This window comes from Rhinolophus sinicus, chromosome 12, assembly GCF_057876585.1.
Source record: "Rhinolophus sinicus isolate RSI-liver-muscle chromosome 12, RSI-T2T, whole genome shotgun sequence".
Classification (NCBI taxonomy): Eukaryota; Metazoa; Chordata; class Mammalia; order Chiroptera; family Rhinolophidae; genus Rhinolophus; species Rhinolophus sinicus.
Window position 1 is genome coordinate 47552775 of NC_142512.1, and position 237524 is coordinate 47790298.

General features: G+C 44.1%; 5 protein-coding genes and 1 long non-coding RNA gene across 12 annotated transcripts; 4 read left to right on the forward strand and 2 right to left on the reverse strand.

Annotated features, from left to right (window-relative positions):
* Positions 1-6629: 6629 nt before the first annotated feature.
* Positions 6630-45495, forward strand: GNA13 (G protein subunit alpha 13). Its single transcript, XM_019733014.3, has 4 exons — positions 6630-7164; positions 9613-9839; positions 33774-33824; positions 39385-45495. The coding sequence occupies exons 1-4, from the start codon at positions 6882-6884 to the stop codon at positions 39955-39957; spliced, it is 1134 nt and encodes a 377-aa protein (XP_019588573.1). The 5' UTR covers positions 6630-6881; the 3' UTR covers positions 39958-45495.
* Positions 45496-68476: 22981 nt separating this feature from the next.
* Positions 68477-76694, forward strand: AMZ2 (archaelysin family metallopeptidase 2). Of its 5 annotated transcripts, none has more exons than XM_019733038.3 (9): positions 68477-68660; positions 69655-69732; positions 70020-70113; positions 70660-70942; positions 71284-71457; positions 71542-71670; positions 73896-74059; positions 75378-75554; positions 76495-76694. In XM_019733038.3, exons 4-9 carry the CDS (start codon positions 70660-70662, stop codon positions 76648-76650), a joined length of 1083 nt encoding a protein of 360 aa, XP_019588597.2. In that variant the 5' UTR covers positions 68477-68660; positions 69655-69732; positions 70020-70113; the 3' UTR covers positions 76651-76694. The 5 variants fall into 5 exon arrangements, with proteins under 5 accessions (XP_019588597.2, XP_074175869.1, XP_019588596.2 ...); XM_019733037.3 differs by lacking the exon at positions 68477-68660 and adding an exon at positions 69052-69186; XM_019733036.3 differs by lacking the exon at positions 68477-68660 and adding an exon at positions 69149-69287.
* A 7253-nt stretch (positions 76695-83947) lies between these two features.
* On the reverse strand, positions 83948-99674 carry SLC16A6 (solute carrier family 16 member 6). Of its 2 annotated transcripts, none has more exons than XM_019732861.3 (6): positions 99540-99674; positions 92470-92708; positions 91032-91175; positions 90041-90169; positions 87197-88015; positions 83948-86095 (listed from the first exon to the last, which is right to left on the reverse strand). In XM_019732861.3, the coding sequence occupies exons 2-6, from the start codon at positions 92699-92701 to the stop codon at positions 85845-85847; spliced, it is 1575 nt and encodes a 524-aa protein (XP_019588420.2). In that variant the 5' UTR covers positions 92702-92708; positions 99540-99674; the 3' UTR covers positions 83948-85844. The 2 variants fall into 2 exon arrangements, with proteins under 2 accessions (XP_019588420.2, XP_074175868.1); XM_074319767.2 differs by lacking the exon at positions 99540-99674 and adding an exon at positions 93287-96352.
* ARSG (arylsulfatase G) lies at positions 99184-176148 on the forward strand. The gene is made up of 12 exons (XM_074319762.2): positions 99184-99231; positions 99711-100024; positions 129511-129698; positions 131485-131532; positions 132638-132749; positions 135229-135366; positions 140502-140698; positions 141670-141750; positions 151373-151481; positions 157908-158028; positions 162417-162507; positions 174551-176148. The coding sequence occupies exons 1-12, from the start codon at positions 99184-99186 to the stop codon at positions 174859-174861; spliced, it is 1758 nt and encodes a 585-aa protein (XP_074175863.2). The 3' UTR covers positions 174862-176148.
* Positions 176068-208888, reverse strand: WIPI1 (WD repeat domain, phosphoinositide interacting 1). The gene is made up of 13 exons (XM_019732862.3): positions 208700-208888; positions 204744-204826; positions 203259-203428; positions 198493-198589; positions 188007-188104; positions 187242-187334; positions 186480-186550; positions 185754-185861; positions 181506-181670; positions 180673-180780; positions 179891-180006; positions 179381-179481; positions 176068-176587 (listed from the first exon to the last, which is right to left on the reverse strand). The coding sequence occupies exons 1-13, from the start codon at positions 208777-208779 to the stop codon at positions 176540-176542; spliced, it is 1338 nt and encodes a 445-aa protein (XP_019588421.1). The 5' UTR covers positions 208780-208888; the 3' UTR covers positions 176068-176539.
* Positions 208889-209164: 276 nt separating this feature from the next.
* LOC109447994 (uncharacterized) lies at positions 209165-221738 on the forward strand. 2 transcript variants are annotated; one of them, XR_012492198.2, is made up of 5 exons: positions 209165-209432; positions 215829-215920; positions 217091-217163; positions 217572-220152; positions 220253-221738. It is a non-coding gene; the product is annotated as an uncharacterized LOC109447994 (long non-coding RNA). The 2 variants fall into 2 exon arrangements; XR_016022979.1 differs by having other exon boundaries at positions 220016-221738.
* The last annotated feature ends 15786 nt before the right edge of the window (positions 221739-237524 follow it).

Here is a 237524-nt window from a genome sequence, read left to right on the forward strand (position 1 = left end):
GGATGTTTTTGAGGTCTAGTTAAGGCCCTATGTCTGTAAAAAGGGCTCAATTTAGATGTTACCTCATTACATCCTCCCAGCCGGTATGCACTTAGCTCCAGGTAAGATAAGTCCTCTCCTTGGCCCGTTCTTGAGAGGGTCCTGCTTTGGCCTTCTCCTGGTGCTGTCCCTACTCGTGGGGCACAGCCAAGGAACCTGCAGAGACCTAACGCCAGGTACTTGGGATCTCAAAGTTCCTTACTTAAGCAGCCCAAGCCTGTTTCCCTGAGTCTGTCCTAAGTGGGGACGGTACCACTAGTGTGCCCAACCCTGGGCCCAAGGGCTGTCCAGTGGTGGCTGTTGGTGGGGTTGTGCACAGAGCCTGGGGGTGTGGGATGAGGCAACCCCTCATGACCCATGACCTTGATGACGTACGTATTAGTTCATCAACTGGGCAAGTAAACACTTTGACAGAAGGAAACATGGTGCCATTGACTGAAAGCCTGCACTGTCATAAAACTCCCCCCAAATACTCTGAGATTGTCATACCCACTTTACAGATTGGAAGACAAAGCCCATGCTCTTAATTCACTGGGCCAACTTCTCCACTTGGACCTCTGTTCTCTGGTTGAGGTGATACCTTAAAACCCCAGTGCTGGTGGGAAATAATAAATTCTATCTCTCTTTAGAGTTCAGATTTGGGGGACCACCCCTAAAATGCATATATATTTCTCACTGTTGTGTCAGATGCTTTCAACCAGAAACTGATCCTGTTGGGGGACACATCAGCTGCTGCGAGTATAGGAAAGAGATGAGATACATTTAAATAGCAGAAGAAGGACTCAGGTAAGATATAAGAGAACAAGCTGGCTATGACATTATTGAAGTCTGGTTGCTCCTTCCTCAAATAGTCTAAAAACGAACCTCTCATTTTGGACAGACGCTGAGTGCATTTGTTCCATAATTTAATCCTCACAACAAATCTTTATATAACTACTCCCATTTTACAGATATGAAAGTCAAGGCTTACCTATGTTAACTGAGTTCTTATCAAGTTCCCGCCACCACACTATTACTCTGTTCCCTCTCTGGAAACAAAATGACTAGCAAACAATCTGATACCGTTCATATAGTTTAGACAGAAAGCGAATCACCTTACTACTTAAGGGAACTTGTGCTATTATAATTCTGTTTATTAGCAAAGAAAGGGAATAGAATCACGCGTGTGAAATTCACTTGACACATATGGAGCAGCTTCCTCTTGCTTTTATTTTCTCCTCTCATCTTTTCATGGGTTGGCCTGACCTACCCCTCCCACAGACAGGAGAAAGCTAATAACTAAAGCAAGAGAGGGAACCTCAGCGACAGTGCCGCATCTCCTAGACATCAAATTCTGTGATTCTGACTCAGCAGTTGCTGCCTTTCCCTGAGTGCTACCACGACCTGGTCCTTCTTTTCTTAGCAGCTGACACAGGAGTTTAAAGCTATACATTGATGACATTATTTGCTTCGGGAGCCAGCCTGCCATACAGTCTGACAAAGACCACATGGGCCACGTCTCAGGGCCCCTGGGTGAGTCTTTCCTGCTTAACGGTCAACTCGACCATCTGACATACCCTGGCATTTATAGTGAGGCAAACGATAGGACTACAGGCTGTGACATGTGACGCTACCTGGTTCCTGGAAATGGCAGGTCCAAGCTTGCCAACCCAGTGTTCCGAGGGAAAGAAAACTTCTGTTGCCGGGTTGGGAGCAGAGGTATTTTAAGACACAGGAATAAATTGAGACTCTTGCAGACTTAAACTTCCCTGGAGAGACAGAATTTATGTTAAAGAACTGTGACAGTTTCTGGCGAGGGGCAGCCGATTTACGGGAAGTAAAACATAAAAGTATCCCTCATCTTTAATAGCTGTAAGGGAACATAAGGAAAGGGACTGAGCAGGATGTTTTGAATTTCTCAGAAAGAATGTCAGATTTACAGGCAAAGCCTTGTGCTTAATGTTATGTAAATAGATTGCCCTTAAAAGGGGCCGATGCAGTAAGCAAGGTGTAAGCTCCTATGCGTGCTGGTGTGTGTCTTTAGGACAGCACAGGCTTCTGACTTCGAATAAACCTAAGTGAGGTCACAGCTGGTCATCAGCAGCTCATGGACCGTTCTCGGAGGCTGAGAGAAGTATGTAACCAGTAATTAAAGTCATGTTTTCCATTAATAACAACAACAAAAAACCCACCAACAATGCAATTCCACATGCCTAGTTTCACACAAAACTTTCCACATGACAGGCTTATTCTGGGAAGGTACCATCAATTCTCATTACAAAAAAGTTGCCTTTTCATATTTAACTCACCTTCAGGGGACGTCTGGGGCTTATGCACCGTGTAAATATTGCCATAAGCCTGACTCCTCTTTTATTATTTCTACATGCCATCTGGAACATTTTACAAACCAGAGGCTGAGCTCAAAGTATGGAACATCTTGCCAGAAATCAGCCTAAGAGCTGGTAAGCTTCGAGATGGCAGTCACCCCGAAAGGGGCTGGAAAAACAGACCGACCAACCAACCAACCAACCAACCAACCAACCAACCAAACAAATCATCCTGGCTCTATGGTACCTCATGGTTAAGTACAGTTAGCTATTTGTTTCTTAAGTTTGAACTTCATACACCTGGGCATTTGGGACACTATGACAATTTTGGCTTATCAGAAGAAAGAGCACTGGATTCAGAGTCAAAAGAGGGAGCATTTAGTCCTGGCTCTGCAACCAGCCAGGCTGAGTGAGGCTTTGAACTAGTCACTTAAACTTTTGTGCCCATCAGCTTTCTTGTGTGCGGAGATGGGAGTGAGGTTAATGCTGGGTGATTTTAAGCAGGCTATGGTGAGCACAGAATGAGATAAAGTAGGTCTAAGTGCTGGCTTTGGGGCGTTTAAAACATTACACATATGTAAGCGATTTGTATTATGAAAGGGCTAGGGAATTCCTTTCCTCTTCTGCTAGGGAAAGAAAGCTAAGAAACATCCATGCTTGTTTTAGCTGTAAGGAAGGATTAGAACCCACCTGTCCCATATTGATGATGAGACTACAGAGTTGTGTAACAAGAATCTGGAGGTGTCATCATCCTTAGAAAATTAACACAAGGTTTAACCATCAGGCAATGTGACTGATTCTTAAATAAACATATCTAGATGGGTGTTGTCCTATCCTGAGTAGTGAGTAGTCACTTTGGCAGGCAAAAAATGTTTTAATTCCTCTTTTGGAATTATTCCTAGAGACTCTGGTATATCCTTTGAATATATCTGAGGGTGACAAAAATTTCCTCCTTTGTGGATAATACTGAATTTGTAAACAGGCCAAAGTTATTTGGCATAAAGGTTGATAAATGAGCTAAATAATACCATTAAAAAAAAAAACCTGAAAAAAAGCTGTGACTATGAGATAGGAAGCCTATCTTTCTTTCAGTTCCAACAGAAGAGTTACGAAGAGAAAATTTTGAGAATTAGCAGTATTGTTTGAAAGGGCTTGTTCCATCTTAAGGTGACCACATTAAAGGAGAAAAGCCATTTGGAAATGTTTTTCTACATTTATAGTCACACCTTCATTATTTATCCTGCAGGCCTGTTTGGCACTAGACTTTGGGCTTCCAGAAAGAAAAGAGCATTGCAACTAATCAACTGTTCAATCATTTTATCACAGCTCCCAGGGCCATCTGAATCCTTCATTTGCATACGGATTAATTGGTGAGCAATACAGACGTTTCCAACCAATTAATATCTGGATCTATTGGAAATATAGCACCCAGCAGATTCAATTCTAACAAATATACTCTATATTCCCTTAAAAAGTTTGGATTTTTCTCAGTTATGAAAAATTTATCTGAAAATTAAAATATCACTAATATCATTACAATATAACCTGAAGCATTTAGGTTACGTTGTAATATTAATGATATTTTAATTAATAATTCTGACCCTATCAATGATAGATACTGCTAGAGTAGATTAGCTTCTGGTGCAAATAATTTAAGTTGTTAGTGTTATTCTAAAACAAACACAATCACACTTTCATTTATTTAATACTGAACATTTAATAATGCAGTTACTTCAGTGTTAAATGATACTGATGTCTTTTCTTTTATGGAAAATATTATTTTCCCTACCTCATTTTTTTATTGCGATAAAATTCACATAACTCATCATTTGATAAAATTCACACAATTCATCATACGATCATTTTAAAGTGGACAATTCAGGAGAATTTAGTACATTCACAATGTTCTGCAACCATTACCACTACCATATGTATGTGTGTGTGTGTATATATATATATATATATATATATATATATATTTTTTTTTTTTTTTTTTTTTTTCATTACCCCAAAAGGAAACCCTGTACACATTAAGAAGTTACTTCTCATTCTTCCCTTCCCCTAGCTCCTGACAACTAATATGCTGTTTCTATGGATTTGTCTATTTTGGACACTTCATATAAATGGAACCTTAAAATATGTGGACTTTTGTGTCTGGTTTTTTTCACTTGGCATGTTTTCAGGGTTCATGCATGCTTTAGCATATATCAGTATTTCATTTCTTTTTTTGGTGAATAATTCCGTTGTATAGGTATACTACAGTGTGTTTATCCATTCATCCATTGATGGATATATGGGTTATTCTCACCTTTTGGCTATTCTGACTAGTTCTGCCATGAACATAGGTGTACAATATTTTCTTTGAACACCTGTTTTCAGTTCTTTTGGGTATATACCTAGGAGTGGAATTTCTGGGTGCTATTGCAATTCTATGTTTAACCTTCTGAGGAACCACCACACCTCTAACTCATTTTTATGCTTACAATTTTAAGGTGGCTTAATTACGAGACAGAAGCAGTGGAACTGCTGCAGCCAAACTCCAGTCTAGGTCCAAAGAGGTCTCTTTTTCAGAAAAACTGATTAGAGCAGCTAGACTCGATCTGAGCCAAGCTTGTTCCAGCACAAGGTTACAGGCTTTGAACAGCTTTCTCTGCTGCTCTACATGTCACAACATGAACTGGCTGGGCAGGAATACCTTCCTGCCTCCGAGGCATCCTTGGTTCTTTCTCTGTTGCACATGCTTTTGGAAAAAGAAAAAGGTAACAACCTAACTTACAGGCTTCCTGCCTCCCATTTTTGCAGAAACATTCAGTTGAGAATCTGGAGTCCCTGTAGAAATGATGCTTGGGGGCTAATGTTTGGCCCCTGTCCTGGGCAGTGGTTAGTCTTTTCATAGTTGAAGAACAGGGTCTCCTGAACATCAACTGAGACAATAGAGAGATCTTCCATCCAGGGTAGCATTTTGCCTGAAGGCATCACCCAGTAATTCTGACATTATTAATCCACAGATACTGAGTTGAACCTACCCCACTGTGTATATTGTAGATTGTCTACCCCATAGGCATTTGCCAGGACCAATGGAGATATTCCTACTACAGGCATTGTTTACTGCAGCCAATTTACTGAGTCATGAGGCTCTTCAGCCATTAACCCAACCCTGACAGTACACTTGATTAGCACTGATTTTTATTTTTGTAATTTAAACCTGTTTCATGAGCTTCTCAGAGTGCTGACCTCTTACCTCAACTGCCGGAGAGGTTCTAGTTTCTGAGCTACAGGAGCCCAAATCAAAAGTATTATGGTTGCACTGCCAAAAAGAGAGACAGACCAACATGGTTTTTACCACTTGAAACTAAATACTAAGAATGAAAAAGGTGGCTTCCGGGCTCCTTGCTATGGCAGTTTCTCTCCTAGCTGTCACTTGTTACCTGTCTCCTGGCAGCCCTTTCAGGTGTCCTGGCCTAAATCTGCTGTTAGAACAGAAAAAAGTCCCTTGGCTTGTCATATCCTCCGTAATCTGGCAGGAAACCTAAAATTTGCCTGCTCTTGTCCTCGGTCTGTTTGCTTATCTGCTTCCTTGTAGGGAAGAGTCTGCATCACAGTGTCCGGTTTAGGGGGATTTTCACCATGACCTCACCCTGCTGCAGCTACCATCCACTGATTTCATCGCGGCAGCCCGGGTGGGAATCCACAGTGAGACATGAACAACCCCCGCTAGCACATCTCAGATTAACTTCAACTCCAGTTCTTTTTCCACAGTCTGTGTGTGGTCTTTGCGGGGGTCTAAGAATGCCCAAAATAGTTGGGTGGGTGTATTGATGACGTTTGGTGATCGTTCGGCGCTTGGGAGACCAGGCTGTGAACGAAACCACCTTATTTTTGAAAATATACCCCAAACCTTCCAGGCTCGCGCCCGCTGTCTAAATAACTTTCCAGCCAAAAGCTTGGAAACAAGGTGCGCGAACGGTGACAGCAAGCGGAGGGCACGAAACCTGGGAGAAAGAGGGGCGGGAACAATTAGGGAGCCCAACGGACAGTGTCTGAGCGCTTGTCTCGGGCCTCCAGGACGCAGGAAAGTAGCCCTTCTGTCCGGAATGGGCGCAGCTAATTAAAGGAAAACAGAAAGTCAGCCGCCGCACGCTAACGCCCGGCCCTACCGGAGGTCACGTGACCACAGCGGCCGCGCGTACGCGAGCTAGAGCGTAACTCGCCCGTAAAAGGCGGGAGGCGGGGAAGCGGCTGCTGCTGCTGCTGCTGCGTGCGCGCGCGCCCCCGGGAGGCAGCGGGCGCGCGCACGCGCCGGGGCCACCGCCCCTCTCGGGCCCGCCCTCCTTCCCTCCCTACTGGCTCGCCCGGCCCGCCCTGCCCGGCCCGCCCTGCGAGTCAGTTCGCTCGTTCCCTCCCTCCCCCGGCGCTCTCGGGCCGCCACAACGCTCCCCGCCCTCGAGCCCGTGGTGCCGGAGTCGCCCGCCGCCCGAGGAGGAGGTGGAGGGAGCCGGAGGGGCCCGCCGAAGCGGCGGCGGCGGCGGCGGCAAGATGGCGGACTTCCTGCCGTCGCGGTCCGTGCTGTCCGTGTGCTTCCCCGGCTGCGTGCTGACGAGCGGCGAGGCCGAGCAGCAGCGCAAGTCCAAGGAGATCGACAAATGCCTGTCCCGGGAAAAGACCTACGTGAAGCGGCTCGTGAAGATCCTGCTGCTGGGCGCGGGCGAGAGCGGCAAGTCCACCTTCCTGAAGCAGATGCGGATCATCCACGGGCAGGATTTCGACCAGCGCGCGCGCGAGGAGTTCCGCCCCACCATCTACAGCAACGTGATCAAAGGTGCCGGGCGAGGGTCGGAGCCGGGGGGCCGAGGGTCGGGGCTGCGGCCGGGGCCGGCGGTGACCCGCGCGGGGCCGGGCACCGCCCTCCTTCGCTCAGTCCCCGGCGAAGGACCGGGCCCAGCGGGCGGGCAGGATGGGGGCGCGCCCCGGGCGCTGGCCCTTCCTGCCCCTGGGGCCTTCGTCCCCCAGGGGAGGGGATACCCGGGGGCGCCCCGCTTTCCACTTTGACTCCCGGGTCGGGGGCACGTCTGGTCCCCCAGCCCCCACCCCGCCACTTGCCTCGCCCCCTCCGAGAGGGAAGTGAGGCGAACCTAGTGCACCAGAGTGTGCAGGGTGTCCTCGCCCGTCTTCAGACGAGGCAGGAAGACCTGAGAGCCAGCTTCAGACCCTACACCCCCGCTCACCGCCCCCCGCGCTGCCCGCCCAACCTCGCCGCCCGGGGTGGGTGACCCGAGTCGCATGGAGTCGGTCTGTTCCCAGATTCCTGCTTCCTTGGCCGCCTCCTGAGCAAGGGAGTTCTTGAACGATCACAATAAGGAAACTTTTGCCGGAGATTCTTGTCAAGGGCGACTGGTGACAGCCCTTAGGCCCTTTTGAGCAAGGATATGAAACTTGAGGGTGTCATGTTGACTGTGCTGGAAATGAGGGAAGAGTAGACCCATACAGTTTAGTCTGAAAAACTTAGCATCAGTGGTTTTTCGCCCCTCGGTCACGGTCGGGCAGGATGTTTGCCTGTAATCACTATGCAACACGTTCCACTCTCATTTTTGCTTAATAACTGGGGGTGGGCGGGGGTGTAACCACTTGCTTCTGTTATTTAAATGAAATTGTGCATTGATATAAAGAATCTTTGGCCTAATGGGCATGTGGAGCCTGTATAGGTAGTCAATGAATCAGTGTCAGCTTGGATCTAAACTCTGCTTTTATTTGACAATATTTTTAAAATTAAACTTTGTTCTTAAGTGAAAAATACATAAGAATTTTATTTCTGGGCTTTCAAAGAATTGGAGAAGATGGTTTTTATTTTGTCTTTTGGTGGTGATTAGCACTCATTTGTCACAGTATCAGATATCTTCTACTTTATAAAAGGTATTTTGGCAAGATTGAGATACACAGCTTGGTACTTCAGGTGTATCCAGATTCTTTCATCTTTGTAGCAGTTGTCTAGGAGTTTGCAACAGATTTCAGGTCTTTTCAGGCAGTGCTTTTTTCGGTCATTTTTGTTTGTTCAGGAAGTACTCAAGCAACTCATTGGGGTCACTTTTTTCCTCCCAGGACTGAGTAGAGGAGAACTGTTTGGGGGGGAAGGATTGTGGGGTAATGACGGGAGAAGAGCACTAGGCTGGAAGCTCCAGACCACAGTGAGCTCCGAGCCCTAGTACCACTGCAGTTAAGCTGTACAGAACAGTTGTATTTATCCTATCTTAATGTTTGGCACAAAACTAATTAAGGTCTCTTTCAAGGCCGCAGACTCCACCTTGCCAGTCCTTAATTGAAGGTACCTTTGTATCCTGATGTAGCTGAACTTAAGGAATTATGTCAGTGAATTGAGTCAACATGTTAACTGATTATAAGCCAGGTAAACACCTGGTTCTTAAATGTGCCCTGGGTCCTAAGTGTGACCTACTTTGAGCATTGATTATGAGATGAAGTAAATCACTAGATACATACTTTTTTTGAGTTGGCATGATCAGAAAATTAACAGCAAAACAGTTTTTCAGTTATCCAAACAAATGACTTCTTGATAATCATGTGACTGTTAAGATGGACCAAAGGTAACAGTTTAGTGATAGAAATACTGGGTTTGAACCAATCTCTGTGAGTTGAGATTTCTGTTTTTATGTACATATTTTTTGCATTTGGTCTTCTTCCCTTTTAGGGAAATCTAAGGCCGTCTTGTGACTTAACACTGATTTGAAGCTTAGTATGGAACAAGTTTTTTGAGTTTTGAATGTGTTTCTAGAAGACTCAGTGTTGCATTAAGCAGGGTGCTCAGGGACCAAACAACACAGAGTGATAATGTTTGGTTCTTGGCATATTATAAATAAATGTCTTTTTGAGGGGCTTAAAAAATCTTGGTTGCAGCCGTTTGCTTCACAGCCTGAACATTAGGCTATGCAGCCTAATTTCTTTTTTCTTCACTAAGTCTGGTTTTCTCATGACTACCTTCTACCCCAGAAGTTATTTTATAAATTTGAACATGTTAAAATTCTTCAGAAACAGCACTTGTTTGATAGTATATGCTTTCCAAGGCTCTAATTTTTATAACTGTGAATAAGTTTTTTTAAGCTCAGAGAAGTTATGCGTGTCTTTTGATGTTCTCCATTTTTGGAGGAGGTGGGCCTGGAGTTCTTACGACATTTAAGAAAATAATACTGGAATAGAATCTATGAGAATATCTAATGACTCCTATCACACTTTTTTTTTTTCTTTTCTCTTAACAAAGGTATGAGGGTGTTGGTAGATGCTCGAGAGAAGCTTCATATTCCTTGGGGAGATAACTCAAACCAAGTCCATGGAGACAAGATGATGTCATTTGACACCCGGTCCTCCCTGGCGGCCCAGGGAATGGTGGAAACGCAAGTTTTTTTACAATATCTTCCTGCTATAAGAGCATTATGGGCAGACAGCGGCATACAGAATGCCTATGACCGACGTCGAGAATTTCAACTGGTAAGAGATTTGTTTTTTTACAATGTTGCGATTTTATTTTAATGACATTTATTAATGTCTGAGTCTAACACCCATTTCACTGACTTCCACAATGTATCTGTGCAGAATTTTAGCCTCAGAAATTGGGACTGCTCTGTAGATGACGTTTTTACTAAGCAAGGTGAAAATATGGTAAACCTCATAGATTCGGTAAAGCTGTTATATTTAATTGGGCATTTTTCTTTTTGAAAGTAAGATCAGAATGATTTTCATGGGCACTTCTAATTTTGTTCTCCTTTTGAAAATAATTTCCCCCCAATTATAGCAATAATATTCATCCCTTTAAAAAAAACCGACCTTTTACTTTTGGACTAAGAGTTCAATAACTGAACTAGATTCACATGTGCTGTTTAGTCTTTAGAGGTACTCATTTTATGGTACAGATTAATATAGAAGAGATTAAAGTCCTTAATAATGTTTAACAATCATTGTGCTTTTTCTGTATTTGCTTTCTGCTTTTGTATGAGTCTTTTTTTAAGGCTCATAGGCACATTTAACAAAATGCTCCTTCTTAAACAGAAAAATCCTAGTTATTTCTTGGACCTTTGTTTCACATGGGAAGCACCTAGAATTTATTTTATATTTATCTTTTCTACTTTGTTTTAAACAAGACTACCCATAAATGTTGTAGCTGTTACAGAGCATTGAAGAGAGGGTGGAAGAGAAAGGATCCGATCCAAGTGAAAGATACAAAAATAATAACTGAAATAGGTTTTTTTAAATCAAATGTTTTGTAATTTAATTGTGAATGCTTTGATTGTATTCTGGGTTTTATTTGCCAAAGACCGGAAAGATCCCAGGAATGATAGCAATCTAGACTGTATGCAGTTTGGAGGTAGTTCAGATCTGAAGTGTTTTACTGTCATATGATCAAAATAAAGTGACAGTTATAAGTAAAACTGCTTAGAACGTTGTTTGATGATGTCACCAGCATTAAAGCAATCCACATTTAGGGGTGTGGCTGCAAAATGATGTGCACCCAGCCGTCTGTCCTGTTACCATTTGTACTCAGAAGCAGTCTTGGCTATTAAAAATTCAAGAAAAGTGTTCATGATAGCTTTTTATAAAACTGATAGTTGAATCTTAAAGTTCTCTGAATTATGGCTCTCCTATATATCATACAAACTAGCACTTGATTATGTGCTGTCTTATATAGTTCCCTTCTTTGGTGTACGTATCTCGTCAAGTAAAATTGTCCTTAATGAAAGGTAGACACTGTCTCACATTGTTGTTAAAATTGAGTAGCTGGCAGCATTATATGTTGAAAATTATTACATTAACTTGACAAGTGACCTCTATCCACTTCTCAGACTTGTGGTTAATTTTTGTCCTGTGGTCAGTATTTGTTAAATTGTTTTTGGCAATCTTGCATGAGTTCTCCACGTACCCCTTCTTGTCTCCCTTCACCCTCTCTCCTGTTTTTAAGTGCTGCGTTTTCTCCTTTCTTCTTAACAAACCATTCATTTTCTCAACAAATCACACTTTCCACTTTCTCAGGATGTTATTCATCCTCCCAGGTCAGGGAAGAAACATCCATTGTAATAGCATACAGTTCATACTGTTTGAATGAATAAACGACTGTACTCTCAAGTTCTCTAGCAAAGTTCCATACGTCCATTTGGGTGAAGGTGGGCTTCACTCCCACTTCTTGAACTTGGACATTCACCTCTTACAGTCTCATATCAAGAGTGTCTGGTCATTGTTGCGAAAGCAGTCCTAAGTATTTATTTGCCGTGAAGGTAATAAATAGGTAAAACCACTCAGGATGAGGACCCGCATGTTCTCAGCTTGAGGCAGCTGTTGCTTCAGGAGCAAAGTATCGGGCAAGGAGAGACAAGTTCAGGCGTACTTCTTTCCTGGTAAAATGTCGGGACACAAGAGAAGAGGAACGGGGCAAGATCTAATTTTAAACTCTTGGGGAACAGGGGTTTTTTCCCCTGTGTGTCCTTGGCACTGGTATGGTACCTGGCCTGTATAGTAGGTGCTGAATTATTACGTTGAATTAATGACTCTCATACTTTTGGATGCTCTGTGGTGCCTGGCATAGTGTTGGATACTGAGAAGGCACTTGGTTCATTTAAATTTTTCCTCAAAGTCATCTTCAGTTCCTTCTGCTGTCCACATACAGCAACTCCCTGAGTCTTGCCTTTTCTACCCAAAGTCTGCAAAGTCTCTTGCACCCATTCCTTCTTTTCCTCCTTTCCATTATTGTCCCAGTACCTCTTGCTTGGAATCCCAGGTAATCTTGGTCAAACACAGTGTGGGTTTTTACTCAGAAAGCTTTGCTCATTCTCCATTGCCTCCAGAACAGAGTTCAACCTCTTTATATGAGTCAAGACTTGAGCTAGCTTACCTATGATTCCAACAGTGTAGTTCATTAGACCACGGTACATACCCTGTAACCCCTCGGTTCCCTCATACCTGATGTTCTGCTTCTGTGGCTCTGTTCACAAAGGCCCTCCGGCAAGGTTTTCCATTAACTGTATCTGTTCATTATGGCCCTACCCATCACTTAGAATAGTGGTAATCAAATTTTAATGCGACTAAATGCAGTCCTCCATGAACCCCTTGCATCAGAGTCTCTGGAATGCTTGTCTAATATAAAATAAAACAAAAAACAGATTCTGAGGCTTCATCACAAGAGGATCGGATTTAGGAATCTGGGATGGGACCCAGTGATCTGTATTTTTAGCAGATAGCCATAGGCGATTTGGATGAATATGTTCCTTGGCCACACCGAGGAACGGTGCTTTAGGGTCAGCTTTTCCCAGTCCTCCTGGCTCGAATGCCTCTGCCCTGCGCTCTCTGTGGTGTGCTTGTTTTCCAACCCCCATCTACTTGCCTGGTTCGAGCTATTTGCATTCATGTTTGGTTCTCTCACTAATGGAGAAGTTCGTTTGGTGTGCCTTATTTGTCTTTTTCTCTCTCACTTGCATAGGGCCTGGCCCTTATTTTATTTCCTTATTTTTTAGACATTCTGAATGATAAGGTTCTTCTAGACAAAAAGAAACATCCCACATTAAGTTCCTTTTGGGAAATATGAATTATTTCTGTATGCTAGTTTGTTCATTTTCCAAGAGATGGGAAATCCTTGTATTATAGAATCATAATATTTTCTTTTTTGTTATGTTTAACAATGTATGTTCTTGAATCTTCACTAGAAAGGGTAAACATCAGGCGAAATGGGAGGAATTAACAGATAAAATAAAATTAGCTATTTTTCTTTTAACTTACAGTTGATTATTAAACTTATTAATGAAAATTGAAAGGCAAAAAAAAAAAAAAAATAGGGACAGTTTTTAAGCCTGTCTGTGGCTTTTTGTTTTAAGATAAATGACTGCCCTGTAATCAGTCTTTGGGACAAGGGATAGGGTAGTGATGTCACAGCTTAGGTTTTTAGCAAGCCATTCGTTTGTTAGTAATAACTTCGGTGCAAACATGAATGTTTTTTTATCCCAAGTTCTGAAAGGCAAACATTTCCTTTTCTGGTTAGTTTCATTATGGGTAAGCTAAATAGCTTACTGTGAAAAAGAAAAATCTAGTACATTATAGCTTAAGGTAACCATGCTAGTTTTTATAAACCAGCACACTGAGGATAATATACCCTAAGAAGTGCCTCTTTTAGTACTGGATTAAATGTTTGTAATACTTGCTTTGGCTGCACATTCACTATAGCCTGCCAGTGCACTAATGATATGCCCTCGCTTTAGAAAAACCTCTTATGTGACAATAGTTAGGGAATTTGGTAAGTTAGATTACTAAAGAAATGGGAGTCCAGCGTTGGCTGGGAAATGATATAACTGGAGATATGTAACAAAACTAACCAAATGACTAGGAATCACTGCCAATTAAATTTTTTGGAATTTTAATATACAGTTACTTATTCAGAAATATAAGCAAAATTTATAGAACTGGTTATATAGGGCAGGAAAGTATGTGACACGGGGAGGAACACTAGAGCTTCCTAGTTTCTATAAGCACTTTAACGTTGTCAGCATTAATACAACTTCCTGTAATGACCAGTGTTTCTTTGCAGTCCCTGAAACCAAAACTATTTGTTATCTTGGTACCATCAGTTCGACTTAATTTTTCTTACTCAAGTAGTACAGTTTGTGTTTGATGATAGTTATATTTCTCCAAGTTGATGGGGTAAGGTAGTTTATTCATTAAGAAAGAACTTCCCTTCAGTCTGTGTAACAAAGTAAACTGTTTCATCTCCTTCATTGGCTGCTAAAAAAGAGCTGTTGATAAGTAAAATAAGAACTTTAGGTTAGCGTAAAATATTTATTTCTTTATTTGTACTGCAGTATTTCATGGGTTTGAAATACTGGAGAGTTAGAAGCATTGGTTTATTCTTTAACACTAATTTGAATTTAAACAGTGAATCAGTTACTACTTTCAGTTGTAAACTATTAATCATGTTTCTGCTGGAGAAGGATTTGGTTCATTTTCTCTATGAGTAAAATCAAAACAAGACTTTGACTTCCAGTTGCTAAATACCTATTGTCTATTGATTCTAGGGTTAGGGTGAAATATTTCAACCTATATAAAATAAGGATTACATATAACGTTAGAGAATGTAGAGATTTTAAAGCTTACGTTTCTATAGATAGGATCCTCCTGGTGAATTTGATCAGATGTCACAGTGGTTACATTTTATCTGAACCTTGGAAGCCCAGAGCTGTAGTACTGTTTACATCAGAAACAAAGAGGATGTTTGGCTGTGTGCTTACACAGTACAGCTTTGTTAGAGAGATTACGTGTGTATACACACATGCATGCACAAGTCTGTGCCTTGACATGTTGTGTTATGTTCATGTGTTCATGTTTGTATCTTATTTTTGAGGGTGGGGGGTAGAAATTGGACTAGCCGTGGGAAGTGTGTGCTGAAGGGGGATTGTAAAATACTGTGCTGGTTTCTGTATTACTTTGCTAAATAAAGCTAGTGATGCGGTAATTTATGCTTCTCTGAAAATGTTTATTAAACAATTAAGGGATAAAGCAAGGAAATCATTTTGTTATGAAAACTAGACATTATTAGTTTCAGAATTCTTTACTACAGAGTGGACCTAACCCAAGAGAAAGGTTTGTGAGCTCACGTAATAAAAGCATAATGGCCAGTGGACTCCCTGGATTGAACATTATCTGTTGACCTTTTACAAATAGGCAGCAACCCAACCAAATTGAGGTCTCTAGTCGTTAGCCTAAAACACATGCCAGTTTCTTTCTCCAGAAAATTAATTCAAGTGCTGATAATTATCACTTTTTAATACCTTATGTTTTATCAAAATGCCTTTGTACTTTTCATATCTCTATTACATACATTATCATAGAATTCTTTTTAAAAAACTGAGAAATAGAATATGTGTTGTCCCCATTTCACAGATTAAAATATTCAGATGTAGAGAGGTTCCTTGATGCTTTGGAAAGCAGAGCTAGTAAATGATGAAAGAATAGACACTGGAACCTGGGCTGACCTCTGGGCCACAGCACCTGCCAGTCACTAAAGCATTTTATGAGCACTCAAATACTATACCCGTGGAGCATGTTTTTCTTTCATTCCCAGGGTTGTCTGACTAACACCCATTCACTCAAATATTACTACTCCCCTGGTAAGTTCTACGTAGCACATTATTATTTTAAATATGTGTAAGATTTTATTAAGAATATATAGCACTGCACTGACATTCACACACTTCTTTTTATATTGTGAACTTTGATAATATCCTTGTGCTGTTCCTTTTTTACTTCATTAACTTAGATTATAGTTAACGATATAAGTAATCTTAAATGACATTTAATGGTAAATTTACTAACTTAGACTGGTGCAGTTCATCCAAACCACCATTCAGCTAAATGTACTACTAGTAATCCTCAACTGATGTTCCGTCAGTCAGCGTGTTTTTTATTTATTCATATTTTATTTTATTTTTTATGAACATGGTTTTTCATGTACCCTGAAAAATAAAAATTTAATGGCAACAAGTTGTCTGAAAGGCAGCCATATATTTTTGTAGGAAAGTGTCATTTGGAAATTGGCACATATCTGGTGTATAGTTGCTCTTGGTTTGGAGAAGGGGATATCAGAGCACTAATATTCTGTTATTATGAGCTCCTTTGCAGTGTTTCTCATGTAGCGATCACAGTGTTCCTACTACTTACGAGCATTCCAGAGAGCAGTTTGTTGCAAAGTTTTGTTCTAGTTAGAAACTGCAGACTTTTTTAAGGCAAATTTTTTGGAAATTAACTGTGATTTTTAGGTCCTTGTTTGAAAGTACTTCATTTTTTTCTAAGTACATAATACAATTCACCTTTGTCTATGTCGTGAACATATACATATATGAACATATACGTGTGTGTGTGTGTATATACACACACACACACACACACATATTTATTTATTTATTTATTTATTTATTTATTTATTTATTTATTTTTCCAAGATGCCTTTTTTCCAAGAGAATTTGTTACATCTGCATTAGTAGAGTGTCATTAGAATGGGATGATACAGATCAAGGAAATAGTTTTGTTTTGAGAACTGACTTTTAGTAACCTTGGCTAAAGTTACCAGTCTGCTACACTGATATCAGTTGTTTATCTTAATCTGTCAAGTTTAATTTCTCTTCTTTTGGCAAAATAAATAAAAAATTTTTAAATCAGCACAGTGGGTGTACTTTTTCATCCCCAACTACTCTACAATAGATGCAAATACTTGAGTAGAATTATTCTTAGTTTATTTTGGTTTTTGGTCTTAGTCATAAGACCTGTGTACTTTGTTTTTGTTACATGAAACTTTACTTTGTATCTTCCAAACAAATTAGAGAGTAACCATGTTCAAATTAATTACACACTTTACATACTATAAAACATTTACAAATGATTTTAATGTGATGGCCTTAAATTTTGATATGGTTTTCTACTATCCTGTGGGATAAAGTGGAATTAATGGCTAGCCAAACTCCTGTCCTTGCTCTGTCACCCCCTTTGTGAGCTTGGGCAAGAATTTCTGTTTCTGCAACTGTAAAGTGGGGGTGATTGGAGTACCTACTGTTAATTGTTGTGGGGATGATCCATGTAAAGTCTTTGGCACAGTGCCTGACACTCTGTGTATTATTGACATTAGCCATATGCACACAAACCATAAGTAGCTTTTTTAAAAATAAGACACAGCTGTGATTTGATTACTCTCTGAATTTAATTACCAATATATTATAGAAATTTCTGAATTCTAAGTCATGTGGAATATGGCTTACACTCTCATTAGACCATATGTTGTCTCTATTAAAGGTAGCACATCCAAAAGATATGTGAGGTTTTTATTGCTACATTATTGCCTTCTCATGTCACTTTGCTGGATTTTCAATCTGATGTGTAGGTGGAAGTAGCCAAATCCTTATCTTCCTGCTGGAGGCGTGGTGGTACCTTTGGCATAGATGCAGGTTTTCTGCCACTGCCACTGAATGTGTTGCTTTTTCTTTCCCTCTCTCTCCTCCTCTGTCTCTGTGGAGACCCTCCACCTGCATGTATACTCTCTTCCTTTCCGCCATTTCCTGTACCTATAGTGGGCAGAGACTTTGTGAGTACTCAGGTTAGAGGGTATTGGGTTTCTTTTTCCAAGGTAAAAAAATTCCTTATATTTATAAAATACAAAATGATTTTTTAAGATTTTCATGTTACTGTTTATGAGATTTGGGAACGTCCGACCATTTTGTGTACAACCAACTAAAAACCTTCGTCTTAACAGAGAATTCCTAACTTCTCCCATGGAGCAAAATAAACAAATTTTAAATTTACTCCCCTAAGGGGAAAAAACATTTTATTGATTTTGGTGTTTAAAAACAATGTTAGCCAATAAACAAAACTTTTCTACCTCCTCCACCCCCGCCCCAAATAGTATAACAGTGTCTTTGGGTTCTTTGACCTGGAGCAGTTATGTTATATTTAGCCTATTAATAGGGCATTTCTCTTTTAACCATTTTAGAAAGGTTATAAAGAGCTGGAATGATGAATAATTGGGGTGAGAGGCTTTCACTTTCCTTTTCAATATCCTGGTTAGTGTTTTCCTATTCCCTGGATAATCTTTATAAAAATTATTTTTCTGTTAAACAGAACAAACTGCCTCAATACAAGAAGTTGTATAGAGAATCTGTCATCTTACACCATCATGTAGTTTTCATTTAGGTTTCATGATGTGAAGGGTGGTTGTATCCATTTATTGATGTTAAGTAAAAGAAAAACTCGTGGATGCTACTAGTGTTGAGCAGCTGCACTAGGTTTTACAAGGTGCTGGAGAGTCACTCATATATTATTGCCTGTCCACTGTGCTACACGAGGCCCAATAAGTATAAAAATATACATGATTATACTTTAGGCAAATTGCTATTCAAATGTCAGATAGTCTCTAAATTCATTTAAAAAAATTTTGAATGCTGTATATTCACAAAGTTGCAAATACTATTTATTCTAGTTGAAATAGTTATAGTAATGTGATTAAGCCTATTTATTCTAATTGAATAGTTAACGAGTAATGCGATTTAGCCTATTCAGTTAAATATAGCAATACAAATGATTTGCTATTTTGAACTGTTACTAACTTGCCACATTTGCAGTAAAACTGTCTTTGTCTATTAACTACAGCTTCAAAAATGATAGAGGTTTTAAATTACCATATAGATGGTACACATTTCAATTCTGGACTAGGGCCAGGAGAATTATCCTTAATTTTTTTTCTTGACTTTTAAATTATGTTAGGGTCAAATGTTGCACCCAATTTTGAGGTCGATGTTAAAATTTATTAAGGAACCAAGGTTCCCACCTGTTGTATAGAATTTTGCACATTTGGCCTTAATGTAAAATATCTTTCTTTTGGAAAATAAGGCTCTTAATTAAAAACAAACAAACAAACAAAAAAAAACACCCGTCATAGTGCAGAGATGTATTTTTTGATAGGAATATATATATGTCCATCTGATAGTTTTACATGTGTTTATATTTTATGCTACATACAAGTATTAAGGTTTAGCACAATACTTTGAGTATCCATTTTCATTATGGTAATCTGAATTCTTTTCTCCTCAAATGGGAAAAGTGCGGAGCAAATGCAAAAGGCAATGAGGGCAACAAGGCCTTGGGTGGCGCATCTCAAGGGGCCTGTTATTCTTCAACAGGTAACTGGCATCTTTCAGCAGCCGTTCAGTAACATGTTACTGAACACCTATTAATGAGCCAGACACTAATTTTTGCAGGCTGGGTGTTTGCTAGTGAACCAAATGAAAGTATTGATCTTAGATGCTGGTTGGAGGAACTTACATTAAATAGGCAAACAAATAAATAATCCCACATAGGGTAAGTGCTCTGAAGGAAAGAAAAGGAAGCAGTGACAGAACAAGAGGATGGTTTGAAGAGGTGGACATTTCAGATCCCATGGGTGGATGAGAAAGGGTGAGCCAGGCCAGGAGAGGGAAGAGTTTGGCAGGGAGATAGTACCATGTGTGCAGGACCTGAGGTGGGGAAAAGCTTGCTGGAGTGTGGAAGGTGGCTGGAAGTGAGGAAAGCAGTCAATCAGTAAATATCTGCAGTCAGTCAGTAAATATGTATCGAGAACCTTTGTACTACTGTCCTGGATGGGATGCTGAGCAGTTCCAGAGTTAGGTGGAGCCATAGAGATGTAGAGAAGACAGTGGATTCAACGTATCAAGCAAGGTACGCTTTGTAGGGAAAATCGGTGGGATTCTGATAGATTGGATAGGAGATGAGGGAGAGAGGCATATGTTAAGAGTGACTCGGGTTTCTGGTTTTAACAACCAGGTGGATGGTGCTGCTTTTTGCTGAAATGAAAAGACTGCAAGAAAAGAATTTGAGGGGGAAGATTAGGACTTTCATTTGGGCACATTAGGTTGAGATCTCTGTGAGACATACAACTGGAATGAAGTAGGCAGTTTGATACACTTGTCTGGAATCCATAATAGAGCTTTGGGCTAGAGGTAGAAATTTCGGAGTTGTTTTCAGGTGCTCTTTAAAGTCTATAGGTTGCATACAATTATTCAGGGAAAAGATGTGAAAAGAGATTAGGGCTCAGGATAGAGTCTTGAGAAACCTTCCACATTTTGAGAATGTTCAGAGGAGATACCTGCAAACAGAAATGGCCAGAAAGGTAGGAGAAATTCAGGAACATGTAATGCCATGGAAGCTAGGAAAGTGTTCCAGTGAAGAAAAACATGGTCAATGATGCTGCGTGCCACTTAAAGGTCTCGTAAGGTAAAGACTGACATGTCCATTGATTTTGGCAACAGGGAGGTTATTGCTGTGACAGGTGACATGGTGAGGGAGAAGCCAGGCTGGAGGGGTTGAGGAGGGAAGAGAAGTGAGGAAGTAGAGAAGATCCACTTGAAATCAAAATGACTGTTCTCATTTCCCTTTTGCAGTACATTTCAACCACCTGGCTTGGTAAGTTGGGTGTTTTTTTCAAGCCTTTTTAAAAGTTCAAGAGGACATTGTGTTTATGTTAACCAGTTTCTTTGAATCTCACTCTCAGAAGAAGAGTTAATATCAGTTAATAAGTTATTAATCTCTTAGGCCAGGTGAAGACAGAAGATCTTTTCCCTGATTGTTTTTTTTATAACCGTTTCTTATTTAGTGAGGGCAGTAACTTGATCAGTTATATACATGGCACTCGTTCACTTCTTTGTTCCTTTAGCAAACATGTATGGAATACCTGCCCGTGCTGCCATGTCTTCTGGGTTGAGTAGGTCCTGGGAACTCAAGAACTGCCTGGCTGTCTTCATGGAGACTCTCAATCTAACGGGGAGCACATAAATAATAATGATAAATGCTTTGGTATACTGCAGTTGTTGCTTTGCTGCCAAGACAATACAGAATCACTAAGTGTTTACTAACCTAGAAAAGACCTGAAAGAACGTGTAGCCCAGTTCACTTCATTTCGTACATAAAACACAGGTCCATAGAGGTTAAGGCCACAGCTAGTTTTGGTGATAGAGCCATGGTCAAACTCAGGGCTGTAGGACTACGTAGTCCATGTCTGATATTCGCTACCCTGCTTTCCTGTATCCCTTAATGACACAATTAATCGAATAGTGACTTGAAAACAGGAACTGATATAACAGTATAATAAAATTTGAACTATTTCCCACCTTCCTCAGTGTTTAAAACATTCACAGGTTGTGTTGCTTTGCTGTCTGATGGGATTGCTTGACAGATGAGGAGTTAGTGCTTGTGTAGGCTTGTGGAGCTTCTGTGCTAGTGCGAGCTTACGGTGAGGGATTGAACACTAACCTGGGAATAGTGATGTGGATTGTCCTCTCATCTGCTATGTGATCTTAGGTGTAGAATTACTTTATTAATTAATGTTGATTATTGTGTAATGTTTGAATTGTGGGGATTTCAAGATTTGTTGTAGCACATCGTAGAGCAGAACTTTCTATCTGGTGTATGACAAGGACTTCTGGGCATTACGAAGTGCTCTTCTAGGCCCCTCTATTGAGATAACAGGGGAATTGAAACTAGATTTGGGAAGTATGACTTGTGTTGGAAAACTGTATTTTTTTTTTCTTTTTTGACAATTGAGGTTTTTTGTTTGTTTTTTGTAGAATCAAAAATATTACTATTGAAAAGTTCTAGTTCTGGCAAAGCTGAATGTTTCTTTATAGATTGTTGTCATTATATATGATTGACCCTTTCAGGAAAGTATTTAAACCTTTAGGAATTTCTCAGAACTCTACTGTGTTTCCCCGAAAATAAGACCTAGCCTAACAATCAGCTCTAATGCATCTTTTGGAGCAAAAATTAACATAAGATCTGGTATTATGTATTTTATATTATATTATACCCAGTTTTATATTATAGTAAAATAAGACCGGGTCTTATATTAATTTTTGCTCCAAAAGACGCATTAGAGCTGATTGTCTGCCTAGGTCTTATTTTCGGGGAAACGGGGTAAGATTGTTACTGTTATGTGAAAACAGAGAAGTAGGAAAGTTGTTTGTTTTTTGAGATAATTACTTATTGGCTCCAGAATCCAAATTAGCTTTTTTAAAAATTTAAATTTTAAAACATGTATGTCCATTGTAGAAAACCATCTAGTTAGCCACTATTATCACCACCCCAAGACGTCTTTGTTGACATTTTGGTGTATTTCCTTCCGGTATTTGAATACAATATTGGATGTTGAGATAAACTTTTCTGTACAGTTTTATATCCTGTTCATTTAATGTTGCAACATTAGCATTTCCTGCAGGAGGTGATTTTCTTAGAGGACTGGTGAGGCATTCTTCTAGAAATGGATGTGAATTTTTGACTGAAATGGAAAATTCTTTCCTGTATTTTTTTTAAATGAACAGAAAGTGGTAATGCTAAATGGTAACACGGAATAAATATGGCATAAATCTTACCATATTGCTACCCTGTTGAGCAGTATTATATATCACGTCAGAGCTAGTGCATCTCTGCAATATTAAACTCCTTCACATTTAAAATTTGTATTTCATTTCTTAGAGAAGGCGACTTTTAAAAGAAATACTGGCTTCCACTCTGAAACCTGTATTTTAAAAGGGGGGTTGTTATCTTTTGAGAATAATTGATACTTAAGATAACAAAATTAAATAGCTTATAATTATTAGATACATAATGCATGAGATACACATGTATCCAAAAATACTTATTAGACATACAGCTAACCTTTTTTCTAGTCTCTCTAGGATGCAACATTAATGAAATAAGGTTCTTCTTTTTTGTGACTTCTATAGTAGGAGAATTATTAAACTGTGTACATTTTGTGTTATGTGTAAATTGGAATTTGGTGGGACTACAGGAACACTCAGAAAACTAAGATTGTTAGCCTTAAATTATATTGCCTATAAGTCTAATCGAAAATCTTCATATAGAAAGGAATTTATTAATTTATGAGCAGTGGCAAGGAAAGGCAGTTTACCAAGTAAAATGATAACTTAATTCTCTCCAAAAATATCTTATTTCTAATTTTGTCCACTAGTTTGTTTTTATGGCTTATATGCAAGAAAGAATTGAAATTAATTTTCTAAATTAGACAGGTATTCTTCTGGAAATTCTATTTAGGGTATTATAAACTATATTAGATTAATCTGAAAAGGTGTTTAATTTGAAAAATGTTTTCAAATATTGGGGTGGTTTGTGTTGTAACTGATTAGTTTTGGCTCTTTTGGAAGTTTTAAGTGATGCGCATAGGAAATGCTAACAAGAAATTTGAAACTCTGCATTTAATTGGAATCTACGTAATTTTGACCTATATACAGAGCAAAAGAAAATAGCTTCTACTTCTTAAAGTATAAGTAAATACTGTCTTGCTTCTCATGAACCAAACAAAAAGGCATGAGTAGTAGGTAGTACTTTAAGCTTCAATGATAAAGATGACAATATTACCCTTATTAAAAACATGTGCTGTGTCACATCAATACTTTATAATACTTTCTGCAGAGAAAAATGAGTACAGAACGTCATTAAACAAAAAGTAGGTCATCTCAAAGATAAGGAATAATAAAATAGGTCCTTTGTGAAGACCAGGCACAGTGAGAATGTTGGAAGGGTGGTAAATGAAAGAAGAAAGTGTGCCATGGCATGTTCTGAGCACCAGGAGAGCCGATGCCTGCCCAGTGTGTAAAACTAGCCTCTCTCTTTTATTTTATTTTGAAGTTAAAATTAAAGGGGAAAAGACGTGGAACCCATTACAGAGGTGGTATATTTCAAATTTTTGAAATAGTAAGATTCCATGATCTTTTTACTTTAGAGTCATTTTAAAGCTATGAACAAACTCTTTAAATATAATTAGGCCTCGTTTTATGTTTATTGTCTTGAAGGAATTAAGTAGAATGTTGTAATCTTAGATTTCAGATAAATAATGTGAGCAGAGCAATATCTTGTTATATTTTATTATTTTCATGTGAATATGTGAAGAGAAAAATAGAGAAAGGACAAGTAGGATAGGAAATTGAGTCTTTAAATAATATTGCCTTCTATATTTGTTGCTAGCCATTGCCTTAGATCATTTCCTTAGATTGAAATGAAGAGTCTTAATTCATTAACCAACATTAGCCCCAGATTTTCATTTTGTACCTTATTTATATTTGGCATTTGATTCTTACTATTAAACTTAATATAAGTAAATGCTAGATGGAAAAACTTGTATTGCACAAAGTCTGTACATAGGCTATTATCCTAAAGGCTCCTTATTTAGATGTGGCTTCACTAAAATATTTGCAGGGCTGAAATTACTAGTGTATACAAATGTGACATTGGTTTTAAAAAAACCTATCAGTGGGGCAGACGGGTAGTTCAGTTGGTTAGAGCGCGAGCTCTGGGCAACAGGGCTGCTGGTTCGATTCCCACATGGGCCAGGGAACTGCACCCTCCACAACTAGAATGAAGTCAATGAGCTGCCGCTGAGCTCCCGGGAGGTCACATGGCTCAGTTGGTTGGAGCACATGCTCTCAACCACAAGGTTGCCGGTTTGACTCCTGCAAGGGATGGTGGGCTGCACCCCCTTCAACTAACAACAACGACTGGACCTGGAGCTGAGCTGCACCCTCCACAACTAAGATTGAAAGGACAACAACTTGAATCTAGCTGATGAGTCCTGGGAAAAACACACTACTGTTCCCCAATTAAGGAAAAAAAGTCCTGTAAATACACACTGTTCCCCAATAAAGTCCTGTTTTAAAAAAGATAAAAGAAAAACCTATCAGCCACTTTTAAAGGCAAGTTAATAAGTTTCCTATTGAATAGATTTCTCCAAACATATGCTTAATAAAGCCTGCTTAATAAATATTCAGAAAACATTTTGAGCTGGCTTAGTTTGGGGATTAAAAGACTCATGTAAATTAAAGGCATATTACAGGTATACAAAAGCCTTATGGCAATAGATGCAATACAATATAGCAATACAATTCCCAATTGTAATTAAGGAATAAACAGAACTTTCTAGTTTTCTCTTATCTCTTGATGTTTTTTCCCTTTTTGAAATATTCCAAACTTGCAAATAGAAGGACTTAATATGTATGGAAGGAAAATATGTAAGCCACTTGAAACCATTAGATTTAGCAGTTTTAGAACACAAACATCTATTTTGTAGTTTGCTAGTACTAGGAAATGTTTTGCTGTTTATAGTTCTTTACTAGTGGTTGGTTCTTTATATAAAAGAGAAACTGGATATTAACTTTGAGTCACACTGTCATTTTCAGAATCACATGTATACTTAGATTTCAAAAGAGAAATTTCTCATTGCTTAGTTATCTTGGTAGTATAGATTTTCTCTGAATTTCATTTTTTTTACCTAGAATACCATAAACACCTAGATTTGCTCTGAATTTTTAATGTGTTGCACTGTCATGCTTTTAAGCAAAAAATTAAGGTGATGCTAGTCTCATAACTAAAAGGGCCTCAACACATAAAAATAGGATACTTTTTAATTCACTTTTTTTTTTCTAACTGACTTATTTTTTTCACAGTGAACTTTCTGCCATTTACAGACTACTTAATTGGCTTGCAATTAAATTCTGAATATTTTACAAGATTAGACAATGGTAATTTATTTTAGTACCAAACTAAAATCTGATACATTACTTATAGAGTGCAGTTGTTTGAATTTTATTTGACCCTTTTATTCCACAGCATTAAGTTTTACCTGTTTACCAGGTAAAAAGATAAGCGTGCTTCTTATTAAGCACTTTCAATTGCTCTATTTACCAGTCAGGGAAAGTGTTGGTGTCTGTTGTAGAAGCAAATTGATTTTGTAAATTTAGTTGAGGTTTTTAAGTTCCTTAGGATCCTATGTTAAACTATAAGTAGCAATTCTAATAGTTTTTCTCATTTGTGGTTTTATAGCGGCTTAACAGTGTTACAACTAGAGTACCAGGTTCATTCATTTTTAACCACAAAAATCTCTGAGTTAGCTTTGAAAACCATGGACTCTGGTGGACGTTTGAAAATAAGCTCTGGGGAGGTGGAGAGGAAGGCAGCTAGAACTGTAGTAAAGTATGTCTGAATTACCACATCAATTTTTAAAAAGAGAAAAGGAAAGCTCTATTTGTAAATTTAATTCTACTGTTTATATGTCATAACTTAGGTCAAATGAAGGCCTGATGTTTTATTTGTAAGTCCTAATTGAATGTAAATGTTGCTTGAAATCTACTTTTGCAATAAGGTAAAGCTAACTAAGTTTCTAATCTAGTTTTTTAATATTCTTGGCATTTTTACAAGGCTTAAACAGCTACTTGGGTGTAATCAGCACCAAAAGATGAAATTAGTGTAAAATCCAATTTTGAGTAAGATGAAAGTCCAGCTCTGAACTGATGCTAGAGACGGCTACATCAGACTCACTTCTCTTAGAGCTTAAGTTATTGATTTGGTAGATGTGTGGTAGGCCTGAGAATATGGGTTTTTAACAAGCACATTAGGCAGTTCTGATGCAGTGTCAGGATTAAGAACCATTGGTCGAAAACAAGTCAGGAAACTGCTTCTGTGAATGGCCAGATAGTATGATACTTTAGACTTCGCATGCCAAGAGATAAAATCCAAGGGCTTTTATGTAGGTATTTGTGTAAGAAGAGAACACAGATTTCCACAATTTTTTTTCATTGATGAAACTCAAAATATATAATAATAAAATTGTATCCAGTGTTTTGTAATACAGACTTACTAATAAGAAGAATGGGATTCTTTGGGAGAGGGATAATATCTTAATTTCATTGGGTTCAAAGTTTTAGTGTTCCCTATCAAAATCGGTTGCAAAATGTTCATCCATGAGTGCTGATCTGTGATGAAATTTTACACATTTCATCCTTGAAAATGTCTTTTCACACAGATAGGTCCTGCCAAGTGAGCATGATTTTAATTGAGCATAGTCACTGCTTGGAAGACCGTTTACTCATGTAGAATCCTGTCACATTCTTCTCCGTGTTTGCCTCTTGACATGCCATTTACATTGAAAATTAACCATTTCCAATGGAAGGTTAGGTGGAAGCTCCTCCTTGCATTGTTAAAGGGATTTTGAAATACGGATATTTCCTTTGCACTTGCACTGGTGTCTGAAAGATGCTGCGGAACTATAATCTGATTTTGGAAATATATATCGGCTACAAATTTGTGTGAGAATGGAGGCCTCGCTTTGTGTTAATTTTTGACAGCAAATAAAGTGTATAAAGCAGTTTTGACATTGTGTATGATTCAAATAATACTAGTCGTTGAAATGACTTTACCACTGTATGTTTTGCAAAAACTGTTTTGTGTTTTAATTTTGGGTTGAATTCACAAAGAAATATGTCCAGGTCTTCCCTAAAGCTAATTTCCAAAGCCATTCAGTGGTCTACATTAGTGTTTCAAGGTGGTTCTTGTTTGGAAAAAATTTGATTTCATCCATTAGTTCAAAAAAATCTCGGTAAAAATTTACCTTTCCTAAAGCCATGAAACTGTGTAACAGGGCAAGTCAGCATATTCAGCCTCTAGTTCTGACAAATTTGTGGAACTGATGGTCAGGTCCATGAGAGCAAATTGAATTTATTATTGACACTACTGGTTCGATAATACATGATAGATTTATATTTTTCCCACAGAGTACCTGCTGGTGAATAATACAACGCATAACCATTTTCACAGTCTTTGTAAGTTTGCCCCCTTTCTGCTCCACACACAGTTTTACCACCATCTGTTGTAACACCCTAGCATATTACGTACAGGTTGTGCTGATTTAGTGTTTTCTCAGCTTCGTTGAAAACATTCTCATCTGTTCTTCTACACTAACCATTTATACACGCTAATTGTTTCGTCACTTCAAACTTGGCATTGATTCCTTGAGTAAACAACTGAGCAGCAAATGGTAGTCTTTGCTTTGCTAACAAATATGAACTGCTTGAAAGCTTACTTTGATTGCAGTCTCATTTTTTTCATGTTTTGCTTTTGTGGAGAAATTCTGCTGTGAATAAACTATTCCATTAAAAATTTTGTAAGTTTTCTGACCATTGCTTTCCTGTGAGTTGGGATTATTTTGAAGAGTGCTAAGTCTGGTAATGTTAACATCTGTTATCTTGTTTTAGCATAGTTACAGTGTCACTGCATAATAAATACAGTGCCATCTAATTTGATATCAAAATTATCCACATTCCATTGTACCTCAAAAGCATGGCATTTAAAATAGTCTTCTTTTTTGCTGTTTGATGGATGTGTACTAACTAGCAATAAAAAGAAAAAAGTCATGAGATGGCAATACCAGCGACACCCAAAAACATTTTCAAGTTATAACTGGGTCAGTGCAATTTGTAGTGCAAAGTGAAGAGAGCCTCTGTCGGGAGAGCCCTCGTGGCTGCCGTGGCGTGGAAGCAGCCACAGACAGCACGCAGACAAATGAGCATGGCTGTGTTCCAATACTGTTTTATTTGTGGACACTGACATTTGAATTTCATATCATTTTCAAAGGTCACAGCATTTCTTTTGATTTTTTTTCCCCCCCAATCATTTAGAAATGAGCCACACAAAACAGGCAGTGGTGGGCCAGATTTGGCCTGTGGGTCATAATCGGAGGATCCTTGGTTTAGAATACAGAAACGGGAGGAATACTCCAGTGGCTCTCAGCCGTCCTTTCCTTCTGCCGCTGCGGTAACTCATGACCGCTTGTACTGGCACGTACTATTCCTGTTGCACTGTGAGGAGAACCATTTTAAAGCTCCTGTTACATATTGCCAAATTGCTTTTTAGAATACATATGCCTTGCTTTTTACAAACTTGTGTTTGATCGTTATGCCTGTAGACTTTAGAAGTTTAGATCAGACTTTAAAGTTAAAAATCTCTGCTTTGTGCCTATGTTGTCTGAGTAGAGTTGCCAGGGGGTAGAGTTGCCTGTTAACGTAAAGCTGCCAGTATTTGAGTATATTCTTCTAAAAAAGCAGATAATTTCTTCTTGTGTATTCTTTGGCTGCCCAGCTTAAATTTTACGTCTTTTTAAAGTAGTATACTCTAAATCCTGTCCTGAATATATTTTAGCTGTGCAGAAGACAGCGTTGAATAAATCTGTCTCCAGTTCAGTAACTGGGCAGATAAATTGCCAAGTCTCACTATAACTGCACATTTGTCTACCAGATATTATTTTCTAATTTGCTTTCTCAGCCTTTCTGGTACCTTTAAACTCAGGGCTTCTGACCCATTTTGTCTTTGCAAGCAAAGACAGTATTTTTATAACACATGATTCTGGTGAATGTGGGGCAACCTTGAGGCCATTTCTAGTTTAGCTGCAACTTTGTATAGTTCATACAACATAAATAGTTCATAGAACTGATAGAATGTTTTATATTCAAAGGGACTGAAGCTAATTAATTTCGTCTAGCATTTTATTCTTCAGTTAACTTAAGCTCACCATTGTTCATTGGCTTTGTCAATCGCATAGCGTATCTTGTGACTAGAACCCAAGTCCACTGGCTGCTATGCCGTTGTTTAGGTGGAACATAAATATCCACAGGGTAAAGAAATCCCACAAGACTTTCAGAGTGCCATGCTACTTTCTACTGTTCAGGCCTAACTACAGTAACCTAGAAAGTTATCTCAGTATTCCGAACAGAGAAAGAACCAAGGGATGACGTAAAACATCTTAAAAAGTCATGAGTATGAAATGGCTTTTCTTTGGAATTTTATTAGAAATTACCTTTAGTAACATAAAACAGGCTGGGGAAAGTTGAAATAGTCTCAAGTCATAACCAACAAAAAGTGAGTCTTAAACGCATACTGTTTCTTGCCCAGTACGTGAAATTATCTTCTGTATTAGCCAAGAGACTGAGCAACACAACTCGAATGATGAGTCACAACAGAAGTGAATTTAAGATTAAATAGACACATAGATCTAAAGAAAGGAGAACTTAAATTTAAATCAATTGTACAAACTGAAATTGTTGCCTAGGGCAGAACTTTAGTGATTATCTATTGAATCACAGAACTTCCTCATTTTACTGTTGGTTAAATTGAGGCCCAGAGAAGTTTAGACTGGAATTCACATCTTTCCCATAACACTAATATGAAACAGCTAGCTAGAAGACTTTTGATCACTTCTGAAACTTAGGAAAAAATATTTTGGAGAAATTTTCCTCTAGTACGTCATACTCTATTCACTAAATACTTTTGGGGAGGAAGGAGAGGCGGCTAGGCTACCAGGTGCTGGGCACTGAACTAGGTATAAAATTTGCGTAAGGGCACTAATGCACAAACAGGAGGCGACTACCAGAAGCTCTCAGGCTTACTGAGAACAGAGATGTCATTATTCATTTTCCACGTCCTTCATGGTTAAATTGCAAAAAACATATGTTTTATGTTTTTTAATTTGGAATTTTTTTTGAGATTGTAAAAAGACAGGTTTTCTCTTTTTTCAGTAAAACTCTTTAAAGCTGTTGTAAGAAATTTTCTCTAAATTAATTCAGAAAAGTGTCCTTTTATAGCATGTGCATGTTCACACATGCACGTGTGCATTTGCATGCACTCGCGTGTGTGCTTAAAATCGTTTGTTTCAAAGCAGCTTCCTTTGGGGGACAGATCTCTTAGCAGTATGAAGCTTTAGTTTCCAGTCCTTGTATTAAAAGATTATTAAGCTTTTCCTGTCTCCCACTCTGTTTTCTTATTAATGGAAGTATTGGTATCACCTTTGATATAAAATGGTGAATTAACATCCTTTTTTTTTTACTTAAGTTATTTTAAACCAAAATGTATTCATATATTCAAATGTTTAAAAGTGAATTATAAATGTTTTTATTTCAATTTTATACAGTCTTGAGTGCACAAAAGACTTCGTAAATAATACTAATGAAACTTTCTTCACTAGAAGTTGAAATTTAATAGTAGGAGCACATGCATATTTCTATAATTATTACTGTTTGATTTTGGTGAGATTATGAATTCATAATAAACAAAGGCATGTAGTAATTTGAACCCAAAAGATCTAAGATATTCCCTCTTAGGGAAGAAGGTTAAATCAGGAAGCTTCAGTGTAAATAACTTAAAATATTTTTTTACATTTGTATACCAAGAGATGATCAAATAGGGACAATTTTTCTTTTTTAAAAAATAGAATATAGTCACTAATAGACACACAAAGTTACCTTTTCCATCTTATAAATAGCTAAAGTCAAAGCATACATAATACAGATGCATTCTCATTATAATTCCTTGAGTCCAGATTTTTATGGAATTACGCATTTTTTGGATTTCAGAAAGATAATACAGTACATGTACTGATTATGTAATACCCACAATGTTAGTAAAACATTTGAATAAAGACTGTAAAGAACCTCACATCAATTCAGGTCAAGTTTTGCTGCCAAATGAGTGTTAGGGCCAAGCTTACTATAAAAAAACTTGTGGATAAGTGGTTGTTAATGGACCTTCATTTGGTAATCTGCTACTTTAATTTAACATTTATTTAATGGTATAAATATTTCATATGTAGCAATTACATCAAAATAATTATTTGATGACTTATAGTATTTTACTGTTAGTGTACCAAAATTTATTAAATCATTCTAATGAGTGGGAAAATGAATTTCTAAATCTTGCTATCATAAGTGGCACAGAGTAAAATATCTTTTTGTTTGTATCATTTTAAGTTGAGTAAATTCCTTAGAATGGACAAGAAGAGTTCATTACACGTTTTATGAGTTATACTTACAACTTTGTAAGAGGTTTGTGTGAATTTTCAACATCACTAGAATAAATATACCAATTTCACTCTACCCTCAGAAACAATGGATTGGGTATAAGCATTTATTTTCTAAAAGGGGGAGGAGGTCTTGCTGCTTTAGATAATGTGTTCATCTTAAGGTTACTTTAACTTTCATTTGTTCGATCATTAGTTAAGTTAAACAGCAATGCTAACTGAAATAAATATTTGTATCGTTGTATTTTTATTCTTGATTTGGATATGGAAAGTGTAGTTTTCTGTTTTAAACAGAGCTCTCTTGATCTGGGGTCCCTAAAATGATAAGCATCAGTCACCACAATGTGGAATCTTTCAGAGTTTGTACCTTAGTTTATTATAGAAGGATCTGCAGGACACTCTTATATGATCTTGGCTTAATTTATCTTCATCATAATTCCACTATTAATAAACTCAGTCATTTTAACTCTTGGATAGGAGAGAATCAAGAGAACATTTGTGGCAGTAAGTACTAGGCATCTTAAAGATGTTTAACCTCCTTGCCTTAGTAATTCTTCTGAGATCACTAAGAACATAATTCAAGAGCACATGCAGCTGTACTCAAAGCTGTTTATCACAGCATTATTTATTTTTAAAATATAAACTGTTTACTTAAAAAGGAAGAAACTCAAATATCCATTATTAGTGATTTTATTTAACTTTTTAGCATATGAATAGTGGGGATAATTTTGACCATGGAATTTACTTACAATTACTTAGTGGAAATATTAGGATGCAGACTTGTCTCTGTTATTTCAATTATGTTAAATATACAAAAAGTGATTAGAAGGAAATAGCCTTAAATATTAACTGGCTGTTTTTTGAGTAGTGGAATTAGTGGTTATTGCCTGTTTCCTCCTTTTTTTAGTTTTCAGACTTTCCACAGTGAATTTATATTAATACTAAAATCAAGAAAAAAGACAATAAGTGCAATGTACAACACTACTACCAGTCAAAAAACACCTTTTTTGAAATGTGTTAAATTTCACTTAAGACATTTAACATTACATAAGTATTCGATCAATGTACACATTACTGAAAGAGTAACCGTTTTGTTGGTCTGTCTCATACATAAACAGTGATTGTCTTTTATTATATTTGTCTAACAAACTGATGTATATACCTCATTGTAACAGAATTTGTAATGTTTGTTTGAATTTTACTTTTTAAGTACTTTAAATATATAACTTCATTTGGGTTGTACAATCCTATAAGTAATTATTGATGTTATTTAAAGATTAAGGTTAAATTCCCTTTGACCTATAAAATGTTATCCATCCAAACACAAAAATATTTTTTCATTAAAATAGATGACATAATGCAAAATATTTGTACAGGAGTAACCATATCATCTCTTTGTTAACCTAAAATGAAGTCCTTGAAGATTTTTCTTTTCCTCTTTCCTAAAAATCATCTTTAGATGTTGTAAAAACTGTACCAATATTCCAGGTTCAGAAAAAAAGCAATATCATCCACCACTGCTTACTGCCCACTTATCTGTCCTTTGTTCAACTGTTTCCTTTTAGGAATGTATTCTCATACATTTTGATACTTGAAATTCCCTGGAGGTCCAATAGAAATCTGGGCTCAGAGAGAGAGGGCTGGTCACCCAGGAAAAGACCTATTGGAGTACAGGAAGCTTGCAGGATTATTCAAAATTTCTGGAATAAGGCGTGTCTCCAGGCCCTGCCTGTTCCTGGAGATTTTTTTATGTGGTGGTCTCACCTCATCTCCAGTTTGCTCTTATTTCTGAAGATAACTGCCGCTGGTATAAACTTAAGATAGAAAAATGTAGACAAAGAGAATCCTACTTAAGTTTTAGTTGTAGATGTATACGAGTATTTATCTCAAAAGCAGTTTCATCTTTACTTGTTGGGGTAATTACATCTTCCCTTCGGATGCATGGATAGTGATATCAGAAGCATACATATAATCCTGTCCAAATAGATGATCACTTGGGGGTATCACTTATGTGAAGCATTTGTGAAATTAACCAGGCTGTGGCACTCTGTGGCTGCGGCAGGCGTTTTACACATTTTTAGTGGGGTTTAGCTGTTGAGTCTGAAATTGGTGACTCAGCAAATGATGTTTGGATTAAGTGTACAACCAGACAATTTAATATAAACTGTTGTAACAAAATCTTCCATTTCTCAGCCCTAATAACTTTGTTTTCTTCTTGTTTTTAGGGTGAATCTGTAAAATATTTCCTGGATAACTTGGATAAACTTGGAGAACCAGTAAGTTTTAAACTGAATCTTTATTGCCATTTGAAAACAGTAGTCAGGATATTGCTGTTAGGTAATTTAGAAAAATTACGTTTCAAGCTTTTTGCTTCCTCTTAACTAGTGATAGTATGTTGACGGTTCCTGCTTCATTTTTTCTCCCTCTACTATCCAGATCTTTGCCATTTCCTTAAGGAATGCCCTGTCCACAGCTTCATGAAACTAAAACTGTTTAGGGAAAGAAGTTTATGTTTGAAAATGAGATTGCACATTATCTGTGCTACTTCACTGTCCTTTTAGGTTTTTTTGTAACAGAAACAGGAAGAAAACGGGTTAATTGATTTAAAAACATTTCAGCAAATGTTATTTCCCAGTTCGGGATTCCTTTATGTTGAGTTACAGCATAGGAGGGCTAGATGCTGAAGTAAAACCACGATGTAAGACAAGGGGTCGCCCTTGGGAAGAGAGGTTGTGATTTTCCTGCACGTACCCCTCAGAGCCAGCAGCTCAGCTGGCACTGCCCGGCCCTGGCCTCCTAGGCCCACGGGGGGTAGAGCTGCCACACTGCACTGTGTTCTCCATATCACACGCAGGAGACTTCACTGGAAGAATGGTTTCTGATTCTTAGGAAATGTTTGAAAGCCATTGCCCCAGAGTCATTTGTTACCTGCTAAATTTAGTGTGGCTTTGTTTGCCTCCTCTTGCAGCAAATTTCTGTTATAAATTTTAATACAGTCTTTTGGATTCCTTCAAGTTGTTATTATAAAAATATAAGTGAAGGAAAGCACAAAATGAAACCCATTGCAAATAGGAAAGTAACATACTAATGTATCTAGGACATGTGGAAAAGTACCTTCTTTTTGCTCTTGCAGGATAATTTTTGTATTTTCCCTTATTTTGTATTTTGCTAAATTGCATTTGTCTACCCTTAAACCAGTATTTTTCTCCTTCCTCTTTCCTAGACACAGGTGTTCCAGAAATGGAGATCTCCATATATATCTGTGTTTACTCAGCCCACATCAGTGAAACTTTTATTAAGACTTATTTCATTGTCACTTTTCCATCTGGTCAGATTATAAGCCTAAGTATAGGCCAATGGAGAGAAGCCTTAGTAGATAAAATAATTTTTTTTAATTTATCTTTTAAATTTATTGGGGTGACAATTGTTAGAAAATTACATAGATTTCATGTGTGCAATTCTGTATTACATCATCTATAAATCCCATTGAAACTAATTTTTAAGAGTTATTTCATGTTTTCCAACCCAGACACTGCTGACATGACCTGCTCTCCTTAATTTGCCTTTTCAGATAGGCCTTCTCTGAGCACACCACTCAAAGTAGATCCCCTCTTGTTTTTATCGTCAGCCCTTGCTTTTTTCAAACTTCGTTGTTCTTACTCCTGTTGGTTTATTTGTTTACATGTTTATTGGCCTTTTACCCACCTCTTTCCATAAGGGCAAGGACTTCATCTCTTGACTGTGAAGAGTTGAGTTCTTGATGCCTAGTACGTGGCACATGGTAGGCACCAAACAAATAGCTTGTGAATGAATGACTTGAGGCCAACTCCAGTCAATTTATATTAGCTACTTAGAGTCTTTTGTTGAGAACAATTCTGAGGGCACATCTGGAAGAATATGAGAAAAGTACTGTGATGAATAGGTAGTTATAAAGGAGGGGAGAAAAAATCCTGGGTGTGCTATAGATTGGCCACCCATTCTGTGCATATCAGATAAGTTACAGAATCACAGAATGCATTTGCTTGTCCATCTCTGACTGTAGTACCAGGGCCATCGAAGCCCTGCTGTGTGCCAGGCCCCATGACTCTGGTAGGTGGAACAGCACAGGGTCAAGGACACGGGTTGTACAGCCCCCTGTGTTCTAATTCCAGTTCCATCACAGACTGGCTCTATGTGACCTTAGGCGTTTCTAAACCTTAGTTTTTCCATCCATATCATAGACATAGTATTAGAACTGACCTCATAGGGTTATGGGATGTTTACATGAAATAATCCTTATGTCTCGGTCTGCTCGGGTTGCCATAACCAAAGACCATAGAGTGGGGGCGCTTAAGCAGCAGACATTTCTTCCAAGATCAAGTGCCAGCATGGTTAATTCTGGTGAGGATTCCCTTCCTGGCTTACAGACTGTGGCCTTCTCACTGTGTCTTCACAGGTTTTTGTTCAATGCATACTCCTAGAGAGAGAGAGAGAGAGAGAGAGAGAGAGAGAGAGAAATTTTCTTATAAGGCCACAAATACTATCTGGTTAGGACCCCACCGATATGACCTCATTTAATCTTAGTTACTTCCGAAAAGCCTCATCCCCAAATATAATCACATTGGATGTTAGGGCTTCAATATGTGAATTTGAGAGGGAGGACACAATTCAGTGCATAGCACCCAGTAAGGCTCTCAGAACAGTGCCTTGCATGTCATCAGTGCTCAGTGGTCGTAGCTGTTTTGTTCTGATCCCTATATTTAAGGAACTCATTCTAATCAGAGACATAGCTAATATACACAAAACAAGCAGAGGACAATTAAATGATACTGATTATTAGATCATAGTGGGGAGAGATGTTTTGGCTGGAGAAGTTGGAGCTAGCCAATGAGAGTAAGTGAGCCTGAGCCACCTGAAAGGTGGGTTGGATTTAGACAGGGAAATAGGAGATGCAGCCCACCAAGGTGAGAGACAGCTGGATTGGTTTAGTTTTAGGCAGCACGTCATACGTGAGGCGCTTGGCTCTAACTCATAACAGCAGGTTTCCAGAAGGTAGGAGCTTGCGTTTGGTTGCCTTGTTCATTGCACTTGCACTGTTGTGCAAGTCTGTGGACATGTAACGGTATCAGGACGTGAAGCTCTGTACAGGTCTTGATGTTAGGCTCTGTGGTGAGCCTGAACCCTGTGGAGCAGTCTGCTGCTTCCAGAAAACGGAGTCAGGAGGGTCATGAAAGCTGCTCAGCCAGATTGGGGTCTGATGAAGTAAGGTTGCACCATACGCGCAAGTTCTGAAGTCATGGTGCAGGAGGGTTAGTCTGGGGGAGGCTCAGAGATGGAGGAGCCGAGAGGTACGAGACATCCAAGGCAGAGTAACTACTGAAGAGATGGTAATCCACACCTGAGACGAAAAAAAATAAGAACAGTGGAAATAAAGAGGAGAGGGAAAATGTAAGAAAGACTCAAAGAAGGAACAACAGGATTAGTATAAGATAGAAAATGTTAGAGAAGAGTCCAAGGTCATAGGGAGGCTGACGGGGTACTGACAGTGTTGGTAGAGCAGGAAGCAGAAAGGAAAGCATGTGAGTTGGACTAGAGGAGTTGGTAAGGATGACAATGAGTTTTCTTATCGACTATGTTGTGTCTGTGAATAGATTGTCAAGTGCAAATGAGTGGTGAGCATTTATAAATGTGACTCGAGAGACTTGAATGGAAGTTTCCTGGCTATCACAGCCTTCTTGATTTCCCTCTATAGCAGTGGCGATGGTGGCGGCAGATGCAGTAGGAACAGCTGGTCTAGGAACACATAACACAGTTCGTAAGCACAACTCATTTAACTCATTTAGTCCTCACAGCATCTCTTTGAATGTTATGTACGGTATTTTACAGATGAGGAAATTGAGACAGAGAAGTTCAGTGACTTATCTGAGATCACACAGCTAGTATGTGGACACTGGCTTTGGATCCATAGTCCTAATCACTGTTACTGCCAGACCATTTAGCATTTCGTACATTGTCCTGTGTTTTATGCTTCATATGAATTAGCTTTTAACATCCTAACTGGATTGTTAGTTCCTAATTAGGTAATAATAAAGAGCTTTTTATTTTTATGGAATTAGAAAATTTTTATAAAAAGAATAACTCAGGGCTGGCATGATTCTGAAGCAGCTGGCACACATATACATACACTGTAAATTGGTACCACCTTTCTAGAAAGCAGTTGGGTATTGTATCCAGGGTCATCAAAATGTTCATAACCTTTGACCTCTTGGTCTTATTCTTCGTTATTTAATCTCAGGAAATAATCCAAAAGGGAAAAAAAAAGTTTTTGCACAAGAATTTTAATGTAACAGCACTTCTATTAATTAAATCAAAAAATTGGAAACAACCTAAATGACCACTAGGAGAATGTTTATGTAAATGATATCACATTAATGCGTTCAATGTATTTTATACTCTTTTAAAATGATATACAGCTGTATCAGCATGTAAAACGGTTCATGATAAAATGTTAGGCAAAAAAGTGGGGGGAGGCTAAAAATTGTTTGGGTATGCTGATTATAATGAACAAAAGCTAGTAGGAAATGTGGAAGCACCAACCCATTTATTGGCGTTTTTGAGTTATTTAATAAATGGCTGTGGATTACAGATAAAAGAGAACTGCCTACTTTCTTTAATTCTTAACTCCAGTGTACCATTTTTAGGAGATAAGTATTTGCATTGTAATGACATTTCAAAATCATAGTCCACTATTTTGAAAGGCATAAAATGTAGCATTGTGATTAACAGTTGGCATTGTTTTAAAATATTACCTTGATTTTTAAAAATGTTTTGACCTTGATGAGGAGCATTAAAAGCCCTCTTCAGTATTGCCAAAAAAGCGATGTCAAAGGTCTTACAAAATACTAGCCCGAAAAGAGAAAGAACCAGTCACACTGACTGCATAAGGAAGTGTACTGTCAGGGAGTAGCTTGTGGGACCAGCAGCTTCCATCCTTTCAGGGTCTTGTAGTTGACTGATCCTGTTCACAGAGAAAGGCTCATTTGATCTTTGCTTAAACTCTCCCTCAGAGGCAGGTAGGCCAGGGATGGCCACCTTCATTTCACAGGCAAAGGTGCTGACAGAGTAAGTGACTATGTGTGTCAGTAGATGAGAAAGCTGGAACCCAGCTACACTGTACTTTGGGAACAAACATAGGAAGGGGCCCAAAGTGTATTCAGTTCATTAGCTGTAGGATAGGAAGTATTTTCCATACATGTCGTGTAGCAGCAGTGATAACATGGAGGGACCAGTGTAGAAGCTCTTAGTCGCGAAGGCTGGTACACAGTGAAGAAATGTTTAGAATTGGGGGGGGGGGGGGGGCGGAAGGGGGAGAGAGAGAGAAAGGGAAAGAGGGAGAGATCTGTGAACTGGGAAGTGATTTCTGGGAATTGACATTTCAGACCTCACTGCTGTTCGAGTCTGAGTAAGGAGCATTGTGCCAGCAGCAGTGAGGTCACTTTGGCTGGAACTAAGAGTGGGGAATGGCGAGGAGTCATGCTGATGATACATACAGCAGTGGGCAGGGGAATGAGGACAGTTGGGAGATGAGACCTCAGTTTGAGTAGTCGTGTGGGGGGGGGGGGGAAACAGGCGTCGCTCATTGGCAGTGAATTTTGAACCAGTCTTTGTACATTAATGTTTTAGTATATCTTGGCGTTGTATAATGAGAATAATCATCATATTGATGCTTTACTGTTGTCAGGAGGTGTCCTTATAAAGATAATTTTGTTCGCATAGCCATTCACTAGATCAGTTAGAACATTAACAATTCTGATTCCTTTTGGATTGCTGAGGCTAAAATTTTTTTTTCTTTTCCAGGATTACATTCCATCACAACAAGATATTCTGCTTGCCAGAAGACCCACCAAAGGCATTCATGAGTACGACTTTGAAATTAAAAATGTTCCTTTTAAAATGGTTGATGTAGGTGGTCAAAGATCAGAAAGAAAACGTTGGTTTGAATGCTTCGACAGTGTGACATCAATACTTTTCCTTGTTTCCTCAAGTGAATTTGACCAGGTGCTTATGGAAGATCGACTGACCAATCGCCTGACAGAATCTCTGAACATTTTTGAAACAATTGTCAATAACCGGGTTTTCAGCAACGTCTCCATAATTCTTTTCTTAAACAAGACAGATTTGCTTGAGGAGAAGGTGCGAATTGTGAGCATCAAAGACTATTTCTTAGAATTTGAAGGGGATCCCCACTGCTTAAGAGACGTCCAAAAATTCCTGGTGGAATGTTTCCGGAACAAGCGCCGGGACCAGCAGCAGAAGCCCTTATACCACCACTTCACCACTGCTATCAACACGGAAAACATCCGCCTGGTTTTCCGGGACGTGAAGGATACTATTCTTCATGACAACCTCAAGCAGCTTATGCTCCAGTGACGTGCACAAGACTTGCTCTTTTAATCCCTTCTTTGTCCTTTGAATTGTTTTCTGTTTGTTTTGTTTTGTTTTTAAATAGTTTACAACAGGAATTAGAAAAATCTTGATTCTGTGTTTAACTTCTTCGAAATCTTAGTCCTTCCTCTGTGGACTTGGGTTTGTGGCTAAAAACTGCTGAGTAACGCACCGGCGATATCTGCTGAAATTCTGGCTTTGATCTATCTCACTATGGCTTCCATTTAGAGAGGAGTTGTCATTTCCTGCCAAACCTCAAGGTATATTTCAGGCTTTCAATTCTTCCACTTTTCAATCTGAATTCTCCTGTAGTGCCAAGTATAGAAGGTGTCCTTAAATATTCGTAGGTATGAGGTTAAGAATATTCAGTTCTAAAACAAGTGAGGTATCTTTTGTCTGCCCTACACTTGTGCCTGGCTTTCTACACTTGTGACTTACTTTGAAAGGGCTGTTGGAAAAAATTTTGAACTTAGGAATAATATTCTATAGATTTACACAGATTTAGCCTTCATGTATTTTTAATTGCTTATAGACACAACAGTTGTTTTGTTTTTCAGTTTCTGTGGTTTCTAAAGGTAATGTTTGTAGTGTTTTAAAAGTTTACATAAGGATTTCTGGTGTCATGGTAAAGAACGTTCACCAGTGGTACTGGGGGTGGAGCAAAAGTCAAACAAGTGCCATATATAGTGTTGTGGTCAAAGTTACTAGTGAAATACCATTTACCCTGAAATATCATGGAATAAATGTGCCATATGTGAAACATTCTGGCCGTAGCAGTAACTAAAAATTGCAAGAAACTTGATAACAGAATTTTCTAAATAAACAGCCTTTTCCAGAATGTTAAGTGTTTTACTCTCAGTCTTTTCAATCCTTTCTCAGATGATTTGGGGCCTTATTGTAGCAAATCATTGTTATGCCATCACAAACATCTTTCTTTTGTTCTCCTGTCTGTTCCCGTCAGCTCAGACTGTGGCATTTACGGGATTTTTTTGTTCATTCGGAACTGGCCAAAGGCAGTATTTTTTTGTCACAGTATTCAAGAAGGTATTATTTCAGAGTTCTATTCAATCTTGGTGTGTCTGTGAAAGAGACAGTATGTACATGTTTGTATGAAATTCCAGCTCATTGATGTACATTTTGAATGTTTTAAGGATACTCCTAAGAATAAATAGTAACTTTTTTAGTTGACACCAAAAGTTGATTGCATTTGACCCCCTTCCATCACTTACCAAATTCAAATATCCATGAAGTACCCATTACAAGTACATTCATAGCAAACTCATGAGAATGGCTGGTTTGCAGTACTAAAAATACCGCCTTGTAGGTTATGTGTGGTGTTAGAATTGGATTAGAGAAACAGATGTGCAAGGCTGGTGACAGTTTGGAAAGTATGGCAGCTTTTCTCCTTTTCCTGAAAATTGTGATTAAGACTGTGATCTCTGTCACTTTACTGTATAGCTAACCATATTCTCAGGTATTTTATTGGCTAGAAAGTTCTGGAAAGATGGGTCAACATTAGGGCTCACCCAGCCTTTCCAGCATAACACAATGGCTGTTGGCCTGTTTTGCTGTCTAGTATGAGTAGGGCTTTTCAGTGAGCTACCCTGGGGTCATTCTTCACGCACCTGACTTGTCTTGCATTTGGCATTCCACCCTCATGGTGTCCATAGTCACTTGTCGTGTGTCCATGCCTTGGTAATACATGACCTACAGGCCTGTAGCCCTACATGATAACACAAGTGTTCATAGTACAGTTCATGCATGTTGGCATAGTCTACATCTAGTGCTGCTTGGCAAAAAGAATACTTTGTTTCAATCCACAGACTAAGAATAATGTCAGTGCTAGTGAATATCTGAATATGTGTTCAGGAACACGGACTTTTTGGTGGCAGTCTGTGTAAATTTAGCAAATAGCTTTATTGAATGGCCAGAACATTGTTTAACTCCAGCGAAGGCTTAAATTAAGTTCCCTGTATAAAGAGAAAACTTAGTCTATTTGCATTATATTTAAGATCTGTGATATGAACCAAAAAATTGCCTGACAAAGCAGAAATCATCACGTTTCCCCATGTTGACTACCACCAAGACATGTTAAGACACCAAATAGATGTGGTATTATTTTGGGCATTTGCAGTTTTCTTTCCATGTTCACGTGATGTCTCAGAGTCAACTTTCTTTTATAGTAATATCTAGAATATATTTTGAGGCAGTAAGTTACTTATATTTCATGGCACACTCGTTGAGAGAGTGGAACTGTAAGGTTCAATCTGAGGGTTTTAGCCCACACTTTATATGATATGTTTTTAAACCATGTGAAGGAGTCGTTTTACCCCTATCGTGAAAACCAGATCCTTTTGAAACACCACCACTAGATGAAGGGAGGTGAAATTCAGCGAAGTTGAAAGGGCACTCAGTTTTCACTACGCCAATTTCCCTTTAATCTCTAAAAAAGTAATTTAAATACAAAGTTCTTTGGTGTGTTTGATTTTCTAAGTCTTTACAGTTATGATTTGAAATAAAATGTGCCTAATTCTTCATTCCATTCTGTTCTTAAACCTAAATGTCTTCTCATTTAGTTCCTATGAAAAATCACACAAGTGTCTTTTTTGACCTTGAAGAAATTTATAGTGTACAGAGTTGCCTTATAAATCAAAGAACACCACAAATTTGGTCCTTGATTTTTATAGGGAAAAGTTTTTGTTAAGTGTTTTCTAAAGATCCAAATAATTTAAGGTGTGTCTCTGCCACTTAAATTGTTTTTAATACAAGGACTTGTTGCTTTCTGACAAATACTGTATTAAGTTGAGATCTTCATTTCAGTCTTTTTGTCTGGGAAAGGCTCTTGATGGCTAGAGAACAGCTGCAACCCAAGAAGGGAATGTGGAATGAAAAAGATGCATTTTTGTTTTGTTTTTTTGGAAGTTTCATTGGCATGTATTTTATATTTTACATAGTGAAGATCTTTGGGTGAATCTCTCAGGTGAGGTTGTTTAGGGAAATCCTTGTTCAGTTGGTGGCAGTCGTTGGTTTAAACTAGAAGGAAGTAAGATGACCTTAATACAAGAACTGATTGGAAGTATTGATTTAGATTCCACTGAAATCACATGCCCTATAATTTTTTGTAAGAAAGATTGAGTAAATCTTAACTTCCAATGTATACCCAAATACTTGTATTTATGCTTTTGATAAAATGTATTTTCAGCATTAACGCACATATCCGGTTATGCCTTATTTACATGAATAAAGTTACCAAGTTATGTTTTGTTATGTTCTGAAAGTCAAATCACTATTTGAGAAGCCCTCAAATTGGTGCTTTCATTATATAATGATACATTTAGGCAAAACCCCAAACCAAGCCGTTTGAAACAAGATTCTCTCCTTTGCAATTTGTAGCAATATTATTTCTGTATGTGTAATGGGAAGGCTGACTATCAGTGTTAACTCTTAATTTCTTGTTTGAATTCATGAAATCATGCCTGTAAAGCTCCATCAAATATTTGTAACAAACTCTGTAATAAATCTAGAGAAAGTCACTCTGTTACCTTTTCATTTCTTTTAGTTTTATTTGAGGAAACAAGAACAGAAATTGTGCACGTGTGTTTTTCAGTTGGAGGTCTGACTTAGCGCCTGTTCACTTTATCTCTCCTTCCCTTCATTCCCACAGGTTAAGTTCCATTAGTTGCAGATGATCTGTCCATGTGTTGTGCTGCTTGGCAAACAGTTTTGATTTTTTAATGGTAGGATGCATGTTGGCTTTTCAGTCTAGTAAACATGAAGAAGGGAGGGATTGTATGTGAGTGGGTGTGTATGTGTCTCCACGTTCCAAATAAAGCAAATGATGTAGTACATACCCATTATTTTACGGTACGAGGTTAGGGCTCAATAAATTTGTGTTGGAGACTGAAGTATAAGTCTAAACCTGAACATTTTCAACAAGTTGGACTTCATGGCTTTTTCAAGTACCAACAAGTCACTGTTAGCCTTAGGGGCTGGTAAGTGATTATTAACATCATTTGAAGTACAGTGTTTGTACCGCGAGCATTCTTTTGTCTGTACTTGAATGTATAGTTAGCATTTAAATCATTTAAATATGTTCATTCTTGTATCATCCATGTCTAACCACCTGATTTCAAATGCCAGAGCTTATATGGACCAAAAAGCATTAATGATAGGGCAGTATTTTCTGGATTGATGCAAGATTGTGTGCCCTGTCCATGTCTGCTGTTGATGATGAAAATTTCCAGATGGGTCAAAGTATGCTAGGACTCACTATGCATAAATTTTCCATCAGTGAAAGTCATGATAGAAATATGCTACTTGGTATCTAAATTGGGTTTGTATTTAGAAAGCTTGTTATAATAATTCTTGCCATAGTAAGTGATGCATTTGTCCTCATTCATGCCTATTTGATGGTACCCGGGGTGAAAAGGGAGGGGGCGGGTAGGGATTAATTCTTGGAAAGCAGGTCTGACAATTAAGTTCACGAACTTGTTGCAACAATGTTGCTAAACTTTTTTGCTATCAGAGGGATTATTCATTATGGATTTGTACCAACTGGACAAACAGGAAACCAAGTTTACTATTTGGAAGTGCTGAAAAGGCTGCGTGAAAAAGTTAGACAACCTGAACTTTTCGCCAAGAATTCATGGCTCTTGCATCACGACAATGCACCAGCTCACACGGCACTGTCTGGGAGGGAGTTTTTAGCCAGGAAACAAATAACTATTGGAACACCCTCCGTACTCACCTGATCTGGCCCCCAATGACTTCTTTCTTTACCTGAAGATAAAGGAAATACTGAAGACATTTAATTGATGACATTCATGACATCAAGGGTAATACAACGACACCTCTGATGGCCATTCCAGAAAGAGGCCCAAAATTGCTTTGCAGGGTGGACTAGGCACTGGTATCGGTGCATAGCTTCCCAAGGGGAGTATTTCGAAAGTGACTGTAGTGATATTCAGCAGTGAGGTATGTAGCACTTTTTCTAGGATGAGTTCGTGAACTTAATTGTCAGGCTTCATATATATAACAATGCAACAAACCATACTATTCACCCTTTCTTTACCTCTTACTTGAAAGCAGAAGCGTAAAATGTCTTAAATGGCTTTTGTGTATTAACGTGGTAAAAGCTCATTTACCACAAGAAGCCTTATCAAAAAGTATATTTTGTAACAACCTCATAGATACTGTACCCAACAAAACATGCTTTGTATTAGTTCTGTATAAAAGTATTTGCGGCTTAGGATTTTTTTATACTTGTGTCTTTTTATAACTTTCCAGGAACTAAAGCACATTATCTGATACTGTAAATTATTTTCTGTCAGTGCTTAAGTTCAGGGTTGGCAATAAATTATTTCTAAAGTAGGTCTGCAAATGAAAGAACGGTTTGATTTTATAAATGAGTTGCTAGTTCATTAAGGCTTTTTACTTTTGTACATATTTTGCAAAAATTTTGCCTCTTGCTATTAATATTTGCTTTGTAAAGATTACTGCCATTTAATAAACATTTATAAACTATTCAGTACTATGATGTTATTTAAACTGACAGTTTGATAAATGTAAAGTGTAAAGCAGATACTTAAAATTTGAAAGCAAAAGTTTCATTTAGTGACTTAAAAAGCACAGTAATCTCTATTGCGGCAGATCTCCAACCATACTTTGCCTTAATATTACTCTATAAATTTTTCCTCACTAAAGATGGAGGTGTGGACTTCATCTAAGGAAGTCCCAGACTCACAATATGTTTTGATATGGGAAAGGGTAAGCATTCCTTTTTCTCTGTGCTTCTCTTAAAATCGCCGAAACTGCGCTGGGATTGTTCTGAGTTCATGGTTTGTCCAACTGCAAGAGTAATGCAGCTATGTCTGTTGTACTTGAAGTGGTTTTCAAAACAAATGAACGTGTTAACACTCATTTTTTTATTTCACTAAATTTATTTTTGGAGATTTACAGAAAAATTGCAAAGATAGAGTTCCCAGCCTATAATCCACACCCTTTTAATAAATAGTTTCCCCAATTAACATCTTGCATTAGTATGGTACATTGGTCATAATTAATGAACCAGTTATTGATCTTGAATATTAATTAAAACCCATACTTTATTCAAATTTCCTTACTTTCCCCCCTACTATCTGCTCTGTTCCAGAATCCATCCAGGATGCCATATTACATTTAGTTGTTTCCTTCAGCTCCTCTTGGCTATTACTCAGAATTTCCTTGTTTTTGATGACCTTGGCAGTTTTGAGGAGGAGGAATACTGGTCAGGTACAGGCATACCTTACGTCATTGCACTTCACAGACGTTGAGATTTTTGCAAATTGAAGGCAAGACCCTCCACCAGCAAGAAGATTACAGCTCACTGTATTGCAATACTTGCTTTATTGCGGTGGTCTGGAACTGAACCCACAATATCTCTGAGGTATGCCTGTATTTTGTAGATTGTCCCTCTGTTGGGATCTGTCTGATGTTTTTCTCAGGATTAGCCTGGGTTTGGGGAACACAGAGGTAAAGTACCATTCTCATCAAATCCTATCAGGCATACCACTCATCTTTTCCTTAACAACTATCTAAATCAGAAGTCGTTAAATGAATTCGGGCATGTTTATATCTTTAACTAGCATTTGTTGAAAGCCGAGTATGTACTTTTCGTCCCCAGAATGAAGGACCTTTCCCCACAACTGGAATTGCAAAGAAGAGGGGAATAAATGTTCAGTGGCCATCGCTGTACTTGGAGACTGGTGAGCTCCAGGCCTTTTTGGCAAATAAAATTCTGTTCCAAGACCTCATCATTTAGTTTCAGTGTTGGTCCCAAGAGAAACTGAGAAAAATTTGAACTTAGAAATACCTACAAATCTACAAATATCTACAAATGGGTAGATTGCAAACAGGTGGTTCGTTAAAGGCTTTCTTTTAGATATTTAAGATCTTTTAAAATTGAATCTAAATTCACTTGAGCATTTGAATCCCCAAAACACACCAACGAGTCTTTTCTTCAAAACTTTTCTTATTATTGGAAAAAGGGAATATTCATTTTGAGAGGAAATCACTAAAACTCAACCTATTATCTAGTAAAGCGTTTGGCACCCTCATGGTTAATTGGCACAATCACCTGTCGTTGGCACGGGATATTCTCAGAATAACCTGTCCCATTGCCCACAATGTGGGTTGTTGGAAGAGAAAAGAGAGACTTTGGTCTCTTGAGAAAGCAAGAAACTTAAGAGTTTATAGATTTAAAAAAAAGAATAATTTCTAGGTTAAACCAGAATTTTGTTTTGGTGACGGGAGATGTGGCAAATCCTCAAAAACACAACCTTGGGCAGTGTTTTTAAATGCATACTGTACACTTCCCTCAGAAAAGAGGGGAGCAACTGAGACAGCAGTGGGGTGGGAGCCTCTGTGAAAACGCTGTGTAGCTGTATTTCACAGGCATCCCTTTTTCAAGTACACCAAGACGACAAAAGGTTCAAAAGTATTCTGTACAAACTGTTCAAGGCAGCTGAGTGAAGCTGCTCTGTTGGTCCCAAGAATACTGAGGGAAGTTGTGATCAAAAGGAGCATTTACACGGAGTGGAGGAATGCACTGGTTTTTCTTTTCTCCATGGAGGTGCATGATAGGAAAACATAAATGTGAACAGTCTTTTTAGAAGTTGATCATTCTTTTGTAATTAACTACACTGTAGCTTTAGACTGATGCTTGATTTCCTGCCTGTCAAATGTCCAAGAAGAGAGGGTACAAGCTCCTAAGATGAAACTGAAGGCCAAACACTGCTGACCGTGGGAGAGAAAAGGTATAGTTGTTTCATTTTATTTTTCTATTATTTTACATGGAAACTCCCAGTTCTTGTAAACATGGTGGAATTTAACTAGCTGGTTTATTTTTAACATCAAAATTAATTCATCAGAACTTTATCTTGAAAGAGAATATCACAGCACCCAAGGCTCAGCATGTATTGATAAAATTACATTATTAAAGCTAATTTTGTGCCGACAATCCTGGCATTTATGTAGCAGGTTATAGTTTGGGGGAAGATGCTATAAATCAGTGTAAAAGAGAAATACATTCCATAGTAAGAGCCGGATCATCTACCTTATGGGAATAATGAGCATCAATTTAACAAAAGTATACTATACAACATAACCTTTTCTAAAGTGCATATAACAGAAACATTCAAACTCCCTGCCCAGCATTTAAGATAGTTTCAACCTTGCTTTCCAACCAACCTTCCCTGTCTGCTTCCTGTACTCCAACTGAACTATGCCATCATTTTTCCCCATACCGCTTCTCTCTGGTTCTCTTTGCCGTTGGCCAAATCCTACTCCTCCATCAAGGCCCCACCCTGAGGAAGATTTCCTAATTTCTACCCACCCCAAGGCTAGGAGCAGCTTTCTTCCTTTGAACACCTATTCCATCTTATTCCTCTCTCAGGGCACTTCAAACATCCTACATTACTTTGAAGCCATCTATGTTCAGGGTTTAGCTCCCTTACTTGACTGTGATGTGAACTCAACCTTGTTGCACAGATGCTGTTCCTAAGCTCCCTGAGTAGCTGCCTGACACACCTGCTTGTTTCCGAGAGTAACCACCACAGCCTGTATGTCTTGGGAGACTCACAGGTGAGTTGCGATGGGAGCCTGAGTGAAGCTAGACTGTGGAGGGGTGCAGAGAACTCTGCCCGACCACTGTGGAGCTTGGTTTCCCAGATGACTGTCAACTAGCTTGAGGAGTGGCCTGATTAGACTGAGAAATAAGAAGGTTGAACCAGGTGACTAACAAGGTCTTTACTGCATTCAGAGTCTTGAAAGCCTTCTAGGATATTCCAGCTGGTAACAAAAATTGTTTATAGCATAATGTAGAATTATAGTGGGTAATACAAAGTTCCTCTGATAAGATCGACCATTTTTTCCTGAGAAAAATAAAGGAATGGACTTCATGAGGGGAAATTATAAGTATCTTTGAGGACACTAAGGTTAATTCAGTAAGTTTTTATAAAAAACTTGGCCCCCTTCCATGGTTAAATTTTTTTTTTCCTACGCTTTTCTTCATGGGGAATTTCCTTATAACAAGCCATAGATGTTCAAGAACGTGTTTGTCTTTCTGAGGTTTGAAAGTTAGGCTCTGATAGCCTCCAAAATTGGAGCTTTCTGGTATATGAAGGTCAGATTCCTTTATTTCATGGTCACTGACTTAGTTGGCCCTGCTATAGAAAGTACCAGAGATTGGTGGCTTGCAAACAACAGAAATTTATTTCTGTTCTGGAGACTGGAAGTCGGAGATCTGGGTGTGAGTGTGACAGGGTTCTGGAAAGGGTTTGCAGACTGCCTTCTTCTCATGCCCTCACTTGGCGGGACAGCTAGCTGGCCTCTTCTAAGGGCACTAATCCATTCATCAGAGCTGTACCCTCGTGACTTAATCACCTCCCAAACCCCACCTTCAAAAACCACCACACGGGGATTAAGGCTTTAATATATGAGTTTTGAGAGGACACAAATATTTAGCCCATAATAGTTACCAAAACATCATCAGGTTGATTTGAACCCAGCTTGATTTTTCTGCCTTTTTTTCTTCAAACAGGACCATTTTTTTCAGTGATCAGTGCAGGGATAAGAATCTAGAAACTCCGGAGCGTCTTCTGTTTAACACTTTTTTTGCTGTTAAATTTTCTCCATAAATTAACTCCATGTGTTACCAAAACCTAACACCCCAGTCCTACTACTCTTCCAGAACTACTATAAATAATTTTGATGTTTCTGTCTCGTCATATATGTATGTGTGTATATGTGTATATACATACATATATATATTTATATATATATATACACACACATATATATCCAAAAAATTGTATACAAGAGGACACTGGTCAACGTTGCTCAAGCAGTAGTTTGCCATAATCAGAAGTGTCTGGATGCTGATGGTAACCACTTTGAACACTTGAACACCTCTTGTCATTGCAGAAGTCAAACGTGACTTGTATTCATCTGTTATCGGTGTATACTGAGTATTACAATTTTAATAGTTTTCCTTTCTTAAAATGTGTCTATGTTTTTTTTTGGTACCCTCTGTATGTCATTAGCAAAAGCCCCACTGATAATGGTTTTAAATAGTTACATATTTCACTTAGTGCCCGCCTATATCTCTCTACTTGGACTTCTTGCCCAAACTCATGATGGGAACTGTTCTTACAGTAGCAACAATGATGACACCCACTTTGTTTTCAGATTCCTGCAAATCAGATTACTTCTGAGCCTGACTTTTTTCCCCAGACACCAGTGAGTTTGGTTCTGAAATCCTCCAGTGTTCTCATAAATCTAGTATCTCAAAGACCTTTTCCAGATTGGACCACACCTTCCCTGTGGCACCATAGAACAGACCAGAAAAATGTAAAACTGACCCCGTATTTTGTGGGTCACTGGTATTACATGAATAATTCTCATTTTGAGGAAGATAGTAAATAATTTTATCCATTTATCAATAAAAATAGTGAAATGATTTTATTTCTGCACTGTAAGATTAGGCTTTATTTTAGTTTCACTCTTAATGCTCCTAGATTTGGGGAGCTTTTCTGTTGTTAGTTTTGTGTATCCAGGGACATGCTTCAGCAGGATAGGGCTTATGTCCAAGGATGTCCTCACAATTGTTTACAAAAGGCAGCTCAAAACTATCTGTGAGCGCCTCCCAGAAAGGGTATTTGGCAGCTAAACCTCAGGCTTTTATTCACTGTTGATTTGATACTTGTCTTTAGCACAATCCTTGAATAACCAAGTGTTCTGAGCTTTCAATAAGCTCATCATGCAATGCTCAACATGATTAGCCATCAGGGAAATGCAAATCAAAACCACAGTGAAACACCACTTCACACCTAACAGGATATCTAGAACCAAAGAAATGCACAATAATAAGTGTTAGTAAGGGTGTGGAGAAATTGGAACCCTCATCTGTTGCTGGTGAGATTATAAAGCGGTACAGCCCCTTTGGAAAAATTTGGCAGTTCCTCAAACTATTAAACATGTGATCCGATGATTTCCATCCTAGGTGTGTACCCAAGAGAACTGAAAATACATTCATACAAAAATTTGTACATGAATGTTAACAGGAGCATTATTCATAACAGATAAAAAGTGGAAACAACCCAAATGTCCAACAACTGATGAATGGATAAAATGTGGCATATCCATACAATGGAATATTATTCAGTAAAATGAATGAAGTACTGACACGTGCTGTAGCATAGATGTACCTTAACAACATTGTGCCACGTGAAAGAAGCCAGACACAAAAGCCTTAATCTTTATAATCATATGATTCCATTTATGTGAAATGTTCGGAACAGGCAAATCAATAGATACAGAAGATAGATGAGTGGGTGCCTGAGGCTGGTGGTAGGGAAAATGGGGAGTAAGTGCTAGTGGGGGCATGCTTTTGGAAATGATAACATTGTTCTCAGATTGTAGTGATGGTGGTATAACTCTGACTACACTAAAAGCCACTGAATTGTATCCTTTAAATCGGTGAATTTTATAGTATGTCAATTATAGAAATAATAATGCTATACTATGGTTTTAAAAAATTTTTTTATTGGGGAATATTGGGGGACAGTGTGTTTTTCCAGGACCCGTCAGGTCCAAGTCGAGCTGTTGTTTTCACTCTAGTTGTGGAGGGTGCAGCTCACGGGCCAATGTGGGAATTGAACCGGTGACGTTGGTGTTATGAGCACTGCGCTCTAAACAACTGAGCCAACCGGCCACGCCAATAATGCTATTTTCAAAAAAAGAATTTGAGCCTTCCGTCGCCCCACATCGTGTGCAAGAAGACTGAAAGAAAATACAGACCAAAAGGTTAACTTTTTTTTTTTTGGAGTGATAATCCGAAGATATTTTGTCTTCTTAATTAATACTTTTCCATTTTCTAAATTTTCCACAGAGAGCATCTGTTATTTTTATATCAAGAAAACCAATCAATGAACATTTAAAAGTAAAAGAACAACCTTGGATTTGACCAGCCAAGCATAAGCGTCTCTGTGTTTGCTTTAGAGCGGTTCATCGACTCCTGTTACCTCCACGATCATATGTGTAGTGACTTGTTTTCCAGTCTGACATCTGGAATAGACCGTAAGCTCCCAGAGGGCAGAGATTACTGTGTCTGTCTCTCGATGCCCGGAGTCTGATAGCTGGCTAGATACATGTAAGTGCTCAAAAACATTTGTAGAATGTAACTGAATTTATTAAATATCAACTATATCACCTATGTGCTAGATACTGCCTGTGATGAGAAAATGATCCACTTATGGAATTGAATTTAAGATGCTCACAGCCTACTGGGAGATAAAATATGGGTGTATGAATAATTAAACCAAGCTGTACAATAAGTACCAGTCAGGAGGACTAGATAAAGTGCTACGCGTCCTCAGAGAAAGGCAATTGCTTCCATCTATATGGAATCAGGAACACTTTTGTAGGAAAGATGGCATTTGGGCTGGGCCTTCAAAGATGACTTATGTATATCTGAGCATAAAGAGCAGGAAAGGCTGCCTGCCCAGTGGATGGAACAGCATAGAAATGAGAAACCACCTTTAATTGAGCAGCCTTCTGTAAGGCAGTGGAAGTAAAGAGGAGAAACAACACCCCTATGCCCACCCCAAGAAGTTCACTGTCCAGCAGTGGAAACAAAAATATGAAAGGCTATGATAAAAGACATAGGGAGTTCTAGGCAGAGGGTACAGCATGTGCAAAGGCACTGAGGCATGACAGAACTTACAAGTGGGGGGAGCAGCAAGAACTCGCCCAGAGAGACAGTTGAAGAGAGACAGATAAAGCAAATGGCAAAATATTAGTTGTTCCCTATGCTGTTCCTTCAAATTTTGTGTATGTTTGACATTTTTCATAATAAAAAATTAGAAAAAATAAAGAGATCATGGCCTCACGGGGGTGGTGCTGTAAGGGTAAGAACAGCTTCAAAGCCTAGGCTGGAGTGGAGTCCATACCAGAAGGCATGCACTGCTGAGATGCCAAATCCATGACAGCAAGATGCTTTCATCTCAGTCACAGACTTTGTGTGGCCTCCTTGCAGAGAAGCCCCAGGGGCTGCACTTTCTTGCCAGCCTCTGTGTGATCCATTTCTTTAATGGCCTCTTTGCTCAATAATATAAGAGGTCCAAACTGCCAAATTCCAGCATAGGACATAACTCATTACAATTTTTTCGCCGATGCTTTCAACTTTATATTATGACTTTTCTATGGAATTACTGTGCTGCATGTTCCTTTTATTGTGGAAGGTCCTGGAAGGAATGACTATAGGATGCTCTTGTGATTGATAAACAAGGAGATGAACTTGGAGGTAAGACGAACTTGGATTCAAACCCAGGATTCTCTACTTCCTAAGCTGTGTGACTTTGGGCAAATGACTTCACCTTTCTGGGCGCTGACTGCCTCATCTGTAACACCTGTGCGGTAATACCATTTGTTTATTAAACAGGCAATGCCAGCAACTGCTGCAGTGCCAGGCACTGATAGAATTGGAGTTATCTATTTTAATGTTTATCTTATTTATGTGGTTCTTTTTCACACCCTTTACTTTCTTTGTCTTCCTTCTTCCCTCTCAACCTACTCTTTGTTTCCTTTGTTTTTCAACTTGAAGATTCCCCCCCCCACCCAACAACCCAGAAACCAATGTGTGAAATCCTCAGGCTGTGTCACTCTTGCCACCCAGAGGTGCTATTTGAGCTAAAAGTCCCCTGAGAAAGAAGGTGTGTTGATATTGGTGGTTGGAGAGAGCGGGTGCAGTTGGAGAAGGTCAGCCTTGTACTAATAGGATTGTTAAGCAAAATACATGTGCACGCCATCTTTTTTCTTTTTTGCACTTACCCATGAAATCTATATTATAACATCAGTGCAATATTAGTAATTGAGAGAACTATTGAGTAAAGAGAATACAGCAATAAAATGGGGAAGGGTCAGGGTGTGGAAGCTGTGCACCCCAGTCTTGTGATTGATTGAGTACCACAGGTATAAATCATTATTAAACCACTGACCAATGCCAACAGAGTTCAGCTCTCCTCTATTTTTACTATATAAAATAGTATTTTATATACAAACACAAAATAAGTATTTTCTTAAGTTAGCACTGTGCTCAGGGAGATACTAACATTCCTCACTGGGTATAGGGTTTAATATTTATTTTCAAACCATTTTAATTCAGGCAAGACTAATATAGAGAAATGGGGTCCCAGGTTGCCTGGCCCCGACCCCTATCTCATTTTGGCCCTCGGAGCCTGAAAAAGTGGAACATGTGTGGTCTCTGCCTGAATCTGGTTCCGTTAGGCGCCCTCCTGGGATCCAGCTCAGGAGACGGACCCACTGTCTTGCAGTCCAACTTACCCAAGGTGGATTTGCTGGTGTGACGGGCAGCAAAATAACTTCAGGAAGACATTTATAAGTATATCACCTCAGAAAGGAATTGCAAATGTAGACATCTGAGGGCAAAGGTACAAAGCAAAAGGATTGGGGAGAAAACGTGAATTGTGAATGTTTGCCTCTGCTTTGTGCCCTGTGAGCTATGTAGGAGGTTTGCGTCCTTCGTGAAGATGTAGAATCACAGAAGCTTCCTTTAGGTTGGAGAGTAAGGTATGCAAGCCCAGCTGAGAAAACTTCCAGGATGCAAAGTAGCTCTGGGGACAGGTGGCCCTGTCTCTTTCTCTGCCTGCCTGTCTGTCTGTCTGTCTCTCTCCCTGCCCCCCTTCCCGTCAATCCTTTCCACATTCTCCAATTCAGCACAAGGAACTAGCCTGATTAATCCAATAGCTTGTCCCATTGGAGAGCACCTTGTAGGCCTCCAGTCAGCCAATGGATGGGCCTGTTTTGATCAGGTGACCTCCCCTGATCCAATCAGTCATCTGGGAAGTGCCCAGTGTGCTTGTGTATGTCCAGTTCGTTTGACTTTACATTTTAATTCTGGAGAGTGGTCTGGGGACGTTCTTAAGTAGCAAGGGACTTGCAAGCAAGCCTTCATGTCTTTCTACTTTTAAGCTGCTTAATTTGCTCCTAAAATATGCTCAGTGTTAGTTTGCTGGGTAGGAACATTCTGAACTGGCTTCTGATTCTGGTCCTAATATCAGTGGACCAGTTTTAGACCTTGAACAAGCCACCCCTCTTAGCATCCCAGTTTGCTCCCCTGTGACATAGGGGTCATTGCCCATAGATGCTCTAAGGCCCATTACAAGACTAACGTGCTATAACCCTGTGTCTGAGTTGGGATTTTGAAGTATGGGTGTTATTCATAATAACATTGTGACTTAGGGTGCTGAGAGAGGAAGGCATTGATTCCGTTACCAGAGCCTGAAACCTTGCATAGGTAACATTTTTAGGAATATGTGTTTAGCTGGGACATAGACTAGCAGAGTGGTTAAGAGGAGTCCCTCTGAAGTCTCAGCGTGAATTGGCTCTGTCACTGGCCAGCTCTCCGTTATCCGACCTCTCTACACCCCATTTTCCTCCTTTGGGAAGTGGAGATATTCACAGTTCCTGCCTCACAGGCTGTTTAAGAAATAACAGATAAACACATGGCAACCTGGGGCCCAGGTGAGGGGACCTGGCTGTGAGTTGAGTCTAGCGATGGCAAGTGTATTCATTTCTTGCGTTTGCTGCAAAAAATCACCACAAACTCTTGGTGTCTTAAAACAACAGAAATATTCCCTCTCACAGTTCTGGAGGCCAGATGTCTGTAAACAGTCTTGCTCGGCTGTGCTCCCTCTGGCAGCTCCAAGAGGAGAGTCTGTATTTCGCTTCTTCCAGCTTCCGGGGCTGCCGACGTTCCTTGGCTTGTGGCCATATCACTCCAGTCTTCAAGGCCAGCGTCTTCACATCTCTCTTTGTCCCCTCTTCACATGATCCTCTCCTCCATGTGCCAAATCTCCCTTTGCCTCCCTCTTGTGAGGATACATGTGATGACATTTAGGGTTCACCCAGATAACCTAGGATAACCTTCCCGTCTCAAAACCTTAATTTAATCAGCTGGAAAGGCCCACGGGTTCCAAGGATCAGGACTTGGATATCTTTTGGGGGCCACAGACGGACTGTTCCAGCTGGCTATGGTTTTGTGCCTCCACCGTCTCTTTGCTCTGGAGATGGGCTGTCATCCCCTTGAAACTTCCCTAAAGTAAACACGTCACCTATCCCGCTTAGCCCCGCTTTCCCTTCTGACTTCCTGTTTCTGGCCACAGCCACATCATTTTCTCCATAACCCTCTTCGGAACTGTCTTTGACCTTTCCAGTTCCTTCCCTTCTCTAATACTTCATATTAGTCACCCAATCTCAGAATCACAAAGTCTCGGAGCAGAAGGGAAACTTCTCTAACACCTTTGATTCACAGAGATGGAGCTGAGCCCTAGACAGGCAGTGACTTGCCCGTGTCACATGGAAATTTAATGGCAAGGCTGGACTAGAACCCAGGGCCCCGAGACCCACTCCTACCGTGGCTGTCCATCCTGGTAAAATTCTTCCTGAGGCAGATGCTTCCCCCATCCCTTATCTCTATCTCTGCTGCCCCCGCCTCGGCCTGGGCCTTGCCTACTGTCCTGGGGACCCTGCAGAAGCCTCACGGGCCCTCTTCATCCAGTCTCCCCTTTGGCCTGTCACCCCAGCCAGCATCCTTTTCATTTCTTTCACTTGGGTCCTCCCTGCGGAAATAGCTTTAGCGTCTTCGCATGACCTGGATGCGAAGTCCATCCATTCGGCAAATGTTTATTGAGCATATATTACATGTTAGCTGCTGGGACGGGGTGGGGGGGCCTCCATGATGCACCAAAGCCAGGCCCAGCCTCCAGTCACAGTCTGGTCTGTTTGTTGCCTTGGCCTCATATTCCGGTTTCTCACCAGCCTCTCCTGCCCTCGCCCCCAAGCTGCCCCAAACGACCCATCCCCACAGCTGGGATGCCTGCATAGGTTCAGGGCCGTGTCCCCTGTGTGCAGAACTCCCTGTCCCTTGCCGCCCCCGGTGAAGCTTGCAGCCTTCACAGCCCAGCCTGCACAGTCCTTGCCCGCGAAGCCGGCCCTCAATTTAGCCCCCCTTCCTGGTGTGTACTCTTCCGAGACCCGTGCTCCTGCTTCCTGTCCTGGGTTGACTGAAGGAGCCCCTGGCAGCCTTTGCTGCTTCGTGGGTTGGTTTTCTGCCTCCCTCCTCCACTCCTCCTGTCTCTCCTGGGTTTTGCTACTGCCCGGCAGGTGGGGCACACCTGTCTGTCCAGCAGTGCTCTGGGCAAGAGCCGAGGGACTCCCCCGGGTTCCTGTCACCCATTCCCACCTGAGTCCTGAAAACTGGGGTCCTCAGGGGATTCCTGTTTGGTCCCCAATAGTAAGTACTCCTGCCTATGGATAAACTGGGCATGTCGTTTCTTTGGACCCCAAGAAACCTGACCAGCCTGACGGCAGAGATTCCTGACATTTTTATGGGCATATTGCCTGTCCTGTGAGTATGAGCTTTCATCACCTATTGCTAACTGACTTCCCCAAAAACTTAGTGGCTTAAAACAGCAGCAGTGATGTTGCTCACAGATCTGCTGGCCCAGAATGTAAACAAGGCACAGCGGACTGGCTGGTCTCTGTCTGGGTGGAACATCTAAGATGACGTCACCACCCCCATGTCACGTGTCCTAGCTGGTTTGGCTCTGAAGCCTGGCACTGGCTGGATCGGTTCCACCAGGGGCACAAGTCTGGCTGCGTTCCTCAGGTCTCCTTCATGGAGTCTCAAGGCCTCTCCCTCTCACATGACCTCTCCATGCGACCTCACCACGTGGCCATTTCATGTGACCTGTCCAACAGGACACTCAGACTTGTTACATGATAGCCCACGGCACCCAAAAGTGCAAAGGCAGAATCCACCAAGATTTCTTACAGTCTTGGCCTAGAGCTGGTACACTGTCACCTCTGTCGCATTCTATTGTTTTAAGATGCCCAGATTCAAGGTTGAATACCTTGAATACCAGGAGATGTGAACACCGTGTTTCCCCGAAAATAAGACCTAGCCAGACAATTGGCTCTAATGCATCTTTTGGAGCAAAAATCAATGTAAGACCCAGTATTGTATTGTATTGTATTGTATTGTATTGTATTGTATTGTATTGTATTGTATTGTATTGTATTATATTACATTAAGACCCGGTCTTATATTATAGTAAAATAAGACTGGGTCTTATATTAATTTTTGCTCCAAAAGATGCATTAGAGCTGATTGTCCAGCTAGGTCTTACTTTTGGGAAACAGGGTACTAGGAGATGTGGGTCACTGTGGGCCACCTTTGTAACAAAGTGCTCTATATGTCTCATCTTTTCAGGTGGCATCTAGTTCTTCGAGGGATGCAGGATGGTCCCACCCCTCAGCACCCTTCTTAATGGGCTGTCTCCCAGTAGTTGCTTAATCTACTTTCATCTTATCGAGAAAGGACTAATCCAACCACAGGTACCCGCTATGATAGCCATACTGCTAAACCCTCAGCACCAAGAGGTTTCCTTTGGATTCATTGGCTGGAGGCAAATGCAGCAACTTGGGCCATGCCGCCTTCTCATTTTACAGATGAGAACACTGAGTCTGAGTTTTTATCTTATGCACTTGGCTGAAGGCTACATAATAAACTAGCAAATTAGGCTTCAGAGCCTAGGACTCTCATATTTTATTGAAACGAGGGAAATAAATTTCCTTTTCAGAAATTCATTCCCTGGCCCACTTTCCTGGACTGTATCTAATCTGATATCTATATTTTCTTCCATGGGCCACCTTCACCCAGATATCACCACTTTGCTCAAACATACCAGATTATTTTTCCTGCCCTTTGCTTAAATCCAAGAATGAGTTAAATGGCAGCGGCAACCATTTGTGAATTCAGCTCACTCAAGATGTGATAAAAACCAGTTCCTTGAAGGGCAAGATAACCCCCCACCTCCTCTTCCAAGACAATATTTGGGAATATTTCAGTATTTGAAAATTATATTCGCAAAAAGTTTCAGTGATTCTGGGTTCTCTTTTTGGCTTATTTTTTCATTGGCATGTTTACTTAACCTACTTTCTCCAGCCTTATTTCCTTCGTGGCCTCTTTATATCTTCTATGCTCTGTGCAAAGAAGGCACCAAATATAACTCTTTCCCTCTAATTTACATGTGCTCGAGTCACTCCCTCCAGCAGGAATGCCAGACTATCCATCTCCACCTGCTGATATGTTTTTAAGTGCATCTAAATGCCACCCCCACAAGGAGCCTTTTTCCATCCAGCCCCTCCAAGTAGATGTGATCTCCTCTGAACTCGGAAAGCTTGGAGCACCTTCCATATGGCTTTTGTGTCCTGCCCTGTACTGCCGTTATTTGTATATTCTTTACTGGAAGCTCCCTGAGGGCAGGGCCCCTGTTTTACCAGACTTTATTGTCCCAGTCACCCAGCACTGCCTTGCATGGGGAGATACTGGAGTGGAAGGTGTCTTTGTGCATGTAGAATTACCTTTCTTACCTTTCCAGAATGGTGTATACGTTATATGAGCAACCAGTGAAGTCACCACCACCTCCCAGAATTTGGAAATAGGGAAATAAGATTTCCCTTGGAGATAAGGTTGCCAGATTCAGCAAATAAAGCAACAGGGTGCCCCATTAATTAGAATTTCAGATAAATGACAAATAGTTTTTCAGTATAGTATGTCCCATGCAATATTTGGGATATGCTTATACTAAAAAATTATTCAGTGTTTACCTGAAATTAAAATGTAAGTATCTGGGAATCCTGTATGTACGTGACAACCCTACTTGGAGTGTTCAAGTACAAAACTAACGCATACGGGTTAAAACAAAGAAATGTAGTCACCTTCCTGAAGAAGTTAGAATGGGTCCTTCAGCAAGACTTGATTGTAATTGGCACATGGAAGAAAAGCATATTTACAAAAACACTTCGAACTTTTTCTTATGACATATCTTAAGAATGTGCCGGTCGGAAAGGGGGGTTGGTCAACAATAGAAAATGGAGAGTCAAAGAGACAAACTTTGGCCATTTTCTTTAACATTGTCCGGGAGCACCAAACTTCCAGGTCAGGGACAACTCTGATCTCATCGGGGAGATAGACTTACCAGGCCTTTGAGGGGCGGGGGCCACTGGGGTCATCCCAAGAGGTCCGCATGTTTACCAAGAAAACATTACAATTTGGCTTCTCATGCCTCCTGGGCGTGAATATGCTGATCTAAGAACGTATGTATTCAGCCCTCTGACGATGACCATTAAATGGCATTGGAGGTTTTTTTCTACACCTTCCTCTCGGTGAACTTGGATAATAGGAGCCTGATCCATTCTCAGTGAGCGAATCACCCCCAGGTGGCACCCAATGTCAGCAAGCTGTGTTTTATTTCAGCTACCGCACTCTGTTTTTCTGGGTCTCTAATACAGCGCATGGAAGAATCCATTTCTTCAGGGTCTATGCCGAATCATAATAGGCAGCATTTATTGAGTGCTTGCTATCTCACGTAATCTTGATAACAACTCTCCCAGTTTCAGAGAGAAAGAAATAGGCTTAGAGATGCTTTGTAACTACTTGTCCCAGGTCGCAGACCCCAGTACATGGCACAGCTGGGACTCAGACTCATGACTTTTCCCCATGATTATTGACCATGAACATTTTGGCAAGCATCTTCTTTTCCTAGGTTTTTATGTAAATAGGCTCAAGTTATAGATACGGTTTCGAAATCTTTTTAAAAAAAAAATCAGCAAGATTTCATGAACACCCTTCCGTGTATGTGCTTCTGACGGCCACGCCATGGAATCGTGCACAGAAGAGCTTTAAATGTTGACAAATACCTTGACAATTCAGGAAACAAGCTCAAGAAGCCTTCAGATAAGAAATCCAAATATTAAGGAGGAAGAAATATTCACCCTTGAAGGAAAGTGATGTCATCACACCCTCTCACACCCACGGCCATCAATAAAAGCTTAATCAGTTTTGAAGTCACTTTATAGCTACCCGTATTAAGTAGAATCCTCTCGAGTTTCAAGCAGGCTAAAGTTATTTGAATTACCATTGAAAATGTTTTACCCAGGTTACCAGGCCGGATCCTGAATCAACAGAGATGTGTATGTAAAAGAAGAGATTTTAAATGGCAGACAATTCGAGAGAAGGTGCTGCAAGGAAGTAAACGGGAGGGCACCCTCGCAAGTGATATTTATCACCTGCTGTCTCAGAAGCCGGTTATCAGTTATCGTCAGGACTATAAAAGTAATCCTCCTGGGTGAAAATGATCAATCACTGCTTTGTTTTCATTAGCATGTACATATCTGCAAACCATTCTGAGGAGAGTTCCCGGCCTACAGAGTTAAACCAGCCGGTGACTCATGTCAACAGGCCGTTTTGTCAGATAGCATTTATTTCCATAATTAGAACTTGTGACCAACATGTCCAACCACGAGGATATGTCCCACGTAGTTGTCGTGCGCTGGCTTCTTGGCAAAAAATGACCTGTTACAATGTCAGGGCTTTCATTTTTGCCTTCGGGGTTTTGCCATGCTCTTATTCCTGTAGTTAGCTTCTTCTGATAAAAAATGTTAGTTGTCAGGGGCTTTTCCTGAGTCTTATTTAAAAGACCCTGAGGCTTAGGGAGGTAAAGGGTCTTGTCTAAGACCGGACATCAATGGGGGTGGTGGTGCCTCCACTTGAACCCAAGTCCACTGACCACAGATTCAGTTCTCTCCCCTATGGTGCCAAGGCCTGAGCTCTAGAATATTGTGACCCATGTGGTTTAATCCTCATGATCTCTATGGAGTCCCCACCCAACAAAACCAAGGTCATTGTCCCGTGTCGCATTCCCTCAGGGGCCCCCAGTGCCTGCTTGGTCAACTGGTGCTACTGAGCGTCCCAAAGAGAACTGTGACCCAGAAAGGTAAGGCAGAAAGTTTGAGAAGGGAGGTGTCTGTGGTGTCAGATGCCCAGGGCGATACGCTGACAAACGCCGGGCTTTGTTGTGACTTTGTGCCTTTGGTACGAGCTGTGCCCTCAGCCTGGGCTGCCCTGCACTGGCCAGTCCCTATTTCTCCAAGGCTCAGCCACAAATATTGCTCCCACCCATGAAAATATTATTGTTTCAAATATCACACAGAATTGTTATTTGAAAAATACAAGCCAGGTTTTTAAACTGGTTTTCTACTTCCATATATGTAAATTTTATACCTAACATTTGTAATATATATGTTTTTGTATTTGCAATTATATATATAAAATGTGTAAATTTGCATATAAACATGTAAAATACCAACATGGTATCATACTATGTATAAGTTTGTAACTCATTTTCATTCACTATATAATAGGTATATTTTATATCGATATAAGTATAGATTTAAATAAGTTTTTTTCAAAATGAAATTTAAAAAAAGTATAAAACTAGGAAATGCTCATTGCAAAAAAAATATAAATAGTACTAAAAAATAGAAGAAAGCAAACAACACAGAAAGGAATTCTAGAGAGAACCATTATTACTATTTTGGCAAAGATCTTTACACACACACACACACACACACACACGTTGTTATATAAATAAGCTCAAAATATATATACTGTTTTGAAAACTTTTTAAAAAATTTAGCAAGGTCTTGGAGACAGCCTTCCATGTTAATATACATAGCACGAGACCAATCTTTTTAATGACGACATAATACATATTATTGTGAGATTGTAACTATTTGACTGAAATGCTAATGATGAACATTCATTTTTCTGGTTTTCAGGATTGTGAACGATGCTGTGACGAACATCTCGTACAGAGAGAATTCTTTCTGGAATAAGAAAGAAATAGACTGAAAAATCAGTATGTACAATTTTGGAGGTCCTGTATGACCACAATTCTGTTAAAAAATGCACACCACAAAAAGGTGAAAGTTCAGCCAACATTCACACAGGTAATTTCTGGGCAGGGGGACCAGGAGTGGTTTTATTCTTTTGTTTATTCTTCTGTCCTTCCAGATTTTTCTATTGTAAAGCTGTCTTATTATGGTCTTTCGTTACATTGACTCAAGTAGAAATGTATTTTCACAATGCACGAGAGATACGGGTTTTTTAACGACTCTGGTGTCACCTCTAGCGACGCTGTCTTGCCTGTTTCCTCTGCAGCACACTTGGTTCCATCACTGGCCACTGTCATATGTCTTCATGTCCCCTCTGTCAGAGGGCTGTCAGTCCCTCCATCTTGTCCCTAAGTTAGCCCCAGCTGGACCCCATAGGTGTTCAGTGGGTATTGCTGATTGACTCCAAGGGTGAATTGGAGGCCAGGTAGTAATGATTCATTGTCCAAGGGTTGCCGCCTCAGGTGACAACTGCGTTGCATTTAACACAGCCTGGACATCTTCGTGTTGTGAGCAAAGTGGTTTCCAGCTTGTGAGGAAGAAGCCTGGAGGGTTACACAGGGACAAGGAGGCATTTCCTGCCTCGGGCCCATCGGAAGACCCCGGGTATCCTTCCACTTTCAGGCAGGCAGCCGCCTGTCCTCAGCTCCCAGCAAAGACCTGGCTGGAGGGAAGCTTGTTGTCCCCTCCCCTGGAAAGTCCAAAGGACACAGAGGATGTCTTCAGTATTTCCATAGAGGTCACTGAGTGGGCTGCTGTATGTTTGCTTAGTGCTGAGACACTTCCTCTTTCATTTGTGTCTCGTTCAAGTCCTCCCCACCCCCGCCTTCTTGGAGACTGAAAAGGGGAACGTGAAAGAAAAACTGAAAATTTCCGAAGTAGCTGCAGCACGGGAGACCAGAGTGTCGTCCTTCAGCGGTGGCAAGGGAACTCACCCAGGTGGATCACGGCACTCTCCAGAGGTCACAGAGGCCGCTTGGCCTGCTCTTTCTTCCAAGCCGAGTTTGTTAGTTCCCACCAAGTAGTCCCAAATGCTGCAGGAGACCCTTGGGACCCCATACTTATTTTTTAGGAGCGACATTCTTAAAGTAAAAACTAGGGTCTACTTTTGTTCACTTCGTTGAGTTTATTGTATTCATTTCCAAGATAAATATGGATATATATATTACACACACACACACACACACACCACACTGCGGTAGCTTTTGGAAACTGACTGAGGCACAGAAAAGAACTTGCCTGACAAGACATCAAAGAACTGCAAAAGAAGCCACAGCACCAAAGGGCTGAGTGACTGCTGAGCAATATGTAGTATGATTGATGATAAGCACCCATTTGCACCAGAAAGTTGAAGTTAAACCATAACAGTTTGTTCCGGGAAAGAGTAACTGTAGTCACAAATCATAAATAATAAAAGATAGAAAAATCTTCTTTTAACCTAATGGACTGAAAGATTTCTTGCTCTTCATTTCTGCTAATGGCCTCTCTCCCTTGGAACTACCAGGGCTGGCCCATTACAGGCAAATCAAGCCTCAGTTTGCAAGCAGGACATGGTCCAAAAGATCAGTTCAGTTACATGTGGGCTGTTTGGAAGGCCGACTGTGTTTGCCCTAGATGCCGTGTTTCCAGGGTGACTGGTGCTCAGGTTCACTTGCATGTACTGTCCGACCCTACTGTACCTGGGCTCTGGGTCTTTGAGGACAGGTTGTGTGCAGTGCAGGAGGGAGAAAACATGCCAACTCTCACTCTCCACGTCGAGCTCTGGCTCTGAGCACAATGTAAGTGTAAGCCAACTTTCTTTTCCATCCTCCCAGCTCCCTGTGGCATCCAGGTCCCTGTGTCCTAATGGCCCTGGATCACAGCACCCTCCCCAATCTGCCTTACCTCCTCTGGGCTGCTCTTCTGCTAAGGGACTCTGTGACCCCAAATTACCCACCTACTCCCACTTCCTGACCAATCAGTCTACCATTTCCTCAGATCAGCTAAGAGCTAGAAAATAAGCACACTGAGCAGATATGAATTCATACTAGAATGACTAAAACCCACTTAATGTATTCTCGTGTTAAAACAGGTTGGTTATAGTATGTGAGAGTCATTGTGGGCAGTAAGATGTAGGGGTTGAAAACAGGCCTTAAGGACTCAGAATCTGCATACTCATTAGTGGGACTCTTAAGCTACTTACTGTACCCTGCTTCCAGAATACTGGCAGTCAGTTAGAAAATGATCCTTCCTGGGAAAACATGGGATGGTCACAGGTTCAGATACTGGGTAATCTCCCCTCAGTGAATCAGCTGGTTCTCTGGCAGATCACCTCTGAGAAACCCCAATGGATAAACCCCAATTTCATGCACACAGAACCATCAACTAGCCTTTTGAGCCTCATGATGAAATCTTAACAGATAGCCAAGGGTCACCAGAGGTTTGTGGAAAGTTCTAACATGAAAAAAAAGAAAAATAAAGCAGAACAGAGGAAACAGCAGAACAAAAGTAGTATAGTTAATAGCCATAGAGAGATAAGATCTCTTACCAATGAAAGGAGAAAAGGTGCAAAATAAACAATCAGAACAAGAAAGGGCTTTTGGGCTATTAAAGAATACAATGTTTCAAAATAAAGATTCAAAAGAAAAGATAGAATACAGTGGATGAAAACTTCAGAAAATAGTATACAATGATAGATGGAAAAATATGAAAGAAAAGGTGAGGAAGTCCCACATCCAGCGAAAAAACAGAGGGAAGGAAATTATAAAGAAATAATATAAGAAAATTTCTTAGATAAGTCTCCAGATTGAAGGGCCCACTGAGTGAACAACAAAATGAATGGGAGAAAAGGCTCAGAGCAGGGCACATCTTTAAAAAGTGTATAAACTTTAAAAACTTAGAGTTGGCCTGTGGGGTGGGGATTGCTACATATCATTACAACCCTTTTAGTACTATTTGGCTTTTGAAAACACGTACTTGCAGTATTTTCATATATTTAGTAATTTTTAAATAAAACCGAAGAACTAGGAAAATGAAAAGTAGATTGGTTATTAATCGAAATGAATCTCTAATTATTGGAATGTCAGGGTGAGTAAAATTCAGAGACTAGATAGAAAATGGATTAGGGGATATTGACAGGGTACAATTAAAACACGAGTTTATACTGATATGTATTTTTAAGCTTGAAATTATTTCAAAATAAAGTTTTGTCAATTTGATAGGTAAGCAAAAGTATTAGAGTGGTTTTCATTTTGTTGTAATTATTAGTAAAGTTAATGGAACACGTTTATGTTAATGGTTCTTTCTAACGATCTGTTTTTGTTCTTTATTCATTTTACGTCCTGGTGTCCATCTCTTCCCTATTGATTTGTAAAAGCCATTTAAAAATTCTCATCTGTCATATATATATGTGTATGTGTGTGTATGTATGTATATATATATATATATATATATATATATATATATATATATATATATAGCATTTATCTCCTGCTTTCTGTAGCCTTCTAATTTTGTTACAAATTTTGCTTTTTAACCTTGAATGACTGGCATATACACACATTTCTAAAAACCAGAACCTATAGTTATCCTAGAAATGTAGATATCCTGTGGTTCATTCTGCAACTGCATATTTTAATGGACAAAAAAATCTTAGTGACAATCCCATCCTAGATTTAGCAGTCGACCCTTCCCCGTTCCCTGATTATGTATACTTTTTCTCCAAATCACCTATTATCCTGGCATCCTTGGTAATAGAAAATATCTTTTTATTATTTAAAAATACAAAAAACTTTAAAAGAACACCCAGCACTATGTTTTTTAAAACTAAATATTAAATACTTTGAGACTGTGCAGAAATACGGGATCCTAAGATTTTTGGGGCAATCACAAAGTTTTTTATGCAGAAAATCAATTTAAGCAGTTTAAATGCAAAATGAAGAATACTTGTTAATGAAATACAAATAACTGAATGAAAACCAATGAATACCTTTTATGTTCCAGACACCTTAAGTAAAAGTCTTTACCCTCAAGCATCTCACAGTTTAGAAAGAAGACTTTTAGGAGTTAGGTTACACTCCTGGAGGGTAAGAACAGTGATAGCAGATATGCACAAGACAATGAACTTTGCAGAGGAGGGAGTTTTGTCTTGGGGGGTGGGGTTAGGAAGATCTTTATGGAAGAGGTGATTACTGAGCTAAAGAAGCCTCTCAGGGATATCAGAAGGACATTCAACCAAAAGGCACAAAGTCCAAAGTTACTTATTTGATCCCTAAAGCTCGATAAGTTCGGTGCTGTTACTATCTCTGTTGTACAAACCAGGGAAGAGATTCATAACAGGTTGAATAACTGATGCAGGTCACATGCTAACAAGTGGAAGTTCTGGGGTTCAAACACAGACCAGGATCTTAGCCCCTGTGCTACACTGACTCTTGTGATATCCCGAAATAGGCATTCCATCAAAAGGCACAACATCCAAGAATGCCCACCACTTCTCAGACATGGTAAGACTGATGCATCAATGTTCTCAGTTTGAAATTTGGAGAAGACATGGTGTGAATGCATTCCATGGAAGAATGGGTTCAGGTAAAGATATGGATATGGACACTGTGGTTAAAGGATGAATTTTGAGATTTCAAAATCCAGGGATGAACAAATGAGAGGCTGGGGCAATCATTGGAATTTAAAAGATGAAATATTTACAAAGTAAAAGTCCTCTAAGAACAGTCAACAAGGGGTTAAAGGTGGAGAAGATAATTAGACAACTGCTGATGTCATCAAAAACTGTGTGTGTGTGTGTGTGTGTGTATGTGTGTGTGTCCTTCCTGGAGATTGGGAAGGAGAATTAGGATGAAGAAACACGAGAGTATGGTAAAAACGTCCTGAACTTCAAAAGAATAGAGGTTGCTTTGTAGCAGGAGAACAGTGGCTTGGAGATGAAAAACAGAGCTTAGGACTGTGTTTGAGTGAAGTTTCAGAAGGAAGAAGTGACGACCAGGGAGGAAAGTTGGGTGTCCCTTAAGGTGAGGTCTTGGAAGAGAACCCATAGAAAAAGGTGGAGGTTTGAGGAAACGGGGTTGTAACGGAATAGAGCGCCCCGGGGGTTCCTTTGTCGGAAGGTGCTCGGATGGACTGAGTGGAGAGCATGGGACAAACCTGGGAAGACTGATCCGAGTGGAATAGGTAGGAGGCTATGGGGGAGGGTGGGCTTGTTCGGAGGCCTGCTAGAGGCCCATCCCCTGGAAGGGAGACGGGATGTCCGTTAGATCGTGATCTGTCCTTGGCAGTACCCAGTGGCTTTAGCCAGCTTGACCAGCGGCCATGTCCTAACGTCCGGTGGGCAGTGCGATGCACGAGGGAGCAGTACAAGGGTGGGTCAGGGGGTCCTCTGCTTCGACACGTCAACGTCCCAGGACAGACGTGGGCCTAGAGCATCAGAGCTCCGTCGTCGTTCACATGAGAACAGCGAGGCTCAGAGAGGTTAAGCGGCCTACCTAAGGCCACATAGCTACTTCCGTCCCCACGTTAACCCGGGGCTGCTTCTGCTGCACAGCCTCGCTTCTGGCAGACGCAATTTTGGTCTTTCCAGCAGTAGAGAGACACCGAGACTCACCCCCTAGATAAAAAGAAACCCTGTCGGCGTCATGTGGGCCAGAAAACCGCCTCTGTCTCGCTCGCTACCCCACACGCTGCACCTGCGCATCGCGGTTGCGGCCGGCGCTTCCCCGCGCCCGCGCGGCTGCAGCCGCCGCAACCAAATAAAGAAGGGAAAGTACAGCGGCTGAGGGCACCCGGGAACGCGCGCCGGGGCGATGCGTCAACCTCCGGCCACGGCTGAGTTATTTTCGATCAGGCTGGTAAATTAGTCACCCAGAGGGCACTTCTCAAACCTACGGCCCACCGAGCACATTCGCAAACATGCAAACCCGGCGACGCGGGCGCGGCACCAGGGGGGAACCGCTGCCGCCTGACACGGCCTCCGGCGCCGGGCGCCTCGCACCAGCTTCCCCAAGGCCCAGCACCGCCCGAAGCCTGACTTGGACAGAGTAGTGGAGACGCCACCGCGAGGGCCAACTTGGAAAAGGCGACCGCGGGAGCCGATTCCGGCGCCTCGTCGCCCCCTGGCGGGCCTCCTCTACTCTGGGAGACAAAGGCCGCTAACGCCGCTAAGACCAGGACACTGCGCATGGGAGAAGACCTAACGCTACGGGGCGTGACGGGCTCAAAGGGGCGGGGCAGGGAGGGGTGGGGCGTGGCGTGGCGCGAAGGGGCGTGGCGTTGGCTCGAAGGGGTGTGGCCAGGCGTAGGGCGTGATGCGCACGCGCGCCGGGGCCGCCGCGGTAGGCAGGCTGTCTGGCGACGTCGAGGCCTAGAGTGGCGCAGGTAGTGCGGTGGCAACGTCAGAACCGGGCGGGAGCTGCCGGGGCTGGGCTGCCCATTTTAGAGGATGGGGACGGTCGCCATCGGTGGGGTGGGAGGAGCAGGTGGGTGGGGCAGCCGCGGCGGAAGCAGGGAGGACAGCGGGGGCGGTGGTGTCTCCTAGAAGCAAGGCCCAGCCTGTGAGGAAGCTCCTCAGGGAGCAAAGATAAAGCGAGAGCCGCTGGGGGAATCCCCTACTCCACCCCCCACCGGGGACCCGGTCGTGGCTGCGTGCGGCCAGGCCCCAGCTGCGAGTTGCTCTAGGCGACCAGCTCTGGTGACTAACGTGTCCTGATTTACTCTTGTGCTGGTTTTAGCACTGACAGGATTGCAGGCCATCAACCGACTGAAGTGACCCTATTTTGGATGCTACCGCCCCACCTGGAGTAGACCTGGGAGGCTTTTTAAGTTGTCTTTTTTTTTTTTTTTTAGCACTACTCTAAATATTAGGGCGAAGGCAGCCCAGGCAACACCTTTCCGACCAGGCCCAGACACGCCTGTCCCACCAAGGTAAACACTTCAAGGGGCATCTTTCTCCCTGAAGATAGGAAGAATACAGGCCGGCACATCTTGCTTGTAGAAGCCACATTTCAGGCCACTTGTTGAGCAGCGTGAGGATGTTTCTGTGCTCCTGTCAGAGCATTGAGAGACCCCTAGGATTCAGATGTCCTAACCTGAACAGCCATTAACGTAAATTTTCCCATCAACAGTCTATCATGACACTGGAAAAATCTAGATAACTCGAAAATACGAGAGGTTCCAGACAGATGTCCAATTTTTTTCCTTTTCTGACTCAGAAAGCCTCGAGGTGGAACAACTGTTTGACCCACTCATGTGGAAGGATGAAAGCTCTACCTAAGAACACAGAGTGAATGGAAGAGACCTGTCACTGTGAGTCTGGCTTTTGATTAGTCACCTGATGTCTTCCCCAGGGTGACATGACTTTGAGATCATAAACTTCAGTGGCTGAGGTATATTAATAATATCAGCCTGCAGTGAAATTATGGAATCGGGAAGCCTTACATTAGTTCTCTGTTTGGTCTTGGACATCTTTGAGTCACATTGGGAAGGATGAGTATTTCTCACATGGCCTTAATGAGTCAATTCACAATATTGTTATTACCCAAATGACAAAAGGAAATCGGAAATCAGGTCATGCTCTTAGGGTTACCACTAGTTTTTATAATGGGATCAAGTACCATAAGAGATGGAAGAATGAATTTCATGATTTTCTTTTCACTTTTTCAGATACCCTCCCCCAAGAAATTGATTGGAAATGGTGAAAGCAAACAGTAGTTTGGTGTGGCCCCTCTAAGGCATTAGCAATCAGTCATTCCATTGTAGGGAGAAACTAGAGATGCATGTGGAGGAAAGGTAGGTTAAAGTCACCCACATGCGTATGCATTTTATATTTGACTAGATGTGTTTTCTTGGTAGATGCAAACGGTACGGCACTCTGAGGAGACACTAAGAACAGCTCTCATCTCAAAGAACCCAGCGCTTGTATCCCAGTATGAGAAGTTAGAGGCTGGAGAACGGCGTTTGATGAATGAAGCTTTCCAGCCAGCCAGTGATCTCTTTGGACCTATTACCGTGCATTCTCAATCAGATTGGATCACCTCCCATCCTGAGCCTCCCCAAGACTTTGAAGAGTTTTTCAGTGATCCTTACAGAAAGACACCCTCTCCAGAGAAATGCAGTATTTACATACAGTGCATTGGTATATATATTGTAATATTGCTGGATTTGGTTTGGCTTTGCAATGGTGGTGTTGCCAGGGAGACTTTGGGCTTTTGACCTTATTCCAGGGGACAGTTTATATGGTCATTTCTGACATTCATTCCAGTGGTAGAAGTTTTGTAACCAAACTGCCTTAAAAGAGGACATTTTGTTTCTAGCTCATATTTACATCAATGAGTGATAAAGGTGTTTTAATTTGTCTTTTTTCTGAAAACTTGGCGTCAGTTTGTTTTTAACCCCAAATTTTTAATTATAGACCCAGGTAAAGACAATATTTTAACCATCTTAAAGTCTGTGTTTAAATTTGCTTCCATGTCATAGGACCTCTGGGAAATACCCAAATTATCAGTGAAGAATATGTTAAATGGCTGAAGGGCTACTGTGAAGCATTTTTCTATGGCTTGACGGTAAAACTCCTACCACCGGTTTCTGTCTCTGCAACGAAGTGCTCTTTTAGAGTCAACGAGAACACACAAAACCTACAAATACATGCAGGTGAATTAAATGCCTTAACAATTTGAGTTGAGTAAGGGATATGGAGATACATATAAAACTCATGTACATTCCTTTTTAAAATAGGGCACATCCTGAAGTTCTTGAAAAAGAGGAAACCTGAAGATGCCTTCTGTGTTGTGGGAATAACAATGATTGATCTTTACCCAAGAGACTCCTGGAATTTTGTCTTCGGACAGGCCTCTTTGACAGATGGTATTCTTTTTTTGACATGGTGGTAGAAAGTTCAAGTTGAGAATATTTGAAGGTGTTGAATGAGGGAAGAAATTCCAACCAATTGTGATTTTGATACTTAAAACTGTATGATATTTCTAGTGCATCACCATGCTGCAGTGAGAAGTGTGTTGTTGATAGATTTGGATGACATGGGTTCCTCCGAGGTCTCCCATGCAGTTAATAATACCTAATTCAAGAGTCATTTTGAGATAATTTACATAGAAGTGCTGATATATATAAAGTATATGTATGCCTGGTGCATATACAGGCAGGCATTCACAACAGATGGGAAATGTAAGTAATTCAGTAGCAAGATGAATTAAATTAAGGATATTTGAACTGTCATTAACATAAGTGAAAATCTTGCTAATTGTTTTTCAACTCTTTTTGTAGTCATCTTGCATAGAGTACCACAGACTGCTTTATAAGTTTATGCCTCTTATCCTGTGTCTTTCAACATTTTGCTATTTTTTTTGAAAAAAAGTGAACTTCAGTGTTTGAGATATAATAAACTTTGACTCATTAGGAACACCGCATGGTAATATTGCATGTGGGAAAGCATCCGGAAGCAAATCATATTTTTGCCTATATATATATTTTTTTTTTTTTTTTGCCTCTCTGCACTTCTCTTCTCCCCAGACCTCCATTTTTCTCTTATTTCTCTACCTTTATTCTCCAGGATCTAAGACAGGTTTGAAGGGGAAAAGTCCAGTGAACTAAGGGGAGTGATTGGGGAGTAAGTACCAGGGACTGGACTGTATGAGTACCAAGTTTATGGACTGTCTGCATGTTACTTTAGCCTCTCTGTGACAAATGTTTCTTTTGATCAGATATCTTTCTCTCTTACCCATTCATCAGAAGTCAGGGCCCAGGTTATATATCTTTCTCTCTTATGCATACGAAGTGGGGGCCCGGGGCAATAAAGAGCCTCATCTTCCTACCAACTTTATCCTGAATTTTCCATTACATTTTTATAGCCCAGCCCACCCCCAAGACCCTGTCAGCACACTCTCTTGGAGACTTGGGTCATTGCTGTGTTCCTGAGTTTTGTTTGAGCTAACTATCAGAATTAAATTTGTGTGAGCTAAATGTTTTCTTTTATCGTTAATCTTATAGAAATTAAAGCATTAAAAAATTTGAAAACTATGTCTAGATATTGCTACCTGTTGTGTCTTATACATTTGAGGAGGTCAGGAAACATTTCCCTGAAACTATTTCCACTTTATTTCTTTTTTAAAATTAAGTTTCTTAGAAATTGCATGATATACAAGATAGTAAGATAGCAGGATTGATCTGCCATGCAGTGACTTTATTCTCTCCTTTCCAAGAGTGAGGTGATCTTTGAACCAAGAGAATTGGACAAACCAAGTTGCACTGGGCAAACTTATTATGAAATCATTTCCATAACAAAAACATTCATATTACTTTCAAATAACAACTGAAAGAGAGGCACAAATAAAAGTGAGAACATAAACAAGTCATATTATAAAGCAGTTGCCTGTAGAATGACTTGTAAATCAAACGTTGTTCCTCATTTGTGTAAAGATGGTTGATACGAGCCTAAGACCTAACACAGGAAGTCAGTTACAAGAGTGTGTATTCTGGTTTATTCACCCAACACCAGGCGCATAATAAGAGTTGTGCTGTGCTTAAAAGTGGGGAGGAGGGGCAAAGGTTCTGTGTTCTGTCTAAAGGCCTGGTCCAAAACATGGTCTCCAAACATCGGGGGCAGTGCGTGGCAAGGGGTTTTCTCAGCAGCGTCGCATGAGCGCAGTACAGGCACACTCACTGACACACAGGACGTGGGGATCTGTTCATTGTGTGTTTAAAGGGGAAAGTCACGAGCATGTGTTGTTCATGTGATCATTTCTTCTTTGGTGTACTTGATTTGGACTATTCCTTGCGGGGGCGGGGGGAACTTTTGTGGGAAAACAAAGCCCACTGGAACTTCTAGTTTCTCAAGAATTTGACCTCAGGACCATTGAGTGTTCTAGGGCAGGGCAAATTGGATAGTACAAGAAGGTTTTGATAGGGACATCTGGGGCAAAAGTCCTCCTTTGTCTTGGCACGCCTCTAGCATACTGGACTGCATGGACGAGGAGGACAGATATGCATTCATTGACCAGATGCCCCAGCAGGCTGTCCTTTGGTCTTTCCTTCAGGAATCTTACTCTCATTCTGTGTGGCTTGTCCTTTTTTTGTAGGTGTGGGGATATTCAGCTTTGCCAGGTATGGCAGTGATTTCTACAGCTCACGCTACAAAGGCAAAGTGAAGACACTGCAGGAAAAATCTTCACATGACTATTCCGTTTTTGATAACTATTACATTCCTGAAGTGACTAGTGTTCTACTGCTTCGGTCCTGTAAGGTGAGTTGTTTGAAAAACCCAACAGGGGTAGTTTTTAAAGGGAACTTAATTTCCTAAGTTGTACAACAACAATCCTGAAGGTAATATTATCAATGAGTCTGTATCGTTTGTATATTTTTCGTGGCTATTGCTTGACTGAAATGATCAATAAAACCAGAATTTAAATGTATACCTTCATATGGAAATTTACAGTAGCTATGCTAGATTTGTGTCCTGTTAGTTACATGCAGCTTTGTCTGTACCCACATCCTCACCATTAGCTTAATTCCAGAATTCTGGTATGAGTAGGTGACCTACTCTTTCAGGCTGCCATGGTCATCAGGTAAAGCTGCCTTGCTGGGGCCTGGAAGACCTCTGCTCTCTGGCTTCAGAAGGAGAATGGCCTTCCTGTTGGGCTCCCGGCTCCCTTCTGCTGCAGTTAGTTCTACTGACAGTTGCAGAAGTCTCCCGCACCGCTGCACTTTGAAAAGCTTGTCTCCTCATATTTTCGTTTCCCAAAGCCAGGGGCATAGGCTTTTCTGCTCTCTCCAGTACTCACTCCTTTGGGGTTGGAGAACTCCACTTCACAGAACAGTGTTTTCAATATATGTCCCCTGCGTCAGCATCACCTGGTGTGCTCATTAACATGCAGGTCAAGCCCCTCCTCCTAGACCTCCTGACCCAGCATCTCTGGGGAAAGGGCCCCAGGATCTAAACAGTAACACGGATCTCACTGGTCTGGAGCAATGGCCCTCAATCAGTGGCAGTTTCACCACCCAGGAATCATTGGGCAATGTCGGGAGACATTTCTGGTTGTCACAGTTGGGGAGGGGATGCTCCTGGCATCTATCCTGTTTCCCCGAAAATAAGACCTAGCTGGACCATCAGCTCTCATGCGTCTTTTGGAGCAAAAATTAATATAAGACCCGGTATTATATTATACCCAGTCTTATAGTAAAATAAGACCAGGTCTTATATTAACTTTTGCTCCAAAAGACGCATTAGAGCTGATGGTCCGGCCAGGTCTTATTTTCGGGGAAACAGGGTAGTAGGTCTGTCCAGGGATGCTGCTCAGCATCATACAGGGCACAGCACGGCCTCCTTTCCCCAGAGAATGATCCCACCAAGCGGATCGTGGTCTTGAGGTTGAGAAACCCTGGTCCAGGGTTAATTAAGTAAAGGATAGTGAGGAAGGCAGTAAGACATTGAAGGAAATGAGGGACTAAGTCTTGGGCAGATTCCTGTCAGTTTGTTTCTTGGAAAAGCAAGAAAAAGAAGGGTGTGTAACTGACTGCTGCTGATGGTGGCGCTATAAAGCCTCAATGCGAATGTCTTGCAGACTCTAACCCATGAGATTGGACACACATTTGGAGTTCGACACTGCCAGTGGCTCTCATGCCTAATGCAAGGCTCCAACCACTTGGAAGAAGCCGACCGGCGCCCCCTGAATCTGTGCCCCATCTGTTTACGCAAGTTGCAGTGTGCTATTGGCTTCAACATTAGAGACAGATACAAAGTAAATCCGGGGGTTGTCAGGAAAGGGGAAGTGGTTATACAAGTAGCAAACTACAATTTTTTTTATAGGGTTGCTCTCCGAGCTGTCATTTATTAGAGGAAATTAGTACATAGGTAAGCAGGAAGTTGCCGCTTTAAGAAAAACATGCAAAGAAATAGCCTCCTTAAAAACTTTGACTTGCCTCCGAGTGCCTCACACTTGTTCAATGAGAAATGGGGGAAAAGGTTTCTGTATTTTCCATTTGTTTAGGGCAAGAGAGCTTGACTTTGCAGAAGGTAATAAATATTGCTACATGTGGTAAAGTTCATTTTGAAAAACTATCTAAATATGTGGCGGTGATTTATCATTCCAAATATGAGAGAAAGGTTTGATATTCATTAGAAGGAAAAGATTTTGAGAAGGAAGAGGGAAAGTACATAATCTTGGTATGTGTGCGAATGTATGTGTCCACACCTTCCCACAAACATGTCAGTCTACATCAGGTGACTACTCATGGGCACGGCCCCTCGTTCAGTGACTGCAGGGCTTGTACACGTATCTCCATGTGCATGTGTCTACCCTTAGCTGTGTGTGCACTTACGTATGTGTGCACATTCACATCAGATAAAAAGCACAGTATAATATGACACATTTAGCAAGTTGAGAAAAGAAAACACTTGTCCTCGCACCCTAAAAAACTGCGAGGATTAGTGTATTTCTTTTTAATCTCCTCTGCATACTTGCGACTGTCATTTGTAATTATAGTTTGTGTATTTTTGGTCCATGCTCTTTCACTCAGTATGTCAGCGCATATTCATAGGCCTCTTTATCAAATGGAACATCTCCGTGGGGTAATGTAAGTCCGTGACTGAGATAACCGGATTTAGAAGCCAGTGTTTTCTCTTGCCTAAAACTAGTTTGCTGTGCTTTGTTAACAGGAGTCTGTGTTCTGTTTTTCAAGGCGCTGGTGAGGTGGATTGATGAGGAATCTGCTGGCACCCCTGGAGTTACTCCGAAACATAGCCGTGAAGATAGTGTGCATTTGCCCAAACCTGTGGAAGCCTTCAAGGAGTGGAAAGAGTGGATAATCAAATGCCTTGCTGTTGTCCAGAACTAGGCACTGCAACTGGAAGGAATTCAAATAAAGGCTTGCGCACTGTGCTTTCCTTGGGGTAGAGTCCTTCATTGGAATAAACTGTGCACTGACACTGCCCTGTAACGAAGTAACACAGAATAGAAGCGCCTCTAAAGCACCCGAACTTGAACGGAGGCTCATTTTGAATAATGAAAGCTCTAAACTCTTTCTCTTCTGCCTTAGTAGCCTGGTCTGTGGCAGCCAGCACATCACTTCCGTTCTTCAAATGTATTTACAGTCTCCTGAGAGAGCTAGGACTGGCAGAAACTAGTAAGTAAGTGAATACTGTCAGCATTGCTGTATATGTCCCAAGAAAGGATTTTCAAGGAACCTAATTTCCCGGGGATGATTGCTGCTTAAGGTTTTCGAAAGAGGTGGTCCCCCTGTTAGATCCAGCCAGGTGGCCTTCCCCATTCATGTCCGTTCTCCTTTTCTATGAACTTTCTGTACATTCTGGGCTGCCTTACCTCCTGTTTTTCTTTCCTTAGTGTCAGCTTCGCCCTGAAAGAAACAACAGCTTGTGTTGGCTTTTAGCAGCTTAAAATGTGACCTCTCTAGAATATTTCAAATGAAAATAAGAGTGGTACTTGTACTACACCAACCTTTGTAGAACAGGTACATTGCAATTGTCAGCTTTACCTGACAGTCATTTGTGAGGGTTCTTGCAAATAATTCGTTACAATAGTCCTTATGTTTATGAGTGTTGCACTTTTTCTATGGGATTAGAGCAGCTGTTGGGTCCATTCCCACAATAATATCTTTCTCACTTCTTTGCAGTAAGTTTACTTGAGTAGGGGAGAGTGTGATGGGGTTACCTGTCGGTGTGCCAAGAATAGTCAGGATACCTGTCAGGCTGTGAACATCAGCTGCATTTCCACGGTGGGGCTCAGGGTGACAATTTTGAATGTGACAAACCATCTTTAGATCAATATGTCCCAGAAATGGAGACATTAGAGCAGATCACTGGACTGAATGCGGTGAGCAGAGATCATTTCCCACTTTCCCATCTTAACCTTGAGGGCGAAACTTCAAGGTAGTTTTTATCACGAACTTTGAAACCTAAATTCTTTCGCTGTTATTATTTATGCAGTATGACTTAAACCATAGTTTATAACTGAATGAATGGATTCCCTTACATTCTACTCCTCTACTTGAGTAACCTGAGTCATTTAGAAAAATAGAAAATGTTGGTTTGCGATTAAAAGCGATTGGAGAGTGAATACTTTATCATTTAATACTGAGAAGTGAACTCATGGAGCATGGACTTTATATACATTCTGGTGTGGGTTTATTTTCCCGAATGATGTATTTCCCCCAAATAATGTACATTTGACCATTGTCCATTCCACTCAGTTTTTTTTTTTTTTTTCATTTTCCTATAAGGTAAGTGCAGTTTTAGTCCTGTAGGTCATTGTTACTGTGATTCTTTTTTGTGTGCTTCCCAGGTATTTTGTTTTTTTATGACTTGAACTGTTGTGGCAACCTTGGTCAAGCAAGTGTATTGGCACTATTTTTCCAGCAGGCTAAGGTGATGGTTAGCAATTTTAGCAATAAAATATTTTTTAATTAAGGTATGTACATTGTTTTTTAATATATAATGCTATTGCACACTTTATAATAGACTACGGTTTAGTGTAAACATAGCTTTTATATGCACTGGGAAATCAAAAAGTTGTGTCACTGGCTTTATTGCGATATTCCTTTTATTACTGTGGTCTGGAAACAAACCCCCAGTATTTCCGAGGTATGCCTGTAGTTACAAACCTAAAAGAACTCAGATTTGGCAAGGTGTGTAAATTAGGGGTTACAGTTGTCTTGTAGGGTGTCATGCGAGGTCTCTGGTCCCACTCCCTGCATAAGAACACAGGATATGGTGAGGCCAAAAAGGAACACCCACGGAGCCATAGATAAGGGAGTCATACCACTATAGTCTGGCTGGCGGCTGGGTTGGAGACACAGGAAACAGGATCGACACGATCTGCAACCTGCCGTCCACTTCTCTGCCAACCAACCAACCCCACTTGCTAACTGCAATCCGCGCTTGCTAGCTCCGCCACCATCTGCTGCTAGCATAGCCACGGCAGTTGTATTAGTGACCAGTGGCTCACTAGTTATAGCTGACGGCCAACTAGCCACAGCTGATGGTCATCTGATCACAGTTGATGGCCATTTACTACCTGAGCCAGAACCTTTCCACGTGAGGCCCAGAGCCTGGAAACTGCGCTCCTGGCTCTGTCCCCACACAGTTATTTTGATAAGATGTAATGCCCATTTGTACCTACTCTGCACTGTGAGACGAGGAAAAAGATCGTGTATTAAAGAATCACTTAGTCTTGTTAAAAATTGGACAAACATTGTTTTTTAACAGGCATTTATTCAGCAATTATCACTTAGTGTGGTGTATAAGTAATTATTGGGTTGTATGTACTTTTGGACAATTTCTTGAGCGTTAAGTTTAAAGATATAATTTGTTTACTGCAACTAAATTTTATGTTCCATAGGTAAATCGTTGTAGTTTTAAAACTGGTTTTCATTTAGTAACAACCTGAAGTCTGTGCAGATTTTCCTACTTAAATGTGAATGAACAAGGTATTTAAGAATGAAGATAATAATTGTTCAGTCCACTGCCCAAACACTATTCTAGAAGGAAGGGAGTATGAAATGCTGTTCACATTGGCGCCTATGGAATTAGTAGTATTTCTATAGTCAAGGGAAAGATTCGGTATTTAATGGGGAAGGTTAAACAGAAGGTTCTTGTCCAGCTTGTTCTGTAAAGCACAAATTCCCCTGACATGAATACTTTTAAACCGCTAACCCTTTAGGGACAGCAGGCTAGGCTGTTCCCTCTGAGGAGCAAGGATCCCAAACCCCAAGCAGGCAGCTGCGGGTCCTCCGACGGCGCGCGCGGGCCCTTCCCCCGCAGGCAGCTGCATAGGTGTCCTGAGCTGCGCCTGAGCGGGGAGCAGGCGCCTGGACCAGCAGCTGTGAGCCAGCGCCCCAGTGAGTCCCTGCTTCTGCTCAGGAGACGTCTCCTCCGTGCAACCAGAGCACAGGCCTGCGACTCCGCCTCCCGGGGCGCTGGAACCACAGGACCGCGGAGGCGAGCACCGTGCCGCACTCTCGAGTCCGCGCTCACGTAGGCTGCGCCCAAGGCTAGGCCTTGGAAAATCAGTCTGGACTTCAGCACAGCAGTAAGTGGAATCAGTTCTTGGGTAGAGCATTTAGAAAGTGCTTTCTCAGAGTTTGAATCTCAGGCGCGTCCTCTGTTCTGACTGAGAGCAGCACTGTCCCATACAAATATAGATGAGCCACATGGTGATTTAAATTTTACCAGTAGCCACATTAGCAAATTTAAAAGGAAGCAGTTGTAATTACTTTCAATCATGTATTTTATTTAATCCAATACATCCAAAATATTATTTCAACATGTCGTTAGTATAAAAACTACTGAGATTATTTTCTAGTTTGGTACTAAGTCTTCAAATCCTGCCGTGTATTTTACACGTACAGCATCGCATAACTCATTTCCGACTGGGCACCTTTCAAGTGCTCAACAGCTTCATGTGGCCCACGGTTACTGTACTGGGCAGCCCCAGCTCTACATCAGTGCCAATGTCTAGTCTGCATGGAAGGATGTACTTAGGAAGCGGAATCAATAGGAGAGAAAAACTTTTTTAAGGAAAAGGTCATGCATGTCTCCTGGCAGTAGTGAGTGTTGACATTCAAGCCGAAAGGGCCCGTGTGGGTCTCGAGTCGGTATTGATTGGCATTTGGATTTTGTTCTCAATGGCGGGTTGTTTTTCACCCTCGCCTTCTATTGCCAAGAGCCTGGTACTTCCTTTAAATAAGTTTTCAGTTTTGGAAAGCAGAATTGTAAAGTGTTAATAACGTGAATATTTCCGAGTTTATTCACAGATGAGGAAACAAGCCCGTAGAGGCTACGTAAACTGTGCGTAGTAACACCGATGGCAGAAACAGGACCAGATCCCATGTTTCCCTGGTTTCCAGTTCTGCTTTGTTTTCACTGTGCTGCCTGACCTCATAAGAAGTAAAATAGCACAAACCTAACCAATTTTTTTGAGACTGTTTATGGAAGGGATTATAAGGTCAAACTTTTCCTTTAACCTCTGTTCTGTTCGAGTGGGGCCATCTGGGGTTGTTTGAAGTCAGAAATCAGAGTACTTTGCTTTAGCACCGAAAAAGAGGTCCATTGTTCAGAAAAGCACTTGCTTACCAGTTGAGGTGTTTTAAAAGAAAGCATCATGAAAAAATGTCTACTAGGCGTAGGTTAAAACAAAATCTGCTCCCGCGATATGTTAAAACGCAGAGCGCTCATTTGCATATCTACCCCAGTACTCATTTCCACCCACTGTTTAATCTCTGATGGACCTGTTTTCTTCCCTACACTGACCATGTATGTACGACATTATCACTGGGCACTTGGAGACCCACCTCCGATGTTGGAACAGTAGGCTTTGAGCACGGCGCTGTCAGGGTCCACTATGGCGGCCCAAATGCTTCATAGCAGCACCAGACCCTCTTGAGCTGTAATCGGGAATAGATGCCAACATTTTTCTCTGAAAAAGGCAATGAAAAATGAAGAACTCATTCATTCATTCATTGAAGAATATTTTTTGGAGCATCATCTACTATATTCCAGGCCCTGCTCCAAACCTTGGGAACGTAGCAGTGAACAAAAAATTGCTGCCCTAATGTCCTAGTGGAAGAGACAGATACTAGAGGAGTGAACAGATACTTTTACAACACAGTGTCAGAGTAAAGGGATAGAAACACGTGTTGTCTGGGGTAGGATAGTCAGGAATGCCTCCTCGGGTGACATTGGAGGAGACCAAATTGTACTGTCAGATCCTGTACACGTTTAGGGAAGCGTGTACCAGGCAAAGGGAACCAGAGATGCTAAGGCCTGAGGCTTGTGATTTTAAGGAACAATAAGACCAGCGCAGCTAAAGTAGTAAGAACAAGGGGGGAATTGATAGCTTCAGGCCTTATATGAAGAGCCCATTGTTAAGTGTTAGGTTTTACATGTGATGGTGTCTGACTTGTGCTTTCAAATGATTATTGTAAGGCTTCTATATGGAAATGAAGGTCAGGGTGTGGTGGTTGGAAGCAGGCAAAACAGATTATTACAGTAATCCAGCTAAGATTGTACTCGCTTGGATCAGGGGTACTTGGTAGTTTGACAAAAGCAGTCAGGTTCTGAATATATTTAGGAAGTCGAGCCAATAGGATTTGTGGAGGAGCAAGTTTGGAGAGGAGCATCAAGAGTTCTGCTGAGGACTGGCTAAGTTGGAAATGCCTAGTTGGCATTCATCTGCTGTCACAGGGGCCTGTTTAGTAAGTCCAGAGCTCAGTAGAAAAGTCTGGATTCAGAACCAGAGTCATCAGTGTAGGAAGGTACTTAAGAATTTGGTCGAATTCTAGGAGAGTCCGTTGCTAGGATAGTTAGTCTGCTTGTTCTTTTCTTGAGTTGCTGGAAAGGTACGTACATACTATAACTACATGGCCACAGTTTGTATTTTCTCTCAATAATCTTTGTTGAAAAAGTAAAAAGAATCTCTGGTGAGCTCTATTGTAAAAGCCTTTATAGATAAAGAGTTCTGGGATATCAATTTTTCTGTCTAGTTTACCTTATAGGAAATCCATAGTCACTGAAGTAATTTTGATTTGGATATGAGAGATTTTTTTACATGAAAAGCAAAGTTGCAAGTTCCTGAACTTACCACTTTTCTTGTTCTGCACTCTGATGGAGTCATTACAGAAACAGAACACCAGGGGGCGCAAGGTTCCTTCCTTATAAGATAACCCACCTGTTGGAGCTCATAGCCCTGCCTTATATAAACATCTATTATCCAAGACAAATTTGAAGACAAACACAGAGTCTCTTTCCTCAATGCGATGTATACTTATAGGAGTGACCTTTAAGCATGTAACACGCCTGATTTGTCTTTAAATTGGTGATTTAAAGTAATGCTCATAACCATTTAAAAATTTAAAGGCAATAGCTTCTAAACTCTAGATCCCTGTTAGTGAGCCTTATATCTGGGAGCTTTTCAAAAGGATTCATGATAGTTTCCTCATGAATTTTAGAATATTTGAGGAGTATAGAAATCTAAATGTAATAAATACCTTCCAGTGACTTCAGTGGTCAACTGGGCCAGGGGAACCCTGACTTAGAATCCATTTTCTATTTTGTCATCATGTGTTAAGCTAAAGGAAAGGCAAATGAATGTGCAAAGGCTACATTACACACTAGTGAAGTATATAACTGATAACTGTTAGAAGTTTTGGAAACACTATCTGAAGGATGCATTTGTGTTTAAAAGAGCACATGATCTTAATTCATTACTGGAACAGAGGAGTTGTGTTTCGGGAGGGAAACCATCTACATTTATACTCAAACATTATTAAGTCATTAAGGTTAAAGCAGAATCTCTTTAGTCACAGGAGATGAAAATTGATAATTAATGTGCTGTCAGCTGTTTGATCTTTCCTATCTTAGGCACTTATGCTCTAAGAATCACTTTGACCACAGCGAGCCTTTCCTATCACTCAGGACTATTAGTTTATAGAGCTGTGCCGTTGCTGGTACCTATTCATTCCAGTCTCACAGATACACGGCGCAGGGCTCAGAAACTGCAGTCCACAGGCCAAATCCAGTCCTCTGCTTATGTTTCTTTACAGCCTGCAAGCTAGCTAGTTTTTACATTTTTATGTGGTTGGAAAAAAATCCATTTTTCATGATGTGTGAAGATTTTATAAAATTCAAATTTCAGTATCCATAAATAAACATTTATTGAACTAGCCATGATCATTCATTTGCATATTGTCTAGGGCTGCTTTCACACTATGGCAGCAGACTTGAATAGTTGTGACAGCCCACGTGGCCTACAGAGTCTTAAATATTTGCTATCTGGATCTTTACAGAAAAAGTTTGTCGTTCGCTGGCATGGAGTCTGTGCTATTTACTTAGAGGTAGAACAATTTTTAGGATTATTCTGTGACTGAATATAGACAGCCTTAACTATTTTCACTTACTACTTTTGATAGGCTTAGCTATTTATTAGTCTGTGGCTACCGTGCTATCATTTCATTAATGTATTTTTCATTGAAGAAATAATTAAGTTCAACAAACGCTTCTTGGAAATGTTTATATGTATATGGTAGAGTTAAAGATTTTGTAGAAAAGAAGCTGTATCTGTAACTTTATTTGGATCAAACAGTGAATGCTGATGAGTCAGTAAAAAAACTAATCAGTCTCTTTAAATAAAAAAGCTATACATTTATTGCAAATCTAGAAGTACCAGAATGTTCCTAGTATAGAACAAATCAGCAATTCTTTTTTAATTTTCTTCCAAACGTTTAAAACCTTGATTATGGACATACTGAAATTGGCATACATTTTTTCATGCAGTTAACAGAATGGACATCAAGCAGATTGCTCAGAAATCAGTTATAAATATTAAACTGTATTGAACATTCATAGTAAAAAATGTTGTAAAGTGCTGAAGTCACATAAGTCTGCAAAACTGCCACAAGCTCAAAGTCCCTCTCAAGCAGTGACAGATGTCTGCTACATCCGCCTTGTTTTAGGCGTGTCTTTGTTTGGATGGACACGTTGTCATTTCCTGTTCCACCTTCCCCAAAAGTTTACAGATTGTCCTATTTCTCTGGCTGATGAGATGCTGTACAGAATGGAGCAGGTGGTAATGAACTATGCCACTTTGATTTCAGTGCAGAGAAATATTCAAGCTTTGTGTACCTCTAACCAAACTAGGCTTGTTAATATTGTTTCCCCCTGAGTTGTCATAAATTAACAGTAAAGAGGAATAAGGATGGAGCTGGGAGCATTGACCATCACCTGTAGAGTGAGTATCAGTACGTAGAAGTAGCCCACCTGCTTTCCTCACATTTGCCCTCTTTACAGAAAATTGCTAAAATGAGAAATACTATACATGTAGGGTAAATCCAAAGAAACAATGACCAGTTGACCTGAAAACTCTGGCAATGTAGAGCAATCGAGGTTTATCTAAGATGTAGATCGTAACTTGTAACTCGTGATGGTAAAATAAATGTCCCTGTGTGAAATACAGAAATGCTTCAACAGTTCAATGAAATATAATTCTGATCAAAGAAGATCCTCAAGTATTCTTAGGTGATAGAACAGATTATTTTAAAATGCTAAGGCAATTTGCTATTCATTATTTTGTCCCCTGTAAATAGCACATGCTGCCTTTAATCAAACTGAAGAATCATTACATCTTGGCCTTTTATGAGAAGAACTTTAAAAGAAGTATTCTTTGAGGCATTTAAAGGATTGCAGAAAGAATGTAAAAATGCTGCTTATGTCCCAGATTATATTTCTTTTGATTACTTTAATCATCCTAGAATAACTTAATAATAAATAGTGGTTTAAATTAAAGACACTACAATCACATATTTCTGAATAATTAAAAGCAATAGGAAACCTATTTTTGAATGCCATTCTGTATATTCTGTATGAAATATTTCTGGTAATGACAGGCCATAAAAAGAACTGGGAATCTTCACATTCATGAAGTTCAAGACTATATATATATATATTCCATTTATTAGCCAAGTGTTTAGTCTTAAAGTATGCTTCATTTCCATTCAATATTTGGAAATTAAGAGGCTATAATTGTTTAATGTAAACCTCAGCATTTTTCAAAGGATTTCATACAATTTGGTCATATTTCTGAAAAACTTAGAAATGATTTAAGATTTTTTTTGAATGGCCAGTTACACTTCAGTGACCTGGGGTAGATGTTGTTTTATAAGATAGCAGTTTATCACATGTGAGAGCTCTTAAAATCACCTTGCCAATTCACTGCACTATTTTAAAATTGGAATGTGAACCATAGTCCTGTGTATCTTTGTTTTCAGACTGAATACAGCCAGATTTATATATGGAAGAGTGTTGGGTTGTTTTTGTTTTGGCTGAAAAAACAAGCAAAAAGGAGAACTTAAGACGAAAGAGAAGGATGTTGGTAGTGGTGGTCACATACTCATTCCCTTCAAAACGTCCTTTTGAAAGTGGGTGGAGCGGTCAGCTCCTCTGTACCACTGTGTCCCCCAGGCCCCAACCCTCCCAACCAGCCAGCAGGGTGGCTGATGTGACAGGAACGGACGGATGCCTGTCATACTGGCTCCGTTTTCATAGGAACTCTATGCTCATTTTTCCCAAGGTCCATTTCCAGAAAGTCTTCAGGTATGTCTTGTAAAGCTCTCCCACGGTAACTCTCTGCCTTTGCTTCACCCGCATGATGACTCTGGCACAGTCCCTTTTTACAGGGTCTCACGAGTGCGAGGCACACAGCAGCCACGCACATACCAGCTGCACAGGAGTAGAAGGCTCTGCTGTAGATCTTGCTTTGGTCCACCAGCAGGCCTGGGAGAAAGCATTCGCATCTGTTAGCTGCATGGACACAAACCCTTCTCACCAGGCGCCCCACACCCGCCCCACATCAGAAACAGCCTTCTTTGTTTGACCTTGTTTCTCCAAAGAAAAAAGTGTTCAAGGTAGGAAAGGAATCTTCTCCAGACTGGGGAGAAGAACGGAATCAGACGAACATTCAACATACTGATTAGCACCTGAGGGGACTGTCACTAACATGCCTTCTTGGGCTAATAATCTGTCCTGGTAGAGAATCAAAGTCACGGGACAATTAAATAGGCCTGCTTCTTTGCCAAGGTGATATATTCTTCAGAGAGGCAAGCGCTCTGTTAACCTCACTTGAGTTCATTTCAGGTATCTTTTAACATGGGGTAAGATTTCTAGTCACAATCACTTGAAGGGCCTATTTCAGGTCTAAGGTACGAAACATACCCAAATCCTTCCTACAAGGAAATACTCTGTAGTAACCACCTGAGTAAATGCAGAGTGTTGCTCTGTGCTCAATTCCCAAGCACCTTCCTAAGCAGGAAAGGTGACGTGCAGAAGTCCCTTAGTGCTGGTGTCCAAAGGCCAGAGGTTCATGAAGTCATAAGTCTATGGTGCCCCTTCTAGCATTGGCAAGGCCTGGGCAGCAGACACCAGTTCTAATCCTGACTTGGTCACTGATTGACTATATGACCTTCGGCTGACATTCTTTGATCTTCAGTTTCCTCTTATTTAAATCAAGAGAGTTACTCAGGTAATCTCTCATTCTGCCAGCTTTGTAATTCTATGGAAGTATAAAAATCAGTAGTGGTTTTTTTTTATTAGACTCGAACAGGAAGCTAGCTGTGTTAATAAGGGAATAGTAAACATTATGGATTATATAATGTATATCACATTGCCTGCTTTATAATACAATGTGATTTCCATTTATATTCTGTGAAGCAACCTCCTGTCTTCCTTAATAATATTCTTGCCCAAACAGTGTCATCTTAAACGAATATGATTCAGGTCCAGAAATGCTACAGATGTTCCACCTGTCCAACTTTAAATTTAAAAAAGAAGCAGTAGGGGACAGTAGACAAGGGTTTGGATTTCGTGTATTTAAGTTACCTGCAAGGGGTGGTCCCCCCAGTGCTGCTATGCTCTGAATGAAGACGTAGACTCCAGCAGCAGAAGGCATCTTCTCAATTCCCACGACATCATCATCAGACAGCAGCGGAATGTGGGTGCCTCCTACTGTTCCAACCATAACACCAAAAAATATGCTACAGGACATCAGACCCCAGAATTCGGTAGCAAAAGGAAAGGCAAACAGAGACACCGTCAGTAAGATGACGCAGATGAGCTCAATGTAGATCTTACGAATGGGCTGTCTGTTGAGGACCATACCAGCTCCAATTCTTCCAAAAACTTCAGCAATTGCCAGTGTAGATAATAGAAAAGCAGCGCGGTCCTTTTCAATGCCCAGACTGATGCCCAAGGGAATGAGGTACAAGGAAGGTGCAAAGAATCCCAATGTTGCAAAGAGACCAAATAATGCGTAACAAATGAAACTTTTGTCTTTCAAGATGGAGAAGTCCAGTAATGGGACTTTCTTATCCTTTTGCTCGGAGGGGGTCCTCTCCAGGATTTGTTGTTGCACGTCAGCCTTCGGCTCCAGTTCCATGTTGGCATGACTAGGCACATTTTTAGGTGAGGTAGTTAGTTCTACTCCTGAGTCAATGGAATCTATTGAGGTGCGCGTTTTCTCATTTTCAAGCATATATTGTACTTCTTTCGGATTTTCGTGGCCAGTTATTTTCGGTGACCCTGGTCTTCTGATTATAATTGGTCTTAGCAGTGCCCCGCAGGCGACAATGTTTAACTGTAGTAGGCCCATGAGGAAGAGGCTGTATCTCCAGCCAATGTTCGCCTTCAGAGCTGTGAATGCTTGGATGGGCAGGAGGGAAGAAGAAATAACATGTAAGGTCAGAAAGGGACACGAGGCCGCGGAGAAGACATCGAGTAGAAATATGGATTAGATTTAAAACTTACGTTTTAAAAAATTTACTCAGCAAGGTGAATGCAGTCACCCTGTACTATCCTTCATTCTAGGTTTTGGTGTTTTTAGGAATCAAGGAGAAAATGTGTATAATGATTATTATACATAAAACAAAAATTTTCAGCCCTGGTCTCCAAAGAGCTTTGGAGGGTGTATTTTCCAGGTAGAGGCACAGGAAGTGAAATGAGTTTTTGACCTAGTTCAGGGTTCGGCAAACAGCGGCCTGCAGGACAAATCCAGTCCTGTGTTGGATAATCAAGCCTCACTGGAACACAGGCGACATATTCATTCATTTACGTGGTCTACGATTGTTTTTGTGTTGTAACTGCAGAGTCGAGTAGTTCTGACAGAGACTTACAGTCCACGAAGCCTAAAATATTTACTACCTGGCCTTTGATAAATAGAATTTCCAACCTGAGCTAGAGCATTATACATTCAATCCTTAGTAGCAATGGATTAACTACAAAATAAACGAAGAATCTAAAAGCTCAATGATTATCCCAGAATGAAATGATAGTTTTCCAGTTTCTACTTTGCGGAATGTCCTTATGCCCGTGAGTCATCCTCCTTCCTGCCAGTCAGCTGGGTCCTAGGCTGCTGACCAGAGGCAGCCTGGAGGGGTGGGCTGGACACCAGAGTGTGAGGTTGGGGGGATGGCCAAAGAGAGCATAAAGCTCCCCAGTGACGAGGATAACGCAGGCCCCACAAGATCTTAAAGTATCTTCACGGTCATCCTAAAAGGTGGAATGATGTCATTAGAATTTCATCTTACTACATTCTAATTCCTTGGAAACTGACAGTCAGGTATGACAGACATACCGGTAGTAACTTGTTTACCCAGAAGATAGGCTTCGCAAGACAGCCCCACATTCCTGGGGGGCTGGACTTGCTTTTGTAGCATATGTTTTGCTCACACCCCTCGTTCCCCTATGAATATGGAAAAAGCTAGAATTGCAAAATATTTTAGGCTTGGTTATTTCAGGTGCTTTACACTCATCTGTCAATAACGGGTCTAATTTTTCTTTCTCTAATATTTCTTGAATGCTATCAGATGCCAGCGATATGCCCAGTGTTAGGGAACAAAGCTGATCCCAACGTGTAGTGTCTAACCTTTGGGCACTCGGTACTGATTCTCCCCTTAACATTTGATTTTGAAAAATTGGAAACTGACAGAACAGTGAAAAGTACACCACCAAATGCCTGCCTGTACTTCACCTAAATTCAACAACTAACATTTTTTTCCTGTCTCTCTGCCTGTATCTCTCTATATGCATTTATACATTCATTTTTCTGAACTATGTGAAAAGCTTCAGACATTCTGACATATCACCCCTAAAAACTTCTACATGAATCTCTTTTGAATGAAGTGCAATCCACTGACACATTCACCAAAAATGGCAGAGTAAGAAATGAAGCTGGGTGTCCGAGATTATCTGTCTACTACTTGTTAGTATAATTCACAAGTTAACCTTAAGCTAGGGGAATTGAACCAGGGATAAAAATGTCACTGTGTGATGAGCCCCATACAGATAGTAAAACCAACTTTATGAGCACAATCTAAATGCACACTGACTATGGCTCTTGTGACAAAGGAGAGAAATAATCGAATGCACAATCCCAAACTGTTAAATTATTTATTTTGGAAGGGATGTTTCAGGCCTTACACTGGACATACGCCATGTATCTTCCTATTTGTGTCAACTTGGACTAGGATTAAAATGTTTGCATTTTTAACATGGGAATTAAGGAGGACAGATCATAAAAGTGTGCTGGAGAACAGAAGGAAATACCCTTTCTTTATGCATACAGTTACAGTCGTTCAGTAGCTGACTGTGGGCAAGTTAGTGTAACAAAAATATCTGAGAGGCTTCCCCTCTTTCACATTAATACGTAAACTATTGTGATCTACCCACCTGGTGCAAAAGCAAACATAGCAAAACATTCTCCCGTAGAAGCAACTGCAGTGACCACAGAGCGTCTTTTGTCAAAATACTGTGATAGAATGGTGACAGTTGGGAGAAAACTAAAGCAGTATCCCAAACCTGTGAAAGTCAAAAAGAACAGTGAGAATCACACACCGATAGAGTTGATATCGGAAAGGTGTATCCAGAGATCTGGAATTTGTGTGTTTGTTTTTTAAGTCGTAAGTTCTGGGAGCCCAGTAATTCATTCTGGAAAAAGGTGCTGTAGTAAAGAAAAATGGGTTTCATGAGAGATCTGGAGAAGCTGCAGCAGGTGTTTCGGGATGCTAGGGGTATAAAAACTGTTTTCTATTTTTTTCTGCTTTTTTGCATTTTTTTCAAATATACATAATTCACAGTGGCCAGAACTAGTATCAAATATAGCTTTCATATATAATAAGACTTGTATTTGGAAATAAACAAGTTTTGATATGTGCAGAAATATATGAAAAATTTCAGTGTGCAAAATTAACTGAATACAAACACACATAATCACACACACACAATCTGTCAGTAATGTATGAACTCCTTTTAAAGGGGAGAAAATTTTCTCAGCCCCCTAAGAATAAGCCCAGCACATTGCACCCTCTCTTTATAGCTCCGGATGCTAAGACCCCAATTTGGGGAATATCGGCTTAAGAAATTCAAATCTTACTTTGTGAAAATGGTGTCTTTTGGCAGCAAACTATCACAAAAGAGAAGTTATCTTTCTCATTGGCAGACGTTAAAAATCAGACATAAAAGTTTGGGCATCGAGAATAGGTTCCACCATCTCCTGGGGTCCCTACAGCCCAGTCCTAAACCCCTGACCCAGGACACTATTAATTTTAAAGAAGAAAAGGAAAGAGAGAAAGAAATACACTTTGGGTTTGAGTCCCTCCTTCCCCTTCCTTGTCCTTCAAACTAAGTATCTGGAGAATTTGAGCCCTGGAGAAACACTTACCGGAGATGACGCCAATTGCGATGTACATGTGGTAAACCTCGCGAGAAAAGGAGGCCACCACCATTCCTATGCTAACCAGCAGTCCTCCCGCCATCACCACCAGGCGGTGTCCAAAACGATTGCTCAGGACAGTGGACAGGGGAGCTGCATTAAAAGAGCATAACGTAAGATTCCTTAAGCCTTGGACGTGGAAGGACAGTGAACACTCTATAATACATTTTATGCAATGGTTACTTAAGTCGGTTCAGGAATTATATATAGTTAAGTCTTGAATAACCTGGGTTTGAACTGGGCGGGTCCACTTATACTCAAAAATTTAAAAATAAATGTACAGTTGGTCCTCCTTATCCCCAGGTTATGCATGGGCAGATTCAGGCAACCGTGGATCGAAACAGTATTTTCAATCTGCAGTTGGGACTCCATAGATGTGGAGGACTCATTTATGCCATTTTATATAAGGGACTTGAACATCTATGGATTTTATATCTGTGGGTGTCCTGGAACCAACCCCCTGCCAATACCAAGGGATGACTATAGTTAAGGTTTGGGGGTCAAAAGTCATACACGGATTTTTGACTACGTGGAGGGTTGGCATCTTTAGTCCCTGCATTGTTTAGTGGTCAACTGTATTTAAACATATTCTTCAGGCTCCTTAAAAATAAGCCAGGGTAATAGTGTAATAGTGTAAAACTCATATCTATATTTTTAAAAGATTTTGACTCACCATGAGCGCCTATAAAATGAGATATGCATTAAATTTATGTTATTGTGTAATAAAAATGGGCTTTCCTAGGATTGCTTGAAAGATTTTGTATACTTACTACTTTGGTCTGTTTTTTAAAAAGGCACCATTTAGGTTCAAATTCTAGCTTGGTTGCATTTAACTTTAATAAAAATGACACAAAGTATGGTGACTTCTCAGTTATGCACACCAAATGGAGGGCAGTGATGTGATAGAAAATTCAAAGTGGCTGATGAATTATAATCTGTGTAGCTTATATCTGTCATCTGCATGTAGCTACATTTTCATGTTTCCAACCTAAGCGTGTTTTTGTGAGACCAGGGCCTAGTAAGCCAAGCAAACATACTTGCGACATGGCTTCTTTAGAAAATGACTACATCCCCCACCCAGAACTGGGTTTTACTGCTGTCCTCAACATAATCTATAGCATCCTAAGATTGTGTACACAGTAGGTGTTTAATACATGTGTGTTAAATTGAAGGCAGTCAGGGCTGGCAAATAAGGCTTTTTCCCCCTTCAGCTCCTCTCTCTCTTGCCATCCTCAACCCCCTGAAAACTGTATTACTTGAGGCTAGAAACTGCCCAGAGGTCATACCTACAGGAAACCCATCACAAACACAATGAGTACCATTACCTAGTTAGGCAACTTAAAAAGAGGCATATATATATAGTGTTTAAGCTGAAAGATGTACTAACCTGTAAATGTTAAGATAAATACACATATTGATATTATCCATGAGATCCTGCTATTAGATTCATCAAAACTGTCCATTAAGTCATTAAAGAAGACACCAAATGACTTGATGACCCCATAGGTAAAGACTTCAATGAAGAAAAAAGACACAGCTACTGCCCAGCCCCATCCTCCATCAGGCACTTGAGTATAAACGTTGGCTTTGCAACAAAGCCGTGATTTCTTCTCGGTCATTCTTAATCTGAAATAAAAAGTTTAAAAAAAAGTTCAGATCAGCCATAGCATGAGGGTTTATGATTCGAATACTCTTTAGCAAACATGACAGATAAGTACTGACATTTCTTAGGTTGATGAATGTATAAATTATATACAGTTAGAATAAAGTCTTTGGATAAAGTATTTAATATGTATGTACATGCTGAAGGTGACAAAAAATGTATGCACACATTTTAAGATAACATCTTAAGAAACACATCTTAAGATAACATCTTAAAATGTCTATATGTACTTTTTTGGCACCTCCAGTATATAAATAACTACTTGTGTGTGTATGTATATATATAATCTTTGTATATGGATTTTCCCGAAAAAGTTGGAAGTAAGACTTAAACTGCCAGTTAAATGGGAAAACCATTAATATAAAGCATCAGGACAGACATTTAGAGGCAGTTTGAAGGACACAGAGTGGCCAACAAACCAAGCAGCAGTGGTAACCTTGAACTTGAAGAAAAGTTAGGTTAAGGAAGACTGAAGTGACCAAAAGGAATGTTGATTGGAAATGAAACCTAGAAGGAGGCAGGCTGAGAGGCAAACACTGACCGTTAAGGAAGTACGTCTACCACCTTCCCCCGGAGAAGTGCTTCAGACGCCCTATGGCTCTTGTGCCTCTGCCATTCAGATCATCCAGTTAGCTCTCCTTGATCTCACTTCCCACTCAGCAGCATTCTGATTATGACCTGGTGTCCCTTGTGGATGTACCTACCAGGACAGAATGTGACTATAAATCCAAACATGGGAATTCTGTCTTCTGGAGGTTTGTGTGACACGAGCAAATTCTCAAAGCTGATCACCCGTTGGTGCATTAGCAATGACATTTCCATGCACACGAGCACTACTACTAGAATATAGTGACCGAATCAGGCACTACCAACGTGAACTTGACAGTCAGTTACCCTAAACCCTGACCTCAGCAGGCTTTCCATTCAAACTGCAGCCATCAGTACAAGCTGACCTGTACCGTACCACCACTAAGTAAGAGGAAACACGGGACTGAACACTGGACAGAAGGTAGTTTAAGTCTCCTGCATTGGGCTCTAGCACATAAACACTGTCATGTTCAAAGACCCTGACATTACCTCGACTTTGAAACAGTGGTTTTAGCCCAACTACAAATGTGTATCTATAATAGTAAATGAGTCCATGGTCTTAAGGTCTTAATGGCAATCCACCATAAATTTAAGAATTCTCTACAATTACAGTTATAGAATTCTCTACAATTACAGTTATGTACAGGTGAGTTTTCAGGACGCATGCATATCCTTTTCTTAGCTGTAAGTTGTATTTCAAGTACTAAGGCAGATTTTATTGATAAGGGCAATTGAAAAACAACAGGACACAACCTCATTTATCCACTAGACTTGCCAATTTCTGGTATCAGGATCTAATATTCTGAATTTATAACTCTTAAAAGGCAGCAAATCTGACCAACTTCATCTCATTCATCCTATTGATTGCACCACAGTAGCCTAGTTCTTTGAAAGTACTATATACTTATTTTTTACCCTATTGCTGTTATTTAGTTGAATAAAATAGGGCATAAGATGCTTCAAGAAGCTTAAGCGCCCTGCAGCAAAGGCCTTTGTGTTTCATTGTGTGTCAATGTGTCATTGGCTCCTGAGAGCAAGTGGGAAAGTGGGAAGGGCAGTTAAACAGATACAAGCTGAGCAGCTACAGAATAGTTGTCATTAGTGTTTCCCAGCCCAGAAAGCAATTGATTTAAGATGGGATCCCGGAGCCCTCCAGCAAATGAGGTTATCACAGCACCCCTCCCTCATTAGACTTTCAGAATTCACTCAGAAATGAGGCAGCTGTAGCAGGAGTGAGCACAGTACTAGACTTAAGATTTAGAAGAACAAATGAATGAATGAATGAATACTTGTCAGGGTTGCAGGAGGGAAGAAGAAGGGGAAGTGGTGGTGGGCAGCCTACAGCACACTTGAGCCTCTCCCCTTCCACTTCCTCCCCCTCGCAGGCCAGTGGTTTCAGCTTTTCCTTATGAAGCCCATGACTCCTTCACTGGTCTCTTAATTGGCTCCTGTGTCCTGTACGATTAATCTCTCTGAAGTGCTGCGTTGTCACGGCATTTTTTTTTTTTTTTGCTCAGTTTTGCAATGGCTTTCCTCTTTCTGAAGGACAAAATCCACTGATTAGTCTGACTTTCAATTTCCCTCAGAATTGAACCCCAACCACTTCTTTGTAGCCTTATTTCTTGCTGTTCTAAGACTCAACTTGCCTGCCATGGCTAAAATGGACACTTCCCCTTGCCCTCAGGTTCTAACCAGCTTCCTTGCCTGTGGCCTTGCCCTGTGCCCAGGTGGATGCCACCTCTACAGCTGGCACCTTTAAGGCCTGGTGCCATCAAAATCCATTTTTCATGATGCTTTCTCTGACTGACTCAACGTCAGGGGCTTTCTTCATGTGACACGTATCATTTAGTAATGGGGTATTTACTTTTATATGTCTATCTTATAATCAATTAAATTCTAAGCTCATGGACAACAAAAACTGGGGCCTATATCTCTGTATGTCCACCCCTCCCCCCAATACCTTGCACACAGCTTTTATTCTATGTTTTCAACAGTGTGCTACTAGGTGCCAGGCCCAATGCTAGGCCCCGGGAATATAATAGTGAAAAGACAGAGATGGTCACAGCCTCCATGGACTTAAGTATTTGTTGATGATAAGGAACCTGAGACTGAAATCCATCATATTTAAAATCATTCAGCCAAGTCCCTCCAGAGCTTAGCACACTTCTGACAAGTAGGCCTAAGTGGCTAAGTCCAAGGCAATCGTTCTAACCCAGAAGGGTGCCCATAAGAGCCTGGAGTCTCATTGAGGGCTCAGGACCAACCTGAATGAAAACACCTGGGTGAAATTGATGAAGGCCCCAATGAGACAAACTGAATCTCTTGGAGACTCTAGCCTCACCTACCTGCAGGATCGCGAGACAGAATCTGTTTGTTGGCTTGCATTTAGACGAGTGGGACTAGATTGGAGTTTTTGTATGACTTTACCAGCCCATCCTCAGAAGGCTCTATGTCAGGCCAACATTTCAGTTGCAGTGATGGGTGCCCATCTCACTCTTCCTTTGCCTGTTACGATCAATGGTTTGCACATGCATAATGGGCAGGGTTAGGATCAACCTGGAGCCCCAGAATGGAGTTGGAATTACAAAATGATAAAGGTGAAAGGGAATTTGGAGCTCATCTTGTCCACCTCCTCTTTGTAAAACTCTACTTGTTTTGCAAAATGGGAAAACTGAGCCCCCAAGGGAAAGGAACTTGACCAAAATGGTCCAGAGTCAAATCTCCTGTGTACTGAGCCCTGCTGTGTCAGCCCCCAGGACAGCATTTTAAAGGCCAGGGAGAGGGATATTTTATAGAGAGGTTGTGAGGAAACAATGTTTTTCAATGATAAAAGCTTTTTTGGCCCCCCATGTGATAAAGAGGCTGTGAGCTGTTTCACCACTTAACTGTGTGACCTTGTGAAAGTCACTGCACCTCTCTGGGCCTGAGCTCCTCATTAGTCAAATCGTTAGTCAGAGATTTTCTGGAGAATCTTTAAAGGCTCCATCCAGCTTTAACAGTTGATACTTTTGTATTCAGCACTGATTTTTCTTACTCACCTGATTCCTCAGGTCAAAGCTGTTGGCCCAGTGAAACCAGGGAGCTAGGAAGAAGTGAACGTGCAAGATGGTACTTGGTAAGGTGGGTGAAAATAGGCGGCACATTGGTGAGATCTGATGTATGACAGCTGGATAGAAGAGGGCAGCCTTTTGATGCTCTACTGTTTACTTTCTGAGCCCCTTTCGAGGGGTTCGATCCCTTTGTGATTTTTACAACTTTGTTTACCTCTGTGGTACCCTCCTGCAGCTAGATCCAAATGTAACTTTCACCTGCAATCTTGGGTTTTTGGAGGACAGAACCTTATTACTGGGAATACCATAAACATGACCTCCCAGAACCCACTCTTACTTTAAAGCGTATGCCTTTATCATCCTAAAGCCACCTCTGTTCTATTAAATTCGGCTTTGAAGATAAGACCACGCTATAGAATAATAACCTGGTTTCTAAAATGGGCTGTATGATGACTTCTGCATTTTGCATAGGATCACACAGGGCAGCAACCTACAGGGTAGTTAGCAGCTCTTTCTAGACCAAGAGCCTGGTAGCTCATTTGGCACACAGTAGGTGCTCAATAAAAGTTTACTGAACAAAGCAAGAGTCGGGCTGCTCCTGAAGCAATGCACTGCTCTGTCCTTAGAAAACTGAGGTATCAAGTGAGGAAGTTCCTGGTTGCAGAATCAGTGCTTTCGTGGATTGGACTCTTTCCTTTCTTCCACTGATTCAGCAGGTCACCTGGCTTAAAGCAAAAAAGTAAGGACTGAATTCTAAACTCAGTTACTTAGAAGCCTCTACAGATTCCAGAATAGGGAAATATCTGCTGGTTTTGGTTTTATGGTCATGTGATTTTATGTGATGAGAAGGGATATGAATTTCCTACTGTGTGGGGATCTAGCTGGTGAGGCAAGCTGACTGACCCTGTGGCCTTGGGTCAGTCACTTTACTCCTGGATGGTCAGTGTCCTCAACAGGCAAACAAGGGAGCTGAGCTAGATTCCGCCCGAGAACCTATAATTCTATGATAGCCTTTGACCCTGACTTGCTCTAAGCCACCCTTTAAACTTTCTCAACCCATGATGAGTCCTGTGAGGCAAAGCCCATGCGGGGGTTTGTCTTCTTCAGGCCTTTGGATATTTGTGAATTCGTTTACCACTGACTGGCTGCACAATCCTGGGGAAATCACTTAATCTCTAAATTCCATCATCTGTGAAAGCAGGGGTTAAACATGGCAGTCTGAAGTTTCTTTCAACCATATAACTGCGATTCTGAATACTGGTTTCTGGCAGCCATCTTGCCTTCAGCAAATGTTCTTCCAAAGGAAGGATAATAAAATACGCTGGGCAGTTTGGAGTATGTCCTAAGAGCATTTGGTTGTCATAACTTTACATAAATAAGTATTCTGCCAAGGTTTGTGAAGCTGCTGTACCTGGGAATTCCACTGATTTGATTTGTTGAGAAAAGATTTGACCTGAGGCATGAAGGATGGATTAGGTTATTATAGATCATCAAAGTGTTAATCCAGGGTCTGTTCAGAGCAAAGTTCAAAATGCAGACTTTGGATGGACATGGTGGTGGCTGCTGGTGGCTACACAGGCAAAGCCTAGGCAATGCATTGCCAGTCGCCATTCTTCTTAAAGGTGTAGCCCGGATAACAGCTTTGGACAAGTTGTTTCTGGCCCTAGTTGTCAAAATCATTCTGTATGTAGGTGAAGTTCATTTGAATTCTGTATTAAAAAAAAAAAAAATCCCCAGCCTGACCTGGAAGGCTGCCTCAGCTGCTCTGAATCACTGGATACAACTGCTTCACCCTTTTATAAGATCATAATGTTGAGACCTGACCTAAGTGTCCTCTTCAGGAGTTCCACTGAGAAAGTCCCTTTTTTGGAAACCAGAGAAGGAAAGCTCAGGGTTAGTGGTACTCATTAAGATAGCAAGAGCTTTTCCACTTGGCTGCATTGTTTATTTACATACTGTAACTCCCTCCCTTGGCCACCCTTCCCTTAATTATGAGAAGAGGTATTTCTGTGTCCCAGGCAGGATGTATTATTGACCCCCCCCCAAATGCCACGTAATGGTGCTTGGGTCATGGGGAGATGCATCACTTCAGCATAAGTATTTGGTATTTTTTGCAAAGACAACACTCATCCTACTATGATTTGCAAAACAGTAAGGTCACTGAGAAATCTCATTCCCAGGGGAGAAACCATGTCTTTGGAGAAAGAGCTGGTAGAGCGTCTAACAGTGCAAACAAAACTAGCTTCCAGGTTGACAAGTTGTAATTGCTGTTCCCCAGTTGTCTCTGGGGAGCTTTCCCCAAGACTAACGCGCCCATCCCCAGCACCCCACCCCACGTTTGGTGACATTCTATATGCCACCTAACACACTTCTATCACCTGTGTTTGCGGTGGGTGGGGATTTAGTTTAAAAAACAAAAAGAAAAAAAAAACCCGAGAAGGAAATAACCCATTTCCTCTGCAAAATCATCCTCCCTCGCTGCAGAAGTGCTCAGTTCAGCTACAAGGGCGCTTTCCTGTGCTTGGCAGCTCAGGGAACCTTGGAAGTTGAGCGGGACCAGGCTTCAGCGACTGACAGCTCTGACCGGCAAGGTGTAGGACTCGTGCTCTGCGAGGAAATGCTTGCCTTCCTCCTGGGGGGTCACACTGGCGCGCCGGTTGTGTGTGTTTGGTGGGGGAGACACGGAACCCCACTTTCTCTCGTGCTGCCTCAGTGGCCGCCCTGCGTGCGCGCGAGCCTGGGACAGGTACCTCTGACATTTCGCTCGTGTGACGCGCAGGCAACTTCAAGCGGAAAATCCATGCCCGGTGCCCCCGACTCGGCCTTTGGCCGGGAACCCCTAACCCGGGTCTGGAGGCACTCAAAGACCAAGCCTGCCTTTAGGCATTTTCCGGACCCAAGTGGACCATGGCCGGGATCATTCGCCTCAGCTGCCCACACTGGCGATAGCGCGTCATCCGGGTGGCCCTGAGCATTCCCAACTGTCAGAGAATATTTTTCTGAATAACCTCTCCAAATGTTAAGATGTTAAGTGCTCTCCTCCGCCTCCCACCCCCCACCCGGCAAAAAAAAAAAAAGCCCCTAACACAGATTAATATAACAACCCACACCCCACAATCAAACTTTTAAACATGTAAAATAATAAAACCAACTCACCAAGTTAGAAGGGCAGAGAATAAACCCCAAAAGGCTCCCAATAAGGCGGAGGCTTGGCCTCCCCTCCTTATAAGCCGCTCGGTAACATGAGAAAGGTTTAACTCCTTAGGGCGTGGGCCCGAGCCTATCGCAAGTTGGTTCAGGCGGGTGTCACCGGGCGCCCGCCCGCAGCGCCCCGCCCCGGCCCCCCACCTACTCCCGCGCCTGGGGCACCCCGGCCGCACCCTCCCCCCACCCCCCACCTCTGCCTTCTGCGCTGGGGCAGTGCGTTCTGCTGCCCGCGCCCTGGCCCCGCGTCGCTGCCTCTCTCTGATCCTATACCGGCTGCAGCCGGTCTCCGCCGGCCTCGGGGGCGCGCCGCCGCCGACCATGTGCTGCGAGCGAAGCGGAGGAGGGGGCCGGCCTGGAGCGCGCGCGCCGGCCCACGTGGACCGGGTCCGCACCGGGCGCGCGCCCGTCCGGAGGCAGTCTGCGGGTCACCGAAGGTAACGGAGTCGCAGTCCGGCTCTGGGCCGCCCCCGCCGACGCCGCCGGGGTCCCGGGCGCTCTGCCTGTATGCCCTCCCCACCTCGCACCCGTGCGCGGCTCCGCGCCGGCTGGACCAGGGCCCGGCAATTTGCTGTACTGCAAGTGGGGAGCGCGGGCATGCTCGGGGCCGTCTGAACCCTTTCTCCGAGCACTCCAGGTTGGGCGCTCGGGGTCCCCCGGCAGTGTCCCTTTCCGCAGACCCCCTCTGTGCCCATTGCCGCCGGTGCCCTGAGGATTTGGGGCTGTTGGGTGAGGGACGCCCGGGATGGTCCCACGTAGCGCTCACGGCTGCAGCGGCTCCTCTGGCAGAACAGGTTCCTTCCAGTTTGGGTGTGAGCGGCGCGCGCGGCGCCGCGGTCCCCGAGTTCCTCCTCCAGCGCCCACTTCCCCCATTTTCGTTAACTCCCGCGCCCTCACAGTTCCCCTTCCGGGAGGGGGGTGAGTGTGTGCCGCAGTGGCCCCAGGGAACAGGCGGCCCGGTTGCTACTGGTGTCCTCCTTTCCCCCCTTTTCTGCGGCAGCATCCGCGTTGAGCGAAGTAATGTGAGCAGCCGGGCTGAGTCAGCATCCCCGGCCGGGGGCGCGCGCGCACCGTCCTCCTAGGAGCCGCGGGACCGCGAGGTCCACACAGGTGCACCGTTCCTGCCCCGCGGGGAGCCCCGGATAGCACAGGGACCCGAAAGTTTAGGGAGTACCTGACCCTCATCCCAAAGTCCTCTACCCCGAAGTCACTGAACTCAGCAGATGATGCACGGGCAGCCTCAGTTAGGAACCGTCCTGGGGACAGGGCAGTGTGTCGGCTCCTAGGCGTTTCGAAGCCCGCAGGGGTGCAGACTGGGCTTCCTGGTCTCCACCTCAGATCCTCAGGACTCGTTTGGGACCTACACGGAGGCAAAGGGCTTATTGTCAGCATCCCCCTGCTGACTTTGGCACCAGCTGCTCCCTTCACTGGGGTTCTGAGATTGTGGTTCTGATGCCAAACTCCAGAGAGCCTAATCTGGGAGTGCGCGCACAGAGGGTCACCACCAGGAGGAGTGGGCGATCTGAATTTTGATAAAAATCCCACGTTGCTGCCTGGTTTCCCTCATGATTTGGGTTAAACGCCTGTCTGAGCTGTTACCAAGCTCCGAGGGGGTTAGGTGGGGGCAGGGCTGCTGGTGTAAAGTACTCTGTTAGGGCCAGTACTGTACAGCCAGGGGCCACTGATTAGCTTTGCAGCCTTGTGGGAGTAACTTCTTAGAGCACCAACTTCCAAATCGGTAAAATGGGGACAACGGTGGCACTCCCAGAACTGAAAGGTTTAATTTATGATGCCTGTCAAGTTCAGATCAAAGTGACTGGAATATGGCAAGCGCTCAGTGCCCATTAGTTCTTATTGTTATCATTTATGGCTGAACAAGTCCGATGACACTCCCACACACACCCAGCAAGCGATCCTATTTCCAAGTTGTTCTTCGAAGAATCCACAGGTAATGGTTTTTGGAAACTGACTGTAATCACTGAAATGAAAACTACTAAAACGGGACGGACTGTAGGTGTAATCTTTGGTATTTAGGATCTTACAGGGCATTGGGACCTGTCAGTGCACTCACTGTGGAAATGTCATATTTAATATGACACAGCATTCGCTGTATTCAGTTTCGCTTAGCAACCTCGGGGTGCAGCCCAGCATTTACAACTGGCTGACTCTAAGCAAGTCACAAGAGGTCTCGGTGCTTTAGCTTCAGGATTTTAAAAATTAAAGAAATAATAGCCAGAAGCTTCAGTGGTGAACAAATGACAGGAAAGTCACTTCTGAGGATTTGACCAAGTGAAACAACTGGCATTGTTACTATTATTCTTACTAACATTAATTTTACTTAATTTTTACATGTTTGCTTTGTTCCCAACACTTCATTAAGTGCCTTACATGTGACCTCATTTAACCCCATCATCAGACTTAGGCAGCTGACACTCATTCTCGTTTTATAGATGAGAACAGCTGAGGCACAGCACTGGCGGGAATTGCCCCAGGTTTCACAACACTTACAGGCACGCACTGGCCCACTGTGCAGGTAGAGCTCATCCATAGATGACATTTGCCTCCTGTGTTTGGGTAACAGAGAGGTGGCTGGAAACCCACCTCAGCCCAGCCTTGCCAGCCACAAACCAGTGACTTTTGCCCATCCTGCTGGAGAGGCTGCTTTCATCTTATTCCCGCAATCCTAGTGGGACCAGGCATGAAAACCCCTGCTTTTTTCACTCCTCTAGGGAAAGCAAAGAGGAAAAAAACACTGCATTACCATGGTAATCAACCCCCCCTCCAAAAAGAAAAACAAGCAAACAAAAAAACCAGAAAAACCCACCGGAAAACAAAAAAAGCTACATGAACTCTGTTTAGTTCTAAATTTGAACAAAAGAACCTTTGGAGTCTGGAGTATAGGAACCAGAAAAATCATGAGATTAAGTGAAGGGTTCACCTCCCCTCTTAGCCTCTTCTGTTGTGTCTGTCACAACCCAAGTGGTATAGAGCCCCTTGGCCCTTCGCTTACAGTGGACAAGGCTGTAATGATGCCCTTCAAAAGTCCCTCAGCATCTTCTGGGGAAGTAAATTGGCTCTGAGAGCCATCCCCACTGCTCTCTTTTCCAGCCATCTTCTTTAGAGTCATTTGCATGAGAACAGATTCCTTTGTGCAAAGTTGGCCTGCCTGTTCTCTGTCAACATTTATAGTCCTTCTTGTCTTCATGTTGGGTTGCTAGGCAGATATGACCCTGGCTTGCAAATAAGCTCACTGCATTTACCAGCCTGTGAGAACTTCAACTTGGGCTAAGTAGATGGAAAGGAATCTCGTCCGGAGCTCCTAGAGGAGCAAGCCTGCTTTTCAAGGCTGGGTCTTGAGAGCAGCCAGTGACTCGGAGGAGGATTTGAGGGGGCCCCTGTGAGAGGCCTTGATTTTCCAGAACACCATTTCTCTCCTAAACCTGATTGCCTGAGGACCCATTGTGGTGCAGGCCTCGTTCTCCATTAGTATTGCATAGTTGGCCTTCCTCTTAACCAGAGGAATGCACTAGGGTACCCTGCTCCAGCTGTAAATGTCTCTGGGGGAATATTGAAATATTATGTCAGGGAAATTGCCTCTTCAAGTCAATGCAAACCATCCCTCCATCCATCTTGTTAAAGATGAATTTCCAGTAAAATAATGCTTACTAATAATTTGTCAAAATTTATAATACGAGTTGTTTTATTATGTTATCACTCAGTAATGTGATAGTAACAGTCCAGAAGGGTTTTGTTTTCTTAATACTTGGAGTAAAGTATAAAATATTAAATTTCAATTTGTACACAATCGCTGTGTATTTCAGAGAAATAGGATAAGGTAATTCAATGCTTTCGAACATAAAAGTATATTATGTTGAGATAGGATGGAAATACAGTTTTGAAAAAAAGAAAAATGATAAAATTTCCAAAGTAATGGGAAATATGCTCATGTAATTTCTAAATGAATGATGGTGGTTTTCTAATTGCTCTGGTGTTTATATTTTACACTGGGCACATTTAAAAGAGTGGTTTAATAATTTTATTATAAAAGTAATGTTTACAAATGACAGTCGAAATGGTATCTTTTACAGGTATTTAAAGTTACGATGAAACGTTGAAGATAACTGAAAACTGAGGGCGGTGTAGACCGAATGTTTGTGCCCCTGTCACCACCTCCCAAGTTCATAGGTTGAAGCCCCACCCCCAATACGATAGTATTTGGAAATGAGGCCTTTGGGAGGAGTTTGGGTAAGACTAGGTCAAGAGGTTGGGGGTTCTTATGATGAGATTGATGTCTTCATAAGATGAAGAAGAGAGAAATCTCTCTCTGAGAACACAGGAGGAACTGCCATGTGAGGATATAGCGAATAGGCAGCCATCTGCCAGCCAGGAGGAGAGGCCAGAAAACCTGACCATGCTGGCACCCTGATTTCAGACATCCAGTCTCCAGAGCTGGGAGATGATACATTTTTGTTATTTAAGCCACCCAGTCTATGGTATTTTGTTATGGCAGCTTGAGCTGACTAATACAGAGGGCGTTTATTGTATTCCCAAATTCTGTGGGAGGACATCCAAGCAAAAAACCTTGCAGGCCACTGAGTATAGTCCACGTTACTATGAGGGCAAGAAAGATGTGCTCCCTGCCCTCATGGATAACTTCTCCCTGGGGAAAGAAGCCCAAGAGTCACTGTAGTGGACCGTGCAAAGCTGGGTATATAATTGAGAGGTACGATATGAGATGCTATAAATGTAAGATACACGTGAGGACAGGCTCTGGAGCCTGACCTTGAATCCCAGTTCTGCCTTCACTAGCTGTGTCACCTTGGGCAGATTAGTTAACCTCTCTTTACCTCAGTCTGCTCATTCATGAAAGGGGGATGATGAGAATACTTTCTGCATAGGGTTGTGGTGGGGATGCTTAGCGCTGGGTGGCTGGTTGAATTAATGTGTGTAGGGGTTTAGCAGCTTAGCACTGTGCTTGCCTCTCCGTGAGGAACTGTTGGCTGGGAGATTGAGGAGGATGGAGATAAGTGAAGCCTAGAACAGGCAGGAAAGACCTTACAAGGACTGGCAAGGGGGAAGAGTGAGGGTGAAAGCATGAGACGAAGGCAGGAGGTGAGAGAGAGCGCGCTGGACTTGGGGATGGTAGGGGATGTGGAGATGTGATTTCCATCACGCCTGCCTACCATTCGGCACAGTGCTAGTGACGTGTCATTAGGTGGGTCTCACTCACTCTGGAGTAAGTTTTCTTTGATTTCAACGGTGATGTTTGTTTCCAGACTTCTCAGTCTTCAGAGTTTGTTGCGCCTATAGTTTTGGTATCCTCTCACTACTTAAAAAGAAGAAAAAAAATCATTGCCTGGAGAAGGCACCTATAAGCTATCCCAAGCCTGCTGCAGAAGTCCTAAAAACAAAACAAAACAAAATCAAAATTCTCAGAACAAGTGATTTAAATCACATTGCTCTCAGAATAAATGCACGTCGTATTAAACTTTTATGACACAGTTGTGGGTCATGAAACCTAACTGGAAATATTGGAAAGTGCTGTGTTATGGGACCACTGGGTTTTGACCCAGTGAGATCAGGCTTTCTTTGGAAAATTGTTGGTGTTGCCCCACCCGTCATGTTCCTCAAGGCCCCAGGAATAAAAACCTGCTCTCCTGCTATGTTTCTTGCCTGAAGGGAGATGCTGGCTTTCCTCATCTTGTCTAAACACGCACAGCCTGCCCTGCTGTTCCCTGGAACAGTACACAGTGTGAAGCATCTCTTTTAACCCTTTTGGCACAGTATACTTTCGAATTTCCAGATGGCTAGGGAGGTGATGCAGAGAAGTTAGGAGAGAGCTTCAGGACAGTGTTAATGGATGGGAGACCAGGAGGGACCCTGCCCCGTCAGGGTCGGTGGAGAGTTGTGGTCTCCTTAGATGAGTCTGAATGCTTAGGAAGGGGACATGGTAGGACTGGGTACAGAAAGCGTTCATCCTTCCACCCCACACCCCTTGCTCCTCTATCCACGCAGCGTCTGCTCATCGCAGCCCACTCATGAGGACGTAGTCATCTCCCAGGCCACAAAACCACACCCCAGAGGATGTGGTCCCACCTCTCAAAGTGTTGACTGTCTAGTTCAGAAGACAGGACACATGTGTGATTCTTACCCAAAGCGGCCTTTCAACAAGTGCACTTTTGCAAGTTGAGAATCTCAGAAAATGGGGAACTTTGAAGGTCATCTGAGGTTTGGGAAGTGATGAGAGGAAGCTGGGCTTTCAGGGTGGGGTAGGGCGGGCTTGGCCATACTTGTTCATGTGAGATGCCCTCATTCGGCAAGTATTGATTGAACACCCTCTGTGCTAGCTACCAGGATTCTTCAGTGCATAAAACAGACAGACATCCTTGCTCTTAAGGAATTTACATCTTAGGGTTGCGGACTTTTCTTGCTGGAGCATCTCGCCCTGTGTCACGGACACATAGTTTTTTTGGATGTTTCTGATATGAAAACGTATTTTCTACTTTCAGTTTACATCAGCAAGAGATTTCCTTCACACCCACTCTACATCTCGACTTGACATCATATTGTTATATTGTCCAAAACCAGATTTGCTGGTAGGCAGTGTACTCCAAGGACCATGCCAGCTGTCACCAGAGTCTGCCCAGGCAGAGAGACCTGGCTCAGGTTTTCCCCAAATGTCACAGACAGCCGTGGGATTGTGTCACAGGGAGCTATAGTTTAGAGCTTAGGAAATGCAAGCCAGAAGGACCCTTCACTTTCCTTTTGACGTGGTGACCATGGTGTTTGTAGCTTCTACCAGAACCTAACAGCAGAGCACGCTGACAAAGACTCAGCCCGTAGCTGCAGGGAGTCTGGATTTCACCAATCATTTTGCTTCATATGTAATAATGCTTTGGGCTTGCACAGTACTTTGTGAAAATGCTCTCATATTTGCTATCATTTCACCCTGAAAACAATCGAGAGTTGGGATAATAGCAGCCAACATTTCTGAGCGCTTACTGAGAGCAGACACTTGTGTTGAATTATATCATTCTCATGTTGTGTTTGGGGTGGAGGAAGTTTGCTTTGGCTTTGTTTTTCGGGTGAGTGGGGAAACTGAGGCATAGAGCAATTTAGTAACTTATCCAAGGTCATACAACCAGCGAGCAACTATGAATCCTGGACACACATTCTTCTGGAAGCAGGCCAACACATCCCAAAAATCAGTTCCCCAAAAGGCAAATTTTCCAAGTAATTGTTTCACTGGACTGAGCATCCCCCCCCCCCCAACTTTTCATCTTACCCTTGGTAAGACCAAGGGCTTTGGCCCTTGCCTCAGCCTCAGAGGTTCTCAGATGAAACCTTAGCTGGAATCTGTCTTAGTCAGCTGGGGCTGCCATAGTAAAACGCCATAGACTGTCTGAAACAACAGATGTTTATTTCTCATAGTTCTGGAGGCTGCAAAGTGTAAATCAAAGTGCTGGCTGGTTGGAGTCCTCGTGAGCCCTCTTCCTGGCTTGCAGATTTTCACTGTGTCCTCCAACGTTGGAAAGAGAGCGCCAGCTCTGTCCTATCTGCATGTAAGGGCACTAATTGCATCATGAGGGCCCAACCCTCGTGCCCTCCTCCCACCCTAATTACCTTGCAAGGGCCCCATCTCAAATACCATCACTTTGGGTGTTAGGGATTAATTTATGAATTTGGGGAGCACACACTCATTCAGTCACAACAGAATTTAACATAGTCCATTGTAGAAGTGGAACAGATCTGGGGAAAGGATAAACCTGCAAAACTAGAAAAGACAGTACGTAGTATTTGAGAGAAAGTTCCCTGTGCTCATGAAAATGTAAACTTTGCCATGTGAACCCACTAATCGGTGTTCATATGACAGAGAAAGATACGATGTATGAGGTGGGCCTGCCAAAAAAAAAAAATCAAACCTGAGTCTGATCTTACCTGTAGATCTACAACTTAGTTTACAGGGAGAATAGAGGCCTGGTGAATATTTTAAATGACACCATGGGGTACAATCAGCCAGGTCCAAAATTTGAGAAATTTTACAGGACAAACAAGTGTATTTATTTACTAATGTATTATATAGGGAAGAGAGAAGAGGAATTTATAAATGAAAAGAGATGAGACACATGAACCAAATGCAATGTGTGGTAGACTTTGGATCCTCATTAGAGCAAACCAACTGTACAGTAACCATTGGTGAGACGATGAAGGACAATTAGACACTGGTTGGATTTTTGAAGATATTAAAAATTAATTTTTAAAAGGGGCTATTAGTAGAGTTGTGGTCTCTGTTTTATTTTATTGTTTTTTTTTGTTTTTGTTTTTTTTACTTTTCAAGGTTATTAATTACTCATACAAAGAACATCAGGAAGCATAATAGATAATGCTTTTGATTGGTTTTTAGCAGAATGTAGTAAAAGAATCCTTATTTTTTGAGAACCATATAGACTTGTTTATGGATGAAATTACATGCTATCTGAGGTTTGCTTCAAAATAATCCAATATATGTGGAGGATAAGGGAGAGAGAAGTGGGAGAGCAGACAGACAAAACAACCAGGCTGGCGGTGTGTTTGTTGATAATTGTTGAATCTAGATGTTGCGTAGGTACGTATGAGTTTCAGCTCTCGTATAGTTGACAACTTCCGTGATAAAATGTTTCACAAATAATAAGTAAACATGGCTTTGTAAAAAGCTCTTAAAAATTTGGCAAGCAGGCTTTTAGGAAGTGGATTTCAGGTAATTGACCTTGAGCCCTTTCCTCTTGACCAGAACCCTCATGAGTTTTCTTCTCAAGTGGAGGATAGAATTTTAGAGAAAGGATGTGATTCACACCCCAGCTACTCTTTCTGTTTTTCTGACCTGATTTCAAGGACCCAGATATAATTTCTGCCGGGCAACTGGGTTTTTAGATGCATGGCGTGATGCCACCTCTGCTCTCCCAAATTGGCTCCTGCCACATGGCTTCCTTCTGTGACAGTCCCAACAGGTGGTTCCAGCATAAAGCCAGGCAGGATGTCATATGCTGCCTGTAGATGAGTTTCCTGGCATCCTTGGGTTCTCTGAAGTGATATTCCCAACAACAGGGTTTGGCTTGAGGTCTCAGCCTAAAAAACACAACAAAACAAAACAACAGCGTTTTAATTATCTAAGTGGAAGTGCTCTCCTGGCCTGGATGGAGGCATTCTGTCAACAATTTTCTTTGCTCCAGTGATAAGATCAGTAAGTACTGGGGCTGTAAGGTGGAACACGATGACAGGCAACACTGCTGTGTGGTATATTTGAAAGTTTCTAAGAGAGTAGGTCCTGAAAGTTCTCATCACAATGTCAAAAACAGTTTCCTTTTTAGAAACATTGTGTCTTTATGAAATGATGGATGTTAACTAAACTTACTGTGGTAGTCATTTCATGTATATGTAAGTCATTATCTGTGTCCTTCATCTCGTATAGTGCTGTGTGTCCATTATATGTCAGTAAACCTGAAAGAAAAAATATACGTAACAGGAAAAAAAGATGTTCTTTGCATTTTCTGTTGACCTAAGACTGAGTTCCTCTCCAGATACACTTAAGAAAGCAATCTTGCAGGGTTGGGCCAGCCCCAAACGGACATGTTAGGGTCTAGAGGCCACTGATTATACATAGGTATTAAATCACCTCAAACACTGTTTGTCCTGGCTGCCATGGTGAGTGCTTGGATTAGGGTGAGGCAAAATTTAAGTAGGAGCTCACTGTCAGGGTCATTGGAGGGCACGGAGTGCCACATCCTTCAGTGTTCTGCCCTGGGCACTGGGCCTGCCTCACCCTGGCGCTGCCTCTCACCTGGATGAGGCCATGGACTCCTTACTTCTCCGCATCTTTTCTCACATGTCCTGTTGCAACACATTTGCTGCTTCCCAGCAGAGTGCCAATGGGTCTGTTAGGATGCAGTCAGAACTTGCTGCTCTGGCTGAAATCCTCCGCCCACCTCCCCGCCCGCTCAGTGAGTCTATCTTCCTCCTGACTCCCTCTACTACTTGCCCTTCCACATGCCACTGTTTCCACAGGGGTTTCTTCTTTGTTGTCCCTCATAGGTGCCAGCCCTTTGCGCTTGCTGGCTTCTCTGCCTAGCATACATATCTGACATAACTTCCCACAGCCTCATAGCTTTCTCCTTTCTCTCCCACAGATCCTTCTAGAAAAGATCACCTCAGTGAGGTTGTCCCTGACCTCCCTCTTTCACTTTGCACCTGCTCGCCTCCGTGCTCCTGACCCCCTTCCTGCTTTGATTTTCTCTCTGGCACATTCATTTTACTCATTTCATTTCCTCCCCCTACGGGAAAGTTAAGTGGCATGAGGGCAGCGGGCTTTGTGTTTCATTCCCTGCTGTATGCACAGCACCTAGGTCAAGACTTATCACTTAGTCGACATTTGCTGGATGGATGACAACGCATAGGAGACTCCCTTCAGACTGCACACGGGCAGTGTGCAGGCGAGGTGCCCCAGGCCCCTTCTGGCCGCCCTACCCCGCCCCGTGACGCCTGGCCCAGCAGGCACTCCAACCAGGTCCTGCTATGTGCGTAAAACAACAGTGCTGTGTACCCAGAGACCACACTCCCCCAGCGCCTTTGTCCTTTTTGGCCTCAGCTCATCAGAAGCTTTGTCTCTGGAAAACCAACAAGAGCCCTCTGCCAGAAAGGTCGGCTGGACCTTCTTGTTATTTCAGCTGTTTTCAAGGCTCTCTTGCAGGCTCTCACAGGCTGCTTGGCCGCAGGGAGGTCCCCGGGGAGCCGTGGTCAGGTGACGGACTTCCCGCTCTGGTATTCAGGCACTGCAAAGCACATCTTCAGGTGGTCTCATCTCATTCGCGTCTCAGCCCTTCTGGCCGACAGCCTGCCTGTTGGTCATGTCACGTCTTAGGAGTGCCATTATCCATAAGGCAGCTGGGGACCTGAGGGGAGTCAGTCCTGCTTTAAAAGGGGGTCGTAGCGAAGGACACGAATCATTGCAAAGCTGATCAGCAACTCAGGTTCACTCTGCTGCTGGCTGAGGAGACCGGAGACAAGGGTAGTTGTTCCTACTTGTGTTCATCAAGGATGTGTCCCCGTCCCTTCTGCTGGGATGGAACAGATGGGCCTTCCTTGTGGAGTTTGCTGCGTCTGGCCCAGGGGAAAGAGGAGTGAAAGCTTTATTTGCCAAAGGCTCTCCCTTTCTTCCTCAGTCCACAGGAGTGCTCCTTGCCCGTGTCCACTTTCTCTTCTGATGGGGGTGGTGGTGGTGGTGATGGTGGTGGTGGTGGTGATGATGGTGATGGTGATGATGGGTAAAGAAAAGATTGGAAAGTAACCTCAGATAAGGAACTGAGCTCAAAGTCTCAGCTTGGGTAAATACTTGGTATGGTCATTCTCAACAATGAAATGCTCGGTCTCTCCGACTCCATCTCTCCATCTCATGCAAGTCTGTGTGGTTCCCAAGGCCTGATAGCTCCTGCTTTAGACATGCTAATCAGAGAAATTGCTCCGTGCTTGGGTTTTTATAGACCAGCCCATCCCTTATCATAAAAGAAGCCTGAAGTCTGTACTTTCTTAAGATGGATTTGAGGAACTACTACTGGGATTCCCGTCTTCTCAGTTGGTGCCTTCTTGAGCCATAAACGTTTCCTTACTCCAAACTCTGACTTTTTGAGTTTTGACATTTCAAATCATGGGACACATGGATTCTGGGCTGGTAACAGGATCTTTTAAATATCCTCCCACCCCAGTTTTACCGAGGTGTAATCATCAAATAAAAATTGTATTTATTTATGGTGTGCAATGTAATGCTTTGATTATAACATAGTTACTACAGTGAAGCTAATTAACACATTCATCACCTCACGTTCTACTGTTTATATTTTTTGTGGTGAAAACATTTAAGATCTACTCTCTTAGCAAATTTCAAGTATGCAATACAGTACTATGAATTGTAGTCACCATGCCATCTGCACATCAGCTCTCCAGAAGTTATTCATCCTCCATAACTGCAAGCTTGTACCCTTTGACCAGCATCTCCCCATTCCCCCAACCCCCAGCCCCTAACCAGCAAGCACCCCTCTACTCTCTGTTTCTGTGAGTTCGCCTTTTTTAGATTCCATGTGTAAGTGAAATCATGCAGTACTTGTATTTCTGTGCCTGGCTTATTTCACTTAGCGTAATGTCCTCTAGGTTCATCCAGATTGTTGCAAATTAAAGGATTTCCTTCCTTTTTTAAGGCTGAATAATATTCCATTGTTTATATGTATTAGATATATAACACATTATCCATCGATGGACACTTCGGTGATTTTCATATCTTGGTTACTGTGAAAGATGCTGCAGTAAATATGGGGATGTGGATATACCTGCAAGATACTGATTTCATTTCCTTTGGATATGTACGCAGAAGTGGGATTCCTGGATCATATGATCATTCTATTTTTGATTTTTTGAGGAACCTCCATACCGTTTTCCATAATGTCAGCTTAGGTTGTAATCAAAGTTTGTGGGTTGGAGTCCATTCTTAGACTGTCTGATTTGCCTTTTCATTGTAGGTAAATAAATAAATAAATAAATAGGGATAGGATTAAATGCCTCCTTAGAAGTGTAGACGTGGAAGATAAGGCAACGGGTGCACTGGCTAAATTGGCTTATTTCCATTCTATGAAAATGTTAAGTGTTGAATGATTCTCTGTGAAAACCCTCAAAGGAATGTTTTATCGTGGAACTCTTAAGCAAAGCAGCCATGTTCCCACCTTGATTGTAGCTTCTTTCTTAGGTGTTTTTCTTCCCCCCTCATGTCTTTCATGTTGGGTCATTCTGAAATGGGTTACTGACCAAGAATGAGGCTGCTCTAGTGTTCCAAGCTGTGTAGCTTTAAGAAGAAAAGCCTCCTGTGATTGTTGCTCATGGTCAGAAGCCAGTGAAATGAGGCTAGGAGTCGACCAGCGGGCCCACAAGTGTTAGGCGGCTTCCCTGTGCAAGGGCTTTTTCTTCTAGAAAGGGAGCAGTCTTTGCGGCCTCAAGGTCAACAAATACCAGTTGCATCTAATTGAGTTTGAGGTAATTTTCCTTTTGGAAAACGGAAAAATGTACATGTCTGATCAATTGATTCACGGGCCTCCAGATGCATGAATGTTTACTTGCACTTCCTTTTTTTGTTTAAGTATGTGTCTGCCCATCCTTCTGAGTTTATCTGGGACTCCCAGAGTTTACATATCTCCAACCACCCCCATCCATTGGGGTTGGCCACTGGGTTGGCATTGTCAGCTGTGCATTCCTTCCAAGGCAGGGAACACAACTGGAAATAGTATCTGTCATAGCCCAGCCCTAGTAGCATCTTTATACAGAGGGTGCCAAAAAAATGTATACACATTTTAAGAAAGGAAAAAACTGTATTAAAACTGTAAACCTCACTATACATCGATAACAAAAGATGAATACAAGTCATGTGTGCACATTTTTTTGGCACTGTCCCGATATATTACAACTTGGTTCTCCTTTAATCTCCTCCAGAGGTTGGGTGTTCAACTGAAGTTTTTATTTGGTCCAGAGTTCCAAGGCTTTCCTTACTAACCGTGTCAATTTAGGGCTTTTAAGTGAACAAGGGGTCATATGGTTTTATTTTATGGTTCCCATTTGCATCTTGGAGTTGAAAGCATAACCTTGAGCTCCTGTCCTTCAAAGCTAAACCTGATTTGTGTTTGTCCACTGAAGCGGAATCATCTCCAGTTACCTTAGTTTTCTTCTAGGACCAGAATCAGGATTTTTCTTTTCTAAGCATCTTGTTAAGGTCAAAGTGCGATCTAAAGAATAGCAGTATAGTCCTCACCTGGGAGCTTGTTAGAAATACAGATCCTGGGCCCCAGCCTTACCTACTGAACCTACAATCGGATAAAATCCCCAGATGATTTGTATGCACATCCAAGTGTGAGAAGCACTGGTTGAGCATGTCTTTAGAGTGTTTTTTTTTAAAATTAAAAGTTACATTGTAATTACATTGTAAAGGGACCCATTTCCATGAAAATTAAAAAAAACATTTTTTTTTTCTGACATTTTATATTTCAAAGATACAGCAAAATTGAAAGAACTCCCATGGAATCTCCACCTGGATTCTACCATGAATTTATTTTTTTACATTTTCCTTTTTCCAAAATTAATTTCTATCAAGAGTTTTATATAGAAATGTTAGTTTACAGCATGACTGTTAGAAAGAGTCATTTCTTGGTAATCAGGGTCTCACCCTTTCTCCTACAGTCCTTAGTAGGTTTGATAAGGTCACCATTAGTTTGGGAATTGTGAATCAGAGAAGCCTGGTGGGTGGGAGTCGGGGAGCCCTGGGATCTGGCAGAGTTGGGTGCTGGGCTTTGGCCCCCCCCCCCCCCCCCCATCCAGCCACCAGGCCTCAGCGTTCTCAGGCATACAGTGAGTGGGTTGACAGAGGTCATCTCTGATGTTGCTCCGTGATTACAGGTCCATTGCAAATATTATCATCCTCACTGTTTCTCAGGTGGAGAAACTGATGAACCAGTTAAGTATTCGAATAAGAAGAAAAACATCTGTTGTCATGGAAAAGTGATTGTTTCCTAAGCTACTGAGTAAAACACAGCTGCACTGGCAATTTTCACTCTGTTTCCTTGTCAATTTTTGTTCTTTTAGGAAACCTTTGAGAAACATGAAGCCCTCAGCCACCTGGAACTCAGAAACTCACTGGGGACTGACTGTGGCTTCTAGGACGGCCAGGTGTTCTGCAGATGTGAGCTTTTATCCTGCACTCACTCACCAGCTGGAGTCCCAAACAGATGCAAGGCTTGGGCTCTAACATCCCTGAGCACAGAAGAGTCACTCTCTAAGTGGCCAAAGGGCAGTTGTTGACACTGACGTCTGATTCTGTGCACAGCCCGCCATCTTACGGAGCAGCAGTGGGGAAAGCCAACTTTGGGGTTGCAAGTTTCCTGACTCTCTTGAATTAGGATTCCAGATGGGGGCCTCATTTCTGCAGCTCCCACCTCCTCTTTGATTCACTGCCACCTCCTGCAACACCAGTGTCTTCTGCAACCCTCCAGTATCCAGGGATCCCCTGCATTGAAAGGAACAGAGGGGAGCTCTTAGAGACGTCTCTGGTGGTAGCCCGCCGTCATTCCAGACAGTTGGACCCCCCTCTTACCACCATGGCCTTGCTTTATCTAAAAGTGTTACTGGTGGGGGTGAGTTTCTTGGGATGTCTTTATCCTCTTGTGGATTTTTGCTTCAGTGGGGAAACAAGAGGCCAGAAACCGAATTTTGTGATCATTTTGGCAGATGACATGGGGTGGGGTGACCTGGGAGCAAATTGGGCAGAAACAAAGGACACTGCCAACCTTGACAAGATGGCTGCCGAAGGAATGAGGTGAGTCTTGAGGATGCCACACCAGCTTCTCTTTGGAAGTGTTACCCTGCCCCTTTGGGGGGAGGGGGCAGCATAAAGCATTTCAAGAGCAGTTGATAGGTCCATGTTGATTTAATTATGTGATACATTCATTTGGTTTGAAGCCAGTACAGCCTCATGGAGAAATCCATCCATCCACCCATCTCTCCATCTGATAACGGTTAAAGAGTCTGTGTGTCTTAGGAATGGGAATACAGAGGTGACCAAGATAAGAGTCCTTGCCCTCGAGGTACTTACTGTCTGGTAGTGGAGACATGTTAAATGGAAAGTAAGGATTGCGATCTAGTATGTGAACCAGCAGGAGGAATTTATGGAGTTCCTGGGGCGGGTGTTGAACCCACACTGGGGGTTGAAGGGAGAAGGTGACCTTTGAGTAAGTGAGAGGCACGAAGGAAGAGGGCTTATTTGAGAGCAGATCAGACTTACTGGTGCGTTTCGGCACACTTACCCCCACGGGGACTACAAATGTCCGTGAATGGCTGGAAGTGTTCATACATGTGTTTGTTCAAATGCCTGGTCCTCCTCCCCACTTCGGTAGAGAACAAGTGTCAGCTTTCAGCCCGTGGGGTTTCCTTCTCGGGCTGACATTGATGCTGTCTGCTCTGGGTTGATTTCTCCATCCGCTGAGTGGGGTCTCTCCAGCTCGCCCCGTAGGGTGACGCTGGGGCCCCTCCACAGCGCTTCAGCCACTTGCGTCCCGGAGCCGGGAGCTGTCCCCTGAGATATGGACCCCTGGGGTCCCTGCATGTGGTCTCACCTACTCCAGTCCATCCTCCTCACCTCACCCAAGGTGAACTTTCTAGAAATACTCCTGTGTTTCCAGTCCTGCAGAGGTACTTTGTGGCCCTAAGGCTAAAATCCAAACTCGGAACAGCAGCTTACAAGCCCAGCCCGTGCGCCACACTGGTCTCTGCACGGCCCCTTCTGGCTTGCATCTGGCCTCAGTGTCACCTTCCTTTTTGGGGGCCAGACCTATGTGACTAGTTCTTCCTAGTGCACTTTCCACTTCCTCTGTTGAATTAGTGTCTACTCAACATTTGGGTTCCAATTCCACATGAGGTGTTCGGGAAAGTGCTTGGATGCCTCAGGTGTGCTCTGCCATTACCCTGTTGCTCACCACGGTGCTTGTGGAATCACGTGACCACCCGTGTCGGGTTGAATGGTGTCTTCCCCAAATTCATGTCCACCTGGAACCTCAGAACGTGACCTTATTTGACAAGAGGGTGTTAGCAAAGTAATGCGTTCAAGATTTTGACGACATCGTTTGATTTAAGGTGGGTCATAAGTCCAATGACTAGTGTCCTTATAAGAAGGGGAGAGGACGCAGAGACACACACAGAGAACTGATGGGAAGATGGAGGCAGAGATTGGAGGGAGGCGTCTACAAGCCAAGAACGCCAAGAACTGCTGGTGGCCACAGGAAGCTGGGAGAATGGCAGTGAACAGATTCTCCCTCTGAGCTTCCAGAAGGAACCAATCCTGTAGACATCTGGATTTCAGACTTCTTGCCTCCTGGACTCTGAGAGAATAAATTTGTGTCTTTTTAAGTCACCCAATTTGTGATAATTTGCTGTGAAGGCCACAGGAAGTTCATACACCTCGATTCTATCTCTGGGCTTGAGGAAGAGAAATGACTTCTCTATTCTCCTTTGTATTACTAGCCTGTAGCACACAGTACTTTTCACATAGTAGGCAGTTCGTAAATATTTCTTCATCAAGAAATGTGCTTTAGGAGTTCAAGGTGCTCCGAAAATGTAACCCCCCAAATTCTGCATGTAGGAATTTTTTCTGAGACAAGAGTTAGTCTGTACCATTTACCAGATCTTCAAAGGGAAATGGGTTGCTAAATGCTTAAGAACTTCTGCTTTTAGTGTGGCGTGGGTTAGTGGGGAAATAACTGGCCCACTATTTAAACTGACATTTGGGAGGCCTGGACATTCTTCTTACGAGCTGTCCCCACCTGCCTGCTCTCGTCCTGAGCAGGAGGGGCCTCTCAGGGTCATGTACAAACACAGTTTGGTGGGCGCTCCTATTTTTTTTTGTACCATTGATGAAAATATTTTCTCCATCTGAGCCTCGTGACGGGGCCAGGCAGACAGCCGTCTGGCCTGAGGTCCACAGCTTTGCACTTTGTGCTTTGTTGACAGGAAGGCGGGCTTCCTGTGAGGCCGTGGATTAATTCATCCCTGGCTTCTCCCCCTGCCTCCTCATGGCCAGTGGGGAACCATGACTTTCAGACAAGAACTCTTATTGCCAAACAGGGTCTAAGGGTGACTTGAGAAAGTATCTTTTCTATTGCCTTCTTTAAAATTAGTGTATTAGTTTCCTAGGGTTGACACAACAAACTACTGCAAACTGGACAGCTTAAAGCAACACAAATTTATTTTCTCACAGTTCCAAAGGGTACAAGTCCTAAATCAAGGTGTCGGCAGGGTTGGTTCCTTCGGGAAGCTCTGAGGGAGAATCTGTTCCCTGCATCTCCCCCAGCTTCTGGTGGTTGTAGGCAATCCTTGGCCTCCTTGGTTTGTAGACACATCTCTCAAGTCTCCCTCTGTTGTTACAAAATTCTCCCGGCGTGTGAGCGTCTAAACTCTCTATAAGGACCCAGTCATTGGATTGAAGACCCATCCTAATCCCGTATGACCTCATTTCAACTTGATGACCTCTGCGAAGACCTTATTTCCAGGTAAGGTCACACTCACAGGTTCTGGATTGATGTGAAATTGGGGGTGGGGGAGGGACACTAAACCCAGTCTAATTAGCTGTACTACATATAATTCAGTCTTCAAAGCAGCCAACATTTATGGGGCCCCTGCTGCATTACAGACAGTTGAGAGCAGAGGTAAAGATGGCCTCTGGTGCTTAAAACAATGCCTACCACATGGTAGGTCCTCAAAAAATATTTGTTCACGTATTCAGATTCCTGGATAGAACCTGAGCGGGCATAGGTGAGTTAACCACAGCATGGGGTCTGGAGCCAGGCTCCCCATGTCTGTCACTAGCTCTGTGACACTGGGCTCATATGCCAAACTTTGCTGGGCCTCAGTTTGCTCATCTCTAAAATGGAACAATCATGGCACCTGCCTCATAGGGTCGTTTTGTGGAGGAAATGAGTTAAGTTATGTAAGGCAGGAGAAGAGTCCGTGGCACATATTGGTGCTTGGTAGGTGTTAGCTCTTACTGTCCCCTATAACAGTCTGCTGCCCTGCTGTCGCCTGTGTCCCTCTCCCCTGGATGGAGGGTCATGCTTATTTCCTCAGCTTATGTTCCAGCAGCACCTTGTGTGTCTGTGCCCTGACCCCCATCCTTCTCCAAGCTGGTCTGTAGAACTTGGCTTACATTTGTAGGTTTAAAAATGATATGCTAATCAGCAGAAAATCGAAACATTGGGATAAATGAAAATGCCAGGGACTTAGTAATCAAGTACATTGCAAGCAATTAGACAACTGGCATGACGAGATAGGCTAGAGGAATGAATTGCTCACGCTTTAAGGTGAAGGACAGATGCATTTTGTTGGCATCTCTTCCAGCTCTTCCAACAGTCTGAAAAATAATTACATCTTTAATTCATTACGAGAACCCAGTGAATAATCTTGCTAATGCAACAGTGGTTTGGTTCTTGTCGGCCGCACATTTAGGGAAGGCCAATGCTGTGGCACCTGTGATGAAAAACTACGTTTCTTGAAAAGTCTCAGCTTAAGAAGTTACTTGCGTCCGTCTCCTGGCTGGGTGAGTGCATTCAGGACGTCCAAACCGGGGTCTGAGCACCTGGGCAGTCACGACCTGCAGGTGTCCTGGCGGGAGAAGGGGGACCCAGGAGAGTAAGAGAGGAGGGTCCTGGCAGCAAAGCTCAGATCGCTCACTTAAATTATCTGCCAGGCTGGCTCAGAAGTACGTTGACTACATTGTAAATATATTTACATAGTTGAATTGACTTATAATATGTTAGCTTTGCACCCTGAATTCTCCCTTCCTGCTTCTCCCCTTCTCTGTCAGCAATTTAATTCTGAGTCAAGTGAATGGTATTGCTGAGAGTTATAGGCAGTGGCTTAGCTAGAAATCAAAGATGAATCAGTATTCACCACTGGAAGGTCAGAGGCTCTCGGGCTTGCGGCTGTTTCTAAAAAAGGCCCCACCGAGGAATGCATTGAGCTGTCAGTTGAGACACCTAGTTTGATTTCTGTGCTCAGTGTTGGCTTTTGCCAGAATTCATCCATCCTGTTACCTTTCAGGACCCTCTCGGCCATCCTGCCGCCTTTGGGGTTTTGCTATAACATAAAGGAAGATGAGACCAGGCTGGTACATAGAGCTACAGGGGATCATAATGAGGTCTGAGGTCGGGTGGCCACCACTGAGCTAGGGCAGAAAGAACTTTCCGAAGGAGACTTCTATTAGCAAGGGAAAGTGTCTTCCTCACTGTGCAATTCCCTTCCACTTTTATCCACCCCACCCCAGAGGAGTTCAGATTCAGGGTTGAGGACCTCATTAGGGAGATAGCCTCTCCTATAACCTTCATCATTAACTCGGCGATGTTTGCTTTGGGAGGTCCCATCCTGTCTTTTCCTTGTAGCTCTCGGCATCATGGGACAGGCAGTTTTACACCTTTGTCCCTGGATAAGTAGGTCAAACAGACATAAAAATCGTGTGATGCCCGCCTGCCAACTGGAGCAAGGTGAAGCCTTACACGGTAGCGCGGGTTTTAACCTCATGGCCCTGTGTAATAGACGGGGACATGCAAGAACACGCTGATCTCGATGGCAGCTAATCTTAGAGAAAAGGAACTGAAATATTAACCAGTGAGGCCTTGCTGCCAGCTTGCTTCACAACTGCAAGTTCAAAATAGCCTGTCCAGTGGCTGTCATTCTTTCCCCTTTTAAACCTCCCAGCGACTGTCATTCAGCAATGAATCTCTACAGGGCCTTACAGCCTGGTGGTGAATAAAGACCAGAAAACCAGCATTTAGAATGCAGAAAGGTGACGTGCTGTCAGAGCAGGAACTCCTAGCATCTGTCCCATCGTTGGTAACCTGAGAGTTGACGTCCTGGGGGTGGAGTTAGCATGCATTCCATATACATCGGTTGTCGTCAAGAGTGAGAAAGGTCCGTGCTGGGCTTCTCACGGACCTTGTGGGCGATACAGCGCCCGCCGTGTGAAAATCATGTTAAGGATCGTGCTGTGGGACTGTCGGAAAAGAAAGAACATTTCTTCAGAGGGAAACCAAGAGGTACTCAATAAAGCGTATCTGTTAGGACCCGAGTGCTGAGACTTTAAAGATGAGTAGGAATTAGACAGATGAAGGGGGAGGAAAGAGCGTTGTCGGCAGAGGTAAAAGCACGAGTAAAGAGCCAGAGCGTAAAGGTACCCATTCACTCAACAAATATTCACAGAGGCTCTCCAGGTACTGTCCTAGGTGCTGGGAATATATCTGTGAGCCAAACAGTGAAAAGCCCTGGCTCTCCTGGGGCTGGCTTGCATTCTAGTGCTTGAGTATGGCTGGGACAGGGAGCGTGAGACCTGACTGATGGACGAGCAGCTGGTGAAGGGCCTGGTGTGCATGCTCGAGTGTTTGGACTCGATCCTGAAGGCAGGGGACTTCTGAAGTCACCGACTGGCGTTGGAGATGAATTGCTCCCGCTTACTGGGGGTGGCCCATACTGGTGGCTGGAGGGAAGGGGACAGGCATATGCCAGGCACCTCAGGGTGGCGTGGCTCAGGGTTGTGGCAACGGGGAGAAGAGTCCCGTCCAGGAGGCCCCGAGATGCCTCTGTGTGCATCTTGTTATGTGCGGTCCTTCCTTGAGCGTGAATGTGCACATATCCACAAGGAGAATGTGAAGCGGAAACGGGAAATTGCCAAGGATCATACCAAGTACAGCTGCCAGGAATCTGCTTTCTTTTTTAAAAAAAGATCAAGAGTGTGAGTAGACGTGTGGATGAATTAATGAACGAGTAAACAAAACACACCAATGTCACTATTTGCTGTCATACTCGCTTGTCATTTAAAAAGGGCCTGCGTGTTGGCTATCTCAGTGTTCCCACTTCACAACCTCCTCAAGGATAACTCGGCTGTCTAACGGACGGTTTAGCAGAAGGCAGCATGGAGGCTGCCCTGAACTGCTTTGTCTAAGTCATACTTCAGCATTTTTCCAGTTCTCACCTCCCACCCCTATCCCTCTACCCACAAAGGCCACAGCAAATGACTTTTAAAACCTATGTCCACCTCCAAGCCTTTAAATTATGAATGGAGCAAAGGTAGTTTTTACTCTGGTCACACAGCAATTTAGAGAGTTGCCACGGAATACATCATATATTTTAAATTCCTTATAAATGAAGGAGAGACACGCTTCACATTGCAATGTTAACGTAGCTCCAGGACTCTCGTGGCAGCGTTTCCAGTGCTAACGTCCCCTGATTCTAATACATGTAATTTATGCAATGGCAAGTGGCTTTGGTTTCCGTCTGGCTGTGCCTTAATTTGAGTTGATTTTCCCGTTAACAGGCTGCTGTAATGTCTGGCTCTGTGTTTCCAGCTTTGCTTTACAATGTATTTTCAGACTTTAATTAGGACCCCTGTTGGTGAACTGGCCTGAGCCTGCCCAGATAGATTTGGAGAAAAACAAAAGAAGCTTTCCAAATAGCAAGAACATTTTATTACTTATTAATTAGTCCCTGCCAAATGGAGACAGAGGTGGGAGAGGGGAAAAGGTGACATGAGGTCAGTTCATTGGGCTGAGTGGGGTGGTGTTGGTTCTTTTCATTTTTTGAGGGGCGTACAGTCGGGGTTCTCCAAAGACTTGGAAATAAAGGAAGTAAGATTGTTTCTGAGAACTAAACTATGAACTTTATCGCACAGCGGGGAAGGAATTGAGCCGTGAAAACATCAGCTTAAGTGGTTATGTGGAAAGTGGACTAACGTGTTTTTTCCAATCAAACGACACGGGTCTCTCTCTTTCCAGTATTGTTCATCCACCAGATTTTGTTGGAGCAGCTCCATCCCATCAAGGCGCCCTGCGTGGGGCTTGCCTTGCAAGTCTCAGCCTCGTCCTCATAGAACCTACAGTCTGGGAACCTACAGTCTGGGAAAGAACTGGAAGCCACATCTTGCTGTAGAAAGGTGCTATAGCGGTTTGTTCCCAAGGGGATGGCGTTAGCATGGCCAAGAAGAGACCACACTCAGGACGGTCGTGAAAAGCAGGCAAGCCGGCTTAGCATTCAGGCAGTGTTTGTACTTGGGGCACTGCCCAGGTATATTAGCTTGGGAGGCTGTAACAAATAGAATAGAGTGGTGGCTGAAGCAGTATACATTTGTTTCTCACAGTTGGAGAAACTGGGAAGTTTGGAGGCTGGGAAGTCCAAGGTCAGGGTGAAGGCAGGGTCAGGCTTCGCTGATGGTCCGCTTCCTGGCTGGCAGATGTCTGACCTCTCTGTGTCCTCACCAGAGAGAGAGCTCTGGTCTCCTCTTCTTAGGAGGACGCTAAGCCCATCATGGGGGCTCTACCCACATGACTTCATCTAATCCTAATCACCCCAAAGGCCCCACCTTTGGAAGTGAGGGTTTCAATATATATATTTTGGGGGACACAAACATTTAGCCCGTAGCACCAGGGGAGAAGAAATGGTGGTCCACAGCCTTTGAGCGTCCCAGACTCACTGGCGAAGCTCCATCCCCAGTGGACAAAAGTCTCCAGCTTACTGAAGGGCTTTCTCTTTGATCCATGTGAATGCCCTTAGCATGGATGAACTCCACACTCACCAGGGCAAGCTTCAGATGCTGATTTCCTGTGTAACTTGTAAGAAGGAAGGAAGCGTGTTGACCACAGCGACACCCTGGTCCCTGGAAGTCAGCTGGGAAGTGGACATTCTGCTGTCTCTCGGGCTCACGTGATTGCGTGGCAGGGAGTCAGGCTCGGGGGCTGACACCACCAAGAGTGACCTCCTCAGCCCAAGGCCAGTGAGCGTGGGGCAGGGACCAGGCATCAGCAGCCCCGCCAGAGTCGTGCGGGAGGGCAGGTGGAGAAGGGGTGGAGGCACTCCAGGAAAACAAGAGGACGGCTGTGGCAAGCGCTCTCATGTTGTCAGATGAATGTCCACGTTCAGAAAATGAAAAGGCTGCGAGGAAGTTTCACAGGCTCCATAAGTCAAAGTCAAGATTCATCCTTCTGGGGGATAAGGAAAGACTTGGTGAGGTTTTGAAGGGTAGGTAGGAATTTGGACGGGCGAGGAGAGGGGTGAAGCACTGCGGCCCGGCTGAGGAGCGGCAGAGTTGAGGCCTTGAGCTGGAGAGTTGTGTGGGGCGTGTGAGGGAAGGAGGGACGTGTTCCAGGAACAAGCATCCTGCTGGGCTGAACTTTGGGGCTCTGTAGGGCGATGTATTAGTTTCCTGGCACTGCTGTAACAGGATCACAATCTGAGTGGCTTAAAACAGCAGACATGTATTCTCCCACAGGTCTGGAGGCTAGAAGTTAAAAGAAATCAAGGTGTTGGCAGAGCCACGCTCCCTCTGAAGCTCTAGGGGTAGTTCCTTCCTTGCCTCTTCCACTTCTGGTAGCCCCAGGCCTTCCTTAGCCTGCAGCAGTATGACTCCAATCCTTGCCTGTTGTCACATGGCCACGTTCTCTGTGTCTCTGTGTCTGCATAAGACATTCTCCTCTCTGTCTTGTCTTATAAGGACACTGGCTATATTGCATTAAGGATTCACCCTACACCAGTATCACTGCATCTTAACTAATTACACGTGCAATGACTCCATTTCTAAATAAGGTCACATTCTGAGGTATGGGGTTTGGGACTTCAGCATACCCTTCTGGGGGACACAATTCAACCCATAGCAAGCAGCAGTGGCTCAGAAGGCTGAAGAGGGAGGAGGAGCCAGAGCATGGCGGGTCATGGCGGCCAAACAGAAGGAAGTCACTGGAAACCTGGGCTCGGGATGGCGTGACCCACCAGTGTGCTGGCGTGGGTTGGAGAGAGTGAGCCTGGCGTCTCCGCGGAAGGTCACTGAAGTGATTCAGGTGAGGGACAATGACCACCTTGCTCCTGCTGGCAGCACTGGGAAAGGGAGGAGCTAAAGGAGAGAGACAGGAACTGGCAGAGATACTCAAAAGGATACTCTAGCCAAGCTGACCAGGAAGGGGGTGGACACAGGCTCCTGGAGGGAGGACGCTGAGTTTGGTTCCATGCATGTTGAGGCCAAGATGACCGACATACATGTGGCAGTGAATATGATGCCCGTGTGGTACCAACCGCAGCCAAGTGCCACTCACCCCTGGGATTCCATCCATTCCTGCCCTGCTCACTGCTCCCCTACATACCTGGGATGGTCTCTTTCTCCCCACTTAGCTAGTGATGACAGTAATCGCCATGAGTTTTTAAAAACCTACTCTGTACCTGGAGCTCTGCTCAGCGCCTCTGGTACATCCCATTGAATCCCTGGCATAACCTGGTGCAGTAGAAATGGTTAGGCCCATTTTGCAGATGAAGATACTGAGACTTAGCTGTCTAGTCTCGCACTCGAGGGAGTTGGGGCCAGATGTGAACCCAAGCTTGTTTGTCCATGCTCTTATGCTGTCCACCCCCCTGCCTCCCATAGCACTTTCTTTGTATTTCTTGGGTGGGGCTCGTCTTATTTTGTCTTGTTATTCACGTTTGTCTTGACACTTCTGCCCAAGAGTGGCTTCCTCCCTGTAGCTCCCTCTGCTCTGGTTGGTTGAACTAAACCTTAGCTCATAGATGAAGGGTTTGAGGTGAAAGATGGTATGCGTGTGTATCTGCTGGGAGGCAGAAAGAGGTGTGAGGGGAGGAAGCTCCAGTTGCGTTTCAGCATCTGCGTAACCAGCTGCTGGAGAAGTGGTGTCTTGGTGCCTGTCGAGAAAGAACCCGGCTGAGCAAGCCGGCGTCCCTGAGCTAGGCTTGTTCCACCAGAGGGGAAGAACTGTGTCACCACTAGCGTGCAGGACTGCAGCTACTGACCATGGAGAAACAGCCTTCCGGGGGCCTGGAACCCCACGGGCATTGGTGGGAACCAGCAGACACACTCATGCTCTCGTGAAGCTCCATTCTAGATGAGGGAGCCAGTCAGCCAGCAAGGAGACAATCCATGAACAAAACGAGGTCGGAGATAGTAAGGGCTACGGACGAATCAGAATCAGGATGTGGTAGAGAGTGGTCAGGTCAGGAAAGGCCTTCTTGAGGAGGTGAAATAAGAGCTGAGACCCAGTGGACAAGAAAGGGCCAGCCATGTGGAGACTAGAGCTTTCCAGACGGGGGACATATGAATAAAAAGGGCCCCAGGCTGGAACAAGCTTGTGGTGTTCTAGGAAGAGTAATTCTGGACAATGTAGCTGGGAGGAGAGGAGGGAAGAGTGGAGAAAAGATGTCGTATGGGGTCCGATCACCTGGGTCAGTGAGTTCCCGCCTTTCCCGTGTGGTGTCACACAAGGAAACTAATGATATTTGTGCCCCACTTCCAAGGAACCCCACCGAAGCTACTGGGGCTTCAACCAGGATGCCTGGTGCCCCACCCCAAGGGCCCTGCCCGTATTATGCTGTAAGGGGACGTCTTTCCTTGGGACTGTGCAGGACACAGACAGAAGCAGGGTAAGATGGCCCTAGAGTGTCCACTTGTGTGGGGCCCTACCTGGCTGCCCCTGGGGCTGGGAAGAACCCGATCTCGGTAAACCTATGATCCATTTGGCCCTATCGTGTGCTCCAGCTCCTGGGCTGGGAAGCTCTGATGGAGAGCCTGGCGACCGTGAAAGGACTTTGGGTTTATTTAGATGGCAGTGAGAACCCTTTAGAGGGTTTCCAGCCAGGAATTCATGCTAGCTGTTAACAGTTTTAAGATTACTTTGGATGCCCCATGGAAATGGGGGGTAGGAGGGTTTGGGAGCTGGAATTGGAAGTGGGAACAGGGTTGCCACATACAGCTGGGCAGACTGTACACCCCAGATCACAGTGTGCATGGTAGTTCAATGCTCTACTTTTGCCATCTTGAAATGTTTGGTAATTTTTGAACAAGGGACCTCATGTTTTCATTTTGCTCTGGGCTCTGCAAATTGTGCACTTGCTCCAACCAGCTTGGGTCAGCCCATACGGAACTACCACCGGCATGAATCTGGGGCAGTAGATGCTTGTGACTCAATTTATGTAAGGTGCTTGGAGAACTGCCTGGATTATAGAAGTGCTTTATCAGCATTAGCTGTGAGAGTCAGAAGAATTGTTACGAGGAAGAGTTCGGAGTGTGAGCGAGGAGGTCCTTGTGCTTCAATTTCAGGAGGAAGAGAACAGAAGAGACTGGATAGAGATGAATGTTTTCTTGGGAGCAAAAGTGTGCGCGCCGAGGTGGAACTCGGTTTGGAATCCTGAGGGTAACAGTGGCCAGTTACCTGCAACATCCTGGGCCATGGAGTTTGGCGACCCCCATCCCTATGTGGCCCCGTATGTCTGGCAGGTGGGGATGCTTTGACAGAATCCTGTGTGTGGGAAGTTACCCCAGGTGCTCAGCGATCGAGGGGAGGAAGGTTGCAAGTTCTTTTTCAGTCCCGGGGGACTGAGGGACAGAGGGAAGTGCTAGCAGGGGTGGGAAGCCAGAGCTGTGAGCCCCGGAGTCCCTGAAGCCCGAAAGGGGCTTGGCCCAGTATGTGTGAGCCCAACAGTGCACACTGGAGCACACCTTCCCTGTCGTCATTGTGTCAGATGGAGACATTGCACAGCCTGCTTTCAAGAGTGTGGCATCTGGGCCGGTGTGATAAGACGGGCAGTGCTGGGATCTCACAGTGTAATGTCACTGCTCCCAGCGCTGTCCCTTCTTTGCCATCTATCACCTTGAAAATGGTATAAGGGAGTTACCCTTGTTCTAGGACTGAGGTCCAGGTCTGTTTGGCAAGACGCATTATGTTGTACACAAGCACAGAGGATGGTGGCATCAGCCACTCAGCACACACTGGGCAGTGCTTACTTCTCGCTGGTCTGCGGACTTAATGGTGAGCCACGTACTGTCTACTGAGAGAGACAGACATTGTTCTGGGTGTGTATTGCTGAGTAACAAACTAACCCCAAGTTAGTAGCTTAAAACAACAACTGTTTTATTACATCTTACCATTTTGTGGGTGAGGAACTCAGCGTTTCTTGGTTGGGCAATTCTTTTCCACATTGTGTTGACTAAGGTCACTCCCTGAAATCCCCCAAGCACATGGTAGACGTCCTAGATGGCCTCCCTCACATGTGTGACATCGAGATGGGGATGGCCTCAGCTGGGGCCATTGGCTGGAGCCCCTGCTGATGGCCTCTCCAGCATGGTGGTATCAGGGTTCTCCAATTTCTTACATGGCAGCTCACAGAGTATTTCAAGGGAGGAGGTGGAAGCTGCCAGTCTTATAGGGCCAGAGCGCAGAAACTGACACTGTGTCATCACTTCCACATTATTCTAGTGGTCAAAGACAGCTGGGACTTGTCAATCAAGATAAGGGAGAGTGGTGGGAGGGAGGCCTTCCCAGTGCTGGGAACAGCAGGTGCCTAGGCACAGAGGTGTGGGGTACTATGGGGTGGTGGGAGCATGGGGTGCGGAAGAATGGGGAAGCAGATGAGCCCGAGGAAGCAGGCAGAGAGAGAGACCATGTTTTTCACTAAGGATTGGTGTGATCAGATTTGCATAGTAGAAAGACCTTTGCATGAGTGTGGAGGATGGGGTGAGGTGGTAGGAAGACCAACCTCTAGTAATCATTTTGACTCTAAACTCCTAAGGGCCTCTATAGAGGCAGTGACAGTGGGCGGCAGAGAGGGGACAGGTCTGGGAGCCACTTAGGAGGCAGCATCAATAGAACTTGGTGACCAGTTTGACGTGAGGAGTGAGCAAGTGTGAAGGGGATGGTGACCATAGTTAACATTGTATATTTGAAAGTTGCTAAGAGTAGATCTTAAAAGTTCTCATCACAAGAAAACATTTTGTATGTGAGGTGATAGATGTTAACTTACTCTGGTGATCATTTCACAATATAGATACACATATATCAAATAGGTTGTGCGCCTTAAACTAATACAATGTTATAGCGATTATATCTCAATAAAACTTGAAAACAAGAATAAAAACATTCTTCCACATGGCCAGAGTCAAGAAAATGAACAATAATTTCTTTATACCTTCTTACATCCAGTCAATATTAAATTTCCCTAATTAGCCCCCAAATGTGGTGTTAACTTGTTTGAACTGAGATCCAATCGAGGATCGTGTATTACATTTGGTTCCGTCTCTGTAGTCTCTTTTCATGTACAATATCCCCCGCTTCGTCTGATTTTTCCCTCAGATGTTGACTTTTTGAGGAGAGCAGACCAATGTCTTGTAGATTGTCTAGAGACTGGTTTGTGAAATTATTTGCTTGTAGTGTCATTTAATTTGTTCTTCTATTAGCTGTATTTCCTGTAACCTGGAAATTAGGTCCAGGGGTCTGATTAGATTCAGGTTAAACGTTTTTGGCAAGAATCCTTGATGTTACGAGCTTCCTGTTGCGTTGCCATCAGGAGACACACAGGTTAGGTTTCCCCATTATTAGTGACGTTACCTTTAATCACCTTCCTTGAGGGTAGGAAAATGGCCAGACTCTTTTAATATTCCTCTGTAGTGTCTGAAAAAGGGCTGGGGTTATAGTTAGTTCTTGTTACTGGCAGAAATGTTCTATAAAGTGACCGTGAACCCTGAATTAGGGAATCCTGAACCATCGCTTCCAGGGGAAACACAGGCGTAGATTCTTGGGTGCCTCTGGCCACACCATTTCGTCCACTTACCAGTCCCGAACCTTGTTTTATGTGTGTTTCTGTGTAAAGACACCTTATTAAATATACATTTTTGATTCGTTAACACTGAACTGACAGGCAACAGCACTATAACCAGGCCTGAATGAAGCTTGTCTAACACACGTATTTTCTCCATAAGACACATCACAGCCTTCCTGAGTATAGCCATACTGGCCAGCATCTCAGCGCTATGCTCAGGGCCCGATTGAAACAGTGAAATCACCAACGCAAAGAGCAAAAATGCAAAAACCACGGCACTAAATAGACTGTGAAAAGGAGGACACTTGCTTACAGTAGGAGAGCCGAAACAAGAAGGTCAAACTCAAGGTCACCTTGCTCCACCTCAGCTGGGAATGTGCTCACTGGGTGACTCAAATTTTTCTCAGGTCTGCGTTATGTCTGTGTATAACCGCTTAACGGGTCACAAGTTGATTGATTTGGGGGTTACAGATAAACTTAGTGGGTGAACTTGAAATTTGGAATCTTTGGCTAAAGAGGATCCACTGAATATGTTGGATAAAAATCAATTTGAACTACCTGTGTGACCTTGGCTCAGTCCCGTTACCGCCTGGGCTTCATTTTGCTTACCTGTTCTGCCACCCCAGTGATCCTTGAGCTTTTCCCCAGCACAGGAATTCCAGAAAGTGAGTGGGATTTGAATTTCCTCTTGGTTTGGCTCCCTGTGGCCGGAGAGCTGTCAATCGCTTTTCCTTCCGTGCAGGTTTGTGGATTTCCACGCGGCCGCCTCCACCTGCTCACCCTCCCGGGCCTCCCTGCTCACTGGCCGGCTCGGCCTTCGCAATGGTGTCACACACAACTTTGCAGTCACCTCGGTGGGGGGCCTTCCACTCAACGAGACCACCTTGGCTGAGGTGCTGCAGGAGGCTGGTTACGTCACCGGGATGATCGGTAACAGTGGCACCCCGCAGCCTGCACCCCCATTTCCCATGGCACTGACTCTGTTGGCGGCTTTGTGTTTGCCTCGTCTGCTCGTGTCAGCTTTTTTATTTATTTCTTGCTGTATAAGTTAGAAATGCTTTTGGTTATAAGTAATTGAAAAGGCCTCACCGTGGAATAAACCACAGAGGAGCTGTTTTCCTCCCATCATAACAAGCTTAGAGGTAAGCGATTGCTTTCATTGGCTCAGCTGCTCAGAAAAAGCGTTTCTGTCTTTCTGCCCCACTATCCACACTGTGTTGGCTTTTGTCCTCATGCTTGTTGCTTCACCGCGGCAGTCATCGCGGCTTCAGTACCATTCTCCATAATTTGGCTTCAAGGCAGGAAAGAGAAGGGAGGTGGTGCCAGTCCCATTTGTTGACTTTCATCCAGAAAGCAAATCTTTTCTCAGTCCCAGAAGTGCACTTAAATCTTATTGGCGGGAGCCAGGTCACACGGCTGCAAGGAAGGCTGGGGCACGGAGGTCAGGATTATAATGATTGACTTGGATTCAGGCACAGGTCTCCAGCCGCCTGAACAAAACCAAAGTTCTCTGGGCAAGATAAGTACGGACATGGGTATATAGGGCAGGCAGGCAGCCAGCAGCATCTGCCACTCTGTCCAACAGTTTCCTTTTCTTTTACAGTCTCCTAAGCATCTCATGCGTAGTGTAAATGTGCCAGGCTCTGGGCTAAGTGTTTATTTGCATCAGGATGTGGCGGTGCCGCCATTGTCTAGGTGAGAAAACTGAGTTTCAGGCAGGTGAAGAGACTCGTTCCGTGTTGCCCGGCCTGGAACGATGGAGGGACGCAGGGGTGTCAGGCCCAGCCTTGTTCTTCCGTTTTGCTTCCCTGCCGGTCTCCCCTCCAGGGGCTGAGACGACCCAGCCATCGCAGCAGCAGCCTCAAGTTGCCTGTGCTTATTATTCTGACGTCCCACGAGCTGGCTCCAGGGGGGTTCCTGCCTCCTCCCACCATGCGTGAAGTGACCAGGGAGGGTGTGCTGACAAACAGCACTGCCGCGAGGGTCCCACTGTTTAGATCTTGGTACCACATTCATTTCTTTGCCCATTTGCCTTGTGGGTGATTTCCCTGGGGTCTTTGCTTAGAGCAGAATTAGCAGGTCAGAGACTTCCAGCATTATCAGAGCTATTGGCAGACATGGCCCATGACTCTGCCTGGACCTTAAGCATTTACAGAGCAAGGAGTAGCAGTGTGCCCGTCTCCTCATTTACTGGTCCCGTGGGGGGTGGGGTGGTGTCTCTGTACTTGAGCTGCACTGGGGAGGCAGGCTGCTGCTCTTGGCCAGAGAGGAAGATGATGAAACCAGGTGGGAACTAGGCATCCCTCAGACACTGTGGGGCATCCACCTGCACCGTGGGCTATACCTTTGCAGGGCCCCAGCCCAGGAGGGCAGCATGGAGGCGGCAGTGGGCTGTGTGGGGTTGCTGTGTGCTCTGAAACCTCTTTGAGGGGAACGAGCTCAGGTTTCTCCAGGCTGCCACTAATGGCTTATCCCCCTTTCACTGTGCGTTCTGTGTGGGTTCTGAGTCATCCTTGCTTGCTTTCTGTCTCCCTGTGGACTCCACTCAGTCCCAGGGAGCAAGGCTTGGCTTTCCCACAGTGTTTGCAGCCTCTCTTTGCTTGTCATCAGTAAAGGGCAACACTGAGGGAGAGCTGAGTATGCGATCAGCTCCCCAGAGGGGCTGGGAGCCCCCATGGGGGATTCCTCTGAAAGTCTCTCTCTTGTTTTCCTACAGGCAAATGGCATCTTGGACACCACAGCTCTTATCACCCCAACTTCCGTGGTAAGAATTCTTTGGGGGAGTTGTTATCTGGGACACAGAAAATGAAGACCTTTGTATAAAAGGGCCCCATTTAATGTTTAAGCCGTCCTGCTGCTGTGGATATTTCTCCTAAGTTAGGACGTTTTCGTTGACATTGTCACTGGGATGCCCTTGGTGGGCCCCGGGCTGCCTTTGATCTCATGTCCCTCTCTCCTGGCACTGTTCCTGTCCCCGCTCCTTGGTACCTGTCTGTCCTCTGGCTCCCCATCATGTTTCCATCAGCGTTCTTCCCGACCTACTTCCTCATGTCTCAGGGGACATCTGGTGAGGTCCACACACGTCTAGTGTGGTAACAATTAAAAATTGTTCGATGGGTTCCCCGAAGCAGGGACCCTGGCCATGTGGGACTTGGGACAGTGTAGGGACATTCTGTGGGAAACTTCACACCAAATCTTGGGTTGGAGAAGAGACTGGGCGAGCGAGGATCTCAGAAAAAAGTCAACAAAAGTATTCAAGTCTCAGTCTCACTCTAACATCCTTCCTTCCCCCTCACCCCATCACGCAGGCCCAGTCCTGCCAGCCTTCTGAATCTTAGCTGAAATGCCATCGCTTTCGAGAAGCATTTTGAGATTCCTGCCGTAACCCCTCCCCACTTTCAGCATCTGGGGCCAACTTCTCCCTCCGATCTCTCTCGTTGTCTTACTGGTTATTCGCCTCTTAGATCTTACTCTGTGTATCTTATTCTCTCTTTAGATGGGACGTCTTTTGAGGGCAGAATTTATTCTTTTATCCTTTAAAGTATCATGCATGTAGTAGATTTTCTCCAAAGACTTCCTAAATGGGTCAGTAATTGCACTGGGGATGGTAAGTGTGTATTAATTCTCTCTCCTTCCTCCCACTCTGGGTTAACTAATCACAAGATGTTTTGCAAATCTAATCTTACAGCCAGAACCCAGCACAGTGTTTCCTTTGCATACTACAAAGGGATATTAATCAAATCCTCTTTTAATTACATACTCCGTAGCACTGCAGTATTAAATCATGGAAAATTAAATTTTTGTCTTGGGTGTAAGCATGCCGGATCCGCACAGCCAAGTGTGGTGCTAACCAGTTGCTTTTCTTCCAGGTTTTGATTACTACTTTGGAATCCCGTACAGCCATGATATGGGCTGCATGGACAGCCCAGGCTACAACCACCCTCCTTGCCCGGCCTGTCCACGGGCTGCTAGAGCATCAAGGTACTTGCCCGTGGGCTCCAGAGCCAGGTGAAATCCTAAGGGTGTGGCCCGTCAGGAGGAAATGAGAGAGGCCCACAGGGGACAGTTGGGACAGCAAAACAGAGTACAAGAGAACTTTTAGCAAAGGCGAGGTCAACAGAATCTTTTTGTTGGACTTTTCTAAGTTCCTGGGACTGTTTATCTCAGCCGGGGAGAGCCCCGCATGGCCATGGTCTCACACAGGTGGGGCTTCCCTCCTCCTCTGCCTGCTGGCTTTACTCCTGGGCCACTCACCTGGCCCAGACCCGGGGCGTAGAGGGATAGAGAGAAGTGCGCAGGGCTCCTTAAGAAGCTTCACCTCACCACTCACCGCTGCAAAGAAGCCTGCATTCGGACATTGGAATGCCAGGCAGGCACTACACAGGATGTTTTAAAAACATTCAGTGAAATGGGGAAATGCTCACGAGATCATAATAAGTGAAAAAAGCAGGAAACAAATCATCAGCAGCATGGCCTTAATTGTCTTGGTATTTATGCCTTTATAGCTCTACCAAGAGAGACTCAAAGGAAATAATGCCAAGATGGTGACAATGGGTCGTGCACTCTGGTAGTGGGATTAGGGGTTTTCTTTTCTTTTTTCCTTTCTCATTGTGTTTTCCAAAATTCTGTAATGAGCATGCAATACATTATTATCTGGACAAGGTGACAAAGCTTATTCAAATAATAAAGTAACACAAACCACGTGCTCCACGTGTTCAGACTGTGCGCTGTGGTTATTTATAAGGTCACAGGTGTTTCAGCTGCTTGGGGAAAGGGAGTCTTAGCCGGCTCATTAATAACACAATAGTTAGTCTAATAATGGCCATTTATTGAGAAATTGTTACGTTCTGAGCACTCTGTGTACTTATCTGCCATCCACTGTGGGAGGCAGGTGTCTACCCGGTTTTTGCAGGTAAAGAAGCATACCTTGTTGCCCAGGTCACCTGGAGCTGTGAGAGGCAGAGATGGAGACTCAGTCTGGGTGTCTCTTGAGTCCAGAGCGCATGTCCTCTCTGTCCTTGTTATTCCAAGTGTGGTTGCCCAACCAGCAGCCTGGGTAGCACTTGGGCGTCTATTAGAGAAGTTCAGACCCCACCCTGAGGCCTGCATTTTAATAAGAGGGCAGGTGATTCATGCACATGTTGCAGTGTGAAAAGTGAGGCTGTAGAACGTCTCGCTGTCCTTACCAGCTGTGGCCTGGGGGGGGGGGGGGTCACACCTGTGTCACACCTGGCCATGTCAAGGTATGACATATGTCAGCCAATCCCTTATCCATCCATGTTAAATCAAGTAGAAAAACAGGATTGGCTTGAGAGGGAAAAGGGAGAGAATTTAAATGATGGTGGAGTTGCAACAAGATCATAAAAAGGTGACAAATTGGACACAAATGACGAGATTAGCGTTGTATGCCCAGTACAGTGATAACTTTATCTTTTTAAAAAATTGTGGTCCCTGGCAGTTATCTACCCCAGTCTGACCTTGTCTCTTAAGCTTCCATGATGGGTATGTGCGCATATAGGTGTGATGGGGAGTTACCATTTTTCCCTAAGTCCTTCCCTGCACCATGAGGACCATTTCTCTACCAGACTGGCCAGCCTCCCATTACCCTGTCGGTCCCCAGAGTTGTCAGTTCCTCTCTTAGTTCTCTGCAGCAACCAGGACAGAGGGCTTGAGTTTTGATTGCGTTCCTAGGATACTGAGCAGTGGACAAAGCACTAACCATTCATTATTTCACTTAGTACCCCCAATACGTCTGTAAAGCGGCGGGGGCAGCCCACACTTCAGATAAGGAAAGTCAAGCTCTGAGAACTTCGGTAACTTGCCGAATATCATGGCCAGAGTTTCTTCTCAGCCACACTGAGGAAGCATTTATGTGTCAGGTTCATTTCGATCTGTAAGACCAAGGGCTGAGTTTGTTTTTCTGGGAGATAGTCTTGCTTTGACCCTGACCTTTCCTAAATTCGCTAAAGTTTCTCCAAATTCTCTAAACATGATTTGAAATGTTAAAATTGTCCCTGGCCATCTGTCCTATTGTCAGACATCGTGTCACAGCGTGTAACAATCGTTACACCCATACAAAGAAGTCTTCATTTGGGGGGACAGTGGAAAAAGCCAGGGAGGGGGCTACTGATTGGCCTTGGGACCCTGCTTGAATAATTTAGTCTGTTTAGACCTCAGTTTCCCTCCCAGCAAAATGGGAGTAATAATGTTTCTAGCTCTCAAATTTTGTGAGCCTTACAGAGTGGCCAGGCTTGTCTGAGGAGCACACAATATGTATTCAAAAAGAGAAACCGGTATTATATTGGTTTTACACTTGGAGGAAATGGCCATCTGGAAAAACCTTTTGGCACCAGGCAATTAAGTGTTTTGCATTTATGTGCGTCGCTGCATTAAAGCATTTTGTTCTGCTCCGTAACTACTGAGGTCACGGAGCTGAATACCGTCTGTGGTTTCCACACAGGAGCCCTGAGAGGGACTGTTACACTGACGTGGCCCTTCCTCTGTATGAAAACCTGAACATCGTGGAGCAGCCCGTGAACCTGAGCAGCCTTGCGCAGAAGTACACAGAGAAAGCTACCCAGTTCATCCAGCGTGCAAGGTGAGGCGTCCCCCGGCCCCAGCCGTCCCTCCCCTCCCGCCCACCACGTCCCCTGGCCTGAGCACTCCGCAAAGCTTCGGCAGACTCCTGTTGTCTAACTCCTGTTGTCTAACACAGGCGATGCGTGCCTGCCTCCTGTGAACAAAACTGGAAGGCAGTCCTGCTCGGAATCTCTGGGCCCTGGTTTGAAGTCCCTCCGGGGTGTTCCCAGAGGTCCTAGGCTTACCTACATCCCTGCTGAAGTCATGCTCCACTGTCAGTATTGTGCCGCATCCTCCCCCTCCAGGCAGGGTCTGTTCATTGTCTTCTGGGCACTCAAGGCATTCATTCAGTTCATTAGGTGGCAGGATGTATTAGTTTCTTCCTGCTTCTGTAACAAACTTACCACCAACTTGTTGGCTAAGACAACAGTAATTTATTCTCCTACAGACCTGGAGGCCAGAGACCCTGAAGGAGGCTAAAATCAAGGTGTTGGCAGGACTGTTTTCTTTTGGAGGCTCCAGGGCAGAATCGTTCCTTGGCCTCTTATAGCTTCTGGTGGCTGCTGGCTGCCTTGGCTCTGGTCTCCACTTCTGTTGTCCCCTGGCCTTCTCTTTCTCTGTCGTCAAATCTCCCTCTGTCTCCCTTTTATAAGGACACTTGTGATCACATCCCGGATAATTGAGGATAATCTCCCTATTTCAGGATCCTTAATTGCTTCTGCAAAGTCCCTTTTGCCAAGTAAGGCAACCAACACTCAGATTCCAGGGGTTAGACCTGGATATCTTTGCGGGCCGTTATTCCGTGTAACCCCCAAGACTTACAAATTCCAGCATGTACAGGGCCGCCCAGGTCGGTAGCCTTCAAGAGGGAAGCAGGCCGAGTGCAAGGCATTAGGGAATGGCGGAGCCTGTGCTGAACTTGAAAGCACATACCCCGTCTAAAGGGGCAGCTGCTACCTTGCTCCAGCTTCCTATTGCTTTGTGGAATGGGAGCCTGGATTTTCCATTTCAGAAGAGAAACTGGAGACCCGGCCCTTGTGTGAAATCTCCTGATCTTTAAATGTTAGAAGCGACTCACTAAAAATAACTAAAAAGCAAAAAGCAGAGCCATCCCACCCTGTGTCCCTAACGAGTTGTATGTGTGTGAGGGCTGCTGCTTTGCAACCTCCGTCAGGTTGGAGAGGCGCTATTGTGAAACCATGGACAACTCCTCAAAGCGCACACTCCCGCATGTGTACACAGCCCCGTCCCCACCGCCCCAGGCCTTGTCCTGAGCCTTCGCGGCTGTCCTTGTGCTGCCCTCAAATGACCCTGTGGATGTGCTTCTCTCGTCTTCCTCCCAAGATTGCAAACCCCTCAAGGACAGAGGAACAGTTTCCAGTAGGTCCTCTGGTATTCCCCACAGCCGTAGCCTAAGTGGGCAAGAAAAAAATGTGCTGTACACCTGTCTGCTTGTGCGGAATTGAAAATGGACTCCACCTGCAGATACGTGATCACACCAGCTCCTTGCATGTGCACGGACCGCCTCCCTCCACCCCCATCCCCAGCGCCTGGCTCAACCACGCTGGACTTTTCTAGAGAGAAGGGCAGCAGGGAGGGTGGAGGCAGCACTGATCCACTGATGTTTTCGAGACAATAAAACCTACTTAAGGCCTAAATCTCCAGGGCAGCCCCTTGGGGCTTCAGAGATCATGTTTTTGAGACAATAAAACCTACTTAAGGCCTAAATCTCCAGGGCAGCCCCTCGGGGCTTCAGAGATCATCTTTTTGAGACAATAAAACCTACTTAAGGCCTAAATCTCCAGGGCAGCCCCTTGGGGCTTCAGAGATCACATCTGACTGGTTTCTCAAAGCTTCCTGGGAAACACCAGCTTCTGTTCAGAAGGCCGATAGGAAAAGGGGTGAGACCCTTGTCCCATATGGAGGGCTGAGCATTTCTCTGGAATTTTCCCTGGAACTCTGAGATGGTTTCGGGCCCTGTGGCCCATGACAGGTAGATGCTTCATGGCTGGTCGGTGGGGACTGGCCTCTCCTGCTTTCATGGAACCTCGAGCAGCACAGCTTTCTCGAAGGGGTGGGTGGCCGCCTGCTGGGGACTGGGGACTGCTTCCCGCTTGCTCTGAAGGAAGTATGGCGCTGTTTATCCACCAGTTCATTCATCGATTCAAAGACCAACAAATCAACAGACAGTCTCCCTATCATGTGAAAAAGGTGAAGAGTTTGCTTATTTACTAATTAGTTATTAAGTGAAAAGTCACATGAACCCTGTTGGCTTTTAGTGTACAGAAAATAATCGTCAGGGATGCTGCTTTATTTAGGATTTGACTTGCCAATTCATCTGCGATTTTCCGAACATCAGCAGGAAAGACTCCTTTCTCCACTGTGACCCCCACCCCCACCTGGGCCTCTATGTCAAAGCTCCCAGGGTCCCTAGAGTGAGGTGTCCTGCTGTCCTTAGTAAGGGGCCCACTCAAGGGCTTCATTGAAAGTTTTACTTGGATCGTTACTTGAATTTAGATCTTTCACATACCAAGGATGCTGAAAGCTAATCCTTGATTTGCTTTTTTTTTTTCTCGTGGGGGGGAAGGGGTGCAGGACTTTATTGGGGAACAGTGTGTACTTCCAGGACTTTTTTCCAAGTCAAGTTGTTGTCCTTTCAGTCTTAGTTGTGGAGGGCGCAGCTCAGCTCCAGGTCCAGTTGCCGTTGCTAGTTGCAGGGGGCGCAGCCCACCATCCCTTTTGGGAGTCGAACCGGCAACCTTGTGGTTGAGAGGACGCACTCCAACCACCTGAGCCATCCGGGAGCTCAGTGGCAGCTCAGCTCAAGGTGCCGTGTTCAATCTTAGTTGCAGGGGGCGCTGCCCACCATCCCTTGCGGGACTCGAGGAATTGAACTGGCAACCTTGTGGTTGAGAGCCCACTGGCCAATGTGGAGATCGAACCGGCAGCCTTCGGAGTTAGGAGCATGGAGCTCTAACCTCCTGAGCCACCGGGCCAGCCCGATTTGGTTTTTTTAAGTGGCAGGCAGAGTTCTGAAGTGGCCAAAAAAGGGAGACAGCAGATGGCTTTCTGGGCCACAGCTAGCCTGGTCTGTGCTCCTTACAGCGTTGCGGGCTGTGCATTGAAGCTGAGCAGGAGGTAAGGGTTTGGCAGGGAGGACGGTGTTGGCCACAGGTGTGGCAGTAGCTCAGGATGTTTGAAATCAGAGCCTATGGTCAACGCTCCAGGGCGCTCACCAGTCAGAACGAGGTCCTAGAGGTGCCCAATCCCTTCCTCCGGGGCTGGAGCCCGGGACCCACGTCATGGTCTTGATTCCCTCTCCTGCCTGACTCCGGACCCTCCCCCTGCACGGTGTCCCCTCGTGGTGCCACCCTTCCTCATCTTCCCCTGTTATGCCCCTACCCAGCATGCTGTATTTCACCTCCGTCACACCTCCACTTTGTCAATAATTATCTGATTAATGTTTCGGTTTCCTATTGGATGCAGGTCCCCAAAGCCTGTGCTCGTCATCACGCCATCTGAGCCTGCCGAACATTTGAAATGTGGGTGGGGCAACGGAGACCCTGAATTGACATATAAACAATGGCAAAATACACATAACACAAAATGTACCTCTTGAAGTGTGCAGGTCTGCGGCTTTAAGAACATCCCCACCCATCACCACCACCCACCTCCGGAACTTGTTCATCACCCCAAACTGAAACTCTGTCCCCGTTGAACACCAGCTCCCCGTTTTCCCTTCTCCCCCAGTCCCTGGCCACCCACCATTCGACTTTCTGTCTCTCGGAAGTTGACCACTCTGGGGACCTCCTCCTGTGAGTGAAACCATGCGACATTCGTCCTTTGGTGACTAGCTTATGTCAGTTGGCATGATGTCTTCTGTGAGACATCATCGGTGTTACAGCCTGTGAGACACTGAACTCTTAATCTCATTTAATTTTCATTAATTAAAATCTAAAGAGCCACACTTGCCTCGCAGCTACTGCACTGGACAACACAACGCAAGTAGAAGTGCTGCTGAGAAACCGTTGGTTAAGATGGCGAAGGAGAAGCCCCTGTTTGGGACTTGTGTCCTGATTTTCATGGCTGCCAGAGAGAGCTGAGTGCAGGCACAGTCCCAAGTAGGGGCCCCTGGGAGTCGGGTGCAGGGGGCGCTCCAGAGCTTGGGGTGATGCAGGGTGGAGGCTGGGGGGCTCCGAGAACTCGATGTGGGGTGGTGTAAATCAGGGTACGCGAAGAACAGTGGGGCCAGTTTGAAAGTCGAATCTGTAAGTGAACTGGGGTAAAAAGAGCAAGCCTGTATCAGCACTCGGCACGACCTTGACTGAACTCTCCCCTCACCCTTACTGTGTCCTCTGAAAGATGGCACCGCAGGTGTGGTCTGTGGCGGGGGCTTCCTGAGGGGCCCTGCTGCTGCAGGAGGGAAAAAGCTGTGGTTCTGCAGCTTCTCTTTATCCTGCTGCTTGCCTGGGGGTGGCGCTGGGGACAGACAAGAAGCAGAGTCCACCCAGGTTTCATAGGAACCTTCAGGGTTAGAGGAGTGGTGGCTTGGGCACCTGGGTCTCTAACAGAGCCTTGATCGAGATATTCCCAGGTGGTCATGTTTGTGCTTTGCATTTCCTGTGGTCAACGTGAGTCCTCCATTCATCGCTTAGAAAGGGCCGAGTTTGGAAGTGGACGTGATGGACTGGATGCTACAGAAAGCAGATAAAACTTACAACTGTGTTTGCTTTGGACTTTAGAGTGCAGCAGTTAAAAGCAAGGGCTGTGCTCTCAGACAGATGTCACCTGGAATCCAGACTCGGTCACTTACTAATGCATAACCTCAGACAAGTCCTTGAGTCTCCCTAAGCCTCTGATGCTTTATCTGAAAAAGGGAACATGGGAGTTAGGAGAATGAATTTAGACAACGTGAGTCCCACCTAGTATCTCTCAGTAAATATTAAAGAACAGTAACAATTATTACAATTACTCTCAGGTTTTCATTGGCTGACAGATTATCTTCACATATCCTAGGAAGGTTCTAAACAGATGTGTACTCCCGGGGCACAGGGGGCAGAAGGTGTTGTGCAGATTTTCTCTGATGAGACAAGGGACCCACTGGCCAAGGCAGAAAGTGTCCTGGAGAGTGACCTCTCGGCTCTCCCGTTCCAGCACCAGCAGAAGACCTTTCCTGCTGTACGTGGGCCTGGCTCACATGCACGTGCCCTTAACCAGGACGCAGCTGTCCGCAGACCCACAGGACCGTACACCATATGCGTCAAACCTCCGGGAGATGGACAGCCTGGTGGGCCAGATCAAAGACAAAGTTGACCGCGTAGCAAAAGAAAACACATTCCTCTGGTTTACAGGTAAAGTAGTAAAACGCAGCCAGCCTAACTGAGATCAATGGATAACCCTGCACACGCCCTGCGAGGAGCAGAGTCTGCTCGAGTGATCCTCTTTAATGGGGGAGAGGGCTTACTGTGAACGTGGGGCCCCACTCCTGTTTGTTGCCTTGAATGCTGAGCATCTGTTCACTGGGGCCCCCAAAGCTGGGCCTCTGGAAAGGTTTGCACAGAGAGAGCAGGTCTCCTGCTGGCTCCTTATGTGTTGATGAGGGCCATGTGGATATTGCTCTTAATTGTTAATAAATGACTTTGGCATTGTGGACCTGTGTAGTCCTCACGCTATGCTGAGACCCCCTCTTCACCACCGTCCCTGTACCAAAGACTCTGGTTATCTGCTGCCACGCACCAGGCCACGTCTTTTAGCCGAGCAGAGCTGAACTAGTGAGCCATTTAGAGGGCTCACACAGGCACTGTGGGTCTCAGGGCCCTGTCTGGACGAGGCCAGTGGTTAAAAGCCCTGCCTTTGGGTCACGTAGAGACCTAGATTTGTATCTACATGCTGCTGTTGGGAAGGTTAATCTCTCCAAGCTTCTGTTTCTTCATTTGCAAAATTAACCTAACATAGAATCGTATTCCATAGCATGTCAGAGGATCATGAGGTAACATAGATGAAGGGCTGGGCACATCATAGGTGCTCAATAAACGGTTGCAGGGCTGACGATAATGGTGATGAGATTGCTAATGCTATAAAGGGCAAACGTCTGGGAGGCAAGAGCCTCAGGTAGGGCTGTTTTGGGGGAGGGGAGGCCCACCTCTGTAAGCCCAGCAGAGCCTCATCGGAAGGGTAGCTCTTCACAGGGAGGGCCATTGTTTTGACAAGATCCTCTTCTGTCTCCCGCTGCTGTGTCCAGGGATGTGGGACCAGAGAGAAAGTCAATGAAATTGTCCACCAGTCTGTGGATCGTTAACACGTTGCTTCGTTTGGTTTCTAGGAGACAACGGCCCGTGGGCTCAGAAATGTGAGCTGGCAGGCAGCGTGGGTCCCTTCACTGGATTGTGGCAAGCTCAGCAAGGTAGGGGGCTCGGCTGGGGTGACTGCGTCCCACTGCGGGTGCTGAGCCCAGGCTGGGACATGGGATTCTGCCTCTTCTCACCTTCTATCCAGGGCTTAGGGCCTCATTGTGAAACAGGGACAAGCTGCTCACCAGCCACCATGTCCCAGAGAAGAAACTCATTGGAACGGAGAGAATTTCTGTTCAGCCCAGGGCACCCTCATGTCACCTTTTCTCCTATGACTCCCTCAGGGGACCAGACGTCTCTGGACAAGCCAGTCCACGCGTCTTCCAACGTCTGTGCTTTCCCTTTACTTCCATCCTGTTGCCCTTGCTCCTTTTCCTTTCTTTCCTTTTTAAAAAAGGCATCCCTCCATCCATCCAACCATTAATTCATTTCATTCATTCAAGAAATATTTAGTGCCCAGTTACTGAAGGTTTCTATATCCTTTATCTCTAAACCTTACAATCACGAAAGGTAGGTTTATTTCCATTTACAGATGGAGAAAGAGAGGCTCAGAGAGGCTAAGTAATCTGCCCAAGGTCACACAGTCTGTGAGGAGGAAGCCAGGCTTGCTACCAAAGTTGGTATCTCCCCACTAGACGACACTGCCCTTCTCTATTTAAACATCCTTCAGCTCCCAGCTCAGCACCCATCTGCTCTGGGAAATGTTCCTCACAAGGAGCAGCCATGCTGGGGACAGTTGGGCATATGGACCAAAGGGCTGAAAAAAGCACATGCCTCTTGATGCTTCAGTTCCTCCTTTAAGAATTTGTCATGAAGAAATAACTAGCCAAGTGCACAATGACGTATATAAAAGGATGCTCATCGCAGTGGGTCTTTAAAAAAAAAAGAAAAAGTTGGACGTAACCTATGCCTCCAGCAACAGAGGCATGTTACAGAAATTACAACACATCCCTTTAAAGAGATACTAAGGAACCACCGAAATGCTGCATGTTATTGATCTGGAAACATTCACATTCACTACTTTTCAGTGAATAAAGCAGCTTACAAACAATACATAAAGTCTAATTATATAAAAACAAGCCTACGTAGTCTCCGAAAAATGTCGAGACAGACAACAGTAGCTAACAGAAGATTAGCAGCGATTACCTCAGGGTAGGGGAGGGAGGGTTTAAGTGTGATTTTCCCCACAACAAACTGGTATTATTTGTATCCTAAAAAATTAAAATAGGTTTTTAAAGAGTTACTTATGTCCAAGGGGTTTGGAGGTGGACGTGGCAAGTTTATCCCCTGGGGCTGGGTTTCCTTGCTGTCTAGGTCAGAGGACACAGAGTTCCTTTCATATTAGTCTGGCAGAATATTTGTAGTTCCTTAGACCTGGAACAGCTCTGTGTGGGCCTGGCTCACATGCACGTGCCCGTCATGGTGGGGGGAGAGATGGACGTGCTGATCATTCCTTTTTATTTGTCACCTTTAACCTGGTGTCCCTTGGATCAGCTCCCTGGAGAACTTTTCAAGTGAGTGGCTGCCGGGACTCTGGCCGCGTCCTGTGTCGGGAGAGTCGAGTTGGGAGGCAGGGAGCTGGGTGCCCCCTCCCCTCTCCTGCACAGTGAGCTGGTGCTTCATCCTTCAGGATTGGTGTTTCCCGCTCTCTGTATCTCTTTGGCTCTCCAGTTCAAGAATGCCGTAAGTTAGTTCTGGTTCCTGGAGAGCTGGACCAGGAAAAGATGCCAGGACTGGAGATGGGTGCCAATGTGTTTGATACCTGCAGCAGCCTAGAGAAACACAGTGCAAGCTGGGAGTGGTTTTCTGTGTTACCCGATTACAATTCCTCCTGTCCATACCTGGGACACCCTCGGGCCAGGCTGCCGTCTTTAATGTTCAGTTGGAAAGCCTGGAATCGGAACTCTCAAGGGTAAAAATCCAGAAGGCCTAGAGACCAAGGATGAGGGGATAAGGGCCTATCAATAACTGGCTCCTCTGTGGGGAGCTCTCTGTCCCTCAAAGATTTGCCTTGTCTCCTCCCCCCTTATGAGGTGGCTTTGAAATAGTGAATCCGGTTTAAGGATATAGACTGGGCCCCATTCTTTGAGGGAAGAACCTTACCCTGTGCGAAACACATTTACCAGCTGGACAACCTCATCTCTCTTTTCCTTCCATTTCTTGAGCACCTACTGTGTGCCAGGGACTTCTCAGTGCCGGGGACACGAAGAGCCACACAGCCCTTAGCTCAAAGGAATGACAGTTTAGAGTAGTATTTCTCAGACTTTAATGTGCAGTCAATCCCCCTGGGGAATCCTGCTAAAATGCAGCTGTGACCTAGTGGTTCTGGAATGGTGGTGGAGATGTTGCATTTCCAAGAAGCTCCTCGGTGCTGATGTGGCGAGTCCACACTCTGACAACTGCCGATCTAGAACATCCATATCTAGACCATATTGATTCCAGAGTCACCTGAGTCTAGAACTTCCAGATAAGGACCAGTGGTCATGAAGGTGTGGTCCCAGGACCAGCAGCATTTAGTGCCACCTGAGAGTTGGTTACCAATGCAGATTCTAGGGCCTCACCCCAGACCTCCTGAGTCAGAAACTCGGGGGACGGGGCCCAGAAATCAGTGTTTTAACCAGTCTTCCAGCTGATTTCTATGCGGGCGAAAATTTGAGAACCACCAGTCTAGGTTCACTGCCCGAAAGGCCAGGCACTGGCCACACACGACTGTTTAAATTAAACTTAAATGAAAACGCAGTTCCTCAGTCAGCCTCGCCACGGCAGACAGCCAGGGGTTTGTGGGGCCGAGGCTCTGGGCCCCCTGGGCAGGTGAGGGAAGACGGGACGAGGAGCTGCTCAGCTGTCTGTACCTGGGGCCTGTGAGGGGCAGGTGTGAATACACACGCTAGGCTGCAGGGAATGCTGGGGCCCGCGTTCGACCATCTCTCCTTTCAGGCAAACGCTTTTGGCCTTAATTCTAAAGAAAAGTGGATTCGTGGAAGGATTTTAAGAGTGAGAGGGACATGATGCAGTTTTGAAAGTGGAGGTGACATTCGTGTAACATAAAATTGGCCATTGTAACGTGTCCATTGCGTGGCATGAAGCTCGTTCACAGGGTTATGCAACTGTCATCTCCGTCAAGATCGTAACATTCTCATCGCCCGAAAGGAAAACCCCATACACTTTAAACACTTGTTTCCCCCATTTCCTGCTCCTCCTGGCACATTGTTCAATTTTTCAAGACCCTGTGATGTCTGTGAGGGAGAGGAACAAAGATGGACTTGCTTCCACTGAGACCAAGGTGACACATGAGAGAAGCAAGTGACAGAATCTCCAGGGATATCCCCGCATTCAAAGAATGCCAGGGTTGGGGGAGACTTCGGCGATCTTTATTCTAGCCTCCCTGTTGGCCAAATGAGGAAACTGGGGCCGAGCAGGGTGAAGGGCTTTCCCAGGGCCAGCCATCCATCAAGGAGGTCCCACGGGCCCCCACTGGCTCATTCTTCATGCACGTGATGGTCACTACTCATGCCTGGTTCTGCCCAACTGACCGCTCGGATGTCTGGGAAAGCCTTTCTTCTCTGGACCCCATGGCGGTCAAGGAAAATGTCTTTAGTCCCCGTGATAGTCTGAATCTTTCTAAATCCATGGGAGGCCGAGTGCAGAGGTGCACAGAGAGAATGGCTTTGGAGGCTCAGGTGTGGTTTGCGTCTCGACTCTGCTTAGGAACCGGTGTTTGTGGTACCCTGCTCGCTTTAAGCCCGTTTCCTCTGATGTGGGCTGGTAGACCCACCTCGCTGGACGGCTGAGAGGATCAACCGGGATACTGGCTGGAAGACACTCAGCCTTTCACTTGGCCTCCACTAACCCCCTCAAGACTCCTTTTCTTTACTCGTAGCCGAAGCAAAGTGGGGGTACCCCACAAAGAGAGGAATTGGAAAGTCATCCAAAAAGGGCCCTGAAAGAGATTTATCTACTAAAGGACATGGGCCATGGGAATAACATGCATGACTTTCCAAGTGTTCTGGGCCTCCGTCTTGGGAAATGACTCTGAAGCTGGATTTCAGTTATCTTCAGATAACACCCTTTTTTTGGGGCAAGGCCTTGCACCAATGTGGCTTGAGGAGATATCTGAGTGGCACAGCTCATGAATTCATGGTGGGGCTGGGGTTGGATCCATTTTCTTCTTTTCTCAGGAGATCCTGAAGGTAAACCTTGCCTAGGGGTGAACACTTTCCTTTCCTCATTCTCCAGACCAGCTAGTGGGGGCTCTGGGAAGCCAGGCAGAGCCCTGTGTGGAAGGGGTGTGGCCAGCGGCCCAGGTCAAGAGGGGGACTAGGGGTCCTTCTGGACCCCTGCTCCTCCTCACCAGGCTCGTTGTCAGTGGGATGCCTGTGCGTCCTGCTGTAAGGGGGCCAGTCTCCAGAGCAGATGAAAGAGAGAAGACAGTCGGTGTTTTCACAACGGAGTAGGACAAACAGTACCCACAGGCCTGCTTCTTCTTCCCGCAGCCAGCCTGCTACGTCAGGCCATGCGCTGCCTCCCCCATTCCCTGGCCCCCAGGCCCCCCTCTTTGTCTTCCTTTCTTTTCCTGGCCAAGTCGCCTTGCTCAGCTGGTGGGATGAGGCAGCTTCTCCTGGAGTTATCTTTTCACCCCGTGCAGGAGTGAGGATGCTCCCCTGCGCTCAGCCTGCACCCTGCAGGGGTGAAGAGAAACTGAACTAAGGGACAGTGGGCAGCGCAGGCCAGACCGGCCCTGCCTTCTCCCAAACAGAGGATATGAGGGGCCTGCCCCCTGCGGACCCCAGCTCAGGCCTGGCGCAGAGTAGCTGCCCTCCCTGTCCCACTCCAGACCTATTTCCTACCCAGGACAGAACCAACACCTTGTTTGTCCCCTAACTGACTGCTCCTCTGTCTGGAAACTCGTGTTTTATTTGAAGAGCAGAACTGTTCCTTCCTCCCCCTTGGTGATGAGGAAACATTCTGTTGAATTTGGCATCCTGGACTTCTAGGAGACCTTGGTTGTTTGTAATTTGATACTATCAGGTTGTTGCATAACATTTCCCACTGGGAACCGTGCGCTGCATCCTGGGCCTTCTGTCCAGTTGTGGGTAGGGGGTGGGATAGAGAAAGGTCAGGAGTGGGGTGGGTGAGGGAGCAAGGAACAAGAGATGTTGGCTGTCGGCCCTGGCTGGGGGCAGGGCCAGCTGGTGGGGACCCAGTGGAAGTTGAATTGTGTGTCCTTCCGGGCCTTTGGCCACCAGGCTTGAAATGTCCCCATAATCACACTCAAGGCCACCCCAGGCCAGCCAGAGTTCTTGGTTCCAACAGAGGCCTGGCTGCCCTGAGTTTCTAGAAGACTAGTAAGCTACGGACACCCTTGGCAAGGGCACGTATTTATATTTAGAAGCGAAGCCTGCTGCTTTAGAAGGTTATAGAATGTGCACTCCTCAGAACAGGCGTCTTCTCCCTGAGTCACAAACACAAAATGCCTCTATGGGGGCAGGCAGGTGATAGAAATGAACACGTGTTTGTTTTCGTCAGTGTGGGCAGTGTCAGGGGTTCAGGAAACTGGAGACAGCGTCTGGTCTAATGACATTCACGATTAGTCCAAAAACACCAAAATATCCATGCCAAACCAAATGTCAGAGGGCAGAGTTCAGCGTGTGAGCTGCCAGGCTGCAACTTCTGTTCTCTGTAGGTAATTTTTTGGTTTGGTTTTTGGTGTTTGTTTTTTGTTTTGTTTTTGTTTTTGGATGGCATTTGTTGGGCACTTCCATGGCAGGCCTTGTGCCAAAGGACCTTGCTTCAAACTTTATGTCCATCATCTTACGTAACTTTCCCCACGACACCATAAGCGGAGTCGTCATTTTCCCCCTTCACGGCTGAGATTGAGCTGAGGGAGGTTTAACATTCTTCCCACGGCCACGCGGTGAGAAGGGGTGGCCCGGGAGCTAGACCTGAGCTCTGCCTCGTTCTAAAGGCGGCTCCTACTTGTCTTGCTAACGTTTCTCCAACTGTGGTCCTCAGATCACTGGCATCAGAGTTCCTCTCACCCTGGACTTACGGAATCAGAATCTCTGGGGTTTTCCTGGTGCTCCCACTGTACTGAGAAGTTTGCGAACCTCCTCCGTAGGAGCTGCATGGCCTTTCTGACTCAGTGCAACGTGACACTCTCCTTTCCGGGAGAGATTGCTATTGTTCAGCGTAGGCAGAGTGAGTCTTCCTCGACCTGCGCTGTCTCCATGCATCAGGGAATGCCACTTTACTTCTGTAGCCAGGGGAAAACACGGAAGCAAGGTCATGAATCATGGTTCTGTTTATGTGTTGGTTGCTGAGGCTAAATATTTATTGCTTTAAGTAAGAGGTTCTGTCTTAATTAGAGTCATAACTAACCACAAGTGCATTGAAATGGGATCTCATGACCGTAAGACATGCTTTTCTCAACAGAAAGCCACAGCCAACCAACCCTTTTAATGTGCCAGTACCACTGTTCAAAGTATTAAGGTTTATCTAAACGGAAAAAAAGCTTTTAGAATCCAAAAGTGCTTAGAAGCTTCATCTATGGACTTATCTGTTGTTCTTACTGTAACTTATAGGGTCATGTTTATGATCCTGTGTCTTAAAAGCATAAAGGTGTAGGCAATATAAAAACCTGTGATTAGGTTACATTTAACTTTGAAATGCGTTGTGTCCCCTTCCTGATCTTGCCCCGCCCTCCTTCTACAATGGGCACTCTTCTCCCTAAAATCACCAGGAGAGTGTTAGAAGTTACTGACTGATGCCCAGGCCTCATCCCAGGCTAATTAAGTCATGATTTCTGGGAAAGGAACCTTAGCATCGGTATGTTTAATGCTCCCCTAGTGATTCTAATATACATTCAGGGATGGGTAGGCACCACTGCCTTACAAGATTTAATGGGTGAGGGTACTGAGGTACTGACAGAGTACCCATGTGTAGTTAGACCTGGATTGAAATCCTGGCTCTCGCATTTGCTACCTGTGTGACCTCAGGCAAATTGCTTAACCTCTCTGAGCTTCAGTTCCGTCATTGGAAAAACGGGTGTGATCGTGCCTAGCTCGCAAGGTTATCATAAGAATGAATGGAGATAATGCGGAGAAGTACTTGCATTAGGCTTAGGAGTACTTAACTTGGTGCTTAGGACGAGCTGAATAAATAGGAGATAATATTGCTACTGTTATTATTGTGTTTCACTGGGAATGAGTTTCCATTTGTAGGACCATGTATCCCTGAAGAGCACTGGGGGACCAAGGGCAGCTGTCCTGGGATTCGGCCTTTGTTGGTGCAGATAAACCACAATAAGCACTGGTATTCTGCTCATCAGATTCCACACCCCTGGGGACCCACAGAGAATGCTGGTTGGATCTTTGAAGTTCGTCCACCCCCCACCCCACCCCCAGCAGTGCCACTGAGATACAGGGATTTAGAATAAGACGGTATCCATGCTGTAAGGGATATATATTTTTGTCATTCCTTACCCACACCCTAGACACTTTTAAGATAAATTCCTTTAGAGTACGAGGTCCTCTGGCCGTGGCTGGGATATACAGTTGTGTTTCTCTGTGAAACTCAGAGCCCCAGGTGCAGCCAGCACTAACTGGCCTGTCTTGACAACACAGAGGGGGATGGCCCCCAAATGGACACATGGAGGGGCTTCGCTCAGCCACCCTTTTTCTCTCTTTCTCTTAATTCCTGAACCTTTGCCTGTGGACTGTTCACTTGGTTGACACATACACATTTTAGAAATGGCTCGATTCCATCCAACCCCTCCAGCGTTAGCCCTCTGCTGAAGTCAGGCAAATACACTGAACTATTTTGCTCTGAAAAACGACTTAGGAAAATCAATTGCCTGAAAAAGAGCAACACAAAAGTTTGTGGCAAACAATCAGAACCCCTAGTGGTTAAGACCGATGAGCAGATTTATTAATTAGGGGTTAGTGTACCATTCTGGAAACATCCTGGGGGCAGAGACCAAACCCTGTGTGCCAGCGCCGGTGCCCCTCGCCTGCTGCAGGGCAGCTGTCATTTCCTGCCTTCTGGTGGACCTTCAGAACTATTGGTTTACTTCCTGGAACTGAAACCTTTACCTTTCCTTAACGTCTGGCCTCAAAGGCTAAGAAGTTGGCTGAATTTTGTGCACTGTGGACGTGCAGATAAGCAGGCTCCATATTTGCACCCACCTCTCCCCCTAAGCTTCTACAAGAATGCCCGCCTTGGGGTGGGATTACGTGTAGAGCCCTGGCGTGCAGTGGTGGGTGCTCTCTTCTTCCCTGCTCTTTGGCCTCAAGCTGCTGCATAAGTCATGCACTCCAAAGCCGCGTGGGAATGCATTGCATGCTCTCCGCGGCTCTGGAGTCTCTGCTCCACATGGGTCAGTAATTGGGAACGGGCTCTGTATGTATTTATGTAGCTTTCAGTGGGAAGAGTGTGTTTGAGCACTCTTGGGCCAGGTCACACAGCTTCCCATGCAGCCTGCACAAGTCCACTTGGTGTCGAGAACCCCACACCCCTACAACCAAACAGTGCATAGGAGGGGAGTTGTTTTGTGTTTTGTTACTTCAACACTTGGGGGACTCCAAAGCTGGTTATGAGAAAATCCCAAGAATGCCGAGCATTTCCGGTGTGGTGTGCTGGGCCAGGGACATCAAAGGTTCAATGTGAGTGCAGAGGACAGAGCCCAGGTCTGGTCGCCCCCCCCACCCCCCTCACCGTTACTGTCACATTCACGCCGGCCAAGCCAGAAAGTCGCACGGCTACGGTATGTGTGAGGCACACACACGTTTGCTTTGGCAGGGCTTTCTACACGCTAACTTTGTGGAATCCTTGGCTCAGCTAGGATGAGGGTGGGGTGTGTGTGGGAGTGGTGGGGATGGTCATGGTTAATTCAACGCAACATGTATTCAGGATGTTTCCATAAAACATGACCTCATCTCTTCCAGCCCGCTGGTCATCATTATGTTGGTGGTCACTTTTGACTTAGTGGTTACAAAAAGAGTTCCTTTTGTTACCAAAGTGGAAATTCATAGATTGCACATAGATTGTCCTTACCTCCCCCCGGAGAGTTAAGAGGCCGGAGCTATTACACTGTCTCCACAACATCAGAACAATTCATTAATTCAAGGGAAAACAAAGCACAGCAAAGCAAAACAAAATACAGCAACAAAATCCATGCCAGGTCAGTTGTTGGGCGTTGGGCAGCTCACATAGCTGGGGAAGTTTCTGTCTTGCTCTCTTTTCAAATAATTGTGTTTTTTCATCCTCAACAGACAATCCCATTAGGATCGGTAGGAAGACAAATTCACTTATTTAACCAATATTTGTGAAGCGCCTGTGTCTTGGGTGCAAAAGACCGATGAAGCCTCATGGTGTGGAGATACACGATGAGCAAGTCAGGAAGCCAGACGATTTGAAGTGGGAGACGTGTCATGAAGGAAATAAGTGACTTGTTTCAAGAAAGAATGACTGAGGCAACTGACTACTTACCTAGGTTGAGTCCAGTAAAATAAAAGCACGTATTAAAAGATCTGAACTAGTTGAATAAAAATAGCTGGTTACTAAAAGAAGTCACCCCTTTGTTGTAAGTGTCAGAAGTTCTCAGAGACTAGCTCTGAGATGGAGAGAAGACCCGAGTTACCATTGTCAGAGAACCAACTGCCTCCCCTCTTTTCACAGGTGGCAGTCCAGCCAAGCAGACCACCTGGGAAGGAGGGCACCGGGTCCCGGCAGTGGCTTACTGGCCTGGCAGAGTCCCCACCAATGTCACCAGCACCGCCTTGTTAAGGTATGAGACCCAAACTACCTTGAGATGTTGGGGTTCAGGTCAAGAAAGTCATGGAGACTTGAGTGGTTAGAGACCTCAGGAAGAGAGACCTTGTCTACTACCTACCTTTCCCAGGTGTTCTCAGCGCCACAGCTCTGATGGTAGCAGCATGGATCTGCCTGTAGGCAATGCCACCCAAGAGCAAGATTCAGCACAGTGGGAGTCTTTCCAATCCATCCTCTGGGTTAATGTCTGAGTGAAGAGGGCATGGTCTTTTTGGCATTCCGGGGCAGACTCGGGCAATGCCTGCTGAAGAGAAAGCAATAGCAGAGAGGGAGGCAGCGGCATCTCCCTTCTGCCTGGGGCCAAGCTGATGGGAGGAAATACATCATTTGAGCTGTAATTATTCCATTCTTGAGGGTAGGGCAGGTATTCAGGGGTGGCGGTGTGCAGCCAGCATTTCACTGGCAAGCACATGGCTCCGAGAAAGGAATGTAGATGTCCACTTGCCCCGGAGGGTGGGGAGAAGGGAGGCAGAAAGACTGACTCCTTAGGCGAAGACCGTCTTCCTACCTCTGGCAGCGAAGCTTCTGTTTACACTGAGGTGAGTCACTGGGTACTTCCTGTTAGAAGGATGAGTGTAAATGTGATCTCTCACCATCACCCTCAACTCCTCATTAAGGCAGGTATAGGAGACCATCTCCTTGGCACAGAACTTGGCTGTGGTGTGCCATTCTGAAAGCAATGCCGTGCAGCTGTGTAACCATGACTTATAATGGGGACCTCTCACTCATTCAGGCGTGGTTCTGCCTTCAAGGGGGGTAAGGGGGACCCTCAGAAAAGCCAATGCCTGCTCACGTGCTTGGAAATTTTGGTCTGTTTAGAGAATAATCTACCATGTTTCCCCGAAAATAAGACCTAACCCGAAATTAAGCCCTCGCATGATTTTTCAGGATGCCATCCCCTGAACATAAGCCCTAATGCATCTTTTGGAGCCAAAATTAATATAAGTAGAGGAAACGAAGCTTCACGGGCTCCCTCCAGAATCCCCAGATCTAGTAGGGGGGAGAGACTGAAGCCCAGGGAAAAGGAAAGATAAACAGCTCTGATGCCAAAGTCGGGACTGGGGAGGCACTGCCCCCCCACAGACTGTGGGCCCCCAGGACTGTGGGTCAGCCCTGTACAGTCAGGGGAGGCAGCGTGCTGTCATGGGGTGCCAGCAGGTGTGACAACAGCAGCTCGGGCTGGAGTTTCGTGATGTCAGGCTGGCCGGGAAGAGGGCCAGGCGGGTTGCTTTTTATGGGGCTGACTCGGTGCAGTCAGGTCAAGTGGTCACGGGCTGGGCTGGACGTGCACGAATAGCCCGGCCATCTCTCAAGTTACATCATCGAAAAGCAAACATGCACTTCTCATTTGATACCAGTGTTTGCACCTACAGTCAGCTAGGGCACCGTGATAAAATTGCATCACTTTGTTGATCATCTAGGGCCTCAGAGGTGACAACTGACTTAGGGGCTAGTTTGGGGACTGAAGGAAGTGAGTCTTGGTATAAAGAAGCATTTGATGGAGGGCCCTTGGAATTTTTACCAGGACAAGAACAATGCACCAAGCCAGCCCTCATATTTTTTGGTGTTAAATTAGTCTCGAATTTAGCAGAATGATTTGTCTCCATAGAATTCACCCTGTTGCTCTTCCCCCATGTGAATCCCAAGCAAACTTGGGTGGAAGAGTCTTACTGCCAGGACAGGCCACCGTGTATCTGCTGGCTTTTCCATGACTCCCTCTGGGTCAGCTCCATGGAGAATAATAGCCTCAGGGTCTATTTTCCAGAAACTGATGCTGACACTTCAGGCACGCGGGAGCCCAGCACTTCCTCCCAGAGTGCTTATCACTATTCTAGAACTTTATTCCTCAGAGGCTGTAGATCTTTTTTCCAGATGAGAGATAACTCCCTTAAGCCACCCAAAGCTAAGGCCAGAGTCCCTGAGGAACTGTGGGCATCCAAGAGAAGATGCGTGGATATAAGTATGTACACGAATGGCAGAACAGTAAAAAGTGTGGGGGGTGGGAGTTGTGCAGAGGAGAAGCACGCCACACTAATCCCATCGGTTCCCTTTTAGAGATAACCAGTGTTCACGTTTGGGGCTGTGCCCATTTGATGTAATGAGATCAAAGAAAGGTCTTGCACATGCCCTGTCCCCGAAGCCCCGTGCCATAATTACAGAATAACTTACAGAAGTTATTCGACAAATGGTTGTGTCCAGCCATGGGTCGGGGTTGCTCTAGGGCCTGGGCATTCAGTAATGAGCCAGTCAGACAGAGGCTCCTGAAGCTTGGGAACTGACTTCCCTGCGGGAGGGCAGGGCTGGGGCAGCACCTTGTGAAAGGGCCGTGGTGGTTTGAACCTAAAACTCGAAAGCAGGGTGTTTCAACCTCAGCACTGTTGACATTTGGGGCTGCATCGTTCTCTGTTGTGGGGGGCTGCCCTATGCGCTGCGGGATGTTTGGCAGCACCCCTGAACTCTCCCCACTAGATGCCCACTGCACCCCCCACCCCCGGTTGTGACAACCCAAATGTCTCCAGGCAGCTCCACGTGTGCCCTGGAGGACCAGCTCACGCTGGTTGGGAAGCAGACCTTCATGTGGTTTCTCTTAGCCATGAATAAAAAGATGAACGGTCTGCTGTGTATCCGAGCTGGGAGCCCCCTCTCTGTTCAGAACGGAGGACCTCTCTTCCAGAGATGATGGGAGCAAGTCCAAGGTGACCAGAATGGTGTGACGGACTTGAAACAATCTCATCTGAAAAAGAGCTAGCGCTGCTGTTTAGCCAGGAGAGTGGGTAATCCCCTGGGGAACCTCTTGGCTCTCTTCCTATATCCCAAAGGCAGTCATATGTGGGAGGGGATTCGACTGGTTCAGTACTTTCTTGAGCCACAGAAACGTGTCCCAGAAGTAGCTACAAGGAGAAGCTATTCACCTCAGTGTCCTGTGGTTTAGGTGTCACCCTGGGCAGGGTCTAGTCACAGGTCCCCTTTCCAAGTCCCCCTCCCCCACACACACATTTCCTGTATCTGGCAGTGGGCAGCAGCAGGGGGAGACGGGAAGGTGGTCTCAGCCCCACCTAGCCACGCTGGGCTCTGTAACGGACGTGCATGCTTTGCTGTTGGGCTCTGCTGATGCTTTGGGGGAAGCCTGCAGCCCCTCAAACCTCCCAGCAGGGCTTGGAACAGGAAGGGGTGGGTACGCAGGAAGAAACTTACAACTAAACACCAAAAAAGAACTGCTCCCCTATCCTGGGGACACTTCCCACTCTTCCATGGTCTGGAGGAAGTTCTGCTCTCCCCGTCCTCCCTCCAGACTGAGGACAAAACGCTCCCCCTCCCCCGCCATGTCCAGTCCCATGCACCCCCAGTCCTTCCCCATGGAACCCCCTTGTCCTTCTCACTTCCCGTCTTCAGATCACATCCGCCTTTTTTCCCAGATATAATGTGCCCAGCTTCTAGGAAAGCCGCTCCCTTCACACCCGCCCCCTTTGCCCTAGGATGCACTCTTCCCCAGGACCGCCCAGACTGCACCTCAGTTCCCATCAGCATGGGGCCTGAGGGCCAGGTGGTTCTGCTTGGAGCCCGCCCGCTGCAGCCCTGCGGCTCCCCGCCTGCCTGTCGGGGCAGGGCCTCCCGCGTCCCTCTGGCCTTCACCCCGTTTGCACACCCAGGTTCCTGGGCAGCTCCTTTGGATAAGAACACTAAGCGGCTCACTTCCTCTGGATAACCTTCAGTGCCTTGGGCTGGCCGGAGCCATCGTTAGAGAAAGGAATACTGTATTTTCACACGGGCGGCAGCACTTGCAAAGGTGTTCCCTTACCTCTCTGACGGCAGCCGTTTGTGTGGTCGTGCAGAGAACACCCTCCGCCTCTCCTTGTGGGGGCAGGGTCTGGGCTGCCCTGCTCATCCCCAAGAGGCCATGGAATTGGGGGTTCTTCCCTTCTAACGTCACGGCCAACGTCTCCGTCAGGCCTAAGACACGCTCACAGTGCCAGGGCCCAGGGGACGAGGAGCACATGACATTTTTATTCTTTTTTAAACCAGAAGAAAAGGAAAGAAAGAACTGTCAGGCTGAGGGAAATGGTTTGAGGTAGACTCTTTATGTCTTCATCTTGATGTCCACATAGTTGTGAAATGTAATTTTTGATATTTTGTATAGAGGAAGGGACCCGTGGCCCCAGGAAAGTCAGAAGGTAGCCCTGCCCAAAGCCCCATCTCAAGTATCATAACGAAATCCAGAAATTTAAAAGCTAAGGCCAGAGTCCCTGAGGAACTGTGGGCATCCAAGAGAAGATGCGTGGATATAAGTACGTACACGAATGTAGAACAGTAAAAAGTGTGGGGGGTGAGAGTTGTGCAGAGGCTGTTTGGGGCCTGTTTTTGTTTTTGTTTTTTTCTGTCTCTTCCTCCAAGGTCTCGAGACTTCCAGGACCAATTTCTTAGGTGAGATTTGAGGTTTGGAGCAGCTGGGATCCCTTTGGTAGCTTTCATAGAGCTGATGGTTTCTCCAAGTTCACGCCTAGGCTGGGGGCCAGTCCTGGGGTGGCCTCGGGACTGTGTGTGCCGGGAGGATCTCCCCCTTCCCAGGGGAACCTCAGGGGCTTGGCTTCCTCCATTACATGAGGAAATACTTTGGACAGCCCAAGTTTGCCACTCAGCTGGGATTAGCGAGTCACTGGAGACACTGACGCTTTTCTCGTGGGCCAGAGGTTTCCTTTGTGCTCTGGGGGGATTGGGTTCCTCTGAGGTTCCCAGTAAATTCTGAGGCACTAGGGTTCCGAGAACTTTAGACTTGGTGCTATATAATTAGGATGCGAAGCGTCATCATGGGTGGGGGGGGGGGAATAAGACGGAAAAAAAGACAGTGTATCATGCATTCCAAGATCTAATGCAGATCTGTTTTTCTTACTCACTGATTTGACCCATCTGTGACACAGAAGTCTCTTAGGGGTGCAAACGAGGGAAAGCTCAGACAAACAGCCCCCATCTCCATGGCCTTTTCACACTGCATTGCAGTCCTCTGTGCTGCCCAATTTGTGGCAGAAACCTTGGACTCCAGACAGGTTTCTGCAAGTGCTTACTCTGCTCTCCTTGGTGTTGCGTCAGCGTGGGGGTGCCAGCTCCTTGAGCGTGTATCTCAAGAGATACGCCACCAGCTACGTGGACTGTGAAAGCTGAAGGCAAACCAGAAACACTCTGTACCATAGTCAAAGGAGAGATTCTGCCTGGGGTTGTAGGCAGAGCCCTGGAGAGGGGAAGGGGGCTAGCACAGGGAGCAGGACTTGCATGGCAGGTCCCACCTACAACTCCTCTTGGAGGGCAGAGCGCTCCTCCCCAGACCCCCAGGGGGGAAGGTCTGGCCCTTCAGGCCCACATGAGTGAGTCTGAAGTTTGCTGCTGTGCCTGGCTTCAGGCGAACCGGGGCCTCTTTCCTGGGAAAGTCCAACCTCACAATGGCCCTACCCTCCTAGCTCGGTCAAGTCCCACCGACTGTCCGTTGGCCTGGCCCTCAGATAAACAGCTCTGTTGAAAAGGCATCTGCTTGGTTCTTGCAGCAGAGTTGTTGCCGATGGAGCACAGCAGGCTGGAGGGAGATGTACAGTAAAATGGTACCACGTGACTTAAAAAAAAAAACATCACATGAACAAAACCCACCGAAATGTTAACAGTGGCTGCCTTTGGCTGGTGCACTGTTTGTGCGTTGTTTTCTCCTTTATGTTTCTGGATGTGCTGGGGTTTTTTTTCTGTCGTAAACATTTACTATTCTGTGATAGGGGGAAAACAGAGCTAAAGTAAAGGGGGTGAATGTTTCACACGTTATGACGTTCTAAACAAAGACTAGATATTTGGGACACAGAAACCCAGGGAAGGAGAAATGAAGTACATGTTCTCTCGCAGATACCTGCCGTACACTGTTCCCTCTCAGCGAGTGGCCTAGTTGCCGGTGACAGGTAGAACCGCTGAGATCTTAGGTCCTCAGGGGTGTCCCTGAGCATAATTGTAACACACACATCCAATGAGCATTTTCCGAGTGCCAGCTTCTTCTCCATGCCTTACCTGTGTGCCCATCCACACTGCCAACCTACGAGCTGGACACATTACTATGCCCATTTTAAAGAGTAGAAAACTGAAGCACTTGGGAGCTAAATAGGTGGCAGCACTGGGATTTTCACCCAAGCCACACCTGGCTGCAGAGCCTGGGCGCACAACCGCCAGGCCGTTCTGCCTGTTGTAGGAGTGGAAATCCAGGGGAAACTGAAAGGACAGGCAGGTGGAGGGGGCAGGTCATGCGGGAGGCTGTCGGTGCTGGGTTTGGACTGGCTGGGTGGGGTCTTGACCCCAGCATGGCCAGGGAGCGAGTCCGGGACTAGTTGGAGCCAAGGCCGTCTTATTCTTCCTGCAGCGTGCTGGACATCTTCCCCACCGTGGTAGCCCTGGCCGGGGCCAGCCTGCCCCCTGGCCGACACTTTGACGGTCTGGATGCCTCTGAGGTGCTCTTTGGGGGATCGCAGACCGGACACAGGGTAAGTGGAGGAGGTATGTGCCCCAGCTGGGCTCTTGAGGGTGTTGGCCTGCCACCTCTCACCTGGCCGGCCATCTTTGTGCAAACAGAGCCACGCTCAGAAGATGCATGCAAGTGGCCACGTCAGATCTGGTTGAAGAAACCCCGAGGGTGACTCCTCGGAGATGGCCCTCTTTCCACTGCCTTTCTCCTCTTCCCCTATAATCAGCCCAGTGTGTCCATCCAGATTTATGTGCAACAGTTTGGCTGAAGGTGGGTGCAGACCCTTGGACAGCAGGGACAGCACCCCTGATGCCTGGAGGGCCCACCAGGAGGCTCTGTAGCCCCCCACTAGCTTTGGACTTTGCTTCCCAGCACCCCAGTGTCCCCTCTTCAGGTGCTCTGAAGCACAGCCAGGAAATGTCAGGCCTCGTGGCCTTTCCCTGTCATTTCCGTGTGTCTTCCTTTCACCAAAAGGAGGAAGTGGGAGGAGGGAAGGAGGCGACTTTGTATGGCGACCCTGTGCGCACAGGGCTTCTCAGTGAGGGACCCACACATCAAAGGGTCTATTTATGTCCTTACCGAGGGTTACATGGAAGTGACTCACATGCTGCTCAAACGGACTGTGGTGGTTCCTGAAGCTGGCTTCCCCACGCAGCCGGCCCCAGCAAGCCGCACACTGCGCCTGAGGGGGCCATCGCTGCTTCTGTGGACATGCTTTAGTTTCTGGGGGTTGTCAGATGGTGCCTGGAGTGTCCCTGGAATAGCTGACCCTCTAGAGCTGCGGACACTGCCAGGCTGAGCCCTACGCCTGAGCAGCAGCAAAGCAGGAAGATGGTTTCCGCCTTCAGGCTGGAAGTTTGCAGTATGTGACCCTGGGGGCTATTGAGGACGTCAGTGGAGAGGTGCTCCTGAGTGTTTATCACCATGGCTACTGATAGAATAATTGGGGTCATCAGGAAGTGCTTCAAGGACTGTGGTCTCCTTGGCGTTGTCGGTGGCCTGTGCAAGCCAGCGCCTTTGCACTAACTTCCGTTCTCAGAGAGGAGAGCCCTCGCTTTCTTAAGTCTGCAGATTCACAGAGGCCCCATCTGTGGGGCCTGACAGTTATGGGTCTAGTGTCCGTGGAGGTGGGGCCCAGGAATCAGGTAGGAGGACCAGATACAAGCCACAACATCGTTTGGGGTTTTCGTGGTGACATATAATGCAGCTGGAGTTGGGCGTATTTGCTCCCCAACCACACCCCACAGCCCAGATGGAAACGGCCACAATTTACTGCTTGCAGGAAGCTGCTGCTGCTGGTCTCCAAGAGTAAAGGCACAGGGTGCAGGCCCCTGTGGGCCACACCCTCCACCTGGAGCACTAGATGCCTGCAGTGTTACTGAAGACGCTTGCTATAAGCTTATTTGGAGTTTGAGGGCATCGTCGGTGGTGGTTGGCCCTGAATTTGGCCTTGGTCTTTTCTGGTCAGCCACTGACAAGACGAGAGGAAATCATCTCAAATTTAGGAAGGCCAGGAGGCAAAAATATGCATGATTAGATAGATATGCATACATATACATATGTGCATACATACATACATACATGTATACACATGTATTTTTTTAAATCAACATAATTTAATTGTGTTCACCCTTAGATATGTCCTGGACTTACAAGGATTCTGATATGGGTTGGTTTAGAAGAAAAACATTCCAGTTTCAGGAAGCTGAAAGTAACTCCTAGTCATCTCAACACAATATGCAAATATGTCTCAGCAATTGGGTTCTTCCTATTTTGCAAATGAAGTAACTGAAAGTTGAAGAGCAAAAGCAAAACTGACAGCCACGTACATTTTGGCAACCATCCCAGGCCCTGTGTGGATTAATTAAAGGCAGACTAGTGGGCTATTGGTTTTTGTACTGAATGGTTTTCTCACTACCCACTCCATCGACAGCTAGGGACGTCGTATCTGGGATGTTCAAAGCCAATCGTAGCTGACGCCATGCTGCATATTCTTGCATCTGCTGAGTCTTGCTTCTGACCTTGGTAGGTCTAGACCAGGGGTGTCAAAACTGCGGCCCGCGGGCCAACTGTGGTCCGCAATCCATTGTTAATTGGCCCGCAGCAAATTCCAAAAATATATTTAGTTTACTTAAATAAACCAGGTGAGGCAATACATACTTCACCTCGAGTGAGCGGCCCGGCTGTTTGTGTATTTTACCGCATATGGCCCTTGGTAAAAAACGTTGAAAAAAAGTTTGGACACCTCTGGTCTAGACAAAGAGGGCAACCACAGCAGGGAGAGGGGAGCCGGGGAGGGGAGGTGAACAGCCTGGCACCAAATGTCCACATTGTATTTGCCCGGCTTCGGGCAGACGCAAGTGGGAGGTCATAGTGTCCCCACTGGTCAGGTCCTATCTCAGTCCCAGATGGCCATGACCAACTCCAAAAATGGTCAGCAAAGGGAAGGCTTGCTTAATGGCTCTGCCTCTGCTCAGCGCAAACCAGTCTAGGGCTGCTGGGGGTGATAAAATGTTTGGCACATCCCTGGAGGCCTTACATTGAGGAAACAGAAGCTGGATTTTAGTCTCTGGCACGCCAGTCCCTTTTCTTAGGGAGGCCCCTAGTGGTGAAAGACACCACCCAGAGTGGCTGGTGAAGGGCTGGCTACTTCAGCTGCACCCCCACCTGATGGAGTGGGAGGGCCTCCTCCTGGAGATGCTTTCTGGGGCCTCAGGTAAGCTGATGCTGCACACAAAAAGTAAAGCAAAGCGAACAGGTGAGAAAGGCAACCAAGAAGGTGCAACATGTTTTCTGAAGATAGTTTTATCTCTGAAATTTGGACTGGGCGCCCTCTGCAGAGGAAATGTCTTCAGCTGTGATTCATGGGTAACTTTGCCAACCTCCTTCCTATGTTGATATAAACAAGAACACCAGCATCACACTGAGCTGCTCAAAGGGTAAAAAAAAAAAAAAAAAAAGGCACACAAAAAGTAAAGCAAAGCGAAATGCTCCAAAATGCTCCAAAATCCATCCACGTTTCCGAGAGTGAGCCATCCCAAAATTAGCTTCCTCTTGGATTGTGGAAGTTGCCTCTGGTAACCTTGAATAAATATCCCAGCCCACACTGTGGAAGTTCTGTTACCGAGACTCAAATAATGTCCATGATTTGAACCAGCAGACCTTGACTCCCATCTTCTGGATGTCCGAGAGCATCATAGATCAGTTGACAATAGGTTTTCCAAGTCTCCCACTTCCTGCCTTCTCCAGAAGGAAACAAAACAGCCTCCTGCGGTGAGAGGCTTGGCTTCCTGCAGGGTTGGAAGAAGTGAGGGTTTTGAGTTACTACTTTTTTTCCTGTTTGGAAGGAGCCTGCTGTCATCACGCTGGCTGGGGAACTGCAGAGGTTGTCACGAGAGCACGGAAGAGGCAGGTGTGGGAGGAGCCCCACCCTCTGCAGTATCCTCTCAGAGCTGGGAAACGTGGGGGGGGGGGGGGACAGCTGTTTACAGCTACAACAGATGTTTCTCATTTTTTTTTTTTAGCCCCATGGAAACTTTGAATCACAAAAGCGCCTTTCCAGTGATATATATTGGTCATGATTCATACCAGGGCGGTCTCCCTCTTCCAGCCCAAACCCACCACGCTACCAAGGACACTGGTCACTTATTTTCTACCAAATCCTGCCCTTTGAGAGCCCTGAATTAGGAGTTTCCATTCTGTAGGGCGATTCTTTCATCTGTGACCTGATGAGGAAGGATTCCCTCAGTCCGAGTGGTGTAGGATTGAGTCAGGTGAGGACATCTCCATTCAGAGGTTAGGCTGTGCCCAGTTCTGGAGAAATCACACTGAGCTAGCTGTCCTCTCAAGGTGCCTTCTTAGGCCATCCTTGCTCAAGTGAGACTTACAAAATCGACTGGTTGCTGAAGAAGCCGTTTTGCAAAGACAGCCGAGGATCGCTGGTGTCAAAATCCCTTGGCATCTGAAACATGCAGGTTCCCAGGCGCTATCTTGAACCTGAGGGGGAGGGGTCCAGGGAGGGCCAGCCTCCTGGGCATGTGACCTGTGCAGTCACTGAGGGCCCCACACTTAGAAGGACTCTGTGCATGGTTTATAGTGCACATGCTGTGGCCGTCTTGAAATTCTGCATTTTGGGGGCAAAGTTTCTCTCATTCTCGTGTTGCACTGGACCCTCCAAATTACATACCTGGTATTGACCAGAGCTGTAACCCACTCCAATTCACAGAGGCTCCCAGGAGTGGGCTGGTGTGGAACACAGGCCTGTGTCTGTCAGTGTGGGGGGCAGGGGTGGGGATGGGGAGCGAGGATAGTGGGGATTGTGGAGAGGAGGAACCCAGACAAAGCAATGCTTTCCAGGGAGCATCCAGCGTGGTTTTCTTACTAGTAAGCCCTGCCTCCCTTTGTCAGGTGCTGTTTCACCCCAACAGTGGGGCAGCTGGAGAGTACGGAGCCCTACAGACTGTCCGTCTGGAGCATTACAAGGCCTTCTACGTCACCGGTGAGTGAGTGAGAGGGGTGTGGCCCACCCACCTGGAGGATGGCCCCTGCCCCGCCTGGACTCTCACTGAAGCCCTCCTCTAGGAGCTCTCAGCATCCCTGACAGTGCCCCACCCAAAGCCAGGGCCCAGAAGAAGGTCCCAGCACCCAAGGGCCCAGCACAGGCCCTCTGCACCCACAATATGCCAACAGGTCTTCCTACTGTTCACCTAAATTTCCAGCAAGCTTAGAGCTAGTTCAGCACATTTATACAGTTTGTTTTCACTTGAAAAACGTTTCATTTGTTAAAAGGAAAAAAATTCAACCAAGTAAATTTGAAGATTTAATTGGCTTTATTAATTTATTCCTGAACCAGGCAGCATCCCATCCAGGAATTGGAAGGGCTCTGGGTGGGTGTAGCACAAAATGGAAGGTTTTTACAGGCAGAAGGGCATGGCAGGGAAGTTATTAGCAAAAGAAAAGAAAGGATTTTTTTTTTAAGGCAGTCATCTTTTGGGGGAAAGGAATGGCTGGGGAGAGGTTCATCCTTCAGATTACCTCACTAGTATTGATCAGGAAATTCCAGACTGATTGGTTTAAAACTCCACTCCTGGGACAGGCTGAAACTACGGTTAGGTTAGTGAGTTTCGGATTGGAGACATAGCTTAGCAAAAGTGACTCCGTTTTGGCCTTTTTAAACAAAAATTATAGTTGACATAATGTTAATTTCAGGTGTACAACAGTGATTAGACATTTATATAACTTATGAAATGATCACTCTGATAAATCTAGTACCTATCTGACACCATACATAGTTATTACAATATTATTGACTATATTCTTTGTGCTATACTTTAATCTCCCTGTGACTATTTTGTAATTGTCAATTTGTAATTCTTAATCCCCTCCCCTTTTCCACCCATTGCCCCACCACCCCTCCCATCTGGCAACCCTCAAAATGTTCTCAGTATCTGTGAGTTCGTTTCTGTTTTATTTTGTTCTTAGGTTCCACATATAAGTAGAATCATACAGCGTTTGTCTTTCTCTGTCTGACTTATTCTACTCAGCACACTACCCTCTAGGTCCATCCATGTTGTTGCAGATAGCAAGATTTCATTCTTTTTTATGGTTGAGGAATATTCCATTATGTATATACCACCTTTTCTTTATTCATTCGTTAATTGATGGGCACCCAGGTTGCCTCTATACCTTGACTATTGTAAATAATACTGCAGTTAACATATGGATGCACATGTCCCTTTGAAGCAGCGTTTTGGGTTTCTTTGGATAAATATCCAGAAGTGGGATTACTGGATCCTTTTTTGTATCTTGTTATAGCCTTTAGTTTTAAAGTCTGTTTTATCTGGCGTAAGTATTGCTACCACAGATGGTTTTTTTGTTTGTTTGTGTCCATTTTCATGAAATATGTTTTTTTATCCTTCTACTTTCAATCTGTGTGTCTTTTCGATCTGAAGTGCATCTCTTGTATGCAGCATATGTAAGGGTCTTGTTTTCTTATCCATTCAGTTACTCTATGTCTTTTGATTGGAGCATTTAATCCATTTACATTTAAAGTAATTATTGACAGATATGTAATTATTGCCATTTTATTATTCATATTTTTTTATCTTTCTTTTCTTCGTAAAGAAGCCCCTTTAATAGTTCTTGTAATACTGGTTTGGTGGTATTGAATTCCTTTAGCTTTTTATGTCTGGGAAGCTCTTTATCTGTTCTTTGATTCTAAATGATAGCTTCGTTGGGTAGAGTAATTTAGGTTGTAGGTCATCACTTTGCTTTTCATCACTTTGAACATTTTGTGCCAATCCCCTCTGGCCTATAAAGTTTCTGTTGAGAAATCAGCTCACAGTCTTATGGGAGCTCCTTTATAGGTAACTAACTGCTTTCTCTTCCTGCTTTTAAGATTGTCTTTAACCTTTGGCATTTTAATTATGATGAGTCTTGGCATGGGTCTATTTGGGTTCATCTTGTTTGGGACTCTGTGCCTCCTGGGCTATGTCTGTTTCCTTCCCCAGGTTAGGAAAGTTTTCCATCATTATTTCTTCAAATAGGTTTTCAATTCCTTGCTCACTCTCTTCTCCTTCTGGTACCTCTGTGATGTGAATGTTGGTACGCTTGAGGTTGACCCCGAAGCCCCTTAAACTCTCCTCAATTTTTTGGATTCTTTTTTCTTTTGGCTGTTCTGATTGGGTGTTTTCTGCTACCTGATCTTCTAAATCACTGATTCAATCCTCTGCTTCTGATCTATTGTTAATTCCTTCTAATGTATCCTTTATTTCAGTTATTGCGTTATTGATTTCTGACTGGTTCTTTTTTTATGTTTTCTATCTCCATGTTTATGTTTCCTGTCTCTTTGTTGAAGTTCTCCCTGAGATCATTGAGCATCCTTATAACCAGTGTTTTGAACTCTGCATCTGGTAGATTTCTTGTCTCCATTTTGTTCTTTCTCTGGAGTTTTTTTATGTTCATTCATTTGGGACATGTTTCTTTGTATCCCCATTTTGGCTGCCTCCCTGTGTTTGTTTCTATGTATTAGGTAGAGCTGCTATGTTTCCTGGTCTTGGTAGAGTGGCCTTATATAGTAGGTATCCTGTGGCACAGTCTCCCTGGTCACCTGAGCCAGGTGCTCCAGATGTGTCCCTTGCATGGGTTCTGTGTGCCCTTCTGTTGTAGTTGAGCCTTGGTTAATGTTTGCACATCAATGGATGGGATTGACCCTCAGGGTGATTGGTTATAAGGACTGGCTGTGACTACAGCAGAGGACCTGTTGTGCAGGGGCTGATCCTATGGAGCAGGATTCGCTTTAGCAGGGCTCTGGTGCTTAACAAGTCTGCTCTTTGGGTGTGTCTTTTGTTGAGGTGGTTAGGTTGTGCTCCGGAGTGATATGAAGCTGGCCCCTGGGTGTGTTGGTTCTTGGACCTCTTGGGAGGGGCCGTGTTGCAGTTCCAAGGTCAGCTGCTGCCTGGGGCCACTTGGTATGAGCTGCAAAATGATCTGCAGATGGTTACCACTTGTGCTGGGCTTGGAGGTACCTAGGAGAGGTTAAGCTTCGAACTGAGGCCAGCTGCTGCTAATGCTGGGCTTAGTGCTGCTTAGCTAGAGGTACGGAGCACACTGAGGCCAGATGCAGCTTATTTGGGGTTTGTGAACCTTTGAGACGTTTTAGGAAAGTCTGCAGCATGAGCCAAGACAGGCCATTTGTATGGGAAAGCCACTGGAAATGGCCTGCAAGTTGGGTGGAGTGGCGTGTTAGAATCACCAGGGTGGGGTGAAGAGTGTTAGCCGGGTTGATGGGGACTCAATATGGCGACTGCCTGTATCTGCTTGCTGGGAGGGAGAAGGCTCAACAAAAGAACAATGGCTTGTACCTGCTCGTCTGTCTGGGAGAAATCTGCTCCTCCAACCCTCGCCCTGAGGCCAGACAATTCAAGACAATTCAATTCCTCCCTGTACATCGCTGGCACCTTTTGTGTTGCTGCCCCAGCGCTGGAGCTCAGAGTGAGTGAGTCAATCAGTGAGTAAGTCCATGCACAGGTCCTTTCAAGAGGATAACCTGGGTTTCCAGCTGCCCTCTGTCTCACTCAACCAGAATCTCTGCTAGTTTTCACAGCCAGAAGTTCCCGGCACTGGAATGCTGGGCTGGGGAGTTTGGTGTGGGGCTGGGACCCCACACTCCTCCGGGGGGACCTCCACAACCGAGATATCCCTCCTGATTTTTAACCACCACATGTGGGTGTGAGACCGGTCTGTTCATGTCTCTGCCCCTCCTACCAGTCTCAATGTAGCTTCTCCTGTATGTCCTTAGTTATAGGACTTTGGTTGAGCTAGACTTTAGGCGATTTTCATTGATGGTTGTTCTGTAGTTTAGTTGTAATTTTGATGTGGTGGTGAGAGGAGGCAAGCACAGCATTTACCTACTCTGCCATCTTGACCAGAAGCCCTATTTTTGTTGTTGTTTTTTTTGTTTTTTTCCCTACATTTCATTGTTGTGCTTTAGATGCCAGTTTGGCTGAACATTAAATGGAAGCTTAGAGATATTTGAAAATGTAATTTACTTGACAATAGACTGTTTCAGAAAATAGACTTTAGAGGTCTATTTACCAAACCAAAAGAAGTCTGCTTCTGGGTTCACTTGGTGACTGTCTTAAATGTGTGTTTTAGAAATGTGATAGTGGATCAGAATGGTTCTCAAAATCTTCCAGTGACTTCTTGCTGCCAAATGAAGTCAGACTCTCTCCAGCCTGGGTCCCTCTACCTTTCTATTCTTCACCAACAAAAAGGGCCCTCTTCCTTAGCCTCCATATTAAAATCTCTTTCAGCTTTTAAGGCTTAAAATCAAAGCCTCGATCATAGAACTCCCTCTCATCTTCCCAGCTGTGTAGGATTTGGAGAAGTCTGATATTTATCACATTCTGCCATATGTCAAGTGAACTCAAAAAGAGTCTGGAGGTTTTGCTAGGAATAAATGATAAAGATTTATTTAAGGGTTTTAGAGTTTGCAAACTGGGAATACAGCGAGGACAAAACACAGAAGTGTTCCAGAGAAGAAAGAAAAGTTAAAGAGTTCTTATAGTAGAAAGTACATTCTTCAGAATTATCAGCCCTGCATTCTTAGCCCTAGGAGTCATCCAAGAGAGTTGTCAGATGTCCAGTGGATATATACGTGAGTTCTTGCAGGCATAATCAGAGGTTTATCTGAAGGTGTGGTATATGTCCAGTTGTATAGCCAGACATTGAGGCAGGACTGGACATTTCAAAATGTTTAAGTTCCCAGGGTAGTTAGAACAAGAACAGAATTGTTTCTTCATGCTTCAGCCTTCATAATGTTAATAATTTTAGCAGCTTCGTTAAAGTGACTCCTTTTTATAAATTCCCTATCTTCGCTGTTTTCTCACATTCAGAGGGTGCCAAAAAATGCATGCACATTTTAATAAAGGAAAAAACTGTTAAAATTATAGTACTGTATACCGATAACAAAAGATAAATACAAGTCACGTTTGACTTCTGCAGTTAACAAGAGGTGCTCAAAGTGCTTACCATCAATGTAATTCTCATACAGTTTTTTCCTCTCTTAAAATGTGTATACAATTTTTTGGCACTTTCCATATATGCCAGTCATTTAACTACATGTTTTATTTTCTCTACTAGTTTTAAGCTCTGTAAACTCAGTTCTGCAAACTCTTTAATCTTTGTTGTCTTGAAGTTCTTAGCACAGCATTTTGCACCCAATAGGAACTCTGACTTTTTTTTTTTTTTTTTAACAAGTGAAAAAGAAACAAAAAACCTCCCCAAAAACCCACCAAAATCTGGGACCTGATGTGGATTCCAATTTGATGCAGTTACTTAATGTTAGAGCTTTCCAAAGAATTGTATAATACCCAACAAAAATTATTTTCCCTGAGTGTAAATAAGTGATCCTGAAGAAAATGTGGCATAAAAACAAAACAAGTCGTATGAGTTCATAACTTGGAGGATATTAAAAATGCCACAACAATCTTTGATTCTCCAAACCCTAAAACGCAAACCAGTTAGATAATTGTTACGCTTTCAGATGGAAAGTTTCTAGATTACAGTCCTTACATTACATTATCTAAGAGGCATGGTGTCCCCAGGCTGAGTTAATTTCAGAAGTAATAACCGTGCCAGAAAGCGCTCGGCACCACAGTACTGGAATCATAAATGTTACTGTGAAGTAACAGAACTGTTTAAAATGATCCCAATCAGACAGGAATTATAATACCCAGGGGACATCTGTTCTGAGGAGTCACCAAACTCCCAGGAGAGGCAGGGTAGGGAGGACTGAAATCTCAACGGAAGGGATGAAAGCTGAATAGGATGAAACAGGGACACACTGTGATTTCTCTCCCCCACCCCTGGTATCCCCTGAAGATTGGCATCCTAATTACTTAAAACTTGTTTTGGATAAGCTAGTTGAATTGACACATCTACTACATTAGATTAGAGAAAGATGTGTGTTCTTCTATGCGGAGGATGTGATTTCATGTTTGTGAACTAGGAGTGGCCTTAAAAGGCAACCAGTCTGTTTTGGTGTGTGGCCTGGGATTAAGGTATCTTACAGTTTTTCTCATTGTTTAAAGTAATTAAGGCAAACTTTATACACAGTGAAAGGCACAGATCTAAACTGTACAATTTGATGAGTACTTATTAATGTATGTACCTGTGTAACTACTGTCTTAATGCTGTGAATTACACTGATTTTCAAATATTAAATCAACTTTGCCTTCTTGGATAAACTCCACTTAATTGTGACTTTCAAAAATATATATTGTTGGATTTGATTTGCTAAGATTTGGTCTGTAATTTTCCTTTCTTGTAATGTCTGTATCATGGTTTTACTGACTTCATAAAATAAGTTGGGGTGTGTTCCCTTCTCTATTTTCTGGAAGGGCCTGTATCAGACTGGTATTACTGTGTTTTCCTGAAAGTAAGACCTAACCAGAAAATAAGCCCTAGCATGATTTTTCAGGATGACAGCCCCTGAACATAAGCCCTACTGCGTCTTTTGGAGTAAATCTTAATACAAGACCCGGTCTTATTTTCGGGGAAACATGGTATTTCTTTTGTATTTGATTGAAGTCACCTGTGAAACAGTTGGACCTGGAAGTTTCGTGATGGAAAAGTTCTTGGTTATAAATTTAATTTCTTTAATAGATATAAGGCTATTCAGATTTTGTGTTTCTTCTTGTATCAGCTCTGATAAGTTGTGTTTTTCAAGTAATTTGTCCATTTCATCTGAATTGTCACATTTATTGGCATAAAATTGTTCATAATATTCCATCATTATCCTTTCAGTGAACCTTTTTAACAAACCAACTTTTGGCCTAATTAATTTCCTTTATTGTTTTGTATGTCATGATTTCTGCTTTTATTTCTATTATTTCTTTCTTTACTTATTTTGAGTTTTAGCTTACTCTTTATTCTAGTTTCCTAAAGTGGACATATAGATAATTAATTTTAAACTTTTCTTATATTCAAATGTAAGCACTTATAGCTACATCTTTCCCTTTAAGCACTCTTTCCTGCATCTCACAAATACTGATGTGTTTTATCTTCATTATCACTTAGTTGGAAATATTTCCTAATTTCCCTTTTGATTTCTCCCTTAACCCCTAGGTTATTTAGAAATCTATTGCTTCATTTCCAAATCTGGGGACCTTTCTAGTTATCTTTGTAATTTTTAACTTAATTTTATTGTGGTCAGAAAATTATTCTGGAAGGTTCACTCTTTTGAAATTGACTGAGGCATTATATGACCTTCCATGTGACCATACCATGTGGAAGTGAAGCAAATGTTTATTCTGTAGTCCTTGTGATGAATGTTCCATAAATGTCAATTAGAGGCAGGTGGTAGATAGTTGTTGAAATCATCTATATTCTTTCTAATTTTTGCCTAGTTGTTCTATCAATTATTGAGAGAGGAGTGTTAAAATATCCATTTGGGGTGTGGATTTGTCTCCATTTCCCTTTAGTTTTGTCTTCCTTTTTAGTTTTGAAAAATGGACTCTTCATCTTTATGAAAATCCCTCTTTATCTTGGTAGTACATGTCTTCAGTATATTTTGCTTGATATTAATGTAGCTACTCCAGTTTCTTATGCCTACTGTTTGCACGATATATCTGTTTTCTTCTTTGTACTTTGAACTCATCTGCTTTTATATTTAGAACGAGTCCATCGTAGACAGCATAGAGTAGACTCTTGCTAGTTCATCCAGTTTGACAAGCTCTGCTGTTTAATTGGAAAGTTTTGTCCATTTGCTTTTCTACGTATAAAATCATTTTACCTACAAGTAGAGGTAGTTTTATTTTTTCCTCCCCAGTCTGGATGCCTTTTATTTTGTCTTGTCTAATTTCTCTGGTTAGAACCTCCAGAGCAATGTTGAATAGACGTAGTGAGAATGGACGTTCTTATCTTTTTCCTGATCTTAGCGGGGTCAGTTCCTGATCTGTCTTCCTCACTAAGTATGATGGTAGCTGTGGGGTTTTCATAGACACCTTTCATCAGGTTGAGGAAGTTCCTTTCTGTTCCTAGTTAGTTGAGTGTATATATCACAACGGGATGTTGGGTTTTGTTAAATGGTTTTTTTTCTGCATCTGTCGAGATGAGCATTTTTAGGGTCCATTAATATACATTGTTTTATAATGATTTTCGTATGTTGAACCAACCTTGCATCCCTGGGATAAATCACACTTGGTATGGTGTATACTTTTTTTTTATATTCTACTGGATTCAGTTCGTTAGCATTTGTTGAAGTTTTTTTCCATCTATATCCATAAGGGATGTTGGTCTGTAGTTTTCTATGGTATTTTGTTAATGAAATCCCGTGCTGATGAATACAGCATTTATGGTTTCTCAATGTCTTTTTGTGGCTTGATAACATTTATTTTTTGTGCTAAATAATATTCCATTGTGTGAATATACCACGGTTTATTTATCCATTCACCCACTGACATACATCTTGGTGGCTTCCAGGTTTTCACAATTATGAGTTAATTGTTTTAACAATTATGCTATAAACATCCACGTGCAGGTCTTTGTGTGGACATACATTTTTAACTCACTTGGGTAAATACCAAGGAGTACAATTGCTAGATCATATGTTAAGAGTATGTTTAGTTTTTATAGGAAACCACAAACTGTCTTCCAAAGTGGCTGTGCCATTTGGGTCCCACTATCAGTGAGTGACAATTCCTATTGCTCCATATCTTTGCCAGCATTTGATGTTATTTGTGTTTTCAATTTTGGCGATTCTCAAAGGTCTGTAGTGGTATCTCGTTGTTGTATGAATTTGCAGTTACCTAATGACATGTGATGTTGAGCATCATTTCACAGCCTTATTTACTAACTGTATAACTAACTGCTTTGGTGAGATGTCTGTACAGGTCTTTTGCTGACTTTGTAATTGGGTTGTTCATATTCTTATTGTTGATTTTAAGAGTTCTTTGTATATTTAGAATAACGGTCCTTTACCAGGTACATCTTTTGCAAATATTTTTTTCCAATCTATGGCTTGTCTTTTCATTCACTTGACATTGTCTTTCACAGGCATTTATCCTGCGTCATGTTCTCTGACCTTCCGTGATCTGTGGTTTGGTGTCGGACATTAGTTTGGGGAAAATCTCAGTCATATGTTTTTATTTCATACAGTTCTTTTGCTCCTTTCTTTCTTCTCCTTCTTGTATTCCCATTATGCATTTGTTACACTTTTTGTATTTGTCCCACAATTGTTGGATATTCTGTTCTGTTTTTTTGAGTCTTTTTTTCTTTTCTTTGCTTTTCAACTTTGGGAGCTTCTTTTGAAATATCCCCAAGCTCAGAGACTTTTTTCTCAGTCATGTCCAATCTAATGAGCCATCAAAGGCATTATCTTATTTCTGTTACCATGTTTTTGATCAGTAGCATTTCTTTTTTATTCCTTAGAACTTCCATCTAAGAAATAACTGGGCCCCATGGAGTTTTTAACTCTCAGATTTGTGTGCACTGAGCCTCCAGCAATCCATCAATTACAGTCGAAGTTTCCCTTCCTCGGTGCTGGTTCTCAGGGGTATCGACGCTCCAGAATGTTGTGGGTCTATTTGTCTGTCTGTGTCTTACGTTTTGGGGGCAGTGGTTTGCCCTGTAACCTCACTTCTCTGACAGCTCTAAGAAGAGGAGTTGCTTTTTCAATTTGTTCAGATTTTTACTTGTCAGCATGAAGTGACAACTTCCAAGCTCCTTACATGCTGGACCAGAAACTGGAACTTTCCTACTTAGTAGTTTTTAAAAATTGGACATTGTGGAGATTCTGCCTTCTGTTATGCAAGGAGTATTGATGTTTCTGTTCTCGCAGGCAGTTAATTATTAGCGAATCCCCTTAAACTTGTGGAAGCTTGGTTTTTGCACTTTGTTAGAACTGGCTCTTTCAGATTTGGTCCTTAATCTTAGGTAAATGCCTTAGTCCCAAGACATGGTCTTTACTCCTACGTGTTTCCCCAAAAATAAGACACAGCTGGACAATCAGCTCTAATGCGTCTTTTGGAGCAAAAATTAATATAAGACCTGGTATTATGTTATATTATATTACATCATATCATATCATATCATATCATATCATATCATATCATATCATATCATATCATATCAGACCCGGCCTTATAGTAAACTAAGACCTGGTATTGTTATGTTACGTTATGTTATGTGATGTGATGTGATGTTATGTTATATTATGTTATGTTATACCCGGTCTTATAGTAAAATAAGACCAGGTCTTATATTAATCTTTATTCCAAAAGACACATTAGAGCTGATTGTCCGCCCGGGTCTTATTTTCGGGGAAACACGCTAGCAGGAATCTTTTGGGACTTCAGTGGAAAATAGGAAGTGTTTATCAAGCCTTTCTAACAACAGCATTCACACTCTAAACACTACCTTCCCTGCACTGGGTAGCACAGAAATGTCTGCTGAGCTTTTCAGACTTCGAGCTGTCGGTAGAGCCTGTCTCCCCTGCACATGCACAGCGCAGGGGTCAGCCGAGGATTTGAAGGGAGTTTATTTGCACTTTTGAGGCTTCCCCTCTCTGGCCCCTTCCTTCCCAGGATTTCACCCACCAGTTTTCATCGGTTGCAGCCCTGAACTCTGTCCCTTGACACCTCAAGCCAAAGAGCCCTTCGGTCCTGTGCTGTGTGCTGCACAGACCGGGGGTGGCAGGGTGGGGATCTCCCCAGGGGAAAACACTTTTAAACACAGACCCAACCCAGTGTGGCTTTCTTCTCACAAGGATCAAATCCCTCTCAGCTTCTGCCTGCGTTGGTTATTTTCTAGTGCCTTCAATTTGCTGTGTTTTGAAATATGTTGACTAGAATGTATAGTGTCACCTACAGGAGGGTTAGTTCTATGCAAGCTACCCCACTATCCCCTTATGGGGAAGTCTTTAATTTTTACAAGAGGAGTCAGTCCCTACCTTCACTTGACTGGTTGATTACCAAAGCTCGCGTCACCACTCCTTGTGAAGAAGAGCTCCACTGAACCCCAAACTCTCAGCAAAGGCACTAACTCTTACTCTGCTGAACAGCCTGAGTCTCCATCACAGGAGGAAACCCCTTAAGGACGGCTGCCCAAAGGCTGCGCGATTTACCCTTTCTGTCACTCAGCAGTTGAGATTTTACTTCTGTCCAGATGGGGCCAGAATGAAAGCTGTAGCCTCAGGTCGCGTGGCTTCGGTCCCTGTAGGTCTGCTTTTATGGAATTGCACTTTAGCATCACGCTCTCATCTTGTAGTGAAGGGCGTGATAGGAAGTCATCAGCCAGACCATCCTGATTGTACAGCTATATTTTTAATAAGAAGGTATGAGGAGCCACTGGAAAAAATTCTCACACCTCTGTGCCAGAAACGCTCTGCTTCCCCAGAGCAATCAAATTTAAGTTTCTAATGTCTTAATGTTTGGTTCCTGAGAGACTCAGAGGCAAAGGTCTTTAGGAACTCGGAAGGAGGGCTGTCCTCTGCCATAATTCCTTTTGTTTATGTTATATTCGTTTCTGGCAGATACTTCGACTACTGTTTTGTATGCAAAGCCAGACAGCAAAGCCATCTGAATCATTACCAACCGAGGATGCTGCCATCACTCTAAACATTTGTCACTCCTTTCTGGGGACTGCTTAATCGCCAGGCTTTAATTCCTACAAGAATGTCAACTTCAATTCAAAGTGAAATTACTCACCTTGCCTTCCTACTGTTTCACCAGATTGAATACATTTGCTATTCAAGAAATCAATTTCCAAAAAAAGATCAAATTTACTCCCAAAGGGGCAGAGATGAGAACTATTTGAATGTTCTACTGGCTCTGAAGTCAAATTCAAGGGGATCATTCTGGACAACAGGAACATCCTGGGATAGCACATAGATTCTCCAGATACTTTCTTTGTCAGGAAGAGCCATCATCTGAATAGTCAAGTCCCGTGTGCTTGAGTCACTTACGACCCATTGCAGTTCTCCTTTCCAACACAGGGCAGAGCGGGGTTTGATGGTGTGTGTGTTGTCCCCCTCTCTCTAGGTGGAGCCAAAGCCTGTGATGGGAGTGTGGGCCCTGAGCAGCATCACGAACCTCCCCTTATATTTAACCTAGAAGACGTTGCAGAAGCTGTGCCTCTAGAACGAGGCAGTGCCGAGTACCGGAGCGTACTGCCCAAGGTCAGAGAGGCTCTCGCAGATGTCCTTCAAGATATTGCTCACGACAACATCTCCAGAGCGGACTATACTCGGGACCCCTCGGCAACTCCCTGCTGTGATCCCCACCAAATTGCCTGCCGCTGCCAAACGGCCTCCCTGACTGACATTTCCACAAGCAGAAACATCGGGAAATGAGACAGGGCAAGCTCACCCCCCAACTTCAGTCTTACCGTCTTTAGTTATGTCTGTGTTACAAATAAGTCTCAGAATGTTGTTTCGAAGCCACCACCTTGCGTCCCCCACTGTCCGTTCTGCATGCTGGCTTGAGAGGACAGCTGTGCTGAGCTGTGATGGGAAGTGCACCGGCTTCGGGGTCAGACCAGGCTCAAGACCCAGCTTTTGAACTTAGGCCACTAGGTCACCTAACTCGCAAGCTGATTTTGACAAGTCAGTAAGGCAGTACACGAAGGTGCCTTGCGTGTTACTTGACACTTGAGGCAGGCGCTCAGTCCATTTTAGGTTTTTTGTGGGTTTTTTTTTTGTTTTGTTTTGTTTTAAAGATTTTATTGGGGAAGGGGAACAGGACTTTATTGGGGAACAGTGTGCACTTTCAGGACTTTTCTACAAGTCAAGTTGTTGTCCTTTTCAATCTTAGTTGTGGAGGGTTCTGTTCAGCTTCACGTTGTTGTTCTTTCAGTCTTAGTTGTGGAGGGCGCAGCTCAGCTCCAGGTCCAGTTGCCGTTGCTAGTTGCAGGGGGCACAGCCCACCATCCCTTGCGGGAGTCGAACTGGCAACCTTGTGGTTGAGAGGACATACTCCAACCAACTGAGCCACTAGCTCAAGGTGCGTGTTCAATCTTAGTTGCAGGGGGCAGAGCCCACCATCCCTTGTGGGACTCGAGGAATTGAACTGGCAACCTTGTGGTTGAGAGCCCACTGGCCCATGTGGGAATCGAACCGGCAACCTTCGGAGTTAGGAGCACGGAGCTCTAACTACCTGAGCCACCGGGCCGGCCCCTTTTTTGTTTGTTTTTAGTGCACCTAGTTTCACTGGTCGTTTTAGCAGAGATTCATTCCAGCTGGTATGTAGAGCAGGGCTTCTCCACTTTCAATGTGCACATAGATCGGCTGGGATCTTGTGAAAGTGCAGGTTGTGGCTCGGAAGGTCTGGGGTGGGGCTGAGATCGTGCACCTCTGGGACACTCCTGGGGGTCTGACTTGAGTAGCATGGCTAGAGACTAGACCAGGTCAGATGTCTCCAGGCAGAAGAGCCCACAGATAAGTCAGGGCCCGACCTACCGCCCCCACCCCCTTTTGAAAGTCAAACGGCTGTATTTGAGAGTTAAGGCATTCTTTCTGCTTCCTAAAACCACGAAGAAATACATTTTTAGAGACTCAAAATGCATTGCCATGATTTTATTATTAGTGTCCTAAAGGGGACTCAAAGTTAATAAATGATTTATTCCAAACACTGCAACAGTACTTTGCCTGGCGAAAATAGTCTCTCTAGATGAAATGTACAAGAAATACAATTCGAAGACATTTCCCTATAAGTACATTTTTACACAGCATACATTTGAAAAGGATGCCCTTTGTAATATAAAATTCCGGTTACAGACCAATATGGTTAGTTCGCATTGACGCCACGGCTGTAATATATTTTAAATAGCGGGACGTGTGCAGTGTCCCCCACACCCACTGGCAGCCAGGGCTGAGGAGGGCTCGGTGAGCAGTGAACCACGTCCTGTGGCTTAAGCAGGAGGCACCTGGGATTCCAGCCCCCCATTCTGTGCCCACAATCGCACTCCATTCTTCCTTGTTTCTCCAAAAACACCTGACAGGGGGTGTCCTGATTTCTGAGGTGCGCGGCTCATCATGACTGCTTCGTTTTGCCCTTCTGACTTCCACGGCACAACATTATCTACCGAAATCAAAACAGAATGGCCTTACTCTCTCCAGGAAGAGGCTGTCGGGCAGGCTGCGGGATTGACAGATCTGTGCCCTTGCAGGGCCGGCGGGGGGAGGCCGGGCATACATGGCCATGGAAATTCACCCATCTTATGCAGGTGTGGAGGAGGATGGCACAGTTTCAGAAGATACTGACTATATATAAAATATGTGTATGTGTATTTTTTAAAAAGGCTCATCTTGTAAACACAGACTGCTAAATCACTATTATATTAAAAGTCGGGACGTACCTTGGTCCCAGTCCCCTTACTCTTGCTCACAAGAGGAAGAGACTAGTGTCAGAAAACATGCAGACTTGTAAAAGTTGGCTTGTTACTGAAACAAATGTTGCCCTCCCCGCCACCTCTGAATGCTGCATCGTTCTAAGGTACCAGAAAGGATCAATTCTCTTTCTTTCATGGTCCTTAGAGCAAAGTACATTCCAAGGGGATAAGAGTGACCATCTCCAGAGAAGTGTCAGTATATATATATTTTAAAAGACCACTGGTGTTGACCCATATTCTTAAGGCAAAGGCCCAGGAGCTCCTCGTGAGATTGTCCAGGCAAGCGTACGTTCATGTCTACAGCAGGGATTTGAACCAAGCAGACACGCCAAGCTCCTTTCAGAATCCCAGAAGTTTTTAAGGAATGTGGGGAGAGATGGGAACTCTGGACAGATATTTCAAATAGGCATAGAAGAGTAAAGGCAGAGAGAGGGAGTTGTCTGGCATCTCCCGTTGAATGTTATTGCCTGTGAGGATGTGACTGAGATGGTTGATCCATGTTGAGAGAATATCCCAGTAGCACTTAGGCCTCTGGTCCTTGTGTGGTGAGATGGAGAAATCTACCTGCTACTGTGTCAGTGTCTCATAGGAGCATGGCCTCACCTCACTGTCTACCTGCAGGCTCGAGGACAGGGCTGGGGTCTGATGGCCTCTGTGACACCTGCCACCGGCTCTGCACACAGGCTTCCCGATACCTTCTAGGGTCGAACAACCGTTCTAGGGAAACTTGCTGACAGTGATCGACACGCACTGACAAGAAGCCTTCCTCGTGTATAAATAAAAGTCCCTGATGTAATTTAAATGAACCTGCACTCATTGGGCCCTCACAGAAGGAGATAGGACAACTGGCTTCCTGGCAGTGTGTAGGCGAACAGGCCTCGTGACGAGTTCTAGCACTAGTTCTTAAGCATCCCCTCCCCCCTTTTTCTTTTTTACTCCAAACAAAGGCTCTACACAGTGTACCTATCATGTATATAGATCTTTGGCAAGGGACCACCTCCTGAATGCCAATATCGGGAGTACCCAGATTCTGTAAATATCAAAAGTTGTACGGTCTACTCTGCTCACAGCTAAGAGTCTAATAATTTTTTATAGCAGCCACAGACCTTTACCCAAATTACGGAAATGGAACCCAATGAGTGAATGCGCTAAACCTTGATGGAGCAGGACAGTCACTCGTATCCCCAACTGCATCGGACTTGCTCTGGTTCCTGGAAGATGCAACGTCAGGTGAATGATCACCAGTGTTTGGGGGACAAGAAAACCCCCCTTCAGGGCTGGGGCATGACAACCTAAAGGCAAAATGACTGCTTTATCAGGAGGCTGCAAGCCAACAGATGTTTTCACATTTATAATTAGTGTTTTTAAGGGCCACTGCTTTCCACCCCTAAAACAGAAACTTGACTTCCTGGCAATGTCCTTGGCAGTATGCCCACTAACAGCCAGCGTGTAGATGAAGCTCAAGTTCATCGAGCCTTCATGGGAACACAGACGACCCTCCCGTCAGGCACGGGGGGACCCACAAGACCCATTCTTTTTTTTTTTTTTTGGCTGCCTATGCTCACTAGATTGTCCTGTGCATTCATGCAAGAAAGAAGCCAGAACTGCACTCCATCCTTTTGCACATGGAATCTCAACTGCCACAAAATCACAACCAGGAGAAGATGTTCCATACCAAGACTAACGGGCACTGAAGCAAAGCCCCAAAGGCTGCTGTCTCTGCTTCTAGGAGAGTCACGCTGACTTGACTCTCCACATCTCGGCCCAAACACCGCTTCCGTCTATAAATGTTTTCAGGGTGACTATCTGGGCTGTCCTCTAAGTCACGCTCACAAGAGGGGTCTATGTGTTGGAATATAGACTAGAAGCCTGAAGACTCAGAAGCTGAGGAGGCACTGGTAGTCACCCCGGGAACAGCGATGCTGGGAGAAGCCAAGCGCAGCGCCAGCCAACCCTGGGGCTCTCGCTGCTGGAATGGCTGAAGCGGGATGCTAGGAAGCCCAGCTGGGGGCGCCCCAGGGCTCTGCACACGGCCTGCCTGTGCTGCGGGGGCTGAGTCTACCACCATCAGCGCTCCAGGGAGTGAGGGTACCTCTTACCATGGCGCACAGCAGCCCAGCCCCGTTAGCACATCCCTTCAGCCCCAGGACAGCAGCATTCTGCAAAAGCACCTTCAGGAACCTCACGGAAATAAGAGTTGACACAGGGAGAAGGTCCTGCCTTGTGAGCAGCAAAGATAGTGCTCCAGAAGCAAAGTCGAGGGTTTGGGGCCGCCCCACCTTGCCGGGTTAGTGCCCGGTTATTCTAATGCTGTTGGGTTGAGCGGGACACCTGATGGCTAGTCTGTAAACATGAACGGTCTGTGGCTTTCTGAATATTAGAGAGGAAGATTAGTTGTTAGAGACTAGGTAACGGGCACGAGGCGAAGGCTTCCTTCTAAGCATATAGACCGAGCCACTCTCTTAAGGGTTCCTAATGCTCACAGGGGGAAATTCATTCTCATCATCAAGACACACTGGTCCCGTCGCAAACTCATGTTCAGGAATAACCTCTCCTCGGAGCGCCCCGCCGTCCTCAGAATAACCTGGAAACCAAGAAGGAGGCATGAGAAGCCACACAGTCAGTTCTTGTGCCAGGACCCGGGGCAGAACCTCAGAAAAAGAATTCAGAGAAGCCACGGAGGCCGCCTCTGCCTTTTGCCTGGAGAGACTGCGCGTCAGATGAATCCACATCCCCACCTTCCCCCGCAGGTTCCTAAAACTTTCCACCTGTTTGCAAATTCTCAAAAGAGGCAAACGGTTCATGCCACGTGTGAGGGAAACAAGCCTGTGGTGCTGTGCCTGCCAGGTTTAGGGACCCGAGTTCAGAGGCTATTCCCATGGCCTCAGCCTCACCAGGGAGGAAATAAGTGGTTCTGGGAGAGCGCTCCATCCACAGGGAACAGTGAAGGGACAAGAGGGTCGCTGTTAGACACATCCCCCATGTCCACTCACCTGGCACCGTGGAGGCGGAAGCCGTGCTGGGTCTGGCTACAGTTGCTGCGTACGACTGAGGTAATGAAGGTCTGAGGTCATTTTCTTTATTCTCGTCTGATCCTGAGCCAAGCAACCTAATTGCAGCAATTACGAGGGGAAAGAAAGAGAGACCATCACATACCCAGGACATCTCTGAAAGGAAAAGCACTAGGAAGCTCGTGCGTGGCCGCTGGTGTGTAAAGTGTAGACTTATCAGCACCCAGCTGGGTCGGCATGAACTGACGTGACCTTCAATTGCCAGGGTCACTTACGCAACTTCATAACAACCCCTTTCTCTTGCATGTAATAAACGGAGATGGGCCCTTTCTGCTTCCTGGTACACTCAGGCAAGGACGCGGAGACAGGCTAGCGGGGGATGCTCCACGTGTGAGGGGGCAGTGGCAGCTCATGGTGTCCTGTCCACAGCAGGAAGAGGTCATCCTGCCCTTGGTCACGGAAGTCAAGAGAACTTTTCATTCAATTCAGTAACTGTTTTTGAGCACACGTTACATACGAGGAAGAAGACGCTCCAGTTTGCGTTTTATTTACCCTGGCACTTTTCCTGGAAGTGTACAGCATGGTGAGGGTGCCTGACACTGGGCCCAGCATAAAGCAGGTGCCCACTAGACGTCTGCCACCGAGATTGCCGGTGAAGAACAAAGCAAAGCAAGAGCACTGAAGCTTGTCATGGTTCTTGGCCAAGTGACAACTCTACCAGCCGGCTCTTGAAAAGCTGTCTTTTTGAAACCTAGTATCTTTACCTGTGGGTTTTGATTAAGACACACTCTCCTCCGTCCTGAGGATCCAAATTGTAGATATAAAGGTGTCCATCGGATGATGCAACTAAGAGCCTTGGCAACTTCTGGATCCTAAGAGCCAAGCGAAACATGTGCTGTGATTACAACAGCTTCACATGACAAAGCCCGACGCACCCTGGCTGTCACCAACTCCTCCTGCCATCAACAAGTCTCAGCCCACGGACCCCAGAGTCTGGGTTTCTGGCTCGTTGTGTTCCGACCTAGTGATCCACCTGGAGGATTAATTCTTGTCTTTGAAAATAATTGTGGGGAAGAGACAAAATGATGTGTGTACACACTATTACTCCATGAAAAGCTATTGCCAACAAAACATAGCTTACCTGACGGGGATGTCATCTCTATCTTATGTGTGTCTGTGCCTTTAACATGACAAAAAGGAAAAGGGAAAACTGGCTCACCATCTTTGCTGGCTAGCTTTATGAAATTTTTAAGGTGTTTAACTCCTTTAAACTCCTTAGATAAAACATCTGTCGACCCCATAGGTATCTGAACCTAGACACTGGAACTAGAGCCTTTTTACGTAACTACATAAAAACAGGAATTGTTTTCAAGACAGTGTTATTATAACCCGAAAGTGAAAATTCCCATGCCAGCTTTCAGCTGCTCCCTGAGATGACAGGAGAGGCAGCTGACAGGAGACTGGAGAGTTTCGATGTTGCCCATCCTTCCCCTTGGCCACCTTCTCTTTCTTTTTTCTTTTGCAGGTGTCTGGGGGATGGGGTGGGGTTGTGCTTCGGGGAAAATAAGTTTGTGGGAGTGGGTGGTGCTGTACGTACGTTGAAAGGGTGCAGATGTTCCTCTGTCCAGAGAAATTCAAACGGCCGGTGGCGAAGGCCCTGTCCTGATTCATCATGTCTGACACCTGGGCGGGGAGGTAGTTGGAAGCGGCCATGAACATCTTTCCCACGTAGCCACTCCAGGTCGAAGGCTCCTCTGACCGACTGGGGGAGCAACGCACGGGCCAGGATGAGACCGAGCTGCAGTGCAGCCCCGGTGATCCTGTAACCTACACACCCCACTGTTGTGAGCCGCACTCAGGGCAAGGGGAAGGGACTGCTCCTTAGCTTAATGTCCTGCCCACCCAGAGTGACTTGGGACAGAGTATTCTGGCTGTGCCCACAGGGCAGCGAGGGCTTGTTTGTCCTTCAGATGAGCCATGGCAAAGCTCTTAAGAGGTTCCCAATGTTACCGCTTTCCTACATTAAAGAAGTTGTACCTGACGATTAGTCTGATTTCTAAAAGGGGGCTGGGCTAGAGAAGGTGATGGAATTGATATCTGGACTCTGAAATAAGCTTGAGCCTGTCCCGCGCGCAGGGAAGAACAGACTGAGCTCAGTGTGCAGGCCTCCACGCTAGATGGAGTGGGAAGCAAACCCCCAGGCAAGACGCCTGGGCGGTGTCTGATTACACCCTGGGTTGCCCAGGTACCCCGCGATTCACAGCGGTGCAGACGGTTCAGAGGGACGGGGTCCGCCCCCGGCAGTCCTCCAGCTTCGTCCCAGGGCCTCCGCCAAGCCAAGCAGTGCCGGTTTCGTTGGTGGGAGACGTGAGGAGGGACGGGGCACCCCCCACCTCCGCTCGGCACAGGGAGCAGCAAATCAGTGCCAGTGCAGCCACATGCTGCAGGGGCACCTGCTGAGAAGCCACTTGTCTACAGGACCCAACCTGGCAGGGAACACACACAACGGCTCAGAAGCCCTGGAGTTTATTTTTCACTCTGTCACCAACTGGCTGGATGGTTCTGGGACAAGACTCTGGGCTTCCGTGTTCTCATCTGAAAGTGACGGGCCCTCCTGGGCGTGTTGCTGCCATCCTATGCTCTTATGCACCACAAAGCATGGCTGTTCTGCTGTTCCTACAGCTCGTGCTAAAAAGGGTTGGGGTTTACAAGGGTATAATATCCAGGTCCTGCATTCAAGGTGGAGACATAGGCCAGAAAAATATAAAAGAGAAAACATGGGCAGTTGATGTCCTCTGCCACATAGAGGCCACAGACAGTAGCTACTCCAGGACCACGGAGGTGGGAGAGGTGGATCAAGTTCCATCACCTCTCAGTTCCCCTTATTTGGAAAACAGGGATAAGCACGGTCACCTAGCTGTGACAACTAACAGCCAGCGCTTGGCACATGGCAAATACTGTTTTATAAGATGGCGTCTCTGCAGCTGGTGTGACTGAAGAGGCTGTGGGGGTGGTGGCCTCTGGGCTGTGCTCTGCAGTCAGGTCTGACTCAGAGCTCCACGGGGGGTGGGGGGGAGCACTTCAGATGTGGACACAGAGGAATGCATCCAGGAGTCACAGCTAAGCTGGTCTGGCCGAGAGGGATGAGGCAGGAAGGGAGCAGCAGATAAGGGCGACCGAGCAAAGCCTTGAACACCAAGCTGGAGGAGCTGGGAGACTGTCCCCAAGGACAAAGGGGAATAAAGTGTCTGAGGAGGGTGTCACATCAAAGGAGCATTTGCAGAAGATGAGTCCACTAAGAAGACATTGGATAGATTGGAAAGAAGAGACTAGAAGGGGTGAGACTAAACAGAAGAGTCATGAAGTGGACCAGACAAGACATGTTAAAGATAGTGGCCAAAGAAATGGGACCAAGGAGGCACAGGTGAGCCATGCCGCACAGGCTGTGTGAGCGCTTCATGGAAGGCCGGGGGGGAGTTGGGAACCACTGGAAGCTTCTGTTCCTGGTTATCTGAGGTCACAGGCAGAAACAGGAGAGGCTGGAGAAAGCAGTGAATTCAAGTGGCCATTTGCTGTCTTAAGCATCAATAGTGACCTCAGATGAAGGCCTGACTAGAACAGCAGTTGGGGGTCACTCGACCACCGGCCCTTAGGATTTTCAGGGGCATCTTAACTGTTCAGTTCCAGGGCTCCAACCTGCTACAACAGATGACGAATTAAACCTCCAGAAGAGATCAGGGCTTAAGTTTTAGAAGCTGTTCGAGAAGTGACAGAAAAGTCTAGAACATAGATGTAATCTTCATGAAAAACAGAGTCAGAACTGTGGGGCAAACCATGGGCTTTGAGGTCCACATAAGTGGGTGGGCGTTCGCAGGCTCCGAGAAGACTGAGGGGAGAGAAGGGAGCAACTCCTAGTATTTCAAATGCCAATGGGGGACAAGTTTTCCAGAGAAGGGGTGTTATCCCAGCCTGTAGAGTGAAGTTAGAACCAGGACTGAAATATCCACAGCACAGTTACTTGGTAGGTGGTGCCCTTGGATGGAGTCACACAGACGTGTACTAATACATGCATAACAGAGGCCAGGTACTGTATCATACCAAGTTGGTGGAATTTTGTGTGTGTGTGTGTGTGTGAAAGTTCTACCACATTATGAGAAGAATTTCTTTCAGTCATAGAAGACGGGACTCTCTTGGTACAATTGTGAAACCCAGCACAGGACTCTGTAGTTGGGACATTTATTCGAGACGTTTCGGGGAGTTTCCAGTCTGGAGCAGCTCTAGAAGCCTGGCAGGGGTGTAAAATGTGGCACTTATATGTGAACCCTGGATTTGGAGACAGAGGCCAGCTTTGAGCAAGACATTGAACTTCTCTGAACTTGTTTCCCTGCCTGCCTTCTAGGAATATGGTGGGGACCAAGGGAGGAAGTGTGTGAGAATACTTTATGAAGTGCTCCCTCGATGTACAAGTGTCGTCATCACTGACGATGCCCCCTGCTTTCTGAGTGTGATTGAACTAATCACCAAACCTTCACATTGCAATTTCCTATGATGACACTAAAGAGGAGTGTCAGGAGACATGAGGGGTTGGCAGTACCCTGAGGAAGCCGTGAGCCACCTACTGTGCTCCTAGAAATGGGACCCTGATCTTGGGAAGAGGGCTGGGTAAAGAGACACTGCTGATGGCTGGGTGGGAGGAGAATTTGTCATAGCTTTACTGCTTTTCAGTGTAAAATATCTAAAGGGCATGGGCACACACGTAACGTACTCAGCACTGTAAACTAATGCTCGCACATGACGGCAGGCAGAATCTCTAGCAATGGCCCCACGATTCCATGGCCTGGTCCCTGGAGCATGTGACAGTGATGAGGTAGCAGTGAGCGTGTCGCTATATGGCCGGTGACTAGCTAGGGAGATTATCCAGGCAGGCTTGCTCTAATCACAGGAGCCCTTAACAGCAGAGAACTTTCTCTGACTGCTGACAGAAAAGGCGGAAGGAACAGTCAGAAAACTCCAAAGCCCAAGAAGGATTCAACGTGATGTTGCTGGTGGGAAGGCTCAGTGAGAAGGGATGTGGGTGGCCTCGGAGCTGAGAGCCAGCAAGGAAGCGGGGACCTCACTGCTACAACTGCAAGGACGTGGTTCTTGCCCATAACAGGGATGAGTTTGGAGGAGGACTCTGAGCTGCAGATGGGACAGCAGCTGGCTCACACTGGGATTTTTGCCTCGTGATACCCTGAGCGGAGAACTGTGAGATAATGCATGTTGGATGTTTTAAGCCAGTATGTGTGTGGTAATTTGTTACAGCAGCAATAGGACACTCATACACACAGCACTGGCTGCAATCTAACACATGCTTTATACCGCCAACCCTCACCCCCTTCCTGCCACAGTTACACTCACGGGCACTGAGTGTTAGCCACGCACTCAGGGGTGGGGTGATGGCAATGATGAGTATATTACCAAATTTATAGCTACACCGGCACATTCTTATTAGTGTTTACTGTATGCCAGGCATTACACTCAATGCTTTAGGTCAAGGAACTCACGTAATCCTCACAACAAACCTAAGACGTGTAGAAGATTATTTTATACCCAAGTACAGAAAGATTAAATTAGCTGCCCACGGTTGGGTGACCCCCGACTTTGTGCTTCCACATGTTACATCACCAGGGCTTTGCTCACATACACTCCCCACTTTGGTGAAGACATACCAAGCAAAGCCACGGTTACGGCATTCAAATGGAAGAAATCGCTTAGGCTGGCAGTGGTCATGGTCAGCGCTGCAGAATACTCGGGCCTGGCTCCTTTAGTCTAATGAGTGTTTTACATGCGGCGCCGTACTTACCTGTTGGTGAGGTGTTCCAGCTTGAAGATGTGTACCGTCTCGGTGTTGCTGGAGGCGCAGAGGAACTGGGAGTCCGTGCTGAACACCAGGGAGCTGATGGTCACATACCTAGAAAACAGCGTGACAGATGGACTTGGGAGCCGGAAAAAATGAGTTCAAAAATCAGTTTTCTGAGACTGTAGACATCCTGAAGAGTTTAGGTATTCTCAAATCCCTTCAACCTTGTGCCATTCATACTTAGAAATTAATGTTGAAAGATTTGTAAACGGACTTGGGCAAGAAGAAACAAGGCATTGTTCCTTCCGGTCATCTTGGGAGTTTTCCAGCTGCTCTGTGCACTGGTCCAGCTGCAAATCCTACAGCCAGTAGGGTCCCTGACCACCACACGTCCTTTATTTCCATGGAAGGGAATCAGAAATTACTTTTGGACTGTGACTCCCTTGCTCTCTCATTTCTCCTTTGCTGGGCACCCACCCACCTATTTAAAAAGGACTCTTGTGGCCGAACATCCATGTTACACGATGTCTATGCTCTCAGGTGTACTAAGTACTGAGTGGGCCTCTAAGTCAGTTACCTGCGAAAGTACAGTTCTACCTCCTCCGCGGCACGGGGGGGGCGGGGGGGAGGGCACAGAGCCCCCCTGCGGCCTCTCCCTAGATGGCTGCCAGCCATCCACTGCAGAACCTCTGTGGGTACTTTAAAATGGGTTTTACAGTGAACACAGACCTTTTCATTCCTCTCCGAAACTCATAGAGCTTTTGCCCTTCAGGTACAGAGAACACCCGGATGACCGTGCCCTGGAAAAGAAAGCAGGTGGACATTAAAGACCATTAATGGCTGCACACAGACATGTCCCTTTAGAGAGGAGCTTGTTGTCTTGGCTTTGAACATCTGTCTCTGAAGAGGAAGCACAAAGTGTTGAGCACAGAGGCTTTTCTGTTGGCACATGCGCCATATAAGCATTTCTCAGAATGCGTCTATCTTCCTTTTCCCTCCCACACTAGCCCAAGGCTGTGTGTGTTCACTCGTACCGCTCTGGCTTCCTACAGTAGTCACTCTGCCTGTTTTTCATGGCATTTGAAATTCCCCTTGATCATGTTCCTGATTAGTTTAGTCGGAAGAGGTCAATCTTACTTGCTAATGGCAAAGCATTTTGTTTACACTATGCTTATGAAAGGTGGCATCTATCTGTATCTGTGACGATGTGATGTGTACGCACACTTCTTAATAAGACTGCAAGCTTTTGTGCAAAGTGTCTTACATCTTGCATAGCACAGGCCTTCGGTCTATTGAATTTATAATGCATCAATATTCCACAACATGGGGCAGGGGGGCAGACATTGTCCCTCTGAAATGAATTCTGAGGGGGCCCAGCGACCATTCAGTCCTGTGTCACCAGACTCGCTCCATCGGCTCTTTGGCACCGCGGGAGCCATCCAGCAAACCCCGGGCAGGAGGAGAGCCCGTGAGGACGCAGAGCACACTCACTTTTTCTGAAGCGCTCGCTAGTTTGGAGCCCGCGGCGTTGAAGGTGATGGCAGCCAGTGTCCCCTCATGAGCAGCAATAGTGCAGACTGTTTTCTGTTTGTGAAAAGGAAAAATAGACATTGACATGGGGGAAGAGGGACGATGGATTTCATCTCTTTTTCCTTCCTCTTTTCTTCCGAGACACTCGCCCTCATTTGCCAGGTGCCTCTCTCTCTCTCTCTCTCTCTCTCTCTCTCTCCAGCATTTCCAGCAGACCATTTACATATAAGCTGTACATTGTTTTCTGGTGTATCTAGATACTGCTTCAAGGGCCACTCCATTTCTATCCCTTTTCCTGTCCTCAGAGAGATGGACAACCACTGTGCCCAGAGAGGAGTGATGTCATTGTCACGGGCCCTCCCTGCGTGCACCTTTAGGGGATTCCTGCAGTTATCCTGCCCCGCTCTGGGAAAGAGCTGCACACTGTCACAGCCTGTGACACCTTCAACCCGACAGTGGGCCACCAGCTGGCAAGTGGTTCCCATGACACTGCAGATGTTTGCCTTGGCCTGGCACGCTGCCTCCTGGCTGTTGACTGATGGCATGAGGGCAAATATCAGTACCTACTCCTCCACACCCAACAGCTGTGGCCAGAAAAAAGTCCCCCAGTGTTGCTTCTGCCTCTGCACCTCCCCTCGCTGTGACAGAGCCTGCCTGCTTATCACCTGCCCCTGACCATAGAGCCAAGCAGACGGGCTGGGTCAGCCGGGGTCACTGTCAACTTACCAGGGAGTGTCCATCGTAAAGCACAATTTCGCCTGTGGTCAGGCTTCCGGGATAGGCCACGTAAGAATTGGAATGGTTGATAGAGAGGGCACACAGACCTGGCAGAGAATAAACAGCAGATGAAAAGCCAGTGTCCAGGGAGAGAAAGTGCCTGGACAGGGCACCTGAAAACAGTGCAACTACAGCGCCACCTTCTGGTGAGGGGAGGAAGGCTTTGCAGACAACTTTCAGATGATTGTTCTTCAAATCAAAGGACTCCAATAAAGGAAATTCACAGCAGAGGACCTTCCGATTTGACACTGCCCGTGTCCTCTCCCCAGCTAAGCAACTAGAGCTCAGAACATTGAAAATGCTCTTCTTCACGTTTGACCCCAAGGCTCTGAAACCACATGGACTTGTCTTCCAATTGCATTAGCCTCTAGGCCTGCAAGAGAATGTTACTTGTGACCGAAATAAGTCTTCCAAGTGTGAAAGGGCAGTATGTGCCAGCCCTTCTGCAGGTGATTAAATATAGTTGGCCAATCATTTCAAGTTGGAGAACGGGAGGTGGTGAGGGAAGGGGCCTGTTGAGAAATGGCTCCTTTCTGAGCCGAGTGCCCTGCCTTGATGAGGACAATGGGCCTCTCCAGAGGAGGAAGTTCATTTAAAGGTGGAACCTGCAGTTAAGATGTCTGCCATTGAAACAAACTAAAGAAAGAGGACATTTTGGACTTAAGATGCTTCAACAATATTCTGAAAGAGTAAACAGCCAATCAAACCACTGAACCAACATAAACCATTCTTATTTACAAGGAGGTTCAAGAAGGGGGAGAATCCTAATACCATGTAAGGAAAGGATTTTCACAAAAGTGGTTTAGATTAACAGAGATGCATGTGACAGAAGTGAGTTCAAGGAATTACCAGAACCAAAAGCACGACCAGAATAGGAACTTCAAGATTAGGCAAGAGAGACATCTTTTCAAATAAAAAAGGTGACCTCTTTGTTACAAGTTAGCATGTTCAATGGGTTTCTTATAAATGTGTAAGAAAAACTTTAGGTCAGTCTAAAATGTACCCTACCTCATCTGCTGTGGGAAAGAGCAGAGGAAAAAAAAAAAGTCGAACGCTGAGCATCGGAACCAAGGTCCCACTTCCTGCTCTGGCTTTGCCGAGCACACAGCCAGGGCTGTGCTCTTATCACTTGCCACACAGAACTATGGGAAGAAAGGGACTGACTGGTGCCCTTGCCTGCGTGCTCCGGCACCCTGCAGCCCTTTTGCCTGCACAAGGTCACTCTTGGTCCCGGCCTTAGAAGAGACCACTCACACTTTCCCAGTTTTGCTCTGGGAACCACAATTCCCCATCTCATCTAGGTTCTTTGCCATCCAAATGGCAATTTCAAGAACAGCTAAGCAGGCAGAAGGCATGCTGGTCTTGTGACACTGGGGAGGGTGGACAGTTGGGAGATCAAGTTGGCTTGCATGGGGGGTCGGGGTTCCCATAGGGGTGGTGAGCAGAAAAGAGGTTAAGATTGAATGTGGCAACTGTAGAAGTACCAAACCAGAGAGTTAAGATCTTATAAATGCGGTGGGTAAGTACTGAAGGTTTCTGAGCACATGTTTTAAAAAAGCAGAGTTAATCAAAACCACAGAGATACCACTTCACACCCACTAGGATGGCTATTATCAAAAAGACAGATAATTGGAACCCTCATGCACTGCTGCTGGGAATGTAACATGGGGCAGTGCTTTGGAAAACAGCCTGGCAGCTCCTCAAAAGGTTAAACAGAGAGTGATCATATAACTAAAAAATTCCACTCGTAGGTATATACCCAAGAGAAATGAAAACATATAGCCACACAGACACTTGTGTATAAATAGTCATAAAACATTATTTGTAAGAGTGAAAAACTAGAAACAACCCAAATGTCTATCAACTGCTGGATAGATAAAATGTCGCCTATCCTTACAATGGCACATTATTAGACAATGAAGAGAAATGAAGTACTGACACACACGACATGGATGAACCTTGAAAATATGCTAAGTGAAACAAGCCCGTTACCAAAGACCACTTATTGTATGATTCCACTGGAATCATACAATATCTATTCTGGGTATGAAATGCCCAGAACAGATAAATCTATAGAGACAGAAAGTAGATTAGGGTTGCCTAAGGTGCGGCCACAGGAGGTGATGGCTACAAGGTAATGGGGTGTTTTGTGGGGAGGGGTGATGAAATGTTCTAAAATTGATTATGGTGATGGTTACACGTCTCTGGATGTACTAAAAGCTATTGAATTGTGCACTTTAAATGGGTGAATCATATAGCATGTGAATTATATCTCAACAACAAAGCTGTTAGGGAAAAAAAGGCCATGTTTTAAAAATATCTATTCATATCTGGCAGAGACAGGCTGAAGACATGGGTTCAATACCCAGGCCTACCATCTATTGTATGAGTATAACCCTGGCTGAGTTATCTGTGGCCTGTCCAGGCCCCTTTCCTGTCTGTGAAATGAGGGGCTCTGGTGATATAGGGTTCTTTCACCTTTAACATTCCAAGATGCCAAGTCTTCGCTTACTTCCTCTATCTAAAACTATTGACAGGGCCCATCTTTGTGTCAGGGAATGCTAGGAGGTCTTGGACAAATACTTCCACTGCCCTTCAGAATTTTTCTTTGGCGGTATAATTGACATATGACATATTAGTTTCATTGTGTACAACATAATGATTCAATATTTGTATATATGGCAAAATGAACATTACAAAATATCTAGTGATCCATCACCATGCACAGTTACAATTTCTTTCTCATGATCAGAACTTTTAAGATCTCATCTCTTAGCAACTTGCAAATATGCAGTACAGTATTATTAGCTATAGTCATCGTGCTGTACATTATTACATTTACATGACATATTTATTTTATAACTGGAAGTTTGTACTTTTTGATCCCTTTCACCCATTGTGTACACCCCCCACTCCCCACCTCTGGCAACCACCAACCTGTTCTGAGTATCTATGAGCTCCTTTTTTAAAAAAATGCCACATATAAGTGAGTTCACATGGTATTTGTGATATTTGTCCTCTGACTTATTTCATGTAACATAATGGCCTCAAGGTCCATCCATGTTGTCGCAAATGACAAGATTTCCTTCTTTTTTTATGGCTGAATAATAGCCCATTGTACACATATATTGCATTTTCTTTATCCATTCATCCATCGTTGGATACTTAGGTTGTTTCCATGTCTTGGCTGTTGTAAATAATGCTGCAATGAATATGAGGGTGCAGCTATCTCTTTGGGAGGGTGATTTTGTTTTCTTCGGATATATACCCAGAAGTGAAATTGCTGGACCATACGGTAGTTCTATTGTTAGTCTTTTTTTAGGAACCCCCATACTCTTCCATAGTGGCTGGACCAATTTACATTCCCAGCAACGGTGCATGAGGGTTCCCTTTTTGCCACATCCTCACCAACACTTATTATTTCTTGTCTTTTTTATAATAGCCGTTCTAACAGGTATGTGGTGCCCTTCAGAGTTTTGCGTTAAAATGTAAATATCCCAGAAAGACTTCAACTTCTTCAGCTAACGTGGAACTTTCTGTCAGACCTAATGGAGAATGAGATGACCCTAGATTCTAATGAGAAAGGGACAAAGATAATGGCTGGGGCAGGTATACTGACACATAACCACTTACTTGACAGCTTTCCCTCTGGGCTCACACCTCTGCCAGCCCATCTGAATATAGCCAAGGGAACCTGCATACCGACCCTCGCAGACTTAATAAAGGACCCCAGAAATGCTTAACGCAAATTCCTTCGATTTCTTAAGGTCCAGTTCTCAGACACATCCAACCGGCTACAAGAATATATCTTTATTTCTTGTGAAATCCCCCAAGGAAAGCATGAAAGAGTTTGCTTCAGGCTTAGATATTACCATTCTGTTTCTGTCACAGGTGTCACGCAAAGCTTTATTTAGGTAAAAATGAGCTTTTTCTTTGATACAACTTTATAATAGAAAAGTGATAGTGTAAAAAACTTTGCAGGACCCAGAAAGTATGAATAAAGAGACTCATTCTAAAGTCGAGGCTTTTCACTGTTCTCAATATTTGAGTATATTTCCTTCCAGTCTTTTGTCTATGTAGAAATTCAGTTTTGATGTGGCGTTTGGACTTGTTTTAGACTTGACAAACATTTTCATCACTCACTGTCAGCTATAATTTCACTGAAATTGTTTGGCTGTGATTCTTCTACAGCTAGAAAAGAAGGGCCGGCTATCAATTCAAGAATCAGTGGCATCAGCTGGATGAGGAAGTCCTGTGATTCTAAGCCATTCCCTCCTTGGGGTAATATTTATAGTGTGACATGTGAAACTTCGAGCAAGTTAATGGTGATTTTTTTGTTTGTTTTTCTGTTTTGTTTGTTTTGTTCTTTTGATTCCACATGTAAATGAAATCACATGGCATCTGTCTTTGTCTGACATACTCCATTCAGCACAATATCCTCCAGGTCCATCCCTGCTGCTGCAAATGGCAAGAACCTATTCTCTTCCATGGCTGAGCAATATTTCATTGTATATATGTACCACCTACTTTTATACATTCATCCATCGATGGACACATCTTGGCCATTGTAAACAATGCTGCAGTGAACATGTGGATGCACACATCCCCTTGAAGTAGCATTTTGGGTTTCTTTGGAGAAATACCCTGAAGTGGGATTACTGGGTCCTTCATTGTCCCTTCTTATAGCCTTTGTTTTAAAGTCTATTTTGTCTGGTATAAGTATTGCTCCCCAGCTTTTTTTTTTTGCTTTTTTCATTTTCATGAAATATATTTTTCCATACCTTTACTTTCTGTCTGTGTGTTTCTTTCAATCTGAACTGAGTCTCCTGTAGGCAGCATATGTAAGGGTTTTGTTTTCTTATCCATTCAGCCCTCCTATGTCTTTTGATTGGAGCATTTAATCCATTTACATTAAAAGTAATTATTAACAGATATCTAGCTATTTCCATTTTATTATTCATAATCTTGATATTTTCTCCATCTTAAAGAAGTCCCTCTAACATTCCTTGTAATACTGACTTGGTGGTGATGAACTCCTTAAGCTTTTTCTTATCTGGGAAGCTCTTTATCTGTCCTTCGATTCTAAATGATAGCTTTGCTGGGTAGAATAATCTTGGTTGTAGGTCCTTACTTTTCATCACATTGAATATTTCCTGCCAACCCCTTTAGGCCTGCAAAGTTTCTGTGAGAAATCAGTTGACAATCTTGTGGGAGCTCCCTTATAAGTTACTAGTTGCCTTTCTCTTGCTGCTTTTAGGATTCTCTGTCTTTAACCTTTGCCATTTTAATTACAATGTGTCTTGGTGTGGGCCTGTTTGGGTTCATCTTATTTGGGACTCTCTGTGCTTCCTGGGCTGGTATGTCTATTTTCTTCACCAGGTTAGGAAAGTTTTCAGTCATTATTTCTTCAAGTAGGTCCTCAATCCCTTGCTTTCTCTCTTCTCCTTCTGTACCCCTATGATGCAAATGTTGTTATGCTTGTTGTCCCAGAGGTCTCTTAACATCCTCATTTTTTTGGATTCTGTTTTCTTTTTGCTATTCCGATTGGTTGTTTTCTGCTAGCTTATTTTCCAAATCACTGATTCGACCCTCTGCTTCTTCTAGTCTGCTGGTGATTCCTTCTAGTGCGTTCTTCATTTCAGTTATTGTATTCTTCACTTCTGACTGGTTCTTTTTTATGGTTTCTATGTCCTTTTTTATGCTTGCTATCTCTTTGTTGAAGTTTTCACTAAGTTTCTTGAGCTTCTTTACAACCATTGTTTTAAATTCTGTCGCTGGTAGGTTGCTTTTTCTTTTTCTGGATTTTTCTCCTCTTCTTTCATTTGGGATGCATTTCTTTGTTTCCTCATTTTGGCTGCCTCCCTGTGTTTGTTTGTATGTATTAGGTAGATCTGCTATCTCTCCCAGTCTAGGGCAGGTGGCATTATGTAGTTGGGGCCCTGGTAGTTTCCCTCGTCACCTGCTCTGGGTGCTCCAGGAGTGTCCCTTTTGTGGGTTGTGTGTGCCTTCCTGTCATAGTTGAGTCTTGATTGTTATTGGCACATCCATGGGTGGGATTGACCCTCAGGCTGATTGGCTGTGGGACCTGGCCACTTCCATAGCTTATGGGGGGTTTACACCAGTAAGTGGGGTTCACCCCAGCAGGTTCTGGTGCCTGTTGAAACCACCCTTTGTGTATGCTGCTTGTAGGGCTAATTGGGTGGTGCTCTGCTGTAGTCTGAAGCCTACCTCCAAGTATGTTGGTTCTGGGGCCTCTTAGGAGGGGCTCCAGTGCAGGCTCAGGTCACCCACTGCCTGTGACCGGCTGGGCACTACCTGGTAGGAGTTTAATACAAAGAGATCCGTGGCTTTTCCCTGCCTGTGCTAAACCTGGAGGCATGTGGGAGAGGCCATGCTGCGAACTGAGGATGGCTGACACCAATACCTGACATGGGGTAGTGCCACAAAAAGCCAGGACACCCCAAGGCCTGCTACCATCTGGCAGCTCCCTTAAGTTTCAGCCACTGATAAAGCCTCGTGCATTATGTGAGTTGGGTGAGGCAGGGTCTCAGGAAGTCACCAGAGTGGGAAGAGTTGTGGTCACCAGGTTAATGTAAATACTGGTTTGGTGCCAGTGCTGAGCCTGGAACTACTCAGCAAAAGTCTCAGAGCACACTAAGGCCAGTCACTGCCCACCTGGGGCTCATGGCCCTGATAATTTTCCAAGAAAGAGTGCAATGCAGGTGGGACTGGCTACTCATGGAGAAAGTGCCTCTGGTGTTGTGGGACTTGGGTGGGGTGAGGTCCCAGTGAGTCAGCAGGGTGGAACAGCGGAGCCAACCAGGCCAATCTGATTCAGATTTGGCCATAAGTGTAGGAGGAGGGCTCATCATAGGAAAGATGGCGCCCACCTGCCAGTTGCATGGGAACAGGACCCCACACAGGGAAAATGACCATTGTCCTCCAGCCCTTGCTCTACAGCCATATACCTTAGTCTGCCCCTCATATGCTTCTGATTCCCGTGAGTCACTGTCCCTCTGCTGGAGCCCAAGGTGAGTGACTGCGAGCGAGCAAGTGAGTCCATGTGTGGGCTGTTTAAAAAGATGTTTGGGTTTCCCCCAGCCTTCCGTCCCACCTGGTTGGTCAGTATCCCCACTGTCTTTCACACCCAGATGTCAAAGGGGCTCCCCTTCCCAACGCCTGTACTCGGCTGGGGATCCTGGTGTGGGGGGCTGGGGACCTTTGCTCCTCCTTGGGTAACCTCCATGGCCGAGGTATCCCTCCTGATTCTCAACTGCCACACGGAGGTTTGGGGCCCGTTCCGCGTCTCTGCCCCTCCTACCAGTCTTGATGTGGATTCTTTATATTTTTAGTTATAGGACTTATGTTCAACTAGACTTCAGATGGTTCTCCAGGTTGATTGTTAGTTATATAATTTAGTTGTAATTTTAATGTGTTCACAGAAGGACACAGGTACAATGTTAATCTACTCCACCATCTTGGGTCTCCTCCCTTAACGGTGATTTATAAATGCAATTAATTCCCTCTGGGGTGATTAATATCTCAGACAATGCTTTCCAATTTCAAAAAACAGAAACGAAAGAAATCTCTGTATTTGCGAATGTGCTATGCTACTGCAAACGAGAACTTTTCCCCACCTGTACCACCATTTTCAGAAAGAGCTCTCACTGGGCAATAAACCACTATTTTGTTCTGTTACACACACTGCTGTGTGGTGCAGACTGCTTCCTCAATACTTCCTACAAGGCGGCTGTAAGATCTATAGCACGTGGTACACCTGAAATCTATGTAATTTTACTAACAATTGTCACCCCATTAAATTTAATTAAAAAAAAAAAAAAGATCTGTAGCACGCCCACATCCCGCAGTTGGAAGAACCTGTGTGGAGATTTCCAGCCTCCACTGCTCAGTGCACTGACTGCTGTGCTAGCAGGAAATTAGCTTCAAGCCCAGTCTGGCCAAACAGCCAGCAATCTTTGACACAACAGGAATGTGCATGACACAAACACAGACAAAGAGAAAGGAAATTTACAGCCACATTAGATACTGAGTGCAAAGGAATGGGAGAACTCTGCATATGTCATTTATTTGTAGTTCACTAGGGCAAAATTAGACAAGTGAGTCTGTTTCTCTTGTGTACTCATTAAGGATTGATAAAGTCAAAGCCAGAGTGTCCATCTTATATTTTTGTTCAGAAAACAGAGAATGAGAGCAAATAAAGGAGACCCTGGGGCCTCAGGATTTTATGTTCATGGATTTGACAGCTCTGAGTCCACTGATGGTTCTTGAGTGAGGAACTCATGTCACTGCAGGGCAACTTTAGCTGGTGTGAGGTTGCCATCCAGGCTGGCGCTGGGCTAGTGAGTTAGCTTAGCTGGACTCCCGCGTGTAGGGAGCAAACGTGCCTTGGCTCTCAGTTAGTCCTCCCCATAATAACTCTGGGGGGGTAAAACTCATAATTTCCATTTTACAGTTGTAGAAAGGAAGCTCAGTGGAAATTGAGATGATCATTATAAATTTCAGGGTTTGAAAAAGTCATGGGCTATCTCTCCAAAGAACAGCAACGGGGTAATAAGAAACATTTTGGTCTTTCTACCTGCCTGTGGTCTTTCAGAAGGAAATGCTAAAAACAAAATGCTGTTTGTTTCTCTGAGACAGGGAAGACACCTCCCAGTTGTTTTTAAATTTTTCTTGAAACAAATTATTCCCTTTACATATAATACATTCTCTCTCTAATATAAAGCACAAATAGCCCCACACTTTCAAAACTTCTTTTTCTCTCTGTTTAAACTGCAAAAAGTGAATTTTCTGAGCTAAGAAACAGCTGTATTTGCTAACAATTAAGAGCAGATGGGAGGAAACTTTGCTTTTCATGGCAGGACTAGGCCCTGTCCTGCGGGCAACACTAACACGTGGTCTGAGTGGCCTGAGTGTGTGGTGGTAGGAGAGGCCTGGAATGTTCCCTGCCCAAATCTGTCAAGGTCCAGTGCAGCCCCCCCCCCCCCACCAGTTCTGCTCAGATCCCAGAGCCCCTACCCCACCCTACCAGAGAGCACATCTCCCTTTCTGCTGTTCTTACCGTCCCATATTGGGTTCTACCCCTACAAAGGCTGCCAGAACACTTGTCTCACACTGTGTCACATGGAGCAGATGGTCTAGGGGCATACTGCAGCTAGATTTGGGGTTCCTGGTGTGTGATTGCTATCTCTGTACCTGACAGTGCCTACTGTGGTACTGGGCACACAGTATGTCTTCAATACTTTCCTAGATTAGTTCAATCTTTCATTCCTAAAACAAAAAACTTACCCTCCCCCTTAGCTTCTTCACTTGCCATCCTCCCTTTTGTGAAATAAGCGTAAAGTCATCTCTCAGAACTTTATAATGGCCTCAGAGGCTTTGTTCTTTTACAATATGATTTTGTCATGGCCAAGCACTGAAGTCGGCAGTAAAGGGCCAGCTACACGATGGAGACGAAGAGGAGGAAGCGAAGCATAGGAGGCATTTACTGCATGGCAGGCGGTGAGCTGCTGACTCTCACAAGTGCTGCCTCACTTACTTCTCAGCTGACGCTGTGAGATGGGTGTTATTATCCCATTTTACAGACAAGGAAACAGGCTCAAAGAGTCTTGGTGACTTGGGTGGGGCCACACAGATCTTAAAATTCAGTGACAATCAAAGAACTGGGGAACTACAGTGAGCTGCAGCTGTCATGTAAGGATACTAAAGTGGAGTCCAGTTTACAAATACTCACCTGGATCATGAGATGCACAAATCGTTCCAGTGTGATGACTGCCCACCCTGCCACCTCTCTCGTTCACTTCTGCCTCAATGAATTCTCAAAACATCATCATCTGCTATTTCAGTCTAACAAATCCAAACTATTCCCCTTCTGAAATGGGTAGCTTACCCAACAGACTTCCATCCTGAGAATTTTTTCAAGTCCAATATTATAGCATGGAGATTACAGCCAAGTGGAGATTTCTTTGCAAAGTAATAAAACACATTCTTCACGGTTCAACTTTTGTTTGTCCTACTCATGTAGACACAGCAAGTCAAGACCTGCTTCTAATGATTATACCTACTTTGTACCGAACAACCATGAAAAATAATTAGGGGTAAACACCTTTCCATATCAGATGCACGAAATCTCCTACGTGTCTACCGTAAATCCTATGACACATTTGCTGAGAATGGGCCCCCCAGGTGAAAGGAATTTCCCTTGGGCGGCAGTGATGGCCACACAGCCTCTTGCAGGACGCACAGCCTAATGTACTTGAACTTGCCACTATTAAAACACAACTGCAAGGTAAACACTACTAAGACTCATAAAGCATGGACAGTGCTTCAAGTTTTCAATTCAGGTGAAAATACAGCTTGTGAAAGGAGCAGCTGGACATGAGATTGGGGGGGCACCGACCTCGTTTTGGGAGCTCACCTGTTGGATTTGCAGGAATATCCAGGATGGTCTTCAACAGCTTCATGTCTTTAATGTTGTGAATGTAAATGGACTCCTCCAGACACACCAGCAGCCTCTGGAATCACACACACTCATCAGTCTACCAGACCGGGTCCTCGAAAGGACTGACCAAATCGAAATCACTCATCTTTCCTGGGAGTCCTACCTTGACTCTAAGCCTAAAGAAGGGGGAATTGGGACGATACGTGTGCAGGGTATGTTTATGTCTGCACGCACGCATGTGGGCACGCATACGTCATCATCCACGTGAACAGATGCGGGATATACAAGACCTTTAGAAACTTCATATGGAAATCGAGGTCTCCCCTCTTCTTTTTTAATTCTTTTTGGTGCTTTCCCCTCTCCTTAGAATGGGGATTTCTGAATACTTTCTGATCGGACAGCCTTTGCCATTTAGGACAATTTCGGGTAAGATTTTGGATTCCTATTCCCATCACACAGCCTCCCTCTCGATACGTGTAACAAGCCTCCCTCTTGTACAGAGGTGGGTTTCTTTGCCGCCTCTGTATCACCCAATCTTCTGTTTCTCCAGTGAATGGCCACCTTTAGTTTCGTTCCCCTAAACTCCCCTGCAGACCGACCTTCACGCGCTCTCTCCAACTCTGGTACAGGGAATGGAGAAGCCCTTCAGTCGTCATGTGACACCCGTCTCATGCCCCATGTCCCTTGCAGCCCCCCCACACACACACACCACTTGGCTCCTCTCCCTGGGGGTCCCTTTTCCTATTTCGGTGAGACCCTGCTCTTTCTCTTTAAATGAGACTTGTCAGGTTTGGAGCCTCTTCCCCATGGCCACGCTCTCTGCCAGGTGGAAACAGGCTACGGGTTTAATGTGCTGTGTGTAAGGAACAGGATGTGTAGCTCTGTGTAGGTGAGCAGATGTCCGGTGCTGGTGAGGAGCTTTTGGGAGGAATTTGGGGTCAGTAGCTCTTTCCTCACTCTGAGCAGCCACCTTCTACCCCTGCACATGCCTGACTCAGCTTCCCCTGGGGCCAGTGGTTCTGACAAAGATGAGCATCGAGCACCCAAAGGGCAAGGCCTGGGCTCTCCCCAGAGATTCTGCTTCAGGAAGTCATTCATCAAGTACCCCAGGTGACTCTGACACCTAAATTTGAGACCACTGCTCTCAGGCCAGATCTTTTTACCCCACGGAAAAACACTTGAAAAAAAAGGTACCTGAAAAATCTACAAAAAAGCGTCAGGCTCTCCTCCTGGGAAAAGCCCGCCAGAGTGTTTTCCCAGTAAGACTCCTCGCAGCTCAGTAAAATGGAGACTGACACTTTAACCAAGGAGAAAATAACCAAGCAGAAAAATAGGAGGTCTGACAACTAAGTTAAAGAACTTGTTGCAACAATGTTGTTAACCTTTTTTAATATCAGAGGAATTATTCATTATGAATTTGTACCACCTGGACAAACAGTTAACCAAGTTTACTACTTAGAAGTGCTGAAAAGGCTGCATGAAAAAGACGAAAACGACCTGAACCTTTCACCAACAATTCATGGGTCTTGCATCATGACAATGCACCAGCTCACACGGCACTGTCTGTGAGGGAGTTTTTAGCCAGTATGTAACAAGTAACTGTATTGGAACACCCTCCCTACTCACCTAATCTGGCCCCCCATGACTTCTTTCTTTATCCGAAGATAAAGGAAATATTGAAAGGAAGACATTTTGATGATATTCAGGACATCAAGGGTAATATGACAACAGCTCTGATGGCGATTCCAGAAAGTTCCAAAATTGCTTTGAAGGGTGGGCTAGGCGCTGGCATCAGTGCATAGCTTCCCAAGGGAGTATTTGGAAGGTGATGGTAGTGATGTGTTCAGCAGTGAGGTATGTAGCACTTTTTCTAGGATGAGTACACGAATGTAAGCGTCCAACCTTGCATCTTTCTCAATTTTAATTAAGGCTCTGTGGCCATACATCTGAGGCTGGGGATTGAGAGGTAACAACATTCTAACAGAGTCTCAAAACTGATGATGAATATTAGTGTTTCTCCCTAAAATGCACATTTTCTGATTTGCCTGATCTGTTGGCCTTTTGCCAGCACTTACTATGGTTTGGGCTGTTATTACTCTGTGCTTGCTTATGCTCTTAGCTTTGTAAGAGCCGCTGGTGTCCCCTTCCAGCCCCACGGCCGAGCCCCAGCACAGAGGGTAACAGGACATGCCTCCTGCAGAAATAGCATCTACATCTATGTTGTCTGACCTCGTCTGCATCTTCTCCCACCAGCTCTAACAGCACCACCTCTGTGGCCCACTTAGCCGAATTTCAGGTTACCCTCTCTGTGTTGGCTGCAGACAAGAATTCAATGGGAGGAAAACAAAAGATTCAGAGGGAAAGAGGCGATCCTCCGTCTTCGGTTCACGTGACAGTGCGCTTCTGGGATGAGCACGACCAGGTAACGCGCTTCCTTACAGTGAGTTTTCAGTTTCGGCAAAACCCCCGGCTGGCCTTCCGCGCAGCTCATTCCCTGTCACTTTGGCGCGCATCGACTTTTCTAGGTCTTAGAAGTAATAACTCCTTTTATCAATGAAACAAATACAGCGTCTGCCCTCGAGCACCACAGATTTAGAGGCCGGGTCTAGATGCTCCATCTGTTCTGAGGGGCCCCTGTCATCCCGATGGGGTTGAGAACAGAAAGGACTGTAAAAGCTCACCTATCAAAACACATCTGGTTTACCGCCTTTATTCCATTAAATACACTTCCTCGATTAAGTACAAGGGCAATAACATCAACTAAAAAGGAAGAACATGGCCATTACTATTCCTCCTTCCTATATATTGAGAGGAAAATAGGGGTGTTCTTTCCTCATAACTCTCTGTGCGAATCTTTATTTTTTTCCCCCCGTTTTTTAAAAAATGTCCCATGAAAATTGGAAAAAAGGAACTGCACCTGGACACCTGGTGAAGTGGGAACAGGATGAGCTGCTCACTGCCTCCAGGGGGCGCAGATCCTGGGACACGGCAGTCCCCCCACCTGGAGGCAGCAGTTGACTAAACCAAAAGTTGGTGAGGCCCAAATTGGAACGTTTTACAAAAAGCAAACCCCAGACACTTTCAAGAGCTGTTTCAAATCATCTTAGCAGAAGAAATGTTAACGGAAAAGAGACCTGTGTGATCTGGGTTCAGAATAGCTTGGCCATTGGTAGCTGAGTAGTTCTTGGTGCATTAATGTCCTTTGGACGATGGGGGCGGACGACCTTAAAGTTGACGAGTGTTACATGGAGGGGGTGGCATCTAAACGTTAACAGACTCAGACACTTGGATAATCCTTCCTTGTCCCATTGGAAATATCATAGAGCAAGTAAGAGAGGTGTTATACAAATAAATACCATAGATACTATTTTGAGGGTTCCAATTTTCATGGACATTTGCCTAAACAATCTTAATAAGACAATCAGGTGCCAAAAAAAAAAGGATACTTAATTTTCATATACTGGCTTCTACATGCAAAGATAAAAAGTCTTGCAGTGAAATTTGATGTGCTCCCAGCATTTTTCAGAGACAGCACTCCAGCCAAGAATTGTGCGTAAAAGCCTTCAAGTTGAAAACTCTCAAGCTTCCTTCCCCTCCCTTGCCAAGAACCCGGGGTTTGTTTTCTTCTTTACTCCTGCTCCTCTTTGCTTAAAAGTCACCATATTCTATTTTTCAGGCTATTCTCTACCACACTCCTTTACACAGGTTTAAGTGCATAGTCAGTCAAAATAGTTGAATAACTCAGAAACAATCTCTTCCCATGAACTTCAGAAAGCACTGTATTTGTCTCATTTGTCTTTTAAAAAAAAAAATGAGTTAGCACTCAACAGTTTAGGTACAAAGATAGAGGAAAACATTGTCTCAATGAATGCAATAACCACTATCCTGGGAATATTTACTTGAAAAAGCAGAGCTGCATGGTCACATAAAGAATCTACCTGTTTGTTTATTTACTAGGCAGTCAGGAAACAGATATTTATGGAGCATTTTTCTACCAGGCGCTGTCTTTTCTACCAGGTCTTATTATGGAGAACAAAATGGATCTAGTCCCTGCCCTCATAGGATTTTTAAAAAATCTAATAATTCATGGGAAACTCTGCTAATATCTCAAATACTTACTTAACAAGAACTGACATTTTTCAAGAGAGTGTATTGCATAGTTGAGATAAGAATAATCCTTCCTTCAACAAAGAAAACACTACAAGAAAAATCTTTAAGGGTTAGCTGGGCGAAAGAAAAGTGGAAGCATGAGACTGAGTACCTGGCCTTATGGGAAAGCAAGAGAAGGGGCTGTTTTATGGACTGGCTTCAGAACGAACCCATGAGGACCACGCTATCCTCAGGAGCTTTCATTCTGAGAGGAATTCCCGCCAGTCTGTGACAAATGCCACCACCTAGGACTCAAACCAGAGAGGCGTTCCTGTGGTATAAGGCGTCCCCTGCAGTTGCTCAGGGGACAGTTTCAGAGCCAGAGTTCTACACAGCCTGAACCCAGAGGAGGGTTCACCTAGCCGATGGCCAACATTTAAAAAAACAGGAGGCAGAAGGATCTGGGCGGACCTACCAATGCCACATAAAGTAGATTCTCTTTACAGCAGCCCTATAATACTGGGCCTGAGTATGAAAATCCCCCTTAGGATTTGATGCTTGTTTTAGAGACATTCATCTTGAAAACGTATCCATCTTTTTCTTTAGTTCCAATCAGCAGAAGCCTGTACTCTCGCGGGATCTCCGCCACTTACCTGCCGGTTCAGCCTTATGGACAAGATGTTGCTGGAGTAGCTGTAATTACAGATCTCTGTGCCTTTCTTGAAATGATAGACGTTCATTTGGCGTGGCTTCGTGTGACTGACCACCACCACCAGGCTGCTGGAGAAGAGGCGCTCCACGATGTAGACATCTGGGATTTCATCTGGGAGGGAAGGCAGCCCGAGGTCACACGGATGTCAGCCTCTCCTGAACCGAGCACAGCTTATGCATCTAGCCACCACTCTCTAGGTCTTGCTCACTGGATGCCCTCCCACAGTGAAGCTTTCACTGTTTCCAAATGTTAACAGGTCCAAAGCCCTTTCAAGTAAAGAAAATGCTAGTGACTAGAACACAAAATTGGGATTTCCAGAACTTCCCCTTGTGCCATCAGTGTGGCAGAATTACCTCCAGAGCCCTCGGGTGCCACTGTTTGCCCTGTAAAACATATTTGGGAGGTTTGGACAATTTCTATCTACCTTTTCTCCATGAGCGGTTTCAAAGAAGTGACTACCCTTGTCAGGAGCCTCTTCAGAATGCTTCTTGTCCCTGTTGCTCTGAGGAGTGCTACCTTGGGGGGCAGTGACATAGTTAAATCTCCCCATCTTGTGTCTCCTTGACCCTCTCTGGAGTCCCTTTCCTGTTGAAAACAGTCTAGACATCCGTGTCACGACCAGAGAAGTACTGCACTCAGAAAGAAGGTAAATTGGGAATGCTGCTGAGCGCCCATGGGTGGAGCCTTTCTGAGAACATTTTTTTCAGATGCGTGCCTTTTTAGTACTTGGGCACGTCCCTTAGGGAACGACACAGAACAAATACAGAGCAAAATATCCATGAAAATGGCATAATAAAAATTATATCTTACAAATAAATTAGGAACCATATATGTTATTTACCAAACCACTTTCTTTCCAGGAAACCCAAAGAGTATATATTCTTCACTATTATGATGGCACGAATGATTACTTACCCTGGGAAAATGAGAGTCACATTTCTAAGCGGAATTCTTTTTAGTGTTTACTACAAGCACTCCAGCATCTTTGATATGGACTGTGTCAATGGGATAGTATTGCTTTATGAAAACAAAGAAAATACTCCAGGACTGAATGCGTGTTACCAATATTCTACAGTGCCAATATAATGGCAAAGAAAAACAAATCCTAAGTGATCTTTTGGTATGACAACTATAAAAATTAAGGACTGTGCATATCCATGTATATATGAAGGTGTCAACAATATGGTTTCAAACAAAGGATTGCTTAATCTAAAAAGAAAATGTTATGAAGCTACTGCTACGTCTCACTACGTGTTTCATTATGGTTTTTTAAAGCAAGTGGAGACAACGATTTATATTTAAATCTGAAAAATACTGACTCAAGTTTGATGGTACGGGAGAGAAATGCAGAAAGCTCCGAAGTACCAGGGATTAAAGTCTAGAGGGAGGATTTGGTGCCCCTGAGATCCTTCCCACACACACTTACCACTTCCGTGGACTTGGTCCAGTTGCTCCACAGAACTCAAAGAAAACAGCTTATAACCAGTTTTGGTTCCAATTGCTAGGGATCTGTGGAAGATAATGACAGCCCGGGAATGACAGCAGGTACTGTACTCCAACCACAGACCTGCCTGCAGATAGACACCCCATTTCCCTCTAACCTCATAGGGGACAGATAAACATACATTTTCACGCGCTTCGTATTTCATACCTGTCTAATTGGTGAGGCACACCTTGTCAGGTGGGCAGGTACAGTACAAGGGACAAGGTCAAAGACAACTACCCACAAAAATGTGAAATGGTTAAGAGACCTAAAACGTCAGGTGTTTTATCAAATGCAATGTCAAACCTACTAGAGGCCATCCATGCTTTCCTAGAGGGGGAGAAATAGGAAAAACGGAATGTTTGAGAATATTCATCACAGCGCTACCCCCAACACAATTAGGGGCCTCCTGGTTGTTTGAGAGGGACTTTACCAAGATGTAAATCATTTTTTATTTAAAAAGGAAATACGTGTTCATAGGAGGCGTAGGAGGTCAGTAGTAGGCAAAATTTAATAGACGCTTCCTTTCATCACTTTCCATGAAAACATCCTGGACAGTTTGTACCAGTAGCTCTCATCCCAGGATTGACATTACACTCACTGGGAAGCTGACAAAAAAAAATATTGATGACTGCCTTGCTCCCCTACCCTTATGCTTTTTATTTAATTGGATTTTTGTTTTGTTTGAGTTGTATATATTAATGCACAGCCAGGGTTGAGACCTCTGTGTTATACTGTGTTCCACGAAGCGAGCATCACAACCAACAAACAAAAACAAAAACTGAGCGCTTATCTGGGACAATGTGGGCTAAAAAAAAATCTTGTTTTCTTAATTTTTCACTTTTCAACCCATAGGTAAAGACAGTGTGCACCCAGGTTTACCTGGCCTCAAGATGAAAGCAAATGAGTCCGTTTCGTTGAGCAGCTGGGAATCCCCATCTACGTCTAGCTCTCTCCTGCTTTGCCCTCCAGACCTGAGTGAGCCACAGAATCTGACACAGCGCACACTCAGAGTAAGCAGTCTGACCCTGAGCTCTTCCACCCTGGGAAAATGGGATGTCCGAGCTGAAAGGGTCCTAAGTGGACCTAAAAAATCAGTCCAACTTCCTCATTTAAAACAAATATACAAACAGGTGAGATTTGCTCTTCACAGGGAAGCATATACTAAAATAAGCAGCTTACTGCTATGGCCCCGGCTCTTGTTTCACTTGACTAAAGAAAAAAACAAAAGGTCACATGATGTTCTCTAGAATATTTTTTTTCTACCCAACATTTGTTCTTCCGTGGAACACAGGTGACTCTGGTCAACTTTTAAGGAGTGAGGTAGCTGCTTCTGTTCTTAGCCCTCCAGTTTGCCCAGTGGCTTAATTGGTGTATTAGATATTTGCATGAGAGCAGCAGTGGGTTTGGCACCCAGAGCTAGAGCCCTAATGATGACAAACAGCAACTGGAAAGGCAAGACAGCAGCATCTTAAAACTTCAGAATATACTCTGTAGTGTTTACTGCTTTTAAACTTTTCCCACATAAATATAGACACATTTAGTGGTAAACCGAGGTTTCTACAGCTTGCAAGTAAGGGGGGAAATGTTGTAACTAGGGTCTTATAATATTAACTAAAAGATCTGGCAATGTAAAATAATTTTCAAACATAAGTCCTGCTCCTGGAACAGAATTTTACATATGAGAAAATGGCAGTGTGATCACTATTAGGTTTTAAATGATTGATCAATGGCTATAAACGCCTCTGAATCAAAGAATTCAGACTAAAACCTTATTTTATCCATAAGGCCTTCTGTAGGAAAAAAAAAATTATCCTCACCTCTCATAGGACCAGGGTTTGGGACAAATATATATCACCAATCAAATGAAAAAATGTATCCAAAGTGTCTAGCACACAGCCAAGCATTAACTGCGAGTCAAGGAGACTGGTGAAGGTTAGCTGTCTTCACCCACCTTCTCCAGAAATACTGGGTTTCAAATTCAGACTACACTTAATAGAAAAAGACACCCTGACACTCCTAAATGTATTCGGTAAGGGGCTTGACTTATTTAAACCCAGTGTCATACCCTCTGTGGCTCCAAACAACTGACTGTGACAAAAACTTATTTATAGGTAAGACAGAGCTGCCCGGCAGAGCCTTCATCCAAGAAAACTGAACTGACAGTAGGAACTAAGGAAATTAACTTTCCAAGTACCCTACAGTTTTGAAAATAACATTCTTATCCAGTTGCTATGAAAGCCAGGACTTAACTAGAATAAAGATTAATATCCCTTTAAAATAGTCTAATAAACAATGCTACAATGCAGAATGCAGAACATTTACTACTAATAAGCAAACTAACTCCCCTCCTTACCCTGTGTTCAGTTGGGAAGGAAAACACCCATGCATTTCAACAGCCATCCCCTCTTACAAAATGTTTCTTACAAAACATCAGAATTTTATCTAGACTATCATTTTTGTAAACTGCGGTTCTGAAATGGGAATAAATCTTAAAAACAATGCAGTGAGTCACAAATGGCTCAAAAAAAGAAAGAAATAGAAAATACCAAAGGATACCACACAATAATAAGGTTAAGCACCATTGTGTGAATCACTTTTTAGTGATATTATATGTCTATGGGTATTGAGTGATGTTGTAATATGTATTTCTTATTGTGGGTTGTGGTCAAGGAAATCGTGAAAGTCACATATCTAACCAAGCTGTCCAGCAACCAGGTTACCCGATTACATATGCAGTTTTTTTTTTGAACAAAGACATACTGTTTGGTATTGGGTGTTTTTAAACGGAAACACAAAGGGAATGGAAGCCAGAGTTGCTTATGGTAGATGATGGCGCTAATCACACCACTGAATGTTCAGTATTAGCATAGCCCAATCGCAGGTGGCCAAAGCACAAGCCTGGAGCTGACTCCAAACAAGGAACACAACAGAAGCTGGTACAGCAGGAAGTGGGAACTTGGGAAGAGTCATCCCTGCCTGATGCACTGGGTGCACATTCCAAAGAGATTATTCTATATGATCCCCCCAGGGCTGGCTTCTAACAATTCCTTGAAAAAGAGGGAAGGAAAAAAGTGTTTGCCTCAAAGGGACGGAAACCTCCAGATGTCTGCTAACTCCCAGCTCTCTGGCCTAAGGCCAAATGTGACCATCAAGGTGAAACATTAAACATCCACTCAAAAAAGCAACAGGGTGGAGCTCGTGCTCCTCGCAGAAGGCAGCCTGGGGTGGGGAAAGGGCTCGTGGACTCGGAGAAGGCGGCCGGGCCTCGCTGAGTGGCTGTGTGGAAACAGTGAGAGGAATGGAAAGGTTTCTGACATCCAGAGTAGGGAGGCCAGATGCCCTGCGCTGGGGCTGGGACAGGGGCTGGCCTGGCCGCAGGGATAGGCTGCCTCTTTGTCCGAGGCCCTGCCCAGATGCCACGTTGAGATGCTCAAGGACAAATGGGAAAGTTTTTCCTGTATTTCCATCTTCCTGGGCCCCAACTACAACGCGTTGGGTCAACTTGCAACCTGCCCCTCCCCTGCCATCTCTTTTGTTTTGGCCTCTGCCCCTCCTAACCCAGACCTCCGCTTTGGTCACTATCCCCCCTCCCCATTCCTTAGCTTTCTTCAGCCCCACTCCCCTTGGTGATTCTCCGTTTACCGTCAGCCAGCCTTTCCTGGCTCTCCGCCCGCAGCGCGGGTTGGGGGCGTCCAAACCCCCTGCTGGTAGAGGAGGGAGGAGGAGGAGGTGGCCACCCAGACCCGAACCCGTCTGAGCCAACCGCCGGCCGTCCCGCCGAGGCCCTCTTGGGGTGTAGGCTCGCGCCTCTCTTGCTACAAGTTGCCGACAGGACAACACCCTTGGTCGAGACTTTCTGTCCCCCACCTCCCGGCAAGGCAGGCGCCACGGCTTACGTGCAGTCCTGGTTGAAAGAGAAGCAGCTGAGCGCCGCCTCGACCCCGGCCGGGGGGCCGTCCGCGGCCTCGGCCTCCATCGGGGGCTCGATCCGGGGAAGCCGCAGCTCCGAGCGGGCGACAGCCACCTCAGCAGCCCGCTGGCACCGGCTCTGCGGGCCGGGTCGCCAGCCCCTCTCCGCCTTAGCCCCGCCCCGTCCGAGCTTCGCTCCGCCCCTCCGCGTCTCGCCCCACCCCTCCTGCCAATCCCGCGGAACAGAGCAACTGAGAGGGCGGGGTCCCCACTTCCAGCCGCCATTGGCCATGAGCCCAGGCCGCGGCTCATCCTCGGCCAATTGGCGATGGCTGTGGGCGGAACCGTCCTGCTGACGACCCGCCCCCAACTCCGTGACGCGGCTCGCCATTGGGCGAAGGCGCGTGATAAAGAGGCTGCAGGCCACGTGGTGGTGTTTTCTTTGCCAGAGCTGCTGGCGAGCCGGGAGAAAGGAAGAGCTAGTGCAGCTGGGGCCGGACCTGCTGGCTCTAGTCCGGCATCTGCGTCGCGGCCGCCGCAGCAAAGGGGTCAGCTGGTTCCGACCACTCCCAACCCCTCGTCATGTGTAACTCTTCGTGTGTCAAACTTACAGAGTTTAGTGGACAGCTTTAGACGCCAAAGCCCCACCCACCCTTTTGTAGTCTTCAAGCTGCTTTGAGAAACGTTTCTAAAACGAGGGTGCTAAGTATGGCCAGACAGGTAAGTTATCTGCCCCATTGCACTGCCGTTGAGAATTACCACATACATGCCAAGTGTTGTATTAACTATGTATATATATCTAGTTGAATTCCACTTTGTGAGGAAAAGTATAATTACATCCAATTTAAAGAAGTGGCACTGAAGCACGGAACTGCTAAACAGTCTGTCCAAAAGTAACACAAACGGTAGGATGTGGGCTTGCCTGATGTCAAGATCCATGAACCAAACGACTCTGCCAGACAGTATTTGAAAACACCTATCTGATCTGTAGCTTAAAAAACAAAAAAAGGAAAGGAAACGTGTATAGGATGGTGTATATTATGAAAGGGATAAAGTCCTGAGTACAGCACAATTCAAAACACATAATTAGAGTCGACAAAGGGCCTCTCTTCCCAAGCTAAATACATGTTGCCATGCAGAATTACCAGCACAGTTGATGAATCATTAGCTATATTCGTTTTGTATTTTTAATTCCTGATGAATTTTTAACGTATGCTTTTCAAATTTTGAGATGAATGGTATTTTAATTATTGTTATATTACAGCACTTCAAATCGGCATAGTTCAAATTTACCTATTTTGTAATATATATATATATATATATATATATATATATATATATATATATATATCTATCTATCTCAAGGGTGCCCAAAAAATGGATACACATTTTAAGAGATGTTATCTATGCTCAAGCAGTAGTTCGCCATATTCAGAAGTGTCTGAACCCTGATGGTAACCACTTTGTCATTGCAGAAGTCAAACGTGACATGTATTCATCTTTTGTTAACTGTATATATTGAGTATTAAAATTTTAATATAGTTTTCCTTTCTTAAAAAAATTTTTTTGGCACCCTCTGTATAAATATAAAACTTGGACATAGAGTGGATGCGAGAAGACCACTATTTCACTTAAGCTTTTATGGTTGGATTTCTGGCTTTGGTTTTCTAAAATGCAAACATAACAGTTTCTTCTCTCAACACTGTCATTCTTTCTCTCAACTGATGTAAGAATAGATCCACAGATGTTGATTGCTCTTTAGTCAATTGTGAGGTGTTGTATTAACCATCATAAATGAAAAGAGCTGCTATTGGGATGCTTTAACTGCATCTTTTTTTTTTCTTTTTTTTTTTAAATAATATAGCGCTCTATGTTTTTTTAAAAGGAAATCTTTCTTTTTTAAAAAAGATTTATTGGGGAATATTGGGGAGCAGTGTGTTTCTCCAGGGCCCATTAGCTCCAAGTCATTGTCCTTCAATCTAGTTGTGGAGGGCGCAGCTCAGCTCCAAGTCCAGCCACCGTTTTCAATCTTAGTTGCAGTGGGCGCAGCCCACCATCCCATGCAGGAATTGAACTCCTGCTCTAACCAACCGGCAACCCCTTAACTGCATCTTCTTTGTAACTTCTCAGATCAAAGCTTCTTCCCCTCCCCACAACCAGTGGAGGCATATGCTTCAGTCCTTTCTATTCTATTCAGAAAACCAGGAGTCTGGCATGCTAGGTGCTAGATTGCTGGGAGAATTACATAAAGTACCCAAGCGGTTTTTAAAGTGGAAGCTGTTATTACCAAGAGTTTGGACTTTATGGATTAGAGAGCTGGTGTTAGTTTTTGAGCAGGACTGTTTCATGATAAAAGCAATGTTTCAGGCAGATAAACTCAGCCAGGGTGTGTGCGGAGCAGATTAAAAGCAGGAAAAAGCCTAGACTAATGTGAAATTCTAGGAGTGAAGGAGTGTAAGAGACCAGGCTATTGGATGGCAGCAGGGCCGGATAGGTTAGGACAAACTCAAAAGATTTTCTTAAATTGAAATATATTTGCAATATAACATTGTGTAAATTTAAAGTGTACAACATGTTGATTTGGTACATTTATATATTGTGATATGATTGCCATGGTAGCCATAATTAGCATCTCTACCACATTACACCAAGAGATATTTCAAGAGATATTTTGAGGCAGTACTGTTTAATAGAAAGATAATGTGAGCCACTGATAGGAACCCCGTATGCCATTTTAAATTTTCCAGAAGTCACGTTTAAAAGGGTAAAAAGAAATGGGCAAGTTAATTTTAATATTTAAAAATTTAACCCAATCTGTCAAATATCATTTTAATGGGTAATCAATGTAAAATTATTAATCAGTCAGTATATTATTTGGTTGTGCATAAGTATGTAAAATCCCGTGTGTCTTACTCACTTACAGCATATCTCAATTCATACTAGTCATATTTTAAGTGCTCATGTGGCTGGTTACTTATGTTAGTACTCAGTGGCGTTTCAAGAGCGTAAACCACAGGGGATGGTGACTGATGGGGAAGGGGGTGTGGCAGGGAAGATGAGGGAAGAGTTAAAGCAGATTCCATGGTTAGGAAAGGGGCAGCTCATTGTGTTGTTTTCAGAAAACAGACATCTGGCAGCTATTTAGGAAGATGCATTTAGTTTTGGACATGTTGTGGTAGCACAACTGAATGCTCATTGGATTGAAGGTTCAGGCCTAGAGAGGTAGATATGGAAGGAAACCGGTCGTCCTCTCAGCCCCACCCTTCCTGTGAATGATGCCCCTTGTATATTTCCTACTGGGTTCGTGGTCCACCATGCACCACCACCCATGTGGAAATAACATCTCAGGGCTGCCTCATCTGGTTTTATATTTTCCCCAAGACAATACAGAAATACATATTTCTGTACATATAAAATAAATGTATATGTATATACATCTATATTTTTTATAAACATATTTCTAAGTAAAAATTTGAAATGTTGACAACTAATTCTTATTTTAAAAAAAACACCACGTGGGCCAAACTAAATACATCAGCTGGCTGGATTTGGTTTGTGAAGGGCCAGTTTATGACCTCTTTTAGAGGTGTAAGCAGCCTCTTTGAAAGGTTCCACCCTCAAAAAAAAAAATTAAAAAAAAAAATCCCAGATGTCCATTCCTATAAAAAGCCAACGAAATGGTTATAAATAAATTCAGAGGTGCTGAATTCATTTAATGTCAGGCTGATTTTTCTTTTTTAAGTCCTAGTTTTAGTTCTAGGTTCCGTGGGAGTCGAGACCTAATTTGAATGTTGGGCTTATGGCATCCTAATCTTTCCACATTCTTGGAACAGACATTTCACTGCCAAATAACAGAAGCAAAAGATACTGGGCGGGGGGGGGGGGGGGGGGGGGGGCGACACAAACACTTTACCACAATGGGAACAAGATTTTGGCTTTTCTTCTTCTAGTTGAAATTCCTAAGTGTGCATGTTTTCCCCGACAAAATGTCCATTCTTCCTAGGGAAACAGTCAGCAAAGTCTTGGCTCTGGGAGTCAAACATCCTCGGTAATACAGAATTGCAGGCCACAGTTCAGCTAATGGGGAGACTTCCTATTTGTGTGACAATCGGGTTGTAATTTAAAAATGTTGATTAGGGCACGCACAGAACATTCACAGGGGAAGTTGGAAATGAGACATCCTGTCTGAGGCAACCATCCTGTCACCCAATATGGTTGCCCATAACATCCAACTGTCTATAATTAGAGTAACTACTAGGTAAGCACATGCCACTCCTGTCCCTCTCTTCTTTTTATAAAATCTGTTCTATTTTTATAAAATCAGGTCACAGGAAATAATCTCCTGTTTCTTTCCTGATGTGTTTCAACAACTCAGAACCTAGGCAAGTGTGTGGTGGTACTTTGGGAGGAAGTGCCTGGGGACAATACAGACTAGGTAAGCCTTGGGGGTCAGGGGGAGGGAAGAAAGCTCAAGGAGTCAGCCCCACAGTGTTAGAGTAGGAGGGGAGGGGTTGGACTGTGGGGTGATTCCTGGGAAAGGGGCTGATCCTCAAGGATTGGCAAACAGTAAGTCCCCAGCAGAGGTATGGCTGAGCAGGCAGGCACATTGGAGCTTTTTTGTGTCTCAGCATAAGTACACTCTGTGTGGGAAGAGCATGGCTGCAGTAAAGGAACAGTCTCTGTTACGTGCCTTTCATCCCCAAATGGAACCATTATTTCTGGTTTTATTGATTTAAAAGGGAGGGAGGGCAGAGAGCAAAGATCAACAACCATTCCAATATCCCTTGACTTGTACATTTCCTGTCAAAAGTAAGAAGCAATGATATTTCACTGAAGCGTGAACTGGTGTCTTTGTCTCATTCTCTCCCCCCATCTTTCTTATTTTTGCTTTCAGAATAATTCCTAAAACCCCAAGGCAAATCACAAGTTCTCCCTAAACACTTGCTGGTCAGGCTGATATCTATGACACAGTAGCTTTTGATGTGTGCATTTGCAGACATACCTTGAACTAAGGGTCTGTTATTTAAGACCAGGTAGAGAGGTTCAATCATGGAGTTTTTGTTCTCTGGAACCTCTTCAGACCAGCTGAGATTACAGACAGGGGTTCAGTAGGTCAGCCAATCAGCCTGACAAGTTTTAGAGTAAAACTATAGGTGATGTCTGAAAAACAGAGTTTTACAGAAATCTTGGCTTGAAGCTTCATACATCTTCTCATGTAATGCTCCCTACATCTGTCCTGTTTGGCAGATTTTTATCCCCGTCACGCAGCTGCGTAAACAAATCAGAGATGTTGGGTAAGTTGCTGGAGGTTGTAGGGCAGTCGTTATGGAGCAATGTAGTTCGCACTCAGTCCCCTCCACCAGGCTCCCAGGTCATCATTCCTCGCTGCCTCTCAGACTTCTGTGGTTCATGTCTAGAAATAGAATTGGCCTCTTAACCTGTATTTCATCCTATACAGGAACAGAGAGGCAAGGGGTGGAGAGAAAGAGGCAGCATTGTGCCAAGAGGGCCACAGGCCAAGTGCAAGGGGGAGGGTATGGAGTCCTGCAGCTTTTCAAAGGGGACTAAGGCTTTGCTTACGTCTGTCAGAGATATTACTTGAAATATTTGAAAACATCTTTTGCTCCCAAGCAAAGGGTTAACCTACGCTTATGGGCGGGGGTGGCTAGTGGGTAAGTGGTGCTGTACGACTCAGTTTCTTCTTAGTCTGGAGAAATGATGTTGGGAGTGGTATCCATTCTTCAGAATCCTTCACCTCTGGGAAGAAGGTGATTGCAAAGGCCTTAGGCTGCCCAGGAGAGGGCCGAGCATCCCAGGATTCCTGGTGAATAGTGCCATCTAGTGACCCGCGGTATATAGTTCCAGGCTGGGGGATGGACCTTGAAGGAAAGACCGGCTTGAGTGAGAAGATTAGAGCTGGTCTTAAACCCTGGACGAAGAGCCCCCGAGGCTCCACAAGTGTTCCCCCCAAACCTCTTTACTGTCTATACACGGAAAACCTAGAAGCCCTCCTCACTACTTCCTCTGCTGGAGGAGACGTTGGGGAGGGGTTTACGTATTTATTCATTTGACAATTTTCTATCAGGTGCCTGTTACGCGCCAGCCATGTTTCCAGGTACTAGGAATGCACCACGGGACAAAACAAATAAAAACTCCTGTGGGCAGAGAGACCATAATCAAGAAAAATAAAACGTAAAGTGTCTTAGAGGGCAAGGAGTGCTAAGCAGAAAAATAAAGTGGTAAACAAGTGTTCGGAAATATTGTGGAAGGGGTAGATTATATTTTTATATAGAGTGTGCAGGGAAGGCCTGGCTGGAAGGTTTCATCTGAACAAAAACCTGAAGGAAAGAAGGGAACAGTTTATGCAGTCACACGGGGGAAAAGCATTCTGGGCAGAAGGCACACAAACCTCATGGAACATGGAGGAAGCCAGGCTGGCTGGAGTAGAGAGTGGAGGGGGCCAGATAAACAGGAAAAGAGGTCGCAGTGGTAACCGTGGGGGTGGAGTGACATTGTCACTTGTCTTTGAACAGAATCACTCAGACGTCTGTGTTGAAAATGAATTGAATGTGTCTTGGGAGAGTCACCATTCACTTGAGCCTGTTAAAAGCTCCAGAAAGCCCAGCATTGCGTTTACTTAACACTGTTTAGCAAGTCCTTTCCAGGCTTATGTAGATGTCTTTCTTCCAGGAACACCCACTAACTTCTCATGGGGCGTGAGAAAGGGAAAAATCAGCCTGATCAGCAGAACAGTTATGTTCCCGACAGTCAGTTGTAAACAAGGCCAGTGGAAGGCCCACAGAAAACAGTGCTGTTCCCAAGGCCACATTGCAGCTTCGAAATGACTAACTGTGTGACTAATTCTTTCTTATCAATGCCTTGCCCAGACTCCATCCATTCCAATTGTTAAACCGACCGCTGCATGACCAGATCCAACCCTGACTTGATTCTCGTTTCTCCTACCTTTCCCACCTTAGAATCACTTACACAAACCCACACACTACAAAAAGCCCCCTCCCACAGCCACTTACCATGGTTCATTTAATAGACACACTCCCTTGCTGCAGTGAGTAAAAACTAATGCTGACTGGGTGACCTCACGGTCTTCACCTGCAGGTGTTACCAGCCTGCAGCGTTTCCTAGAACAAAGTTGAAGACAAGCTGGACAAAATGATTACCTCCTACTGTAAAATTCCGAGCGCTTACAGGTAAGCCACTGCCGCCCTGCTGAACACGTGTACTAATTGGAACACAGTGTGTGATGCACGAAAGTGGTAAGGACTGCATTATCAGATATTTTAAAAGTCGGAAGTGTGTATTCTTTTTATAAGCTGCCTCTTCTCTGTCAGGGCCCTCCTGATGTTAACATTTTTGGCTAAACATTTGTGCTGTGGGCCCTCTTGGCTTGATGCGGGCTTCATACCCTTCCCTCCTGCCCCCGGCCTCCCTGGGCTTTCTCAGGCAATACGCAGATGTCCGGAGAAAGACCAGATCGGTTCTAGGCTCGACAGTGTCCACTTCCTCAGTACACGTGAGTTGTGTGAGTGTGTACGCAGTGGTGAACCACAGACACAGACTTGCATCTCAGAAAGCTCATGTGGTACCGGACGTTGAGGCTGTAGAGGAGGGGTGGGGAAGGAGAGAATGAGACCAGGTGGGTGGCAGGTCCTCAGTCCAGGTTAGAGATGGTTAGACCTGACCTAGGGAGCCACTGGGGGATGGACGTAGGAGCCATAGGACTCATTGACCGACTAGACACGGAAGTGAGGTCAGTGTGGAGAGCGGCTGCCAGTGTAACTTGGGTTTCCTCACGCCTCAGTGGCTTCCTGGTGGAAATGAGGTTGTGTCATCGGCTACCCACATTTCACTAGCTCTTGCCTCTAACTTCTATAGGACATTCAGCTCCCTTCAAAGCCTTCCCCAGTAATTACTGGAAGTCCCTGGAAATGCCTCACCTGTGCAGGGACCTGCCTCATTGGGTATCACCACATGCATGTTTGTTCCTGCCGCTGAAGGCCCTTGAAGATGGTGCCTTGTTACTGCCAGGACTGCAGTGTCCGTTGTGACAACAGCAAAGTTTGTTCCTTCCTTCCTTCCTTCCTTCCTTCCTTCCTTCCTTCCTTTTCCCAATACTTTTTCTTGTCTTATTGAAATGATCGTTTTTGTTTTCTCCAATCTTACATTAATGTGGCAGTTGATACCCTGTCTTGGGCATAGGGTAGGTATGTGGGATGAGAGAGAAAGATCCAGAATCCTTGGTGAGGAGGTAATAGTTGACGCCACGAGAGGAGGTCAGAGGTAATGGAAAATGTGTCAGTTGGTGAAGAACTGGAATGAAAGGTCCGGGTTTGATGTTCTGAGTCTTCCTTTAATTTTAGGAACGCTATCAGAATGGAGGCCGCTGGTGCGCTGAGCCTGCTGCTGCAGCTCTAAGTCAGTCACACATTGCTGGTGAGTGAGAATCTCTGTTATAAATGGAAATGCGAAGTGGCAAACGCTCTCATTGGCTAAACCTGAATGCACCAGTTTATATTGGTTCCTATTATCTACACGATCTCCTATTTTCCTTATTGATTGCAAATAGGTGTGAAGAATAAAAAGCCAGCATGTTTAAAAAAAACAAAAAACCACAAACGTGTTCACTGCTGTATATCTGAGGTGGGCGTGATGGAGACTTTTCATTATTTCTCTGAGGTCAGAAATGTCCTTTGGTAGGTTTTTAATTTTTTATGGATGTTTGGTTCCAGAGGCTCTGTAAGAGACTTTTGGAAAGATAGCAAGTGGACAAGGCCTATCTTAAAATATTGAAAGTGGCTATTTCCTAGGCCCTCAGTTCTTCTCTGTCTGCTTTCTCCCCAGGGATATGTTCCACAAGTGGGCATTTAAGTCAGCCTCTATCTACAGATGACCCATGTCTGACCTCACTCTCTGGAATGCTCTGCCTCTGACTTTCATCCCAGAACACATCAACACTTCAGCCCGCATTCCTGATGGGATCTCTTTCTCCTGAGCTCTTAAAAGAATTCTGCTTCAGCAAGTCCCAGGGAATTGTGGGAGAGTTGTTTTTTAAGAAGAGATTTATCTCCCACCAAGGACAGGAATCACTTATTTTGCACCATTTTATGTGTTGGCTGTTTGCGTGGCAGGCTGTTATTTTCCATTCTTCTTTTCTTCCAATCCATGAACATAGTATAGATTCTCAGGTCCTCTTGACCTGGGTGTATAATTTCCCATGACCACATAGCCCAATTATTCCACCCCCAAGGATTCTTACTACAATAGTCTACAAATATATACTTCCTTCAAAGCAATTATCATAACCTGAAACTACCTCATTTGTTAATTTGTTTATGTGTTTCCTCTATCTAGAAGGTAAGCTCCATGAGGGCAGGGTCTCATGGGTCTAAATGCTTCTCTAGCATCTAAAGCAGTGCTTGACCACATAATAGGGGCTCATGAAATGTCTGCCAACTATCTGACTTACAGAATCAGTCATTCAAAAATCATACAAAAATTAACTTTCCATTAACTAATCACAAGTGTCATTTTTTTTTTTTTTGCCTCTCTTGAAAAATGATGTCCAAATTTGATTGGTATTATCACCAAATGTCAATTAACTATACAGTATTAGTGAGTCTCAAGGAGAGGCACTGTTTTACATTTTTTCAAATCTCTTTAACATCTAGCTTAATAGAAGACAGCTGGATTCTCATAACTGCTTCCATATTCAGCCTGTGGTGATATCTTGCATCATGCAGCCTCTAGAAAACCCCACTGTGCACCTGTGAGAGAAGAGGAATGAAAAAGGCAAATAACATCTTAGTTTTATTTTGAAAATAGTTCTGTCTTCACAGATGCCCCAAGAGATTCTTGGGTAGCCCCAGGCATCCTTGAAGCACACTTGGAGGACAAACGATCGATACTCATGGAGAGGAATACTTTTCTTTGCCTTTGAACTACATCACCTTTAAACACTGTCTTCTTTTTCAACAGCCTTTGCTTCACTCAATATTAAAATACTTTTTTTATTCCTCAAGACAATATCACTGCCAAAGGTGGTGGCCAAGGTGCATAGTGAGTGTTGAGTGACAGGAAAGCAAACCAAAAGGGTATAATTTGTTGCACTCAGACACATCCCCACACAAACAAAAACATCAACAATAAAAGCACACGCCTTTACTGAGCACATGTTATATGCTGTGCATTCTTCAAAGATTATCTGTACTCTTTCTAACAGCATTCTCGGGTAAGAATTATTAGCCTCATTTGATAGACAAAGAAATGGAAGCTCAGAAAACTTAAACAATATATCCAAAGTCACCAAGTTAATCTGTGATAGAGTGGCGACTGCCTTGCTCAAGTCTCTGTTACTCCAAAGACATGTGTCTTTTGCCATCAAATGCTAGAGACTCACAACATGGTGGGGGGCTAGGAAACTAGAAACAATGAAGAGTCCACTGTACAAAGTAACCTTGTTGCTTTGCACAAATAAATCAGGGAATCAAAAAAGAAATGCAGTATTTTTTTCCTCTCAGTGATATGTCCTAAAAAAAGAGTCAATGCATTTTTTCTTTTCTGATTTGAAAAGTAATACACCTACAGCAAAAGACTGAAGGAGAGCAAAATCTCCATCAATAGAAGACAGGTTACGTTAATTGTGGTACATTTGTAGATGTACCACACGCATGACAAGAATAAGACAGCTCTGTTGGTACTGACATAGGACCATCTCTGAGATATGTTGTTACATGAAAAAATAAGGTTTATTTCTAGTAAAAACGTGTATGAATGTGCACGTGTTAACTGCTTTCTTACATGAACTCAGTGGAGGGACAAACAGGAGAGTGCTTAATTTTTCTGTAATTATAATTACAGAAATTATGGTATGGGTAAACCCCCTAAGTTTTCTAGTCCTTCCAGAGAGTAGAATATATTCCTCTCAAAGCCAATTCCAAACCACCGAGCGCCTCTTTCTTTCCATTTTCCCCTCTTTCCCTATCTCCTCCTTCCCAGTCTATCTCCTTCTCCTGAGTTGGGGCCAGGAGAGGGGATTAGCAGGAGAGAGGGAAGAGTCTTCAGTGACACCCTTGTACGTTCTCTCTTGCCTTACTCCCTCCCGTTAGCTCTCCAAATGTCTCCAAAATGCTGTTGTTCTCCTGGGTCCCATTTGTGGTTCTTCAGATGCCTCTCATGGGACCTTCTGCATGGCCTCGTTCCTGATTTGGGTGACCTCCTTTGGCTCAGGTCCTCAGCTTCTTCCCCCAGTGCCCAGCCAGTGCCTCTTTCTTCTGTTGCTTTGGCAGGTGGCCGGTGGGGCCTTCAAGATGGCTCCAGTCTTGATAACTCGTCCAGCCTCCATTACACCTCAGGGAGCTCACCTCACCTTGCCATGGCTGGAGTAGAGACTTTCCCACTGCTACCCTCTCCCCTCACCCTGTTGGTAAGAAGCAGGCACTAGACTCCATGTTCACATCTTTCCCTCCCACATTTTTGGGGACACAGGCAGAACACCCAAGAACTTTTCTGCTTTCTCTGCTCAGGCACACTGGGCGGAGCCTATGAGTCTTTACAGCACAACAAAGCTACCAACCGGGGTCAGCAACATAATTGGCAGGTAAAAATAGAAACACAGGGCCTCTTGTTCAAAAAGCTGAAAAAAGTGCTGTTACAGGCACTGACATGTAAAGCTTTCTTCTTTAAAAAATACTTTATTCCTACAAAATACAATGGGATAAGAGAGCTACCTGGGTATTAGCATAAACTTACAAACTGCAAAAAACATTTTGTGGGTTGGGGGGTCATAATCTAGATAACACAATAATTTGTTAATGTGATGATTGAGCATTAGGTTTTTCTGGTTCACTTCAACAAATTCATTTATGAGATCCTTAAATTTTATACTTTCAGTAACTTTGTTTTTAATATGTGTAATTAAAAGTGTCAGCTGCTCTTGGTGAATGTCAGGTTGTAAATAATTTTTAATTTTAAGGATTATTCTGAGGATACAAATTTTAGTTTCTTGTATGAAACAAGTTACAGGAGACATCAGAAGAAACAAAAATGTCACTGTACAAATTAGCCTTTAAACTTAAATTCAGATTTACACAGAACCGATTGGTATGAAGAGGTAGAACTATTGATGCAGCTGCTGATCTGTCAATCTACCAATCAATTGCCCTGTCTCCCTTGGGTATGCATTGTTGATTTCTGGAAAGATGGAGAGAAACTGGAAGCAGTGATTTCCAGGTTTCTTCTCATTCCCAAAGGCTTAGAGATTAGGGGGAATAGGGTGGGAGGGAGCTTCCTCTTTATTTGTTATAATTTGCCCACTATCTGGCCTTTTGAACATGAGCATGTATAAGTCGTTCAATTTAAAAACTTGTTAACAAGAAAAGGAACTCTTCAAGAAAGAAATGCATGTTGCCTTACAATCTCAGTATTCAGTTGCTCAATGGTAATGTTTTGATTGTTGCTAATCTTTCTAAAACCATTAAATATATTTCTGTGTTTATATTATACATAGTTATATACAGCTTAGCATCTTCAATTCAGCCGAAACACGGTAAGCCTGGAAAATTTCCAAATTTGGAGCATTAAGTCATATCCACAAATTTTTTTCCACTGGGCTGTTTTTGGAAAGGTAGGGAATCAGCTGTCATTTTTGTGGTTGTTTTTAAAGAGATGAGGTGTGCTTCCTAACTAATGAAGAGGATGCTGACAGAAGGTTATTTCCTGCGTTGGACTCGCTGTGAGCTGGAGGAGTGGAGGGCTGGGTGACTTGGACAGCAGTGCCCCAGGGGCCTGCCTGCCTGATCCCCGGCTGCCTGATACACACATAGTGAGAAGGCTGGCAGCAGGCAGGCAGGGCTGCCTCCGGTCCCATGATGAATGGTCAGCAGAGCAGGATGTCAGGTGCGGCCTCTCCCAGCTCCCCATCGAGGTTTCTCAATCAGCTTATCAAAGAAAAACCAAAGAACACCCACAGTTAAAACAGAGGAGTTTTCCTATTTGCTTAAATAAAACATTTGCGAGTATCTTTAAAAATTATAAAATCTAAAGTGGATTTATTTCTATGATGTTGTTATTGTTGCTAATTTTAAAGTTGATTTCGTATTTTGCAGAGAACGTGCTGGTGTGAGGTTGAGTGTTTTGAGTTGCTTGATTTTGATGCAGCCCTTGTAGCCTAGAGCATATGTGTGTGTGTGTATGTGGCCTGGTCGGTGCTGGTAAGTATCCTATAGTGTTTATAAACAATGTGGGTACACTAATTGTTGGGGGCAGAGCTGTCTCCATACAGCCATCACATCATGTTTCTAAATTACACTGTTCAAACCTTGTATTTTCTTGCTAATGTTTTGGGTTGTTTTATTGAACAAATACTAGGGGATAGTAGGTTAAAAATCACTCCCTATGGTTGTGAATTGTTGTTGTCACATTCTATTTAGCATTACCAGGTATCTGTAGCCAGAAGGATTTCAGGATATCTAGTCTGTCATATTGGGGGAAGTAGAAGTCTCCATGTTTCACTTTCTTAATTATAAGAGATATTTTTTGGAATAGATAGTCTATGTACGAGTTCAAAATTTAAAAGTACCGAAGGCATATAGGAAAGTAAGTCTTTACCCCGCCTCTGGTCTGGGGCCACCCAGCTTCCCTCCCTGGGGGGGCAGCCACCCTTACCAGTGTCTTGTGAGTCTTTCCAGAAATTGGCTGTCTATCTGTCTGCCTCTCTCCTTTTCTTCTTTTTTAACACAGATATTACCACAACCATGTAGACTGTTCTCAGTTCCCTACCTTGTTTTTAATCCTTTGGAGATGTTCAATGAAAAAAATCTCACCATATTAGAACATTTAGGGTTGGCTCATCTTTTGAATGGCTGAATTTTCCATTGTGAGAAATATATACATATATATATATATATATTATGTTTTTATATATTCTATATCATTATATGTTATATATTATTATATAACTATGTATTATACATATTATTTAATCACTCCGTGTTAATGGATATTTGTAGTGTTTCTAATGAATATTCTTACACCTATATTATTCTCGAGTGTATCTGAAGAAAAAATTTATATGATAGATCAAAGGTAGGAGCATCTTATTTTTTTTCTGGATGACGCGCCAATTGTCTCAGTATCATTTACTGAATAATTCATTTTCCCCTTATCTGTTTGCAATGCCATCTGCATCGTAAGTAAAACTTCTATTATGTGTTTGAGTCTGTGTCGGTATTCTCTACACTGAACCCCTGGTTTGTGTGTGTATTCATGTGCCATGCTTTGTAATAGGTTAATACCCGGAGGGGCAGTCCCCCCTCGTTATTTCCTAGACTATTCTCAACTATACATTTTTCCACATGAGCCTTAGAATTAGTTTGTTTGCTTTTGCAAAACAAATCAGATGAAGCATAAAACAAAATATAAAACTTTGTATTCTTTATTAATTAAATGTATAAATTTATGTAAGGGAGATCAGTGCTGTTGTGATGTCCCAAAAAAATCATGATATGTCTTTCCATTTGTTCACATCTTTTGAGTCCTTCAGTGGTGTTTCTCCTTTCCCCATGTGGATCTGCCATGCCTCTTGTTATGTTTATTTATTCATATCTTTGTCACACTTCTCCAAATATTTTCAGGCTATGTGGGTTGATATATACAAGTACAGGATTTTCACATCTTCCCAGGAGATTGCTCTTTTATCATTATGTAATATCTCTTTATTCCTAATACTGTGTTATCTTAAATACTGTTTTTATTTCCTATATTAATATAGCTATACTTTTCTTTTGGCAGGTATTTCCCTAATATATTATTTTCCCATTATTTCGCTTTCAACTTTTCAATGTCATTTTAGGTATACCTCTTTTTTTTTTCTGAGATATAATTGATGTATAATGTTATATTAGTGTCAGGTGTACAACATAATGATGTGTTATTTGTTTATATTGCAAAATGATCACCACAATAAGTTTATTTATCATCCAACACTACACGTAGTTACATTTGTGTGTGTGTGTGTGTGTGATGCAAACGTTTAAGATCTCCTTTCTTAGCAACTTTCAAATATGCATTGCAGTGTTATTAATTATAGTTGCCGTGCTGTATATTGCATCCCCAGGACTTATTATTTTATAACTTTTGACCCCCTTCACCCATTTTGCCCAACCCCTGCCCTCTGTCTTGGCAACCACCAATATGTTCTCTGTATTTATGAGTTAATCTTTCTTTCTTTCTTTCCTTCCTTCCTTCCTTCCTTCCTTCCTTCCTTCCTTCCTTCCTTCCTTCCTTCCTTCCTTTCTTTTAGGATTCCACGTATAAGTGAGATCGAAATGTGGTAATTGTGGTTTTTGTCTTTCTCTGTCTGACTTATTTCACTTAGCATAATGGCCTAAAGTTTCATATGTGTTGTCACAAATGACAGGATTTCCTTCTCTTTTTTTTGGCAGAATAATTTCACATTTGATTTATCCATTCATCCATGGATGGACACTTAGGTTGCTTCCATATCTTGCCTATTGTAAAGAATGTTGCAGTGAACACAGAGATGCAGGTATCCTTTTGAGTTAGTGATTTCCTTTTCTTCAGATATATACCCAGAAGTGGAATTGCTGGATCATATGATAGTTCTATTTTCAAGTTTTTGAGGAATCTCCATTCTCTTTTCCACAGTTGCTGCACCAATTTATCCCAGAGATATCATTGTCCTGAGACTTTTTTTAACGTTAAAAGTTCAAAGTTTCCCAACAACCCAGCTACTATACATTTGAAGCCGAAACCCATTTGCAATACAGGCTAAAGGTTTCAGTTTCTTTAGAGAGAGTTTCTATTTTACCCAGGAGTCAGAAGATGAAGAAAAGCTTCTTTGTCTTGAGCTGCTGGATATTTTCCACCCATTTACTGTGGCGGTAGAGCATCAAAGACTCGGTTTTATGTGGGGTCTTAGTTTGAGCTCCCTGCCTCATGTAGGTTCCAAGGCTTCATGTCCTATGTCTGTGTAGGCAGTAAAATCTAAGCCTGTCATTTACCACGTCTAATAGACATGTCTCTTCCTACCCGGTTACAGAATCCACTCACCCTCCTGCAAGTCTGGTTTTCCCCGTGCTTTTCGTTTGTGCTTTTTATCTGCGAGGTTTGCCTGTGCCATGTTTTTGGCTCCTGAGGTTTCCTTTTCCTCCTTGAAAACTTAGTTATGCATTAAAAACATTATTATATTTAACCCAAATTTTCCAGATGATGATAGCCAGAAATTTTCCTCTTTATCATAGTCCCCCATCCTGATAGTTACTCATCCATCCATCCATTCATTTATTCATGTGCTATTACTTAGGCACCTACTCTGTGCTAGGTACTGGTGATACAAAGGGGACTGGGATGCATAAAACCCAATGGCACCACACACACACAAACAGACGCAGGTGCTCGCGTGCACACAAATGGTAACTACGTGCAGTCATGGGTATGTTAATTAGCTTGACTGTGGTAATCATTACGTAAGATACACTTATATCAGAATACCATATTGTACACCTTAAATATACGCAGTATTTTATTTGTCAATCATATCTCAATAAAGCCGGGTGTGGGGGTGGGTACCAGTGGAAGGTTGAGTCCACAAGGAAAACATCTTAGATGGGGTGGAACTTAAGCTGAGCCATGAAGATGAAGAGAATGGAAATTGAGGTGTATTGGGAGCTAAGCACATGCTAGACAATGCTCTGGGTGCTGAGGTACAAAATGGAAAAAACTACTCTACCTTCAAACAGTGTATGATTGAGTGGGGAGAGCCAGAGACTAGGAAATGGTTCACGGCAGAGTAGCAGGTCCTGTGTTTGCTGCAATAGGTGAGGCACAGGCTGCTGGGGGAATAGAGATGGCTTCATGGAGGAGGCGTCTGGGCCTAATTGTGAAAGATGAGTGGCAGTTAGCAGGATGCAGCCATAAAGAAAGAGGCAGACTGTTTTTATTATATACAGTTTAAAGCTTCTGTACAAAAATAATGATGGCTGGTCTTCATTGAGCACTTACCATGTACCAGCTATAGGTTTTTCACAGAGGCCCTTTATCAGATTGAGGAAGCGCCCTTTGGGTCAGTTTTGAAAGATCATCCAGCGTAGCCAGAAAGGACTGATAAAACAATAGTGTCCTCTGCCATGATGCAGAAAGCAAGCAGAGCCTAGGTGAAGTTTCAGACCGGGGGGCCCCCCAAAGTGAGGCAATGCCCCTGTATTCGCCATGGAAATCAACGCGACAATTCACTGCACGTTGTTCATTTTCCTTTTTCAAGGCCAAGGTCTATTTGCTCCCTTCCCTTTAAAATAAATTTATTTTCTACCATAATAGCAAAGCACTAACAAATGAGCAGTCTAGTGTAATACCTAAGAACATATAAAGACCTCACAGATGTATCTGTTTCACCCAGGACTCAAAGAACAACCTGAACTTTGCTGAATTCAAGGGCAGACTGTAGGCTGCCTTTCTGCTAATTAGATGGGTTTACCCACCAAACGTCTTGGAAAAATCCTGAAAAGAGCATTAGTTTGTGCACAGTCCTATTGGTCTAGAATTAAGCTCAGCAGAGATGGAGCCTGGGAAACTGCAATTGACTTCACTTCCACAAAGGGTTGAATGTCGAGTGACCTCTAAAACCAGCTGTTGCTGTACAAGGATATTATCTTAGACCTCGGATTTACTCCAAATCCTTGGATTGTATTGTGATAACACAGCAGTAGGTTTGCTTTGTAAAAGAGAGAGGGCAAAGTAAAAAGGAGAAGGCATCTGTTACTTCTAGTGAGTTAAGCCTCTAAAAATATTTCTCTTTTAGTACCCACTTGTTATTTTGACCCTTTGTTCTTTTACTCTGGAAACAGGACCTTCTAAACTCCCTGTGTTTGCAAAATGGTGATAATGCTTAGACGTAGAGACTTTTTTTTTTTTTTTTTTTTTTGCAGCCACAGCTTTTAGAGAGGAGGGGTTGTGGTGAATACGGGAAGAAACATTCCAAACATTCTTGCAAAGGCTGAAGCGCTACATAGTCTTCATTAAAAAAAAAAAAAAAGTGTTCATTCCATTGGTTCTAAAGAAACATACTTTAAACTCCGTGATGAAGTCCTAGGGTCCATACCAGGTTTACCTAGTATTTCAGTGAGGTGTCGATTGATCAAAATGAAAGAAAGGATTCTCTCAGGAACGACCCAACTTTGCAATCAATTTCACATTAGTCAGACTGATGTCTGGACTAGGCAGAGAGAACACCGGGAGATTTTTTTAATGCCTGTGTGATTATGAAGTCTTGAAAGCATAAGTGGCTTTCCAGGGGATTGTTCTGTGAAACTCACTGGGCTGAATGAAGTCTGCTAGAGTGTCAGGAGGCACCAGCTCTTGGAGGAGATTCCTATTTTCCTTCCTCTTTCCTTCTCTCCTTCTCCCCTACCCCCTCCTCCGTTTCTTCCACTTCTCCTTTTCTTTCTTCTTCTTTTAAATAAGCTTTCTCCCTTCCTCTTCATATTATGAAAATAAACTACGCACATTCTAGAAAGCAGGGACGTGGGGGCTGTACTCTTGCTCCAGAACCAAACTCGAGTTTGAAATCTGGTTCCATTGCTGACGAGCTGGGTTACCTGGCAGAAATCACTCATCTAACACACCTCAGTCACCCCCGAGTGGTAATGGTAGTTACCCCCAGAGCTGATGTTGTGTGGGTTTCACAAGACATTCTGCACACGCTATAAGTGCCAGGCACATAGTGAGAGCTCAAAATACTGTTTTATTAATAAAAATCAGAAAAACATGGACAACTCGAACTACCTATAAGTCAACTGCTGGGAAATAAACTGTACCTCCAGGTACGCTTGTACATTCTGGAGTTTTCAAGTGCAGGCTACCGAATTAGTTATTCCATATTTATTTAGGCTGATACCATGCTCTGTAGTTGTACTCTAAGTCAACATTGTATGACTTCCTTCTGGCTAGAAATCTTTCTAGTATTCCCTCATTCGTCACTGACATGTTTTCTACACCAGGCACTATTGTAGGTATTGGAGGCACAACAGTGAACAAAACAAAAACCTTGTACTCATGAAGTTTACGTGTGTGTGTGTGTGAGAGAGAGAGAGAGAGAGAGAGAGAGAGAGAGAGAGAGAGAGAGAGAGAAAGAGAGAGAATAAACAAACTAGTAAAATAAATATATGCTGATGGTGATAAATGTGGTGTAAGTGGGAACATGGTAGGTACTATGGAGGTGGGCAGAAGGTTAGACAGTCAGGTGGCAGCTAAGCTCAGACCTGACAGGGGAGGCAGCAGACCCTGAGGCTGTCTGGGGAGGTTTCAGGTAGGGGGAACAGCCACCCTGAGCGGAGGTGGCCAGGGGCTTGCTTGGACAGCAGGAGAGCCGTGTGGTTGGAGGAATGTGTGAGTGGGAGAGCAGAGCCCTGAGGTCAGAGGTGGCGGCGGCCAGATCTTAGGGGCTTGTAGGCCACGGCCGGTCTTCTTTGCCCGTATATAACCTCGTTGGCCTGTGATCTGCTTTGACCACTGAAATGCGAGAGGAACTGACATGTTGAAGAGACAGCATGTGCTTCTCCAACATTTCTTTCCTTCTCTCACAATGTGCTAAAGAGATGTCACTTTTAAACTGGAGGTCTGCTGTGAAGACAATGTAGAACAAAATTTCAGGTCACCTGGTGGGTACACAGTATGTGTAAGTGAGAAATAAACTTTCAGATGGCTCTTTTTCCAGCCTGTTTCTGGATTGGGCTTGTCTTAAAGTTGTATTTGCAAAGCACTTTGTATAATATGTTTAAAAGTTAAACTGTCTGTATCAAAAAAACTAAGTGGGGTTGAGGGGAGCTCTTGAAATAGCTGAGCCCTCCCCTCCCGACTCCCTGCTCTTCTTCAGCCCAAACCTTGGAGGGGCCCCTGCCTCCATTATAGCAATAGCTGTCCAACTGATCTCCCTGCTAAACAAGGCTCCACACTGATGCCAAAGCAGTGTTTCAACATGCAAATTTAATAATGTCTATTTCCTATTTAAAGCCCGTCAGTGGAAAGGGACAAAAATACACCGTGAATCTGAAAAGAGGGAGCATCAAAAGTATTGAAAGGGAAATTCTTACAGTGTTACGTGATAGTTTCTGAGTGGTGGGATTGTGGGTGATTTTAATTTTCTTTTTGGTATTTTTCCATATTAAAAAGTTGAAAACAACTCCACACAGTCAAAAAAAAAAAAAAAAAAAAAAAAAGCCCTTTACTGTCTCCCTCGTCCTCGTTGTAGCAGATTAAAGATGGCTGAGGAGCTTTGACCCTCTTTCCAATGAGAGATCAGGTTCAGCGTCCTGTCCTTTGGATCTGGGCTGCCTGAAGTCGTTTGTTTGACCAAAAGAATATGGCAGGAATGATGTTCTGGGACTTCCAGGTTAGGTCATGAAAAGCTATGCAGCTTTCTGGGTCCCCGAGGACACTCTCGCTGGGAGCTCTGGGCCATCATGGAAGTAGTCGGGCATCTTGGGACTTCCAAACTCTTAGTGCTCCAGTCAACAGCCCCAGAGAGGTCCAGTCTTTCAGTCCTCCCCACCACGGCAGAAGACATGTGAGGGAAGCCATTGGAATCCTTCAGACCAGCCCATCTGTCAGTTGTCTACCATGCAGGGACCTCAGTCAATGCCATGTGCTGCAAAAGAATCACCCGGTTGAGTTCTGCCAAAGCTCCTGATCCACAAAACCATGAGATACAATGACTGTTGCTTTGAGTGTTGGGTTAATGTGTTAGGTGGCAATAGATAACTATGTATTTGTTTCCTCTTGCTGCTGTAACAAATTGCCATAGTGCCTGAAAAGAACACAAATTTATTGTGTGGAGTTCTGGAGGTCCAAAATGGGCCTTGCTAGGCTAAAACCCACGTGTTGGCAGGGCTGCATTCCTTTCTGGAAGTTCCAGAAGCCTTTGCTGTCTTGCTGTTTACATTGTGTAGAAGCTTCCTATGTCCCTTGACTTGTGGCTCCCTGTCATCTTTAAAGCCAGCCATGGCTGCTCAAGTCTTTCTCACATGGCATCACTCTGACACTGGCTCTTCTGCCTCCCTCTTCCACATCACATTTAAGGACCCTTGTGATTACATTGGGACCACCCCAATAATCCAGGATCATCTCCTCATCCCAAGGTCATCTGATCAGCAAACTTAATTCCTTTCTGCCATGGAATATAACAGCTCACAGGTTCTGGCGAGTAGGATGGGGATATTTTGGGGAGCCATTATTCTGCTAAGTATAGTCTGTGAGCTCTTACAATACAGAGGCTGTAAATTATGCACGACATCCAACATACAACAGACGTCTGTTACATAGTAGGCACTTAGTCATAGGTATTCCAGGATGTAGAGCTATGAATAAAATGGGAGATTTGTCCAGAAGGACCTTTTACTCTAGAGCCGGGGTCAGCAAACCGTGGCCCACCAACTGTTTTTGTAGAGCTCACGAGCTAGGAATGATTTTTATGTTTTTAAGTGGTTGGGAAAAACTCAAAAGCATTACATTTTGTGATGTGTGAAAATCACAGGAGATTCAGCTTTAAGTGTCCATGAGCAAAGTTTTATTGGAACACAGCCATGCCCATTCATTTCGGCAGAGTCTAGAGCTGCTCTCATGCTATGTTGGTGCAGTTGCATAGTTGCCACAGAGTCCACATGGCTGCAAGGTCTACAATAATTACGCTTTAGTCCTTTACAGAAAAAAAATTGCTGATCCTTGCTCTAGACTTGCCATGTCCAGTAGAACTTTCATGATAATGGAAATGCTCTCTACCTGAGCTGTCCGACATGGCAGCCACTACCACATGGGGCACTTGAAGGGAGGCTAGTGCCTCTGAGGGTTGACTTCCACTTTATGTAATTATAATCGATTTCAATTTAAAGAGCCAAACCTCAGAGGGGCCCCTGTTCCTTGTGTGACGAGTGGTGACTGCATGGGTCAGCTCCATGCTCGGAGAAGAGATGACGACTCTGAAGGTGCTGGCAGTGATATGATTTCACCAAGTGGCAGGAACCGTGTGCTGAGAGAGCAAGGATGATGCTCTTATAATTCCCGTTTTACAGATGAGAAAACTGAAGCTTACAGTGATTAAGTGACTCGCCTAAGGTCACGCAGCGTAGCGAGTGGCAAAAGTGGACCCCAGGTAGACTGCTTCCCGGGCTGTCACCCCAACCACGAGGCTATCCCACCTCGGTAAGATAAGATATATACACATTGAATGATCACATAGAAAAGAATGTGATGAGTGCCGTGAAAGAAGTGAAAACAAGGCCAGGAAATAAATGAAGGAAGAATGTCTGATCAGGGAGAAAAGAGACATTTTCGTGGGTGCCAAACTACTGAAGCTGGGCTGTGGTATTTGGGCAGGATTCTGATGGATAGCTATGTGCTTGTATGCATGGAGGACGCACTGTCCTAGACAAAAGTGCCGGGAAAGCAGAGGGCATGTTAAGGCATTGGAGAGCGGTCTGGTTTGTAAAGCTGTGTGAGAACCTCACCAGCCAAGGGCCACAAAATTTTCTTGACAGATGGCTTGCACTTCCTCTTTTCTATCAATAACAACTATGTAAATGACTCTGTCTCTCCTTTTGGCTTTGCCTGGAAGTTCAGCATCAAACTTGAGCTTGACTATAGCATCAGTAGGAGAAACTTACGGCTTGATCATTTGTGTTTCAATGTTCTCCACTCCCCCATCCCCACCATCCAAGCTGGATTTCTGCTCTTATTGGTGTTTTCTCTGATCTTAATATTTATTCTTCACATTTTAATATAATTGTATTATATGCTTATTTATTGTTGTGCTCCTTCAGTTCTTTTGTGAATGTGTCTGGGTATAAATAACAAAATAGGTTCAAGTTGGGTGAGGATCTAGGGTGATTTCAAGAAGATAAGTCTGAAAAGAGGTCAGTCTGAAAAGATAAGTCGGTGTCAGGCGCTGCGCAGGGAGACTAAACCGGCTGGTGGCTCTTTCTGCCTTGAAGAAACAGCCCTGACCCACGCAATGCACCTCTAGACCCCTTTCCCCTGCAGCCGTGGCTGGAATCCTGGCAGCTCCCCACTCAGTTCTTGGAAACCTAGCAATTGACCCTAATTTCATCCCACGCTGCTGCCCCTTGCTTCTTGGACTGGCTCTGGTGTCTGTTGGCATCTTCTCTGAGTGTTAACTCCCAAACGTCCTTGGTTTCAATCTTGTTCTTGGCATAAGAGAACACGCTGACATCCTATAATCTTTCTAAAGTGTTGTACCCCTCCTTGAAGAGTTTCACTTGTTCTCAGATAAAAGCCCACGTTCATTAGCTTGGCTCACGGTCCTTGTTCACACCCCAGATCTAGCTCTTCCTAGCTGTATAGCTTGGGCAAGTTATTAAACTTCTCTATGCCTCTGGCGCCTCATCTGTAAAATGGGAATAGTACTAGTACCTACTGCAGAAGGTTCTGGTGAGGATCGGGTGAGTTAACACACATACGTAAAACATGAGAACGGCTCCTGGCACAAAGTAAGCACCCCACATGTGTGTTAGTCTGATTGTTACGAACTCTTCAGATTAATCTTTTGCCAGTTCCCCTTACAAAGTTTCTGGTTCCTTCCATGTGTCCTGAATTTCTTGCAGTTCCCCAAATACCCTCCAGCCTGTTCCTTCTTAACTCTGGGTGTTTCGCCCAAGTGTCCTGTCTGGAAAGTGTTCCTCTCCACCACCTCTTCACCAACACTGCCTCATTCTTATCTCAGCTGAGATGTCACCTCTTCTGGGAAGCCATCCCTGATTGCTCTCCACCCTCCCTCCCCCATGTATATTTTTCTGTCTCCCTTCCCCTAGAGACCAGGGAGTATGTGTGGCTCACCCTTGTAGGAACTGTCGCAGTTCCTGGTAGACTAGGTGCACATTAAACTGTTATTGAATGAATGGATGGTTGCCCTGGTCAACTCAAGGCACATTGTAGACAAAAAATGCATGCGTTGGAATGACGCGAATCTGAAATAAGATGACAAAGTTGCCGCTGCATCATTTCAAAGCCAGAGTGAATCCTGAACTGTTTATTCTATTGCCACTTGGTGGCGCCACTTTAGCTGGGAACCAACAATACCCAGCAGCCTTCCTCAGAATCAGTCTTAAATTATGGGGGTACTTCTGGAATTTGCGCTTTGCACACAATGCTAACACCTTATATACGTGACTATGGCTGAAGAATTGATGGGTGGTAGGAAAAAGGGGAAGAGCAGGAGAATGCTGGGACAGGGGATTTGAAAAAAAAGGAGGGGGGATTCGAATATATGGTTCTGTGAGAACGTGGGGTCATAGGCAGGAGGCTAGCTGAGAACCCAGAATGCCAAACTCAGTTCAGTGGGCAGGCGTGTCATGGAGGCAGGAGAGGGAGAAAGGAGGGGGAAATAAGTAGATAAGACCAATTCAGCGACCAGGGGTGAGAAAACATTCAGGAATGGGGCACCGAACTCCATCCTGGCATCCAAATCTAGGAGCAGACTGGGCTGGGGCAGCAAGCCAGGTTTCAGTCCAGAAGGACCAGCCAAAAGAGGTGCTCAGGAAGGCTCACCAATCACCATCAATAAGACCATTCCCTATAGACTGTTTCTTTCAAAGTGAAAAAGGCATGCAGGGTTTCCCAGTGTAGGTGTTGGAAAATTTTCTCCACTTTTCTTCACGTTACAGAGGAGAATTTTTTGTGTGTTGGTCCTCTGCACAAAACGAGTTGGCCAGTGATCAGAACGTGCTGCTCTGGGCTGCCCCCTTCAGGTGAGCCTGGGTCACGGATGGTCAAAGTATGGTGAGCCAGACTGGCTCTCACTGCCGTCCTGACCATGGCCACCCTCTCATGGACTTCCCTTCTTGGGTGGCATGGAGACTGCACATTAACGAATAGGTCAGTTCCTAATTATCTAAACAGGACCCTAGAAACTTTTAAACTGTTATTTTGCAGGACCGCCGAAGGGACTTACATCACTCTTTTACTCTTGTAAGCAAAGAAACAAACCCTAGATGACCTAAGTAGAGAAGGGATGTATTGACCGTATATTGGGCAAGTCGCAGAACCTCTAGGAAGGTGTGAGAACCAGGCTTGGGGAATGTGGCAATTGGTAACAACACTCAAAATCGTATTGCTGGAGTGGTTGGGTAAGGATGCTCGCTGTTTAGGATTTGCACCCTGCAATAGGAGTAGAAAAGCAGTTAGTGAAAACAATGTGGACGTGACATTCCGTGTATTTTCCCTGTGCCTTTTGATAGAAGTTTCAAATGAACACGAAGCAGAATGACAGCTTCGTGATTATTTTATTCTCTAGTCTTTTGCTGGTGGGTCCATGCAGATGTGGAGAAACAGCTCCGAGCAGATGTCCCCCTTAATGGCAGATCAGAAGTGTCATCTTGGTTTCCAGGATCCCACTTGTGGTGTGAAGTGCCCTGACTCTTCTTTTCTCACTCCATCTCTTTGCAGCATCTGTCTCCTTCTCGAAACACTCACTTCCCTTGGCTTTTGCAACCCCCATTTTCTCCTGGTTTGCTGCCTGCTTTCTAAATGTTCCTTCTGGGTCCACGTCTCCCCTTTATCTTCTCATTCTTGTCCCTTCTCATGCCACCTGCTTCTTCCTCTTTCTTCTCTCTCAACACCCTTTGTCAGGAGGAATTTCATTTATTCCCATGGCTTTGTGATTAATAAGCGGATGATTTCGAAACCCTTAGGTCTCTCCTGAACTTTCAACCAGCAAGCAGCTTGACAGCCCCTCGTGGATGTCCCAAACTCCAAATATTCCAAACTGAACCTGACACCACCTTATCCACCCTTGCTGCCCCTCCTGTGTTCTCTGAATAAGTGAATTGGAGCAGTATTAATTCATTGCCTGAGTCCTGGAATCATCTCTTCTGTGTCCTCCTTATCAATGTATCAATCCCTAGGTTCTGTCACTCCTGTTATTTAATATCTCTGGAATTTGCCCAGCTCTATTCACCTGCATCAGAATTTTTTTTTTTTTTTTTTTAAGCCATCACCACCTCTCACCTGGATCATTGCAACAAACTCCTAACAAGTATCCTTGCTCCAGGCTCCCTCATACTCCCGACTCCTGTCCTTGCTTAATTATAGGAAGAGTGATAAAGTGTGTACCTGGCCACATCTCTTTCCTGTATGCAACCACTCAATGAAAGCCCAATGGCTCTCGAAGAAAATCCCAACCTTTAAGGCAGGGGTGGGCAAACGATGGCCTGTGGGTTGAATTTGGTCCACCACCTCTTTTTGTACAGCCCACAAGCCAAGAATAATTGTTACTATTTTAAATTGTTGAAAAAAAAAAAAGAACGCAGTGTGAAAATTATAGGGGCTTTATCCAAAATATACAAAGAACTCTTAACAACAAGAAAACAACCCAATGGAAAAACTGGGCAAAAGATCTGAACAAACACCTCAGCAAAGCAGATATACAGATGGCAAATACACTTATAAAAAGATGCTCAACATCATATGCTATTAAGGAATTGCAAATTAAAATAGCAACGAGATACCACTACACACCTAATGGAATATCTAAAATCCAAAACACTGACAAGACCAAATGCTACTGAGGATATGGAGCAACTAGAACTCTCATTCATTGCTGGTGGGAGTGCAAAGTGATGCAGCCACTTTGGAAGACAGTTTGGCAGGTTTAGCATATGATTCAGCCGTTGTGCTCTTTGGTTTTTACCCAAGTGAGCTGAAAACTTAGGTTCACATATGGCAGCTTTATTCATAATTGTCCAAACTTTGGAGTAACAAAGATGTCCCTTGATATGTCAATGGGTAAATAAAACGTGGTACCTCCAGACAATAGTATATTATTCAACACTAAAAAGAAATGAGCTATTAGGTCACAAAAAGATATGGAAGAAACCTCAAATGCATAATACCAAGTGAAAGAAGCCAGTCTGAAAAGGCTACAGAGGGTATGATTCCAACTATACGACATTCTGGAAAAGGCAAAACTGTGGAGACAGTAAAAAGATCAGTGCTTGCTAGCAGCCTGGTGGAAGGAAGGGAGGGATAAATAGGTAGAATATGGTGGATTTTTAAGGCAGTGAAACTTCTATATGAATGTGTTCTATGTGATACAGTAATAGTAGATACCTGTCATTATATAATACATTTGTCAAAAACCATAGAATGTACAGCACCAAGAGTGAACTCTGCTGTAAACTATGGACATTACTTAATAATAATGCATCAATATTGCTCATCAACAGTAACAAATGTACTATACTATACAAGATTTTAATAATAGGGAAACTGTGTGGAGGATGGGGGTGGGGTGGTATCTGGAAACTCTGTCCTTTCTGCTCAGTTGCTCTGTGGAATTAAAGCGGCTCCCCCCAAAATAAAGTCTATGAATTTAAAAATTATAACAATTTCAAATGTCAGTGTGCCTACAGTTTTATTGGAACACATCACACCTTTCTAAAAAGAAATAGCTCATTTCTTTTTAGTGTTGAATAATATACCATTGACTAGACGTACCACGTATTATCTGTGGCTGCTGTTACGCTGGAATGATGGAGTTGAGAAGTTGCCACAGTGACCAGATGACCAGAAAAGCCTAAAAACATTTATCTGGCCCTTTGCAGAAAAGAATGTACAGACCCCTGGTTTAAGGCATATCCAGTCCTTCTGCACCAGGCCCATTGCCTGCATTCTGCCTCATCCAGCCTCACCCTGCCATCTCCCATCTTATCCTTCTGCAATCCTGAACTGTTCTCTCTAAAAATCCATGCTCTTTCCTGCCCATCAGTTTCCTGTGCAGGAAAGACCAGGCAGGACTCACTGGGTTCCACTGTGTCTGAGCACCTCCTTTGGGGGGCCATCTCTGGTCTCCTAAGTCGGAGTTAGGTGTCCTGTCAGTGTTCCTCAACCCCTCACCTTCATAGTTTGGCCTTTTAGGGAAAGCACCACGTTCTTGCCCGTCCCTTAAGACTGTGAGCTTTTCAGGGTGGGGCCTTGGCTCTTCGTCTCTGCAACCCCGGCACCCAGAGTCTGCTGTATAGATGCTTAGGAAATGTTTTTAAAGGCTTCTGAATCTGGCGATCACGTGTGGATGGGCTTCAGAATCTGTGAGCACACCCAAATAGCATGAGAAATGTCATATGTATGTTTGTGCATATTTTCTGGGGAGAAAGCGCATTGTTTTTATGAGCTTCTCAAAGGGGACCATAACATACATACACATACATGTATTTCCTGGAAGAGGTGTAGCTAGCTACATGGTCAGTAAAATGCTAACAGGCATACATTAATAAGATTTGTTGACTTTGTCAGTTTGACAGAATCAAAGAAGGTTCCTGAGCCTAGTCAACACACCTGAAAGGTCTGTGTGGGTGACAGACCCATCACTATTTTTTAAAGCCTCAAATCCATTCCCTACTGATATAGGATTAGTATTAGTTAGAAGTAGTACAGGCATAGGAAATTGATCCAGAGGAAGAATATTTAGAAGAGATTCATACAAATATCTGGGCTTGACTTGATTCATGGTCATGACGAATAATTTTATGTGTCAACTTGGCTAGGCCATGGTACCCAGTTTTTGGTCAAACACTACTCTCGATGTTGTTGATAAGGCATTTTTTAGCTGTGACTCACCTTTAATCGGTAGACTTCGAGTAAACCAGATTACCTGCCAGAATGTGGGTGGGCCTCACCCAATCAGCTGAAGGCCTTAAGAAAAAAGATTGAGGTTCCCCGAGGAAGGTATTCTGCCTCCAAACTGCATTCAGACTCAAGGTGGCAACCTCCACTCTC

Coding starts and splice junctions, on each gene's coding strand:
- GNA13 (XM_019733014.3), top strand. CDS start 6,882: ATGGCGGACTTCCTGCCGTCGCGGTCCGTGCTGTCCGTGTGCTTCCCC. Junction 7,165..9,612: donor CTACAGCAACGTGATCAAAG/GTGCCGGGCGAG, acceptor CTCTTAACAAAG/GTATGAGGGTGTTGGTAGAT. Junction 33,825..39,384: donor TGGATAAACTTGGAGAACCA/GTAAGTTTTAAA, acceptor TTTCTTTTCCAG/GATTACATTCCATCACAACA.
- AMZ2 (XM_019733038.3), top strand. CDS start 70,660: ATGCAAACGGTACGGCACTCTGAGGAGACACTAAGAACAGCTCTCATC. Junction 70,943..71,283: donor TATTTACATACAGTGCATTG/GTATATATATTG, acceptor TCCATGTCATAG/GACCTCTGGGAAATACCCAA. Junction 71,671..73,895: donor ACAGGCCTCTTTGACAGATG/GTATTCTTTTTT, acceptor CTTTTTTTGTAG/GTGTGGGGATATTCAGCTTT.
- SLC16A6 (XM_019732861.3), bottom strand. CDS start 92,701: ATGACCGAGAAGAAATCACGGCTTTGTTGCAAAGCCAACGTTTATACT. Junction 91,176..92,469: donor ATTTATCTTAACATTTACAG/GTTAGTACATCT, acceptor CTTTTAATGCAG/CTCCCCTGTCCACTGTCCTG. Junction 90,170..91,031: donor CGCAATTGGCGTCATCTCCG/GTAAGTGTTTCT, acceptor TGACTTTCACAG/GTTTGGGATACTGCTTTAGT.
- ARSG (XM_074319762.2), top strand. CDS start 99,184: ATGCCCGGTGCCCCCGACTCGGCCTTTGGCCGGGAACCCCTAACCCGG. Junction 99,232..99,710: donor GCCGGGAACCCCTAACCCGG/GTCTGGAGGCAC, acceptor GCCCGCCCGCAG/CGCCCCGCCCCGGCCCCCCA. Junction 140,699..141,669: donor CACATTCCTCTGGTTTACAG/GTAAAGTAGTAA, acceptor TTTGGTTTCTAG/GAGACAACGGCCCGTGGGCT.
- WIPI1 (XM_019732862.3), bottom strand. CDS start 208,779: ATGGAGGCCGAGGCCGCGGACGGCCCCCCGGCCGGGGTCGAGGCGGCG. Junction 204,827..208,699: donor TCTTTCAACCAGGACTGCAC/GTAAGCCGTGGC, acceptor TATCTTCCACAG/ATCCCTAGCAATTGGAACCA. Junction 198,590..203,258: donor CCATAAGGCTGAACCGGCAG/GTAAGTGGCGGA, acceptor GTGTGATTCCAG/AGGCTGCTGGTGTGTCTGGA.